General features: G+C 39.8%; 4 protein-coding genes and 1 long non-coding RNA gene across 31 annotated transcripts in view; 3 read left to right on the forward strand and 2 right to left on the reverse strand.

Annotated features, from left to right (window-relative positions):
- NXT2 (nuclear transport factor 2 like export factor 2) overlaps positions 1–5,235 on the forward strand; it is a 7,357-nt gene extending 2,122 nt beyond the window's left edge. For all 4 annotated transcript variants that reach the window (XM_008510784.2, XM_008510785.2, XM_070603833.1 and 1 more), the window contains 3 exons: positions 149–235; positions 1,989–2,133; positions 3,023–5,235. In XM_008510784.2, coding sequence (XP_008509006.1) covers positions 149–235; positions 1,989–2,133; positions 3,023–3,204 — 414 coding nt within the window. In that variant the 3' untranslated portion in view covers positions 3,205–5,235. The remainder of the gene's footprint in view (positions 1–148; positions 236–1,988; positions 2,134–3,022) is intronic.
- Positions 5,236–46,551: 41,316 nt separating this feature from the next.
- Positions 46,552–48,787, reverse strand: KCNE5 (potassium voltage-gated channel subfamily E regulatory subunit 5). Its single transcript, XM_070603834.1, has one exon. The coding sequence runs from the start codon at positions 48,382–48,384 to the stop codon at positions 47,956–47,958; it is 429 nt and encodes a 142-aa protein (XP_070459935.1). The 5' UTR covers positions 48,385–48,787; the 3' UTR covers positions 46,552–47,955.
- Positions 48,788–71,097: 22,310 nt separating this feature from the next.
- ACSL4 (acyl-CoA synthetase long chain family member 4) lies at positions 71,098–222,133 on the reverse strand. Of its 24 annotated transcripts, none has more exons than XM_070603846.1 (18): positions 221,859–222,133; positions 196,180–196,292; positions 131,137–131,240; positions 123,948–124,000; positions 112,977–113,216; positions 112,562–112,739; positions 110,884–110,993; positions 110,625–110,763; positions 106,236–106,386; positions 105,959–106,082; positions 102,758–102,829; positions 95,330–95,469; positions 94,369–94,541; positions 92,272–92,346; positions 89,773–89,964; positions 87,846–87,960; positions 84,739–84,896; positions 71,098–73,952 (listed from the first exon to the last, which is right to left on the reverse strand). In XM_070603846.1, the coding sequence occupies exons 5-18, from the start codon at positions 113,202–113,204 to the stop codon at positions 73,795–73,797; spliced, it is 2,013 nt and encodes a 670-aa protein (XP_070459947.1). In that variant the 5' UTR covers positions 113,205–113,216; positions 123,948–124,000; positions 131,137–131,240; positions 196,180–196,292; positions 221,859–222,133; the 3' UTR covers positions 71,098–73,794. The 24 variants fall into 24 exon arrangements, with proteins under 24 accessions (XP_070459947.1, XP_070459952.1, XP_070459946.1 ...); XM_070603851.1 differs by having other exon boundaries at positions 112,977–113,259; positions 196,180–196,288; positions 221,859–222,096; XM_070603845.1 differs by lacking the exons at positions 196,180–196,292; positions 221,859–222,133 and adding an exon at positions 149,524–149,663.
- Positions 221,240–225,438, forward strand: LOC139080941 (uncharacterized). Its single transcript, XM_070603860.1, has 4 exons — positions 221,240–221,630; positions 221,711–221,773; positions 221,884–221,979; positions 222,269–225,438. The coding sequence occupies exon 4, from the start codon at positions 222,323–222,325 to the stop codon at positions 223,571–223,573; it is 1,251 nt and encodes a 416-aa protein (XP_070459961.1). The 5' UTR covers positions 221,240–221,630; positions 221,711–221,773; positions 221,884–221,979; positions 222,269–222,322; the 3' UTR covers positions 223,574–225,438.
- Positions 225,439–236,151: 10,713 nt separating this feature from the next.
- Positions 236,152–239,387, forward strand: LOC139080942 (uncharacterized). The gene is made up of 2 exons (XR_011535832.1): positions 236,152–238,872; positions 239,085–239,387. It is a non-coding gene; the product is annotated as an uncharacterized lncRNA (long non-coding RNA).
- The last annotated feature ends 4,406 nt before the right edge of the window (positions 239,388–243,793 follow it).

A 243,793-nucleotide genomic window follows, 5' to 3' on the forward strand; every position in this document is an offset into this window, starting at 1 on the left:
CCTAAATTTTAAAATGTCCTAATTTATATGGAAGAATGTGGACTGTGTGTGGAGCTACAAGATGAAATCAATAACTTTTCTTGGTGGTTTTGTGTTTGTGAGCGGTTGGAGGGGTGGTGATAATACACTTATGAGTTTTTTCTTGTAGGATTTTAAAACTTACGTAGACCAGGCATGTAGAGCTGCTGAGGAATTTGTCAATATTTACTATGAGACAATGGACAAAAGAAGACGGGTGAGTGTTACAGACTCCTTTGCTCTTTCTTAAATGCGTTCTTTTTTGAACCAGCCATTCATCTGACTTGCATAAGTGATAGCTGTGGACTTGGTTTGTTTTTTCTGTTTTTTGTGAGGAAGGCTGGCCCTGAGCTAACATCTGTGCCAATCTTCCTCTATTTTATGTGGGATGCCACCACAGCATGGCTTGACAAGTGGTGCCAGGTCTGTGCCCGGGATCTGAACCTGGGAACCTGGGCTGCCAAGGCAAAGCATGTGAACGTAACCACTACGCCACCAGGCTGGCCCGTGTGGATTCATTTTTTAAAAGTGTATTGCTTATGGAAGGATTGGTATGGTATTAATGGAACTGTGGGCTCTGGAATCATAGCTCTGCCTTTACTAGCTCTGTGACCTTAGGCAAGTTGCTAACCTCTCTAAACTTCATTTTACTTTTAGGGTGGTAAGTGGGAATTAATTTAAATACTGCTTTTAACATGGGGCCCGAAATATGTTTACTTAAATATGTTACCTTTTCTTAGTCCCACCATTTAACCAATATGGTTAAAATTGTATTAGTGCTGGTGAAGGGGTCTGCCATTACAGGGGATGTTCCCTGATTTGCGCCTTTAATTTCCGGTATTAATAATTTCTGATTAAATCTCACAGCTATAGCTGGCATGCACAAACACAATCCACACGGCTTGGATACTTTCGGTCTTGAGCAGAACAAGTTCTCACTTCGTCAGCTTTCTTCGTTGTGATTTATCCCTGAGCCATGTCTTTTAAGTAATTATTTCAGTATGTGCTTGAGTCTTGCCTAGGTCTCTTATTAGCATAGGACTAATGTGTTTGAGAGAATTTTCTCTATGCTGCAGGTACAGAAGTTAATATCTTTAAAAACCTATTTTTTAAGGCAAAAGATGAAAGAAGTTCCTGGTACTGATGTTTGATGACATGGGACAGGGGCAAGGAATGTGACAATGGATTTTTATTGTACCTTGCTGCTTTCAAAAATAAAGTAGCAAAAAAGGCAACATAGTTCATTTCCAGAGTCAAGATATGTGTTGCCTTTTAAACCAAGTTAAATTTTAGAGTTAAGCAAATAATGTATCCTGTGACACACTGAACTCCTGTGACTAACTCCCGTGACTACAGAGTTACCTGTTGAATTTGGTGTTATTTGGGCCTTAACTTACTTATTGAAGACTCTGCTGTAGCAAGTACTTGTGATTCTTTTGAACTAAATATGCTATTCGAATAGCAGTAAAAGGAACTAATTCTTCCTAACCCATACAACATTAACTGGTTCAAACCTTAAATGACTCACGTGTCTATAAACATTAGGATTGAAGTGAACAGGTAGGGCCTAACTTACAACTTCATTCAGAATTAGAAAAGAGAGGGGGACTAAAACTGATTTGGGGCTGCATGTGCTTGAAACCTGTGATCATTTAATTCATTTTAATATAGAAGGCAAAACTTTAAAACTCTCTTCCAGTTTGAATGCAAAGTTTTCTCATTCTGGCTAAAGTGAAATATGAAAAAAATATTTAGTTGCCTAGTTTATTAAGAGTAGGGTGATAGCTATTTAAGGCCAAGATTATAAGGCAGACACTTTGTTTGTGTTGTCTTCCAGGGGGAGGGGGCAAGGGGAGTAGTGATGGAGGTAGAACTGTGAAAATGTGTATATATCACCTGTAACTTTTCAACCCATTTCTATAAAATGCATACCCAGAAACAAAAGTCTTTCCTTTTTTTGTTCTTTTTAGGCACTAACCAGGCTGTATTTGGACAAGGCCACTTTAATATGGAATGGAAATGTTGTTACAGGGCTGGAAGCTCTAAACAATTTTTTTGAGATGTTGCCTTCTAGTGAGTTCCAGGTCAATATGTTAGATTGCCAACCAGTTCATGGTAAGATCATGATCTTTTAAGGTACTTCCTTTGTTTTCCTTTAGTGAGCACGGAGCTTTAGCACCAAAAGCAGCAAGCAGCTTTTAGAGGTAGAAGTAATTACCTTTTTGAGCAAGTTAAATGTTATGAAAAATTCAGTTGTCAAATCAGACTTGGGGTCTCCTTTAGATGTGTCTCACTGCAGAGGAGCGCTAGGAGGTTTGGGTGGATCGTGTGATGATGGCTTATTAAAAGTTAGGTTAGAAGTTTGAGACTAAATGTGATTGTTGATGGAGAGGAACAATTATATTTTTTCCTTAAATAAATAGTTGTCTTCTGTGCCTTGAAATGTCTCCAGAGAAAAATTATACCTCTGATTAACGTGTTTGATTATCTTACAACCTATTAAAATTTCACAGAAGAAATTTGTTATGTGAAAGGATGGGTTTGGCAAGACAGAATTTGAATCAAAGTCGATTGATGCAGTTTGTAAGATTAACCTCTAGGTGGGGTCCTAAGTGTCTTATGTAGTAGTTGAGGGTGACTTTTTTCCCGTTACAGTTTTTGGAAAGAACAATAGCTTAAGAAGCAAAATATGAAAAACCTCTGTTAGAAACCCAATGAAACATTAATAAATACGGAAACCAAATGGTCCTATGCTAGATATAAGCTCTTTATTTTGGAACTTTAGAGTACGCAAAATCGTTCTGTACTGATAATAATTTTAATATATTTGAAGTGATTATTTAATTTTCTGCCTTTGGCTGTGCTTACTCAAGATTATGCTCAAGGTAAGGGAAGTTTATGAAACTTTTTCTAGTGTTAAATTGTAAGCAATATAGTTTAAGCCTGAAAATCTGCTTATTTAAAGATAGAAACTGACCTCCTCTCTTTCTGTGTGTGGGTGAAGAGCAAGCTACTCAGGCCCAGACTACAGTTCTTGTTGTGACCAGTGGAACTGTGAAGTTTGATGGCAACAAACAACACTTCTTCAACCAGACCTTCCTGCTGACTGCTCAGTCTACTCCTAACAACACTGTGTGGAAGATTGCAAGTGATTGCTTCCGTTTTCAAGATTGGGCTAGCAGTTAAAGGGGGAAAAATTCCATTCTCCTTGGGTCCATTAATAGCAGCAACAGAAATTTATGTGAGTTAATTCATTTCACTGCAGAAGCACTATAAACTAGTATGTGCTGAAACCAAGTTTCTTTAATTTTTTTTTATTGTTCTAGCAGCACCTTTTCTAGCAGCTGCTGGTTTAAATCGTCGCCCTTAAGAGCTTTAATGCTAATTTTTTACATGCCTTATATACATTTCATTAATGACATTCTTATAGTAATATTAAACACATGACTTCTGTACTAACATACTCACTGTGAGCCCAGCCTACTGCAAAAATAAAATCCTTTTATAATACTCTCTATGGGACATCAGCACAACATCACTCTCTGGGAGGAAGTGAAGCATTTTTTTGTTATTAGGTTAATTTTGTAGTAGAATACATACCTATTTTCAGTAAACACTGTTAATGTACTTTTAACATAAGGTCTTTCCAAATCAGTTCAATGAAAACGTTACTAAGTTAGGTTTGCATAAGTACTCTGATGTGTTCGAATCACGTGTAGAGATGTTCAGTAGTCTTTTTTCATATTAAGTAATGTTTGTATGTTGGCATGTTTTCTCATGAAGTGAAGTAATCTACTAGAGAGGGGTAAAATGTTCTCAGTTGGTACCTGAGTATTGGATACACTCAGTGGCTTAAAAGCCAAACTTAGAAAGCTTTTTCTTGGCAGCTCCAGGTCTGTAACTTTCGGTAATGGATGGTAGCGGGACTAATAGCTTTAATGGGAGAATGAGGAGTGAGAAATGTAGAGATCCAAGGTTGGCCAGAAGTTAAGAGGGGTGGCCACATGGTAAATTTTTGGTACTTTTCTACCTCCTAAAAATGTAGCCTATTTTTAGGATTTAAGTCATTAAGGTACTAAGTATCCTTGCCAAATGGTCATGCTTGTCACTTTTGTTCTAAGAATGATTTTTAAAGGTTTTCCCAGTTCACCTCATGTTTATCACCAGTATACATCTCAATTTATTCCATAACTTACGGGGGTAAAATGTCAGCAATAAGCCTGACCCTGCAGCAGGGTCTGACAGGAAAGTTGGAAACAAAGCCATTGCTATCTCTTTGGGACACCCTTAACTTCTAAGTCTTCCGTGTGAACTTCAGGCCAAAAGTCTCCTATGCGTTACCCCCCCCCACCCCCCCAGCCCAGGTAAGTGATTTGTTTCCTGTGTTTTACACTGTCAACTGCATGATCCTTTTTTTTTACTTATTTGAAGTAAAAATTATTTAGTTTTGTGATTCGTTCTTCCATATGGCATTGAGAAAATAGATCTGTTTAAAACATGTTCCTGTTCTGTGGCTCTCTCTGTCTTTTTAAAGAAAAAATAGAGAACAGCAGATCTTCATGAGCCCAAAACTTCAAAAGAACAAATTAATTCATTTTATGTCTCAACGTCTAAAGAGCTAGCTTGGGTTTCTGGTTAAACTGCAAACGTTTTTCCATTCTTGAACTTACTGTTTTAATGCTTTTAAGCTAGATAGGCCAGCTTTGTTTCTATATTGCAACTCAAAGTTAATGTTTCTTATCACTTAATTTGAAAACCAGTAATTCATTTACTCTTGCCCCAAACTAAACGTTATATTTCTGATATATTAACAAAATAGAATTAAATAGGAGAAGGAGGTGGAACTGAAATTTGACTACACCTTGTAGTACTGATCAAAACTTACACGTTATTCTACTAGGAGTGAGCTTATTCTAATTTTGGATTGGCTTTTTAAAACCACAGTTTTCACAGCAACAGAGTGCCCAAACACTGCCCTTTCCTGTATGGAGAACAGTCTCGTGTAAAAGCTGCATATAATTAGCAATAAATGAATTGAGTGGTTGTATACTATTCATGAGTTGTGTGGTTTAAGACTTGTATATGAACTGCTTTTTCCAAACTGTATAACTTTGAAATGGCTGGAACTACTCTTATACGGACTAGACTATTTTTGACATGCACATATTTTTGTAACTTGAAAAAAAATAAAATCTGCCTTGTGACAAGTTTTCCTAAGCTTGTTTTTAAGGTCTTTTGATTTTTTTTAAGTCTCCAGAACAGGTAGTTGTTTCTTTACAATGTAAGGTTTTTCAAATTTAAAAAAAAGTGAGAATATTGACAACAATTGTTGACAACTTGGACTTGGTCTTTTCACTAGCCCACTTTATTCTTCCTCTTTTCCTACCAAATATTCACGTTGCTGAGATCACCTGTTTGGGGCAGCAGTGAAGTTTCTGGTGAGACGTTGGAAATTTTAACCTTGAGAAGCTAGCCAAAATGCTATATTTAGTAGGCAGTGAAACCAAAAGACAGTTGATTTCCAGAAGGAATGGTCCCTGTAACTTTAATTCTACTTTAAAAATATGTCAACAGACACTTGGAGAGGAGTGAGAAGAGGCAACAGCCCTTGAAATCCAGCTACCGTATTTCATCTCTTCAAAGATGCACATATTTTTCACAATTTAATACCCCTGAAATTGGTATGGATCATAAATTGATGCCAAATCATAGTTTAATTGGCTTTTTCTCTTTTCCGAGGGGTACATAAAATACTGCTGAGTCTTGCAATCATTGGCTTCTTAGAGTGATTGAATACAGTAATGAATTTTGCCTAGATAAAAATGGTTAGGAGTTACTTAGGTCTAAATTTGGTAGGCATTAATGGAAGTGAAAGGCTGTATGCCTAAGAGGCTAGAAACTCATGACTCGAACTCTGTCATCAAGTTGTTTGTATTTCGTGGCTAGCTCATATGGCTGGATGAGCCACAGACACTAAGCATGCATATTCTTGGGTGATTGGAGGCATAACATTTTCCTATTTTGGGAAAATTACCTAGTAATGTATCGTGTGTCTAAAAATATAGTCCCAATGAGGTTAAGGGTGAGTGCAGCGTTTGGGAAAGAAGCAAGAAGTCAAATAAAAACCAAGAAAGTACCGAGTTCTTTCATTCGGGAATATTGCTGAAGTGACTTGTCTGAAATTAGGCAGGAAGTTTGATAGAGGAGAACTTGATTTGCTGATTTTTGTTGTAATATTATTTAATATAGGGTAGAAAGGACAAGCTTTAACCTAACCTTAGCACACGTTTAGGGGGAAATGGTAAGGCATGTTTGGTTTTTTGATTTAACAGTTGGCTCTGGACAATAAAATTATTTCATCAAAACACTTACTACCAAACACTGCTGTATTCTATTAATAAAATATTTGCCCTTCTTTGCCAAATGCAGCTTTCTGCACAAAAGATTTCTCAGTGACTATCAGTGGGCTATATATATTTGTCAGTCTTGCTTCCTAGAGAAGTACTAAAAGGGAAATGTAGACTGTTGTTGGAATAACGTGTCAGATGGAGAGTCAGGATACAGCCTAAATCTGGGATTGAGGTATATGCAACCTCTAGTGGCTTTCAAAAGATTCGCTCTAATCCACTGTAAAAACTGTAAAATGTCAAAAGCCACCATACAGATGCATAAATACAACTAACAGAAATTTTATGTCCAAAATAAAACTCATGCTTACTACTTGCAATGTGTTTCTAGCATTTTCTATTTCACTTTTTTTTTTTTTTTGGTGAGGAAGATTAGCCCTGAGCTAACATCTGCTGCCAGTTGTTCTCTTTTTGCTGAGGAAGATTGTCCCTGAGGTAACATCTGTGCCCATCTTCCTCTATTTGTTATACGTGGGATGTAGCCACAGCATGGCTTGATAAGCGGTGTGTAGGTCTGAGCCTGGCATCCAAAACAGTGAACCCTGGGCCGCCAAAGCAGAGCATGTAAACTTAACCACTAGGCTACCGGGCTGGCCCCTTTATTAATTTGTTTTGAAAATGCTGGTCATAGCCTGGTGAATTGGTTTTTATGACTTCCTAATGGATTGTACTAGCAGTTTGGAAAACAGAGAAATAGAGGAAGCATAATATTTTCACTATCACTTTCTAGTGGGGGTGAAGAATTAGGCTTCCAAAAAGTGGTGCCATATGTCCGTGATGTCACCTAGACTTAGAAATGATCAAAAACTTCCTCCTCAGGGATATTCGTGGAGGGCCGTGAAGGGCAGCACTCTTTTCCTCCCATTCCTTATCTTGCACCTCAAGTTCAGAGCTTCAAAAGCAACTCTTGAAGTTAGTTTTTAGGTAGAATCTGGGAATAGGATGTGCGGCAATAAAAAGGAGTTGAAATAGGCAGGAGGCTGCCCTGTTTCAGATGTCCAAGCGGAGAACGGAGAAGGCATTCCAGCGGAACCACTTTTGAACATGGTTGGATACCACATAAACTGTATTTCAGTCTATTTTAAGTCAATTTCATGTGTTTTTCCTTTCTCTCCCTCCTTGAACACTCCACACATCTCTGTATGAGCCCCCTCGGGTTAACAAGGGCTGTGGTGGTCTCTAAGCTGTAAATCCTGGTGTCAGATCCAAAGGACGCCTGTATTCTAAGGACATTCTGCCCCTGATGTGCTTTGTGACCTTAGGCGATTCACTTACTCTGGACCTCTCTTCAGCTGTTGAATGGAGATTTGTCCTATCTGGCCCACCAGGTGGTTGTGAGGATCAAATGACGACAAATGTGAGAATATTTTGAGAAGTGTAAAGTACTGCACAAATACAATAGTTATATTTTTTGGCTTGATAATTGGCTTCTCCGTCTCCCCAGGGTAAAATCAATTGATAGGGACTGCCGTCCACAAGCAGACACTCATTCTAAATCCTGCCACTGCCTTTATGAGACTTATCAAGCTCCGCAAAAAGACTAAAATTACATTGATAGAGATGGCTATTTGACCATAAAAAGAGATTCAGGGGAATCTTAAAGGGAAGCAAGGATAGCAATTTGCAAATGTGTTTTTGAGAAGTCTTTCTGTGACCAGGGGAAAAAATGGACTGTAACATTATTGATTCCAAATCTCTCACTCAAGGGCAGGAAATCAGCAAGAGGAGTTTGCAACACTTACCAAGTACAGATGCTGCTGTTTGCCTTGGAGTCCTGAGCTGCCTGAGGTGGCCAACAAGCTCTTTGTGGCCCTGACCCTTTTGTGTCACTTATGAAAGATCCTTTCGGAACCATTTCTCTGCTAAGCTCATCTGTCCATCTGTGGCACCCAAGATTCCCAATGATCCAGGCCCAATCTCAGCTAAAAATTCACTGGTTTTGGATGTTGCTGGAGAAAGGGCCAGAGAAGGGGACAGAGGAGAAAGTAGTTGGGGGAAGAGGGAGGGACAGTTGGGGAAATATTGCTTCAAAACATCTGAAAATAAAAGGGGAGAAAGTAGGGGAGAGAAACCAGAAAATATAACCTCCCTTGGAGAGGAAATTAATGATCTCTCTGGGAGGGAAGGCATGGTGGCTGGGAAGCCCTTCACCTTAGAATGAGAGATGTAGCTAAAAAAATACATACACTCACAAATCTCTGGGAGATCAGTGGTAAAACTAGGGACGAGGTGACCTCTTTCCTCCATGTGTCCCTTTCTCCTATCCTTCTGGGGCCCTACCTTGTTATGCTTCTTGTAGATTAGACCTATCCTGCCCTCCCCGCAAATCCCACTTCCCAGCTCCAAACTTCTCTGCCTACAGAGTAATATCCTCAGGCCCCACCCTCCTTTTTGAAGTTAAGTTTGTTAACTCATAAGCTCGCTCTGGAGGGGATGGGCTTTTGTCTCTTGGGGTGGTTGCATTTTGTCTGGAAGCAGCTGCAACACTACCATAACTCCAATATCTCGCTCGTCTTGGCTCTTCAGACATATATTTTGTGTGTGAGGGATGGGAGGAGTTTGATTTGAAGATCACAGGGACCTTTGGTACCCCTAAAACTATACCTTGCCAGAAGGTGAACTCATATGTATCATTTACCGTGGAATATAAATTAGCCTCGCATATAACCACTCAAATATCTTACTGATTATGCGTTCTTTTGACTTCTGTTCACTGTAATAATGGCTTTCATTCCACTGCTGCTCTCACACCTAGTTGACAGAAGACTGAAAACACTCCCAAACCCCATTTCTGCCCCATGCCACTTATTAGCCTGCAGAGCCCCTTTGGCAGCAGCCTAGGAAAACTCTAGAAGGTAGTGTGGTGTGAACTAAAAGGTCTGGACTCTGGAGTCAAAGAGACCTGGAGGTGAATTGCAGACTTGCCAATTGGTAGCTGTGCGATCCTTTAGCAATTTATTAATCCTCTACCAGAACTTCCACTTCCTCATCTATAAAAGGGAGATGATAATACTTACGTTGCAAGGTTATGAGGCTTGAATTAAATAACAGCAGTACTGTCCCTGTCACATAGTAACAACATAGGTAACCATCATTGGGAACTTCTATGGCAGGCTATGCTAAGCACCTCACATGCATTATCACCTCATTTGACCTCACAATAGCCTTAGGAAATAGATACTATTGCCACAACCATTTTTCAAATGAGGAAATTGAGGCTCGGAGAGATGGTCACTTGTCTAAGGCCAATAACAGGATTCAAAACCAGGCCTTTATGATTCTTAACTATTATGATATTAGAATTACGGGCACTCCACAAGTGGCAGTGAGTAGCATAATTGCTGTGTTGTACATTCTTAGAGCCAAGCCTGAAGGAGACTTAGCTGCCCATACACCCAGTGTATATATGTGCCCACTCATTGTATGTCTTGTTAGCATCTTATTTCCTTACCTCCCTGGCTGGAAGGCTTCAAGAACCAAGGGTAAACATGGAGAAGCATATTCAGTATATATATCACAACTGAGTGTGAAACTCGGGCTAATGTCTGAAGAGAAAAATACGACAGCACAGGGTGGGAGCCATTCTCACTCCTACTCCTTGTAAGGCAGAGGAAACCAGCCCAACTTGCAAACCCTGTCTTGGAAGTGTCACTAGGTGATACCTGCCTAGATACCACCATGCTGGGCATTTTTCTGGTGGTTAGAAAGGCTTAGAGGTTGTGGCAGCAAGGGACACTACTCAATTTGCCCTTCATCAAAGAACTTACCTTTCAGCTGTGAGGAGAGTTAGCTGACAGCCTCCAGCTACAGTGCCTGCAAGACCTGCTGCAGTATTTGAGCCAAGACCATACCCTGCTGAGGCAGTCTCTAGCCAATGACTGAACACAGCGAGAATGCTACAGCCTGGCCTGTTCAGTCCTTTGCAGGATTTCTCTAATGGGCCATCTTTTTTCTCCAGCTGTCCCCTAGATTGGCCGAGACTTTCAGATCCACGTCACAGCCTGCATAGCTCTGCTTTTGTCCGTCTTTCCTTTCACAAGTGTCAGATATGCATCAATGTCTGGAGACTTCCCTGCCCAATGCTGTTTCCTCGGTCTTTATCGTTCACAGGTGTTAACCCTCAATAAACCTCTTTTACTCCTAACTCCATCTTGGTATCTGCTTACTAGAGAACCCAAACTGACCCAGGGCTTTTTGTTGCCTGCCCTTTGCTGAACTGAAGCACTGATCAATATTGAGAGTGTCTGGTGGCTTCTCAGGCAGGTATCCTAGTGGCCTGCTTGATGATTGCCATGGAAACGTCCACAAACAAGGAAAAAAATACAGGAGACAAAGACTCATTGTAAAGCCCCACACCCAGGCTACGGGAAAGGTTCCCCAGCCACTTTGGCAGAAGGCTTGGGACCCTGGCTGATTGCATTTGGCCTTGTGAGGGTTGGAGTTGAAGAGGGGATGGAGAGACACTTAGGCTGTCCAGGTCTGGAAGGCAGGGGCAGGAGATGGAGGATGGGGGCGGAAATGCTGGGGAATGGAAATGTATGGCCCACATGGCACTGTTAGTATCTGTTAGTCTGTTTACTATTGTCTGGGTTTTATTCTTTTGGTCCTATTTCTTGGTATGCCTGGTAATTTCTTACTGAAATGCTGGAAATTGTATATGAAGGGTTGTAGACAATCCGAATCATGCTATCTTTCTCTAGAGAGGGTCACCCTATCTTCTAATAGGCACTGTGGGGGTACAGAATTCACCTTAACCCAATCAGGGACTAAGCTGACTTGAAGTGAGTTTCGGTATTTGTAAGGCTCAGTCTCCCCCTGGTTCCCTCCCACCCCTAGGATGTAGGCCTTCAGTAACTTAGAACCTGAGGGGTCTACTAGGACTCTCCCTTGTTGGCAAGTACTAAACTCAAAGATTTTTTCCTTCTGTATTATGGGACTTCTGAAAACTCTAGTCTACTTTTCAGTGGCTTTCTACTTGCTTCCTTAGCCTCTTGCCCTCTGCAGCTTCATAATTTGGTAAATGTCTTGAGTCAAAAAAGCACCGAGTGCCAAGCTAACTTCTCTGTGCTTCACCTCTGTCTGGGATATTGGCTCCTTGGCAACTCTAAACTCCAGTTTTTATCTCCTCAGCTCCATGAGATTTCTGAAAGTTCTGCTGGCTTCTCTGACTTTTGACAGAGAACTTGGTCCAGATTCTCAGTTTCTTGCCCTACACCAAGAGTCAGCTAATGCCCTAAGGGTCAAAGCAGTGGCTCATCTCTCTGTGGTCCTCTTCTCTCCAGGATCTTGGATCCTCAAGTCCTGGCTATTTCGGCAGCTCTTGATGCCTTCAAATAGATGGCTTTTCTATTGTTTTTATGCATTACTCTGCAACAACATCTTCCATCGTAGCTAGAAGCAGAAATCCCTAATTAATACACATGGATATAAAGCCATTAATAAAAAGCTCCCTAATGTTTCTAATGTAGGATCTCTGACAGTCATCCTCTTAGAATGTTCCCTAAAATGTCAAAGCATCTGTAACGTTGTCCAGGGCTACTCTCTTTTCACACATCCCGTATCCCACTTATGACAGACTTTTTCCTCCTAGTGTTCAGCTTCCCTTTCAACCTCTGTTCAGTCCTTAGCACAATAGAGGAATCTCCAAAGTTATAATTCTCTCAACTTTGTTCCTGGGCTCCTTTCTCCTTGGAGCCTTTGATGAGACTTGTCAGGGACTTTCCCCTGGTATGTTCTGCCTTCTATGTGATGGTTGCCTTGGCACCTGGGGCAGGAGTGAAGAGATTGGAAGATACTGCTCCCTGGCAGGTTGCTAAACCATACCTAGTCTATACCTGAGAGAGACTAGAGTTAGTTCCAAAGAACTCACCTATTTAAATCAAACCTGCTGGGTCTGAACACATTGGTACCCACCACTTCACTAATACCTGGCCTCCCCATGTCCCTTACTACACCCCACCAATGCCCACTCCCCTGATCTTTAGGAACTCCAGGCTTCACACAATTTACTCCAGATATGGGAAACTCTTCTCTCAGATCACAAGACCTAACCTTGTCTGGTCTTCTAAGAGACTATGAGCCAGATACTATTCATAAAATAACCAAAATATGTAGCTATTTGAAACTCACTCTGTATTTCATCTTGGCATAAACCTTCCACCATTCCACATCAGTGATTTTCAATCCTGGCTATGCAGTGGAATCATCTCTATAGCTTTTTAAACATCAGTGGCAGGCCTCTCCTCAATGATTCCGATTTAATTGATGTGAACTGAGCATCTTCACCTGTAGTCCCACTAGTCTCATGGAAAAAAACTGGAGTTGCAGTGTGACAGACCTGGTGGGAAAAAGTTGAACTGCACCTGAGGAATTGAACCCATTATTTCTTAGAGCCCAGCTACCCCTAGTCTGAGAGCCCCGAGCCTATTTATTCTCAAAATAAGAATTCATGAATGTTTTTCGAACTTTAAGGAATCATTCCCACTCCTTGCAGTGCAATTTGTTAACGTGTGCTTCTCCTTACTACTTTGCGGGGGCGGTGAGGGGTGTGGCAAAACAAGGAGTTTTCCAGCAGTTCCTTCTTGGCTTTCCAAACACCATGAAGATTTTTCTGAGTATAATTCTTTTTAATAAAGCCATCAACACCCTAAAGTGCCATTACTCCTGCCTGGCCCACTAGGACATTGGCTCAGGACTCAAAGTTCTCACAATCCTATCCTTTTTCTCTCTCAAAATCTTTTTATCCCTCTTCCCACACTCCACATCCATCTCCAACTCCCCAACTTGATAGTAAAAACAGAAAAATGGAAGGAGACATGTACCTTAGACCTCTTCCTGAGCCTGAAGTTGGCTGGCAGACCCTGGCTTTTCTCTGTTCCCTAGCACTTGTTTGATCCTCACCTGCTCGCATGATCCCATCACACATTTCCTCATTTCCATTGCCCAATGGTAACATTTCTCTAATCTTATCACTACATTTTTCCTCTCTTTGTAAGAGAGTCAAGAACTTACCATATTTTCCTCAGCGTTTTCTATACCCTGAGCAGCCAGAGGCTGCCTTTTACTCCCCACAATCTAATCCTCTTCCCCTGGAAACTTTTTACATCCCCACACAAATGCTGAGCTTTCAGTCCCTAACATCATCTACCATAGACCCCACTGCTTGTCCCAACAAGTCAGCTCAGGGTCCCAGTATGAGAAGACCTAGATCCAGTGATGAGCTCAATCTAACTCATGAGAGCAGATTGTGCACATCTACTCCCAGCTTTGTGTTCAGCAAAGTCACTTTGGTGGCCTGAAATCAACCATGATGGGAATATTTACACTATAAAAATTGGAAAATGCTGCCAACCAGAGCTTCCACCCCCCCCCCCCCCAAGACAGCCAGTTATTAGACATTGACTAACAACAAATGGAGCCTGGCTGTGATGTTGGTTAGGAAAGGCATGGAGAGAGTGGTGTTACACACTGTTCGTTCTGGGCACCAGTTCCATGAAATCTCCTGCAATACCTTTCCTCCCGGGATCGCCTTTATAAACCCACAGAGTAACACAGTCCCAGCTTCCGGATTAAACTAGGCTCCAGCAGTCCTAGTGCTGGGGGAACGTCAGTCTTTTTTGGATGAAAATGCTGTGGAAAGATGTTCCTAGCACTGGGACTATGTGGATTGCCCTACTTCTCAGCACCATTTGGCTAATGGTTCTGCTGCCACAGAGAAATGTTACAGACTTTTGCATAGTAGGGTTTGAATCAAGCACCGCTGGTTACCACCCCACACTTCAGCAGTTCCACACAGTAGGCCCCAAGGTGTCAACCTCTAACCGCCACCCCAGGCTGTCACCAAAAATCTAATCAAGACAGTATTTGGAATCCAGAGGATGGTGTGCTGTTTCTTTATTGTTCTCCTTCTTTCAATTTACTCCTAGTCTGCTTCACAGAGTTCCTGGAAGTTCGTTTCCCTCCTTCTTTCCTTCTTTTTCCCCACTCTGAATTATCCCACTTAAGTCTCTCACGCTTGAGCTAATGAGACTCATTTTGTATTTGTCCATTTAATTTGAGATAGCAAGTCAAATTTTCTTTTGAAAAAAGAAAAAATCCCTTCAAAAGGGAACTCCTGTAAAGCAAACAATCCTCACAGTCACAAACATTCATCCTCTCTCAGAGCATAACTTTAATAGATTAGTATTCTAGAAAACCTTCACCACACTAGGGGTTAGGATGGCAAAGAGTGAATGGAATGAAGCGGACAGAGAATCCATGTCTTCCTCTCATTGTATTGTAAAGTCCCTGAGGGCAGGGACCATGTCAGAAAGAAAGAAATAGAGAGACAGGGAGCAAGAGAAGGAGGGAAGGAAGGAAGGAAAGAAAAAAGGAACAAGTTTTTGGTAGGCATTTAGAGCCAAGAACTATTAGTAACTATAAGTTCAGACCCTATGTACAACTTGAATTTTCATTGTTAGGTTGAGGAGGAGAAAGGTGGAGCTGTAACTGCAGCTATATCTGTCTGAACTCAAGAATCTAGGGACTGACAGAGGAAGAACTGTGTCAAGACAGATTGGAGTATTGGCAGCAACTCTAAGAGTTATGCATATGGAAACCCCAGACTCCACCCATTGAGAAGAGGAATAGGAGACTCACACCTAAGTGAGCATGTCCCAGCACTTTTTTTGCCACCAATGTGGGCAAAATGAGTAACTGATGGTAAGCTGAATGCTTCCTGGGGAGTCATTCCCTGGTGTTGGAGAAGATACATGGGAATGGTTCTGGAATCAAAGGCTTAAAATGGCATAACCGAATCATAACTAAGTGCAACTTTGCTTAGCAACTCAAGACTCATCCTCTTCACCCCAAGGTTGGCTGGCAGACTCTGGCCTTACCTGGCTCCATCAGCACTTGTTTGATGCTCATCTGCTTGCTTGATCCAAATCCATGGTTCCCTGCTTCACTGCTCAACTCAGCACCTTGGACCCTATGAGTACAGAATAGCAACACTGATTAAGACAACTTCTTCCAGGAATTCCACACAAATCCCAAACTTTCAGTCTTTGACATCATCTACCACAGATGGCAGTGTTTTGTATCAGAACTTTTCTGCTGTAGGAGTGAGTGTCTTAGGCAGACAGTATCCAAGGAAACTATCATTCCAAATTGAAGGTAAAATATGAATATTTATAGACCCGAGAAGGAACGGTGGGCAAATAAAATGGTAAACATGAATGTAAACTCATTTAAACACTGTATAGTTAATAAAACAAATGTCTCATTTTGGGGGTTATAAAAAGAACCAAACTATAATGGTGCATAACAGCAGCATGCAAGTCAAGAGAGTGTGATGATACAATGAAAACTACAAGACTTTCCTGAAAGAAATTGATGAAAACATAAAGAGATGGAAAGACATCCCGTGCACATGGATTGGAAGAATAAGCATAGTTAAAATGTCCATACTACCTAAAGCAATCTACAGATTCAATGCAATCCCAATCAGAATCCCGATGACATTCTTTATAGAAATAGAATAAAGAATCCTAAAATTCACATGGGGCAACAAAAGACCCCGAATTGCTAAAGCAATCCTGAGAAAAAAGAACAAAGCTGGAGGCATCACAATCCGTGACTTCAAAACATACTACAAAGCTACAGTAATCAAAACAGTATGGTCCTGGTACAAAAACAGGTGCACAGATCAATAGAAGAGAGTGTGATGAACTAAATTGTTCTAAAGCCCTTACATTTATTGGGATGGGGGTAAAATGTTATTTAATTTTAGACTTTATTCAGGTAACTATGCATGGTAAACTTTCAGAACTAGTCACTAACAGAACAGAAGTAGAATACAAATTCCAAACCAATAGAAAAAAAACAGTAGAATTTTTAAAGAAAAATAATAACAATATGATTTATCCCCCAGAAATGGTGAGAGCAAAAATGGCAGGAGAAGCATAACTTAAAATTAAGACAAAAAAAATAAGCTCAAACACGTGAATAATCACAACAAATCTAAATGCACTTAACTGACTAGATAAAAGAGATTGTCAAATTGATCTTTTCATTTTTTAAACGTATCTATATGCTATTTACAAAAGACCCACCTAAAACAAACACAGAAAAGTTGAAAGTAAAAGGTTAGGGAAATATATATAAAACAAATACTAATGAAAAGAAAAAACAAAAAGAAAACTAGAGTTGCTATATTAATATCAGACAAATTAGACATTAGGACAAGAAGCATTATTAGAGATACAGAGGGTCACTACATAATTATAAAAGATTAAATTACCTAGGAAAACATAGCAATCCTAAACTTATATGTACCAAATTACATAGCCTTAAAATATATGAAATAAAATTTGATAAAATTACGGAAAGAAATGGACAAATCCACCATCAAAATGGAAAATTTAATGCTATCTCTCTCAATTATTGATAGGTCAAGAATCAGTAAAGATATAGGAGGTGTAAAAAACACAATAAAGGTTAATATCAACATATATTAAACACATAGGATGTTTTAAAGAAATGGTCATGTACGGTCATTATTTAAAAAAACCCAAATTGGTATCATATAGATCACATTCTTTGACTAGCACACAATTCGTTTAGAAATCAATAACAACAGTAGAAAAATCCTAAATGCACTTGGGAAATTAAAAAAAAAACACTTCAAGATAATTCATAGATCAAAGGAAAAAAACATCATTAGATATTAGGGAAATGCATAACAAAACCACAATGAGATACCATTTCATACCCCCTAGGATGGCTATGGTAAAAAAGACAGACAATATCGAGTGTTATAAAGGATGTGGAGACATTGGAACCCTCATACATTGCTGTTGGTGCAGCCACTTTGGAAAATGGTTTGGCAGTTTTTCAAAATGTCAACATAGAGTTATCATATGACTCAGCAACTCCAGTCCTAGTCCATACCCAAGAAAATTGGAAACATACATCCACACAAAAATTTGTACACAAATATTCATAGTAGCATTATTCATAATAGCAAAGGTTCAGAACAACACAAGTGTCCATCAACTGATAAATGGATAAATAAAGTGTTGTATATCCATACAGTGGAATATTATATATCCATTAAAAAGAATGAGATTATGGCTCTAAGTTCTATTTTGAGCCACAGTACCTTATCAGTACCAACCTGTAAAAATTGCCTATATCCAGTACAGGGCCCTTAATACATCCTATCAAGATCAGCCTATTCAGATTATCTAATTTTTATATATGTAAAACTCACAACCAGTCAGGAGAGGGAGGGACAAAGCCATTAATTGTACTAAATCATATGTAGGACTAATATATTCAGATTCAGTAACTATTAAAACCCTGAGCTTTCACAGATCAATGACACTTGGTCCCACCACAGGGATGCATGCTGTCCTCCTCTCCTAACACAGCAAGATCAATCATCTGGACAGAAGCTCTGGACTTCACTAACTAAGGATGGTCCATGTAATGGATTCCACCCACAGTGAAAGCCTATGCAGCCACTAGGGAGAGATAGAGAAATCATACCATATCTGCAAGGAGATTGAGGTAATGTGGTCTTCTGCCCTCGTCCTGAAGAACGTCTTTGTATGGTATGTAAATTAATAGAAAGTTTTAGTTCAGATGGACTAAATAATTTTATATTGGAAAATATTTTGTAGCATTGAATAATTGTATAATAATTATAATTTGAAAAATCTACCTCCAATTGGTTTCAACTTTATTACATCAAAACTAATGGAGAGAATACAATGAGATTCACTCCAGGTATTAGACCTCCATTACTTTGAAAGCTGGCTACACAGGTGTGTTCACTTTGCAAAAATTCACAAAGCTGTGCCCTTATGATTTGCGCACATTTTGCTTTTTGTATTATGTTATATATACTTCAAAATAAAGTTTACATATATATACACACACATATACACACAGATATGGAAATATATGTATACATATTTGTGTGTGTATATACGTATATCCTTGCCCCAAACCAAACAACAAGCCTAGATGATTTGAAATGTTAGTTATGCTTTCATAACTTTCAAGGAACAGTCTATCCTAATTTTATACTAAGTCTTCCAGAAAACAGAAAAAGGGAGAATCTACCCCAACTCATTCTATGAGGCACATATAACTTTGATGTCAAAACTGAATAAAGACGGTATGAGAAGGAAAATCATAAGTCATTCTTACTCATGTATACATATGCAATCATTATAAACAAAAATTTTAGCAAACCAAGCTCAGAAGTTGATAAAAAAGATAATATGCTATAAGCAAATTGGGTTTATCTCAGGAATGCAAGGGTATTTTAACATTAAAAATCTATAAATGTCATTCACCATATAAACAGACAAAATGAAAAATAAAACCTGATTAATTCAATAAGTACAAAAAAGAAACATTTAATAAAATTCAGTATACTCAAAATAGAAACTCTTAGCAAACTGTACCGAGAACTTCCTTAATCTGATAAAGGTTATCTATTAAAGACAAAACAAAACAAGACCAACAGCAAATATCATTGTTGATGGGGCAATGTTGGAAGCATTTTGTTAAAATCAGAAACATGACATGGATGCCTACTCTCACTGCTTCTAGTCAATATTGTACTGGAGGACTAAGTCTGTAAAGTAAAATAAGAAAAGGAAATTAACAGTATATGGACTAGGAAGAAATTAAGACGTCTTTATTTGCAGATGATACCATCATCTTCGCTAAAACAACCCTTAAAAATCTGCAAGTGATTACAAATTATAAGAGATTTAGCAAGGTGACATGCCATAAGATCAATATTCAAAACTCACTTGCATCTCTATATTAGCAACAAAGAGTTAGAAAATTTAGTAATAAAAAAAACAAGATTTACAATTACAATGCAAACTATAAGGTACCTAGCACTGTTAGAACAAAAGAATGCAACACTTAATCAAGAAAACCATACAACTTTATTTTAAAAAGTTACTGCTCTAAATAAATGGAGCAATGTACCATGTTCATAACCAGGCACACTCAATAATCATAAAAATACCAGTTCTTCCCAAATAAACCACTGGATTCAATGAAATTCCAATCAAAATCTCAACAGGCTTTTTCACTGAATTTGTCAACTGATTCTAAAATTTATATGGAATAACAAAGTACCAAGAATTGCCAAGACTACTCCTAGAGAAGAAGACAGGTGGGGAGATTTGCCTAAACAAATATTGGGACTCGTTATAAGCTATAGTAATGAAGACAGTGTGCTATTGATGCAGAGATTGACCAATTGACCTAACGGAACAAAGTGAGAACTCAGAAATAGACCCACTCACACATACATGGAACTGTGATATATGAAAGAGGTGGCACTGCAGATTATTGAGGAAGGAGTAATTATGTAATAACTGGTCTGGACAAGTAGTTATCCATACGTTAAAAAAGAAAATAGATCCCTATTATACACCATACACAAAATAAGTCCAGATGAATTGAAGACGTAGATGTGGAAAGCTACACTTTTAGAATAAAATGTGAGAATATCTCTGTGACTCTGAGGTAGTAATTAATTTCTTGAACAAAACCCCAAGAAAATCACTAACCATAAAAAAGACTGATGAATTAGACTATATTAACATTAAGAACTTCTATTCGTCAAAAGAGACTATAAAGAAAATGAAAACACATGCTACAAACTTGGAGGAGATATTTATAATATATAAACAAAAAAAGGATTCCTAACCAGAAATATAAAGAATTCCTACAAATTAAAAAGAAAACAAATGTAAAAATGGGCAAAGGCCATGAATAGTCGTTTGACAGAAGAAACACAAATGGCCAATAAGCCTATGAAAAGATGCTAAACTTAATTAGTTATCAGGGAAATGCAAATTAAGACCACAATGAAACAATATTTTCTGCCCATGGCACCTAATGGGGTGGAAAGTAAGAATCTGTACCTGTGCTTGGAGTGGGGGAGAACTGGATCCAAAACATGAGAGTACTCCAGTGTGGGTCAGTGGAAAATGGACCTCACAGTCACTTAACTTTATTAGATGTGTGGAGATATTGTGCCCTGAGCAAAAGAAGCAATGAAGCCAACATGTGGCTCTCCTGGCAATGTCCACAAATGACACCAGGAAGGACTCCACCAGCTTTACTCCCCCTTTACGGTTATTTGTGCAGAATCCCCAGCTGTCCACTGACCTCAACTTTAGAGTAGGGGGCAGGGTGAAGAAGGAAACAGGCTTAACAGATATGCAATTGATCCAAAGGATAAGGTGGCCCAGAATAACCTAGCAAGACAAATAAAGCACTTGATATACAGGTGCGGTGCCAGGAGTCAAAGACCGGAGATTGGGTCCAGTTGCGGAAACTGGGCATCCTGAGTCTGTCTAAGATAGCTGAGCATTGGAAGGGCACACAGTATGTGGTAGGGAACAACAAGGATGACTGCCAACATATAAAGTCCAGTCTGGGGGCAGCCAGGAATGGGGGGAAGCAGCTGTCAAGGTGATATATTGTAATAATCATATGACCATTAGGTAGCTGGAACAGAGAGGTCAGATGAATACACTATGAAGCCGTGGTTATTGGCTCACAAGAAATAAATTATAAGTTATGTTAAAAAAAGAAATATGAATTTCTTTTACAAACCAGATTGTGGGAAGGAGAGTCGAGAAGGAAATTAATCCTTGTAGAAGCCACAGTCTAGAGTGAATGGCTTCCTTTCCACACATCAGAGTTCATTCAACCCCACGACTCACAGGATCAAAAGGCAATGTGTTGACATATTGTTTGGAGGGGCACGTTGCAGAGCAATGCATAGGGTATAATCTCATTTAAATGTCTTATCTACCATGGGGAAAACAAGCAAATACACACATACACATTTCTAAGAACGTAGAGAAAGGTGTGAAAGGATACACACCAAACCGTTAACACTGGTTGCTTTAGGGGCTATGATTGGTAATGGGAATGGATTAAGAGGTCTATATTTTTCTTTATATACCTCTATATCACTGGACTTGTTCAACTAACATGTGAAATTTTAAAAAAATGTACATCTGATAGAAAGACTTGAGCTCACTCCTCCCATCTGCAGATTCAGCAGAAATTGGGTAGAGAAGGAAGGTCAATGACATTCAGCAAACACGGGAGGCAGCAGAGTCATGGGACATGATCACTTCTGTAGGGAGGGGTGGGGCATGTTCCCGGAAAGGGGGAGGTAGGGACATGGGGGAAGAAGAGGGTAAAAGGGAGAGGACTTAGGGAAGGGATAGAGAAAGGGGGTAAATCAGTGAAGGATGGCCAGCCTCTGGAGGCCTGGGAAGCTTCTACACGTGATTCCGCCAAGGACCAAGGCGGTGAGGCCTTGTGCCTTTGTAAGGGAATGAGGTGGCTAGGCGAAGGGCACAATGCCTACCCTCATTCTCAACTTGGTGTGGCTTTGGGTCAATCATCTCAGCTCTGAGAACTGCTTAAACTTTCTTCAGTGTCCAAGGTATATGGTACACTTTAGAGAAAGGCAAATGTGGCAGCAGAACAGGGAACCAAAGAGGCAAATAGTTGCCTTACTCCATCTGTGGACATCGACAGCACCCTCATTGTGGACTATGAGGTAGCAAGGAGTGCCTACCTGCAAACGACTGTGGGCGACAGGGTTTCAAGAATTATCCACCCGTGGATGGCGATCCAGCTGGAGAGACAGTAAGGTCCATTTCCCCTACTCCTCCCACTGGTGGTAGCTAGAGACTCACCTTGAGGGTCAGAAAATAGAAAGGACCACCACGTACATGCAGCTGCATCCTGAGGCAGATCAGATCCCTAAGTGCCTTCTGCATCATCAAAGAAAGAATGATCTGTTTTGGTATGGTTCCAATGCTGTTTTAATTTAGTTTTTGAAAAATATTAATGTCATGTTTCAGCTCAATAATTCTCCCCAAGTGAAGGGTGTTCAGAATTATCTGAGGGTGGGGGAGTACTTTTTAAAATCAGATACCCTGGTCTCCAGTCTAGGTGAGAATTCCTGCCTTTTCAAGCCACTACTATGAGCAGAAGTGTGTCATAGCACTCAGATGTGTTGGGACAGAAATGAACAAGCAAAAAGGTAAGAAACACTCTTCTAGCCCAGTACTTCTCAAAGTGTGGTTCCCAGATCAGCAGCATCAGTATCACCTAGGAACTGGGTAGAAATGCACTTTAGTGGACCCCACGCCAGACCTTACTGAATCAGAAACTCTGAGGTAGGACCCAGCAATCTGTTTTAACACACCCTCCAGGGGATTCTGATGCACACTCAAGTCTGAGAACCACTGCCTTAGCCAAATCCAAAGTCTTTAAAACTTATCACCCTCAGAAGGTGGGCGGAGCACAATGGCGAGGTGAGCTGACCCAGGATTCTCTCCCCTCCAAAATACAACAAAAGATTGGAAGAACTGAATTTCAGAGAATAAACATAATGCCATCTCGTTAGAGACCTACAATACCAAGAAGGCGGAGATCATAAACCTTGCAGACGGCCTCAGAGGCGCTGGAACGGTAGGAGAGAACATCGCTCCCTCCCCTAGAGTCTGCGATCGCTGCGGCGCGGGTCGGGAAGGAGCGGGGGAGGGGCCGCATGACCGGGGGATCATCCAGGACTCCTCCCGCTGATTCAGTGGAGACCCGCTGACGGGGGTGGGGGGGGGAAGCTTCCATCCGCGGGGACCCTATAAATCAAGGGCCTTGGGAGACCAGAGAACAGAACTGATCTGAACCCAGACCGGCACCTGTGAGTAACAGCCCCTCCCCCCCAGCAAAGTCAGTGGGCGCAGCCATCTTGCCCCAAGGCGGAGAGCTAACACGCCGCTCTCGACCCCCATCTAGTGGCGACAGGCTGTAACTGCAACTGAATTCTACCACCATGAGAAAAAACCGCTCCTCTACCATCCAACAATTTATAAAAGCCCCAGACCAGAAGGAAAACAATAAAAATACAGAATTAAGTTCTGAGGACGTGGAATTAGGTAAACTAAGTGATAATGAATTCAGATCAGCTATAATCAAAAAACTCAATGAGGTAGAGAGAAAGATAGAGAAACAAGCCGAGTTCTGGAGTTACTTCACAAAAGAGATTGAAATCATAAAGAAGAATCAAACAGAATTACTTGAGATGAAAAACACAATGGACCAGATAAAACAGAATATGGATTCCCTGAATGCCCGTGTACACAACATAGAGGAGAAAATCAGCATAATCGAGGACAGACAGGCTGAATGGCACCAGACAGAGGAAGAAAGAGAACTAAGAATTAAAAAAAATGAGGAAAATCTCCGAGAGATAATGGATTCAATAAGGAGTAAGAACATAAGGATCATAGGAATTCCCGAGAATATGGAAAAGGAAAATGGAGCAGAAAGTGTGCTTAATGAAATTATTGAAGAGAACTTCCCAAATCTAGGGATCAACGGAGAAATGTGTGTAGAGGAGGGTTTTAGATCTCCTAGATTTGTCAATGTAAAAAGACCCACCGCAAGGCACATAATAGTAAAGTTTGCAAATAGGAATGATAAGGAAAGAATACTCAGGGAAGTAAGAAAAAAAAAGAGAATAACCTATAAAGGAGCCCCTATCAGACTGTCAGCAGATTTCTCTACAGAAACCCTACAAGCTAGGAGAGAATGGAGTAATATATTCAAAGCTTTAAAGGATAAAAACCTATAGCCAAGAATACTCTATCCAGCAAGAATTTCCTTCAGATATGAGGGAGAAATTAAATATTTTCCAGACAAACAAAAGTTAAGGGAATTTGTAACTAAAAGCCCTCCATTACAAGAAATCCTCAAGAAGGCTCTCATACTTGAAAAAAGAAAAAAGGGAGAAAGGGGACACAATCCACAGACTAGGGAGACCGATGGATAGAACCAGAACAGGATAGCAAATATTCAACTATAACATTAGGGTAAAAATAAAGAAACTACCAAAACAAGGACGATCTTAGCACTCTAACTACAAATTAATAAGACGAGTTGGAATAAAAAATGAAAATAATTATTTAGGAGGGGAAGAGCAAAGGGTCTAAATCAGTATTGGTCGAGTAAGTAAGAGACCACCAGAGAATAGACTATATTATACACGAGATTCTAAATACAAACTTCAAGGTAGACACTAAAATAAAGTACAGAACAGAGTCACAAATCATAGATAAGGAAAAATCTAAGAAACTCAGCATAAGAAATTGCAGTATTAAATGGGTAGTCTAAAGCACACAGGAAAAGAAACACAGGAAAACAGGATAATGAGCGACAGATTGACAGCATTAAGTCCACATGCTTCAATAATCACTCTCAATGTGAACGGACTGAACTCTCCAATAAAAAGACACAGAGTGGCAAAATGGATTAAAGAACAAGATCCAACAATTTGTTGCCTCCAGGAAACACACCTCAGCCCCAAGGACAAACACAGACTCAGGGTGAAGGGGTGAAGGACAATACTTCAAGCAAATAGCAAGGAAAAATGGCAGGTGTTGCAATTCTCATATCAGACAAAGTGGATTTCAAAATAAGACAGGTAAAGAGAGACACAGAGGGACAATATATAATGATCAAAGGGACACTTCATCAAGAAGAAATAATGCTTATAAATATCTATGCACCCAACACAGGAGCACCAAGATTCATAAAGCAACTATTAACAGACCTAAAGGAAGATGTTAAAAACAACACAATAATAGTAGGGGACCTCAACACCCCACTCACATCAATGGACAGATCATCCAGACAGAAAATCAACAAGGAAATAGTGGAGCTGAATGAAAAACTAAAACAATTGGACTTAATAGACATATATAGATCACTCCACCCTGAAGGAGCTGAATACACATTCTTCTCAAGTGCACATGGAACATTCTCTAGGATAGACCATATGTTGGGAAACAAGGCGAGCCTCTACAAATTTAAAAAGATTGAAATCATAACAAGCATCTTCTCAGATCATAGTGCTATAAGGCTAGAAATTAATTACAAGAAAAAAGCTGAGAAAGGCACAAAGATGTGGAGACTAAACAACACACTACTGAACAAGCAATGGATCATTGAAGAAATTAAAGAAGAAATAAAAAAATACCTGGAAACAAATGAAAATGATAGCATGCCATACCAACTCATATGGGATACAGCAAAAGCTGTATTAAGAGGAAAATTCATCGCAATACAGGCACATCTTAACAAACAAGAAAAATCCCAAATAAGCAACCTTAAAGCACACCTAACTGAACTAGAGAAAAAAGAACAAATGAAGCCCAAAGTCAGCAGAAGGAGAGAAATAATAAAAATCAGAGCAGAAATAAATACTATTGAAACGAAAAAGGCAGTAGAAAGGATCAATGAGACAAAGAGCTGGTTTTTTGAGAAGATAAATAAAATTGACAAACCACTAGCCAGACTTACAAAGAAAAAACGGGAGAAAGCTCAAATAAACAAAATCAGAAATTAAAGAGGAGAAATAACAACAGACTCTGCAGAAATACAACAGATTATAAGAGAATACTACAAAAAACTATATGCCAACAGAATGGATAACCTAGAGGAAATGGATAAATTCTTGGACTCCTACAATCTCCCAAAGCTCACTCAAGAAGAGGCAGACAATTTGAACAGACGAATCACAAGGAAAGAGATTGAAACAGCCAATCAAAAACATCCCAAAGAATAAAACCCCAGGACCAGATGGCTTTCTTGGGGAATTCTACCAAACTTTTAGAGAGGATTGAATACCTATCCTTTTCAAGCTATTCCAAAAAATTAGGGAAGATGGAACACTTCCTAACACATTCTATGAGGCCAACATCACGCTGATACCAAAACCTGACAAGGACACCACGAAAAAAGAGAACTACAGGCCAATATCACTGATGAACATAGATGCAAAAATTCTAAAAAAAATTTTGGCAACCAGAATTCAGCAATTCATCAAAAGAATCATACATCAGGATCAGGTGGGGTTCATACCAGGGACACAGGCATGGTTCAACATCTGCAAATCAATCAACGTGATACACCACATCAACAAACTGAGGAATAAAAACCACATGATCATCTCAATAGATGCAGAAAAGGCATTTGACAAGATCCAACAGCCATTTATGATAAAAACTCTGAACAAAATGGGCATAGAAGGGAACTACCTGAACATAATAAAGGCCATATACGACAAACCCATAGCCAACATCATACTCAATGGGCAAAAACTGAACCCCATCCCCCTGAAAACAGGAATGAGACAAGGATGCCCTCTATCACCACTCTTATTTAACATAGTACTGGAGGTCCTGGCCAGAGCAATCAGGCAAGCAAAAGGAATAAAAGGAATCCAAATAGGGAGGGGAAAAAAGGAAATTTCTGAGTTCTGTCCAACCTCTAAAAAGAAATTTCTGTTACGCAGACTGTCCCACATTTATATAGAGAACCCCAATATATTCTACACATAACCTTTAAAAAATGCGATGAAAGTATACAACAAAGAGGAAAACTATAGAACACTTTTACTTATGAATATAGATGCAAAATGTTTCAATAAAATATTAGCAAATAGATACGTAGTAGTAAAAAAATAATTCACTCTGATGAAGCAGGGTTTATTTGAGGAATGCAAATATGGTTAAATTAGGCAATCTATCAATATAATTCCTTACATCCACAAACTAAAGGAGATGAATGTTATGTAATTGTATCAAAAGGTAATGAAAAAGTATTTGAAATTACTCAGCCATGGATAATAAAAAATGCTTTAGAAAACAGACTTGAAAGAAACCACCTCAATCTGAAAGACTGTTTAGCAAAATCCGATGAATACTCTGAGAAATACTGTGAGTAAAAGAAGTAACAGAAGAGTTAAGATAAATGGAAAAGGTCGTGTCTGTCGTGGTAGTTGTATGGAACTGGCCCTGGGTCGGGTCATCTGTGAGTTGTCTCAGGCCTGCTTGGCTACAACTAAATACAGTATAAGATAAAGCAGTCATTGTTTTCCACTGAGAAAGAATGTACTTTGGCTAGATAACTGGGATCAAACTGTTAGGCCATTACCTTGTGCCACACATTAAATAAATTCCAGATGGATTAAAGATTTAAATTTTCACATAAAAGCTTCAGAAGAAAATTAAAAATATATATTTTTAGCATTGCAGAGTGGGAGAGGACTTCTTAAGCAAGAGAGGAAACTTAGAAGCCATAAAGATTGATAAATTTGACAACATAATTTAAAACTTTCTGTGGGGCAAAAGACTCTGTAAAAATCCCACGGAGAGAAAATATCTGCAATTAAATAAAAGAAAACAGGTTAATAGCCCTATAATATAAAGAACTCAAAGTTTTCTATGAAAAAGCCAACAACCTAAAGATTATGGCAAAGCTTGTGAACAGGCATATCACAGAAGTGGAAATACAGACAATGAGCATGAGAAGTTTCCAGCCGCATAGGCTGTCAAGGATATAAAATATTATAAATGATAGGATAGCATCTTTTACTCTTCAGACTGGCACCAGTTTAAAATATTGCTAATATTCAATATTGGCAAGACTATGAGGAAACAGCAACTCTCTCGCACCAATTTCTAGAAGAGTGAGTTGCTACAACCATTTCGGAAGGTAATCTAGTAGTAACTATCAAAAATTTTAAGTGAACAAACCTTTGATGTGGTAATACCTCTTCCAGAAATTTACGCTAATATGTCATTTTTACAAGTGAGCAGAGCCCTGTGCCCAAGGATTTTCACTACAGTTGGTAATGGCAAAATAAAGAAAGAAAACAACGCGAAGGTCCATCAAAACGGTGATGATTAAGTTATAAGGCAACCAGACGCTGAAATACTGAACTAGAGCATGAATTATAGCTCTGTATCTGCTGGCCAGAAGAGTTGACCATGATGCATTGCTTTTGTAAAAGATGCAGAGTATCATGCTAGCATGATGTTATTTTTATTTTAAATTTGGTGGGGGAAGGGGCCACGCGTCCGTGTGCTTACATAACTGCATTGAGTAACACTCAGAGGAGGATCTGACAGCGCTCACCTATGGTCCCAGATCCTCCTCTGAATTCTACTCAATGCAGCTCATGACATGTTTTTGAATAACAAGCTACAATTGAACATTTATATGGTAAATGCGCCCTTGTCTATCAAACCAAAATGCTTCATTTCTGTCACAAGACTGTGATATTGTGGCTATCCCGGTATATTTACTAAAGGAATATGTAATATGCCACAAGTGTTCGAATAACAGAGAACGTCTGCATTTTTGGTAAGGTCCTCAAGTCTGAAGAAAGCCTGTATTCACAACAAACTGTTACCACTGTTTGTACTCCAGAGGTTGAATAGGAAGGAGAAATTTTTTTCCAAATACATCTTTGCATTGACAGATAGCAAGCATGGAATCTTAAAAAAAAAAAAAAAAAAAAAAGCACTTGGCAAATGGAAATTCAGGAAAGAGAGAATGAAAAAGAAAGCAACACAGAGGTGAGAGCGAAAGAAAGAAAAAGAGAGGCAGGCAAAGGCGTGGAAGAGGATGGGGTTGCTCAGTGCAGAGCCGGACGCTGGAGGCCAGCCGCAGCCTGGGAGCCGCTAATCCCCGCGCGTCTGCGGCCAGCTGTCTGCAGCGGCCTGAACTGGTGGGCGCTCCAGTAACGTGGGAAGAAGCAGGCCCTCACGGAGTAATTTTCTGACGCCATACCTAAGGGAAGGCCAGCAAGCCTCTGAATGCATGCAGATGGGAGCGGCTGCTGCGGAAAGCAGAGCAAGAAAGACAGGCGGATGGAGCCAGCCCGCAGGAGCAGGCTAGCGGGAGACGCCCCGGTGGAAGCTCGGGCTGCACCACGTCCTGCTGCTGCGTCGGCAACGGCCACCCACCCCTTGAGCCATTAAGCTCAGATGTAGCAAGTACCTCTTGTCACAAGAGGGTGAGAATCTGGAGGAGGAGGTGAGGAAGCACAGATGATCACAGAGGCCAGGAGCGGGACAGAGACAGGCCGGCTTTTCTTTCTGCCTCCCACTGCGCCCTGCTTTAAAGGGAAGTCGGTGGAAGGCTCCTTTCTCCGCGCCCTGGCCATGGACAAGCCCCGGGGGCTAGGCATGGGAGGAATACTATTGGGGAGGGGGGGAGGCCTGACTCTGAAAAGGGAGAGCGTGGAGCTGGAGACGTCACCTAGGAACTTAGCCCTCTCATCCTGCCAACCCTGACCATCCACGTTGAGGCCTTTCACATAAGGGAAGAAATTGAGCGCACAAGCCCTGGATTCAAATCCCAACTCTGCCACTTGTTAATTGTGACCTTGGACAAGTTACTTGACCTCCCTGGGATTCAGTGTCTTATTTGTAAAATGGGGACAATAATATTATTATCCCTCCCACAGGGTATTGAGGAAGGAGAGAAAGAAAGAAAAAAGAGAGACAGATTAAAGATGATAATATATATGAAGTTTAGCTCCTGGGAAAATTTAAGTGCTCAAAAAATCTTAGTTATTATTAGTACATTAATTAACGTGTCATTTGTGTGCAGAGCCCTAGACCAGGTGCCGCGCTTTAATAGCTGCAGAGGCTCCTAGATTCCATCTCCTTCCACTGTCTCCAACCCCCCTCAGCTCTTCTTCATGCCCCACCGGTGCCGGATCTAGAATTCTATCTTGCCTTGGAGTGTCTCCAGCTGTTTGCTCATTTTCCACCAGCCCGCTGTGGGCCCCGCACACACATTCCCCTGCGGCACACGTTCACTCGGAGACTGAAGCGCGCGCGCGCACACACCAAGTCCCTGTGGAACCGAAGAGAATGGAGGGGTTTGCGGGGGTCGGGGGGCAGTCTTAAGCCACAGAGAGAGTGGAGAAAGGATACCGAGCCCCGCTTGCGAGGCCTTTCGGGGTGCTCAAGGCAGCCAGCAAATAGCAAATGCTTAAGGTTGTTTTTTTTCATCAAGCATCTGCTTGATGTAACCCTAGCCTCCTTCCTCTGTGAAATGTGTGAATGTGCCATCGTCAAGCATTCCGCATATTGATTCTCTCACATTTCACTGACTTGATCCCTCTATGCTCCCATTAACCACATAATGGGCACTTGCTCTTTCAAATCCAGGTCGACCCCCACAGATGGCCAAGTGTTATAATGGTTAACCAGCCATCCCTCACTCCCCATCTCTGCTCAGACTATACCATTCTAGAGACGAACATGTGGGGTGAAAGGAGGAAGCCAAGGATTATTTCTTTGAACCTTTGCTTGTTTTGCCAAAGTATAAATATGATGCTGCAGAATATGTCCAAATGTTCCCAAAATAGACCCAGTGCTGAGACTGTGTTGATGCTTGGGCATTCCCAAAACTGGTTTCTATCCAGCTTCAATCTGCTGTCTGTGCAGAAGGTGGTGAGGAATTCTCACTTGATGTGGTGCTGAATAGTCAATCCTTCAAGATTAGAAAAGCTTCTTGATTTAGGAGACATTTGTTATGGAAAGATCTCAGTCCCCTTTGGGGAATCTCCCCCATCTCCAAATCCCCTCCCCAACTTCTCAAGCAGATTGTAGCCATTGCAAGGGTATGCCTGGGTATGGTCAGCCTGGACCAACCTGGGCAACCATAACGTTCCACGTTCTCGCTTATTTTCTCCAAGTTGCTCAAAGTAAACATGCTTCTTTTTAGTTACTTATCATCAGCCACCTCACTTCTCCTCACCACCCACCATCATGTCTTTAAGATATATATCTTTACAAAAGTTAAATATGATTACTATAAATATGGAAAATTACAGAACCAGAGTTTAACCATGAGAAACACATCAGACAAGCCTCAGTTGAAGGACATTCTATAAAATACCTGAATGGTACTCCTCAAAGCTGTCAAGATCATCAAAAACCAGAAAAACCTGAGAAATTGTCACAGCCCAGAGGAACCAAAAGAGATATGATAACTAAATATAATGTGGTATTCTGGATGGTATTCTGGAACAGAGAAAGGGCACTAGGGAAAAACAAGTGAAATCTGAATAAGGTGTAGACTTCAGTTAATAATAATGTATCAATATTGGTTCATTACTTGTGGGAAATAACCATAGTGATGTAAGATGTTAACAATAGGGGAACCTAGGCATGGATGTATACAAGAATTCTATACTATCTTTGCAACTTTCCTGTAAATTTTAAAATATCCTAAAAATAAAAGTTCATTTAAATATTTTCAAAGTTACAGAAGGGGTGGTGTGAAGATTTATTGGGATGGGCACGAGGGCACTTTCTGGGATGATGATAACTTTCTATGTGTTGCTAGAGATTCAGGTTACATGGATATATCCATTTGTCAAAACCTGTTGAATCATTCACTTAAGATTTGTGCAATTCATTGCATATAAATGTTATCACAAAAGGAAAAAAAATGTAAATAAACACTGAAATCCAGCAAATAATATGCATGCTGAAGCATTTTGAGAAAAGTGTACTGATGTCAGCAACTTACTATGAAGTTAAAATTAATTAAAAATACCTTAAGATATCAGATAGATTAAAAGGATGGGTAGAAGGATGAATTGTTGGAGAGAGATGTGATAAAGCAAGTAAAATAAAATGATGGTGACAGAACCTAGCTGGTGAGAATACAGGCATTCACCGTACAAGTCTTTCTAATTTTCTGTATGCTTGAATTTTTTTCATGATGCAATGTTGGGAAAAAATTGCAGGCAGACAGAAAGTAGAAAGTCCTTATAATCCTCTACCCAAAGAATAACCACTGCTAAGTTTGTTGTATATTTCTCCACGTATTTTTCTACTATACCACCTATTTTTAAATGGGATACAACTATACACATACAGTTCTGCGCTCACTCTTTTCATTTAATCATCTATCCTGGGTGTTTTCCCATGGCCTTCTTTTTAGTGTAGCTGTGTAACATTCCATCATATATACAATACATATTCCACGTATATACAATACATAACAATAATTAATGTATACGTATATACAATACATACAATGGTTAATTATCTTTTCAAGGAAATTTTAATTGTGTACAAGGATTTTTGTCTGTTGGCTTGTTTTTTACTATTAAAAACTTTGAAGCAGTGGATTTCACCACACATATATGTTTGTGTACTTGCGTGAGTATATCTGTGGGAGAAATTGCTAGAAATGGAATTCCTGGGTTAAAAATATTGTGCCAGTTTGCATTCCTACTAACAATGTATGAGAATGTTTGAATCTCCACACCTCTACCAACACTAATTATTACAGATTTGCTTTAATTTTTGTAAATCTGATAGGTGAGAAATGTAAGTAATTATTGTTTGTTTTAATTTTAATTTCTACATTAGTGAGGTTGAACATCATTTCTATGTTTAGGACTCTTTGAAGTTCTTCTGTTAATTGCCTACTCATTCTTTTTGCCAATTTTTCTATTTTCTTTTTGATTTGTAAGAGCTCTTTGTATAGTAAGCCCATATAGTAGTATGTTTTGCAAATATTTTCTTTTTAAAAAAATTTCCCACAATTTATCTTTCAAAGTGTTTATGTCAGAGCTGTTTTTCATTTTCTTTGGTTTTACCATTTTTCATGCCATGTATATTACTTTTGCCATTCTCCATCTCCTTTCTTTCACACGACAGCCCTTTAAGATAGATAAGAGGTGTAAAAAGGTCACATTAGGATAAAACACTGGACTTGAAGCCACGTATCTTCAGTCCTACTCCAGTACCTTTTCCATTACCAAGAAATAGCAGAAATAGTTATTTCCACTTAAGAGAAAGGAAAACTTTCTCTACGCCTGTTGCTAAGCCCTGCTAGAGAAATACACAACTGGGCAGCCTGTTACATACTATACAATCATGACTACCAGTTTCAATTGGGCCCTTCCTGCCGCCCTACAATCTCTTGGGTTTCTTAATTAGCTTGTTCAAACCTCCTCCACAACAGCAATTTCAAACATTCTTCACTTTTATCAAACCTCTGACCATCATCCCTCACCTCCCCCTCTCTCATTTCACAGAAAGAGTAGAAACTATCAGGTGGGAACGCTAAACTTCCCACTCCACCCCTCCTAAACTCTCTGACTAGGTAGGTCCCCATCTAGTGCTCCCTTCCTCCTCCTGTTACAAAGGTGAGGGGACAAGGGTCCTACCCTTTGCCTTCCACTCCAGGATAACACCTCCAGCTATTATCACCTCTTCTTTCCTCTATCTTCACCTCCTCCCTGTCTCCTGACTCTACTCTCAGCACTAAAACATGCTCAAGCCTCTCCCTTCTTAAGAAATAGAAGTAAACACACATTTTCAACCACAGGTCCTTCTGCAACTTGCTCCTTCAAATTATGCAACTGTAAAAGCAATGACAGACTCTGCTTGGAGTGGAGATGTCTGAGATGCTGTGGATGTGGTGCCCAGTTGCTACAAACCTGCCCGGAAGAGAAAACAGATTGCAAGGCTACTTTTGGGGAAAAAGCGTTTTCAGCTGAGCAGAGAGGAGACTGACTTGGGAGACCGGCCAGGCTCCTGTTCCCCTTCTGGCACACTGGGCTGGGTTTAAGCCCCTCTGCTGAGAAGAGTGGCCAGAAACCAACAGAGACTTTGTAAGCTAGTGTGTGAGCACTGAGGCTCAGAACAATGCACTAGGGACTTTATGAGACTCTAGGCATAAGCAGGCCTAGCTTTGGGCCCCACTAACCCAGCATGGAAAAGAATTAGAGGCAGGATGGTTTGTCCAGGCTCTGCCCGTTACTCAGCTTTCCAGTGGCTCACAGAGGAGCACGTGGTGCCAGACAGGTCCCTAGGCATGGACACCAACACTCTCCTGATGGTCACCCTCAGCAATAATAGCAGATGTACACAATGGGTTCTGGAGCAGAAGAACAAAAACAAAGTAGTGAGTACAGCTGACAGAGCGGCTTGTACACACATGGGAGGCATCGCTTTTGGGGATTCTCAGAAATAAGTAGGAGGCTCTCTGAGGAGACCAACTTCCTACCTGGAGCAGCTGAAGGATGAGGAAGTATAGAAACTTGAGCATAACTCTAAATGTGACCCAGAGTCACAGGCTGGAGGGGCTTGGAGGCCTTTGGGTCACAGGACCATGCCCAATCACTCAGAGAGTCTCCAGATACAGAACTCGCATTACATTCAGAGTCTAGAGCTCTGCCTATCCGAGACATCTTTTCTTCTTTCCAGAGGGTGACCAGCGCACATTGAAGACAGGGCCCCAGCAGCCTGTGGATGGGCCTTTCTGCTACCCAAAGGAGTGGACAAGATGAGAAGTAGGCTCTGTCATGTCATATTTGGATTGGGTCTGAGCTTGGAGGAGAAATGCTACTTTTCTATAGGTAGGTGAGAGCAGGCTTGTTTCACTGAACCCTGGGACTCCCTTCTGATCGGCTGACAAGGCTCAGTGGCAGCCTTCCCTGAATGTGCTACAGAAACCACTTGCCTCCACATCTCCCCTTCCAGACAATTTGCCTGAATTCCAGTTCTTTGCTGGAACACTTCCACGTGGGGAAGCTCTAGTCAGTGTCACCAAATATCACAGGCAGCAACTTCAGCCATGGGAAAGAGGTCTTCCCAACTGGCAAACATCTCTAAGACTGACCTAGGTGAGAGAGCAGGAAGGGCTGTAATTGTGGGTGGTCACTCCAAAAACTCAAAGGAAAGGAGCAGAAGAACAAAGACAAGGGAGATAAAGAAACTAGGTGGGGTAGAGAGGGAAAACGCAAAGGAAAAGTTTAACATCTCTTTCTATGTTAGTTGCTTTTGGATGGAATCTTCTAGGAGCCGGGGCCTACATGTTGCTCAGAGAGCACTCAGTAAGCACTTGTTCTCTGTGCCTCTGTAAGGTGGGCACTGACGTTAGTTGCCAGCCCCAGGAGATGGGCTTCATGAATGCCACTGTGTGCCTTGAGCACTAGCAGAATTTTCCCTGGGGTAAGCATGTCTCTGATAAACGCCTGTTGATCCTGAACTTGGAGATCTCAAATAACCACAAGTCTGTCTTTGGGTCATTATGCACTAAAGTTTGAGGAACAGATGGGAGGAGAGACTTTAAAAAAAAAGCAACTTCCAAGGAATGACTTGAGGTGGATGTAGATTCTGGAAATTTTTCTTCAGCGCATAGAGATACAGACCTTAACAATAGATGCTTGTGACCTCTAAGATCTTGCAGGATCCTTTAATATACTCAGAATTCTGAAAGAAAACTTCAGTAACATTTAGGAGCTTTTGGCATTGGATGCATTCCATCGTGTTCTCATTTTTTTTTTTTTGAGGAAGACTAGCCCTGAGCTAACTACTGCCAGTCCTCCTCTTTCTGCTGAGGAAGACTGGCCCTGAGCTAACATCCATGCCCATCTTCCTCCATTTTATATGTGGGACGCCTACCACAGCATGACGTGCCAAGCGGTGCCATGTCCACACCCGGGATCCGAACCGGCGAACCCCAGGCCGCCGAGAAGTGGAACGTGCAAACTTAACCTCTGCGCCACCGGGCCAGCCCTGTATTCTCATTTTAAAAAAGACATGATATTTGTATGGAGTTTATGGAGGCTTTCAAGTGAGAGAGAGAAAGAGAGAAAATTTCCCATCTTGCAAGTGGGCAAATCTCCTTAAATACCTAATGCCAAGAAGCTTTAGGCTTTATTTGCTTCATTAGATGCTTAGAGAAACCAGGCTGGGGATTGGGTCTGTGATAAGTCATTTCCCCTTCAAAGCTCTGGTTCTCTACCTAGTCCCTCACAGATGGAGTTCACACAAGCTGTACCCATTTCACTGTACAGAGAAGTAGTGAGTTGAAAGGCCCTCTATGTTAAGCCGCTGTGGTTTGAGTTTAACCTCCATGACTTGACTTCAGTCTGAGTCTGACCCCAGAGGATGTTCCTGTTGACAGCAGTTGGCAACTCCAGTCTGGTCGTCACTGATCTCAAAGACCCTGCGGAGGCTGGATTTGGAAGTTTCCTGGATACTCAAGATCACTGGACTAGATTCACTGGCATTTGCTGAACAACTACTAATAATAGCTAATCATGTACGAACTCTTTCAGTGTGCATTTTACATGCATTAGCTCACTTCCGAACTCTGTTATAACAGGTAGGCCCTGCTATTATCATGAGGAAACTGAGCGCTAAGAAGCTAAATCACTTGCCCAAGGTCACTCAGGAAGTAATTGGCAGAACAGGAAGTCTGATTTGTCTGTGTGATCCATGGTGCTACGCTGACTCCTTCCAAAACTTTGTCAATCAATTATCTTTCCCCTTCACTTCTTTTCCAACAGTCCTAAAGGAATAGTTCAAAGTAGCTGCCTTCTGTTCCTACCACCAACTCACTCCTTAACCTTTTCCCTCTGGTTTTTCCTGTACCTCACTAACCAGCCATCTGGAAGGTGATCACTAACAGTCACCAGCAAATCAAATGGCCTCTTCTCAGCCCTTCAGTTACAACACATCTGCAGGATCAGACACTCCCTCTTTCTTGACATGCTCCTCTCCCTTGGCCCCTACAATGTCTCCATTTTCCTGTGATCTCCCTTATGCCTCCTTCTCTGCCTTCTTCAGTGGATTCCTCTTATGCTTCCTCCCTCCCCATAGAGGTAGATGTTCCTTAAGGCTCTGCCCTCAGCCTTGCCTCTGCTCTCCTAGATTCAAGTATTATCCATTTGCAGATGAAATGGCTTCTGTGAGAGGCAGCATAGCATAATGGCTATGAGCAATGACCCTAAAGTCAGTCTGCCTGAGTTCTAATTCCCCCTCTGTCACATGCTACTAACTTTGGTGATTTACTCTGCGCCTCTATTTGCACATCTGTAACATGAGGATTAATTGAGATCATGTATATAGAGCATTTGGACCAGTATCTCGCAAGTACTGAGCTTCATGCAAGCATTTGCGATTATGTAATCTGGGCCCCTTGGCCCTAACTCTCACCTGCGCTTCAGATCCATTCCAACTGGTTGCTTCATATCTGCCCCTGAAGGTCTCTAAGAAATTCAACATGTCCATAACTGCCTTCATGTCTCCTTCTTTCCTGGTTGTGCAAGATCTCCCTTTTTATTGTCTCATCTCTGCTTGAGATCACCATCAGCTTGCCATCAAAACCCGATGAGCTTGACTCACCCTTCTCACTCACCATCAGTATTCACACATAGCCCTGCCGGTTCTACCTTTTCAACTTCTCCAGTCCGGGTGATGAAAATGTTCTGAAATTGATAGTGGTGATGGTTACACACCATATGAATGTACTAAATGCCACTGAATTGTACACTTTTAAATGGTTAAAAAGGTAAATTTATGTTAAGAGTATTTTACCACAATGAAAAAAATCTGTCCATGTCTCTCCACCTCCATAGCCACCACTGTAGTCTAGGCCACTGCCGTCTCCTCCAGAATACCATCATAGCCTCCTAACTGGTCTTTTATGCTTCCACTTTTGCCTTCTCCCAGAGCTACTGATCCAGTAGGTCTGAGGGTGGAGCCTGGGCATCCACCCTATTAACAAGCACCCATGGAGTGCTCACTAAAGTTTGGGAACACTGCCTACAGGAAGAAGTTCAAACTCCATAGTTTGGCAAGATCCTTCATGTCTTCTCCTAGTGTGTCTCTCTTCCCCTTTATTTTACTTTTTCCTATAGTTGCTTTATATTTTGGCCAAGGATGATAATTGTCCACGGACTGAGGAATAGGATTACGAGAACCCTCTGAACTTCGAGGGAAAAGAAAGAGAGAGAGAGCAAGAGGGAGGGGAGAGGAAAGAAGGAAGGAGAGAGCTCTGGATTTAGATTTTAGCTCAAATCCTAGTTTCGGCACTTACTAGCTATATGACCCAAAGTAAGGCACTTCAAACCCTTCTCATCCCCAGTCTTCTTATCTGTTTTAAAAAATAGCGCTATGCTCCAATCTGGCTGTGAAGGTTAAGTTAGATAACACATGCCAAGTGCTTAGTATTTGCAATACTTTTCTAAAAGATGTTTTTAAGCTTAGAAAAAAAGAAATGATATATGTGAAAGACATAGTTTTTCCATAAAAATCAGAGCTTTTTTGTCAGTTCTTAGCCTAGCGTGTGGTCCGTATCCAGGGCTAAATGCTTTTTTTGCTGTTGTTGTTATTATTAATATCATTAAAGTTGGGACTAGGATCAAGCACACTGGCAGAGAGCTTAACCTTGGCAAGGTGAAGGAGCACGTCTTCCTGAGAGTCGGAAGCATTTGAGATGGCTGTGTGGAGATGGGTCAGAAGCCGAAGACGCTCCCGTCAGTTGGCTTCAATCTTCTCAGTAATGAAGGAGGTGAAGTCATCTCCTGAGAATGAGGGGGAGGGCTGGGGCTGGGGGCTTGAGGAGAGGGCAGGAAGTTTGGAGCAGCTGCTGTAGGGAATGTGATAGGGAGTCAGCAAGCGAGGAATGAACGGATTGTTGAACAGCCACAGGGGCCAGCTTAGGGTAGAGAGCATGCATTGGCAGCGAACCTGATGAGCAGGGTTTCTCCAACGAGCCAAGAGGGGAAACAGTCACCTTCAAGGGGTCACCCAGGGCTGCAGATTTGAAAGGCAGGAAGAGGACAAAATTTAGGGTGGTGAAGGATTCTAGGGTGGGCATGTGAATAGTGGAAGCGTCCACAGCCTGGGCTAAAAAAGAAGGCTCACTTATTCATTCAACAGATATTTAACCACCACATACTGTATAAATTTTACTCAAGTGCCTGGACATGAGAGATGTCGCAAAGAATGAGACACACAAAATCGCTGCATTCAGCATATATCCACACAAAGACTTGCACACAAATGTTTGTAGAACTTTTGTTCATCATTGCGAACGACTGGAAACAACCCAGATATCTTTCAACAGGGTACTGGATAAACAAACTGACACATCCCTACAATTACTCAATAACAAGGAGAAACGAATTATTGATACATGCAACAACATGGCTGAATCTCAAAATCAGTATGCTGAGTAAATCAGTATGCTGAGTGCCTACTGCATGATTACATTTATATAAAATTCTAGAAAACACAAACTAATCTATAGCAACAAAAAGTAGATCCAGATTGTCTGGACTAATAGGCAAAAGGCACAAAGGACCACAAGGGAACTTTTGGTGGTGATGGATATGTTCATTAACTTGATTTTGGTGATAATTTCACAGGTCTATACATATGTCAAAATCAATCACATATATTTTAAGTGTGTGCACTTTTTTATGTTAATTATACCTCAAAAAAGTTATAAAAATAATTTTTGTGTGTGTGAGGAATATTCATTCTGAGCTAAAATCTGATGCCAATCCTCCTCTTTTTGCTTGAGAAAGATTGGCACTGAGCTAACGTCTGTGCCAATCTTCCTCTGTTTTGTGTGTGGGATGCCGCCACAGCATGGCTTGATGAGTGGTGTGTAGGTCTGCACCTGGCATCTGAACCCATGAACCCCAGGCCGCCAAAGCAGAGCATGCAAACTTAACTACTACACCATTGGGCTGGCCCCTAAAATTTTTTAAATTGGTCTTCGTGGAACTTATAGCCTACATGGGAGAGACTGAGAATAAACTAGTAAGTCAACAAACATGATATTTTTAGACAGTGCTTCGTGCTGTGAAGTTAATATAAACAGGGTCATGGGATAGAGAATAGACTAGGGGCCGGCAGAAAGGAGCAACTATAGATAGGATGGCAAGGAAGGCTTCTGGGGACGTGGCATTAGAGCTGAGACCTGAACGATGAGAAGGAAACAGCCATGAGATGTGGAGGAAGAATATTGCAGGCAGAAGAAACAGAACATGCAAATGCTCTGAGGCAGGAATGAGCTTGATGTGTTCAAGGAACAGGAAGAAGATTAGTGTAACTTGAGTTTAGTGAGCAAGAGGGAAGGGTATCGGGAGATGAGAAGTCGGCAAGGGTCAGATCATGTGGAGTCTTGGAGACCATGGTAGGGAGTTGGGGTTATATTCTAACTGTATGGGTAATCCAATGGAAGCCCTTAGGCAGAAATGGGACGTGATCTGCTTTATGCTTTAACATGGCTCTGGCTGTCATGTAAAGAACTGACTGCAGGGGGCAAGGGTAAAGACAGGAAGACCAGTCAGGGAGTGTTATGTTAGTCCAGGTAAGAAGTGATGAGAGAGTATACCAGGGTGGTAGAAGTGGGAATGATGAGAAGTGGTCATGTGTGGAATTCCTTTTGGAAGTAGAATGGAAAGGACTTGGCTCCTAAATTGAATGTGAAAGATGAGGGAAAGAGAAGAATCAATATGACTCCTGTTTTGGCATAAGCAACTGGATGGGTGGTGGTAGTACCATTTATGAAAAAAAAATGGGGAAGATTAATGCGTCAATGCCCTCCAGCCACAGACCACCAGGAACAAACCTGTAGTTGAACAAGTTAGATTTATTACTCATGGCAGCAAGGGAGAATTTACATCATGGGGAACCATGGATATCTAAGTAAAACCTGTTAGAAAGGACTTATTATTGGGTTGTAGCTTATGTTAGGTGATTTTAGGGAGGGTCCAAGGAAGCAAGTGTTCACTCTGGATTGGACGCTATTAGGATTGATATCTTAATAAATCTTATCTAGAATGAAGGAAGGCTAGAGTGAGACTAAAGCTGTGATAGGTAGAGAAATAGTAGCCAGATTAGCTGGGAAAGGGGGATGTTTGGTATTTTGTGAGTTTCACAGTAATCTTGTTTTTGTCTACACTTAGATAACATTATAAAATGGTCTTGTTTTGTCTCACTCCATCTTGGTCATAGAGACATGTCTTGTCATTAGACTAATCTGATGTTGGTGTTCTATGAGACGGTTTATGTTCAACAGGAGAATAACATGGCCTACCTATGAACACTGGGCCAGCTTCTAACCAACAGTAAGGCCTAGACATAAACATCAGACCAGTTCCGAGATGGCAGGGGTTGCTTTTTCTTTCTCAAGTGGAAGAGCAAATTTTGGAGGAAGAGACTCAAAAGCTCTGACTTGGATATGTTAACTTTAAGACAGGTTTAGATACCTTAGTAGAGATATTGAGAAGGCCGTCAGATATGCAAGTCTGGAGCTCAGACTATGAATTTCAGGGATAAAAAATATAACTTTGGGAGTCATCATTATAAAGATAGTATTTATATATGAAGATCATATTGGGGGGTGTGTGTGTGTGTGTGTGTGTGTGTGAGGAAGGTTGGCCCTGAGCTAACATCTGTTGCCAATCTTCCTCTTTTTGCCTGAGGAAGATTGTTGCTGAGCTAATATCTGTGCCAATCTTCCTCTATTTTATGTGGGATGCTGCCACAGCGTGGTTTGACTAGTGGCGCTAGGTCTGTGCCTGGGATCAGAACCTGCAAAGCCTGGGCCGCCGAAGTGGAGGTCATGAACTTAACCTCTGCACCACTAGGCTTGCCCAGGAAGATGCTATTTTGCATGTTGGGACTCATTGACATCACAAAGGGAGCAAGAATAGATGGAGAAGAGAAGAGTTCCCAGGATAAAGCCCTGGGCAATTCAACATTAAGAGGTTGAGGAGATGAGGAGGAACCAGCAAAGGAGGCTAAGAAAAGGGCTTGTGAAGAAAGAGGCAAACCCGTAAACTGAGGTGTTATGGAAATCAAGAGTAAAGTTTCAAGAAAGGAGTGATCAATGCTGCTAAGTAGTCATAGAAAATGAGAACTCATAATTGAACATTAGATTTGGCAACATGCAGGTCACTGGTGACCATGACAAAGCAGTTTCATTGGTGTGGTGTAGATGACAACCCCATTACTATGGATTGGGGCAAGATTGGAAGCTACTATTACTAAACCTTTACCCTGAGCTACTCAATCTTCACAACAGCCAAGGGAGGTAGGTACTATTTCTTACATTCATTTTACATATGGGGAAAGGAAGTTTGGAGAAAGTTGAGTAATGTTCCTGACATTACTCAGCTGATGAAAGGCAGACCATAGATTTGGACCCAAGAAGTCTGGCTCTAGAGCCCATGGCCTATGCACTACACTCTTCTGCTTTGGTGGATGGCAGAGAAAGTCAAAAGGTGGGGGTACTTGAACTGGCCAGCCCCCTGGACTTGCCAGAGGGAAAGCCCAAACCTCTGAGGGATGGTACCAGTTACTTGGGACGTGGGATGGAGACTAACCCAGCTGACTCCAGAGCAGCCTCCTCCAAGAACAGATCATCATTTGGCTATGGCCTTGGTTTGGTACAGAGATATAGGGAGATGGCAGGAAAATGAAAGGAATTCCATCCTTACAGTCCTCAGGGGATCCATCCTAGTATTTCTTCCTTCACTCACCTCAGCCATTCCTCTCCGGTGTCCTGTTTGCTAAGTTAACCTTCCAATGGACAGAGGCCTAACTGGGGAGCAGGCCAAGGGCTGCTCTCCCCTTCCACTTACCCCAGTTACTTCCATTCCCACCCACAACCAACCCCCTACCCTAGGAGATTCACATGGAAGTGCAGGTGCCCTCTGTACATAGCTGAAGGCTTCAGTCTTCCAAACGTCCCCCAGAAGTAGTGAGGATAAAGAAAAAGCTGAAGTTCTGTTCTTGAGCTTACCATATGGTGTGACTGCCAGAGCAGCCTTACCCATATCAGATTTGAAAGTCCTAGGACAAGACCCCTTCATCCCTCTCTTCTGCACCCAGTGTCTGAAAGCCACCATTAAAGATGCATTCCTTGGAACATCACTGCAATGAATAGCAGATTAGATGTAAATGAATAAGATCATTAGACCTTGGCAGTAGGAAAGGAACAGTTTTGGAGGACTGGGACTGGGGATGGCAGGGGGAAGCTTGGAACAGGACGGGGAAAAAATGAGATAAATACCAACCCCATAGTTTTGCCAAGGGCTGATCATGACCACAGTGCCCCTAGAGGAATGGCCCCACAAGAAGAGGAGCAAAATTAACATGCCCCGTGTCTCCATTCTTTCTCCACCAGGCCTGCTGGAGCAGCAACCCTACTAGATCACATCTAGATCCGAAAAAGAGCCAAGGGGAGGCCCCCTGTCCTTGCAGGGACCTGAAGTGTTTTCATAAATGGACATTTCGTAGGTCAGGTATGTGGGAATTTGGCAAATTCACGCTTAAATCCAGTCGTTCATGGCTCCCCTAGTCCTCCCCACGGTTCCAAGAGCATCTGACAGCAAGACTAGGATGTGACTTGAGAAGCTGTGGGAAGTTGCGTACATTCCTTCCCCAAGCACCTTCCCCAACACACATAAACATTTCAAGATCTCTCTCCAACGAGAGTCCACTGAAATCCACAACCAGAGATTCTTTCCTTGGGTTTCACCTTTACTTTGTCCTGAGCGATCTATTATAAAATGTGAATACCCCTGGAGAGGGAGTCATCTGAAGCAATGACTAAGCCCGACTGCTTCTATATAACGTAACTTAGCTGCTTGCCTTTTTCTCTGACTTAAAAGAGCACTGTGGCACAACAACGTGAATGTACCTAACACTACTGAACTGCACACTTTTTAAAATGGCTAAGATGGTGAATTTTATGCTATGTGTATTTTTTACTACAGTTTTTAAAAAAAACGCATCTGAGGTATCCCCTTGTCTGCTCTGACTGCACCCTCTTCAGATAAAGAGGCCCAGGTCACAGCTTTTACCAAGACCCTGCTTCCCTCAAAACACAGCTGATGGGAGACTGGTGGGGTCACCTGGTCCCATGCTCGGAGATCTACCACAGCAAGCAGGGTTGCCTTAATCACATTATTTGTCTTCCTGGACAGGCTATAGGTTATGTTAAGTAACCAAAGGAGCTGAAAACTGACCTCCCATCCAACTTCTTCTCCCAAAGCCATTTTGGTGTGTGGTTCAAGTTCACCTAGGGTTGGCTCTTGACCACTCTAATCTATTCATTCTTGGTGGTCCTCAGTCATGTTCCCTTACCTTCACAGAACATTCTAGATAGCTCTTCTTCCTATCTCCCTCATGAAGCCTACAGCCCGTGATTCTTTCCCTTAATTCTCCTCTCTTATGCACTCTCTCAATCCCTGACCTGTGTCTTCAAAGTCTGGACTCCAGTCCCGGTGGAGCCCTGAAAATACAGTATTATTGTCATATTTTATTTAAAGGGCACTGCAGGCCTACGGGTAAAGGGTAGTGGGGTAGGATGGTGAGGCAGTTATGCACAGATACCTAGTCGTCCAAGATTCTGAGAACAGGGGAGACAGGCTCAGAAATCTGGCAGCTAGTGGCCAAACCTCTGCAATCCCCTTCTTTGAACAATAATAGTAGACTCTACATAGTAGAGAATTTTCTCTTCCCCCACACAACTGCCCAAGGGTACGCCCCCAAGGAAGGAAAAGGAAAATATAAACTTAACACCTTCTACTACTAGAGCTGCTGTCTTTCTCCTAGCCCTGTCCCATGTGTTAGCTCACTTGATCCTCAAATCCCCACAGCTGTGGAGACGGGCCCAGAGAGGTTAAGCAGCTCACCCTGAGAAACAAAGCCCGTTAACTGGCAAAGCCGGGGCTGGACTGTTCTCTTGCTTCTGGTCCTGTGTTCTGTCCACAACACCACAGTGCGTTTGCTCTAGCCGCGAGGCAAGATTGTTTGGAAAGCAGCCCAGTCCCTTTTCTCTTTGTTGATACAAGTCATGTGAAGATCTCTGGTTTCTGAAAGAGGTGGCAAATTGAAAAGAAGATGGTAACTACGAACAAATGAACGACCTCATTTATATCCCTCTAGAAAAATGAATCAACAACACAGAATTGTGTCTGTAATGGAAGGGAAGCTTCTGTTTATTTTTGCACTGTCGGTGAATACTTCCAGACATTGGAACTCAAAATATCTCCCAGTCCCGCTGTGTTGAAAGCCTCAAGTTACGCGTAAGGAAGCATAGGTCTTCTTCATTCTTACTATGGAGAAAGATCTGAACTTGAACTGAAACACGACCTGTTTACACAGAAAGGAGAAAGAGACCACTGGGTGGGTTGAAAGAAGAATCATTCTAATTATTAGAATCACATTAAGGAGAAGGGCAACATTTTCCCAGTTTGTACGGTCAGCTGGTGCTATTCAGGAATACATTATCAAAACGGAGGGTTGGCCAAGCCCCTAGTTTTTCATTTTTCTCTCTATCTTTTGCTGACCACAATCTGATCACTTCAGTGCTGTTGACACTCCCACTGGTTGGTAGAGTGTCCAGACTTCTGGGAAACTTCATTATCTGGGACACAGTTGCAACCCTGAAAGTCTCGAAAAAAACAACTGGGCAGTAAAGCAAATCTCTCTGCCCAGGCCACTTCACTTTTCTCACTGGGAGAGTTCTGTAGCTACTCTCGCTTTATGTTCCTAATGGCTACCCTAATCATCATAAAAAGGTTAAAATGTTTTTAACAGCAGGAATATTTTGGCAATGGGATTTGTTTCCCGCAGCTGACACATTAATGTTTATTGTAGGCATTGTCCCAGCTGCTCCCAGCTCTCTTTTATTCTTTATTTTTCTGGCAATATATTTTTTTAAATGTCTGTGAAAAAATGGTACAGATGTTTATAAAGTTTCAACAACTAAAGCACTGATTATGCTTCATTATCAGAACAACATCGTGTCCCCAGTTATGCCAGATAAATGAGGGACATTGTTATACTTGAAATACAAGGCTGGGGACTGAGCCCGCACATCCCCCTGGCACGGCCGGATATCTGTGCCTTCCCTCCACATCCCACTCAGTCCTCCCTGCCTGGCCCTGAGATGGCTCTCACAGCTTCCCCTCTCTTCCTGTCACCATCTTGGACTGCTGCCTAATCCCTGGCCCCACCTGCAAGGAGAAGGGGTGACTTTAGGGCTGGAACTAGGACTGGAGAGGAGCCAATGGGGCCAGGCCAGTATATCTTCAAGGAGTGAATCTTGGGAATGAAAGTAAGTTCATTTAACTTATTAATAGCTCCGGTAAAATACCAGATGGGCTACAAGGTCAAAACCAATGCCTTGAATGAAGCTTGTGTAATATCAATGCATTAAAGTGACCCATAATATCTTTGTCCTGCTATTACTGAGAAACCAGCTGGCATTAAGCAAGTTGACTTAATGATAAGAGGTGATTTTATGTGTGTTTGATGAACCCAAATAGCCATCATCAGGTATGAGCATTTAAGCCCTAAGTAGGCAAGTTTCTCATGACCTTCTTGAGACGAGGAGAATAAACATACACCTCTAACTTTACCCATCATTGGTTAAGACTGTTTAATTCAAGCGCTTTCCCTCTGACTTAAGATTTACACTATTTTATGGCTTTTTCTCTTTAATAAGCCACTTCTTTGAGAGAGTTACAAAGGTGGCTTCTACAAATTAACTTTGACAATAGCTAATAGTGATGGGTATGAGAGGGGTTTTTTGTATGTATCCTGAAAAACAACAAAATGAAAGTGGGGAATCCTCATTTAGCATTGTGATATTTGGAAGTGCTTCAGAATTAAGGGAAAAGAAGAGAAGGAACAAAGCAGTCATAACTTTTGAAACACTTGAAAAAACAACACATTTAGCCATATAAACATTTTCTTCACCCACAATGACATCTACTGCATTGGAACTGGATATACAGATATCACAACAACCCAACTCCTGAATCGAAACAGCATTTCCAAAAGCAAAAAGGATTCCTTCTCTATATAGTCCTGGGTCTCAAGGCTGGGATCTTTGAGAAAAGAGTCTTAGGTTATTGTTTAAACAACCTTTATTACCTGCCTCTGACATTCCCCAGGTTACAGAGGAGGGGACATCTAAGCCTCACGTTCCATGGATGAAGCAGACAGCTGCCATAACAACTGAATCAACATAGGAGAGGCATTTGGAAGTATTGGGGTGACGCACCCAGCAATGTTTACCCATGGCAGAAGATGGCAAAGCTACTAAAAATCAGGCAAGTTACCTTTGGGATGACAAGTGGATGCAACAAAACCATACAGAAGGGGTCATAGGTCTTCCCTCCTCTTTGAGTCCCCCGCCCCTTTCAGTCCCCATTAAGTCCATTCTATCCCACAGACTGGTCCTAGTGTCCTGCTAGCTCCCTTCTGAAAGAGGAAGGGAGGGAGGGAGGGAGGGAAAAGATGTCTGAGGTCTCTTCATTTCCTTTGTCTCTGTCCCTAAGGCGACAGGAAGCTGGAGTTGCTGCAGCCAGCCTGGCAGTGATGGCAAGCCCGTTGGCTCTGTAGAGTGAGCAGTCCCTGGCAGTCCCTGGAGCAGCTGCCAGTTAGACGGCCCAGAGTTCTGATAGACTTCATTGCTTCAGTTCATTGCCAAGTGTTCGACGTGTTGGATTCAGTTCCCAGAGGGCTGGAGCGTGGTGCCAGGGCTGTCTGCAGACAAGAGAGCAGAAGCAGTTTAGTGCAGTTGGATGTGTGGGATGGGTGTGGAGGCATGGGGGAAGAGGAGGGAGAGGAGGGAGAAAGTGGCCAGGACGTGTGGTGCTTCTTCGAGGGCCTTGGAAGGTCTCCTGGCCTCTCATCATTGTCTGGGCCTCAGGTGAGGCAAACCCTGGAAGGGGAGGAAAGGAAAAGGCGGGCGCCACGCCCAGGGACAAGCGAGACGAGGAGGGCGCAGCGAGCGAGCAAGCAAGCAAGCTGGGGCTGTGGTTCTAAACCCCGACGGTGCCTGGGGTGAGGGCGGGCAGCCCCCCAGGGGCGAGGCGGCGGCCCTCGGCCGGCGAGCCGGCGGCAGTCTCGGCGTCGGTGGCGGCCGCTGCGCCACCCGCGGCCCACTCGTGCTCGGTGCAGGCCTGGGAAGGCTCGTCCTTGGCCTCGATGAGTTTGCGGGAGCGGGTGTAGGCCAGGATGAGGCCACCGGCCAGGCAGGCGTAGAAGATCATGATGAGCAGGATGTAGAGATAGGCGTCGTCGCCCTTGGCGCTGGTCACTTCGCGGCCCACGAAGGGATCAGGAACGACCCCCATGCCCATGCTCGGGCCGGGGCCGGGGTCCAGGCCGCTGGCGTTGCCCCGGTGGTGCAGCTCTAGCAGCAGGCGGCTCAGGAGGGTTCGCAGCCGCTGGCTCTCGCTGCAGTTCATGGCTGTCGGGGAGTGACACGGCGGCTCCAGGACGCTGCTGACCTTTCCCCCTGAGCGAGGGGAAGCAAGTGAGCGTTGGCGGCGGCACCCAGCTCTCGGGCGGGAAGCGCAGTGGCTGGGGGCGCCCGCCGCCCGGGCCTCCTTATCCCCTCATCCACGCCCCTCCTCCCCTTCCCCATCACGCCCCCTCCGGCCCGAAGCCGCCACTTCCCAGGCTCCGGCTGTCTCGCTGCTCTGGGCAAAGGGGACAGCTGGTGGGGGGAGGAGAAGGGGACAAGGGAGGGGGCGAGGCCGAGAGAGGGGCGGAGGGAGCGGGGGCGCGGAATGCGCGAGGCCCCAGGCAGCAGAGGCTGGCAGGGTAGCTTGCTGGGGCCAAGCCTGGACCCTGGGCTGCGGAAGAGAATTCCTTCCAAGTTCTGGCGACCTGCCCTGCAGGCGGAGCTTTGGCCCAGATACAGCATCTGGTCCCCCAAGGCAGGCCCTGTCCCGGGGTTCCGTCAGCTCTTCAGTAACGAAGCAGCCAAGACCGCTCGTCCACATCTTATGGCAATTATTCTCATGAACAAGGACCCTGGCCTATCTTTCTAGCCCTCATTCCTTCCCCTGCCCGAGAAGAGCATCTTACTCAGAAGATGCTCAGGCAAAATTTGGTGACTGAATGGTCCGGCACTTGCAAGAAGACCAAAGCAGAGTAGGACTCTGGTCTTCCAAAAAGTTTTCTGATAATATCAGCCTCCTTGGAAGTACCCCTGCTCTGATCACCTATCACATTTTTAGAGGGGTCCGCATGTCCTAGCATGTGAGTGTACCATCCATGGTGTGACCCTGTTTCCCCTAGGTAAGCTATCTTCCTAGAAATGAGACCAAGTTCTTCCATTAAAAGGAGCAGGGACATTAAAAAGGCCCCTTGGTGATACTCTCTAGATGTCTCGGGATCTGAAAAGCGTCAGTTCTAGAAAATATGCTCACCACCCCCACACTCAGCCCCTCCCCCCACCCCCAGTCCTGGTCCCTGTGAAACATCCAGTTAAGCCAAAACCCAGCTCTGAATCTCTCCAGGGCTTGGTAACAGATCTAGGCCCTGCCGGCTTGTGAGGCAGCCATTTTTTCCCCAGAGGGTATCTTCTTTTAGGGGAAAACAAGGCACTAAGACAAAAATCAGTCCAAAGTATGTTAAACTGGACACAGACTGGGCATCACAAAGGAAAAGTGCTCAAAGGACTGATTTGTAGAGTGAGTAGAAAACAAATGAAGTAGTGCTGGTCAGGTCTGGTTGTATATGGTTGCCAAGTGAGCATAGAAGGAATGAAAGAAAAGTATATGCCCTTATGCACACCTTGAAAATCAAGCTGCCTGTTCAAGAGCATCCAGTCCAGGGGCCATTCAGTCTGCAGGTGTTATCGTTTAAAAAAGAAAGGTTTTCTGGTACTTCTGCCCCAGCCACCCTTCAGCCCACCATCCACTCAGGGGCTGCAGCCTTCTATGTGTTGGGATGAGGTTGGTACCAAACTATATCCAGAGTCTCAAAAAGAGCCTAACTTAACAGCCTCTACACAGGTCTCAGAGACATTCCACGTGAACCTGACCACTGGCTCCCTCTTAGTCACTTTGCCTCAATGTCCTCAGCTCAGAGAGGCTCAGAGAATAATTGTTAAAATGACTTGGCACGACTAATGCCGGAGGACACAGCTAGGGAATTCTCAAAGCAAAACCAACCTAGGGACAGCACTGTTAAGTTAAAAGATTCCTATCTGTTAAAACATGCCCAGAAATCTCTAGGGTTTTTTTGGGCCAGGGAGGGGGGCGGGTGGAGAAGAATCCTTCACCATAGCATAAAAATAATCACTTAAACTTCTACTTTCAATGGTCTTATGAGCTAGTAGGATTATTCCTGTTTTCAGAAGAGAAAACAAGTTCAAGTGGTTAGGTGGCAGGACTAGAATGATGAAGTTTGACCTTGTTCTTCTCAGTCCTGACAGCCACTCTTGTCACATGGGTGGTGTCCATGAGCTGCCTCCATTTCCCCAACTCTCCCTTCCCTGGAACCTTCCACAGTGCAGCATTTTCTGCCAAAACCGCTCTCTGTATATAAGTTCACCAATGACCTCCTGGCCAAATTCAAGTGTCTCTGCTCAGTTTGCATCTTTGCCCTCGAGGACGCATTTGATACCATCAACCACCCACTCCTTCCTGTAACTGTCCTACCCTTGGCTCTCATGGCATTACATTCTCAAGTTTCTCTTCTTATCTCTCTGACCCATCATATTCTGTCTCCTTTGTTGGCTCCTCTTCTTTCCTGCTCCCCTTAACCATTGGAATCCCCAAAGACTCAATCCTCACTATTTTCCTTAACATCCATTTCCTTAGAAAATGTCTTTTCATATGGTTTCACCTACAACCTGGCATATATTTGGCCACATTTGAATCTCTAGTTCTGATTCTTTGTTGATAACATCTCTCAGAGCCATTCACTCCTTCCCTTCTGGTTTTGTTACTACAAGCTTCATCCAAGCTCTCGTTACTTCAGGTCAAATATGCAAACTGCAGTCTCCTGGCAGATCTCCCTGCCTACAACCCAACCCGCCCTGCTGTGGCTAGAATAATTCTCCTTTAACTCCACTTCCATCAGTTCACTCCAATGTTCAAACACCCAGAGTTTCTCCACATTGCTTCTTTAATAGAGTCCAATCTTCTTTGGTGGGCCTTAAGTCCTCACCACCAATAGACACCATCTCCTCACCTTTGCACTTAAAAAACAGCATATTGCCAGAGTTGCTCTCCAATACTCTGTGCCTTTCACCTTCCTCAAAATCCACGGACTGAAGGAAGCCTTGCTTGATACCCCTGTTTGTGCTCTCAGAGTCTTTACAATGCACCCATCCTGGTGGTGCCCTAACTCAGACTGCAGCATTCAATACAGGAAATTTGAAAAACACCAAGAAAAAGATTACCAATAGCACACACACATCCTGCACACACACACGCACACACATGCACCACACATCATTGTTTTGTTGCCTTTTCACTTAACAACGTATTGTGAATTTTCTCCGTGTCAATTACTATTTTTTATAACATCATTTTATTGTCTACACAGTATTCCAGACTATGGATCTACTATTATATATTCAAATTAGCTCTTATTGTAAGATTTCTGGTTATTTCCAGGTTTTTGCTATTAAAAATAATGTTTTAATGAATACATACAAAGCTAATTCTAATTCCATTAAATGAAATAATTGCCAGAGAGAAGGCAAATTACTTATTTACAGAAGACTGGCATGGGGAGCAGGAGATGTGTAGAAAGGGGTGGAAACAGGAATGGAGAATAGTCATACCATTTAAAAAGGCCCAACCCTCAGAAAAAAACAACAGGTGTGTGTGGGGAGACTCTGGCTTTCTTTTCACTCAAGGGGCTGCTGGGCATCCCTTCAAATCCCAGTCCCAGGCCAGCCCTGAATGGCTGAGATGCCAACCCCTTTCCCCACCACACTAATGAAACTGCAAATCCATCAGACAGGGATTAGGCCTCATTCCTCCTCACCCTTCCACCCCCCTTCTACACCTGCCCCATACCTGTCAAATAATCATCTGTTTATCCATCGTCCAGAACTCACTTATTTCCTGAATGGTAATCAAGCGTGTTAACAAAGGGAAGTAGTTTATAATCATGTGTTTAGACTTTCAAAAAGCCTTGGAAAAGGTTCTGTTGCATGCCAAGGTTGTTTTAAAAGTACAATGGAGGCGCCATGGGCTAGGAAATGCTCTCGGCCATTCCTTGAGACTGTGAGTGCTTCCTGCCAATAGTACAGCTCCATGGAAGTTAAATGAATTGAACTGAGTTGAGTTTGGCTAGTTACCAAAGGACGGGCACAGATGGTAAACACTGTTGGAGGCCAGGAGGCTGGCAAAGCCACAATGGGCTCTGAGGGAGGGGAGGAAAGAAGGCTTCATGAAGCACCAACTACAGACCAAGAAAGAATCATTCTTTCATTCATTTATTCAACAAATATTTATTACATGTTACACTGTATAAGGCACTGTGCTGGGTCCTAGAGACACACAGCTGAATAAATCACATTGGCAAACCATCTGTAGCTTCATAATTCTCACAGCCACTTCTTTGTGAACTGGGGAAAAGCGGAGAACACCAGGATCTGGAGTAGGATGAGCGGTGGACATGAAGGCTAGCCAAAATTCTGGTTTGGAGAGAGTTTTGACTCTGGATCCAAGCTTTAAGCACTACAGCCAAAAGCCTTATTTGAAAAAGGAAGATCCCAGGTGGTCTGAGCTCACTGTTGTTGCAACCCGCCCTCCCTACTCATAGCAGCACCATCTTGAGGGTGTGGTCTGCCACGAGCCCCCACAGTAACTCCATTCTCAAAAGATGGGGAAGAATAAATGGAACAGTTCTTGGGTCCAACTGGGCCTCCTGAGTTCTTCCATGGGAATATGTGCAGTATTTGGGGGGGATTGGGGTTTGATAAAGATCACAATATTTGTGGGTTGGAAGGACCTCAGGGGCTTCAAGTGCCTACCTTAGAGACTTTTTGGGGGTCTTAGTGGGCTTATGCTAAGGTCACCCTATATCCACGCCACATACTGGAGCATCAAATATGGTCCCTGATCTCATTTATCTAACACCAAGCATTTGCTAGGCATATTGCACACATTATATTAATTAATCTTACAACAACCCTGTGAGGTGGGTAGGAGTGATATTAAAAATATTTAACAGCAGCATCTTGGGCACTGACTAGTCAGAATGGACAAACAATCAGAATAGATGCTGAACATAAACAACCAGTATAGCCTTACAGAACCACCACAGCATGAGGCAAAGAAGTAGGTGAGGGGCATAGACTAAATAGCTTCCCATTTCCCAGAAGACGAAACCAAGCTCACATCTCCTTGGGTTTCAGAGCTGTCCTGGGTCATTCTAAACCTCCCTCCTCCCTATGGATGCTTCCAACTGCTCTCTGCCTTCATTGCAGGTACGTGAAAAGCTCCCTTGCCTGCCAACACCTCTAAAGCAATGATATCTATTGCAGCTGCCCCTTTATCCCAGCAATTTCCTAAAGATGTCACTTGTTGACTTAAAATTCCTGAATGGGCCCCATTGGATTGCCAAATTATCACCTTAGTGTGGCCTTCGAGACTCTGCTCTGGCTTGAAGATTCTTTCCAATCATATTGGCAGCAATAATTACCCAACATGTCTTCCATGGCAGACACTTTTTCTTTTTATTCTTTTTATTTTTTATTGAAATATAATTGACGTATAACATTGTGTGAGTTTAAGATGTACAACTTGTTGATGTGATACATTTATATATTTGCAATACAATTACCACCATAGTGTTAGCTAACACCTCTATCATGTCACATAATTACCATTTCCTTTTTGTGTTGTGAACAATTAAGATATTTTCTCAACTAGATGAAATTTCACTCTCCCTAACAGCCCCACAGTGTAGGATAACAGTGATGTGTTTGCTTGTCAGATGGTCCCTACAATCCTTTGAGGGCAAGTGCTGTATTCTTCCTCTTCGTGTCCGTCACCTAGCCAGGCACAGTGCCTGGCATATAGTGGGTGCTCAGGAAATATTTACGTCTGCCTTCCTCCAATGAAGCCTTTTAAGTTTGAAACAAATTCACTCCATGCAGGCTGTGGAACTTTGTGGTTACACTTTTCCCAAAAAAATTTATTATGCAAAACTTAAACATACAGCAAAGTTGAAAAAGTTTTACAGTGGATACCTTGTTCCTTACTAGCTAGATTCTACCACTAATGTTTTCCTATACTGGCTTTGCACATCCCTCACCTATCCATCTGCCTATCTGTCCCTCTATCCACTGTCTTTTTTCTTTTAGAAGTTGCAGACATCAGTGCACTTCATTCCTAAGCACTTTCCACATATCTGTCCTTAACTAGTGTTCAATATTTGCTTATTATTCTTTTTTCCTTTTGAGGTAAAATATACGTCTGATGAAATACATAAACATTAATTGCATATTTGCTGAGTTTTGACAAATGCAACTGTGTAACTTAACTTACTACTAGATATAGAACAATACCACCACTCAAGAAAGTTCCCTCTTGTGCCTTCCCAGGCAGTCCCCTCACTTCACCCCCAGAGGCAAGTACCGTTCTGATTTTTTTCCATCATTGATTAGTTTTGCCTGCTATAGAGCTTCATATAAATGGAATCCTATAGAATGAATTCTTTTTTATAAGGGTTCTTTTACTCAGCCTGATGATTTTGAGAATCATCTGTGCCATTGTATGTATCAGGACTCTGTTCCTTTTTATTGCTGAGTAGTATACCATTGTATGACGATCCCACAGTTTGTTTATCCATTATGTGTTCTCCTCCCGGTGGATACTAGGCTGTTTCCAGTTTCTGACTATTTAAAGCAAAGCTGCTATGAATGTTCTCATACAAATCCTTTTGTGGACGTATGTGTTCCTTTTTCTTGGGTAAATACCCAGGAGTGGAAATCCTGAGTCATAGGGAAGATGTAGTTTACCTTTACAAGAAACTGCCAGACCTTTTCCAAAAGTGGTTGTATCTTTTTACACTCCCACCAACAGTGTATGAGGATTCCAGTTGTCTGTGCTTACTCTTGCAGTCCTGGGCTTCAGTTGCATATTTAGCCTTGTCTTGTACCCGTGAAGTGCATTTACCCTTATCCTTGCAAAATGGCTAAGCCTGATTGTTTGTTTTCATTTTATTTTATTACTTAAAGCCTCCTCCCTATTTTGCTGACTACTAAATGAACATCCAAACTCTAAATAAAATTGCTAACATGGGAGCATCAGCTGTATGTGATAATAGCTTTTACTGAAAGCTTATGTGTACCAAGCACTGTATTAAGCATTTTATATGCATTATCTCACTTAATCCTTACAGGAATCCTGTGAGGTAGTTACAGGATTATTCTCATTATACAGATGAGGAAATTGAGGCCCAGAGAGGTTAAGTTACTTGCCCAAAGTCACATAGCTTGTAGGTGGCCAAGCTGAGACTTGAGTAATCTGTAATCTTTACTACCACCATGCTACAATACTGCTGCATAATGCGCTTTGTACAGAGGTTAGCAGGAAAAAACCCCAGCTTCTGTGTTGGAAGGCTATCTAACCCATTTTTCAGCTGAGAATACGGAGGTCCAGAGAGGAGAAGGGACTTGCCTGAAGTCCCCACTGGTTAATAGCAGAGCCGTCAGAATCCAAGTCTCCTGGCTGCCAGTGAGGAAACATTTCCACTCCACTGCACAGCTTCCTTCAAAGCTTTGGGCGATTCAGATTTTATTTCTAGCTTTTTAATGGTGACAAGAGTCTGAAAACTCTTGAGATCTTTGAAAAATGTGCATGAATCTGAAAGGGTGCAGTAAGGTCAACCTTCCCTTTGGGGCCAAAACAGAAGATCAAAATTAAATTGTCAAATTTGTGTCAATTCGTGCCTAAACATTATCTTCAAAATGTTTCTCCCACCCACTCAGTCTTGTCTGGAAGAGGAAAGAAAACAGTATGGATACTTGGGATATTCTGTGGGAAAGGAGGGGGAACAGAAGTCTCTAAGACGCTTTTCTCTTGGACTCCCACAGCACCATCTGGTGGAGGCCTGAGGAGGTTTCTGTATCTCTTCATTCAGAATGTTTTTCAACTTAGACGTTTATTGCCTGTTTCTGTGCCAGGCCTTGCGTTAGGCACGGGAGACCCGGATGAGACTTGCTTCCTGCCATGATGGAGCTAACATTCTACGGGGTAGGGGCTACGCAGACCATTACAACACAGTATGAGAAAGGCCCTATTAGAGGCAAATAGCAGAACATGGTGCTAAGATCAGCTGCTCCAGTCTGAAAAACCTGCATTTAAGTTCTGGCTTGGCCACCTACCAGCTGTTACCTTGAGCAAGGTCACTCAACTTCTCTGTGCTCCAGTTTCCTCTTCCGTAAAATGAAGATAATAATAAAAGTGCTCACCAGAAACTAATAGGATATTGTATGTCAATTATACTTCAATAAAATAATAAAAGTGCTTATTATAGGATTTTGTGGCAAGGATTGAAAGATAATGCTTGTAAAGCACTTAGCATAGTGCCTTAAGCATATTAAATGCTCAATAATGTCAGCTGTGGTTATTTTGTCATTAACAATAAGCATACGGTGCTGCAGGACCCAGAAGGGAGGCATTTAACTCAACTTGAGAGAGCTCAGAGCAGGCATCGCTGAGGATATGACACTTGAGATGTTTTGAGTAGGAAACAGCCACTCAGACACTTTCTCCATGTAGAAAGCAATATTCGCAACATATGGGTAAAGAAAACAACAAGGTTCACCTCCCCTCACCCCTTCATCATGAGGGATGGCACAGCATCCTTTACCAGGGGTTTCAAGGCCTCTGAAGCTGGATGATATGGGAACATTTAGGAATAATTGGAATTGGGACCCAGACCAAGTGAGAAATTGGTTCCCACAGTGGGTAGGCAGAGCTTGACTTGAAATTAGATGCTAAGAGAAAAATTAAGACCACTTGTGTCAACTACCATGTGTTTGTTTTAATTTTGACTTTGTTTTGGGGCAATAATGCTTCAGTGGCTCTGTATTCATCCACATTATGTTGAAAAGCCATGATGGGGCCTACTAATTCCCCCTGCCTTAAAACATAAATAGTTCTGGGCCCCTCGGCTGCCCTCCAAATTGTGCCTGGCACACGCCATGACCATATCTGACTCTATTCATATTGTCTTCCCTGCAAACCCTTAACCCTTCCATATTATCCAAATTTCACTTGTACTTCAAGGTCTAGATTTTCTCATTCATTCCTTCATGAAATATTTTCTTCTTTTAATTGAATTATAATTGACATATAGTATATTAGTTTCAGGTGTGCAACATAATTATTTGATATTTACCTACAGTCATATGTCACTTAACCATAGGGATATGTTCTGAGAAATGCATCATTAGGTCATTTTGTCATTTTGTGAACATCACAGAGTGTACTTACGCAAATCTAGATGGTATAGCCTACTACACACACACCTAGGCTATATGGTACTTGTCTTACGGAACCACCCTCATATATATGGCCCGTCATTGACTGAAATGTCATTATGCAGTGCATGAATGTATATTGTGAGATGATCACCACAGTAAGTCTAGGTAATGTCTATCACAATATGCAGTTACAACATTTGTTTCTTGTATTGAGAACTTTTAAGATCTACTCTCTTAGCAACTTTCAAATATGCAATATAGTATTATTAACCATAGTCATCATGCTGTACATTACATCCCCATGACATTTATTTTATAACTGGAAATTTGTACCTTTTGACCCCCTTCACCCATTTCACTCACTTCCCCTGTCCAGCAACCACCAATCTGTTCTCTGTATCTATAAGCTCAGTTTTTTTTAGATTCTACAAATAAGTGAGATTGTACAGTATTTTTCTTTCTCTCTCTGACTTATTTCACCCAGCATAATGCCCTCAAGGTCCATCCATGCTGTCACAAATGACAAAATTTCCCTCTTTGTATGGCTGAATAATATTCCATTGTATATATATAGGCCACATTTTCTTTATCCATTCATTCATCAATGGACACTTAGATTGTTTCCATGTCTTGGCTATTGTAAATAATTCTGCAATGAACATGGGGGTGCATATATCTTTTTGAGTTAGTGTTTTCATTTTCTTCAGATAAATACTCAGAAGTGGAATTTCTGGATCATATGGTAGTTTTATTTTCAATTTTTTGAGGAAACTCCATACTGTTTTCCATAGAAGCTTCACCAATTTACATTCCCACCAACAGAGCACAAATATTCCCTTTTCTTCACATCCCTATCAACACATGTTATTTATTGTCTTTTTGATGATAGCCATTCTAACAGGTGTGAGGTGATAGCTCACTGTTTTTTTGACTGGCATGAAACAGTGGCAGGCACTAGAGATATAGCAGTGAATGAGACAGACGTAGTCTATCTACCTTCACAGAGCCAACAGTCTGCCCAGGACTACAGACATGAAAACAAAGCATTGTGACCATGTGTTACCAAAGCTTTCCAAGAAGAGGGATAAATATGAAATTGTGCTTTCCAATAGTTTTCACCACGTAGCACACATAGATAACATATATGACCCCCTGAGATAAATGGATAAGAAAGCAACCTGCCAGGAAGCTCTGTTCACGCAAAGAGTGGAGGGGATCAATATCTCAGGCACATCTGGAATCTCTGGGAGATCTCTGATCTAGAATCTCAAGCTATGATATATGTAGGTTATTATAAATGAACCTCATGGTAATCACAACCCAGGAAGCTATAATAAATACACAAAAAATTAAGAGAAAGAAACCCAAACATGATACTAAAGAAAGCCATCAAACCAAAGGGAAGAGAGCAAGAGAAGAAGAAAGGAACAGAGAAGTACTACTAAAATGCTCGGAAAAAAATAACAAAATGGCAATAAGTATATACTTATCAATAGCTATTTTAAATATCAATGGACTAAATACTCCCATCAAAAGACATGAGGTAGCTGACTAGATAAAAAAACAAGATACATATATATGCTGCATACAAGAGACACACTTCAGACCTAATGAGACTCACAAACTGAAAGTGAAAGGATGGAAAAAGGTAATCCATGAAAATGGCAATGAAATGAAAGCTGGGGTAGCAACAATTATATCACACAAAATAGACTTTGAAACAAAAACTGTAACGAGACAAAGGAGGGCACTACATAATGATGAAGGAAACAATCCAACAAGAGGATATAACACTTGTAAATATCTATGCACCCAACATAGGAGCACCTACATATATAAAGCAATTATTAATAGATATAAAAGGAGCAATACACAGTAACACAATAATAGTAGGGGACTTTAACACTCCACTTGCACCAATGGATAGATCATCCAAACAGAAGTTAAATAAGGAAACATTGGCCTTAAATGGCACATCAGACCAGATGGACTTAGACATAAATAGAACATTCCATTCAAAGATAGCAGAATACACATAGAACATTCTCCAGGATAGATCACATATTAGGCCACAAAACAAGTCTCAATAAATTTAAGAAGATAGAAATAATACCAAACATTTTTTTCTGACCACAACAGTATGGAACTAGAAATCAACTACAGGAAGAAAATTGGAAAAACCACAAATATGTGGAGATTAAACAAAATACTAGTGAATAACTATTGTGTCAACAAAGAAATCAAAGGAGGAATTTAAAAAATACCTGGAGACAAATGAAAATGAAAATACAACATGCCAAGATCTATGGGATATGGTAAAAGCAGTTCTAAGAGGGAAATTTATAGCAATACAGGCCTACCTCAACAAACAAGAAAAGTCTCAAATAAACAATCTAACAGTGCACCTAAAGGAACTGGGAAAAGAAGAAGAAACAAAGCCCAAAATCAGTAGAAGGAAGGAAATAATAAAAATCAGAGCAGAAATAAATGATATAGAAACCAAAAAATAAATAGAAAAAAAATCAATGAAACTAAAAGCTCGTTCTTTGAAAAGATAAACAAAATTGACAAACACTTAGCTAGATTCACTAAGAAAAAAGAGAGAAGGCTCAAATAAATAAAATCAGAGATGAAATAAGAGAAATTACAATGGACACCTCAAAAATACAAAAGATTATAAGAGAATACTATGAAAAGCTATAAGTAAGCAGATCGAAATAGTAATCAAAATCCTCCCCCAAAAATAAAAGTACAGGACCAGATGGCTTCCCTCGTGAATTCTACCAAACATTGAAAGAAAACTTAATACCTATCCTTCTCAAACTCTTCCAAAAAATTGAAGAGGAGGGGAAGCTTCCTAACTCATTCTACAAGGCCAACATTACCCTGATACCAAAACCAGACAAGGACAACACAAAAAAAGAAAATTACAGTCTAATATCACTGATGAATATTGATGCAAAAATCCTCAACAAAATACTAGCAAATTTAATACAATAATACATTAAAAAGATCATACACCATGATCAAGTGGGATTTATTCCAGGCAAGCAGGGATGGTTCAACACCCGCAAATCAATCAATGTGATACACCACATTAACAAAATGAAGAATAAAAATTACATGATCATCTCAATAGATGTAGAGAAAGCATTTGATATAATATGGCATCCATTTATGATAAAAAACTCTGAATAAAATGGGTATAGAAGGAAAGTACCTCAACATAATAAAGGCCATATATGACAAGCCCACAGCTAAAATCATACTCAATATGAGTGTGGGGGAGAAAGACATTTCCTCTACCCACTCTGGGTCCTTCTGGCCAGACAACAAATTAAATTCATGAGACAGAATAACAGAAGAAAATTAAACAAAGCTTTATAACACATATACACTGGAGAGTTCAGAAAAACTGAGTAACTCACCAAAATGGCAAAAGCTCTCCCCTTAAATACCATCCTCAGCTAAATACAAAGGGAGGATGTTGGGGGGTGGGGGGATCCAGTTATGGTAGATTACCAGAAAAGCACAGTAAACAAGAGTAAGGTTATTATGCAGATTTAAGTCCTTGCCTTCTGCATTGATAAGAGTTTCTAGAGATAAGGTCATACCCTTTATTCCTGGTACAGAGAGGGAGACACCTTCACAGATGGAGATTTCCTTTACAAAAGTAAATGTCTCTTAACAAAGGGTAACTTCTACTTCTCAGAGTTTCTCTCATGTCTGCAGTTTTTTAAAAGTAACCAGCCCAAAATAATCCTCATGCCAAAGAGACGTATCTTGGGGTGGCCAATTCCAGTCCCCCACAAGAGAAAAAGTAAAAGCTACCCCTCTAAGGACAGGAACCAGACAAGGATGCCCACTTTCACCATCTTATTTAACATAGTATTGGAAGTCCTAGCCAGAGCAATCAGTCAAGAAAAAGAAATAAAAGGGATCCAAATTGGAAAGGAAGAAGTGAAACTGTCACTATTTGCAGATGACATAATTTTATATATAGACACCCTAAAGAATCCACCAAAAAACTTTTAGAAATAATAAATGAATATAGTAGAGTTGCAGGATACAAAATCAACATACAAAAATCAGTTGTGTTTCTATACACTAACAATGAAGTAACAGAAAGAGAAATTAAGAATGCAATCTCATTTACAATTACACCAAAAAGAATAAAATACCTAGGAATAAATTTCACCAAAGAGGTGAAAGACCTGTACACTGAAAACTATAAAACATTGTTGAAAAAAATTGGAGAGATAGAAGTATATTCCAAGCTCTTGGATTGGAAGAATTAACATAGTTAAATCACCAGTAAGCAGATCGAAACATACTTCCTAAAGCAATCTACAGATTCAATGCAATCCCTACCAAAGTTCCAACAACAGTTTTCACAGAAATAGAACAAAGAATCCTAAAATTTATATGGAACAACAAAAGACTATGAATAGCCAAAGGAATCCTGAGAAAAAAGAACAAAGCTGGAGGTATCACACTCCTTGATTTCAAAATATACTACAAAGCTATAGTAATCAAAACAGCATGGTATTGGTACAAAAACAGACACACAGATCAGTGGAACAGAATCAAGAACTCAGAAACAAACCCACACATCTATGGACAGCTAATTTTCAACAAGGGAGCCAAGAACATACAATGGAGAAAGGAAAATCTCTTCAATAAATGGTGGTGGGAGAACTGGACAGCCACATGCAAAAGAATGAAAATAGACCATTATCCTACATCATACACAAAAATTAACTCAAAATGGATTAAAGATTTGAATGTGAAACCTGAAACCATAAAACTTCTAGAAGAAAACATAGGCAGTACGCTCTTCAACATCAGTCTTAGCAGCACGTTTTCAAGTAGCATGTCTGACTGGGCAAGGGAAACAATAGAAAAAATAAACAAATGGGATTACATCAAACTAAAAAGCTTCTGCACAGCAATGGAAACCATCAACAAAATGAAAAGACAACCAAAAAATTGGAAGAAGATATTTGCAAACCATATATCTGATAAGGGGTCAATATACAAAATATATAAAGAACTCACACATCTCAACAACAAAAAAACTAACAACCCAATTAAAAACTGGCAAAAGGTCTGAACAAACACTTTGCCAAAGAAGATATACAGATGGCCAACAGGCACATGAAAAGATGTTCAACATCACTAATTATTAGGGAAATGGAAATCAAAACTACAATTAGATAATCACCTTATGCCGGTCAGAACAGCTATAATTATCAAGAAATAACCAGTGTTGGAGAGGATATGGAGAAAAAGGAACTCTCATACTCTGCTGGTGGGAGTACAAACTGGTGCAGCCACTGTGGAAAACAGTATGGAGATCCCTCAAAAAAATTAAGAATAGAACTACCATTTGATCCAGCTATTCCACTGCTGGTATTTATCCAAAGAACATGGAAACATGAATGTGTAAAGATACATGCACCCCTATGTTCACAGCAGCATTATTTACAATAGCCAAGAATTGGAAACAACCTAAGTGACCTAAGTGACCATCAAGGGACGAATGGATAAAGAAGATGTGGTATGTATACACAAAGGAATACTACTCAGCCATAAAAAAGATGAAATCCAGCCATTAGCAACAACATGGATGGAGCTTGAGGGTATTATGCTAAGTGAAATAAGTCAGTGGGAGAAAGCCAAATACCATATGACGTCACTCATAAATAGAAGATAACAACAACAACAACAAACAATCACACAGGTACAGAGACTGGATTGGTGGCTACCAGAGGGGAAGTGGGGATGGAGGAAGGGGAAGGGGTGACTGGACATATGTGGATGGTGATGGATGGTAATTAGTCTTTGGGTAGTGAACATGATGTAATCTACACAGAAATCAAAATATAATGATGTACACTCAAAATATATATAATGTTATAAACCAATGTTATTGCAATAAAAAAAAGAAAATGAAAAAAAAAAAGAATCTCAAGCTATGGCCCATGAGATTTCTGTTGCTCTCACCCCATTTTGTCCTTGCAGGCTGATGGGCACAGAAGGGATACTGCTGCAGATGAATACACACTCTTCGTTATTAGCTAGAAGGTAGTAAGAGTAACTTTTGCCTCTTCAGCATTAGGCTCAGACTGGAGGCTCTAAGGAAGCCTTCCTAGACAACTGAAGCCTAAGAGGATTCTGTCTTTTCCAAATTCCTATACACTTAAAGCTCACAGTTCAGCTTCTAATGCACCCCTATAGTCTGATGTTGGGTGCTGACAGCGCAAGACCTTCTTTTGTCTCTCCTATAGCACCTAGCAATACTAAACAAGAGAAGGCTCAGAAGTGCTTGTTATTAAGTGTCATGTTTTAAGAGAAAAGAAATCTTATTGGAACTTAAGAGGACCTTAAAACAGAAATGGCTCTGCCAAGTAAGAAAAGTCCAGAGATCAGAGCCAGCCCTGATGGCTAGTGGTTGAAGTTCAGCACTCACCGCTTCGGCACCCCAGGTTCGTTTCCCAGGCGCAGAACCACGCCACCCATCTGTCAGTTGCCATGCTGTGGTGGCAGCTCACATAGCAGAACTAGGACTTACAACTAGGTACACAGCCGTGTACTGGGGCTTTGGGGAGGAAAAATAAAAGAGGAAGATTGGCAATAGATGTTCGCTCAGGGCAAATCTTTCCCTGCAACAACAACAAAGTTCCAGTGTCCAATCCATCTTTGAAAACTTTAAAGGAAGTCCCAAAGTTGTAAGAGAATGAAGTCATACAGCCTTCCTCCTGGAGGCAGGATCCTGAATCCCCATAGCTGCAGGCCAGTTTGAAGGTTTTCTTCTCGGAGTAAAACCAAGGGCCAAGCAAGATATCCCACAACCCCAGGAGGTGGGGTCGAGAGAGCTATTGTTTATATCATAAGCAAAAGGGAGGAATTCACAAGCAAACAGAGCTCAAGGGGCCTGTCTTACAGAGAAAACAGACTCCTGCTGAAACGAATCAGAAGACTCTATATCCTTTCCTTCACTCGGACTGTGTGAGAAAAGCTAATTCTCTCACCATCATGAATCCTGCTGGCTAATGAAATGCAGATCTGGATTAGAAATGATGCAGCCTCGAGGAAGGTTAGGGATCAAATTTGACAGATTTTAATTCATTTCTCTGCATTGCTCCCTGAAACAGTTCATGCTTCAAACAGTCACTGTCTAGGCAGGAAAGCTTCCCTCTCTGGCCCTGTCCCTCACTCACTCTTGGGTAGATACATTGCTATTTCTCTGTGTTGATGCATGCTAGTCACCATCCCAAATCGAACATGGGCATTGGAGTGCCCCATCCTAAGGAGTGTCGAACATACAGCTAAAGCAGAGCTTTTGGCCATAAAGAAGGAAATATATGTGGACATGTCTGAAATATGTGTATGTATATATATATCTGATTCTAAGCTCCTTATAACTCCCTGGGCTAGCAAAGAGCTGGGCACAAGAAGAAATACCTGACTTCGAAAGAATCGTTTTCGGATTTCTGCTGAAAAAGTCACTCTGGAGAGACATATGGGTGGGTAGATTTCAACACATTCTCTCTTCCTTTCCCTTTTCCTTTGTCCCTAGGAGTTTCCTGACACTTTTTGTTTGATTAATTTCATACAACCCCAAGGCAAAAATACAAATTGGGCAAAGTTGATGTTTAGCACTTCCAAGTGGCCCCACCACTAGAGCCCATTTCTGATTCTTGATACCCTTAGGAGCGTCCTCCAAGAAACGTCCTGATTCTATATCTCATTCTCTCAGAATCTCTCAGGTTTTCAAGTGTCGAGGAAAACAGCTCATCTGCCAAAGCAAAAGAAAAATCAATCCCATACAAACAGGAGAGGGTTAGGGGAACCAACAGTTAAGCAGGAGCCTCCTTCCTTGGTAATGTGAAGACTGCCTCTCTTCTGTGAGTTATTTTGTGGTTTAATCCTAAACAGAGGTACTAATAAAGGAATTTACAGATCTCACAGGAAGGCCACTGTTGGCCAGCGAGAGAGGATGAAGCATGGGCACTGGTTTTTGTTTGTTTTATTTTGCTTTTATTATTGTTGTTAACCTTCCATGTGATTCCTAAGTGCAGCCAGGGTGAAGAACCACTTGGAGGGATAAGCTTGGCATACTAGAAAACACAGAGGTGAAATAGAATGAAGGGTTCCTGTTGGAAAAATAGGTAAGACGGCAAAGAGAGAACTTTTGATTCAGGGACTTGAATACCAAGCTGACATTTTGATTTGAATAAGAATAGCATCAACAGGTAAGTTTAGGCAGGTAAGTTTGGCAGGTTAATGAACAAGATGGAACAAACTGCCAGTGAGGGAAAGAAAAGACACGCCAAGAAACTAGTTAGGAGGTCAGTGTAATAGTTCTAGGTAAAAAAGGGTGAATGTCTGATCTATGGTGGTAATAGTGGGAAAAAAGTAAGAGATGAACTTCAGATACATGAAGATGACATATCTCTCAGAAACCAAGCTGAACTGAGACTACGAGTGGGTACAAACATTGAATACTGACCTACATTCGAGTATTTCAAGTTCACCCAAGTTGCCTGAGCCCCTTCACAGCTGCCTAGGTCAGCTTTCTCCCAATCAGGCCCACAAGGATGTCCCTCAGCAGATGAGCCTTTCAGGCTCTCCCGCACCCTTAAGTAAACATATTTGTTCCGAAGACATCATTTTGAGGATTAGCACCTGCTGGACAGAATAATTGGTTCATCTTCTTCTGCCCCAACACACCTAAATACACCCATCCTTCAACTTCTCCTCTGTACCACCAATTGTACCTGCCAGACAGACATATCTGATTCTGGTCAGGATGCTCCCATGAACAAGATAGAGGACATTTCCCTCATGCCCCTTTCCAGGGAATAACCACCCCTTTCAAAGAAAACCATTATTCCAGATTATATCGCTATAGATCTGTTTTGCCTGTTCTTGAACTTCAGATAAATGGAATCATAATGTACTCTTTTGTGAGTAGCTTTTCATACAACATAATTATCTATGATATTTATCCATGATTTTACATGTAGCAGTAGTGAATTCTTTTTGCTATGTAGTATTTCCTCGTGTGGATATACCAACTTCTTTATCCATTGTCCTGTTGGTGGGAATTTTTACTTGTTTTGGGGTCTTTATGAATAGTGCTGCTATAACTATTCTTGTATGTGGACAGAAGTACTTATTTCTCTTGGGCGTATAGCTGGGAGTAGGATTGCTAGGTCAACGGTTAAATGTATGTTTAGCTTTATGAATAGTCAAACACCTTTCCAAAATGGTTGTATCAATTTCTACTACCTCCAGCCAATGTATGTGAGTTCACATACTTTATTCCACGTTTTCACCATCACTTATTATTGTCAGTTTTTATAAGTTTATTCTGGTGTGTAGCAAAGCACCTCTTAACTTAGGTACAGGCCTCATATTTGATAAAGAAACTTTGGGGTGATTTCTGGGTAAAGAACAAAGGAGTTCCAGAAAGAAAGAAAACACACTAAAACTACAGTAAATAAATTTTTTTAAGGGGTAAACCCACAAACACAAGGGAAATAGAAATGACAACAGTGCCAATATTTTGGAAGCCAGAAGGCTGATGAAAAATCAAATTTTAACAGAATACTAAGTGAGCAGTGGCAGAACCAACATATTTACATTGTGTAGAATGTCCAAAAGGCTCTAGAAATGGCAGCACCAGGTACTTCCAAAAGTGGAGGTAAAGGGGCTAAAGCCAAAATAAAGACTGGTTGAAAGCCGTTGTTATGGACTGTTTGTGGCCCCCCAAAAAATTCATATGTTGAAATCCTAAACCCCAATGTGATGATATTGGGGGGATGCTTTGGGAGGCAATTATGTCATGAGGGTGGAGCCCTCATGAATGGGATTAGTGCCCTTATAAGAGACATAACACCTTGCTTTCTCTGCTCTCTGCCATGTGAGGATACAGCAAGAGAACTGCTGCTGTAAACCAAGAAGGGGGCTCTCACCAAGAACCCAATGATACTGGCACCCTGATCTCGGACTTCCAGCCTCCAGAACTGTGAGAAATAAATGTTTGTTGTTTAAGCCACACAGCCTGTGGTATTCTGTTATAGCACCCCAAAGACTGAGACAACTGCTTAAAAAAGACACAGATCCATCAACCACTCCCCTCATCTGTACCACTGGGGTAATGACTGCTCCTCCTCTCACCCCAGCAGAAGATTGAAGCAGGAAAACTGAGGGGACATTAGGCATAGGACAGGGGTTCTATACAGAAGACAGGGCAATTAAGCAATTGTACACGATACATGCAGAAACAACCCCCACAAAGCCGTCTTCTTGCACATGATTCCCCAAAACACTGGTAGTTCAAAATTTACCCTCCATAAAAGAGACTAGAAGAGACATCTCAGGAGAATCCAATTGGCCCTAGAGGGACGATCTAAAGACACAGATGTGGGATTTGCAAAACGGGCCAGCCAAAATCACCTTATAGAGAAGTTCTTTTAACAAGCTCCACCCATACTTTTAGACCTTCTAGTCAGCTTTCTAGAACTTTCTTCTTAAGTGAGCAGGCAGTGATTAAGAAACCTTTGAAGAAGAGAGACAAAAGAAAGCAGAAAAAAGTAAACTGTAGTAAACAGGCTCTGCAGGTTTAAGAAAGCTTAAAAACTTAAAAGAAAATACCATGAAACAAGAACAGAAAGTTGCAAAAAAAAAAAAAGGAATATAAAAAGAACCAAAAAACAGCTGTTAGAAATTACAAACATGATAGCAGAAATGAAAAATTCAAGAGAAGGGGTGAAATAGCAAGTCGAGGAAATCTCCCAGAAAGTAGAATTTTTAAAAAGATGAAAAATAGGAACAAAAAGATAAGAACATTAAAGGATCAGTTCAGGTGATTCATCATTTGAATAACAGAAGTTCTAGAGAGAGAGAACAAAGAAAATGGAAGGGACTGGCCCCGTTGCCGAGTGGTTAAGTTCACGCGCTCCGCTTCAGTGGCCCAGGGTTTCACTGGTTCGGATCCTGGGCGTGGAGATGGCTCCGCTCATCAGGCCATGTAGAGGCGGCATCCCACATGCCACAACTAGAAGGACCCACAACTAAAAATACACAACTATGTACTGGGGGAATTTGGAGGAGAAAAAGCAGGGAAAAAAAAGGAAGATTGGCAACAGTTGTTAGCTCAGGTGCCAATCTTTAAAGAAAAAAAAGAAAATGGAGAGGAACAAATCAATTAAACAATTCAAGAAAAGAAGAAAATTTCTCGGAACAGATGTACCTGAGTTTCTGGATTGAAATGTCCAAGCACAATAAATAAAAACATGCTTGCACCAAAGCACATCATCATGAAATTTCAGAGAACACAGAGAAGATTTTATGAACTTCTGCATGGAAAAACAAGTCCCATAGAAGGCATGGGAGAAATCGGAATGGCTTTGAACTACCAAAAGTAACATTGAAGCTTAATGTCAAAGGAATAATGCTTTCAACATGGATGGGAGATTTTCAGTTCAGAATTCTACATCCAACCAAATTATCAATTAAAGGTCTCAAACGTACCTCCCATATATGCCTTCTCAGTGAGCTACTATAAGATGGGTTCCATCAAAAACATGGAATAAGCCAAGTAAGAAAAAGACATGGGATATAGGAAAAAGGAGATCTAACACAGGATAAAGCTGAAGAGAACACTCAGGGTGATGGTGAAGGTAAGTCCTAAAATAACGGGCCTGTACCAGGTAAAGGAGGGCGAATGACCTAGATTGGAGTAGGTCAGAGGTTCAAGAAGAGATCTCTTTCCAAAGATGAAATTGTTAGAATTTTTGTCATCTGCAAGTCTTGAGAGGAGACACAGTTGGTGGAGAGTCCGGGGTTGAATTCTTAGTAACAAGTACACAGAAAACCAAGCAAATGCAAGAGAAACAAATTATTAGATCCATGGGGTTAAAAGTGTAGGAAAGGAAAATTAATCAGTTTTCCTACGACACGTTTCAACTCTGAATAGCATAGTTATTATCATTTTAACACTTACTGATCTCTAACTACACATCTATATTGGGAAGACGGGAAGTGTGCCTCTGTATAGTGAGAGGTCAATAAATAATGACAAAGCCGAGAAGTAGCAAAACAAGCAGATTATTTAGATACAAGACAGTAAATACCAAAACAATTCACTAAGTATGGAAAATGGTTGCCTCTGAGGTAGAGGAAGTGGGGAGGATGAGGGCAGGGGACAGCTTTGTTCCAGACTTTGTAGGATAGCTGACTTTAAACCTGTGGCTTGCAAGCTCTCCAGAGCTGGCTGTCCAACATGGAAATGAAATTAACAATTCAATGCCTGAGTGACATTAACCACATTTCAAATACTCAATAGCTACACGTGGCTGGTGGCTACTGTAATGGATGGCACAGATACAGAACATTCCCAACCTCACCGAAAGTTTTAATGGACACTATTTTGCACTATTTTGCAGGGTCATGAAATCAATTTGGTGGGTCACAACGAGTATTTAAATAAATGAAATAGAAAGTTAGTGAGTATCTCATTAGTATTGTTTTTTCACACAAATACTGTCATAAAATATTGTTGTATATACACATAAGCATGAGTGCACAGCATTGTTGATCACTGTAAAAACAAAGTTTGAAAGCACTGCTTTAAATTAACCTGTGCACAACCCTTATTTTTAAACAAAGAGAACATGAGAATGACAAAGATGCTTGGAACCTAGTAGAATCCTAACTTCTTGCTTGTGATGGCATCATCCACAGCCTCATATCCCTACAGGAAACTTGGGACCTAGGGCACCATTAAAAGAAAACACACCACCTTGGGACAGCAAAGTCCCAATATGAAAGCTTGACATGATGGACTGTGGGGACCATTACACTCCTGATTTCTTCTGTCATTCATCCCTCTCTTTTTCCAAAGGGCCTTTTTTTGAAGTCTATTCTTTTTTTCTTTTTAAATATGGGAAGAAGCAGCTAAAGCTAAGATGGTCACAAAGCTAGTGATAGAATGAGGCCAGGTCTCCTCACCTCTAAATCCAGAACTCTTTCCACAAAGTCTTCAGGACGGGCAATCTTTTAAGGTCCTGAGTGTGCTAGCCAATACATTAACCCGACTGATGAATACTGCCTGGATATAATATTAATGATTATGATAGTTAAACATAAATAAGGTTACTATGTTCTAAACACTTTACATGGATTAACTCATTTTAACCCTCACAACCACCCTATTAGGTAGATCCTATTATCAACCAATCCCATTTTCCCAGATGGAGAAACGCAGCTGAGAGATGTTAGTTAACTTGCCCAAAGTCACATAGCTAGTGAGTGGCAAAGAGAGGGAATAGATTGAGGCAGTCTGGTTCTACAGCTCTAACATCACTTTATAACCACTTTCATAGAAGTCAGATAAGTTAAATTCTCCCTAAATTTTAATTAGCCTAAAGGTAACAGTTATTTCTTAGCACCTACTAATAACCCATAGAACATGCCTATGTTTGTCCCACAATATCAATGTTACAAAAGGGTTCTACTCTACTATCTGTACCAAGTTAACTCCCAACTAATAGATGGGTCTTATACAAGTCAGGTTAACTGCTTGGTGAAATTCCATAAACCTAGAGATGAACACTTTAAAAATAAGTGTTCAAATGTTTAACTAATACTCTTCAAATTTGTGGATTTTATCCCGTCGCACAATTAAGCACAAATTGGCTTGATAACATGGGTGGATTTATTTCTTAAGATTCGAGTGCAAACTTAAAAACAAGAAAAAAACAAAGCTTTTCACCAAGAATAAACACAAAAATCTAAGTAACAATCCTGTAATCATGCATTTTAACAGAAAGTACAAATATGAATACATTCTAATTTGTTTAACTACATTTAAAAATTAAAATATTTCTCTCCAAATCCCAAAATCTTTAACCTGTTCTCATCTTGTTACCTCAGAAACATTTGTCATATGCTACCAGGAATATATAGGCAAGGATTATCAATCAGTCTTTATGACCACAGAAACATTAATCTCCTTAACTTCTGACTTTTTAAATCATTTATCTGTATTTCAGTTCTTAAAAGTCATATAATTAGACCTCCATTTTAGAAAAAAATGGATTATAAATATCAAGGAGGCAAGATACTTTCCTGTAATTAAAACAAGTCATAAGTATTCGACTTAGAAACGTACATAATTGTAGTAAATTTTTTAAGTACAACTTTATTTGATGGATGACTAATAATAACAGTGAACGATTTAAACAGGTATAAAAACGTAGGATCAAAATCTTTAGGCTCAAATACTTGAAAAATCACTATGAGTATGGAAAGATCTGTTTACATAAACATGTATATTTTTAGATGAAAAATTAGGGGGCAGTGGCATCTCCCTGGTCCCTTAACAATATTTGGATTTTCGCAAAGAATTAGCAGCACCCAACCTTAAGTGTTAATTACGTGTTTCTAAAGGACCCATACAACAGATTAGCTGGCAGTGTTCTAGCTTTTGGGAGATGGGGGTTGGTGGGGGTGGAAACATCCAAGTATGCATGCACTCACGCGTTTAAAATCATTCCAAATGGGGAAAAAAACCACATATTGAAAAAGTCTAAGGAAATTCTTCTTAAAGGATCAACAGTGGGCCAGAAACAGTAGAAGCTGAACAGTAGTCTACTTGATAATAATGGTTTTTCACTCTTCAAAGGCAAGTTGAAAAGAATGAGAATAGTCACATACACATAACTTCAAGGAGAACGCACCTCGAATTTTACACTGCAGAACACTGAACAGAAATCTTTACAAAAACCTTCATTCTTGCTTATATAACACCAGATGATTTTATCCTTTTTACCACCATATACACAACACAGTTAAAAATCTTCTTTATAAATATTTTAGAGCAAAAAGAATGTATTTTGTTGCAGTGGTGGCCCACATCTGTACAAAGCAATATAAGCAACATATATATATGTATATATATAAAATGATTAAGAAAAAAGTGCAAAGAATAATGATATTAAGAATTTTTGCTCTTTACAGTAACTATGGTTCAAGTGTGAATATCTATCAGGGATATATAATCCCAAATTTTAATTAAAGATTCAAAAAGAAGCCCACATGCCAAGTTACTGCACGAATATCAGGCCCTTATTGAGTAACTTCCCTTCTCCGAAATCTAGCACTTCCAGTTTCTAAAGTCTTCTCGTCAAGAGGAAAAAAGTGGTAACAGTGTGTTCTTCCCTTTAACTTCCCAAAATTCATGCAAGGTAATTAATCACTCATAGATTCCAACAAGATATTGGAGAAGTCATTCATCATAACCCGCTTTGCTAAAATTAAAGCAAAATGAAAGGCTTTCTCACATACAAACTACTGATCAAGAATCAAATCAACAGATCTTAAATTACAAGTGTAATTTAATATGAGTACATTTAAAAATGAATCCCTGTTATCAAAGATAAATTCAGAGTCGAAATCCTTTCCCAGATTCAGTGCTATGCAAGGGTCATTAATTTGAAATATCTATAATTTCATCACCTTTTCTAACAGAGAAAATGCTGCTTATTAAAATCTGATTAACTTTCTATCATTTTACTCTTGGTCTCAGTCATCTACTTGGAACAAACATAGAAAGGCAAGTTTCACCAGTTTTAAAAATGTACTTTACTCTTAAGTCATTCAAATAATTACAGTTACTGATTTATAGACCTCCAAGTTTCAAAAAGGCAGTTCAATTTCCCTTTAAATATATTACTAGATATTTTTTGGTGTGTTTATTTTGTTTTATTCTTACTTCAGGCACTGTAATTATTCACAATATTACAATGATTCTATGTCTAACCTAGGCAATAATTATGAATCCTAAAATGGTTTCCAAGGTATTATTTGAGTCTGTATATTATATTACGATTGAAGTTTCCCTTCAAGATAAATGGTCAGGAGAGAATTCTAAAGCCCTGTGGCACTTCTGCTTTGAGTAGTGTTAATACAGATTTTTTCTCATGCTGAATATTTAAGCTTTTTCTGCACTAGAAAGACAACAGACATTGGAAGCTGCAAATTTCCTCAAACTACATTCTATTCCAACTGCAATTTATTGTGTTCAACATTAAATATTTTTCTTTAAGAAAACAAGTATACCTTATGCTAATTTTTAAAAGCAGAATTTTTGCTCTAAAACTAATAACACAGCTAAAGGGAAACAACTTTTCAATTTCAGCTTCACTAGAACTACGCAAAACTAAGTTAAAGTAGACTTGATGACTATTTTAATCACTTTGGGTTTTTTTTTATTACCATTTCTTTAGAAGGATATACCTTACATTCTAACAGACAGTTCAACAAGGCTTAAAACTCTAGAACCGAAAAACCACCAGACCACCTCCTGCACAACTGTAAATAAGACAGCAGCATTTTATTTTCCCCCATACATTCGCTCAATGTCTTTGAGGTAATGGTTCTTCAGTTCCTTCCTTTTCAGTTTGAAAGCATCAGTGACCAAACCAGTTTCAGGGGTCCATGGCTCTGGGCTTAAGCGAACCTTGATTGGAATTTCAAAGCGCTCCAATTTCACTGAAATGAAAAGGGGGAGGTAGGACAAAGGGAGAAAGTGGGGCAAGAGAGGGGAGAGTTGGGAAAGCAGGGGAGAGTGGGAGAGAGAGAAGCAATTAATAAAACACGAATTTTGCAGGATTTACCTAGATGATGCAGGTGATGAGGCAAACTTATTTAATGGTATGTTAGTCAATTAATGATACCACTATCTTACAATTTCATTTTGTACTTCTCAATGCATACATACGTTGTTTCACTTGGATAGTCTGGGTCTGTGCAGTTTTTAACCTAATATATATAGACACCCTTCTCTTCAGAGTCTTTCTATTTGTTGTTCCCTCTGCCTGGGATGGTCTTCCCCTTTGTAGTTGCATGGCTCTCTTCCTGACTTCATCCAGGTGTCTGCTCAAATGTCACCTCCTCAGAGAGGACTTCCCTGATGACTCACAACAAAACAAAAGTCCCTTTGTCTCCCTATATCCTCTTACACTATGTTTTCTTCAAAATATTTATCACCATTCAACATATTACAATTTGTCTCACCTACTAGAACATAAGCTCCATCCATAGGGCTACAGTGAGAGTCCTCAATAAATACATACATATTTATTAATTCACTCTACAGAAAATTAAGCATCTAGAACAACTGTTTTTCATAAGCTTTATTATACATTCAAATAGGAATCAAAAAGGGGATTGTGGATTTCATACTTTTAAATGGTATAAGAATTGATGCAGCACATATTGTATTTGAGTTAGAGAACACAAGTTGAAAGAAATGTAAGAAGATGAGGACACAGAGGCAATCAATACAGGTTCAAGAATTATAATTCATTAAATTATATTCCATCAAGTTATTTCTGATTAATACAAGGTCATCCTTAAAATTCTGAAGGCCCATTGACAGTAAGGTTAATCTACAGATGAATTTTATTTTATATGCAATTATTTAAAACAATTTCAAAGAAGCAAACATCTGAATATTTAAAAAATACTGCTAAACAGGAGAGTGATGTCAGCATCATGGTGGAGTGAGCTCTCCTCTTAGACTCTCCCCTCTAAGATACAATGAAAACAACATTCATATTCCAACAGAGGACAAACACAAAAGATGTGTGAGAGACCCACACAGCCATACGTCTGAAGGTGGAGGTGCTAGACCCTCTGGAGGAAGTGGAAATAGGTTGGGGGATTCTTCAATCACAGGACTGCATGCAGTTCTTAGAGGAAAGGGGGGAGGGGCAGCCCTCCAGAAAAACACCATCACTCTCTGAGTTCCCTCATAGCCCATGGGAATGCCCCACACAGAGGTGACTAAGCTATTGTGGGGGTGTCTTCAGCAAGCTAGTACCCCAGAAGAGCAGACAGTGAGGGCCAAGTAAGACTGTCCCTAGGATAGTGAAGGTAAAAGAAAGAGCCTCTCCCCCCAGTCAGGACACCAGCTCAGCTGGTTGGCCAGAACACCGCACAGACAGAAAAGCAGCCAGTGGATGGAGTGAGCAAGCCACAGATTGTGGTGGGCTCAGAATACACAGCTCCTGACCCCCATCCAGTGGCAACAGGTGGAAGCTGCAACCAGATATTATCACTATGCAGAGGCACAAATCCATGCCATAAAGCAGTATGAAAAAAATATCTTAAATCTCCAGACCAGGATGAAAATGACAAGAACCCAGAAATCAATCCTGAAGGCACAGATATTTACAATCTAAATGACACAGAAATCAAAATAGCTATCATAAAAAAACCTCAACGAGTTACAAGAAACTACAGATAGTTCAATGAAATCAGGAACTTCTTCACAAAAGAGACTGAAACTAATAAAGAAGAGCCAATGAGAAATGTTGGAGATGAAAAACACAATGGATGAGATAAAGAAAATCAGGACTCCCTAAACAATAGAGCAGATATTATGAAGGAACAAATCAGCAGTCTTGAGGACACAAATATAGGAATGCTTCAGAGGTAGGAGGAGAGAGAACTAAGAATAAAAAGTAATGAAGAAATTATCCAAGAAATATCCAGCTCAATTAGGAAATGCAACACAAGAATTTATAGGTACTCCAGAGGGAGAAGAGAAGGAGAATGGTGCAGAAAGCTTGTTCAAAGAAATAATAGCTGAGAACTTCCCAAACCTGGGGAAGAAGGTGGAAATGCAAGTGAAAGAAGCCAACAGATCTCCTCCCTATATCAATGTAAAAAGACCTTCTCCAAGGCATATAGTAGTAAAGCTGGCAAAAGCCAATGACAAAGAAAAAATATTAAGAGCAGCAAGGCAGAAGAAAATAACTTACAAAGGAACCCCTATTAGGCTTTCAGCAGATTTCTCAGCAGAAACCTTACAGGCTAGGAGAGAGTGGAATGATATATTCAAAATCTTGAAAGACAGAAACTTTCAGCCAAGAATACTCCATCCAGTGAAAATACACTTCAAATATGATAGAGAAATAAAAACTTTCCCAGATAAACAAAAGCTAAGGGAGTTCATCACCACAACAACACCCCCTACAAGAAATCCTCAAGGAGACCTTTATACCTGAAAAAAAAGAAAGGGTTAGAAAGCCTTGAGCAAGGAGATAAATAGGTAGGCAAAATCAGAAAATTGCAGCTCTCTATCAGAACAAGTTAGCAAACAATTAAAACATTAAACACAAAGGGAAGGAAAATACCAAAAATAAATATAATCTCATCATTAACCACAAACCTACAACACAAGATGGAATAAGATGTAACAATAACAACATAGAAGGGGAAGAGAAAAGGGATGGAATCAGCTTAGTTTAAGTAAATAAAAGGCCATCAGAAAATGGACTATCTCACCTACGAGATTTTTTTATACAAACCTAATGGTAACCACGCAACAAATAATTAGAACAGAGACTCAAATGATAAATAAGGAGAAAACTAAGAAAACCATCATAGAAAACTACTTAACCGAACTGGTAGTCCAAAATACATGGGATGAGAAACAAAGGAAATGCAGAAGAACTGGAAAATGAGCGATAAAATGGCAGCATTAAGCCCTCATATCAATAATCACTCTAAACGTAAATGGATTGAATTCTCCAATCAAAAGACACAGAGTGGTTGGATGGATTAAAAAACAAGACCCAACAACGTGCTGCCTCCAGGAAACACATCTTAGCTCGAAAGACAAACACAGGTTCACACTGAAGGGATGGAAGACAATACTCCAAGCTAATGGTAAACAAAAGAAAGCAGATGTTGCAATATTTACAGCAGACGAGCAGACTTCAAGATAAAACAGGTAAAGAGAGACAAAGAGGGGCAGTATATAATGATAAAAGGGACACTATACTAAGAAGACATAACACTTATATTTACGCACCCAACACGGTAGCACCAAAGTACATAAAGCAACTATTAACAAACCTAAAAGGAGATATTAACAACAACACGATAATACTAGGGGACCTTAACACCCCACTTACGTCAATGGATAGATCCTCCAGACAAAAAGTCAATAAGGAAATGGTGGAATTAAAAGAAAAACCAGACCAGATGTAGCTTATATAGAGAGAGAGAACATTCCAACCAAAAACAGCAGAATACACATTCTTCCGAAGTGTGCGTGGAACATTCTCCAGGACAGACCATATGTTGGGAAACAAGGCAACCTCAACAAATTTAAGAAGATTGAAATAATAATAACGATCTTTTATGACCACAAGGCTATGAAACTAGAAATCAACTACAAGAAAAAAGCTGGGAAAAGGACAAAGATGTGAAGACTAAACATGCTATTGAGCAACCAATGGATGATTTAAGAAACTGAAAGAGAAATCAAAAACTGTCTGGAGACAAATGAAAAACACACCATATCAACTCATATAAGATGTGGCAAAAGCGGTCCTGAGAGGAAAATTCACTGCAATACAGGCCCACCCTAACAAACAAGAGAAGTCTCAAGTAAGCAATCTCAAACTACACCTAAGAGAATTAGAAAAAGAAGAACAAACAAAGCCCAAGGTCAGCAGAAAGAAGGAAATAATAAAAGTTAGACCAAAAATAAATGCAATTAAAAGAGAAAAGACAGGAGAAAGATCAATGAAACAAAGAGTTGGTTCTTTGAGAAGATAAACAAAATTGACAACCCCCTAGCCAGACTTACAAAGAAAAAAAGAGAGAAGGCTCAAATAAATAAAATTAGAAATGAAATAGGAGAAATTACAACAGATACCACAGAAACACAAAAGATTATAACAGAATACTATGAAAAACTATATGCCAACAAATTGGACAATCTAGAAGAAATGGATAAATTCTTAGACTCTTACAACCTCCCAAAACTGAATCAATAAGAATTAGAGAATCTGAACAGACCAATCACAAGTACAGAGATTGAAACAGTAATCAAAAACATCTCAAAAAATAAAAGTCCAGGACCAGACGGCTTCTCTGGAAAATTCTACCAAACATTCAAAGAAGATTTAATACCTATCCTTCTCAAACTATTCCAAAAAATTCAGGAAGACAGAGCACTTACTAACATATTCTATGAGGACAACATGACCCTGATACCAAAGCCAGACAAGGACAAGACAAAGAAGGAAAATTACAGGCCAACATTGCTGATGAACTTATATGCAAAAATCCTGAACAAATATTTGCAAACTGAATACAGCAATTCATTAAGAAGATCATACACCATGACCAAGTGGGATTTATACCAGGCACACAGGGATGAGTCAACATCCCTAAATCAATCAACGTGATACACCACATCAACAAAATGAAGAATAAAACCACATGAGCATCTCAATAGATGCAGAGAAAGCATTTGACAAGATCCAACATCCATTTATGATAAAAACTCTTAATAAAATGGGGAGAAAAGGAAATTACTTCAACATAATAAAATCCATATATGACAAACCCACAGCCAACATCATACTCAGTGGGGAAAAACTGAACGCCCTCCATCTCAGAACAGGAACAAGACAAGGGTGCCCACTATCACCACTTTTATTCAACATAGTACTGGAGGTTTTGGCCTACTAAAAGGAATCCAAATAGGCAATGAAGAAGTGAAACTCTTGCTGTTTGCAGATGACATGATTTTATATATAGAAAACTCTCAAGAATCCATTGGAAAACTATTAGAAATAATCAACAACTACAGCAAAGTTGCAGGGTACAAAATCAACGGACAAAAATCAGTTGCATTTCTATAATAATGAAGTAACAGAAAGAGAAGTCAAGAATGCAGTCCCATTTACCATTGCAACAAAAAGAATAAAAGATCTAGGCATAAATTTAACCAAGGAGGTAAAAGATCTATACAATGAAAACTATAAGACATTATTGAAAGAAATCAGTGATGACATAAAGAAATGGAAAGACATTCCATGCACATGGATTGGAACAATAAACATAGTTAAAATGTCCGTACTACCTAAAGCAGTCTACAGATTCAATGTAATCCCTTTCAGAACTGTAATGACATTCTTCAGAGAAATAGAGCAAAGACTCCTAAAATTCTTATGGGGCAAGACAATACCCTAAATACCTAAAGCAATCCTGAGAAAGGACACAGCTGGAGGCATCACAATCCCTGACTTCAAAATGTACTACAAAGCTATAGTAATCAACACAGCATGGTACTTGTACAAACAGGCGCACAGATCAATGGAACAGAATTGAAAGCCCAGAAATAAAACCACACATCTACAGATGGCTAATCTTCAACAAAGGAGCTAAGAACATACAATGGAGAAAGGAAATTCTCCTCAATAAATGGTGTTGGGAGAACTGGACAGCCACATGCAAAGCAATGAAAGTAGATCGTTACCTTTCACTACACACAAAAATAAACTCAAAATGGATCAAAGACTTGAAGATAAGACTTGAAATCATAAATCTTCTAGAATAAAATACAGGCAGTACACTTTTTTACATTAGTCTTAAAAGGATCATTTTGAGTACCATGTCTATTTGGACAAGTGAAACAAAAGTAAAAATAAACAAGTGGGACTTCATCAGACTCAAGAGCTTCTGCAAGGCAAAGGAAACCAGGATCAAAATGAAAAGACAACCCACCAACTGGGAGAAAATATTTGCAAATCATATATCTGACAAGGGGTTAATCTCCGTAAGAGAGAAAGAACTCACACAACTGAACAACAAAAAAACCAAACAACCCGATCAATGGGCAGAGGACATGAACAGACATTTTTCCAAAGAAGATATACAGATGGCCAATAGGCACATGAAAAGATGCTCAACATCACTAATCATCAGGGAAATGAAAATCAAAACCTACACTTAGATATCACCTTACACCCATTAGAATGGCTATAATCACCAAGACAAAAAATAACAAATGTTGGAGAGGGTATGGAGAAAAGGGAACCCTCACACACTGCTGGTGGGAATGCAAACTGGTACAGCCACTATGGAAAACAGTATGGAGATTTCTCAAAAAATTAAAAATAGAAATATCATACAACTCAGCTATCCTCACTACTGAGTATTTATCCAAAGAACTTGAAATCAACAATTCAAAGAGACTTATGCACCCCTATGTTAACTGCAGCATTATTCACAATAGCCAAGACGAGGAAGCAACCCAAGTGCCCATCGACTGATGATTGGATAAAGAAGATGTGATATATATATACAATGGAATACTACTCAGCCATAAAAAAGACAAAATCGTCCCATTCGCAACTGAACAACAAGGTCCTCAAGGATGAACTTTGAGGGTATTATGTTAAGTGAAATAAGCCAGAGAGAGAAAGACAAACACCACATGATTTTACTCATATGTGGAAGATAAACACACAGACAAAGAGAACAGCTGAGTGGTTACCAGGGGGAGGTTGGTTGAGGGGTGGGCACAAGGGTTGAAGGAGCACATTTATATGATGACTGACAAATAACGTACAACTGAAACATCACGATGTTATAAACTATTATGACCTCAATAAAAAACACTTCTTGCTTTTGGAAAAGTTTAAGTTTCTGTATTAAAAAGAGAAGTCTTATTTCTGATAACAATTATGTTGCAAGAAGTGAAGAAATGGATTGTGTATTTTAGCTTAAATTGAAGGAAAAATTAAATACTCTGGATATTTGGAGTTTTTTCCTTAAAAAAACTACTGTTAAACAGCCTGACCGACTCGAGAAATAACTTGGTTTCAGTGACAAGCATAAAGAATTCACATTCATGGCAGTTTTTGTTCTAATACGAGCCTGAATTCTATGAAAGCTTGGTTGAATTAGTGAGTTTCTCATTAGAACAAGAGAAAAATACAAAGCTGAGTGTGAAAAATAATCTTTCAAATTACTTAGAACCAACTTCCTAAAAGTAATGCCTGAACGGATAGTAAAAGAACATAAAATTTGCTCAAATTACCCATGTCTGCTCTTGATACATTACAGCTCAGTTACACAGAGGTGCCTGAAATAAGCCCATCTGCTTTCAAGGTCACATCTGGATCTCAAGGAAACAGTTAAATTCTCAGCTATAGATTTGGCTCCAAAACCTCTTATCTCATATTACTTTCCCTACTTACATAGGTTCTAGTCCAGAAACACTGACAAAAATGGCAACAAGGCAGGCACACTATTTCAGTTGCACACAAGCAAATTGAGCATCTTTATAAAAGTTTCTATATTTAAGCTTTACTAACTAAATTCTTGTTAAAAGCAAAAAAAAAAAAGGCTGCATTAGAGGTTTCATTTTTGGAACTCCTAAACATTATCTAGTACCACAAGCTATAGAGAACAATGGGCAATCACGCAGTTTCCTATAAACAGGATAAATTGCCAACAAGTGAGAAAAATTAGGGGAAGGAAAAACAGATGATTTTACATGTGGCATTTTATGAAATGTGACCTGCAGGTGGCAGCAAATGTTGATTTTCCTAGCCATTTATAATTGTCAAATCACCCCAAAACAATTAACTTTGCGTTCTTATACTATCTATAGCTCGCACTTACATTTAAAACATGAAGGGGCCTGCTATTTCAGACAGATACAGCTGAATACAAGCAAGAGTATTTTATGCTTTTTCGCATAAGTCTCTGAAATTATGATTTGAAGCCAAAGGTTGGCAAGATAAATCTTTTGTGGCGCAGAAAAGCTTATGATTTATACGTTTAGCTCATGATTAGTGTTCATTATCCAAATCAGGAACTGTTTAATTTCATGCCTGAATACAAGCACAAGAAAGTTATGGGGGCCTCGGGAGTCCTAGAATTTTATTCCATTTTCCATCTAATTGTGATCCAGCTTGACTTTCCCCATTATAGCTTTTACACAGTTAAATGTGCAATGACAAATTATTCAAGTCACATTCCACTCCGTCAGCACATCCAGGGAGTGCCTTAAAGTAACAGCCTATTAGCCGCGATACTTTTTGAAATACTACATTCAAAGAAAAAAATCAGGATTTGTATCAAAGAAAATTCTGGTAGTCTGGTGACATTAATATAAGGAGTGTGATATTCGATACTATAATTAACAAAACCAACTTTAAGAAAAAAACATTAAGCCACAGTCTTTATGGTGATAAAATAACCTACTTTTCAATCTGAGGATGCTAATAGGCAATTGTTATTTAAAACTTTATAGTGTCCAGAGTTAACTATAAGAATATTCTTAGGGAAAAATAGCTTTTCAACATCAACTTGCTAACTAATATTACAAATTACATTTTTAAACCAAAGTGGGACCTAAGTAATTTAAAAAATAAATCATAGTAGTCTAGTTAGGGAAACAGGTATGCTTGTGATCTCTGATAGGAGTATAAACTAGTCCAGTTTTCCTGGGGGAAGAGGGACTTATTTGGTGACACAGGGCGGTGGTGGGGGGAGCCTTTATAATATCCATTTACTTTGACCCAAATTCCATTTCTAGGGATTCATACTAAGAAAATAATTATACAATAATTGAGTCTACAAGATATGTGTTATTCTTGTTTAGAGTGGAGGGAAAAAAGTGGAACTTATCCTGAAAGGCCAACAACAGGGACTTAAGTGGATACTCCTATAGTGGAATACTATTTAGCTACTAAAAATCTAATGCAATTTGAGATCTAGTGACTAGAAAAACGTTGATCATGTTGATAGGTTAAGTATATATACCAGAATGTAATGTCATCAACCAAAGATAACTATTATCAAGTGATTTTTACTTCGTCCTTTATAATTTTCTGTATCGTCCAATATTTTATAATAAATATACAACCTATAATCACAAAAATGATATTTTCATTTTTTAGGAGGGAAAGCAACAGGTTAACACTAACACTAACACTAACCAATTAAACATGAAGAGTACACAGTTTATCTCTGCTCCTCCGGAAAATAATTTAAACAGTTTAAAATAATTTTAAAAATTAAAGAGAATTAACCACAAGGAAAAAACTAAAATGACAGAAAGAGGCCGCTGGATGAGAAAGTTCAACAAAATTTTAGAAGACAAAAAGCAAGGACTAACAGTAACTGGTTGAAAGCTTAGAGAGAGTTAAAAGCTAACTGATAACAGAGAAGGATGCCAACAAGAAGCAAAGCGAGCTCCTGAGCCCGTGCCTCTGAAGACAGAGATGAGGGGTCCATGGCAAAGAGGAGGGCTGGCCCAAGCCTGTTCAGAGGACAGCTCTCCCTCATCCTGCTCTTCGCCAGCCAGGCTGGAGACAGGTTCCTTTGGGGGAAAACTGAAATAGAGAGACTCTGGACTGAAAAACACTAGATACAATAATAGAGGGAGGAAGTAAAACTGAAAATGGAAGGATTCAGTGAGATTAAGACCCACCCACCCCACCCTCAGCCCCTTTCCAACTTCCTCTTTTTGGCCACCAGATTACTAGCAGTCAAGCTACTATCCCCCAGGCAAGAGACTGGAGAGGTCTTTTTTGGAGAAATGAAATGACCCCAGACACTAACATTTGAATAACTTCTCAGTGAAGCCCAGTAACCTTTCCGGTTTTTTAGTACCTCATTCTCAAATCTGAATGGACAGACAAGGATCAGCAGATATATGAAAGGCTCTGATGGAAGCAAGCAGAAAGAGGAACTTGGAGGAAACAGAAACAACAGGAGAAGAAAACTTCATAAAAGGAACCCCGTTAATACCCTCTGAGGAATAAGAGACAACACATTGACTGCATCCATGAAAGAGCAACAGGATGCTATTAAAACAACACTGAAAAAGCAGGAAGGAGCCTTTGAAAATTAAAATTCTGATATTGGAAATTGGAAATTCAATAGACAGAAGAGATGATAAAGTTGAGGGACTCTGCCAGAATATAAAACAAAAAGGAAAAGATGGAAAACAAAAGAAAAATCGATAATAAAATTAGAGGATGAAAGCAGGAGGTCCAACAGCCATATCAAAGTAGTCCCAGAACTTGGAGGAGAAAAACTGAAAGAAGAGCCAACAAACAAACAAACAAAGATAAACAGATACTTTCCAGAACTGAAGGGCAGAGACCTCTAGATTGAAAGGGCCCACACTAAGTAAGCGGACACAATGATAAATAACAAGAGATCCACACCAAGGCCTACTATGAACAAAGATGGACCATCCCAAACACAGGCTAGATGACCGCTTGGTAGGGATGTTGTAACATGTGATAAAGAACTAGATTAAGTTATTCTACTATATGACATTTAAGGATCCTTCCAATATGGAAATTCACTGCATATATTTAAGAGGCAGGTTTTAAAAACTCTGTATTCTATTATTAAAACAAACAGACATCTTCAAGAGGTTAATGTACAAGACATTATTAAATGACTTTTAGGGACTTCAACAGACAAGCAATTTCTTACTTACTGGCATTTGCAGCTTCTCTAATTTCTTTCAGTATTTCAGCTTCCATGGCAGGGTTATTGCAGATATCAACCCAAGTTCCTTCCACCCCCTTCTGTTGGGCCAAAAGTGTCAACCTTTTCTGATTAGGAACCACAAAACTGATCACATAGGACTGGTCACTAAAAAATTAGAAAATAAAACAAAATAGAAATTAAAACATTAAGAACAATTATTCACAAAGTATTCAATGAAACAGTACAGATAATTCCAAATATGTATTTCTCTTATTTGTTACAGTTCCATTAAAAGTAATATGCCAAAGTACTGGCATAAAGACAGACATAGGCCAATGGACCAGAACAGAGAGCCTAGAAATGAACCTTCACATATATGGTCAAATCATCTTCAACAAAGGTGCCAGGGCCATTCAATGGGGAAAGGACAGTCTCTTCAACAAATGGTGTTTAGAAAACTGGATGCCTGCATGCAAAATAATGGAGTTAGGCCCTTTCCTTACATCATATGTAAAAATTAACTGAAAATGGATTAAAGATCTAAGCATAAGACCTAAAACTATAAAACTCTTAGGAGAAAACATGAGGGAAAAGCTTCATGACATTGGATTTGACAATGCTTTCTTGGATATAACGCCAACAGCAAAACCAATAAAAGAAAAAAACAGATAAATGAGACTACAACAAAAATAAAAAAATTTCTGTGTATCAAAGGACACAATCAACAGAGTGTGAAAAGGCAATCTATGGAATTATAGAAATTATCTGTGAATCATATATCTGATAAGGGGTTAATACCTAGAATATATAAAGAACTCCTACAACTCAATAACAAAAAAACAACTAACTCAATTAAAAAATTGGCAAAGACCTGAAATCAGAAAACTCCTAACAGAAAATATAGGGGGATAAGCTCCTTGACATTGGTCTTGGCAATCATTTTTTTGGATTTGACATCAAAAGCAAAGGCAACAAAAAGCAGAAATAAACAAGTGGGACTATATCAAACTAAAAATCTTCTGCACAGCTAAGGAAACCATCAACTAAATGAAAAGGCAACCTATGGAATGGGAGAAAATATTTGAAAATCATGTATCTGATAATGGGTTAATATCTAAAACATATAAAGAACACCTATAACTCAATAGCAAAAAATAAATCCAATTAAAAAATGGGCTGAGTTCTGAACAGACATCTTTCCAAAGAAGACATACAAATGGCCAATAGGCACATGACAAGGCATTTAACATCACTAATCATCAGGGAAATAAATAGAAATCAATACCACAATAAGATATTACCTCATACTTGTTAAATTGGCTATTATCAAAAAGACAAACAATAACAAGTGTTGGCAAGGATATGGAGAAATGGGAACCCTTGTACACTGCTGGTGGGAATGTAAATTGGGGCAGCCACGTTGGAAAACAGTATGAGATTCCTCAAAAAATGTAAAATAGAACTACCATATGATCCAGCAATCCAACTTCTGGGTATATATCCAAAGGAAATGAAAACATGATTATCCACACACACACAATGGAATACTACTCAACCATGAGAAAGAAGGAAATTCTGCCATTTGTGACAACATGCATGAAACTTGAGGGTATTATGCTAAATGAAATAAACCAGACAGAGAAAGACAAATAATGCATGGTATCACTTATACATGGAATCCTAAAAAAAAAGTCAAACTCATAGAAATAGAGAGTAGAAAAGTCGTTGCCAGGGGTTGGAGGATGGGGGGGAAATAGGCATAGGTTGTTCAAAGGATAAAAACTTTCAGCTATAAGATGAATCGAGTCTGAGGATGTAATGGAAAACATGGTGACTATAGTTGATAACACTGTATTGTATAATTAAAAATAGAAGAAAAAAATTTAATGGGCAAAGGACTTGACTAACATTTCATCAGAGGTGATATCGATACACAAATGTCCAACAAGCACAGGAAAAGATGCTCAATATCACTAATCACTAGGGGCAAGATATCCTCTCACACCCATTATGATGCCTACTACCAAAAAAATAGAAGCAAGTATTGGTGAGGATGTGGAGAAATTAGAACTCTGTGTATTGCTGGTGGGAATGTAAAAATGGTGCTGCCACTATGAAAAACAGTATGGCAGTTCCTCAAAAAATAAAAATAGAACTACCATATGATCCAGCAATCTCACAACTGGATATATATCCAAAAGAATTGTAAGCAGGATCTTGAAGAGATACTTGCATATCCAGGTTCGTAGCAGTATTATTCACGATAGTCAAGAGGTAGAAACAACCCAAGTTGTCCACTGATGGATGACTGGCTAAACAAAATGTGGTCTAGACATACAAAGGAATATTATTCAGCTTTAAAAAGGAAGGGAATTCTGACACATGCTACAATATACATGAACCTTGAGGACATTATGCTAAATGAAATAAGCCAGTCAAAAAAGACAAATACTGTATGACTCCACTAATAGGAGGTATCCAGAGTGTGAACTTCACAGAAAAAAAAGGAGAATGGTGGCAGTTCAGGGGCTGGGGCAGGGGAAAATGGGGCATTGTTTAATGGATACAGAGTTTCAGTTTTACAAGATGAGAAATTCTGGAGATTGGTGGCACAACAATGTGAACCTACTTAACACTTGCGAACTGTACACTTAGAAATGATTAAGATGGTAACTTTTACATTTTGTGTTTTCTGCAATTAAATTTTTTTAAAAGGAAGTAATAAAGCCCATGGAAATAAACTATATTAACATACAATGAAAATGCTTCAATCTCTCAGGTTTTTGATTTAGAAAACTGATACTTGCTGTGTTACATTCTTGGGAAAATTACTTATGCTAAGTTTCAGTCATTATGGACGTTAAATGAAATAACTTTTGTGGCATAGCTGAGTATTTAGCAAGACATAGTAGGTGTCCCATAAATAGTTAAAATGTCTGGATTCTCTCAAATGATCTTCAAACTGTTGAATTCAAGAATTTTCAGAAATGTGTGACATTCCTCAACTCTGATGAAAGTCTGATGTTTCCCTTATGATTATATATAATCAAACGCTTTGCTAACTATCCTTTTACTGTAAGAATATGAAACACGAATTCAACTTTTGAAAGTTACCTTTTGGCAAAAGCACAGATGTTGTCAATAAGTGGACAGTTCTTCAGTGCAGCTTCTACTTTCCCGAGAGATACGTATTCTCCAGCTTGCAACTTCACCAGATCTTTCTTACGATCTATAAGTCATGAAGAATGTTAAGTTACATACAGTCCGTTTTATTAAGGTATGTACAATTCTGATTTTCTTTCAACCTCATTGCATTAATCTTTATTCACAAACATACTTCTTTTAAGAGCTTGTTATATATAGTGCTTGCCCATACATGTCAGTTAAAAACGAAATGCCTAGTTAAAGAAGTACTGGCTAAAATGTTACACCCTATACTGAAAGCTTTAATATCTTATTATAATCTTAAATATTACAATGAACTAATAGAAGAAACAAGTGTTTTTACCATTAGATTTGAATGGTAGCTCTGCCCCTTACTAGCTATGTGATCCTAGGCATGTCAGTTGACCTGTCCAACCCTCAATTTTATCAGGGATAATGATGTCCACCCCATACAGGCATGTACACAATGTCTGGCATATAAAACACAGTCAATAAATGTTAATTCCCCATTTTCCATATTTGATATCATCTTGTTAAAGTGACACTGCTCAGATAATGTGTTGACAGAGAATGGCTCAGCTTAAATAACCATCAGTTTGGCTTACAACCTTTGTGTGAGTGCTGACTTGCCTACACATGGCCTGGGAACCTACTCTACATGCCAACAGAAACAACCTTTGATTCCAATGCAATTAAGGATCAAGAAAAAAAAAGCAAGGGAACCATGTTTCCTGGGAATTTCACCAGCAGATCCAACTTCTAGATGAAGAACTAATTTTCCCAGGAAATCTCTAACTGTATTCAAGTCAGACAAAGGTCCAGAGAGAGATTTAACTGGACCACTAGAGATATGACTGAGGAAATTTTATAGCTCGCAAAGGACCTGACTGGGTCCCAATAGAGTGGTCCCTATCAGCTGGTCAAATTTTTATTTTAACTTCTGCCTGATTAAAGTGAATAGCATAAAGGCCATTTTGGAGTAGCTTTTTGAACTTAAAAGTCTATTTCAGTAGGCTCAATAAGGGCAATGCTGAACCAATTGACATTCTGAGAAGAACAGATTAATGTTAAGGGTTGATATTCTAATTTTCTAAGGTGCAGGGCTAGTAAGAGCCATATAAATGGACGCTAGGGAAAAGAGCGTGTTCACACTGCCTCGGAAGAGGGAGGAGATAGTGAGGAAGGCCTAGAATAGAGTATGTTACAGTAGATGGTTGTACAGAACCATGTGTACTCGATAAAAAAATACATATCTATCTCCAAACAACTTTTGTTTTCTCATTACCAATCTTCTATTTTCCTGCCCCCCATCCTCCCCACCCCCAATGCTGCTGCTCTTGCTGCTACCAGTTACTAAGATGCAGGCACTGCCCTGTTCTAAACATTTTTGATTTATTTATTTTTTACTAAAGACTGGCACCTGGGCTAACAACTGTTGCCAATCTTTTTTTTTTTTCTGCTTTATCTCCCCAACCCCCACCCCCCTTACACAGCTGTATATCTTAGTTGCAGGTCCTTCTAGTTGTGGGATGTGGGACGCCACCTCAACGTGGACTGACGAGCGGTGCCATGCCCGTGCCCAGGATCCGAACCCTGGGCCGCCGTAGTGGAGCACGCGAACTTAACCACTTGACCACGGAGCCGGCCCCTAAACATTTTATTTATATCAACTCATTTAATCCTAACAAAAACCCTACCAGATCCATACTGCTGTCCCTGTTTTACAGACGGAGAACTGCAGACATAAGTTAAATAACTTGCCCAAATTTTAAACCAATAGCATCATCAACCCTATTAATGACTCGACCAATATTACCTTTCATATATGTTGAAGTTACAAAAACTAAAGAAAAGCACAAAAAGAGAATACACTGACCTATAATCTGTAAAGATCCATCGGGATGAAATTCTCCAATATCTCCAGTGCAAAACCACCTTTGGCCATTCTCATCCACAGAATAATCCTCTGCTGTTTTCTCTTCATTTTTAAAATATCCCATGGAGATATTCTGTCCACCAATTACGATTTCACCCCTGGGGTTTGGCTTGTCATGAATTGTATAACCGCCTGGAAGTCAATAAGCAAATTAGTTATTGTTCTAAAACAAAATTTACTTGCATTAATTCTCTCGCTCTCTTTTTTTTTTTTGGTGAGGAAGATTTGCTCTGAGGTAGCATCTGTTGCCAATCTTCCTCTTTTTTTTTTCTTGAGGAAGATTTTCACTGAGCTAACATCTGCACCAATCTTCCTCTATTTTGTATGTGGGATGCCAGCACAGCATGGCTTGATGAGTGGTGTAGGTCCGTGCCCGCAATCCAAACCCACAAACCCTGGGCTGCCAAAGTGGAGCGTGCCAGACTTAACCACTCTGCCATGAGGCCAGCCCATACATTAATTCTTAAAGCACCTTTGCTAATATTTTTCTGCTGATCAAATTTTACATCACTTTACAGGAGGCTATTAGTTCATATTTACTCAGATTTATGTGAGGATAGCGGGTGACTATGGTTTCAGGAGGACCAGGGAAGGCTCAATGATAACCACCAACAACCACCACCCATCCCAAACCTTCCCAAGGCCACCACATTTCACACACAGAAAAATCATTAAAGCTTAGGGTTCACAGAGCTCTGTTATAATAAAATCACCCCCAAGAAGGGTAATACATGAAGCTGTTAGGAGTAAATTACTAACATGTTGATATCAATGCATTCCAGGTGTTTCCTAAGCAGATTTCAATCAAAGAGAGCAGATATTATGTACCTACCAAAGGCAAGGCCATAAATTAGAGGGAAAGGGAGGCTATGGGAAACAAGAGGGCGATTTTATTTTCTTAACTCTGCCTATGGCCAGTCATGACTTTAAAAGTTAAAACATTGAAATAATTGACAATAACTATTAAAATAATTACTACTACTCCTTATCTATTTATTATTGAATAAAGCTTACCTTAAAGAAAATACACAAAAATCTAAATTCATAAAGTGAGATGTTGATTAGATTTTATGTGGTAAAAGGAGTAAAATCAGAGTTCTTTTAATCTGTTAGCTGCTCTTATAAACTTAAAACTATTCAATATTTCAGTACAACAAAACCGATTGTATGTAAAACATTAAGATCATTCCTATTTTATGAAGCAAAGATTCCTTCAGAGCAAGGAATTAACTCCAAATGCATGTCAAAAAGTGGACCTACTCCCCAAAAGTGACATGAAAGCACAATAGTAGAAAATTGGAAAATAAAAATTAAAGGCAAAATTCTCCTTACCAAGTTTTACCTTATACCTTGTTTCTCTGATTCTACAGCCTAATAACCCATCTAATAAAACAATGTTGATGCTGATGCCCAACACATATAGACACCTAATACCTATATTTTCTTCAGATTCTCATTGTAAAATTAGAAAGGCATTATCATGGGAGAAAGAAGGATGACTTATTCCCAAGACATAAACTCTTGTGAAAGCAAGTGGCTTTTAAACGTGGTTTTTAAAAAGACATGGTGTTCTGCACATAGACCACTGACAATAATGCACATATTAAGAAAGTCACGTAGGAGAAATACTTTTAGGAACGTCAAGTTTATGTCAGATCAAGCCCATTCATTTTCTGGGGTTTGCACAACCTACAGGATATGTCCTAGGAGGTCACTGACCCTTTAAATTTTCAGTCTATGGCTCCATCCCAAGGTGAATATTCTCTTTTGAAATCTTAAACTTTTTAATTATACTTTCTTTACCTAAGCTGTTAATTGCTTTGCAGTTAATGCACGCACTTAGTACTTTTCACAGTTTCATCATAGGATGACCAACTGACTTTTGCCTTCGACTGATTCATAAAAAGGATTATCACCGATGTCTGTAAAGCACCAGGCCTCCTCTAAGTGGTCTGCCTTGCAGTTACATATAAAAATTCAATTATACAAATAGCCAGACAGTCAAGAGCTAGGAATTTGGTGTGCGTGTGTGTGTGTGTGTGTGTGTGTGTGTGTGTGTGTGTGCGTGTGTGAGAGTAACTGGTCTGGAAAACCTGGAGTTTCATTTGCCAGCCAAATCTCCTCACTAGCAAAGTCGAGCTTCAAAGGGTAAGATATACATCCTTTTTCAAACCCAGGGAATGCCCCGCTAAGAATTTTTTCCTCTTCACCATCAAGTATTTCCAAGTTTAGAAGCATCATGCCCAGAACCTGGAAATTTTCTTTTCTTCTTGGGAACCTAAAGATGTTATTGAGGACAAAGAAAGCACAGGGAACAAGCAACAGCAAAGACTCACGTGCTACCGCAGGCAATCTAATACTTTAAAGAAAGCAAGTCTTGAGGTTCACAGTGGTTTTGAGCATGTCCAGAATCACTAGTGTTTGTCATAAAATTCTTACCTTCCTGCCAGTCCTTTAGCTTAATTTCGCAGCAAATAAGAGGGGCTCCAACCCTGCCAGTAGTATAGTCAGTAACTATGAGGGAGGACAAGCAACAAAGATTATTAGCATACCACATTTCAGACTTGCACCAATACGAGACCAGGAATAGTGGTATTAGAGCCAGTCAAAGATGATAAAAGAAGAGGCTGTAGAGAGAGGACTGCAAAGTGTGATCATTTATATTTCAACTTCATTTTAACAGTGCTATCGATCACAAGGTTGTTATCTAATTTTTGTTTCTCATGACTATATTTTAGATAATTAAGTACAAAAATCTGTTAAAGGAGTAGATCTGGCTCCACTGTTAGCTACCTAGGATTGTGGTAAGACAGATTTTGATTGGAATTCCTTCTCTACCACTCACTGATAGGCTGTGTAACTTGGACAAGTTACTTAACCTCTCTAAGCCTCTATTTCCTCATCTATTAAAGGGAGATAGTAACAGGTCCTACTTGATATAGGGACATGCTGTGAGGATTGAATGGAATGATACGTGGACAGTGCTTAAGACTTCTTGGCACGAACTAAGCATTCAATAAATGTCAGCTGCTTTATCAAACACCATAATGACAACAACGATTGTATTATCCTTTTGTAATCTGTGATTACTGCTAGCAATAATCTAGTATGTATGGACAGCCTATGATGTATTTAGAATTAAATTAAACATGTGAGGAAACCACATAAAGAATAAGGAGACTCTGCCCTCAATGAGCTTACAAATAAAATATCTAGGAATAAATGCATGTGAAACAATTTAGAGAATATTTAAATACTAAATTGCATGGTACCGATGGTGAGCACAATAGTACCTCAGAGACTAGAAAGATCAACATAAAATGAAATCTTTGGGAATGACTTAATTCAAGAGTTGGGCACTAAAAAAATGGCTATGACTCTTAGCAAAAAGGGCATTCTAAGAGATGGGAAGAGAAAATAGAGGTGAGAGCAAGAATGCCTATATAAGAAAGACTGAGAACATGAGCTTGTCAGGAGAGAAGAGCCAGGTATGTACATGCATGGGAAATAATGGAAAACAATGATGGGCAGGTACAATGGTGCCAGATTAAAGATGTGTTGAAAGCTAGGTCACCAGGTAGGAAGCAGTGTTTGAGGTGGATGTGTCTAACTGAAGTATACAGGATCAATCAGAAGTGATATAGTAGAGGCAAGCACAGAAGTTGAAAGGCTGTTACCTCAGAGCAGTGTAAAGTATAAAAGGTGGGATGCCAAAGGCGGTATATGCAGAGGAGGGAGCAATCCAATGAAGGCAAAGAAAGAGCTGATAAAAGTTAAGTAAAAACATTCCGATGAGTTCAAAGCCAATATTCTGAACGACTTTAAGGATGGTAATACCAATGACACAAAGAATTTAGCAATGAAGAGATGGTCTGAGATAATGGCATTGACTTTGGACACAATGTGCTTAAAGCGAAAGAGGAATAAAAAAAATTACTATACCCCAGTGTTTCACAACCTGGGGTTGATTTTCCCCTCAGGGGTATTTGGCAATGTTTGAAGATATGTTTCATTGTCACAGTTAGGGGGAGCAGGTTACTACTAGTATTTGACTGCTAAACATCCTACAATGGGCAAGAGAGCCCTCAACAACAAAGAACTACCTGGTTCAAAATTTGAATAGTGCTCAAGTTGAGAAACCCTACTATAGGTTGCGAAAATAACAGAAGAAAAAGCAAAGAAGAAGTCAGGGCAGGAATGTAGATCCGAGAGGGAGCACAAAAGCGACAATTTATTCCAAGAGTGCTGTTCTCCAAGGAAGTGATCATTCAGAGAGAGAAAATTAAAGGACCAGGGTGACAGGATTTTTGAAGACTGACAAGGTGACGTAAATATTTACAGGGCTTACAAATAACGGGCACACATGATACTCTTAATTAAAAAAGTTTCTAAAACTAAAAATATGTAGGTTTGCATTGAAACTGATACTATTGAAGAGGTATAAAATTACCATTGTTCCCAAAGGTAATGGAAATGGGCTTTGTCTTTATTAGTAGGAAGTGATACAGAATTATTTGCCATATTAAAAATGCTTACCTTCAGTAACTGTCCCAGCACCACATGATTCTGTCAGTCCATAACCCTGACCAATTGGGCAGCAGAAACAGACATTCATGAATCGGTGTGTCTGAGGAGACAGCGGCGCTCCTCCAGACAGCATCATCCGGACATTCCCTCCCAGCAGAGCCTTCACTTTTTTAAACAGTAACCTGAATAAAAAGAGGGATCAATTCTTTTAATACATGCATATATTATTCTTGGCGACACGAATTTATAAACTCTAGGAAAGATTTCTCAACTTTAACTGAACATCTGAATTTCACAACCATGGTGATAATAAAAGGTTAACAAAGCAACAACTAGTAACACCTTGAAAAATGCCAGATAAACTCTTAAAAATGCAAAAAAAAAAAAAAAACCCCATGCAATGTTGGGAAAGTGCTTTGACACACAGCAAAGGAAAGAAAATGAGGATGTCAAAGGAAAAAAAAATTAAAGTTATCTTTGGAACATTTCGTCATCTATCTTATCAACCTTCCAATGAAAAATGCTTCCCCATCTCCATGCCCCAGAAATTAAAATAACTGTTATATTCCTCTTTTACTACACTATTTTATGAATACAATAAATCAGAAAACTTGATGCAGAATAAATCTTGAAAATCAATTTTTTAGTTAGAAATGACACTGTTTTTAAACTGAAGTGTCTTGACTCAAAAGTCTACTTTAGTTTTTCATGAGACCAAATTTTATAATTAAATATTAAATATTTACTCAATTATTAAAATTTGTTAAACTGCCAAGATCGGAGTTCAGCGTCCTCTGCTTGATGGATAAGCAATGAGGCTTAGAGGGGAACAAAAGAGAAAAACCAACCTTATGATCCTGGTGGTGATGCTCAAAGTAAATTAACTTACCATGTACTTACTCATCTTCCAGATGTAAAAATCTGAAAAGATTTACAGGCTCAAACTACAGAGTCTGTAAAATTTACTTACAGATTGCAAAGTGGTGCGTCATATCCCTTTTTGATCTGTTCCAACTTGTAATCATACCCTATCTTGAATAGAGTTTTCTGAATATAGTTCATCTCTTGAACTTTGCTCATAACATTCTTGTAAATTCTATCCATGATTTCCTAAAAGGTAAGTAAAAACATTCAATAATCTGCAAAAATTTACACCAACACTGAGACAGTCTTTAGTTGAAGATACCTTATTGACAACATCTTAGGTAAAAGTCTTTAGTGTAATGCACATATTTACTTTATCATATTATTCACTTCACTAACTTGACTTGTTCACTATTTCAAAAAGACTAAGGACAAGTATAGGGGTTTCTGCAGTTCTATACACTAAGCCTATCTAAAATTTTAAACAATGTTAATCAGGGGGGTAAATAATGCATTCACCTCTCACAGAAAGATAATTTTTTTTTTAGATTGGCACTTGTGGTAACATCTGTTGCCAATCTTTTTTTTTTCCTCTTCTCCCCAAAGCCCCTAGTGCATAGTTGTATATACTAGTTGCAGGTCCTTCTAGTTGTGCTATATGGGACACCGCCTCAGCATGGCTTGATGACCAACACTAGGTGCATGCCCAGGATACAAACCGGTGAAACCCTGGGCTGCTGAAGCGCAGTGTGCAAACTTAACCACTTGGCCATGGGGCCGGCCCCAAGACAATTTTTTTTTTATTATTTTCTTTCAAATACATTCACCTACTCTCAAACAGTATCGAAATACCCAACTGTGTTGAATCTAATCCTGATTTTTTTCTCTTTATCTACCTTGTGACTCCATACAGCATGGCAGAAAGCGTTACAGCTTCTTAAGATTCTTATGTCACTGTAATTTAGGCATTTCTATCCATTTTAATAGAAGCTAAGATAACAAAAAAGAATAGTATTTTTGCTCAAAGCTCTTTGAAAATCCAGAAGTAGGATGAGCTTTGGGATAAACTGACTCCCAAGCTAATATACCCAAAACAGAAAACAAAACAAAAAACCCAGACTATCATTAAATGATGTTTTCTTGAAATTATTTAGCACAAATTAACAAGAATTATTGCATAAGCACACCTATTTACAAATACCTAGTTTTAAATATTTAAAATAGCAATTAAAGTAAATTTAGTTGCGCTACAATGAAAAACTTCATGGACGGCTCTTTCGATATTCGAATAGAGCCATTGACAAATGAGGACAGCAGAACCATCCCTTGCATCATGCTAAGTGAGCTAAGTCAGACAGAGAAAGACAAACACTGTATGATCTCACGTATATGTAGAACCTAAAAAAGCCAAACTCATAGCAACAGAGAGTAGACTGGTGGTTGCCAAGGGCTGGGGCGGGTGGGGGAATGGGGAGATGTTGGTCAAAGAGTAGAAACTTCCAGTTGGAAGATGAATAAGTTCTGGGGAACTAATGTACAGCATGGTGACTATAGTTAACAAGACTATATTATATACTTGGAAGTTGCTACAGAAGTAGATCTTAAATGTTCTCACCACACACACATACATAAACGGTGACCATGTGAGGTGATGGATGTAACTAATCTTATTGTGGTAATCATTTCATAATACATACATATATCAAATCATCATGTTGTACATCTTGAACTTACACAATGTTATATGTCAATTATATCTCAATAAAGCTGGGGGGAGGAGAGGAAGGCCACTACTGCATTCAAGCATGGTCCAATGTTGTTTCCTCCACTTCCACAAAAGGAATCACTATCATATAACTGAAATATTTGTCTTGATCTGTGACTGAGGAACCCCAAAAGTTTCCTAAAAGGGCTTTAACACCCCATAACTATCCCTCTTAAAAAAGTGTATGGGATGTTGAGTGGACAAAAAAGCATGAGAGTGAGACAGATGTGTAAGAACCACTTTCAGTGCTCCTTCCAACACTAGATCTCAACCACAGGCACAGACAGGCCTCAATGAGTAAGGAACACAATACAGTTACGACAAGTTGGCAGGATTTATTGCTAGCACACTAAGTCACCATTTATTGCAACCTAATATTACATGATGTTCAATTGACTCACTGCTTATAAGTAGTGATTTATTGTGAATTCTCACACTGTGAGTATTACAATACTAAATGGATCTTTTATACTGACTCCAGAAAAGAACAAACTCAGAAAATAGAATCTGGCAAAAGCAATTGCCAATAAAAAGGTTTTTTTAAAGGCCTATTTACAGAGGAATGGGAGGAGCTAAGGAAACCAACAAGGCTGGGGGAAGCATCAATGGACTAGTGACATGGGAGATCATTTACTATCCCTAGGCCTGAAGAAGTAAGAGGAGAGAAGTGTTATTGGAACCTGGATTGAGAACTGTAGCCATGGGAAAGATCTGCTTACAGCCAACGGGAAAGAGACTGTCCAATGAGTGCCTGACAACTGCCAAAAAAAAAAAAAATCGCAGGCCAGCAGGGAAGGAGCAAAGGCAGTAAGTATGCAGACCTCCCTCTCTCTTCCCGTCCTCTGATCTCATGAGTGCCAACAATTGGCTGAACTCAACCAGAAACCAAAAGGCAAACAAACCCTGGTAATTCATCCACAGAAGTTAGCCTTCCAAGACACAAAGTAAAGAAGAATGGACAATGGACAATTAGAGGATACACAGCAGATGAGCTAACTCCTTTTTATCCTTCAGGCCCAAATTCAGACATTACTTCCTAGACTCCTGGACCTTTCCCCCTCCCTAACTATGTGCTCTGATACAGTTTACTAGGGACTCCTGTACACTGGGTAATAAAGCCAACATGTTGATTCTCCGAACAAAACAACAACAAAAACAATCCTAAAAAGACAGCCACAGTGGTTAACAAGGCTGGTATCAGAGAGGTAGAGTTCAAGCTTTGACTCCAGCACCTATGGGCTGTGTGACCTTGGGCAAGCTTTTTTCTTTATAAAATAGGGATAACAGGACCCACCTAGCAGATTCTTGGGAAGGAATAAGTGAGATAATCCATCCTAAAGCACTTAGCACAGTGCCTGGAACATAGTAAGTACAGGCATACCTCGTTTTACTGTGCTTTGCTTTACTGCACTCCGCAGATATTGTATTTCTTACAAATTGAAGGTTTGTGGCAACCCTGCATTGAGCAAGTCTATTGGCACCATTTTTCCAACAGCATTTGCTTATTTCCTATCTCTGTGTCACATTTTGGTAATTCTCCCAATATTTCAAACTTTCTCATTATTGTTATATTTGTTGTAATGACCTGTGATCAGTCACCTTTTTGGGGGGGTGTGTGTGTGTGAGGAAGATTGGCCCTGAGCTAACATCTGTTGCCAATCTTCCCCTTTTTGCTTGAGGAATATTGTCGCTGAGCTAACATCTGTGCCAATCCTCCTCTATTTTATGTGGGATGCTGCCACCGCATGGCTTGACAAGTGGTGCCAGGTCCATGCCCAGGATCCGAACCTGTGAACTCCAGGCTCCAGAAGAGGAGTGCAGGAACTTAACCACAACATCACTGGGCCGGCCTCTGTGATCAGTCATCTTTGATGTCACTATTACAATTGTTTTGGGATGCCACAAACCAAGCCCATTTAAGATGGCAAACTTAACCAATAAATGTTGCATGTGTTCAGACTGTTCTACCAACTGGCTGTTCCTCCATCTCTCTCCCTCTCCTGAGGCCTCCCTATTCCCTGACACATAACAATATTGAAATTAGATCAATTAATAACCCTACAATGGCTTCCAAGTGTTTCAGTAAAAGGAAGAGTTGCACATCTCTCACTTTAAATCAAAAGCTAGAAATGATTAAGCCTAGTGAGGAAGGCATTGTGAATGCAAAGGAAACGTAATTGAAGGAAATTAAAAGTGCTATTCTAGTGAACACATGAATGATGAGAAAGTGAAACAGCCTTATTGCTGACATGGAGAAAGTTTTAGGGGTCTGGATAGAAGATCAAACCAGCCACGACATTCCCTTAAGCCAAAGCCTAATCCAGAGCAAGGCCCTAACTCTTGTCAATTCTGTGAAGACTAAGAGAGGTGAGGAAGCTTCAGAAGAAAAGTTTGAAGCTAACAGAGGTTGGTTCATGAGATTTTCGGAAAGAAGCCGCGTCCATAACACAAAAGCGCAAGGTGAAGCAGCAAGTGCTGATGCAGAAGCTGCAACAGGTCATCCAGAAGATCCAGCTCAGATCATTCATGAAGACAGCTACACTAAACAACAGATTTTCAATGCAGACAAACAGTCATATATTGGAAGAAGATGCTATCCAGGACTTTCATAGCTAGAGAGGAGAAGCCAATGCCTGGCTTCAAAGGTTCAAAGGACAGGCTGACTCTTGTCAGGCAGCTGGTGACTTTAAGTTGAAGCCAATGCTCATTTACCACTCCAAAAATCCTAGGGTCCTTAAGAATTTATGCTAAATCTACTCTACCTGTGCTTTATAAATGGAACAAGAAAGCCTGGATGACAGCACATCCGTTTACAACATTGTTTACTGAATATTTTAAGCCTATTGTTGAGACTTACTCCTCAGGAAAAAAAATTTATTTCAAACTATCACTGCTCATTGACAATGCACCTGGTCACCCAAGAGCTCTGATGGAGATGTACAATGAAATTAATGCTGTTTTCATGCCTGCTTGAAACTTGAACTGAACACAACACACATTCTGCAGTCCATGGATCAAGGAATCGTTTTGAGTTTGAAGTCTTACTATTTAAGAAACACATTTCATAAGTCTGTAGCTGCCACAGATACTGATTCCTCTGATGGATCTGGGCAAAGTAAATTGAAAATCTTTCGGAAAATACTCACCACTCTAGATGCCACTAAGAACATTTGTGAGCCAGCCCTGGTGGCCTAGCAGTTAAAGTTCAGAGCGCTCCACTTCGGCGGCCTGGGTTTGGTTCCCGGGCACGGAACCACACCACTTGTCTGTCAGTAGCCATGCTGTGGTGGCAGCTCACACAGAAGAACTAGAAAGACTTACAACTAGAATATACAACTATGTACTGGGGCTTCGGGAAGGGAAAAAAAAAGGAAGATTGGCAACAGATGTTAGCTCAGAGTGAATCTTTCCCAGTAAAAGAACATTCATGATGCATAGGAAGAGGTCAAAATATCAACATTCACAGGAGTTTCAAAGAAGTTGATTCCAACCCTCATGGATGACTTTGAGGGGCTCAAGACTTCAGTGGAGGAAATAACTGCAGATGTGGTGGAAACAGCAAGAGAACTAGAATTAGAAGTGGAGCCCGAAGTTGTGACTGAATTCCTGCAATCTCATGATAAAACTTTAATGGATGAGGAGCTGCTTCTTATGGACGAGCAAAGAAAGTGGTTTCTTGAGATGGAATCTACTCCTGGTGAAGATGTTGTGAAGATTGTTGAAATGATGACAAAGGATTTAGAATATTACATAAACTTAGTTGATAAAGCAGCGGAAGAGTTTGAGAGGCTTGACTCCAATTTCAAAGGAAGTCCTATTGTGGGTAAAATGCTATCAAACAGTATCGCATACTCCAGAGAAATCATTGATGAAAGGAAGAGTCAATCAATGCAGCTGACTTCATTGCTGTCTTATTTTAAGAAATTGCCACAGCCACCCCAACCTTCAGCAACCAGCAGCCATCAGCATTGAGGCAAGACCCTCCACCAGCAAAAAGATTATGACTCAATGAAGGCTCAGATGATGGGTAACATTTTTCAGCAGTAAAACATTTTTTAATTGAGGTATACACATTTTTTTTAGACATAATGCTATTCTATTGCACACTTAATAGACTACACTATAGTGTAAACCTAACTTTTATATGCACTGAGAAACCAAAAAATTCCTGTGACTTGCTTTATGGCAAGATTCGCTTTATTGCAGTGGTCTGGAACTGAACCCACAATATCTCTGGGGTATGTCTGTACTATGCTACCTATTATTAGCATCATTTTATTATGCTTTCCATCAGAAGCCTCTCTTTTCAGTTTGCAAACTTGCTGAATTCTATAGCACCCCTAAATAAGAAGGCAAAGGCTACTCTGACTTAGTCTAATTCTTCGGTTATTTGGTAATTTTGTAATTAGAAGCTAAAAGTAACCACAGAGCATCTTCCATCTGCAATTCTCAGAAAAATGTGAACTGAATACTTCATTATCTAATCTCAGACTTTCCATGTGCAAAAAGAATTCTGTGAAAGATACTGGGATAAGATTTGAAGTCTGGTCATAATACAAGCAGTAGTGATATACACTCCCGCTGGGGTTTCTGAAGCCTGAAAGTGCTAGAATATATTTGATTATACAATTTTAAAACATGGCACTAAATATTTTAGAATGTATCATTACAAGGGTATAAAATGTAACATCTTGTTTTTGTAAAAGACAGTATTTCACAAAAGGGTTTTGAATACCTAGAATTAAGCCTTTTTTCCTTTGGGAGCTCTCTCAAATGACAGTTTTCTTAATCACCATAAGAGAGTCAGGAGGCTTGGATTCTAGACTCAGCTCTGTCACTAACCAGCTCCAAAACCCTGGATAGGCTGGCTCAGCTCTCTAGGATGATAGCCTAGGTGTCCTCATTTTTTAAATTCAGTGATTAAACAAAATGATCTTTACAGGATATTCTACCTTTAAAATATTATGACCAATTCCTGCATTAAGTAATTCGAACTAGGTGATTTTCTTTTTTAATTTTTTTTAAGATTGGCACCTGAGCTACCATCTGTTGCCAATCTTCTTTTTTTTCCCCCTCTTTCTTTCTCCCCAAATCCCACCAGTACATAGTTATATATTCTGGTTGTGGGTCCTTCAGGTTGTGCTATGTGGGATGCCACCTCAGCAGGGCTTGATGAGTGGTACTAGGTCCACACCCAGGATCCGAACCGGCGAAATCCTGGGCCACTGAAGCCGAGCACGTGAACTTAACCACTTGGCCACAGGGCCAGCCCCTGAACTAGATGACTTTTATCACCTAATTTTCAAGTATCAGCAAACACTAATAGGCACACATTTCAGAAATCTGCCATTTCATCTTTCTCAACACTTATCTAAGGCTTGAAGGAACACATTGGCCATAATTTCATCAAAGTAAATTTTTTTTTTTAAGATTGGCCCTGAGCTAACATCTGTTACCAATCTTTTTTTTTCCTTCTTCTTCTTCTCCCCAAAGGCCCCCAGTACATAGTTGCATATCTTAGTTGCGGGTCCTTCTAGTTGTGGCGTGTGGGACGCCACCTCAGCGTGGCTTGATGAGCAGTGCCATGTCCGCACCCAGGATCTGAACCAGTGCAACCCTGAGCTGCCAAAGTGGAGCACGCGAACTCAATCACTTGGCCACGGGCTGGCCACAATAAAATTATTTTAAAATGGACACAAATATCTAAGAGCATTAGTTTTTAAAAAGTTCAAGGCCATGCAGTTAATGACATTTATACTCTGTACTCACCGGAACAGCGGCCATGAGTGTAGGCTTCAGTACAGTGCAGTCTCCTTTGCTTCCTTTTTTAATTTTGCTGGACTACATTTTGTAAAAAAAGGTAAATAGGATCAGGGAAACCAAACTTAGCAAAAATTGCTATAAGTCAATTAACAATAACAAAGACAGAAATTTACACGTGGAATGTGATCTACTGCTCTGCTATCTGTTACAACTATCATAGCCTATAAGTCTGAAGGGTAACTGCTTTAGTGCTTTGCCCTAAAGAATGTTTCTTCCAGCACATTTAAGCCTTCCTTAGAGGAGAAACTCTGATCCAGAATAAAGGAGAATAAAGGAGAATGGGATATTTTGGTAAATTGAGCATTCTTATTAATAACATATCAAACATAGCACAGACCATCCATTTAAAAAAAAAAGAAAGAAAATCCTCAACGAAGGTAGATTGAACAGTGAAACAAAACTGAAGATAATTTTAACTTTTGCTGATTAGCCAAAAGCCAAAGGCACACCTCAAAGTCACCACTATGACTGTCAATTAACATCACATAGAAATACTAACTGGATAACATTTTGATTGATAGAACACTAAAGACACTGCCAGGTGACCATGTGGGGATACGCACATATATACATAAACGTGTATATATTTCTTCTTCCTTTCTTTCTTATATACATAAGTGCTACTCGGGATTTCACATGTCAGACCAGTAGGTAGAAAAATTGATAAAGTTGCTCACTGAAAAAGGTAGATAAAAATAAGAATCTGCTACAATGCAGTTCATTAGTCTGTAAGTTCAGATGTATCACGTGCTAGCCTTGGCTAACACAGGCAAGAAGAAACTCAGCCTTAAGAAGCAGTGTGATCCACCAGAACCACCAGCAATGTCACAGAGAAGATTCTGCTGGGAGAACTCAATTGCTTTTATTCTACTTTTTTTAAAGATGGATAAAGGAAATAAAATAACTCCTTGTGCTTTATGTATGTGCATGTGTGTGCACATTTGCAAGTGGAAACCTACACCTGCACATGCACACTGCACACCGGGGAGGGCTGCTCTGCAGAGAGAAAGATGGGCTCCTATGTCCTTCAAGTCGGAGCTGCCCTCCACGTGCTGCTGACCACGTTTTGCTATAGAAAGTGGTTCCAGGGTAGCAGCAGCCACAAGGAGCCCTTACTTGCTTTCTTTATTATTCTTACTAATATTTCAGTTCTTGTCTTTATTATGATCACACTAACTCTAGTTATGACAACATCAGTATCATCTGCTGACTTCCAGTGTGGTGCCCCTGGCTTTTCCCCCCTTTTTCTGATTTCTTATATGAGGGAAATTCCTGGGGTTTGGATTCCTACTCAGATCGAGACTCTTTTTATAATAAAGTTTATTAAAAAGGTAGGTGTGAATGTCCCTGACAGTTTTGTAACAGGCTTCTAATGTACTACTTGGCCTAAGAGACGGCACGAATAAAGTCAGACCAGCAAGAGACTCCAACTGCCCCTTCCGCACACTGAGGCTATTGTTTTCAGAAAGGCAGTGAAAGCAAGCATTGCCAGTCTGTGGCTGCTGAACTTCCCCAAGAGGCGAAAAAAATCACACTCAAAGCTCACTGAAAGATTTTTCACATGTTGAGAACATCTCTAAACATAAGAAAAACCCAGTACATTGCATCAAAATGTAATCATCGCAGATTTTTCTAAAAATTGTTCTATAATTTAAGCCTCAGTCTTATTCATAGGTCTATTTTGACTTTACTAGAGCAAGTCCTGTTTATTAGTTTATTTGACAGTTTACTTATTCTCTGCATTACTATGCTAGCAGATTTTAAATATCAACTTTTAGCTGAGTGGTATGGTTAAATACAGCAGCTCTCCATCTGACAAACAGGTTGTGCTCCTGCAAGTACAGGTAGATAGCTGACTAGAACACAAAATATTTTCTCATAGAAAAGCCACTTAAAAAGCTGGTTGGATTATCCTTGGGGAGGATAAAGGGACACACAGGACATTCTGGGGTACAGGGAATGTTCCTTTTTTCTTGATCCAGATGATGATCATAGAAGTCTATACATGCATGTGTTTATCAAATTTCGTCAACCAGTATACAAATAAATCCAAAAATATCTACTTAACATTTTTATCTTAATATTATACAACCTACCTAACCTCTCTCTAAAATGATAGTTCTATAAAAACAGAAAAAGTATTACAATTTCTAACTATAAGCACCAAGGGCACATCTTTTTACCAAATGCATGCTCCATCAAGCCTCTCAAATAAAAGGTAGGATTGCGTGGGGTTCTGAAAAATAACAGCTGGCCCTCCAGTGATCGGCGTGGCAGAAGCCACACAGAGAGTGAAGTCATTCCTACCTAGACTCAGTTTCTTTGAGCATTCTCAACCCCACAGCTGCCTTAGAAGCTCTTTTTTCCCAACGTCTGGCTGAAGCTTTTCTATAACAACCATTCCAAAGAAGAATTTAAACAGAACTGTCAACAGTACGTATTAGATGTGCAATTTTGAATGGGCTTAAAATACATGAGTTACCCTACCCATTGTTGGGCTTTCTGCTATGAAGAACAGGGAGAAGGGACTGAACCCTGACTCAGTGGAAAGCTGAGGGCTGCCTTTGGACATGCTGCAGTGCTATGCAATAGAACTTCCTGCAATGATGGAAATGTTTGGTATCTGTGTTGTCTAATATGGTAGCCACTAGTCACACGTAGCTACTGAGAACTGGAAATGTGACTAGAGCAACTGAAAAACAGAATTTTTCTTATTTAATTTTAATTAATCCGAATTTCAATACATGGCTAGTAGCTACTGTATTGGACGGCACAGCTCTAAAGAAAACTCACAGCAAAACTGGGCCAAAATTGTACCACCACATCTCCCAAAAAACCCACCAATGTTTGTGGATACTATATCAAAAAGGCTCAGTGTATTTATATTCTCTATTCTCTATCCTAGCTCTGCAAAATAAAAACCTAATAGAGAAATATAAGATAAAAGTAATTATTAATGCCAAAATAATGTGAAAATACGTAGATAAATCAATGCTAACAAATCCACAAGGTTATTTACTACAGCTACATTTTGAAGTCAAGGAAAAACTTTTAGCTGAATTAAAATATCTCATGTTTTAGTAACACGTTCTCAGCCAAACACTGTAACTTTATATGATCATGCCAATATACTGAAAAGCTTGTCACCTGGTCAGAGAGAGTAAGTGGAGAAGAATATCCAATCCTACAGCCATAGGTAAAGCAAGATATCTCTGCGGTCAATTCTAGTACGTGAGCCAAAGGCAAGTAGCCAATGTATGTGTCCTTTGGTCTAAAACAAAATCAGAGAAACATTTTAGTCATTCTTAAAAAGGCAATGTAAATTACAAATGTGAATAACCTTATCATTTTAATATAGATTGAGTTTAGAGAATGGCAAGCATGTTCTAATTTCTAAGAAGAAAGTTGAATAATCTCCTCTTACCCCAGCCCGGGAATTCTCTCACACTGGCCTGTCATGCCAGCTATCAAATTGCTGTGATGCATCATCACTCCCTTGGGGCGGCCAGTGGAGCCACTGGTGTACATGACGATAGCCATGTCCGAAGGCGCTGGTCTATTTGGAGGAACGCTCGCTAAATGAATGAAAAAGCACATTTTCCTCAGTCTGAAAGTTAAATTGCTAAACAAAGAGATGATATTCAGATTTTTGCATAATGATAGACGACTGAAAACAAATGGTCTATTGATAATCAAAAGAAAAGCAGTTATCAAATTCTAGTTAAATGCAGTCAGAATTTCAAACTCAATTTGGCCCGTTTTCTGGATGTGTAGCCTAATCCCTGTCTGCTCGTGCGTCTCCACAGTGTTGTACACAGAGCAGTATTGTGGGAGGATTTCCAGGACGTTGGAAAATCAGGAAGATGAGAGGATCGTGTGTAAGCCTCTCAGGCCTCAGTGTTCTCCTCTCTAAAATGAGTCAGTTGGACTAGATTGTGGTTCTTGACCACTGGTGAGCATGAGAATCACCTGCAGAGCTTAAATAAAATACTGTGTCTGGATCCTAGTTCTGAAATCTCTGATTCTCTATGTCTGGGATGGATCAAAGGCTCCACAAGTGACTCTCATACACACCCCTGATCGAAAACCACTGGACTTGATTTTTGCAAAGTTTTTACAAAATCATTTTATTTTAAAATAATTCAATCATGGACATTGAATTAGATAACCATTATACACAAACATATTATTTTAAGATTAGATTCCAAGTAGCAAGTAAAATCCAAAGGACATCAAACCAAAATTACCTTTTCTACTGTTTTGACTGTCCTGAAATCGACATAGGAAATCACTTTTTTCAGAGTACAGTTAGATAAAATTATAGCAAAACATCCTTCCTCTCCCTCTCTCTGCTACCCACTCTCTCTCTCTCTCTCGCTCTCACTCCTTGCACTTGGAATACTTGTTATGTATCTGGCTTGAGGATTCTTTGGGGTCTTCCAGATTTAGTGCTTCTTCCCCCATCTGCATCAGAGCATACTTTGATTCTTTTTAGTCAAAATTAGACAGAAATTTTAGGATACCAAGAGACAGAGACCATGTAGAGGGGTTTACATACCTTTCATTCCCTATCAAAGGTAATACCTAAATGGTATCTAGACTTCACTTCTTCTAGCCCACTGTCTGAAGGTAGGAAAGTTTGATCTTAAAGGCCCTGAGCCCCAGTGCTGTCTTGGCTCACGGAATGATTGGGGGAGGAAAATAGAGAGGTCTTACCATTAGACTATATTCAGCCATCTTGAGCAGGGGTTGGCAGACATTTTTTTGCAAAGATATTTTGCAGAGAGTAAATCCTTTAGGCTTTGAGAGATATATGGTCTCTGCCAAAATTACCCAACTTTGCTGTTGCAGAGTGAAAGGAGCCAGAGACAACTGCTAAACAAACAGGTGTGACTGTGTTCCAATCCAACTTTATTTAGAGAAACAGACAACCTGTGGGCTAGAGGCAATGCTTCTCGAACTATCTGTTGTGAGGACCTTTTTTTCCCCTATTAATTTATGGATGGATGCTTTTGTAAAATAAAGTAAAAATGAATTACTGGAAAAACTAAATGAAAAAGACGTAACATATGAGCTTAAAGTTTTTAGATTAAACAGACAACAAATTACATTTCAATAAATATAATTAGAACAGTCATACATAGGGAACAAGAAAAGAAGTAGAAAAACTGCAAATGTTGTTACTTGAAAGTATCTTCTAGCCTATTAATAGACAATTGCTACTACAGACATAACTTGTTTGTCATTTCACAATACTAACTAAACAAACAGTTGAGTGAAATTACAACACCCCATTTATTAAGTGCCTATATGTGCTCTAAACAAACACTGTGTATGTCAATATTTAAAATTTTTAATGTGACATAAATTTGCTTCTTGCTGTTAATTTATCTCATCTCGGTAGGACAGACAACAGTGCTACTTACAAGAGATAATGTGTATACAAACTGTTCCTATGTTTTCTTAAATAGCTTTATTGAGATATAATTGACATACAAAAAAACTACACATATTTAATGTATACAATTTGATGATTTGAACATATGCAAACAGCTGTGATACCATCACCACGATCAGGGTAAATAGACATATCCAGCACCTCCTGAGTTTCCTTGTGTCCCTTTGTTATTATTGTGGTTGTTGTTGACTTGATCATTAAGGTGGCTTCAACTCTAAAATTCTAACACACTAAGTTTTAAACAGCACACTGGGGCTTCCACTTCAAGACAGCGTCACCGTGCTAACCTAGTAACCTCCTTTCCTTCCCAGAATATACCAAAATGGATAGAATCCACAGATATATTATCAGAATTGAATAAAAGTTTAACAAGATTGTTGGATTTCAAAAAATCAGTTTATATTCCAGACGATACTATAATGGTGAATACGTGTCATCACACATTTGTCCAAACTCATAGAATGTACAAACCAACAGTGATTCCTAATGTTAACTACACACTTTGAGTGATTATGATGTGTCAGTGTAGGTTCACCAATTGTAACAAAGGGACCACTCTGGTGGGGGATGTTGATAGTGGGGGAGGCAGTGTGTGCATAGGGGCAGTGGGTATATGGGAAATCTCCATACCTTCCCCGCAATTTTGCTGTGAATCTAAAATTGCTCTACAAAATAAACTGTTTTTTTTAAAAATCAGTTTACAAAAATGAATTACATTTTTATATGGCAGTTAAAATAGAAGTTTTAAACAGTGTGATTTACCACTGAAATAACCAAAGATAAAGTTATGCTTAAATTGGATAATACTAATGTTCCTTAAAGATATCTATTGTCACAAGTTTATACACCAAGCAAATAGGAACTGCATCCTTCCTCTGATGACTAAATCAGCAGCAGCAGTAGACTATGTTAAGCTCTTTTCAGTCTAAGCATCCAGTGTGACAATTCACTTCGTAACAATTGTCTACAAAGGGAAAGTATCACAAAAAATATATGTCTTATCCAGTGTAGAGATGAGTGGAACTAGGTGAGATATGTGGTCTACCAAGCTATTGCTCACACAAAATTATGAGGACCAACACTCCCACAGTTTTGCATCCTTCGGTGAACCAGCAGAATTGGAAAAAGATCCCTATCGATCAGGACTTCCTAGTCAAGTTTACCCCAGTCTTGCAGGGTCAACCTGGTGTTGAAAGACAATTTTGCATGAGTCTCAAGTTTTTGCACATCTTGTGAACAGAGGGACTGACTTTGTTCTGGACTATCTTTTCAAGGTTGTTTGCACAGTCAACAGCCTTGGAAGACAAAGATAATGTAGCAGGCATGCTTACTGTGCAGTACAATAAAGATCATCTCTCTCTCCAGGGCAAAGGGCAGGCATGCTTATTGACCATTAAGAAAGATTCAGATTCCCTAAACTCAGAGTTCCTCTCCTATAACACAACGCACTGTGTGCAGGTGTCATCTAAGCCTCTTTGCATTGCCCTGTAGAAACTGGGGTGTAGGGAAGCAACACAAATGCTCATACTCTGGCTAGGGCCATTGTTGTGAGTAAAAGACTGTCCTTCACCTCTGAACCAGGAGTCTTGTGTCTCCAAGAAACTGTGGCAGGCTCACTTGTTTGCTTGCAAGTAGGGTAAAATTTCAGCCTCTTCGCCATTCTCACACAGGGTAGAGAGCTATAATCTACCCCTGTTATTGCAACATGTGTTCAGTCTCTAATGGTCAAACATTCAGAAGCTAAACAGAGCTTCAAGCTACATCTCCTCCTGCCAAGATGAAATCTTCCTCATCTAGTAGAATATTGTGACCTTCACATTAAACATGAGAAAAAAATTATTTAAATGGAATAAATACCTGTCCTGATGACCAACTGACATTTTGCTACAAGGCACATTTTCTTGTTTCAAATGAAATACCAACTACCACCTCAGTGGTAGAATAAATTCTAGCATGAATCTTAGCAAACAGCTTTGCATCCTCTGAGACATCATTAAGATCACTAGTATTTAGCATTAAAAAAAATAGTTTACTGAATGGAAGGCCTGAGATCTTTTCCTTCTGTGAGGTCCAAATTAGAAGGTTATAGTAGGTTACCTGAAAAAAGAAAATCTGGCAGCAACTGCCATCAAGTCTGAGCCACTGAGTACATCTCTACTATTTAGTGAATTTTAAAAGAGAAGAGAAAGCGAGGGAAAACCTTAATCATATATGGTCTTGATAGTTTTCAAACATTTTTAAACTTTTTTAAATCAAAGAATGTCAAAGTCTTCCCTCACATCACTTCTTTTCCTAACCTACTGAAATAACAACCCTTGAATAGATGAATCAATTTGTTTTAACTGCTCTACTTACAGTTTTCTGGCCTGGATCCCAACTCTTCCACTGATTGCATGCTGTGAATCTCAAATCCTTCAGGGTATTCTGCTTTATTGATAGTCTTGTTGTCCACATAAATGATATGTTTAACACAATTGACATCTAACAACGCATCCTATTGAGCAGAAAGAAAATCCAGCTATTATATATGGGCCTGCAATAAACTCAATTATTGAACATTTTCCTGTCCTGGCAGATAACAGTACCACGAATAAAAAGAAAATTTCATATTTACCTTAAGTTTACTTTCCAGAAGTTCAACACTAGTAATCAGATAGGTAGCCTCAGATTCATTTAACCCATGAACTACAGCATCTTTGCCAAGTGTGGCATATAAAGTCACAACTACATAATAAAAAAGAGACAAAAGTCAAATGGCAACCATTCATTAGATAGATTATTTAAGTCAGTCTTAAAGGATAGGTACACTCACAGATGCAAAGACATTTTATAATTGGATTTCATAGCCTCTGCTATTACCCTTCAACCTTGCCTCAAACTTCCTGGTAGCCCAAAATTTTTCTTACAAATTCTCAGGATTCTAACTTTCTAAACCTGAAGAAACCTAGAAACACTGGCAGTGCCACAACTGGCCAAAAATTAGTCAATTAAGATTCTCAAGGCCAATAGGTTCCGGCTGAACTCTCAATTCAGGCCAGAGCTGTCTCAGCTAGGCCACCCCTGTGACACACACTTTCATTGGTCACAGCACCAAAGAACGGACAGGACCTTGGTAATCCTCAAATTCTGAGGATCTCAAGTCAGATCAGCCATGAATCATGTTCTTACTCCTTCCAAGAAGCTTTTTTAGCGGGTCCAATGTCCAAGCTGATTGGTGACCTCCAAGTCGTAACTGGAGGAGCCAAGAAGATCTACTCTCTAGGAGCTACCAGACAAAGAAAATATAAACTGAAACCGAGATCAGTTAGAATCAAAAGACAATTGCTAAACTTAGATCAGACTTGGAAATTCAGTTCTAGGCTGGTAACCAAAAGAGCAACATGGTTAAGAACAGCCACTTTTTACGAGCTGTTGAGATGCAAACTCTTGATTGCTATACTACACCTACAATGGTCTATTTCATTCAGCAAAGCAGTGAGTGCTTAGTACGTGACAGGGCACTGTTCTGAACTGTTAATTTTTAAAAATCATTTCCTGTACAATGGCAAAAACAAATGCTAAAGAGTCAGAAATACACCCAATTTTACTTTCTGGCCAACATATCTAATGCCAGTTCAAGCTGTCATGGGCTTATTTCACATGTAAAATGAAATAAGTCAAATAAGAAGCCTCGAAGTGAAGCAATGAATTACAATTATCCTAAGCAATGATTTTGTTGTTGTTTTAATCATTTTTTTTTCAAGGAAGATTAGCCCTGAGCTAACTGCTGCCAATCCTTCTCTTTTTGCTGAGGAAGACTGGCCCTGAGCTAACATCTGTGCCCATCTTCCTCTACTTTATACGTGGGACGCCTACCACAGCATGGCTTTTGCCAAGCGGTGCTGTGTCCGCACCCGGGATCCGAACTGGCGAACCCCAGGCCACAGAGAAGTGGAATGTGCGAACATAACCGCTGTACCACCGGGCCGGCCCGTTTTAATCATTTTTTGTGTTACTTCCTAAAAAATACCCCCAAACCCCAAATCTTTCAGGTACGATTAACTTCCAGTTGAAAAGTAAAAGTCTAAATTCTGTCCATTAAGCTGCCAATTCTCACACCAGCTCTTAGAAATTACTATCTTTAACAGGAGTTATCAGATGTCTTTTAACTACAACATTACATATCGTTCTATGGACATTATTTAGGCACACAAGTGACTAAAGAACACCTACTTTGAAAACTAGAGGATTTCAGGACAATTTCACATGTAAGCAAAGCCCTCCCTCCCCCTCAAAAACCACAAAGCACTTACGAGGAAAGTTGTACTTAAAGCAGGTCTGCGCCGCAATCATCCACTCGGCCCTGGTCTCACAGAAAATGGCAATAGTGCTCTTTGGTTTTAGTCCCAATGCAGTGAGTCCACTACCAAAGTTATTCACTCTCTGGTTCACTTCGAGATAGTTCATCCATTTATAATTCCCAAGAATCAACTGTTAAAGTGAGACAGTCTCTAATATTAGTATATAGTCAACAAGCAATTAAAACACCATTCAAAGTGTAGGCCTCAAACTGCCCTTAAGTGAATATGCAGAAGTTTGAGCACCATCTGAGAATAGTCACCCAGCCCTATAACAGAATGCCAGCATATTTAAAATGAACTTGATTTATGATAAAGTAAAATGTACCTTCCCCTTTAAAAAAATATAAAAAGCACAACAATGCTTTACCTTCTTAAAAACCTTTCCATTTGGCTGCATTTCATTTTCTTCACTTAGGATTTCCCTGGTCCCAAGGCTGTCCTTCTTCCCAAACTTGGATACAGCATGATCAAATAATTTATCCAGAGTGTCTGCTCCAGGGATGTCTATGACAGCTAGCGAGTCGAAGTGCGTGACAGAGCGATATGGACTTCCAGGTGTGTCTGAAGTGGGCTTAGCTTTTACTCTCTTTGCCATAGCGTTTTTCTTCTTGGCGTTGGTAAGAAAATACCATGGAATAAATATAAGGGCACTATATATTGTTATTAACAAGTGGATAGGCAGCAAAATAATGGTGAGCACATTTAGCTTAAGTTTCATAGTGGCAAGGCTTCTAAAATGGTGTTTATTTCTTGTTATTCTTTGGCTTCGGAAAGCCTTATTTTGCTGAAGAAGGCAATAATGGAAGCAGCAGTAAGAGTAGCAGAATAGCCAAGGCAGTTCAATTTTAATGATACAGATAAAAGTTAGTAATCTTTGGAAGCCGACAATTAAGTATACCTGTAGGTGAAGACAATGAACCAGGCAGAGAGCAGGAAAAAAAAACAAAACAAAAAAGTATTAACAAGTTGATAGCACCATTGATTTAAATATGCAGGTCTTTATTAGTTTATATAATTGATTCAATACAGATAGCTGAAATAACTGGTATGAAAGACTGGCATTTTCCACTTTTAATCATCATTGCCATAAACTTCTGAATTTGGGTTTTTCTAGGTTTTCAGGTATACTGGTATTCTGCACATCACTCTGTAAGTCCACTGAGTAACACTGCTTTAATGCTTACATGAATGCATGAATATGATATTTAAGTTTGGCTGAACTCTGGGAGAGTAGGGAATGCCAATAATGAGGTTTCTCTTAAATATGTACATGTAAATCAGACAGCTTGAAATAGGATCTGGTTTTGTATCCAAAAGGGAAAAAACCCAACCAATTTAGGTTTATTTCTCAAAGATCAACCCAGAAATATTACTCTGAGTTGTTCATTAAGGTAAATTTCTGAGGTAATGCTATTCACTATCTGCTAGCCCCAAAACTGGAGCAATAGAATCATAAAATCATTTCCTAAGTGTTCACTTTGTGCTCGAAATTGCACCAGTTGCCTGGGAGCAGTAGTATTAAGTAGTATTAAGTCTAAAGTCCTGGCCCTTGCCCATTACAAGTTAAGATTTATGAGGCAATCAGCTCACAAGATAGATCCAGCATTTTTCAAACTTTTTTGGGTGAAGAGGTGGAGATAAGCCACTTCTTCAAACAAAAACTCACGCAAATTGCCCATATATACAACTAAAGTGGAACTGCTCGGGCTGAAGCAGGGATGCAGGGTGTCCAGAGTCCCACCCTGGATTTTCTGGAACCGCACGCCCAAGGTGACCACTGAATTATTTCCAGTGAAAAGCCATGCAGAAGTACATGAGTGCTATGGTGTGTGCTACAAGCAATAAATGCAACAGGAGTTCAGAGGCAGTGCAAAACGGCCAAGAGTGACTAGGGGAGGCTTTGTGGAGATAAGTCTTAAGCTGGACCTTATGCTGGGGATCTGGAAATGAAGGAGAAAGAAGGGAGGACATTCCAAGCAGGGAACCACATGAAGAAAGATACAGAGGTAGGAATAAAAGGATTGTGGGAGAATAGGGAGTACCAATAATAACGACACTAGCCTGACTTGGGCGTAGAGTACACGTTGGCTAAACAGGCTACAGTAGTACAGGATCTGACAAATCAGGCAAAGTAGTTTTGATTTGATTAGGCGGAAAACTGGGGGCCACTGCAGACCAGAAAAGAACTGCAGAAACAACCTCAGGGATAATAATCTCTCTCAGGGAGCTTGCCTTCAGCTGATAAAGCCATTTTGGTGAGTGGCAGTGTATTTCAACCATAAAAATTAAAATAATAGTTCACGTTGAGGAGATAAATTGAAGCCCATCCTTCTGCAACTCTTGTGGAAAGAGACCATTGATCTCAGAATAGCTGCTTGTTTTTACACCAATTACTATAAAATGGTGTAATTGTAAGAGGCTTAATCCTGCCTCTGCTTTTGTTCATGTCTTCAACTGAGTGTGGTGAAACGAGCAAGAAACTACAAGTGCAATGACCTGGGTTTCAGTCTCCATCTCTGTCACTAACTGGATCTGTAAGCTTGAGCAAAACCATCCGTCTGAGCTTCAGGTCAGACTAGACCAACCCTTAACTTCTTAGAGGTGCTGGTCCCCTTTGAGAATCCAAAGAACTATGAACCCAATTCCCCTCAGAAAGATATGCAAAATGGTGTACACAATTTCAGGGAATTCATGAGTTCCCCGAAATCCATCCATGACCCTAAAGGATGACACCAACCCTGAAATAAGAATTTCTGGCCTAGATGATTTTCTGGGGCCTTTCCAACTTTAAATTCCATGATTTACTCTACCTAAAAATTGCTTTTTCAGTCTCTCTGACAAGTCTGGTCAGTCACTTCTTCAAGATAAGTTATGTCAGGTGTTTATCATAGTGCCTAGCCGTCAACATGCAAGATTCCATCTAACAAGCCTCTCTTCCATCAGACATTTCATGACTACCCAAATTCATAATAATCTTTCCTTTTTCTAATTTCCTACCTCACTTGAAATGTCTACCACTCATCCTGACCCTTGATTATATTACCATCATTTCCAAAGAGCTAAGCACCTAAGTATAGAACAGAAACCAGTAGTTCTCAACCCTATCAAACCCAACACCTCTTTCTTATAATAATTTTGCAATACTCCTTTATAAACCTTAAAAGATAGTCACAGATGATAACCTACCTATATACATAATTTTAAAAAATAATTCCTTACTGGCAATATAAAGGAGTACCAAAAGGAAATTAATTCAAAATAAAATAATACTTATTTCAACATATAAATTCTCAGGGACAATACTAGAAGACAAAAAAAAAAGTCTTCAAATTGATAAAACACCCCTAAGGGGTGAGTGCCACCAGCTCACCCTCAATTGAAAAACTGTCAGACTTGAGGCTGAAGATATTTAAGAAGTAGAAGACAGCTTTTGGTTTATAATCTAGTTGAATTAACTGCACTATATGTGTTTTAGTCATTCATATTGTTACATATACTTAATCTTTTACACATGTTTGCCTTAAGCCTTGGAGGTAGGAAAATGTATTCTACTTAATTCTCATAATATAAAGACACATACATGTAAACACACACATACACACACACACCGCACATAGTAGGAAAGCTCAAAGAACATTCAAGTGAGGAGAGATTGGAGAGATCATTTAGTCAAGGGGTTTTCAAATTCTCTCTGGTGGTGGTGAGGGAGGCAGGAGTCACCCATTTGAATAAAATCTTAATTGGACCTGAAAACACAAATATAGATAAAAGCAAAAGACCAAAAGCAGAGCTGCTTTGGTGGGGGAGGCTATGATAGGCCCTGAGGGGACTCATCAGAACCTCCATTTCAGCTAAATATTTAAACCACTTATATATCTGATCCCTCTTCTCAAACAGAAGTGAGTGAGTGACAGGGCAAGCTGTAACTGAGACCCAGCCCCAAGCCCAGCGCTCTTTCAAGCACACTACCAGCCTCTGCCCAGTTTTGCCTATCATCTTAAAATCCTTCCATGTCAAAGGTTTTCCAGGCTTACATTCACGTCTATTGATAAATTCATTTCAAAAAAAGAAGATTGGAACACCTACTACGTGTAAATTTTGAGCACTTAACACAAAGATGAGTATAACATGCCCTCAAACCTTTATATGTGTGTGTGCACGTGCGTATGTGTTCATATGTATGGTAGAGGGCAGGGACATCCGTTCCCAAATATATAAGGTAGAATATGACAAATCTCATAAGAGCAGCCAGAGCAAAATGCTAAGGGTGTTCAAAAGAGGGGGAAAACTGAACCCAGTTTGGGAGGGGAAAGAGATGAGGGAGGAAGTAGAACCATCAAGAAAGGTTTCAGAAAAAAACAGGGTATTGGAGGTAGGCGTGAAAGATGGCTATGTTTTCCAAATGAAGTGACAAAGATTGAGAAGTGAGGACAGTCCTATAAGAGAGAATGAACAGATGAGCGAATGGACAGGGGCAGAACAGCGCAGGATGTATCTGAAAAACAGCAAGTAGTGTAGCAGACGCTTTCATGCTTTCTGTGTAAAGTGCTGCTCTACTTTTATGACCTAAGTCAATGGCAAAATTGAATTATTTCAGAGTCAATTTTACTAGAATGCAGCTATACTATAAGAGACGCATGCACATGAAGATTTGGCAACTCAAGATTAAACACCCTGCTATTGTATTAAGGGAAAATGTTCTCTAAAGAGGAGAAAGTCTGATATCCTGGGTGGTAAGTGGGCTAAACTAAATTAGGAGATCTGGTTTCTAACCTCAGTGTCTGCTGTTAAGTGTGACTTTGAACAAGTTATATGACGTCTCCCTTTAAAGCTCTATATCAGTGGCATCATGTGTAAAACAGCAGTACTGCTTGTGTTATTTACTTCATGGTCTTGTTGGGAGAATCCTTCATCTTATCAGCTTAAATTTCCTGGACAATAATTTCAGTCCCTGAAATACACTCCCAACTCGCCTCTCTCGCGTGCTTTGTTGTACTTAGCTAAACCACAACCTGGTTAAACCCACTTCTCCACCTAAACTACACCTGTATCCATGCAGCTGAATTTGGCTGGAGAAAGCCCTGACTGTGCTGAATGGCCCCGGTTAAATCCATGATTTCTCCCTCAAGTAGGACTTCAATGCTGTGCAGAAACCACACTGGACTACACTGTTCCATTCATTGGCTTCCTCTCCTGGTTTTCATTCATTGTTCTCTCTCATCAGACCACCAATGCTTCTCCTTCATCCTCATTCTCAGCTGCTGACCTGGCTTAATATTTTGCTTAGAAAACAGAAGGGTGTGCTGTCCTTCAATGTATGAAGAGTGACACTGCTGTCCCATCATTAGCAGGACATGAACTCTGAGTGGCCCCACCTTGAAATCAAGTCATGTATCTGTATGTCGGGCAGAAAAAGGCAGGGCGTCACCTTCAGTTACGGGATGGTTATTGTTCCTGTTGATGTTAACCTTTCATATGCGAATCAGATTAATAACCATTGAGTGAGCATTTACTATGGGCTTGGCACCGTGCTCAGCCCTTTAGATACATTATCTCATTTCATCCCTCAGAAAACTCCTTTGAGGTAGTACCCTCATTTTACTGATGACATAACAGTCTCAGAGAGATAAATAATTTGCCCAAGATAACACAGTTACCTAGGGATTTTGACCCAGGTCTATCTAATTTTAAAGTCCATACTTTTAGCTATATCGTCTGTGATCCTAGTCATCCTGACATAATCTAAATGAGTAAAAGTGACAAACTGTGTATGAAGAAATTCTGGCCACAATTTTGAGCACCGATCTGTCCCACATTCTACATTCTAAGGCAATTTTACAGGGGAAAAACCAAAAAAGCCCCTCAGTTATCTAGTAAGTCCTAGAAGTTTTGGTGAAAAATCAGATGCAATTTTCTTTTATTTTTTGTTTTGAGGTCAAGTTTAATGTTAAGTATTTCATTCCAGTTACTTCAAACACTGAGATAGTTAGATTAAACACAAAAAGCATTAGTGATATTTTAAGCTCTAGTTACACAAAGTAGACACAGGTTACATACTAATTAAAGTCTGAATTGAAAAGAAGAAATCCATCTCCCCCAGAAGCATGTGACACAACATCAATTTCAGGATGAAAGAGAAAAACTAATAAACTGAAGTTGATTAATGCCAAGACATTTTTTTTTTCAAAAGTTTTAGAAAATGGACTAAACCAAGCAAGGATCCATGCATCTGCCAAGCTGACACACGCAGTAGGGACAAATGAACTTCACCTATGCCTGACATTGAACTTTATGTAAATATAAAAAATATCAATTTGAAAATCAATAATTAACGATGTGCTACTTTAAGAAATAACATTTTCAAGACACACATCACTTAAGGGTAATTTAAATACCAAAAAAGTGATAATTTGCCTTCTGAAAAGGACTAGCTGTATCCACTAGACATTAAAAATCAGAAAACAATTATAAAAGTTCCTAGATTAAACAGATAAGCACAACCTGTTGTACTTTAAAGGATCCTATTTCTAGACAGATGTTGCATCACCAAGATACTTTTGTAAAGGGGTGGAGTGCTTTCATAAAAACATTATTTCCTTTCACACACAATTAAAATGTTCCAAATAACTTTAAAACGTACAGGAGAAAGCTCAAATACTATGTTAAAGAATGGTTGCATTTGGTTAATAAAAATCAAACTTTATAGGAGTTATATTATAATATAATTAACTATATAATTTAATATTAAAACTTTTAAAAAGTTAATATTTTAAGAAAATAAAAGGGATTAAGAGTAACTAGAAGGATCTTTTGCTATCAGTCTGCAAGATTGAATAATCATATGAAATATATATATACCCCTCTGCCCCTTGTAAGTCTCATCTGCCTCAAATTGATAGACCAATCTAATCAACATGAAATAGCTTGTACAATCAAACTTTAAACCCAGTATATAGTAATTACAATAAATATATTGAAAACTGAGAAAAAGCAAAACAAAAACCAAAACCTAGGGAGAATACATAGATGCCCCATACCAACACATTAACACACTGCACCTGTGCCCAGCTAGTTTGACTAGCAGCGTCTCACAACTATGACTGTTCTTTGGGTGCATCTCTAACAAGATTAACTGAACCTGTTTATTTGATCACCTGGAAAGGCATTAACTCCTGAAGTCGCCATCCTGTCAGCCTCTTTCCAGCTTTTCCCAGCGAAGAAAGCACCTGAGCTGCCATGTTGAAGATGCTCTTTCATCTCTAGCACAAGTTCCCTCCCATAAGACCTTAAGAACATCCTTGGCAGGCCTCAGGTGTCAGATAATTTTCTAGGTCACAGGATGGTATAATTGGGATCCTATCCATGTGTCGAAATGAAGAGATCTAAGAGCCAGTGTTGCTGCCTACACACTTTGCATACGCTGTGTATAATTATACAGCCATTTCTCATTATAAGTAATCGCAACACACTTGATTTTTAAATATGTAGCTTTTGAAAGTTCGGATTTGGCTGCATATAATTTAATCTAGTGCGTACATTTAAGGAATTTTGAAGATAAATCATGCTACAAGTGGCACCTACTGACAAAGCAGGATGTACAATCCAACTTTATCAGACATGATGAAAAAGGGAGAAAAACTCAGTTCTGGGAGGAATGTATTTGGAGAGAAATAGAAAGGGTTTGGTGTTTTTGAAGGGGAGCAGATAACACAAGGACAATTAATATTCTACAGCTGCTGCTAAAGAGTAACTGCTACAGGTCCCTGTAGATAAAACCTGGCTGCCGAATTAGAAGGCCCACCGCATCATGGTGTAGACTAATTTTGTCCATAAGGTCTTCCATTTACTGGGTATTTTATCCCAATGGGAACACGGTTTTGATGTTAACATAAATTAATCAAAAATAATTGGGTTATAGAGCCTAACTTTAAAATTAATTTACAGTTATAAAAAATGTGTTTCGCAGAGTGAGGAATATACAGACTATATCTTCTGTCCTCTTACCTATTTATTATAATAAAGTAATACAACTGCGGGCTGCCACCATGATGCAGGTTCAAAAAATATCTGTAACCAGCAGTAATACTTCCTACAGGGAGAATTTTACAACTATACTTTTTGTGCCACACAATCTACCTCCCACATTTGATAGAGGAGGAACCAGTTTAATTGGTTAGTTTTTTGCTTATGTTGTTTCCAGTACTTCATAATGTTAAAAACTATGCAGCAATGTAGTCTTAAACCATTTCTTACGAAATGGGCAAATAAGTTACTACAGTTCAGCTACCTGGCCACCATAACGTGAAACTGTATCATGGGGGTTTACTTATTTATTTATTTATTTGAGGAAGATTAGCCCTGAGCTAACATCTGCCACCAATCCTCCTCTTTTCTGCTGAGGAAGATTGGCCCTGAGCAAACATCTGTGTGCATCTTCTCTACTTTATATGTAAAGTCTTTATATGTGGGATGCCTGCCACAGCATGGTTTGACAAGCAGTGTGTAGGTCCGCACCCAGGATCCAAACCAGTGAACCCTGGGCCACCAAAGTGGAACGTGCAAACTTAACTGCTGTGCCACTGGCCTGGCCCCCTCATGGTGTTATTTAAAAAAAGAAAAGTTCACTCTACCCTTCAGTATTAAACATCCCTTATAAGTAAGACTAATAAAAGAACACAGAGATAAATCTGTTGCAGACCAAAATCTTATGGCTATTCAGTCAACTCTCAAATATCAGCTCTAGTAAAAAGGAGAAGGCACAGATATTCCAAAGACAGCACATAATTCAAAATGCATGTTTATTCTTAACATTTCATTATGGGTGTGTCTGACACTTCAGAAAGAATTCTTAACTAAAGGAAGCCATGTGAAGCCAAATACAAGCAGCCATGGAAAAATACTCCTAGAGTTAATGTCTCCATGCTAGGAGTGGGGACTACTTTCCATTCTGTTTTCTCTTCACATTCATTTGTTTATCTGGTCCATGCATACATGCTTCACCAAGGTGAATGAGGCAAGAAAGACAAGGAAATTAAGCATTTCTGTTTTGAAGCATATTGGGGAAAGCCGAGGCAAAGCTTTGCCAAATGAAGAGGTGTCTCTAAAAGTGTCACAGACACTCCAAAGTGGCTGTAAACCCCTGAACACAACTGGCCAGATGTTCCTGCTAATGTTTCTGGCAATTCCTACTACACTTTGGTAGCATTTTTCTCTTACATATCTAGATGGGCTGCAGGCCAATTGCAATAAATGTGTATCTATGTGTGTAGGGGTGTATTTGTGTATGAGTGGGGAGAGAGAGAGAGAGAAACAGACTCTCTGTGGATAAATAAGTTAACTATAGAAGCCTGAAAACTACTGCCTTCACAACGGCACCCAAGTCTAGTTTCCAAAGGAAACATTAACCTTATTGATATCTTACCTCCTTTGTCAATCATGGGTTGGGCATGCTGCCTAAGTAGCTGAATTCAGAGACAGCTAATTCTGGTCCGCTGACAAAAATTTTTGACCATGTTTAAGATTTTTCTAACACAGGCTAATCAGTAGACTTCAGTACTTAGCTATACAAGAACATTAAGTCTTTCGAATTTTTTTATACTTGGAATTCAACAATAGTTATTAGCACATAAGAACTACCAGATCTTCTGTTCCAAGTTTATAGCCAATTATAGTGAAAACAATTCTAGGAAGACCAGAAATACGAGAGAGGCAGCATCATATACAGGGTTTTGATGCTGGTTCAGCAGCTTGCTGAGCTGAGACTAGGAACAAATTAATCTTTCATCTGTTTCCTCATTTGTAAAATGAGGAAGTGGATTCAGATTTTAAGATATCACAGGCCAGCAAAAGTTTCAAAAAGAAAGAAGGGTGGTGAGGGGAATGACACAGCTGCCAATTTTTTGCCAGGTATGGCCACAAACAAACCCAAAAGAATTACCATTTCCTACCACCATCATTTCATAAAATACAGAACATGTTTAACTCCCCAAAATTAGAAGGATATATCTTATAATAAGAAGCAATCCTTTAAGTGGAAAAAGTTTAGCTTTAAAAAACTCATGTCCTGTTGTCCTTATTTTCCTCACTTCACCATGGGCCAGTAAAAACTCTGCATTGGCCAGCACTGGACTAAAAATCAATGTTTGGGAGCTACTGGACTAGGTAATTTTCAAGGTCCATGGCTTAAACACCATGATTCTAATTTTAAGTGTTCTGTTGTATTTCTTTTATTCTATATTATAGTGTGGGGGGCCTGGAATTGGCCACCCCAAGATATGTCTCTTTGGCAAGAGGATTATTTGGGGCCAGTTACTTTTAATAAACTGCAGACAGGAAAGCAACTGAGAAGTAGGATTTACTTACTCTTTGTTAAGAGACATTTACATTGTAAAGGAAATCTCCATCTGTAAAGGTGTCTCCCTCTCTGTACCAGGAAGAATAGGGGATGACCTTATCTCTAGAAACTCTCAATGCCAAAGGCAAGGACTTAAATCTGCATTTGTTTACTGTACTTGTCTGGTAATCTCCCATGATAACTCCCCCTCCACACCCAAAATCCTCCTTTGTCATTAGCTGAAGATGATATTTAAGGTGGGGGCTTCAGCCATTTTGGCGAGTTGCTCAGCTTGCCTGACCTCTCCCATGTATACATGTTATAAAGCTTTGTTTAATTTTCTCCTGCTATTCTGTCTCACGTGAATTTAATTCATTCTCCAGCCAGAAGAACCCGCAGTGGGTAGAGGAAATGTCTTCCTCCCCTACAATAGTCTAGGTAGGTGCCTCAGCGAAGGATACTGCTAATACTTACATTTTTGAAGATCAGATATATATTTAAATCAGCTTGAGAAATAGTGACTAGAATAAATTTCAATTTATTGGGGAAAGTATACAGTACTACAGATTTAACTCCATCAATAACAATTAACCATTCACTGGATGCTTACGATTAAGCCCATTTTACAGATGAGGAAATTGAGGGAAAGTAAAGTTAAATAGCTTGCCAAAGACACACAGCCTGGAAGCCTCAGTAGTCAGAATTGGAACTCCAATCTGTGACTCCATTTTTTGGTATTATTCAAAGAAAAAGATTTTATTTAGACTTTAATTTTCACTTCCCCTTTTATAAATGAGTGACAGATGATTTAAATTTTAGAAGTTGTACAGGGTAAAAAGTTTTCCAATTTTACTTTTCCAAATATTGACCTTTTAACACAAACATAAATACTGGCAGAGTTTTTCCACTATAAAAAGAGTCAAGATGCCTGTTAGTATGGTCACTTAATTTTCTGCAAAAGCTGATAAAGTTACAAATTTAGATTTTTAAAGGACAAATACTTACAGATTTCCTCTTTTTCTCTTAAGAAGAAGACGTCTATCTTTTGTGATTTCAATCTGAAATAAGAGACAACATTAATGGGTACAATGACGAGGAAAGAACCTCTTTAAAAAACAAAAAAACTCAAGTGCGGTTTCACATTACCTGTGCACCTTAGCTCATGAGCCAGGTACCAAAGGAAAAACAAGAAATGATTAGAGATGAGTGTCTGACTAGAAGTAGCGCTATTAAGATCTCAGAAAAGTAACTGGGGCTGATTCTAAGAAACAGTGGTCAAAACTCTACAGGAAAATAGGAAGATTAAAAAAAATAGGCAGAGGAATTGAAGAGGCATTATTCCAAAGAAGACATACAGATGGCTGACAGGAACATGAAAAGGTGCTCAACATCACTAATCATCAGGGAAATGCAACTCAAAACTACAAGGAGGGGGCCGGCCCTGTGGCTGAGTGGTTAAGTTCGCGCGCTCGGCTTTGGCGGCCCAGGGTTTCACCGGTTCGGATCCTGGGACCGGACATGGCACCACTCATCAGGCCATGGTGAGGCAGCGTTCCACGTGCCATAACTAGAAGGACCCACAACTAAAATATACAACTATATACTGGGGGGATCTGGGGAGGAAAAAAAAAGCAGTAAAAAACTACAAGGAGATATCACCTCACACCTGTTAGAATGGCTATCATCACTATGCCAAGAGAGAATGTGTTGGGAAGGATGTGGAGAAAAGGGAACCCTTGTGCACTGTTGGTGGGAAGTAAATTGGTGCAGCCACTATGGAAAACAGTACGGAGGTTCCTCAAAAAATTAAAAATAGAACCACCATATGATCCAGCATTCCCACTTCTGGGTATATATCCAAAGGAAATGAAAACAGGATATTGAAAAATATCCGCAGTTCCAGGTTCAGTGCAGTATTATTCACAATAGCCAAGATATGGAAACAACTTCAGTATCCATCAATAGATGAATGGATAAAGATGTGGTATATAGATATACACACACAATAGAATATTATTCAGCCATTAGAAAGAAGGAAATCCTGCCATTTGCAGCAACATGGATGGACCTTGAGAGAATTATGCTACCTGAGATAAGCGAGACAGAGAAAGACAAAAGTTGCATGATATCACTTCTATGTGGAATATAAAAAAGCCAAACTCATAGAAACAGAGAGTAGAATGGTGGTTATCAGGGGCTGGGGAGTGGGGGAATTGGGGAGATGATGTTAAAGGGTTCCAACTTTAGAGATGAATAAGTTCTGGAGATCCAATGCACAGCATAGTGATTATCGTCAACAATATTGTGTTATATACTTCAAAGTTGCTAAGAGGCTAGATCTTAAATGTTCTCACCACAAAAAAGTAACAATAGTTATGTGACGTGATAGCAGTGTTAGCTAAAGTTACCATGGTAATCATATTACAATATATTAATGTATCAAATCAACACGTTACACACCTCAAACATACACAATGTGATATGTCAATTATATCTCAACAAAAAAAGAAAAGAACAAGAAAATGGCAAGAAGCAGGAGTCTGGTTCTTCATGGCTTTATTTGCACCTCTAATTCCTCCACAGTCAGGATAGGAACCAAGTTCAGAGAAAGAGACAAAGCCTGACCACAGGAAACTAGTCAGTCAAGCTACCCAGACATGTCCAGCCCCAAATGCCTGCAGGCACCTATTGTCCTATCAACACCCAAAATGAATAATATCCTTTAAACAATGCAAGGCTCTTTCCAAATTCAAATACAGCGCTGGTGTAGGAGGAACCCTGGAGGGAGGTTCATCTTCTCTGAACGAATATACACATCAGTTTTGTGATGTTCTTCAAGGTCTGTATGCTGTGAAGGTTTAGGGTCAGTTTACAGTTGAGGATCAACCTATTTTTGGCAAGGCAGGAAAAACTCCTTACCATCTGAATACTTGGAAAAGTAAAGTAAGGCCTTCAGTAACTTGGTATTCTTTAGTTACATTTCCACACCACTGGGGTGTCCTGAGCATGATGTTATGACTCTGAAGACACACTGAGGTTTTATTTCCATCCGTCAGTACTCAGTACTACTTGCATACGATGAGAATAACCCTTCAAATTTATTTTTAAATCTAGTCACCTCCATGGAAGTCGCAAAACAAACATCCATATAACTAATCACCACACTAACTAGCTGGTAATTAACTCAGACCATTAATTTTCTCTTTTGCTACCTTTAGGAGGAAGGAAAAGAATGATTTATACTCAGACCTATCACTAACTGAGTAAGAGTATGCCTTTTGTTTTAATAGAACTACATTCCAACTTAAAGTTAATATCCACAATCCACTTTTGGGGAGGGAATGCTGGTGACAGTATGAGTACATGTGTGAACACAAATGGTTAAGATTACTTATAAACAAAAAGCACACTATTAAACATTTTCTTATTTTTCTCCCAGGGGCTAACATTTAATATTAATACAAAGGGGGTAAACTCTGTATATACATATTAAAATAAAGCCCAGGGGCCGGCCCCGTGGCTGAGCAGTTAAGTTCACGAGCTCCACTTCAGCAGCCCAGGGTTTCGCCAGTTCAGATCCGGGACGTGGACATGGCACCACTCATCAGGCCATGCTGAGGTGGCATCCCACATGCCACAACCAGAGGGACCTACAACTAGAATATACAACTATGTACTGGGGGGCTCTGGGGAGAAGAAGGAAACAAAAGAAGATTGGCAACAGATGTTAGCTCAGGTGCCAATCTTTAAAATAACTAAGTCCAAAGAACTCACGAAGAGAACGTTGGGGAAGAAAAATATCATGTTTCTATATACAAATATATACTTCCCCCACAGATTAATTCAGATAAACTTGATGAGGATTTTTAGGCTGCTTAATTTTAAAACGGTTTATGACGAGGATTTTTAGGCTGGTTACTTTTAAAACTACAGATAAGCAGCAGGCTCCGAGGAGTGGAATTTGCTTGCCCTTTGATCAGAGACAGTTGCATTTGTGAAGGAAATCTCCATGCCTCCCTCTCTGCGCCAGGAGGAAGGGGGGATGGCCTTATCTCTGGAAACTCTTAATGGGGAAGGCAAGAACTTAAGTTGTTTACTGTCTGGCAACCTCATGTAACTGACCCCCCACCCCAAAATCCTCCTTTGTCTTTAGTTGAAGATAATATTTGAGCGGTGACTTCTGCCATTTACTCAATCTGGTTTGATTCTTATCTAAAAGTTGTGGGACCGCCCAATGGCCGGACCCTACTGGCACTGGTACCATTTTAACTTTTTTCTTTGTCTCGTAAAGAGATTACTCACATACCTATGCCTTAAATTTAGCCCTAACCCTCAACTCGGGGCAGCAGCAGGAGCTCTGCCTGCCCATGGGTCCTGTCCCCATGCCAGCGGGGGCAGCAGCAGCAGCAGCTCTGCCTGCCCATGGGCCCTGTCCCCATGCCAGCGGGGGCAGCAGAAGCGGCAGCAGCAGAAGCTCTGACTGCCCATGGGTCCTGTCCCCATGCTATTCTATACTATTCTCTAAATAAAAGAGCACTACTGCCAGATCTTAAGAGTCTAAGAAATCTTTCTTTCGACTCCTCGGCTCACCGACCCCGCATCAAACTGATAAACCAAGCTTCTACAAAATCATTTAAAGACCTATAGGTGGGAAGAGGACACAAAACTATCCACTAGTTTGCTTAATTTGGAAAATAATTTCATCAGCAAATATTTGCAAAGGCTTGTCCACACTTGGATCTTTGGTACTCCAGAGGGAAAAGGTAGAAGATCATCAAAAGTATCAGAGAATTCTCTCAGCTGGATGACAGCCCCAGTTTCAATCTCCTACTCATTTCCAGACTCACAGCCCTCCATCAACTGGGCAAAATGAAGCTACTCTCAGAGGTTCTTTAATACAAAAGAAAGAAAGAATTTTTCTCAGTGCCTATAACCTTACAGGACATTTCTTTCATCACAAAAAAAGAAAGCAAACAACAGCTGCCCAGTAAATAAACAGGAACCAAATCACATTTTCTACCCTAGCCTAATTAAGTTTTTCTACGCCACAGAAGAACTGACCCTGCACTCACCTCTCTCTTAGCCTCACCCCTACAAAACAGCACCCTCCTCTTGAAGTCATTCTATTAAAATAAATTGAAGTAATAATTTAATATAAAAGAACTAAAGCAGATTATCACCATGCACGTTCTACTTACAGACAATCGGGAATAGGGATGATCTGGCTAAAATCACAATGCAAATTTTAGTCATCACGTTCACAGATATGCAAGTATTTGTAATAAAAGGAAGTTGGAAATCTTTAGCATAGCTAATTTTTAACAGACTGAAGCATATAATATGGTTTGTTTCTACTCAGCAATCACCTAGTGGCATGAAAAAGGAGATAATACAGCATCTTGAGTTTATCATCTTTCAATTAGGGAATGAGGCAGCACTGAGAAAGCTTTGCCCTCTGAATACCAGGGAGCAAAACAGCGTCCATGCAGCTAACAGGAAAATGATTAAGGAAAAAGCGATACAAACACAAAGCAGTGTTGTTCAACTTCAGACAACCCTCATATTTTGAGAAAGACTTAAAAACAAACCATTAATGTTTTTACTTCTTGCCCTCTTGTAAATAAGTTAGTCTGTTGACCAACATTTGAAAACATTCTTCCAGAAGTCAAGTCAATACTAAACTTGTGATAGCATCTGTTGGAAATGTTTCAAGCATGATGCATCTTCCCCTTGTACTTAATGTCTCAAGAACCAATCTTAGTAAGTTTAAAAGAGAATGTTTCAGAAAAAAGTGGAAGATACTAACAAAGTCATAAGCACTTAGTGTTCAAATCTAAAAGGAAATTCTGGTAAGTCCCTTACAAAACAATTCCCTAAGCAACGGTCTTTCATAAGTCTTGTTTTAGATAAATATACATGTCATATATTGGCAAGTACTGGATGATAGCTGCCATAGTAGAATACAGTTCAAAGGTCAGAAATGTTGAAATCAAGAAATAACACAGGCACAAAACAATATGTATGACTCCACTATATACACATATATTTGAGTGGGTACATATTCATAGAAAACATATGCACCAAACATTAATGCTAGTTATTGCCATGTGGTAGGATTACAGGTGAATTTTATATGTTTTAGTATTTTTACATATTTTTGTATTCTTTATGCTCATTTAATATCTTACAAAATTTCCATAAATAAAAATTGTTTACTTAAAAATGGATATTAAAAAAATCATAAAAGAACAAGAAAATGACTCATTTAAAGCCAAACTCATTTAAGCCAGTCAAACACTAGAAGATACTGCTCGGAATCTAAGCTATACCAGAATCTTCTTTTCCACTAAAGAACACGTGTGAGTATGAGTGGTCCAGGAGCCTTAAATGTTCATAAGACTGTGGGTCACTGAATTCATAAACGTTAAAGTATATTAAAGAAATGCTATAATCTAAGTAAAACTACCCAAAATCTATCATGTATAGTGTCAAGAGTATGGAGATAATTCCAGACTATCATAGACTAAAATGTTGCTTCACGGAAAAGTTAGGTAACCTAAAACAAAAAGTGTTTTAAAAATATTCATGACATCTCAACAAACCTGTTTAAAAAAATTCAAACATTACAAATTATACAATGCAAAGTTAAAGTATTTTTTTATTCAATCCTCTAGAAAATAACAGCTTTTAATAATTTGGTGGGTACCCTGGGGGACATTTTTCTAAGCATATTCTAATATACACACACAATTTTTTTTTTTTTAAAGATTTTATTTTTTCCTTTTTCTCCCCAAAGCCCCCGGTACATAGTTGTGTATTCTTCGTTGTGGGTTCTTCTAGTTGCGGCATGTGGGACGCTGCCTCAGCGTGGTCTGATGAGCAGTGCCATGTCCGCGCCCAGGATTCGAACTAACGAAACACTGGGCCACCTTGCAGCGGAGTGCGTGAAGTTAACCACTCGGCCACGGGGCCAGCCCCAATACACACACTATTTTTAAGCAAAAGTTGAATCATACTATCTACACAGGTTTGTGACTTTAAAAAAGAAATGACTCTCTTACATGTCTTTCCATGCCAGAACACTCAGATCTACCTAAGACTTTTTAACAGTCCTATGGTTTTCCATTGTACAACCATATCAAAATTAAGCCTAACCAATCTTCCCTATCAATGGACATTTTGGATTTTTTATTTTCTCATCATTAGAAACATAGCAATGAACATCTTTAGCAATATATTTATGCCAGTGCTTCTATAGGATATATTTTTAGCACAACTGCTGGGTCAAAAGCATATGAGCATTTCAGCTGGTCTATTAGTCTATCGAAATTGCCCTCCAGGTCTAGAAGCAGAGACACCCCAGTAGGAATGATCAAACCTAGCACCCAGATGTTGGGTTTCCAATTACTATTCTCCAATAAAAGGAACCCGGGCTCTTTGGAGAAGTAGTCGATTCCAGAACCAGGGCAGGAAAAATCTAAGTTGAGCCTTGTACCTTCGAGTGCCAGACAGTAAGGAAGTACTTCAACAAAAAAAAAGATGAGAACATGTCAAAAGGACACAGGGGTCAACCCAAAAGAGTTCCCAATGGTCAAAGCTGGAATAATTTGAGCAACAAAATAAATAACCGTAGTATTAAATTATATCCCAAAGAATAAAATAAATATCCATGAGTCCATACTAACACAAATAAATGACTGGTTGAAAAATAAATAATTGAGAAGGGACGAATCTTCCTCACAGAATTCTAATTAATAAATGTGGAAGGAATAAAGGAAATAGAAAATCTCCATTAGAACACCACAGTAATCATTGCTGCAGGCAAAATCCATCAGTGGATGCTAACAGTGGTGAGTGAAAGTTTAAAGTTGAAACTGGATATATGTATGGTCTCAAAGTATCTCCCCCAAATACATATTAATACAATATAATAAAGTATAAGTATTAATATTTATTAATTGCAAAAAGAAAAACTGTAACTTTACTATGGAAAAACACAGTTGACACCACCTTAACCAGGTGATGAAGGTCACCATCACTAGTAATAGGGCACATGAACATCCATGTATACTGACATGACACACTGAGGGCACATCACTTCTGTGGTATTCTTGCCCAAATTGCACAATCTCAATCTAACCATGAGAAAACATTAGGTAAACCCAAATTAGGAACATTCTAGAAAGTAACTAACCAGTATTCTTCAAAGTTGTCAGCGTCACAAAAGTCAAAGACTGAGGAACTGTCATGGATTAGAAGAGACTAAGGAGACATGACAACTAAATGTAATGTGGGATCCTGGAACAGAAAAAAGATGTTAGTAGAAACACTGGTGAAATTTGAATAGAGTCTGTAACTCAGTTAATAGTATTGTACAAATATTAATTTCTTAGTTTTGAAAATTATGCTACAACATAGTTATGTAAGATGTTAACATTAGGGGGAGCTAGGTGAAGGGTCCACGGAAATGGTGTACTATTTTTGCAACTTTTTTGTAAAAGTCTAAAATTTATTTCAAACAAAACTTTTAATGCCCTCTGAAAAAGAATACACCATTCACATTCCCACCAGGAATATATTAATGTGCCCCTTTCCCCATATCCCCTCCAACATTGGATTGAACTGTTTGACAGGTACAAGAAACACTGCTTTAATTTGCTGTTTTTCAATGAACATATGAAAATATTTCACTATATCTAAATTTCTTATATGAGTGACTTGTTCAGGTCCTTTGCCCATTTTTTCACTTGAGTATTCATTTTTTCTTAGTGATTCATAAGAGCCCTTTGTATATTAAGGATATAAGCCATTTGTCTGACATATTACAAATATTTTTCCCAGCATAGGTTTTCTCTTTGTTATGGGTACTCTGGGCCAAATATTGGTTTTTAAGTTTTAAGTAATAAAATGTATCAATAGTCTCTTGTGGCTTCTGAGTCATTTTATCACTTCAAGATTATAAAAATTATTCCCTCATATTTCCTAAAAGTGTGATTACCAGGTCAAAGATAGATCTTTTTCGGATGTGTGTAGGAGGGTGGCGTGGGAAAAAAGGCTCTTGACATATACTACAAAATCACTCTCCAGAAAGGCTGTACCTGTTTATACTCCCATCAGCAGCATTGAATATTTTACTATAAAATCACTTTAATCTTATTAATTTAATAGGGAAAAAAACCTACCTTACCTGTACTCCACCCAAGAAATCAGTTATTACCTGTTCAAAAACACTGTCATATTCACATTCTCTGAAGTTCCCTTGCTTCCGAGACTTTATTATGCCCCTCTTACTGCCCAGAATTCTGCCCCAAAAGCCACCTTTTCTGGAATACCTTCATTTACACCTGAAGCTAAAATTTCTAGCCTTTTTTGGAACTTCTAAAGCTCTTCTCTAATAGCTGTAAACTTGTATTATATTACCTTCTATTATTTATGAGTTTATCTTAATCATTTATCTACACAGTAAGCTCATTCAGGGCAAAGATTGTGTCTTATTATCTCTGTATTTCACTTTGACTTGGAAAGAGCATCAAATATTTATTAGAATGGATAAGAGAAATAAACTAACACTCGCCAGAGAATAAGGTTGGTTTAAGTCATTATTTTTTCCTTCACAATTAATGTCAGCCTTCACTTCATTTGTAACTATTTTTAGGCTAGGATTTTTTTTTATGTTACCATCTTCGGCAGATATTTTGGGAAAGTACTTATAACAAAAAACTACCATTATATTTTAGGACGATGATAATTAGTTTTAGCCAAACAGAAAATCCTTTGTTCTACTCATAACTCAAAAATTATTCTTTTCAGTGCTGGAAGAACATATAAATCACATATCCATGACAACACTGGGCATTTCTTTGCATAGTTAAATCTGCAGTATTCTCGGATGATTTCTTGGTTTCACTTTCTCAGTTTGAAAGCAATGCTTATTTTTATTACACCCATTGTCTTTATCCAAGCTGAAAGACAGAGCCTAGTCTGAATGCCAAGAGAAATCCTCCAACACTAGCTAAGAATTCTGTCATCACCCATTTTGTTATATAACTTCTCCCCTTATAATTAGTATGGTAAATTTTATATATATATATATACAGACACATAATACACATTTAGTTTTACCATTAGTATGGCAAATCATATATATATATATATATATATATATACATACATATAAATATATACACATATACACACATATATATGTAAATTGTGTATGTGTGTGTGTGTGTATAAAAATAACAAGAACCTAACCTACAATGTAAGTACCAGACTACACCTGGGACAGGAAGATAAACTACACAAACTCCACTCCTTACTTACAAAGTTGTAGGCTTTCAGAGCCAAAATAGGCTTTAAAATGAGAGTAGTGAACTAGTCTCTAAAAAGAAACTCTTCTCCCTCTCCCCTCCAAATGACCATAGGAGCTAAAATAGGGTCAACTTTCTAGAACGTCAGGAAAGCTTCCCTATACAGTAAAATTATGCGCTTCCCTATACAATAAAATTAAGAATTTCTTTCTAATCAGTATTGATTAATTTTACTCTTAAGATGAATGTGAAAATATTAGAAACCAACAAAAAAGTGCCCTATTCCTATCCTTTCAGTTACCTAGGATTAAATTAACAGTATCAAGAGGGAAAAACACATTCTCTTTAGAAGCTCTAAGTGTGTCAACTGCATTTAAACAATATTTTGTGTGTGTGTGAGGAAGATTCATCCTGAGCTAACATCCATTGCCAATCTTCCTCTATTTTTTGTATGTGGGATGCCTCCAAAGCACGGCCAACAAGTGGAGTAGGTCCACATCCAGGACCTGAACCCACAAACCCGGGCCCCCAAAGTGGAGTGCACAGAAATTAACCACTCGGCCATGGGGCCAGCCCCATAAAACAACAATTTTTAAAAGTCGCAGATACCAATAAATCATACTTCTAAGATCCATTTAAGATACAGCTTAACTATTATGAAAAAAAACACTGGGGAAAAAAGTTTTAATAGATAAAAATCGCTGTTACATTGGTAATTCTTGACTCAGGACCAACAGTCTTACGAAACTGGTTCTTAAATATTCTGGACAAGTAGATCACATATCAAACATTGGACTTACCAAGTCTCTTCATTTCAAGTCTATTCAAGAAGTGTGTTGATACATGGGTGATTCTGAATTTATAAGGCTTTCATTAAAACACTAAAGACCTGAACAATACTTGAAACAAGTATTTGTTACATTAAGTGACCTTGAGCAGAAAGTACTCCTGTTCAACAATCAAACGTTTCAAAACTTTGTACAATTCTTGCCAGCAGTTACATTTTGTTTTTAAAGACGACAAAAACATGAGTCTTAAAAATATACTCACAGAAGCACTAACATAATGAACAGTAAGCATTCATGGAGCAATGATTTCAGGAGAAAAAAATTATGACTTTCCCCTACATTAAAGCTGAGTTTGATAGACTACTTGAGAAAGGAAAAATATATTCTTAGAAATATAGACTCTAACAGCTAAAATATGGTCTGTTTCAAGGACTAACGTCAGTATCATGATGGAGTGAACTCTCCTGGAGAACTCTCCCCTCAACGGTACAACAAAAGGGCATTCATATTGCAACAGAGGACATCCACACAACACAAAAGACATCTGAGAGACCCATGCAGGCATATGTTGGGAAGTGGAGGTGCTGGAGCCACCCTTAGAGGAGGTGGAATGGGGTAAGAGAAAGCTTCACTCCCTCCCCAAAAGACTACGATTTGGGGATTGCACACAGCCTCCAAGAGGGAGGAAAGTGGGGAGGGGCCACACTCTAGTGGGAACATCATAGATCGCTGAGGTCCTTGCAGCCTAGGGGAAAGCCCCCTACCGAGGTGACTAGCTATGGCAGGGGGTACTTGAACAAGCCAACACCCTAGGATAGCAGATAGCAAGGGCAGAGCGAGAAGGCCCCAAGAGTGTGCAGGAGAAAGAAAGCCCCCCTCCCCCTACCCACCCAGCACCCTGCTCCAGCACCTGGGATCCCAGCAGAACTCAGAAGGCTCAGAATACACAGTTCTTGACCCCCACCAAGTGGTGACAGGTGATAACAGCAATCAAATAATACCACAATGTGGAAGAACAAAGCCACACCCTCTAGCAGTATCAAAAATCATGTTAAATCTCCAGACCAGAAGGAAAATGACAAGTATCCAGGAATCAATCCTGAAGACACAGAAATATATAACCTAAATGACAGAGAATTCAAAACACCTATCATCAAAAAATTCAAGTTAAAAGAGAAGGTAGAGAAACAATCCAACAACTTCAGAAGCTACTTCACAAAAGAGATTGAAACTATAAAGAAGAACCAATCAGAAATATTACACATGAAGGACACAATAGATGAGATAAAACAAAATATGGATTCCCTGAATGCTAAAGCTGACATCATCGAGGAACAAATCAGCATAATTGAGGACAGACATATTGAAATGCTCCAGATAGAGGAGGAGAGAAAAGTAAGACTGAAAAGAAATGAAGAAAGTCTTTGAGAAATATCTAACTCAATTAGGAAATGCAACATAAGAATTACAGGTATTCCACAGGGAGAAGAGAAGGAGAATGGAGCAGAAAGAGTGTTCAAAGAAATAATAGCAGAGAACTTCCCAAGCCTGGAGAAGAAGATGGAAATCCAAGTGAAATAGGCTACCAGATCTCCTAAATATGTCAACGTAAAAAGGCCTACTGCAAGGCGTATAGTATTGGAACTGGCAAAAGCAATGACAAAGAAAAAATACTAAGGGCAGCAAGGCAGAAAAGAAAAAACTTACAAAGAAATCCCTATCAGGCTTTCAAGGGACTTCTCAACAGACACCGTAGAGGCTAGGAGAGACTGGAATGATATATTCAAATCTTTGAAGGACAAAAAGTTTCAGCCAAGAATAGTCAATCCAGTGAAAATATCCTTCAGATATGATGGAGAAATAAAAACTTTCCCAGATAAACAGAGCTAAGGGAGTTCATAGCCACAAGACTACCCCCCCCCCACACACACAAGAAATTCTCAAGAAGGCCCTCATATCTGAAAAAAAAAGGAAGAAAGGGGTTACAAAGGCCAGAGCAAGGTGACAAATAGGTAGACAAAATCAGAAAATTGTAGCTATACATCAGAACAGGTTAGCAAATACTCAAGTATAACATTAAAGATAAAGGAACGGAAAACACCAAAAACAAAGATAATCTTGTCATTTTAATCACAAACTCACAACACAAGATGGAATAAGATGTAACAAAAACAACATACGAGGGGAAGAGGAGGGGAGCAGAATCGGTTTAGTCTAAGGAAATAAGAGGCCATTAGAAAATGGACTATCTTATCTACAAGATTTTGCATATAAACCTCATGGTAATCAGTAAACAAAAAAGCAGAACAGAGGCACAAATAATAAATAAGGAGAAAACTAAGAAACCCAGCATAAAAACCTACATAACTCAATTGGTAGGCCAAAATACACAGGATGAGAAACTAAGGAAATGCAGAAATGGAAAATGAGTGATAAAATGGCAGTATTGAGCCCTCATATATCAATAATCACCCTAATGTAAATGGATTGAATTCTCCAATAATAACACACAGAGTGGCGAGATGGATTAAAGAACAAGACCCAACAATATGCTGCCCCCAGGAAACACATCTCAGCTCCAACAACAAACACAGGCTCAGAGTGAAGGGATGGAAGACAATACTCCAAGCTAAGGGCAAAGAAAAGAAAGCAGGTGTCACAATACTTATAGCAGACAAAGTAGACTTCAAGATAAGACAGATAAAGAGAGACAAAGAGGGGCAGTAAATAATGACCAAAGGGACACTCCACTGAGAAGACACAACACTTATAAATACCTAGGCACCCAACACAGTAGCACCAAAGTACATAAACCAACTATTAACAAACCTAAAAGGAGATATTAACACTAACACAATAATAGTGGGGGGCCTCAACACTCCACTCACATCAATGGATAGATCATCCAGATAGAAAGTCAACAAGGAAACAGCGGAATTAAATAAAAAGCTAGACTAGTTGGACTTAATAGATGTATACAGAACACTCCATTCCAAAACAGCAGAATACACATCCTTCTCAAGGGCACAAGGAACATTCTCGAGGATAGGCCATATGTTTGGAAACAAGGCAAGCCTCAATAAATTTAAGAAGATTGAAATAATAACAAGCATCTTTTCCAATCACAATGCTATAAAGCTAGAAATTAATTACAAGAAAAAAGCTGAGGAAGGGACAAAGATGTGGAGACCAAACAACATGTTATTGAACAACCAATGGATTATTGAAGAACTCAAAGGAGAAATCAAAAAATATCTGGAGACAAATGAAAGTGAAAACACACCACACTAACTCATATGGGATGCAGCAAAAGTGGCACTAAGAGGGAAACTAATCACAATACAAGCCCATCTTAACAAACAAGAAAGATCCCAAATAAGCAATCTCTAACACACTTCTAACTGAGTTAGAAAAAGAAGCAACAAAGCCCAAAGTCAGCAGAAGGAGAGAAATAATAAAAATCAGAGCAGAAACAAATGCAATTGAAACAAAAAAAGCAGTAGAAAGGGTCAGTGAAACAAAGAGCTGATTCTTTGAGAAGATGAACAAAATTGACAAACACCTAGCCAGACTTACAAAGAAAAAAAGAGAGGAAGCTCAGATAAATAAAATTAGAAATGAAACAAGAGAAATTACAATGGATACCACAGAAATACAAAGGATTACAAGAAAATATACGAAAAGCTATATGCCAACAAAATGGACAATCTAGAAGAAACGGATAAATTCCTAGACTCTTACAACCTCCCAGAGCTGAATCAAGAAGAAATAGATAATCTGAATAGACCAATCACAAGTAAAAAGACTGAAACAGTAATCAACAACATCCCAAAAAATAAAAGTCCGGGACCACACAGCTTCACTGGAGAATTCTACCAAACTTTCCAAGAGGATTTAATACCTATCCTTTTCAACCTATTCTAAAAATTTAGGGAAGACAAAATTCCTAACACATTCTATGAGGCCAACATTACTCTGATACCAAAGCCTGACAAGGACAACACAAAAAAGGAAAACTACAGGCCAATGTTGCAGATGAACATACATGCAAAAATCCTCAAGAAAATATTGGCAACCCAACTACAGCAATACATTAAAAGGATCATACATCATGACCAAATGGGATTTATACCAGGGAAACAGAGATGGTTCAACATCCACAAATTAATCAGCGTGATACACCACATCAACAAAATGGGGAATAAAAACCACATGATCACCTCAATAGATATAGCAAAAGCATTTGACAAGATCCAACAGTGGATTACGATAAAAACTCTTAACAAAATGGGGATAGAAGGAAATTATCTCAAACTAATAAAGTCCATGTGAGACAAACCCACAGCTAACATCATACTCAATGGGGAAAAACTTAATGCCATCCCTCTGAGAACAGGAACAAGACAAGGATGCCCACTATCACCACTCTTACTCAACACAGTACTGGAGGTTTGGGCCAGAGCAATTAGGCAAGATAAGGGAATAAAAGGAATCCAAATAGGAAATGAAGTGAAACTCCCACTGTTTGCAGACAACATGATCTTATACATAGAAAACCCTAAAGAATCCATAGAAAAACCATTAGAAATAATCAACAACTACACTAAAGTAGCAGGGTACAAAATCAATTTACAAAAATCAGTTGCATTTCTATACTCTAATAACAAACTTACAGAAAGAGAACTCAAGAATATAATCCCATTTACAATCACAACAAAAAGAATAAAGTACCTAGGAATAAATTCAACCAAGGAGGTGAAGGACTTATACAATGAAAACTATAAGACATTACGGAAAGAAATAGATGATGACATAAAGAAATGGAATGAGATTCCACACACATGGATTGGAACAATAAATATAGTTAAAATGTCCATACTATCCAAAGCAATCTAACGATTCAATGCAATCCCAATCGGAATCCCAATAACATTCTTCACAGAAATAAAACAAAGAATCCTAAAATTCATATGGGGCAACCAAAGACCCCGAGTAGCTAAAGCAATCCTGAGAAAAAAGAATAAAGCGGGAGGCATCACAATCCCTGACTTCAAAATGTACTACAAAGCCATAGTAATCAAAACAGCATGGTACTGGTACAAAAATAGGCACACAGATCAGTGGATCAGAACTGAAAGCTGAAATAAAACCGCACAGCTACACAGCTAATCTTCGACAAAGGTGCCAAGAACATACAATGGAGAAAAGATAGTCTCTTCAGTAAATGGTATTGGGAAAACCTTACCACCACTTGCCATACCCAAAAATAAACTCAAAATGGATCAAAGACTTGAAGGTAAGACTTGAAACCATAAAACTTCTGGAAGAAAATATAGGTAGTACACTCTGACATCAAACTTAAAAGGATCTTTTTGAATACCATGTCTTCTCAGACAAGGGAAATAAAAGAAAAAATAAATAAGTAGGACTACATCAGACAAAAGAGCTTCTGCAAGGCAAAGGAAACTAGGATCAAAACCAAAAGACAACTCACCAATTGGGAGACAATATTTGCAAATCATATATCCGACAAGGGGTTAATCTCCATAATATATAAAGAACTCACACAACTGAACAACAAAAAACAAACAGCCCTTGGGGCCAGCCCCATGGCACAGCGGTTAAGTTCACATGTTCCACTTTGGCGGCCCAGGGTTTGCCAATTCAGATCCCAGGTGCAGACCTACACACTGCTTGTCAAGCCATGCTGTGGTAGGTGTCCCACATATAAAAGTAGAGGATGATGGGCACGGATGTCAGCTCAGGTCCAGTCTTCCTCAGCAAAAAGAGGAAGACTGGTGGCAGATGGTAGCTCAGGGCAAATCTTCTTCAAAAACAAAAAAAAAGCCCAATTAAAAAAATGGACAGAGGGTATGAGCAGACATTTTTCCAAAGAAGATACACAGATGGCCAATAAGCACATGAAAAGATGGTCAACATCACTAATCATCAGGGAAATCCAAATCAAAACTACACTAAGATGCCACCTTACACCTGTTAAAATTGTTATAATCACTAAGACTAAAAATAACAAATGTTGGAGAGGGTGTGGAGAAAAGGGAACCCTCATACACTGCTGGTGGGAATGCAAACTGGTGCAGCCACTATGGGAAACAGTATGGAGATTTCCCACAAAACTAAAAATAGAAATACCATATGACCCACCTATCCCACTACTGGGTATCTACCCAAACAATTTGAAATCAACAATCCAAAGTAACATATGCACCCCTCTGCTCATTGCAGCACTATTCGCAATAGCCAAGACATGGAAGCAACCAAAGTGCCTATGGACTGATGATTGGACAAAGAAGATGTGGTGTATATATATACAATGGAATACTACTCAGCCATAAAAAAGACAAAATCATCCCATTTGCAACAACATGGATGAACCTGAAGGGTATTATGTCAAGCAAAGTAAGCCCAACTGTGGAAGACAAACACCATATGACTTCACTCATATGTGGAGGGTAAAGAAACACACGGACAAAGAGAACAGCTCAGTGGTTACCAGGGGAAGGGGGCTGGGGGCTGGGCACAGGGCATGAAGGGGAGCACTTATATGATGACAAACAAGAAATAAGGTGCAAGTGAAATTCACAAGGATATAAACTATTATGAACTCAATTAAAAAATAAAATAAATAAAATAAAATATGGTCTGTTTCGATGATTCTCAAAAAAAAAATAAAAAACTGGGGCCACCAGTTCCTTGCAGTACTGTTTACAACATTACATCCCCATTTTCATTTCTGCCAGAAATAATTTTTATTTACTAAAATAGACAACAATGTCCTGGGGTTCCATCAAATTTAGCACCAATTAAGAATAAAGAAATTACTCAGTGCTTCCAAATGTACACTAACAGGCATTTTACATACTGTTTACAGAAGTGTAAATTGGCACAAGCTTTATGCAAAGCAATTTGGCAATACGCATCAGGAGGCCTTAATTTCATTTTTTACTTCTAGGAATTCCCTAAGGAAATAATCAGAGGTGCACACATAAAAATTGGAGACGATAGTTATCATTGCGATACAGATAACAGAAAAACTAGAAATAACTTCAAATGCCCAAAAGGAGATTGGTAAAATAATGATGTATCCACTAGATCAAATACTACACAGTCATCAGATGCAGCATTGTCAAAGAACACTTAAGGATATGAGCAAACGTTCAACATAGACGAAGTGAAATTGGTTTAAGTTGAAACAAAGTACAAGTATCAACTCTTTCAAATACACCCAGGCTACAAGCCAAAATGTTCACCTCTGGGTTGTAAAGTTATATGTGATTTTTAGGTTTATCCTTATATTTGTCCTACATTTTCTAAAACTTATACAGCAAATATATTTCCTTTTATCATTTAATAAATAAGAAAATATAGCAGCAGTCTTTGAATTAATTCTAAAGCATGTCTGTGTCTGTGTGTGTTGATAAGTGACAACGGAGATGACCCATAAGGCAGTTTGCCCCTCTCAATATCAAAGTGCTACTGTAAACTGAGTCAGAAGCTGACTTCAACTGCACTACAGAAAGAACAGACACTACTGTTTTTAAACTAGACTCACAATAAACTTCTTTTGCTCATATAATATCATCCATGAAGCTAAATAAAATAAAGTTTCTTTTTTCTTGCTATAACTACAATGTTAAATGTCTCCTAAAGCTAAGCATCCTTGCGGTCCCCTATGTCAAAACGCGACTAACAAAAATTGACTACTATGAGCAAGTGAATAGACAATATCAAAAAGCCACTCATGAGGGGTTCCGCACCGACGGAAATGTAAATACTTTCTGTAAAGCCCAGAGTTCCACTCACTTATCCTATCAAAACAAACATGAACTCACATGCCAGATGATATCTGTGTAAGATTTAATAGGTACCACGTCATACTCGCACTTTTCTACCCCATAAGGACAATGTTTTCCAGCTGACGAGGCCAGTCCCCCAAGGGGAATTGAGGCCTGCCCCTGGAAAATGTACCACAAGCAAAAGGCAGTAGATGGCTATCACTGCTTTGCTCGCCACACAGGTGATGAGAGGGATTATGAAGGGAGGGGATTTCAGAAGGTAGCTCTCCATCAGGGCACTCTTGTTTACAACCTGAACTCTGCGACCAGCTCCTCCAACGTCAGAGGCTATCAGCTTACCTAAGACTGTCTTGCTTCAGACATTCCAACCAACTGTGATATTGCATTACAAATGTGCACTAGCTGACTTCACAAGAAGAAGGCGGAAAAGGCTGACCATTTATTTTTCTGAAAGTTTTCATCTCCAAATGTTTTGGGAAACGGTAAAGCATCATTGGTAAGTAATCTCATTTCCTGTCAGGCCCACACAGCTAGGAATGTGTCCTGCAGTAACCTCGACAGGGCCTTGCAGCACGGAGTTCACCACACCAAAAATTATAAAAAGAATACAGCTGCTCCACATACGATTCTACTACAATATGCAAGAACACATTTACTCGAAAATAAATGTTTTTATTCCAATGTAAAGGAAAAATCTATCTGTGGCTGCTCGTTAACACAACTGGGTCGAGCCAGTGCTTCTGAAGTGAAGCTCACAAATTGGATCCCTGTGTGAACTGGTTAAAACAAGGGTGATCGCATTTCCCAGCTTGCCGGGGTCTGTCTCCTGGTTGATACCAGTTGTCTCGGCATAATTATTATCAGAGTGTCCCTCCCCCTTATTGTTTTTCGCAAAAACATCCCTAGTGATGACCCTAGTAATAACGCCAACTCTGGTCCCACGGAGAACAAGGCAAGAATGTACGGCTACACCAGCAGAGGCCGATCTTCACTCCTGGAAAGACACTTCCGAGTCGTCACTCCTGATTGAATCCAGTCATACAAATGGGCAAGTAAATGAAAGCACCAGCTTTGTGCCATTAAACACACACACACACACACCCCTCTTTATTCCAGGCGCTTCAACAATATCAAATTACAACAATCTTCAATAGTTTATGTACAACTGAGTATTTATAATCCAACTTCTAAAATCTAGTTTAAAACCTTAACTGATAACTTCAAACTGAAGTCTATTCCTCATTTTACGAAACACGCACTTGTATTTTAAGTACATGAAGGATAAATCAGATCCACTGTAAAAAGATATCTCCATTTATAGGTGTCTAATTTATATGACTTTGAAAAACTGTAGTCCTATTTAGTTGTGTTTACCCTTTAACTAACTTTAAAAGTCAGAGAAAAGGATACTGCCAAGTTAACTTTAGCAATCAAACAAAAATTCTAGCCTTGTGGGGAATACATATCTTATACTCATTTTTTGCAAAAAAATACAACCAATTATAACTTGCCACCTAGGATTTTCTGAAAAATACAGGTTAGCAACCTTAGAGGTGCATATCAAATGAGGTATTTGATTCCCAGTCAATGATAAAAGACTAAAGCAAATCAGAGAATTTCTGGGCTAGCCCAGATGCTCTAAGCTTAAGGAATTTTTCACTCATTTATAAGCTCCAGCTCTTGGAATAGTCTGTGCCTAGTACAGTCTAACATTCAGTTTACTAAGAAAGATTTTACTGATCAGAAAAAAGACCACAGAGGAACAGGATCAGGAGCCATGCTCCATCGAAGGCTAAAGAGGTGGACAAGAAAGTTCCAATATAACACAATGCCCTGCTGGGAGGCAGTCTACTATGGCAGTTAGGAGCCAACATGCTGGAACCAGATGGCCTGGGTCCAGTTCCTGGCTGCACCACTTACTAGAGTTGAGTGACCTCAGGCAAGTTATTTAACCTCTTTGCCTCATTTGCCACAACTCTAAAATGGAGGCACTAACACTACTGCTCCCTACCAGGGCTCTCATGAGGCTTAAATGAGTTGGTTTCACAGCTCCAGCCATCACAAACTTCTTTTAGTTTCTCAAAAGCACCAAGCTTAATCTCTCACCTCTGCGTCTAGCACATGCTTTCCCTTCTGCCAAGAACATTCTATTCTCCCTTTTCCTGGCTTCCTTTAGGTCTTAGTTTAAATGACACTTCTAAAAGGCCTTCCTTGACCTCTCCCCGTTGTGTCAGGTGCCTCTGCTATCTGCTCTCCCAGCACCCAGATAGCACAGCGCTTCAATTTGTTCAAGCTTCTGTTCCCCTGTTGGGCTGTAAGCTCCTTCGAGGCAGAGGTCATGTCTGTCCTGATCGCCACTATAATCCCCAGAACCTAGCCGAGTACAGCTACACAGCAGGTGCTGACTAAATAGTTCTTGGATGAACATGGGATGTAACAAGTCATACTAAAGAGAAAGGAAACCAAAGAAAGATTTCCAAGTTAAATTTTTCACTCGAAGTAGAAGTTTATGCCTCTTCACATCCGACATACGTAGGAGTGCTTCCTCCCATATATTGAGAAGCTTGAAATTAAACATGAGAAGTGCCACATTCTGACACAATATGAACTTTATGCCCATTTTGGGTAGGGAGCATGACTTCATAAGCAGGGCAAATAACAGTCTGTTGAGTGTGTTTACACTTATTTCATGTCTCATACTCCAAAGCCTTTATTTAAACAAGGATATCACAGCAAAACTATATGGCTAGTGTATGTCCTTGAATGAAATCCATAAGCGCCACTGGCATAGGTGGGGAGAAGAAAAGGGAAGTGAGACCACAAACATGGACAAGTGTAAAAGAAGAAAAAGTTCAAGTATTTGGTATGTTGGAGAGCGGTAGAGCAACATCAGCTGCTATTCTAAAAAGTACCACTAGGTGGCACCAGTGGCCTTGGCTATCCAATACAGACATGGAACCAGCAGACAGAGGCATCAGGCTATCTCGCAGAGCTAAGGTTGAAAGCTCCAGAGTCGATTTTCAATATACTGACGGGCAACTGCAATTCACCGGAGTTCAAGTTCTCTGCACATGTCATCAACATGGGTAAAGGTCTTAAGGATGTTGTGTTTATCAGAGACACCTGGAAGGTGAGTTTGTCAACATTTTTGCCTGGCCAAAATGTTTCAGAGTCCGCTCACCATTCTAAATGCAGGTGACCTGAGATTCTCAGCAGAGAGGCCAGGGAGTCTCAGTGGAGTGAGAAGAGGGGGAATGGATCAGAATAACCTAGAAAGCTTTTTCAAACTAGGGTCGAACAATATAAAATTGACAATAGTCAATCTGGTGTGCACAAAAAACAGCAATTTCAAATGGTTCAACCTAATACATATTTAGAATCACTGGCTTAATGAGCCATTATTACTGATAAGAGAGTATCATTTCTCAGGTTTGTTGGGGGGAACAGGTTAAGAACACATGCATAGCTTGGCCTTAAGTCAAAGAATTAACTGAGCAAAGAAATGAAAACAACAAAATATCTAAGGATAGGGAACAGATTGAACTATAACTATATTGAAAACAGCAGGCATGGGAAGATGTTCACAAAAAGGGTAAATGTTATACTAAGTGTAAAAGAGCAAATACAAAATGGTATATAAAGCACATTTTGTAACCTGTCTTTTAGGGAAATCCAAATTGTTTTTTGGGGAATGGATTAATAGACTTTATAGAAAAAATATGGAAAGATATACACTAAAAATATCAGTAATTATCTCTGCATAGGGGGAGATTACCAGTATTTTGTTTTGTCTTTTTATCTATGCATGTCTTCTAAAATAAACATGTCTAACAATTTTAGATCCTGGGACAGAAAAAGAAAAGACTTTGGTAGAAAAACTAGGGAAATCAAATAAATTCTATAGTTAAGAGTACTGCACCAATGGTATGTTATGTAAAATGTTACATTAGGCAGAGCTGGGTAAAGATATACAGGACCTCTGAACTACCTTTAAAAATTTTCTCTAAACCCAAAATTTATTCCAAAATGAAATATTTATTTTAAAAAATAATCCACGTATTAAGATCATATTTAAAAAATCTAGAAGAAAGAATCCATTTGGTTAAGAGATCCCTACATATAAAGACGAATATGTTAGAATAAAACTTCTTTGGTAGTAGGTCACTATGCCTTCTAGCATGACAAGAGAAAGTTGTAAAGACTATTACAGGGGCAGGCCCAGTGATGCAGTGGTTAAGTTCGCATGCTCCACTTCAGTGGCCCAGGGTTCACAGGTTCAGATCCCGGGTGTGGCCCTACACACCACTCATCAAGCCATGCTGTGGAGGCGTCCCACAAACAAAATAGAGGAAGATTGCCACAGATCTTAGCTCAGGGACAATCCTGCTGACCAAAAAGAAGACTATTACCTAATATGGGCTCTCCTAAATATGAAAGTGATGTCACCCTACTGCACAGAGACTCACTGAAACAGGAAACAAATGGTTGCGTCTGTTTTCCTCAGTTTTGCAATCATCATTACTGAAGACTAACCACCATAATAACATTTTTACTTTTTATTTTTTTTTTACTTTTTCTCCCTAAAGCCCCCCAGTACACAGTTGTATATTCTTCGTTGTGGGTCCTTCTAGTTGTGGCATGTGGGACGCTGCCTCAGCGTGGTTTGATGAGCAGTGCCATGTCCGTGCCCAGGATTCGAACCAACGAAACAGCGGGCCGCCTGCAGCGGAGCGCACGAACTTAACCACTCGGCCACGGGGCCAGCCCCCATAATAACATTTTTATATGAGGAAAGGAATTAAAAACAAGTGTAGCCCGTAACAACCCTTTTCCTTTGTACTATTTTTAAAAATCTAGTTTCCCAAATACTGGGCAGTTACAGGTACAAGCACATGCACTTGTTTAAGAAATATTCAGTGAGCATATACTATGCCCTGTCCTCATGGAGCTTATTATTCAATAGATAATATTTTAAGTGGACATGAAAACAGAGAGCAGACATATAGGCAGACTAGGAAAGGAGGATCACCCATGAGGCAACTCTCAACCCTATAATAATAGCCCAATCAGACAATTATATACTTTTTAAAAAGCTAGTAATAATAATAATAGCTACCCTCTGGGATTATCCAGTTATACTTGTTACTGCTTAGGTATAAGCTGGCTGGCCTAAAAAATGGATTTTTTTTAAAACTTCCTTCAAATATTGGGGCAAGGAAAAGTATGCAGAGCCAAAGGATGAGAGTTAGATTCTGAGAAAGAATAAAGGAAAGAAAAATGCAGAGCTAAAAAACATAGAAAACAAACGCCTGGATCAATTTCATCTGCAGACTACTAGCGAGCTAGTATAAACAACTGCCTTCTGGTTATACTACTCCTCTGGCATGTGTAAAATTTGGAGTAGCTTAGTTCCACTGTGGAACACACCCAATGGAAGTTTCATTACTTGGAGATTTCATTAAGTATTTAAAATGTCTCAATATACGTCACTTTTGCATAGGATGAGATCCAAATCCAGTATTTCAAAAACAGATTTAAAGAGAAGCACCAGAGTACTAAAAACTCCCAAACAGAGCAGGAGGCTTTTTCCCATCTCAATGAAATACTGTTTAAGGAAGGGGAGTCGTGTATCCGCACACAAAGGTCAGCCAAGAAACTTGCTACAATTTCAACAGTGCCGATATTTCCTACTGTAGATATCACCCGTTTATCCCTAAAGCATTTAACTTCTGCTGCATCTGCAATGGAATTCGCCTTTAAGACATCACTTTACAGTTATTCCTGTGAATACTTAATCTAAAACATATCATCTTTAAACTAGGTTATAATTCAACCCTCCTTGAAGCATCTGCAACCAATGTGAGCAGCAGTGAAAGGTAAGAAGCTGGTTTGCGTTCTTATGTGTTTGCTCCTCTTCAAAAGCAAATCTAAGGTCAACACAGAGGAAGTTTCAAAAATAAAAGTTCCTTTTTACCATATATCTTGAAGTTACGTGACAGTGTCTTACAGGACAGATTTTTAAAGAATAAGGAAAGGTATTATTAAAATGCTCCCAGGGGCCTGCCCTGTGGCACAGCGGTTAAGTTCGCACGTTCCGCTTCTCGGCGGCCCTGGGTTCGTAGGTTCGGATCCCAGGTGTGGACATGGCACCGCTTGGCAAGCCATGCTGTGGTAGGCGTCCCACATAGAAAGTAGAGGAAAATGGGCAAGGATGTTAGCTCAGGGCCAGTCTTCCTCAGCCAAAAGAGGAGGATTGGCAGTAGGTGTTAGCTCAGGGCTAATCTTCCTCAAAAAAAAAAAATGCTCCCCAGCGCTCCATCTTACGGTTTCCCCGCCTGCTCTGTCTGAAAGTAGAAGACAAAGGCAGTGAGGTTCAGTGCCCAGTGCCAAGGCCACGCAACATCCTGATCTTTCAGCAGCAATGGAGCAGTGCCGGTAAAAGCAAGGGAAAAAATAGGTCTAGCAATAGCAGGACATGGCCCCAGACCTGGCCAAGTACCAAACTCAACACAAATTCTAAAAGTTTAGAAGATCACTCCACAGAACGATTTTATGCACTCAAGCATGGAACTGTGCAGCTTTGAAACATCATTGATTTTCTTTTACACCGAAGGGAGAGGTCAGCAGCAGAAGCAAAGAATCTACTGATTTTCCATCCTAACCAAATTCTTAATCACTCCTTCCAATGCAAAAGCATGAGATCATTATAAAATGTTATGACATCTAAAAGAGAATGGACAGATAAAATGCCCTTAGCATTACAATAGGTGGGAACGATGCAAAATTAGAGAAATCAACTCTAGGTTGAAAAACAATCCTTTCAACCAAAATTAGGTGCTTCCAAATGAGTTGCTTGTGTCTTATTAAAGTCAAAATCTAAAGTAACATGGATGTGTTATATAACGATAAATCCCACCTTTGAAAAAAGACAAATAGAGGTTTGACTCAATTTTGCAGATTTCTGATGGAGATTGTGATAGTAAATTAAACATACTCTTAGCTTAAGGAATCCCATAGGCTACAACTTGATTTTAAAATACGTCTAAAGTGCAAACTGGGGTTGATGGGGGCCGGCCCCGTGGCCAAGTGGTTAAGTTCATGCGCTCTGCTTCAGCAGCCCAGGGTTTCATTGGTTCAAATCCTGGGCGTGGACATGACACCACTGGTCAGGCCATGCTGAGGCGGTGTCCCACATGCCACAACTAGGAGGACCCACAACTAAAAATACACAACTATGTACCGGGGGGCTTTGGGGGAAAAATAAAATCTTTAAAAAACAAACAAACAAACTGGGGTTAAGATTCTTGGTTTTCAAAACTCAAAGTACACTCTGGTATAGACCATATGCTCACTGCCACCTCCTGCTCCTTTGGTAATGCCCTGGGATAGCATCCGCCTCCTCTTTCCTGCCAGCCGGCCCTAAGCAACATGACCCTTCAATCAAAGGCGGGGAGGGAGGTGGTCAACAGTCTCACTCAGTGGAGAACAATTAGAAACAAGTTTGTAAGCAGGCACTTTCTCCCTAAGAGGTTTAAAAACTACAATCTCTAGGGTTCGGGGCTTTATGAGAAAAAAAAAAAAAAAACTGGTGCAAGTGTCTTTTTAACCCCACTGAATATTTTGTACTCCTGGGGTAGAGAATCATCCCTCATTCGGTTCTACTCACCTAGTCCCTCAAGAAATGCTGTCAAAGTGAGGTGGGGGAATTCCATTTCAAAACAGGAATACAGATGGAGGCGGGGGATTTACCATGGAGGTCTCCATTTTGCAGCTGTCTCTTCTCAAACTACGTTACAGGGATACTGCCTGTAAAGAAATCCACTCTTTCAGGGCTATTTCCTAAAGAAAGCTACTCCCCTACAATCATCTTAATACTCAGCAATCTCTTGGGGGCTGAGAGAATATTAAAATTAATGTAAATATGTGTACAAGTGAAACTAAAATTAAACTAAAGATCTAGGTAAAGGAATCCAAAAATTTCTGGGGGAAATTTGAGTTGTATAATATCCTTACAAGTAAAGTCATTTTGCTTAAAAATGTGTAACATGTAACTATATTTGAATGAATATGCTAATGATGACATTTCTTTCTATTCGGGGAAATAAACACTACATAGCTTCCCATCTGTAGGTTGCGGTAATTCACCGACAGTGAGCCTAAATCCTGCCTCTTCTAGTTTCCAGGTTATGGAAATTACTTGCTTCACAGAAATTCTAACCTACTCCCGGTAAGGAACTGCCTGTGCACTAAGGGAATGCCAAATATTTTACCAAAGACTCTAACCCATTCTAGACTAACCTTGCGATTGAGCATATCCTGAAGGTGTCTGTGGTTCCAGGTGTAAGAATACCATTATCCCTGCCTGCTTTTCTCTTTTCTGCTCTGTTTGTCTGAAACACATTCATCCAACAATTGTTTATAGCTAGTTCTGGCCAGTTCTGCCCCTCAGTCAAGTTATGATTTTCCAATTATTCTTTTAAGCTACTTCTCAACTTAGCATCTTCAGTGCTCATGTGGAACACAGCATTTTTGACTTGGATTCATCCCATGAGATGTTAGTGCTAGTTCTGGCTTTTCTTCTCTTCTATTTTCAAAGCCACAACTGAATTTTAAGCTCATTCACCCAGTTCCTGTTTCCTGTCTGAGGGAAGTTTTCAGCTTTCAGTTCATTTCAGAAGCCAAAATGACTAACGTATTCTGAGCATAATGAATGATCACCATCTCAGCTAGCAGCTCTGCCTATTTCTCCAGCCTTTCTCTGACAACTCATTATTCAGATGCCCCCAGGGGAGTGGTCCTTCAAAACTCTATCCTTACTTATTTTACAGTAGTAAAATACTTCAAGCATATATTAAAGGTAATAAACAAAATACCTACGAGAAAACAGGTATTTCACCATGCCTTCCACAGCACTAACTTCATTACAGCCACTAGAATCCGCCATTAATGTTTTCGACACCTCTGTAACAGCCGGATCTCACATGCCCCTCTCATTAATCAGGTGAGAAATAGGGTACCTCTATGCTGACTTTCCTGTAAAATCTGCTAACTTGACAGCACCTAGGAGAGAAAAATTCTCGCGCTGCAAAATCAATTCCAAAAAGGCCAAGATGCACGGCCTCGGAGAACAGGGATACTGTCAATCGCCAGAACAAAACGTGAGCAGCCATACAGGGCCTTCACAACACCACTGTCTGCAAGGTAGAATCTTCTTTTGTTAAATACTCTATTGAATTCATGGAAAATGATTAACGCATTAAAAACTCTGCAGCGTCGAGTAAGGTATTCTCACCTCTAAGTCCCACAGTAGAAACCCAGAAGAGGTTATAACGAGCCTTCAGTGAATGTGCTTAATGAAAATGTTTCTAGATAACATAAGAGAGCAGAATACATACATGCTTGCCCAAGTCAAACTTGGGCCTCCAACACAGTTCTCCCCATGTTCCATTTTATATACTATAGACTGAGATACCATAGCAAAGATTCGTGTAGCTACAGTTACCTAGATTATCTTTACTCTTGTAAGTTGTGAAAGAATACAACTACACCCACACCTTTACCAAAAATTAGTCAGAGCAGTTAGTTTCCTTTGAACCAAAGCAACTATTAAAGCTCAGCTTTAAAATCTTCATTAAAATGAAACTCCACCCAAAAAGATTTCTAATGATATTTTAATATATTGCACTTATACATCATTACTAGTAACTATAATTTAAATAATACATTCATAGTTAAATTTAAAACAGAACTGAAGTGGTTCAACATTGAGAATTTAAAAATTCCTTGGTTATTTACTTTTGGTGACCATGAATTTTTTTTTAAGATTATAGTTTGTCCTAGAAACCAGTTATTTTAACTAGAACATTGTATTTACAAGGCACAGTGTTGTTCTTTTCCCACTGAGATGTCTTTTTCACTTATTCAGAGTTACTGATCGTGAAAGGTGCTCACAATATAGTGTCAAGTTAAAGGAAGCAAGTTACAAATCCCTATGTACCATAAAAGCCCATTTTTGTAGAAAGAAAATACATGTTTGCACATGTGCATACACGTGTATATTTGTGCACATGCAGGCACCCATATATGTGTGTACAAAAACGTGTGCACAATCCTATATACCCAAAAGTTAACAAGAGATCTCCCTTTGTATGGGATGATGGTGCTTTTATTCTTCTTTATACTTATATTCTCAGTATAGAAAATTCAGAAAGTACAAATAGTACTTTAACAAAGGGAGAAAATTATAAAAATAATACCTGACTGCTCACTAAGTACAAGGCACTACGTTTCCAGCAGTGTCACTGTATAATGCACAATGAAGGAATCGCATTGTAAGCATCCTCCAGGGTGTAAAGGTTTCATATTATTGATCTTTATAATTACTAGCAAAATAGTAATCACAAATTTAAATTACACTATTGAATTCTATAGAGCAAAAAAGTAAAAGTATACCTATACTGCCTTCCTCTAATACCACAAGCAGGGATAATTACTCATGGTGTGTATCAATCAGACCTTTTGGTATTATCCATACTCACGATACGGTTTTGTAGTTTTTCTTAGATAAGTGAAATCACAGTATATGGACCATTCTAGCCGCCCTCTCCCTCCCTCTCCTCTCTCTCCTTTACCAACATACTTCGGAACTCCTATGTCAGTTTATATAGGCCTATCTGAGGGGTTTCTTTCCTTTAATAGCCCCATGATATTGCATAGAACACCAGGTTATTTTTTAAATCATTTCCCTACTGATGGACATATAGGTTGCTGCCAAGTTTTCAATGTTATGACTAGTTTCACCACAGTGAAATCTTAAATATTTCTTTACACATATGAGCAGATATTTCCCTAGAACAGTTTCCTAACAGAAGTGCTGGGTCAAAATATATGTACATTTAAAAATGAGAGGATTTTGGTATTCTTTATCAAAAAGCTATACAATTTGCACTCTCACTAACAGTGCATGACAGTGCCCAGTTCTTTCTAAAAGTAGATATAGTTTTTGCCAATATATTTGGTGAAAGATGCTTTTCATTTCCCTAATTACTAGAGTGAATTTGAACATCTTTTCTTTTTTACTCATTATTTTGATTTCTTTTTCTGGGAAATGCCAATTCATAACCCTCTGCCACTTTTTCTATTGGGTGCCTTTTTATTTTTGATTTGTAGGAGCTCTTTACATATCATGCATATTATACAGTAGAAGCCATTTTATCTAATCTTATTTGGAACAGTTGATTACTTAACTGAAAAGGTCAATTAAGGTGAATAATAATAAAAAATATGCACATGACAAACATTTCATTTCCATTTCACTTTATCAGTAGTAAATGTACACTCATTCATCAAACATTTGATATACAGCCAAGAGGTGATGACCTTTTTCTTTAACTCCAGGCACACTGATTATAAAAAAATTTAAAATGAATTCTTAGATAACATTGAGCTTCAAAGAATTTAAAAGACACTTGGCAAAGCACTACGAGTGAAGAACCCTTTTAGATTTTTATCTCTATGTTATACAAATCTTTTATTGTCTAACACCTAATTCAACAGTAATAACTTGCTTTCATCAACTTTTTCCAAACACCCAATTTTTGTCATAATGAATCTAACATAACTATCACTCAGCTTCAATAATTATCCATATATGCTGAATTGTCTTTCTTTTACATCTCTATGCACTCCACACCTCCTCCTCCCCATATAATTAGAAGGAAATCTCAGACATCACATCATCTGTAAATTTTCATAAGAACTTCAATTTCCTACTACTCATATTTTATCAAGTTATAAAATATGAAAATAAATTACATATTTACAAAAACAAGAACAACCAGCATATGTACCTTCAATAATAGAAGCACCTGTTCTGCTGGTGGGTCCACAAGCACACTGGCCTACTGGAGACGAATCTACTAACAGCAAGTGCTCAGCGCACAGTGTACTTTACGAAGGAAATGAAGAGTATCATTTAACGTGGTGGTTCAGTTAAGTGAAAGTCAATTAAAGTTTGTACTGCATATGGAGATTTTTCCCCCAGTCTGTCACTTGCCTTTTTAACTCTGTTATGGTGTCATATGTTTTCCAGAAGTTTTTAAAATATATACTCAGATTTTTAAAATACATCCTTAATTTGTTTTTTATTGGGGTCACATTGGTTTGTACATTATATATATAACATTATATAAATTTCAGGTGTACATCACTGTATTTCAACTTTTGTATAGACTGCATTCTATACAGTTCACCACCAAAAGTCTAGTTTCCATCCATCACCATAAATATGTGCCCCTTTACCCCCTTTCACCCAAGCTTCTGCACAGCAAAGGAAGTCATCAACAAAACAAAAAGACAACCCACTAACTGGAAGAAAATATTTGCAAATCATATTGCCAATAAGGGGTTAATATCCAAAATATATAAAGAACTCATACAACTCAACAAAAAAAAGAACAACCGATCAAAAAATGGGCAGAGAATATGAACAGACATTTTTCCAAAGAAGATATATACAGACGGCCAACAGGCACATGAAAAGATGTTCATCATCACTAATTATTAGGGAAATGCAAATCACAACCTTAATGAGATATCCCCTCACACCCATCCTTAATTTATTTTTGTGTATGATGTGATGTGGGGATTCATTTCTTTCCAAATGTATAGCCAACTGTCCTAACTTTCTGTTTTCCATGTCACCCGTAGGGCATTTCAAAGAACTAAAGTGTCAACTTCTAACTTACAAAAGGAAGCTGCGCAAACAAAAGAACAAACCAACAATCTAAGTTCAGTTTGACAGGCTCAACCTACTATATATTTAAAGATCACACCAGTTTCGGGAGCAAGAGCAACAGCGCTGCCACGCCTGGCTCTCTCATTACCACTCTGGCTCACAAGACGATCTTCAAAGGACATCAGGACTGCATAGGCCTCTTTCTGAATCTCACTAGTTGCCATCCATTCACATTGAAATAACCCACACTAAGGACAACAACGACATCAACCTTCCAAACTCTCCATCCATTCCTTAATGCTGCTCCTAGACCACAGTGCCTCGCAGACTTAGTAAGGAAAACGAATACCCTCTTCTGAAACACAATTTCCCATGGAAATATAACTAAAAGCTACTAAACGTCAAAGTAAAGTTTGTTAAATTTCCTTTGTAACACAGAGACTCAGTAGTTTATAAGGTTACTTTATCTCTCGGCAAACTTTTTCTATAAAGGACGACAGAATAAACAGGGTTTTATGGTCATAAGTTCTCTGTTTCAACTCTGACACTGTATTTGAATGCAGCTACACAATACATAAATGGATGGATGTGGCTGTGTTCCAACAGAAGTTTATTTACAAAAACAGGTGGTGGGCAGGATTTGGCCACTGGCAGTATTTTGCCACCCCGGCCTTACATCAATGATTGATCTTTTTCAAATAGGCATCCACTACCCTGGCTATACACTTATTTGAGGAAATACGGTGACACTGAAGGGACAAGGAATAATTTCAGTACCACCTCACAGAAATGAATACTCTCAAAATCAATCACTAACCTTTTCCTGTAAGTTGTTCTCATAACACAAGTACCTACACTTTTCAAAATATAAAATTGTTGTCACCTTAAAGCTAATGCTTATTTTAAAAGATAATTAAAGTAAACATTAAGTAGCTACTATAAAAGGAAAACATGCAGTCTAGACAGACAAACAAAACAGTCTTCTCTTCAGTATTCTGATAATCAAGGGTGAATAGAAAAAGCCTACTAGATCCACGGTCATGATCCACAACTTCACTACTCAAAATGCAGAAGCAGACATTCAAAGTATATTTAAATAAGAACATAAATTTGTCCTTTGGATTACTTACCAGAAACCTTGATAAGAAACTATATAGTTCTGCCAAGATATTTTTAATTTAGAAAGTGAAACCAAAAATCTCTTTGGCACATCATGTGTCTATTTAGGTTTAAAATATTAATTTTAACATTTCATTTGAGAGCTTGGTAAAGCAGAAATTATACGTTAAAGGCACAAAATGATGGAAGCCCTTTTAATATAGTGAGAACAAGGACGACTATGTAGTCACACTCTAAGCCATCAAGGCCACTTTTTCACACAATACATTTGAGCTCCAGAACTACTGAATGAAAAAATGTTCGCACTGCTTACAGAAATACTGGATGTTAGACAGAACAGGAAGGAACAAAATTAAATAAGAAAGGTACATAAGACCCCTTGACACACAAGGCATGATCCATAAAAGGAAAAACTGATAAACTGGATCTCATGAAAACTGAAGACCTTCATTCTGCAAAACTCCCGAGCGGAGGATGAAAAGACAAGCTACAGACTGGGAGAACATATTTGCAAACTACATGTCTGACAAACGACTAGTACTTAGAATATATAAAGAACTCTCAGGACTTAACAATAAAAAAAATCCAACTAGAAAATGGACAAAAGACATGAACATACATTTCACTGAAGAGGATACAGAGATGGCAAAGCAGCACATGAAAAGATGTTCAACATCATGAGCCATTAGGGAAATGCAAGTGAAAGCTACAAGTTATTACTACACATCTATCAGAATGGCTAAAACAAAACAGTGACAACACCAAATGGTGGCAAGGATGAGGAGCACTCATACATTGCTGGTGGGCATGTGAAATGGTATAGCCACTCTGGAAAACAGTTTGGCAGTTCCTTATAAAACTAAGGGGGGTGGGGGGGAACAGCCAGATGTCCTGCAATGAGTGAGTAGTTAAACAAATTGTAGTACATCTACACCATGGAATAGGACTCAACAATGAAAGGGAACTCACTATTGATACGAGATTGGGTCCCTGTGTGAAACTCCAGGGAATTAATGCTGAGTGAAAAAAAGGCAATCTCAAAAATTACACACTGTATGATTCCATTTATATAGCATTCTTGCAATCACAAAATTATGGGCATGGAAAACAGATTAGTGGTTGCCAGAGATAAGGGAGGGAGAGAGACGGCTGGGGCTACAAAAGGGCAACACCATGGATCCTTGTGGTGATGGAACTGTTCTGTATCTTTTTTTTTTTTTTTGAGGAAGATTAGCCCTGAGCTAACTGCTGCCAATCCTCCTCTTTTCACTGAGGAAGACTGGCCCTGAGCTAACATCCACGCCCATCTTCCTCTACTTTATATGTGGGACACTTGCCACAGCATGGCATGCCAAGCAGTGCCATGTCCGCACCCGGGATCCAAACCGGCAAACCCCGGGCCACCGAGAAGCGGAATATGCGCCCTTAACCACTGCGCCATCGGGCCGGCCCCTGAACTGCTCTGTATCTTGACTATAGTGGTGGTTACACAAATTTACACATGATAACACTGCATAGAACTAAAAAGACACACGCTAATGAGTACGTGTAAAACTGCTGATCTCTGAATTGGGTGGATGGATCATATCTACTTCAATTTCCCTGTTGTGATATTATACTACAGCTATGCAAGATGTTACTATTGGGGAAAATTAGATAAAGGGTAGTATTTCCTACAACTATCTAAAAATAAACAGCTAAAAAAGAAAGAAGGAAAAGAATACATAAGACCAGCCAGTGGCAGGAGTAGAAAAATATAGCTTTTATTTTTGCTAAAGTCTCAGCAATTGAAAGTCAAGAAAGAAGGAAAAAAAAAAAGGAATGCCAAGAAGAGAGTCTCAGGTTACAATCAATACTATGATCTTCTCCTCTCCCGTGGAGCTTTAATATTCCCACGATTTTATGTTCATGATTTGACTGCTGCTGTCATTGTTAATAAAAATAAGCTGTACATACATCTATCCTCCCACAACCCCTACTACCATCACCACCATCCCAGACTATAAAATCGTAGGGTAGGGATTGTCTTCTTAACCATCATATCCTTGTGACCTGGCACAAAGTAAGAGATGAAGGAACAAGATAAGTTAAATGAATGAATAAATGGATGCATGAGATACCTGCCTATTCTTGTAAAGTGCCTAGTCAATTACAGTTACATGGCAGTACATACACATTCCCTTACAAATTTCTAAAAGTCATGAACGTTAAAAAAAAAAAAAAAATAGCGTGGTCGGCACACATTTCACTTGCAGGCAGAAGCTAACAATACCGTTTGTAAAATGCTCCCCAATTCATAGACTTCCACCTATAGTAATTCATTTGATAAGGATGAATTAAGAATTATGCATATGTAGATTAGAACTAGTATATGCAGATCTTTGAGAAAAACGTTCTAAACAACTGGTATAACTAAGGATTTATGGCACAGCCTTAATGCAAATTGCATCATATTTTTTTTTTCAGTATAAGAACAAAGAATTCACATTGGGGGACTTCTGGATCATTCTGCCAACCATCACGACATTGTTACCGATGCAAAAACTGAGAGGGAAAGTGACTTGTTCAAGGTTACACAATTAGCTAGAGCTGGAACTGGTACCCGAGCATCTCGAGTCCCGATTCATTTCTCTTCTCACTGAATTGGGCAAGACTCTCCTTTCTCCACCCATCTATCCCGCTCCTACCTAAAACTCTCAAACAAAAATCTTAATCTGAATAACTTATTTTTTAAATAGGGTTTTTAGGGGAAAAAACTGAATTTACTTGAGCTTTTAACTGTTGCATTACACCTTCTGTGGATTTTTAGGTGTCAAATTGCTTCTCATATCAGAACAATAAGGTACTTTATTCTGTGGTGCAAGTATACTAACACTGGAATGTTTCATCATCCACCTAAACGGCAGAGAGCATGTTAATTCTTACAGGAGTCTTGCACATCTTACACTTTAGCAGCTTCAACAGAAAAGATGAGCTATTTTAGAATTCAAAGAAGAGGACTTAGACTATTGAAATCTTGATGGATACGATCTTTGCCGGTACCGTAATTACATCTGCACTTGCATGCAGCCTTATGTACCACGAACAGGTAAAACTATTTGCTAGAGGCAAAACAAACAAACAAAAAAACTAAAGTGACAAGCAACTACCGGGAAATGGGGTTTTAATCAGGTTAAATCTCCATTTTGCAGCAACACGTTACTGAGCATGAATTCAGAGGTCCTGGAATCAAAACGCTAGAAGGACCATCCTCCTTTTTGTAGATGAGAAAACTGAGGCATTGATTAAACCATTAACAAATAAAGCAGACTGCTTACTTTTTCAAAGGGATTCATTTAAATGCCATTTTGCCCTTATTCTGCATCTCACCGTCTTTTCTCAGAGCGATGATTGATTTTTTTTTAAGGTGAAAAGAGCGGATAGTGCGAATTCATTACAAGAGGGTGAAAAAAATGCCTTTGAAGGAGGAGATGCTGGAGTGAAGAGGAGAAATGACGTCTTATTTAAAATATGTAACCCCTTGATGGAGGTTAGGCAATGAATCATATTCTCCTCGATTTTTCTAAAGACATCAGCCACAGTTCTTTCTGTAAGGCACTCAAATGAGAGGAAGAGGAAGTGAATAAAGCTAATGCTAAATATACAGCACCCACTGAGGACAGGGATGTAGACAGAAAGAACAGGAAAAAATAAGAGCATGCTTCTGCTAGAAGCCAGCCGTTTTCTAACATACCTAAAGATCCACGGAAGCTAAGAAAATATCGGAAGACAGAGCATCCCTCAAATTCGAAGGGCGGATGCTTCCAGGAGCAGAGAGACCCCCCCTAGCCCTCAGATATAGAGCGACCCAGAGGGGACAAAATGGAGTTGAGTTCTAGGGGCGCCCTAAAGGTCGTTTGGAGGTCTGGCAAGCACTTGATGTACTCCTTTGGAAAGGGTCATGGTCAAGCATAGTACCTCGATCGGGAAGATGCTTCTGGCCCTCGGGGGCGGGCGGTGAGAGGCAGAAAGAGACAGGCCAGGGCGTCGAGGACCCCAGACTTGAGCAAAGGAGAAGATACAGAGACCTCGGGAATCTCCCTGGCCCCGGGGCAGGCGGGCGGATGGATCGCCCCGGCTACAGAAGAAAGCGAGCCGATTCAGGGAACTGGAACGTCCTCTCCAGCTACACGGGGCTCAGGTGTAAGGCGGTGGCGCCGCTGGGGCTGGCGCCCCGAGTCCTCCAGGGCAGGGATGCGAGGGCCGCCGCCTCAGCAGCCGGGCTTACTCACCGGATGAGCCGCCCGCGGCGTCTTTGCAGCCGGCCGGCGCCTCGCGCTCGGGAAGCTAGCGGAAAGGAGCCGCGTGCCCGCTAGCTCTGGGGCGAGTAGGGGCGCGCCGCGGACGCCGGAGAAAAAGCCGCAGCGGCGCGCGCGCACCCGGGCTGCAGGCGGAGGCGGGGCGAGGCGCGGCGCGGCGCGAGCCCGGAAAACACGCACCCGGAGGGGCGGGCGGAGCGGGGCGCGGGGTGGTGTGGCTGCGCCGGCCGAATCGCCGGCTGCCGCGGGCTCGGCCCACCCACGCTCCCGCCTCCGCTGGCCCGCGCGTCACTCCAGAGGCGGGGCCTCGTGGGCGGTGGGGGGCGAAGGAGGGGTGCTGCGGCGAGCGGGGTCGGCTAACGGCTCCCCACAGGCTCGCCGCAGGTTCCAGCTCGCGCTTCCGAGCTGCTGCTGCTGGGCTGCTGGCCATGTTCTCCAGGGTGCTTTCGGAAGGTCCTCGCCCCTATCAGATTTCAGAGAGGTGCAGAACCGGCCCACGCCCGCACCTGTGCTTGCTTCCCTGGACTCCACAGCGGGATGAAAGTTCCCCTCGGGTCATCTTCCAGCTGCCCTCTAAAGATAATCATCTTTGGACTTCACGGCTCTTCCTTTAGAGAGAGATCTTAACATTCTTTGATTAAAGGCATCCTGCTCCTCCGAGCCTGAGATAATGCCTCTCTTCCGTCTATCGCGCCTCTCTCTGCGTTAAGACCCTCAGTCCCTCCGGCTTATGAACCATCACAAGGACGCAGGGTTTTTCACTTTATGCCTTCCATTTGCACGATGGTGTAATGGCAGAAGAGCCCACACTGATAAGGAAAAGTCACCACAGCACTGTGACATCTTACTGGCCCTGATCATCTCTTATGAGCCAGTTCTGCAAATCCTGTTCCCAAGAAACTCAAGAAATTGCTGCTAAAAATAAAATTCTGGCGAACTGTCTCAGGACTTCAAAAGGGACAGAACATAATTGCAAATAAGCCACGACAAACGGTCAAGAATATATCAGCAAAAGAAATAAAGCGTCAGTTTTCTTCCAGTTCCCTGATGCATAATGGAGGAGTAGCTTCCTCTTCCTGCTAGTAATGGACGTTTCATTTCACTTGCTATTTTCCATTTTCCTGTAGAATTACTGGACGTAACAACGTTTGTGTGTGTGTGTGTGTGTGTGTGTGTGTGTGTCTCACCACCTCAGATTACAGGCTAGAGTCGTTCTTAATCTTTAGTATGCATCCGAATCATCTGGGATGCTTGTTAAAATGAGTACCTGAAGCTACCAACCCCAGATATTGTGATTTGGATCTGAGTGGGGCTGAGAAATGTGAATTTTTAATAACGATCCCAGGTGACACTATAGGCGTTGGAGGCCCACAGTTGGAGAGCATAAAGCTACAGCTTTTGTGTATTGCTGCTCTGAAGTGGGGTTACTTATCCAATTTCCAAAAGACCCACCCACTTTTAAATAACACATAAATATTGCTATAGCAGCTTTGTAACTTCCTTTTTCGAGATTGACCTAGAAAGTTCAAGACTTCAAACAACAAGTTTAATTGTCACGTTTATTTTATGAGATCTTCTTGTAATACTAGAAATAAGTAATCGTTTGTCAGCTATATAATTCACTGGGTACCTGCAGTGTACAGAGCGCTGTCATCTACAGTACACAAAAGAAATTGAAGGAATCATCATCCCTGCCTTCAACAAACTTAGTGTCTAGTTGTGGAATTAAAATACAGACACAGTACAGACCCAGTGTAACATATAAATCAATGCATTGGACCAAGATGAAAAAGACCTCGTAATTAAAGAGTACTTTTGTTGATTTCCTTTGCTATCCGTCACTTAGCCCAGAACTTTTCAATTTTCAGGTAATTTCTTCTGAACGTGGACTCCTCAGCTTACTGAAGTTCCTCCAACTTTACAAGGTATAAAGGACAGCCAGAAACTATCCATTTTTGTTTGTATGAATATGTATATGAACATACCTAGGCATGTGCATGAGTGTATAAGATACAGATAGATGTATTTATCAGCCCAAGAAACTACTTGAACTTTCAAGATCTTAATCACAAGCTATTTACTAATGCTGACAGTTCTGGCTACCTTTATCACATACCATATCTCACCTTTCCTCTACAGTTAACCACACCCAGGATGAAGAGGAAAGAAGAGCTGCATCTCCAAAAAGGAAACCAAATGTATAGAAATAGTGTTGACTATTTCTAGCTTTTCTTTTTTCACTTTTTCGGGGTCAAAACAAACCTTGCTTAATTTCTTGTCATCAGAAACCCTCCAGAACTATGACCCAGGAGCAAAACATTCCCCCAGCCAGCTGTCTGACCTTTTAGAGAGAACATTTGCACCATTGTTTACTAGTTAGGAAGACAGGCGATTATTAACCCTATTTCACAGATGGAGAAACAGATGCAGGTTAAATGACTTGTCCAGTCACACAACTAACTAGTAGTAGAGCCTGGATTTCCTACCACAGTTCTCGTGACTCCCAGACCAGGGCGCTTGCCAGGACATCAGGCTTCCTGGGTTATAAGTCCTACCCAGCACCACCAATCCAGTTAGAAACAGAAGAGATAAACATGTGGAAATGAGAAAGAGGAAAATGTACGGCACAATTGACAGATTCAAAATACAACATAAAAAGCCCTGAAAGCATGAAAATTAAACTGTTTGAAGCCAAACAGAATTTAACAGGACAGCTCTGTTAGCAGGTAGTGATATACAGGCCTCTCTCATTTTACTCCCCTGTAACAAGAAGCTGAAACAGATAGCCAGGCTGCTCCTGACATTGGTTATTTATGGAAGGGCAGAAAACAACTGTTCTTTATTGACTGTGTAACAAGCCTTCGCGTGTTAACATACTTCACAGGTTTGTAAAATAATCATTTCCTCCTGTGGTCCCTCTACAAGCAGCAGGACTTTATAATAATATTTGCATAGACAAGTTATGTTTTGTCATTAATAAGACCTTATTTTTTTCAGACCCAATAACCAGGCCAAATATTGTCTTCAGTGGCACGTCTGAAAACACTGGTGAAATCAGAAACCTAGGCAGAAGATGATCTCACTGTGAGCATAAATAATAACCTAAGCTACTATTTTCAAAACTGGTCAAAGGCAGAGTAGCTGGATCTACAAGTTATTTTTTGAGAAATGATTCTTTTATCTTTTGAATAACAGTTTCTTTTCATTCTGATACATTTTACAGGTTTTTAAATTAATTGAGAAACCAAAACAAATGGAAAGATATCGAATGCATCTGGATGGGAAGAGACAGAATTGTAAAGACTCCACTCTTCCCAAATTAATCTATAAAGTCAGCACAGTCCGAATCAAAATCCCAGCAGAGTTTTAATGGAACTTGACTTCGTGTCTCTCACTAACTCATTCTCTGTCTTTTTAAAAGCAAACTCGTATCCTCTAAATAAAAGCCTCTGCAGTAGCCTTGCAAACTTCTTTAGCAACCTTCTCAAAAAGGGGGAAAAAAAAGAATAAAATATTCATATTATCCATAAGACCAGAGGCAAATGAAATGGACTGTGGTTGTCATCAAATCTGCCAGAAAGTTGCTTTTGGTATATATTTTTGCCCACTTTCTGTAGTAATTGTAGCCCAGTAATGATAGGGAAAAAGATAGGTCATCAATATCATAATTCACCTTCAATCTCTCTTTATTTTCCTTTCTCTTTTACATACGGGAAAATTTGATTTCCTCTCCCATTCTTAAAAGACAAGTCAAATGACAACAAAATTTTTAAATGTCTCTTACTCGGAATCATTGGCTATTAGAGCTGGGAGGACACAGAGAGGTAGTGTAGCAGGAGGGAAACCATACGTATGGGCTTTGAGCCTGTACCACCCTAGACCAAGTTACATAACCTCTTCAGAGCCTCAGCCTCCTCATCTGTAAACTGGGGATAATAATGGTACCTCATGCATAAGGCTCTTCTGAAGGAGCATTAAATGAAATCATGCTCATAAAATGCCTGGCTTATGGCAAGTGTGCAGAAAATGGTGGCTATTAATTATCAAGTTCGACCTCCTCATTTTACAGATGAGAAAAAGGAAGCTAGAACCAAAACTCACATCGTTCCTTTATACCACACCAGTCTTTCTCCAGATTCTCCTATTTATTGGGTGACTTTCTTTAAAGCCAAGGACTAAATTCCTTGAGAAGTGGTCTGCAACCACCACCTTCAATTTCTTCCCTAAGTCACTCTCTGACCTCCAGGCTAAGCCCCGTTCCCTTCCATCCTCTAAATATACCCTTCGCTAAAGCCTTGTATGAAGTAGGCAAACCCCCTCATTATACCCAGATATTCACTCTGCTTAAACCTTTGAACATCTATTCAAAGCAATCCTTCTTCAAACTAAAATGCTGTAACAAAACTGTCTCCTTCATTTGGACCAAATACGGCGCCTAGTACAGGCCAAGTTATTGTTATTCAAACGGAAAATCTTTAGCAACATGTTTGAATAATAATGGTCACCAATTATTGGATATTTACCATGTGCCCAGCACTGCCCCAAATACTTTACATGTATTATTTCCTTTTACCCTCAAGGTAAATCTATGAGGTAGGTACCATTATTATGTCAAACGAAAATGTGCATATGGCTGAATAAGTAATGTTTCACATGTCCATCTCATTGTCATATAAACCCATCTAAAAGAGAAGCAAAGTCTCTTTTTGGAAGATGTGACTTCTGTATTAGACCCAGGGGGAACCTCTCCTATGAAAAGACGTTTAAAGCAAATCCTTGAAGGTGAACTCAAAGATTTTGAGAGTCACTTTTAGCTATAATATGTATCTAATCCACACCATTTATATGGGCAGCTTTGGGAATCAGTGGCTAACCTCAGCTTTCTACAAGCTCATTTCAATGGTATTGATGAACGAGTTCAGGAAATCTGGTTTTGTTGCCACTGGGCAAAATTTAGGTATGGCAATCTAGATCAGCTTACGAATCAGTTCCTCCTTGTGACTGTTTTCTCTCTTTATTGAGCCATGGTGCAAATTAGGCCCTATGTGAAGGTGTCCAAACTCTTTGTAGCTGGACATCACTGTACATGGACTAATATATTCCTGAAGGGCTATTTATAGGGCAAATTTTCACACAATAAGCCCCACTTTTCTGCAGATTGTCTCTTTATTATTTTGTTATTACAAAAAAAGGGCATGTTCACTTCTTTTGTCCAAACAGAAGTCTATAAAGTAAAAGTATCTCTGATCCCACCCTACAGAGATAACAATTGTGAACAATCTGATATCTTTCCAAATGTTTCCTGGGCACGTAGATGGTCACATATACTTTTGTTTTTTTTAATAATGAGCTTGTGTTTTTTTGTTTTTATTTATTTATTTTTTTTTTGAGGAAGATCAGCCCTGAGCTAACTCCTGCCAATCCTCCTCTTTTTGCTGAGGAAGACTGGCCCTGAGCCAACATCCATGCCCATCTTCCTCTACAGTATATGTGGGATGCCTACCACAGCATGGCTTGCCAAGCAGTGCCATGTCTGCACCAGGGATCCGAACGGGCAAACCCTGGGCCGCCGAGTAGCAGAACATGCGAACTTAACCACTGTGCCACCGGGCCAGCCCCTATACTTATTTTTTTTTTAATGAGAATATATTCTACATATTGCTCTACAAATTGCTTTTATTCACTTAATAATGTATCACAAACATCATTGCATATCTTTATGTTTGTAGATATCTAAAGATATCTAAAGATATTCCGTATCTTTATGTATGTAGATATCTAAAGAATTATACCTCATTCTTTTTTTACTGTTACACAGTATTCGGTGATATAGATATGCCATAATGTATTAGTCATATCCCTATTGATGAACATTCGAGATTCTTCCCTAATTTTTCACAATACTCCAATTAATATCCCTATGCATATATCTTTGTAAATTTGTTCAAGCATCTCTAGTGTCTAGTGGAGCCCTGTAAGTGGAAATGATGCTGGGTCAAAGAGTATGTACATTTTAAATTTTAAAAGATACCATCAAATTGTCTCTTAAAAATGCCAAACCAACTTACACTCCTATTTAGAGTGTATAAGAGTGCTATTTTCCTCATATTCTTGAAAACATTGAATCTTATCAATCTTTAAAAATCTTGCCAGTCTGATAGGCAAACAATGCTATCTCATTGTTGTTTAATTTGCTTTCATTAAAATGTTTAATAACTTTTTATATCTTTTTCTAAAAGTAATAACTATTCATCATAGAAAGTATGGAAAACACCAAAAATATATAATGATTTTAAATCCACAATTCTGCTGCCTTGAGAGAGCCACTATTAGTATTTTCATCTATTTTTTACCAGTTTCTTCTTATTTATATTTTTTCCAATATTGGAACCATTCTGTATATATAGTATTGTGTGCTTTTTTTCACTTGACATTTGACATGAGCTCTCTCCCATGTTATTAAAAATTCTTTAAAAATAATGTTTAGAGCTGCATAATATTGTAACATATAGGTGTCACATAATTTATTTAACCAGTCCCCTATTGCTTGTGGGACATTTACATTGGTTCCTAAATTTTTCCAGTACTATAAATGATGCTGCTATGAACATCCTTGAATATAAATTTGTGTGCTTCTCTAATTACTTTCTTAGAAAAACTCCTAGATGTAGACTTGCTGAATCAAATGATACATTTCAAGGTAATTAACTCATATCACCAAAACACTTTTTCGCTGATTTTCAGAAGAAATTGAAAACAATAATTTGTAGTAATAGCCTCATTGATAAATAGACCCCAGTAAGAAGACAAGCGCATTCATTGATCTGCTGTAAAATCACAAAAGAAATTTTAAATTAAATTAAATATAATGATTCTTGAAATAGTCACCAACACAAAATAGTGTTTAAATCAGGGTAGAGAAGGTGTTTCTTTTGTTTAGGATTTGAGTTTGGGGAATTTTTTGGCAGGAGTACGGTATTTTAACATTCTACTGGGAAAAAAATATCCAGGGAGAGACAGCTTAATTGAACAGAACACACTAACCATAAAAGTCCCTTCGGCTTCAATCACACCTCCCTCCCTCACACCTCATACTCTACCCTGTTTCCCAGCATTTTGCAGAAGCTTCTGCATTTTTGGAAATAAACAAGCTGACCTAGGGCTGAAAGAAAGGTGAAATACAGAAACCCCAAAAAAGCACTGATGCAAAGTATACCTGTAAATTAACAAAAAAGAAATAGCCAAGAGGTAATAAAATATCAAGAACAGGTCTTCAGATAATACAGATCAGATCAGTTCCCTGAGAAAGTTCTGTGATCATAAATTCTGATAAAGCCTTTATCTTACCTGCTACAGTTTTTATCGTAAGAAAACCTCTAAAATTGGAAATAAATACTAACGCAAATACCATGTCAGCTACTCTCACCTGAGATGACTAGCTTCACCCTTTCCATTGGCTTTGTATTTCAATCCCAAAATTGTGGACAACCTCATGCTATGCTGTACCAAATGTAACGTAACCCTTCCCAGATAGATCTTAAACTTTTGACTCCTCATCAAGGACTAAAGTTGTTGATCATACTCGCCTGGCAATGAGATGACCCACAACACCCTGGGTGCTGTGTTAGAAGGCCTGGAAGAAGACTTCTGTGGTAGCAGGGCAGAATCATCTTACCATTTATTATAACTTTTCCTACCAGTGAAGGTGGGGGGGGGGTAGTTTCAAAACCCAGCATCTTCCTGCAAAAAATAAAATGCATCATCGGATTAAGTGAAAATCAAAGTGTCCTCATTTGAAGTCACAGAAGTTATGGAGTTTAAGACTGGAAAAGCTCAGGAGACGAGAAATGTTTTAGCCGCTGACTAGGAAATAGTGCTATGTCCTGTCTGAGCCAGTTGCGCTATATTTGATAAACAAACATCTACGACACACACTGCAGACCATAGATTAAGAAACCTCAGGGCAGAGGGCACATCTTCACACGTACTAGTGTACTGAGGCATGGCTTCAGAACTTGGCAATCTGTGTCCCTGGGCCTTTTTTTTTTTTTCTTTTTTAACTTATTCTGTCGATATGGGTTTGAACTGAGGTTGCGGTTTTAATTTCTGTACACGCAAACAAAGAAGGAGTATGTATTTGCCTTTGAAATTTAAAGTACATAACACATGAACTTCTCAAATAGAATTTTAGAGCTGTAAAGGACTTTAAAGATAATCTAAAGTCCAATCATTCATTTATTTACAAATGAGGAAACTGAGGCTCCAAGAGGTTAAATAATTTATCCAAGGTTACAAAGCTAGTTATTTCTGAACTGGGGACTAGAACAGAGATCTCCGGACTCTTGGCTCAAAGCTCATCCTAACTGGCCACATTGTCTACCTCATATCCATTTCCCAGAAGTTTGACAATGCAACCATAAGCAAGATTACCATAACCACACTTATTAAACTGCTCTGAATTTCTCAGATGAAAAACGTCAAGAATATCTAAGGAAAACAGGAAAATACAATCTGTTTAATTTATGGGGAACATGTTTGAGAAAGCAAGCAGAAATTTTGAAGGAAAAGATGATTTCTTCGCCTTTACCTAATTTGTTAAGGAAAAAAAAGCAAATTTTTCCAATACATTTGTTGATTATCCACATGAGCTCAATCTACTCTACAAAGGTCCACTCCAGGTTGCAACCTCCTTCTTACCCAGTGGATCCATGAAGTTGATAGTCAGCTTGACCCATCTACCATTGCCTTCCTTACTTCCTGCCTGCCACTTTTATGACATTTCTGCTATTTTATTTAACAGTATCAGCAGATATTCAAGGCCTGCAAGACCTGATATCAGAAAAGAAATTTCCGGTGTTGTGGAAAATGTGACATTCTCAGGGGTTGGGGCCAGGAAGACACTTGGGGCATCTGCCAAATATAATTTTGTAATACTAGCTCTCTCGTTCCTGTTTGCCTCTTATCTTTCTATCTTCTGCACTATATAAAAGAAACTGTAAAAGTTCAGAAATATTCTAAAGTCAGAAATAATCTACATTATAGTATAAACTCATGTTACCTCAATAAAAATAGTAATAACCAGAAAAGAAATAATCTACATTGTAATGACCAATAAACACATGAAAAATGCTCAGCATCATTAGTCATTAGGGAAAGGTAAATCAAAACCACAGTGAGGTACCACGTCATGCCCACTAGGAGGGCTATTTTAAAAAACAGGAAAATAACAATATATGTAAATCAAGCCATCATGTTGTACACCTTAAATTTATACAGCGATGTATGTCAATTATTTCTTAATAAAACTGGAAAAAAAAGAAGAAAGATTAGCAAGGATTTGGAGAAATTAGAACCCTCCTACATTGCTAGTGGGGATGCAAAATGGTGCAGCTGCTGTGGAAAACAGTTCAGCACGGGGCTGGCCCTGTGGCCGAGTGGTTAAGTTCGCGCGCTCCGCTGCAGGCGGCCCATTGTTTCGTTGGTTCGAATCCTGGGCGCGGACATAGCACTGCTCATCAAACCATGCTGAGGCAGCGTCCCACATGCCACAACTAGAAGGAACCACAATGAAGAATATACAACTATGTACTAGGGGGCTTTGGGGAGAAAAAGGAAAAAAAATAAAATCTTTAAAAAAAAAACAGTTCAGCAATTACTCAAAAGTTAAACATAGAGTTACCATGTAATCCAGCAATTTCACTCCTAGGTATACATCCAAAATAACTGAACACAGGTACTCAAATACATGTACACCCTTGTTCATAGTAACATTATTCATAATAGCCAAAAAGTGGAAACAACCTAAATGTCCATCAATTTATGAATGGATAAACAAAATGTGGTATAGCCATAGAACAGAATATTATTTGTCCATAAAAATGAAGTACTGACACATATTACAACATGTATGAACCTTAAAAACAGCATGCCAAGGGGCCAGCCCCATGGCCGAGTGGTTAAGTTTGCACGCTCTGCTTTGGCGGCCTGGGGTTCACTGGTTCAGATCCTGGGTGTGGACCTACATACAACTCGTCAAGCCATGCTGTGGCGGTGTCCGACTAGAACTAGAATGACTTACAACTAGGATATACAACTATGTACTGGAGCTTTAGGAAGAAAGAAAAAAACCATCATGCCAAGTGAAAAAGGCCAGACACAAAAGGTCACATATTGTATGATTCCATTTATATGAAATGTCCAGAATAGATAAATCCGTAGAGACAAAATAGTGGTTGCCAGAGGCTGAGGGGAGAGGAGACACTGCTTAACGGGTATGGGATTTTACTGTGGAGTTATGGAACTGGATAGAGGGGCAGTTGTACAACATTGTGAATCTACTAAATGCCACAGAATTGTTCACTTTAAAATGGTTAGTTTTATGTTATGTGAATTTCACCTCAATAAATTATGATAAAAATTCTGTATTGAAAGGACAAAGCAAAAGATTATAAACTTTCTGTTTTCAAAAGTTTATAAAATGAAGCATCAGAGAAGACACTGCTGATAGTAATATCTCACAAAATAAAACTGAGTAGATAAAGTTCCCTGGGGGTAAAATTCATTTTCAGTGAGTTGTGCGATGCTTTTCTTACTTACTTCTCTTGGCTCATTTTCTAAGAGTGAATGTTTTCTTTATCAGCTTGGGACCCTAAGTCCTAAAACTTGACAGCCTCAGCTTTGATGTTTTCATCTCCTCAAGGGTTTTTCTGCTTCTCTTAAATGGGAAAAAATCTAAACAATAAAATTTAAATTATTTTTAATTCAATATTAAATTCATTATTGCTTGAACAAGTTCTTCATTTACATGCAATATAACAAGTATAACCATTTTATGATCTAATGAAATTTACATCCTGTGTAATATGTTCCTAAGTGATGAAGCATTCAAACTATAAATGATTCTTTTAAAATATTCCGTATTTTGAAATTTTACCTCTCAATTTCCATTTTTTTAAAGGCTAAAGAAGCAACAACGTCTCCTACAAATTCAGAATTTCCGGAAATTTTAAATCTTTACTCAACTAATTCATCCATCCCTTCGATCATTCAACAAATATTTACTTAACTCTGACTCTGTGCCAGACTGAATATGGTGCACACAGATACAAGCTGAACTACAGAGACATGGTCCTTGCTCCCAGGGAGCTTGTGTGCTAATGTAGAAGACAAACAAATGAGATCACTTCAGAAAGTGGTAAGTGCTATGTACAACATAAAACTATGAGATCAACAGCATGTTTTGCCTGGAGGTGTACTTTATAGGGTGATTAGGGAAGACTTTGCTGAGAAGGTGACATTTGCGCTCTAAGATGGGAATGATGAAAGGGAGCCAACCATGCCCAGGTCTGGGGGAGGAGTGGTCCAGGCAGAAGGATCATCAAGTGCAAAGGTCATAAAGCCAGTCTGGGCTTGAGCCTTGTGCAGCAAGATGGGTCAAGAGAACCAAAGGCAGAGGGGCGTGGAAAGGAGACAGAAAGGTGGGGAGGGCCTGGTTTTTCAAGGTTTTATAGGCTAGGGTAAGAAGTTTGATATTACTCAAGTGCACCTGTGTTCTGAAATGTCTTTCAACACGAACAGTAATCTGGCCAAAGCAGTAGCTATAAAGGGGGGTTGGTGAAACACACACATACACACACACACACACTTTAAAAGGAGATGTGCTAAGATAACTAGAACCCTCTCTGGTTGTAAGAAATTATTTTGATCAACCTGGAAGATTGTTTGTTTCTCCTCCAGTCCAGGGTTTCTCAACCTCGGCACTATTGGCATTGGGGGCTGGATAATTCTTTATTTGGAGAGCTGTCCTATGCATTGTAGCATGTTTAACAGCATCCCTGTTCTCTACCCACTAGATGCCAGTAGCACCGCTACCCCAAAGTTGCGACCCCCCCAAAAAAACGTCTTCAGATGTTGCCAAATGTCTTGGGGGAGTGACCTTGGTTGAGTACCACTGTTCTAGTGTAAGACAAGGAGGTGAAAAGGTGCCATGTACAAGAGGTAGACTTTGAAGGAAATGGCATTTTGTTTCTAATTTCTCCTTTCCCACCTCCAGGCTCATTCCAAAGCCTCTCTTGATTCCTGAAACTCATATACTGGTGCCAAGTAAATATTCAGTAAATTCATTCAGTGCAGACTACCAATCTGTGCATAGTGAGCCGAAGTTTTTTCAATAGCAGTGTGGTAAGTGGAGGATATCACTGGATTTGAATAGTATGGGTAGTTGCCTCAACTTTCCAGCTCATTTTGTTTGCACAGAGTCTTAGACTAAATCTCATACTTTATGTCTACATAACACCGAAAGAATTATTCACTTTATGCATTCCAACAAAGTTCTCTGCAAATACAAATTTTATTCACTGACTTCAATTATAAAATTAGAGCCACATTTCCACATGCAACGTCTAACAGAGTAGAACATCAGAGGCTCTTGAGCAGGGATTCTCAACCTTGGTACTATTGACATTCGGGGTCAGATAACTCTTTGTTATGGGGATCTGTCCTGTGCATTATAAGACCAGAATCCTGGGTCTCTGCCCACTAGATGCCATAAACATCCCCTAGGAGGCAGAATCTTCCCCAATTAGGAAACACTCCTGTAGTTGCTGTATTTGCTTTCTCGTTATAGCAGTTTCCACTCTTTATATTTTACCAACCCCAGGTTCTTCTCTATGTTGTCAGCAACTCTTGATGTTCAACAATTTTTCTTAAGATTTTAAGATCCCCTAAGTCTTCATCCACAGATTCTGGAACTTTCCTTCTCTCCCCTTTTGTCTGGCAATTCACAACATACCAGTTGAAGTGGGGTTCATTGTCATTTCCTTCATGGGTAACAATATCTAACATATCAAGTCTGTAAATACTTCTACTTCAAGATATGGGGTAAGAGTTCAACTATTTGTTTCTTTTTTATGGTTTGAAAATCTTCATAGTGAGATGACTAATTAAAAAGGGCTACCTGCACTTCACTGTGGCAATAACCGTAGTTTGAGAGTGATATTGTCTTCATGTCAAGGCTGCTTTGCCTGGAAAGATATTCCACTGATTTATGGAACAGAAGGCTTCACCTTTGGATATGAAATAGAATTAATTTAAGGCAAAGAGTTCTGCCGAACTCAAAGTCATCAATCACTTTCCATAGAATTCTGTGATGAAAAATCATCCTAACTAGTGGTTGTTCAGCCATGAATACTAATTAACTTCTGGATCTAAAGATCTAAATACTAATTAATTCTTCTGGATCTAAGGATGAAGGAACAAAAGTGTTTGACTTTTTGAATTAGGTTAGTATTGAAATTAAACCTGAAAAAAGGAAAGAGAGCAGTAAGAAAGAAGGACAAAAGGAGTTACTGACTCTTTCAAGATTGAATTCTCTTTCTGAAGTGGTGATTCCTTTTATACCACTGTTTTCTTCCTCTGATATGCTCTTCTTATTCCCACTCTGGCCCTAATAGAAACATAGCCTATGTTTTCATTATACAGTCATGCGCCACATAGCATTTCAGTCAACAATGGACCGCATATAGGATGGTGGTCCCATACGATTACTACCATAGAGCCTAGGTGTGTAGTAGACTACACCATATAGGTTTGTGTCAGTACACTTTATGATGTTCACACAACGATGAAATCACCTAATCGTGCATTTCTCAGAACGTATCCCCATCATTAAGTGGTGCATGATTGTGTGTATAATAGAGTATCTTGGTTGGACTGAAACTAGTGCTAGCACTTTGAAAGAAATCAGATGATATTTTCTCCTATCCATTTTTTAACCTGTTAGCATAAGTCTATATGCATGGAGACTTTGGGGTTTGGGCTGAAGGAAGAGTGATAGGTTGGGTTTTTGTTGGTTGGATTTTTTTTGCTGGATCACTTGGAAGAGAGAGAGAGAGGGAAAGAATAGAGAGAAAGAGTGTTGCACTCTGGCTAGCCTTTTGGATTGAGGCCCAATGGGGAAGATAGAGCCAAAACCAGAAGGAATCATTTTCATGAAGGACCTTCTGTGATTCTGCACTCAAATAATGCTGTTTAGGGCCAAAGTGACAAAATTAATATTAAGTTGGGTGAGGGTCCCAGATCTCAGTATCTCAAGGACTGGAAGCTCGGTGCTATTTGCACAAAAGGCATCAGCAACAGAGGCAGTGATGAGGTACCTTGACTAGTAGACTGGACTGTAAGAATATGAATGAGCTTGTTACAAGCACGTGGGGTAAACCCTCCTGCTGAGGATGGCCAGAAATAACTGAGAGTCTTTGGAATGGGGTTAAGTTCCTCTGTGAGCAGGTGGGGCCTTGCAGCTGATGAAATTTGGATGGTAGTGTTCATGTGATCTCATTTCACCAGCTGGAAAAGTCTGGATATTTGTGTTATATAATTCTTGTTTTCTAGGCCTCACTTCTTTTTTTTTTTTTTTGTGAGGAAGTTTGGCCCTGAGCTAACATCTGTTGTCAGTCTTCCTCTTTTTGCTTGAAAAAGATTGTCCCTGACCTTACGTCTGTGCAAATCTCCTTCTATTTTGTATGTGGGACGCCACCACAGCATAACTTTAAGAGCAGTGTGTAGGTCTGTGCAGGGCCAGCAAAGTGGAGCATGCAAACTTAACCACTATGCCACCGGGCCAGCCGCTAAGCCTTACTTCTAATAAGAACTAGGACTTCTTAAACCTACTTCCATCATAGAAGAATACTGATCCAAACCTAAGCCATCATTCTCCTCCTAAATCTAAAGGAATTCCACTGTGGTTTCCATGGAGAGTCCTTCCAGCTATCTTATCTAAGGTCTTAGTAACTGGCTACAGCTCTCCTCCTCTGTAAATTCCCCAGTTTGTCTTCCTCAGATAATCACTTAAGTCAACAAGGACGCTTCTTTAGAAGAGTAGTCTAGCTTTATCTCCATATCCTTTATCTAAATACCCTTTTATTAACACTTCCTACAGGGAACCACTTGCTTCTTTCAATGACCAATGTTTCTTTTTATGAAACTAAGTCTCTTCAAACCATTTCTTTGCTGAAAACTCACACTATTGTAACTCTTGGATAAATATAACATTATTTTGCTCCTTGTCTCATTTTCTTTGAACTGTTTAGTCAACATGGAACAACAGGCATTCATGCTTTTTGCATGGTGGAAGTTACAGAAGAAATTCCAGTGAACATCAAGATTTCTAGACTATATCACCACTAACAAAATATTTAGCACAAATTTCCTGGGTGCTTGCCACATGTTTTTTGCTGAGATTCATATGAGATCCATTTAAGATTTATGGTAGCAGCAATATGGCCAGTTATATTGTAGATATCAGTATCCTGACCATACCTCTCTATCACTAAGGATGTGAAAGAAGGTTGTGTAGTAGGTTCATTTTTATCTTTGGCAGCCAGGACTAATAACCCAACAAGGAACTTGGAAATTTGTCTTTGGAGTAAGCTTTCAATCTATTTTTCAATTAACATGTAATTCATACAAGATTCAAGTGCTCCTGTAGCCTTGTCTGTGCCATGAAAAATATTCACAAGATGATGTGCAAAAGATCAAGAAAAGAACTACGAATACTACTGAGGTCATATATTAGACTATATGATGGAAATGTTACATAACATCCTAAGATATTCATGGAGATACATGACTAAAGCTAGTGATAAATTCTGCTATCTAGATAAAGCAGAAAACCAAAATTATAAAATCGATGTCTCTGGAAATTAAGTAAGCAGAAATAGTGTTAAAGCAACATCAATCTTTAGATCAATCCAAAGATCTTCAGAGTTGCGTCTAGAGTTTCTTTAATAGCCGTATCATCATTGCCTTTCAAACCAAATGAAATACCAGAATCACCAAAAAAAGCCATCTTAGAATGAAGGTAAGTGTAACTATACTAGATCTGATGCATATTTCAACATTTGTACATAGTGAGTGCAAGGTGGGTAAGTACATACAGGTAGCCTCTCTCCCCAAGAAAATGTCATAAAGTCAAAGTAAAGAAAAGCTCTGAGGATTTTCCCATTACTATAGAATTTCAGATATCCACAGTAGTAGACACGCCAAGATGGAAAACAAGAATCAAGCAAGACATCAACAAGCAGAAGCTGCTATGCACCTTCCACTGTACTAGGTGCCATGGGGGATATGAAAGAGACAGAAGATAGAATCTCTTATTGTGGAGCAAGACTTGAATACATAAATCAGAGGAAGCTATAAAATAAAACAAGTGGGCTAAATGCTGTGGTGCTGACTAGAAGTGTCAGAACAAGTCCAAAAAGATCAGAGAAGTAGAGAGTTTCACTGAGAAGTCTGGATTTGAGCTGGATCGGCACTGAAAGAGGGCAGAGAGGATTGCAGAGTGTTTCCGTGGAAGAAGAGACAATATGAGTTTCCTTGGCAGAAACTGGGAATGAACATGGCATGTCAAGGAGAGTCTGGAGACCGGCCTGATGGGAGTAGAAGACTCATGTTAGGGAAGAGTTGGAAGGAAGTTTGGGAGAGAGAGATTGCAAATTGAAATAGACCTTTATCACTATAAACGGTGAAAGGCCACAGAAACTGCAGCTAGATCTCCTTACACACATGGGTATAGAGAGGACTGCATCACTTATGAGACGCTTCAGTCTCTCTTCCACATATGGGGGACTCTGCCAACAGTGGCAGCTTTTAATAGTACAAGAGGAGGTGATGATGTTGCAGCTATGGAGCAAAACAAACAAAACAGAATGGCTTGGGGGCCGGCCCTGTGGCTGAGTGGTTAAGTTTGCACGCTCTGCTTCGGCGGCCCAGGGTTTTGCTGGTTTGGATCCTGGGCTCAGACCTAGCACTGCTCATCAAGCCGTGTGAGGCGGTGTCCCACATGCCACAACTAGAAGGACCTGCAACTAGAATATACAACTATGTACTGGGGGCTTTGGGGAGAAGAAGGGAAAAAAAATTGGCAACAGATGTTAGCTCAGGTCCAAATCTTTAAAAAAAGAATGGCTTGCGGTGTAGTCCCTGTCTTCTGAGAGTGAACCATTATTGCTCTACCCATTGAGGTTGAAGTCCTTTTCTTACAGAAAACTTAACATTTACCTGGGCAGAATAATAGCTATTTGATCAATTGTGCAGTTAATACACAATGAAGTGCCTATCTTTCTAGCCTGCCAATATTTCAGTAAGCGATTCTCTCTTTAACGTAGATCATATTACTTTCTTTTGTTTTTAAAATCTTTATGCATCACAGGGATAACATCTACATTGAAAGGTCGCATTAAAAACACAACAGGCACTTCTGGTTTCCTGTCCAGCATGTAGACTTGGAAGTCGCCATTCCATCCTAATAAAAAGTAAAAAGTTGAACAAACTGAAAAATCAACAACTCTTCTTAGATCCACAAAAAAGTGAGGTCACAGGGCAAAATTATGCCCTCAAAATTGAACAGACCATCAGATACAGAGTCACAACTTACTTAAGCAGAAACCCAAAGCAGAAACAGCCACAGGAACCAGTATTAGGGTAGGAAAACCTGAACTGTAATTAATGAATTACTGTAGGCTTATTGTGGACAAGTCTATGAGTTAAAATCTCCTAGGTAGGGACCCTGCATTTTTGTGAGTGTTACGTCCTGGAGCTCTACCTGGTTCTCACAATGAAGAAAAGAGGAAAATCCCCTCAGGCTTCTGGCAGGGATGGATTGTGGGTGCGAGGCCCACCCATGGAACCCCTCCTTGGAGCTCCTCTGAGTGTGAGTGAGAGTCCCACATGAGTAAGGTGAAATTGGCAACATACCTATTTTGAAATAGGCCAGAGCATTCTGTTCTTCCTAACAAGGAATGGCCTAACCTATTGGGGTTTATCAGAGCCTAACCAACCTTGGGGAAAGGAAATGCATACTCAATTTCAGCTTGCTCCAGCCTTACATGTGGGGAAAGGAAAACTCCAATTTCAGCTCCCTCTAGCTTTCTACATGGGGGAAGGTAAATACCCAACTCCAGCCACCTCCAGCCATCCTGTTCTACCTAAAGTGAGGGAGGAAGACTGAGAAACACTGGTGATGTGTATAGCTCAGGGGCACAGGCTCATTAAAAGACTGAGACCTAACCATAAGACCATAGAACACTTGACCTCCCCCAACACCTTACCAGTATATCACTAAAGGTTTATTGACCAGAGATCTTTTCATTTAGTACATCATGTGTCGCATTCAACAACAAATTATGAGGTATGCTACACTTTGAAGAGACAAAGTAAGCATCAGAACCAGACTCAGATGTGACAGGGATTTTGCAATTATCAGACCATGAATTTAAAACAACTATAATTAATATGCTAAGGGCTCTAATGAAAAAGTAGACAGTTGCAAGAACAGATGGATAATGTAAGCAGAGAGATGGAAATTCTAAAAAAGAATAAAAAAGAAATGCTAATCATCAAAAACACTAAAAGAAATGAAGAATGCCTTTGATGGGCTTATTAGTAGACTAGACTGAGGAAAAAAATCTCTGAACTTGTGGGTGTATCAGTAGAAACCTCCAAAAACTAAAAAGCAAAATAAACTCAAAGCAAACATTAGGAAGAAAACAATAAAAATTAGAGCAGAAATCAATGAAATTGAAAACGGGACATCAATAGAGAAAATCACCAAAACCAAAAGTTGGTTCTTTGAAAAGATCAGTAAAATCAATAAGCCTCTTGCTAGGCTAACTAAGAAAAAAGAAAGATGACACAAATTACTAATATTAAAAATTAAATAGGAGACATCATTACAGATCCTATGGATATTAAAAGGATAATAAAGAAATACTATGAAGACTATGCCCACAAATTTCATAATCTAGATAAAATGAACCAATTCCTTGAGAGACATAATCTGCCAAAATCTACACAAGAAGAAATAGACAATCTGAATACGCCCAGATCTATTAAAGAAATTGAATCATTAATTAATAACCTTCTAAAATGATAAGCACCTGGGCCAGATGGGTTCACTGGTGGATTCTGCCAAACATTTAATGAAGACATTGTACCAATTCTCTACAGTATCTTTCAGAAGATAGAAACAGAAGGAATACTTCTCAACTCATTCTATGAGGCCAGAATTACCCTTAATACCAAAACCAGACAAAGATACTACAAGAAAAGAAAACTACAGATCAATATCTCTTGGGAACATAGAAGTAAAATTCCTCAACAAAATATTAGCAAAAATCCAACAATGAATAAAAAGAATTCTACACTATGACCAAGTGGGATTTATTCCAGGTATTCCAGTTCGACACTTGAAAATCAACTAATATAATCCATCATATTAACAGTCTAAAGAAGAAAAATAACATGATCATATCAATAGAGGCAAAAGAAGCATATGACAAAATCCAACACCTATTCGTGGTAAAAACTCTCAGCAAACTAGGAATAGAGGAGAACTTCCACTACTTGATAAAGAACATCTACAAAAAGCCTATGGTTAACATTGTACTTAATGGTGAGAAACTAGAAGTTTTCCCACTAAAATCAGGAAGAAGGCAAGGATGTCCACTCTCACCACTCCTTCTCAATCTCATACAGGAAGTCCTAACTAATACAATAAGACAAGAAAGGAAACAAAATATATACAGATTCGGAAAGATGAAATAAAACCATCTTGTTTGAAGATGACATGATTGTTTGTGTAGAAAATCTGAAAGAATCAACAAAAAATCCTCCTGGAATTAATAAGCAATTACAACACAGTTGCAGAATATACAGGTAATATACAAAAGTCAATCACTTTCCTATATACCAACAATGAACAAGTGTAAGTTGTAATTAAAAACAATACCATTTACCTTAGCACCTAAAAAAATAAAAAATTAAGTTTAAAGCTGATAAAATAGGTACAAGGTCTATATGAGGAAAACTATAAAAAGCTGATGAAAGAAATCAAGGAAGACCTAAATAAATGGAAAACTATTCCATGTTCATGGATAGGAAGACAATATTGTCAAAATGTCAGTTCTTTCCAACTTGACCTATAGATTCACTACAATCTCAATCAAAATCTCAGCAAGTTATTTTGTGGCTATTAACAAACTGGTTCTAAAGTGTATAAGGAAAGGCAAATGATCCAGAATAGTAAACACAATATTGAGGAACAAAGTTGGAAGACTGACATTACCCACCCTCGAGACTTACTCTAAAGCTATAGTTATCTAGACACTGTGATATTGGCAAAAGAATAAACAAATAGATGAATGGAACAGAATAGAGAGCCAAGAAACAGATCCACAAAAATACAGTCAACTTATCTTTGACAAAGGCACAAAGGCAATACAAATGAGCAAAGATAATCTCTTTAACAAATGGTGCTGGAACAGTTGGACATCATTATGCAAAAACAATGAATCTAGTTACACAATTCACAAAAATTAACTGAAAATGGATCATAGACCTAAATGTAAAATGCAAAACTATAAAACTCCTACAAGATAACATAGGAGAAAACCTAGATGACCTTAGGTATGGCAATGATTCTTTAGATACACCACCAAAGCCAAGATCCAGGAAAGAAATAATTGATAAGATGACTTCATTAAAATTAAAAGCTTCACTTCTGTAAAAGACAATGTCAAGAGAATGAGAAGACAAGCCACAGACTGGGAGAAAATATTTGCAAAAAATGTATCTGATAAAAGACTGTTGTTCAAAACATACAAAGAACTCTTAAAATTCACAATATGAAAATGAACAACTCGATTAGAAAAAAACGGACAAAAGACGTGAACTAACGCTTCAATAAAGAAGATATATGGATGGCAAATAAGCATATGAAAAGATGTTCTCATTATATATCATTAGAGAAATGCAAATTAAAGTAACAACAAGATACCACTACACACCTATTAGAATGGCCAAAATCCAGAACACTGACAACGTCAAATGCTGGTGAGGATGTGGAATAACAGGAAATCTCATTCATTGCTGGTGGGAATGCAAAATGAAAATGATACACTTTGGAAGACAGTTTGGCAGTTTCTTACAAAACTAAACATACTCAACATATGATCGAACATTCGCACTGTTTGGTATTTATCCAAATGAGTTGAAAACTTATGTCTACACAAAAACCTGCACATGAATGTTTATAGCAGATTTATTCATAATTGCGAAAACCTGGAAGCAATGAAGATGTCCTTCAGTAGGTGAATGGATAAATAAACTGTGGTACATCCAGACAATGGAATATTAGTCAATGCTAAAAAGAAATGAGCCATGAAGCCATGAAAAGATATGGAGGAAACTCAAATGCATATTACTAAGTGAAAGAAGCCACTCTGAAAAGCCTACCTACTGTATGATTCCAACTGTATGACATTCTGGAAAAGGCAAAACTATGGGCACAGTAAAAAGGTCAGTGGTTGCCAGGGGGTGGGGGCAGGATAGGGAGGGAGGGATGAATAGAGTAAATGTGGATAGATTAGGAACTATGGCAGTAGTTTAAGAGGTGATGGTAGGATGGTGGTAATGGAGATAGAAAGAAGTGGATGGATTCTGGAAATTTTTAGGAAGCAAAATAAGAAAAATTTGACAAAAAACAAACAGGTTTCAGAGTCAAGGAGGAAAAGGGAGGTATCAAAAGATCCCTACGTACAACCGGATAGAAGGGTAGGGCAATCCAGTGAGATAGGGAAGGCTGAAAGGGGACCAAGTTTGGAGAGAAAGTGTAGTCTGAGGGGGCTTTGGGACATCCTAGAGGAGAGCTCCAGTAGGCATTTGGATATACCCATCTTAAGGTCAGATGAGAAGTCTGAGCTAGAAATATAAATTGGGGAGCTCATCTGCGTGCAAGTGGTAAACAAGCTGTGGATGTGGTGAGCTTGCCCAGGGAGAGAGTATAGAGAGAGATGGAAGACAACTGAGGACGGGCCACAGGAAAAGTCAACATTTGTGAAAATGTAACTGCAACAATACATGCATTCTCTCTGCACTTCTGGAATTCAGAAATCCTGAATTCTTTCTTTTGCATTGTCATTCAATTACTCGATAATGTCCAAAAAATAACTCTCCTCTCTTCAAATCACCATTCCATTTGTTGAAGGGGATGGTAAAGGCCATAAAAAAGGGCCATTTTTATGAGGGGGTACTTTTACATTTTAACACATATCATTAGGAAGATGCTAATAAGTATAATGTTAAACTAAGAATATGATGGCAGAAGTTTAACTTGTATTATGTAAGTATTGAGCCTTATCTGCAGACGAGTGGGACTGAGAGAGAGCTGCTATACTCTTCCAGAGTGGTTTCTTCCAGGGTGGGAAAAGGATAGCCCCCATAGTATTGTGATCTTCAAGGTGTTGGGGTCCTACATGCCCAGCCATTCTCTGAGAGTAGAGCTATGCTTTCAAAGTGTATAGGCTTCCAGTCAATGATTCTGCTCTGAGAGAGAGAGAGAGAGAGAAAAAAAAAAAAGCAAGGTCTCGCCCCGCCCCCATTTGTTACTCAATTCTGTAGTGCATATTTTTATACCCTTGGGAGCTAGGAGGTAAGGGCTAGAAGCTAGTAATTTGGTCGATTCAACATTCTGACCTCTGAGTCAAAAAGTTACTTAATAATTCTTTTAGCCAGCGATGAGGGGGTGGTGTATTCAGAGTCAGGAGTCTCCAGCTCTGATACTGACTCATATGCTGCGTGATCTTGGGGTAAACCATATCAAACCGCTCCGTTTCCATATCAGTAACACCACCTGTCCCCACTATCTCTTGGGGTTGTTATGAGAGCCTGATGAGATCACAGATCTGAAAGCACTTTGAAAATGTCAGACATTATCATGCCAAAAAGAAAGCCATCCACCCAGAGCTAGTCTGTTTTGAACAAGACATGACTTTGTTACGCTATACATGTATCAGTTCCTGTTCTAATTATCTTGTTTCCAAATCATGTCTGCTGTGAAAATAAAGACTTCTGAGCTATTATGATATATGCCAGCTGCTTCTACCACCACAAATATCTAAATAAAATGTTGCCATATTAATCAATGGTCCAGTTTACAAATGGAAACTCTAAAACAAAAAATGTCAAACCAAGATTAGTTTGTATCATGAGTTCAAAGGCCTTAACTTCGCCCACTAGACCTTACATTATCTAGTTCCCTGTTATCTCTTTGACGTCATTTTGTACCACTTCGCCCTTCCCCCACTCACCCTTAGCCCTTTAGCGAAGGCCTCCTTGCTGTTCCTTGAGTAACCCAAGCACTGTCTTGCCCCAAAGCCTTTGCATTGCTGCTGCTCAGAGTGCAATTCCCTTTAACATCCCTCATTTTATTCAGGTCTCAGTGGATGTGGAGGCTTTTCTAACTACCCCAGTTAACCACCCTAACTACCCTACCCAAAGTAGCATATACCTCTAACACTTATCACTCGTCTCTCTCTCTTTCTCTCTCTCTTTCCCTTCTCTTGCTTGTTATTCTTTGTAGCAATTATAATCACCTGACATCTTATATTTGTTTTCCCCTCAACAAGAATGTAAGCACCCCGAGAGGAGGGGATTCTTGTCTGGTTTGTTCCATTGCTGTATCCTTAGTGCTTAAGAACATAGCCTGGCACATTGTAGGCACACAAGAAACAGCTGTTGAATGGAAGAGTGAAAAAACAGATTCCTACTGCTCCTCTGGCTGGCAAAATCCTTCCTAACACAGCACCTCACAACCATGAACTCAGGGAATTAGAATGGGATGCTAAGCAGCAAGATGCCTCTGTTGGGCGGGATCATCTGGCTGATTTTGCAAAAATGTAGGGAGGAGCATCAAGATTGCACATGGTATTTTGACCTAACAGAAACCCTTAATGCCATCAACAGAACTGGCCTATGACAACTATTGAATAAATCTGGCTGCCTTGAAAATTCCAGCAAGTTCATAAGTTTCCCATCACTAAAACAGCATGGGCCTGTTAGTGAGAATTGGACATCTCATCCAGTTGTTCCCGAAACTTGTTACCTTACCAAATTCAGTGTGTTGGAGTCAGCTACAAGCTATTATTGGCATGAATTGTCAGGATCGATTCCCCAATAACGAAATCCTGGAATACAACCAGACTACTGGCATTGAAACAATGCTAGTTCATTGCAACACAAACCAGAGAATAGAGGACACCAAAACGTATTGCTCCCGATGCTGACCCCGAAAGGTGCAGATATCATCACAGAAGGCAAAACCAAAGCTTTGTGCGCAAACTGAAGCACAATATGGCCTATCTGTTGGTGGGGGGGGGGGGGATCTCAATTTTGTTGGAATTTGAGCATCTGTTCTTTAAATGGTCCCGTGTCTGAGATCATATGACCACTTTATAAGAGGAGAGGATATAGTCCATCAGAGTACATCACTGAACTAACCAGAGTCCATAAGAGCAATAAAGATATAGAAAAAAAAATAGAGCTAAGTATTGACTGTGTGGTAGTCATGACAGAACTATTTTGATGAAGTCTATTAAGTCATGTCAGAAAACTGATTGAAATAGGTTAGATTTCACAGTCACATTTCATTTCGTGAAGTGTGTTCTCATTATTTTTAAACTTTATAGAGGATAGCTTATTGATTCAGTATTATAGTTAATTAATTACTGCTTGCTTCTGTCTTCCATTTTGTTTACAAGGAAGAACTTCTGAGATATTTCTATTTCCTTTCATATGCTCAGAGGTATCAAGATCCCTAAGCAGTGAATCCAATACCTGGAAATATTTGTTCATTCACTGGGAATGACCTAGGATGAGGTGAAATTCCTAGAGAATTCTTTGTCTTCATCTTCTTCCTCTTCAACATCATCTCACCTCCAACAATAAAGAGATTTATTGATTGAATTTTACATATCTGGCACTCTGCCAAGCACTGGAATTTTGAAAACCTCTCCACATCTCACCTCCAAATCTCTAAACTCTAAGTGGTCCCACTTGAAAACAACAGCACATGAACTGTCTTTGTATTTAGAATTCAGCAACAGGGTGGCTCTTTCGGAATAAAGGATTCAGACGGGCAGGATGGCGGAGTGGTTCAGAGCACAGGTCCTCTCTGGAGTCAGCGTCCTCCAAATCAAATTCTTGCTCAGGTACTTCCACAAGCTGTGTGACATGGGCATGCTGTGTAACCTCTCTGCCTTACTGTCTTCACCTGTAAAGCAGGAATAATAACAATCATCTGTGCACCATAGCGTTGCGGTAAGGAATAAATGAGATAATCCCATGTGAGGTGCTTAGAACTGAGCCTGGTTCATTGAAAGTGCTCAATAAATGTTAGCTCTTATTATGCAAGGAACTCAAAATTTGCAGCCTCTGTAAGAGGCACGTCTGGCAAATCAAGTCAAACACAAATCAAAGAACATCTTCTGTGAAGATTGTGTGGAAAGACTATATGTTGCCCAATATCCTTTTGTGTCAAGCCTTCATATACAGTGCTCATTATAAGTGTGTAACTAGGAAATCCAGCAAGATATGGGAAGTTAAACTCAGATATAGGGCTTCCAAAAATCCCATACATTTCTGTAAAAAAGGGGTTGGCAAACTTTCTCTGTAAAGGGCCAGATAGGTGATATTTTAGGCTTCACAGGACAAACTGTTTATGTTGCAATTACTCAACTCTGTCGCTGTGGGGCAGAAGCCTCATAGGCGATATGTAAATGAACGGGCATAGCTGTGTTCCAATAATACTTTATTTACAAAGACAGGCTGTGGGCCAGATTTTGGCTCATGAGTTGCCTACCCCTGCCCTAAAGGATCATCCTAGCCTATCAGTGTTCTAACAGTCACTTCAGCTGAGTAACCACAGAAAGCAAACAAACTGGGGAGGAGAATAGAGTGAGAAGAATTGAAGAAATCAGAAGATAAGTAATGGCTCCTCCAATGTCCTTTCCCTATCCTAAATGGTATTGGATGCCCTACGTGCCAAGGGAACAGTGTGTTCCATTTATTCTCTCCTTCATTTAACACGTAACAGTGAAGCACTTACCATGCCCCAGGGACTGTGCTGTGACCTATAATGGTGATTGAAAACAGGCCTCGTCCCTGCCTTCAGGAAATTTACAAGCTAGTCAGGTAGGGATAGGGACCAACATCAGTCAAAGAACCACACAAACAAATGGAAACCCACAGCTGTGCTAGGTCCTGCCAAAGCTTATATGAGCAGGTTTGCTCTAGCCGTGGAGCTCAAGGTAGGATTTCCTAAGGAACCTAAACCTAAAACTCAGAGCTGAGACCTGACAGATGAGGAGTAATTAGAGAATAGGGTGGGAGACCATTCCAAGCAAAGAGAACAACATAGGCTCTTTTACTGTAGAAAGTATGGTGCATTCAAGAGATGAAAATAAAGTCGCTCTGATTTGAGTCCAGGGAGCCGGGTGGAGCATGATTGGAGATGGGGCTGGGAAGGTAGGAGAGGTCAGACCATGCAGGTCCGCATAGTACCAATCAATTATTTATTTATTCAGCAAATATTTACTGAACATTACTCTACATCAGTCTCTGTGGATACTGTGGTGAATGAGAAAGGCAGACATTAAACAAACACACAAATAAATCTATAATTACAAAGCTCTGCCTCTTGAGATCCTATGCCCCGAAACTCTGTCCAGTGGCCTAATATAGTTTTTAAAATTACCTGGCCTGTTCCCAAGATGCAGTCCCAATCTAATCAAACCTGGTTAAAGCTACACGCAACGTATATTACTCTATTTCTTTCTGGAATCGTGGGTGGATTTGATGTATCGTCCTCAGGGCTGAGCCTGTGAAACGCCACGTTTCATGTTACTTCCAGGTTAATAAGGACCCACTCATGGTCTCTGTTTTGGGGTGTGAGCTTCTGGACAGATGTGGTCCCCTCGTGCTGTTCATATTGCAAGTCTTTATGACTTGCTATTGAGGATGGTATCATGGGCAAGATTGTGAAAATAAACTAGATCTGAGTATTTGACATATGAATTCAATTGTTTAAATCTGAGCTCCTTTTTTTTTTCGCTTCCTGCTTCTCCTATATATTTATTCCTGTAGTGAACTCTGTCAATGTATTATAGCTTACATTTCAAAGCCCTAGAAGAAACTGGGATCTGTTCTAGGGAATAGCAAGCTTAACAAATGCTTTTTGGTGTTGATAACTGTGAAAACGTAACAAGACTTTTAAACAGTTTCAAAGTGATTTTATTACAATGGTAGTTATTCTCTTAACTCCTTGGCCTATTTTTCTATCAAAGAAAGAAATTAAAATGTCCTGGAATGACTTGCTTTATATAGAGCTGGGCTGATGGCTATCCAGTAGTTGATGCTGGTCTAGATGGGTAAATGGATTATTTGATGATCTCCTCTACTGCCGCACTTCTGGTTCTCAAAGTGTAGTCCACAGATGCTTGAGGATTCCCAGGACCCCTTTAGGAGGTTGGAGAGGTCAAAGTTACTTTCATAATAACACTAAAATATTACTTGCTTTTTTCAGAGTGTTGGTATTTATGCTGATGGTGAAAAAGCAGAGGTGGGTAAAATTGCTGGCGCCTTGGCATGGATCAAAGCAGAGGCATGAAACCATACTATCAGTCATTTCATTTTTTACCACTATGCATGTAAAGAGGAAGAAATGCCATTTCACTTAAGAATGTCCTTGATGAAGCAGTAGATATTATAATTATTTTTCATAAAATGCTATTTTTGTTAACATGCAATTCATTACTATTCATTATTATTTTCCTAATAAACTAATATTTTTGTTCTTAGTTTTAATTTCTAATTTAATAAATGCAGATAGCTATAAATCACACAAACAAAATATATTTGGTATTCTCTTATAATTTTTAAGAGCATAAGGGGCTCTTCAGACCCAAATATTTGAGAACTCCTGCTCTCTTAACTTTCCAAATATCACTGTTATCAAGACAAATTTCCCTTTTTGTGTGTTTTTTTTGGTGAGGAAGATTGGCTCTGAGGTAACATCTGTAGCCAATCTTCCTCTTTCTGCTTGAGGAAGATTGACCCTGAGCTAACATCTGTGCCAATCTTCCTCTATTTTGTATGTGGGATGCTGCCACAGCCTGGCTTAATGTGTGGTGTATAGGTCCACACCCAGGATCTGAACCCACGAACCCCAGACCACTGAAGCAGTGTGCATGAATTTAACCACTATGCCACCAGGCCAGCCCCAGGACAAGTTTCCTTTTCTCAGTTATGGGTTGCACAAAGACTTTTCATATCTCTAGGTCTATCTCTTCTTTATAACTTCTCAAAAATAATGACGAAGGGCTGTAAAATAACCTTCTGAAATTCCTTAAACATTCTCCTGTGTGTTCAACCAGTTTGTTTCTCCTCACTCTCTCCTAGTGTGGTGTTTTGGAGTGACCTGGATTTTTCAGAATTTTGTTGTAGTGGGCAGGAGTTGTGGGTTTTGTCTACCCCACGCACTTTCCCATTCTTCTTTGCCAAGTAACATCATCCCCTTCCTTTTAGAGAACTCTCTCCCCATTCCTTGTCTTCCTGATGAAGCTGTTAATCACAGGGCTCCACCCTCGCCCCCACCCCTGTATGACTACAAGAGTAGGCACATGATCCAGGACTGGCCCAACCATAACTCTGCATCTCCCGGGAAAAAATGATTCGTCCAAGGGAGAGGGCCCATGACTTAGGCTAAGCAAATTGGAATCCATATCCAAAATTGTCTGAAATAAAAGTAGTCCTCACTTTGACCATGAGTTGTAAGGGTATATGATTGGGGCTACTACCTACCATCTTTCCCACCATGTAAAGAGAGCCTATCTACAAAATGAATCCAAGCAGAGACAAGAAGAAATAAAGATGAGTGGAGAGAAAGTTCTGTCAATGTTGAGTCCTTATTCCAATCTCTGAGATCCTGGTTCCTGGCAACTTTTTCTCCTTTCAATTCTGCCAGGTACCACAGTTATGTGAACAAATAAATCCCTTTTTGTGCTAAAATTACTTTTCCAATTGAGATAATTTGGAATAATACATTTGAGGATGTGACCTAACCTTCTTACTTTGGTTTCTTTATGGAAATATCTGCTCTTTCACCTCACAGGTTGGGAGGATTTAATGAGACAATGTTAAAACACATTGAAAACTATAAAGCATTATATAAGGGTTAAGTATAATAAATATTTCTTCTCTTCATCTCCATAGCAAGGTGGCTACACTTGCTGCTGCAGAACTATTTTTAGATCACTAAGTATATTCATCCCAAATCTTTGGATCCAAGAATGGCTTAAGAGGCCCTTGAATTTCTCTGGAAGTCAAGCAAAGTTTAGAAATGCTTTGTACTAGTTACTGTATCTAGAGGGTTCACCCCACACTTAGGCCAGTTCAAGAATCATGAAGACCCTGGAAAAGGAGTGACTATTCAAGAATTTGGTTGGAGGTCTGGATCACCTGTCAAAGGACTTCAGGAGGTCTGGACCAAAAAGAGGCAAGAGAGAGAGGAATATTAAAACCATTCACTCATCCTCTCTGAGAAGGTTCAGTCAGCCAAAAACAAAGAAATAAAGACTTGAAAGTCTTTAGAGGATTGTCACATATTAACCAAAGAAGACTCCCACACAACTAAATGCCACTTCATATGAAGCATAAATGAATGAACCGAAAAAAATTGCTGAAATGGTGGGAGGAACACAGTCAGGTGAATCATCTATGGCATATGAAATTGGGGGTGTAGGTGGGGGCTAAACGCCATAGGAACATCTGTGGATTCTATAGTGTACTTGGCAGCTCTAGATTGCAAGGATATTTTAGCCAAGTATTCTCTCACTGTGGCCTGAGCTATCCAAGGACTCCATTGGATCAGAACCAAGGTGTTCTCATTCACTAGTGGCTGCTTCATACTGTGCCTGCTTAGAAAATGACACAAGGAACCATGAGGCCTCCTGGGGGACACTCTGGTTCTGTCTTGTCAAAAGACTAACTTCCCCTTAAATGACTCTTCTAATATTTCTCATTGTCTCCTTAACTGAATTTGAATATGTAGCTAGAGAGCAAGATTTCCCAGGTGAGGCTCCCCACCAGGAAGTGGCTCATTTCAATGCGAATGCATGACAAACCACCCAGCGAGAGCGTGAGAGCAGCGGGAGAGTGATTTTATTTCAACTGCTAAAATGGCAACCCTCCCTGCTCATCTCAAAAAATGTGAGGACTGTGAGACAGGCAGTTGCAGTTTATATTCCAAGTAAATATGCACCGTTTTTACTCCCTAGGTGAGGAACAAGAAGGGCTTTTAATTTTGAACAGGAATTTGATAATTAATATTCTTTGTTGCATTTTCAATTCTGCTAAGGACCTGCCAGATGGCCTTGTTTCTGGGCAGGAATATCTTACTCATCATTCAGCTTTCTTTTTAATATACTAGTGTAACAAATCTCCTTTCATTCTGGTAGTCCTTAGGCCCTCTTCCCTGCCATCTGTGAGAATTCATGGGGCCTCATAATCATTAAATTCAGAGATGAATGTAACATACATACCACCTGTTGAAGCCCTGAATTTACACCACCATCCTCCTCCCCACCAAGAAATGTCATTGAGCCTATTCCTTCTGTTAAAAAACAAATTTAATATCTAAGAATTTCGGTCTGTACGTCTCAGTAGATAGTATTCCCTTTATAACCACACAGGAATCAACTTTGCAGTGCCTCAAAGTAAATTTGGAACATGAAACTTGTAGCCTTACCAGACCAAATTGGAAAAAATAAAGTCGGTTCAGTTCACCACAGAACAGGAAACTGTTGGACCGTTGAAGCCAGAGGCACGCTCTAAACAGCTCCATGACCCAAACCACCTCAGTTTTGGCCCTACTGACTGAACAGACTGGAACAGTGAGAGCAAATCAGACTTTCTTTAGCTCTGCCTTTCTGAAAAGCGTGTTTGTTTGTTTGACATGGGGAAACAATCAGTTAATGTTCTAGGCCATTAAGGTGTAGCTTTATTATTACTCTTTTAATAATGAAGTGGATTTAGCTGGCACTAGAAAATTGCAGAATAGGAAATGCCAAGGCGGGGGGATGGGAACAGTCAGCCACTTCTCTGACAAGTATAAATCTCTGTGTGACCCTGTTACAAGGCCATTTGGCACACTTTGCTTCCTGACTCAACTCAGTCAGGTACATTACAGGCTCCAGGGCACCCCCAACTCACCCCTCCCGACTCCAAGTTGTTCTAGTTCCTTGAATGCCTTCTAGGTCTTCTTTTCTTTAGGAAACAGAAGCAGTATTTTCGAAGACAACAATAAGCAACACTAGCAAATATTGCGAATGTTCCCAGAGACATACATAGTGATCCACTGAAGACCTTTGACTATGACCATTTTTGGCTATTTACAACTATGATCTCGACTAAACTGTTTATCCAGAACTTATCCAAGAGGGTCACGTTTGCATCTCAAGGATGAACCAAGGCAGCCTTGAGAGCCAGTCTTCAAGCCTCTTCACTCACTTGCACAGATTGTCAGCCTCTGGGCAAAAGAAAACACAAAGACCCACTTACCCCAATTATTAGAAGATAATGCAATCTGACCCACTCAAAGAATGAATTGTGGGGATGTTTATTTACACCCATTAAGGTCTCTTCCAAAACACTACGCAGAAGCGTACCATCCAACATGAAGATTGGTGCAGAATGATAATAACATTTATTCAACACTTGCAAGAGCCTCCGCACCGTCAAGTGCTTTACACAAATTCCCATTTAAGCCTCATGCCAACACTATGAGGGCAGTACTAACATTGACTCCACCGCTCATTCACTGGGAATTGGAAGTCTTTTACCAGACCATGTGCTCTTAACCACTGTACTACTCTGTGTCTCATTTTCGTAGGGGGATGAGGATTCTGTGAACTGAGGGGAAGGGATCAGTGCTACCAAAAAGTGTGGGCTGCAGACCAGTGTTGGTCCGTAAACTGTTTGCTACTGATCTGTGATAAGATGAGTCAGAAATTAAGAGTTAGCTTTTACAAATATTTATAGCAATGTAACAGAGTATTTTTTTATGTCTGTTGAACATAATTATTAAAAAATTGGGGCTTGTATCTTGTATGTCTTTGGTTTTTATTTAATATAATTTTATAGTAATTCACTCTTACTGTATTTTTTAAAAGCGTCATTCCATGATGAATTGGAATTTTAAATAAAAGAAAGAAAGGAACACTGGTTTTTCACTATAGTTTTTTTTAAAAAAAGATTTTATTTTTCCTTCTTCTCCCCAAAGCTCCCTGGTACATAGCTGTATATTTTTAGTTGTGGGTCCTTCTAGTTGTGGTATGTAGGATGCCACCTCAGCATAGCTTGATGAGTGGTGCTAGGTCAGCGCCCAGGAAGCGAACTGGCGAAACCCTGGGCCACGGAAGCAGAGCGCTGAACTTAACCACTCAGCCCTGGGGTCAGGCCCCTCATTATAGATAGTTTCAGAAGCACTGGGCTGAATAGCATATCTTTGTGATGACCATTGTAGAAAGGAAAATGAAAGATAGTGAAGTTTGGCTTCTTTATGAGGTTAGCGAGAGTTTTCTGTCTGTCTTTCTTATCAACCCTCTTCACTACTCTCTGATAAATTTACCTGTTGCTTTGTTGGGTTTTAGGAGATCAATAACATTCCTTTTTCTCTTCCTAATTTGAAAGTAACTAAGACACAGACACTAGAGTCAGATAGGAGATCAAAATGTCAGTTACAAAACTGTACTGGAGGACATAACTGAGTTGTGCGATCTCAACTGTCTTTCTAATACCTTCCCCCACCCCTGAATTAGGGAGCCTCAACCACCTAGTCACTGGCTCCCACAAGCTAAGAGCAGACCACAATAAAACCCTTAGACAGAAGACCTGGAAATGGCAGAGCAGAGCATTCTCAATTTCTTCTCAAAAACTCATTACTCAGGTAAGTCTTTACTTCATAGGGCATAAGGGAGAGTCAAGGAGAGAGAGCATGGGTGTCACTCCAGTGTACGTTCCCTGAAGGAAATGTGAGGTTAAGGGAATGGAGGTTCCCCTAATGTGTCATTTATCCATTCATTTAATTCCCACCTTTGAAGATTCTACTAAAAGGTACCCAATCCGGTTCTATGAGCTTCATTTTTCCCCATCATTTAAACAGCTCTTGAAAGTCTTATCTCCACCAGTCAAGTCTTGAGAAAGTGACAGTAATTCCTTATTCAAGCTTCTTTGCTCAACTCTGGCAAATGCACTTACCTTCTTAATTGCGCTCAGTGAAAATATGTAATTAATAAATTAATGTAAGTTATTAATTTTTCAAGTTCTGAATTTGTTTACTGTACTTGTGCCATGGAATTGTCTACACCATTATAAATCCCATGAGGATGGAGGGTCATGCACGTGCTTACTCGTTTGCTACCGCTCAATGTACCAATGGGTATTTAACAACTACTTTGATCCCTAGGATGATCAAGATGCTGATGGTGGTCTTGCTATTCCTCCTGGCTATTTGATTTTAAGTCCTTAACCTTGAAAGATGGACCAGATTCCCCACTTCTACTCTTGTTTTCTGGTAATACCTGATTTGCAGCTTTTGTCCAAGACTATCAGTTCTCAGGCAAATACTTTTTATCAGCATAATAACATTAAGAAAATTAGATGCCTCTCATACAGTATGTGACTTGACTTTTTGAAATTAAACTCTTCTATGGAGTAATTCTTTTGTTTTCATGGAGTAATTCTTAATGTGTTTGTATCATTGTATACTGTTACAGGGACATCATAACTCTGTGATATGGTCAGTTTTGTCTTCTAATGATTCCAGTCTTCCTTTCCTGCCCTCCTTGTCACTAATCCTCCTTCTAGGTGCCTAGAGCTCCCATGGCACCTCCTGTGGCCCTTTCCAGAGCTGCCTTCATGGCATTCTTCTTAGGCCTGCCTTCTCTGCCTGCATTCTAGACTTTTTTATTTTTTTAAAGATTTTATTTTTCCTTTATCTCCCCAAAGACCCCCGGTACATAGTTGTGTATTTTTAGTTGTGGGTCCTTCTAGCTGTGGCATGTGGGATGCTGCCTCAGCATGGCTTGATGAGCTGTGCCACGTCTGTGCCCAGGATCCAAACCAGCGAAACCCTGGGCCGCCAAAGCAGAGCACGCGAACTTAGCCACTCGGCCACGGGGCCGGCCCCCATTCTAGACCTTTCATCCCACTTTTTTATTAGTCCTCTTTAAAAGATCCTGTTGCATTTTAAGATGTGTCTTCTGGAGCTAACTCTTTCTCCAAAGAAGTAATATTAATGATGGGGAAGTCATAAATTAAGGCAGATCACTAGGCTGACATCTGGGAGTAGAGAGGCTTTTTAAATCATCCTTCAGATCACACCATGTAGGTGGTTGCCTACGCGTAAGGCCAAGTTTATATATTAATGTTTGTATCACCTTGTATAGGTACGTAATTACATTTTAAGAGATGAGCCATATATTCACATATATGGATATGAATGTAACTTTCATAAGTGCATGTCTGTGCAAGCTCCCCATTAGGACATCAATAAAACATCTTCCTTGCTCACCTGGTACCCCTAGTTCCTGGCAGTAAGGAAAGTGTATCCATGTTAACCTCATAAAATTAATTACTAGTTTCTTTTAAAAAAATGTGCTGTGCTAGATTTAAACTTAATTAAATGATGATCTGAATCTCTGAATCTGGGTGCTATAAAATTGGCCAGCCTGGAATGCACCCACCACTGTCTGCCACTAAGCAACTTGGAAACCCAACCTTCAAGCCTCCCTTGAACTCAAAATTGGCTTAGCTTAGAGCAGACCTCTCTGAATGACTCTTCTTAACAGAAAATGGCTTCTCTCACCCTTGATTAGGTTCCTGGACCTAAAAAGCTCCAGACCAGCTTGAGAGCCCAAGGTATGGTGCCAGGTATCCCTAACCCCCACCTCTAATCCTGTGGCCTTGTGCTATTTGCTATTACTTCATTTGTATTCTGTTTATGTCCATAACTCAGGTGAACAGGGAAACTTGTAATAATTGGAAAAGATTACTGAGTATCTCCAATAAAACCTATGCACTTTTTAGAGCAGATTCTTCGGGTTATCTAATTCCAGGCTTTCAATTTCTTTGAGCTATTTTAAAACTCTGCAAGTTGTAGATAACTGGTAGCAATGAAAAAATAATTCTTGTCCATAGACATACAAATAAATTCTTTTTAGTGGAGGTTCAGTCGACTTCCCATCCCCTCTCCCTATGGAAAAAGCCAGTTTCCCATCTATTTTTAAATTCATTTCAACGTTTCTTTACTCCATATAAATGTGTGCATCTTTGACAACTTCTTTAAACTGGTTGTAGCATCTTACCAGTTTTCTCATTAATGATGAGTTTAAATAAAATCTTTAACACGTGTTCAATTTATATGTGTAGGAGAGTCATGATTAAAAGGTATAAGCTTGGGCTGGCCTGGTCGCGTAGTTGTTAAGTTCACATGCTCTGCTTTGGCAGCCTGGCATTCGCAGGTTCAGATTCCAGACGTGGACCTACACACTGCTCGTCAAGCCATGCTGTGGTGGTCTCCCACATACAAAATAGAGGAAGATTGGCACAGATGTTAGCTCAGGGCCAGTCTTCCTCAAGCAAAAAGAGGAAGATTGGCAACAAATGTTAGCCCATCACCAGTCTTCCTCACCAAAAAAAAGGCTACAAGCTCCTCGTAGGCAGAGGCTTTGCTGGAGCTGGAGTTGTAAGTGGCTTCCACTTACTGACTCTAGACCGTGAGCAAGTTACTTACCACTCTGTGCATCAGGATTCACCTATGGGCTAGAATAAAAATGCCTTCCCTGTTTACCCTAAGGCCTTGCCACAAGGATATGATGAGTCTATATATATGGAAAAGCATTGTACAAACTAGAAAGTATTAAATGTAAGGTCTTCACCTTTTCCCCCTCCACCAGAGGAAATGTTGCCCACACTTTAAGACTCAGTATGATTCTTACTTCTTTGCCTGCTTTAGCCACATTCTTGTCACTCTTCTCTAAATTCATATTGTACTTATATGATTTTATGTTAGCAATCTCATACCAAACATTATCTATCCCCCTCTAATGATTTCATGTGTGCTAATTTCATTTCATCAGATAGGTTGTAAGGTTCTTTAGGGCCAGGGACATGCCTTCGACTTGCTTTGCATTCCCTGTTGCATGTAGCAGTGTTGGGTCTTTGATAGGATAGATTCTTTGATTGAAACAGGATATTATTCTGATGCAAACATAGTACCTACCTTGTAAATGCTATGCACTCAATTGAAGATGTTGACGACAGTGAAGATGATTACTACGATCACCATCAATCAGGAATTTATATGGTAGACAAGATGATTCAGGAATATTCTGCCTTCAGAAAAGAAAATAGAATGAGAAGAAAGCTGGCTATTTTAATTGAAATATTACTATGTATTTGGCACTACTGTAAACCCTGTACATATATTAACCCACTTGAGATTCACAACAAATCTATGCAGCAGGTACTGTTATTATCCCTCATTTTACAAATGAGGAAATTGAGACACAGGGAGATTAAATAACTTGCCCCAAGGTCATCCAACTAGTGAGTGAAGACTGGCTCCAGAGTCTGGGCTATTAGCCACTAAGTTGAGAAGAAGGAAAGTGAGATCCAAAAGAGCTTTCTAAGGGAGTGAGTTTTGCATGATAGTCTTCTTGATCGATCCAATTCCTCATTGGAATAAGGAATTCCAATAAGAAGGTAGAAATAAGAAATAAAGGAGGGTGTTAGCAAGGAAGAAACAACAGTAATGATAATGGTCAGGATACCTTGAGAGTATGTGACCTTGGGTAAGTCATTTGACTTCTTAGTAAGATTGTTGTGAGTATGACATGAGACAATCTATGTAAAGTATATAAAGTAGTGCCTGGCATAGTGTAAACCTTCGATAAGTGGTATTGTTATTATTTTTTTTAATTAGTATTATCGGGCCAACCTAGTGGCGCAGTGGTTAAGTGCGCACGTTCCGCTTCGGCAGCCCGGGGTTCACTGGTTCGGATCCCGGGTTTCGACATGGCACTGCTTGGCACGCTATGCTGTGGTAGGCATCCCACATATAAAGTAGAGGAAGATGGGCACGGATGTTAGCTCAGGGCCAGTCTTCCTCAGCAAAAAGAGGAGGACTGGCAGCAGTTAGCTCAGGGCTAATCTTCCTCAACAAATAAATAAATAAATAAATAAATAAATAAAATTAGTATTATCTACTACTATTAGTAACCACAGTAGATGGGGACAGCGTATCTTATTATTGTCAGGATCTAGGATTTTACCCTACTTACAAGCTAACAAATAAGCTTGCTACAGGTTCATGGATGCTGGCAGAAGACATGGTTCAGAGCTAAAGAGTTTCACTCACAGCACAGCAAGCAACATGAGCACCTGCATATTTGCATTGGTTACCTTTGCCCTCAATTCCCACAGGGATGACACACAGGAAGCCAGGTAGGTGCTGAGCGCATAGTGGGCTTGCATCATTGTTGAGGAACACTGAGCTTGGGGAATTCATAGCTCTTATAGTAAGCAGTAAGAAAGCCTGCTCTTTGTCCAGAAAGAAACACTGCCTCATCCCTCAGGGTTGTGTGCTGAAAACATGACTCTGAGAAATGGCCCAGGTAAAGAGCAGTCAGGGCTTTGCATTATTGGCATAGCCAGCACCAGCATGTGGGGACACTCAGGGATTATGGCAGATTGCTTCTCACAACAATTATCATCCTGATCGTCATCGTCATTAATTGCTATTATGAATCAAGGCAAAGAAAGATGGCTGCTTATCTTTTTTTTCCCTGTTTATATCTGCACACATTCCATGCTCCTCATTCTGGGTCCTGAATTTGGTCTTTTGAGGGATTATGTGACTCAATTAATAAAGGGATTAATGACTCAAATGAAAAGGAGTCTGTTCTCTTAGCTCCTCCAATTTTCTTTTCATGACTGCAGATTTAGGCTCCTCCCTCTCTTGCTTCCTCTTTGACTTCAACCTGAGACATCATACAGACTTTTACATTCCTTTCTTCCCCTGCTTAAGGCCTTTTGAGAAAGCATTAATTTTATTGACCTAGAACAAGCATGTTCTCTTGCAGCATAACATGTCAGTCTGGAAACATTGCTTTCTCCTCATGGATCTGAATAAAGTGTCACCTTTTAGGCAAGATGTGGTTTTCTCCAAAATTAGTTTTGAAAAGTTATGATCAACATAAATTTTGTTAGGCTACCTGGAAAATCCATCTGTGTTTCAGTGGATATTAAATGTGTCTAGTGCTATTAAGCTACAATATCCTCCAGAAATGCTTTTCTAAATCAGAATCAAAAAGTGTTACTGGAGAAAGAGAACTTAGCTATTGACCATGTTAGTTTCTTAAGGCTGCTGTAAAAAAGTAACATAAACTGGGATGGTTGGAAACAACAGAAATTGATTCTCTCGCACTCCAAAGCCCCTAGGGGGAGATTTTTTTCTCTTCCAGCTGCTGGTAGCCCCAGATATTCCTTGGTTTTCAGCTTCATAACTCTAATCTCTGCCTCCATCTTCACATGGAGTTCTCCCTGGGTGTCTCTCTTTTCTTCTTATAAAGACACCAGTCATATTGAATTAAGGGTCCATCCTACTCTAGTATGACCTCATATTAACTAATTACATCTGCAACGACCTTATTTCCATATAAGGTCACATTCTGCGATACTGCTTGTTAGGATTTCAACATATCTTTTTGGGGCAAACAACTCAAACATAACATTAGCTAATCTGAGTCCTTTATTTTATAGATAACAAAGCTGAGACACAAGAAGGTTCTGAGGTACTCATGGTCATTGCTCTTTGAATACCATGTTTGTCTGGATTTGAGATCCTTCCCCATCTTCTTTAAGAACTACTGCAGCCCTCGCACCCTGTCTAATTCCTTGGACTTCTAACCGATTCTCTGTGTTGGCTTTTAATATCTGATTCCTCACCTTCGTGAGTCCCATTCTGTTGAACGACCCCTGTCCTGATGCCACCCATGTCTCAAAGTGTAGGCCATGGAAGGCAGTCCTCATGTTTCGAAATATCCCAGCGTGAAGAAACAATAGGCATTGGAGAGCATTTGTGACTTTGCTTTGGAAAATTAAGTCAGAATGAGCCTGTTGGAGCACACATGTGCCAGTAGAAAATTAATATAGGCAGTATTTATATATGAGAGAGTTTACTATCAGAAGCAGTCTTGGAACGGTAAGCAAATCCGAGCCATATAATTTAAAATGATAGAAAACAAAGCTAACATATCTGACGAAGGTATTTTTTTCAAACCATTGCAGGGCAAGTATGAGGAAGTGAAATCTTTGGATGGTTCCCATCTTAAAGCCTTTTCTTGGCTCTAGGGATTTGCTCATGTTATTCTAGGATTGTAAAACGTGCAGGTGATTGAGAGCTTCCCTCACTGGATTAGTGGTTCAAAAGCCAAACCCTCTAGGCAGGTGAACTTCCCCTCTGTTTTCTTGGGATTTTTTTTCTTTGCTTAATGCTAAAGGCGTTTCATGTCCTAACTGGGAGATATTTAGATATTTATCCTTTCATCTTAATTCAATTGTGAAATACCTATGTAAAGGCTATGTAAAGTTCCTATCTATCACCAAATGGACTTAATGGTGTTATTTTATATTGTTGAAATGTGCTCAGCACTTTAAAACCTCTCTCATTGCATTTATATTCTGAAAATGTCAACTACATAAAGAGGAGAGGAAAGACCTATGTTGATAACTAGCTGAATTCTTACAATTTAGAGAAAAATCATAGCACCTTCAAGATCAAAGGAAATCTTTTATTAAGAAGTGGACTTCTACAGCATTCATTTTTGCCCAGAGAGTTCATCAAATTTTAAAACTAGGGGTCACTGGCAGGGTTACTTAGGTTATTCCTGCCTGTTGCAATGGAAGTGGTAGAATTGGTCCCCCACCTCTACCAAAACTTCCACCTATCATTTTGGATTAAAAAGAAAAACAGAGTGTGGTCTTCCTTTAATATCCAGATTGAGCCTGTTATAAGCAGAGGCCAACCCCATTCAAAAGTGGATAAACTACTGGTAGTTGCCGGGAGCTGGGGGGAAGAGGAAAAGGGGAGTGCCTGTTTAATGAGCATAAAGTTGCAGTTTTGCGAGATGAAAAAGTTCTGGAGATCCGTTGCATAAACAATATGAATATACTCAACACTTCTGAACTGCACACTTAAGAATGATTAAGATGGCAAATTTGTTATATGTTATTTTACCACAATTAAAAAGAAAAACAATAAATTTAAAAAATAGATAGGGTGGGGCCAGCCTGTGGCCAAGTGATTGAGTTCGCACACTCCACTTCATTGGCCCAGGGTTTTGCCAGTTCGGATCCTAGGCGCAGACATGGCACCGCTCATTGGGCCATGCTGAGGTGGCATCCCACATAGCAGAGCTAGAAGGACCTACAACTAGAATATACAACTATGTTCTGGGGGGCTTTGGAGAGAAGAAAAAAAAGATTGGCAATGGATGTTAGCTCAGGGCCAATCTTTAAAAAAAAATAGATAGGCTAATGTGATTGAATTGGAGCCCCAAAGCCTCAGGCACCCAAAACCCTCTCCCCAACTGCCTACATTACTGACAATCCACCTACCCCCAATTAGAGTTCCTCTTTCAAGTAAAAACATTTTCTAGATAAGGTCCCCACTTAAAGTGCCTACAGATTTGCAGGGGAAGAAGGGATGGTCACATAACTATTAACATGAACTAGTTTATTAAAAGTGTATAGGTAAGAACTTGGGACATGAAGTTAGATAATATTTGTTGGAGACAAGGAATCTAGAAAAGTTGGAAACATGGGATAACCTAAGAGTACAGACAGAGAAGGGATGAGTGAAGTACAAATGAGACAGCAGTCCCTGAAATAGGAGACAAGGTCATCAATATGAATGCTGAAAGGGCTTAGGAGCATGCCTACCATGCAATTTACCTACTGCACAACCAAAGCCACGCTGGTTTTGTGTCAAAACTAAGAACATGGATGCTGTCAATATCAAGGACCAGGACAAAGGTCTAGGACTGAAAAACAGAAGTCAAGCCCAGATGTCCAAGAAAGCTAGATATACAAGCAGGACATGTCTGGTGAAGATCCCAGCAACAGATGATTATGACAAAGCCGGAAGTCCGGAACCAGGTCAAGAGACCAAAGGTCAGCAGAGCCAGATGGTGGCCAGAATAAGATACTCAGACAAGAAGAAACGTTTAGGAAAGTATAAAATTATAATAGAGAGCGATTCTGGAACACTGCTGGATAGAATAGACTTGTAACTCAGGCGATGAGTATGTTACAAAGATTAGAAACCAGATTAGAGGTTTTGGTGTCAAAGAATAGAACAAGGCAACAAGTCCTGGCAACAGGTAAAAGGGATGAATAAGGTCTTGATGCTGATCTAGCTTGTCTGAGATTTGGAACTTAGTATCATTCCTGCTAAAGTAAGAGACAATCCTGGAAAACTTTGCTGAGGCCCTGTAGATGAGAATCACTGTTTGGAATTCCTGGCTGAGATGTGGGTATATGGGCAAGACAAAGCATAGTCTTTGGCAGGAAGATTCTGGTACTTTGGTGCTGGGGTAACATGGCAAGGAAGGTCGTTCCAAAAGCACAGGATATTTTTTTTTTTAAAGATTGACACCTGAGCTAACATCTGTTGCCAATATTCTTCGTTTTTCTTCTTCTCCCCAAAGCCCCCCAGTACATAGTTGTATATTCTAGTTGTAGGTCCTTCTGGCTCTGCTATGTGGGATGCCACCTCAGCATGGCTTGATATATGGTTCTAGGTCCGTGCCCAGGATCCGAACTGGTGAAAGCCTGGGCTGCCAAAGCAGAGTGTGAGAACTTAACCACTGGGCCACGGGGCCAGCCCCAGCACAGGCTTTTAATTACTTAACTTTCACTGATTCTTAGACCTCAATGTCGCTCACTAGGTGCTCCTAGTAAACATACACCCCTTCATTTTTGCTGTCCTTCCCCTATTCATTCAGCCTTTCCCACCAATGTCTGGACATATTAAGACAAGAGCCCATGTGCAGTCTTAGGTCAGTCTTGGGCATTCTATGAGAAATGTTTTTGTAACTCTGCATTAGTAACCTGATAATTGTCACATATAGTTTTTCTATTAAGTATAGCATGCTGTCAAAAATGTGCAAGAGTGATTTAACAATTATTACTTTCAGGTGGTGTTATCTAAATGTTATATTGAGCTTTAAAGATAGTAGGAGGAGGGGCTGGCCCCGTGGCCGAGTGGTTAAGTTCGCGCGCTCCGCTGCAGGCGGCCCAGTGTTTCGTTGGTTCGAATCCTGGGCGCGGACATGGCACTGCTCATCAGACCATGCTGAGGCAGCGTCCCACATGCCACAACTAGAAGAACCCACAACGAAGAATACACAACTATGTACTGGGGGGCGTTGGGGAGAAAAAGGAAAAAATAAAATCTTAAAAAAAAAAAGATAGTAGGAGGAAAGTGAAATGGTTGGCCTGACTGGGTCATTTAAATCCCACCTACAGACACAGCCCCATCCTGGTCACAGGGACCAATGACATTGGTCAAAGTGATTTAAGGAGCCCTAAGCCAGTAGCTCTGGTGTCTCAGCAGGAAGCCAACTGTGGTGTTAGTCTGTATTGGATCCCTTTCTCCTGTCAAATGGGGGCTGGGCAAAGCGTAGGACCAACTGGATGACTTTAGTGGAACCAGAACAGAGCACAATTTCCCTGTGGCTATAGTGTGAAGAGCCAGAGAGCATAGCCAGGTTTTCCAGGGGTCCTGGAGGGTGCCATGACCCAAAGCCAGAGCAGTATGTATAGATACGGAGGCAACATTCCAGTAGGTTCAATAGAGTGAAAGAGCTCAAGTCTGGAATCAGACTAAGGGCAAAACAAAACAAAATAAATACACACAATAACAACAAACTAAGGAGTAAAGGATAGCTGAGTGAATGGGGTCAAACATGAAGAAATCCTAGAGACAAAGTGAGTGCAGAAGCCTCCCACTATTTTTCCACCCAATCACAGCACAGGCTTAAGTGGGTTGGTATACAAGGTTCATATAACGTCGCTGGAGTAGAAGGAAGAGTCTGGCTTCTTTGTACTCAGATTTCGATAGAATCTTGCCTTGTTACTTTTAACTTGGTCTTCAACCTGCTCCCTTATTTCTGCATACTTGGTTTAGTCATCTCAGAAATCTAATTTTTTTTAGACCTGGGGCCCCATCATTCCTCTCTCTCTGTTGTCTCTGCTCGAACTTCAGTCTTCTCTACTTGTTTCCTGATACTCATATCATCCCAGTGCTTTGGTTGTAGCCAAATGTTCTTCCAGGCTACTGGGGGACACACCTACAGTCCCTAGTGAGATCCCTCTGATGCCAATGGCTGTTTACTTGGCGCCTATTGTTAGACTTTACCAATGTCCTGTACACTAGTCCAGATGTCCTCTCATTGCACAATAAATGCTTATTGAATTTCACTTCCTGGAAACTTCCCAGATTGCCTCCCCTGCTCCAGTTCATCTGGCCCTCCCTGGTGAAGTTCTGGGGTTGCCAGGTGTCTGGTTTTGACAAAGACAGTCTGGCATTTGAGCTTGTTGTCTGATAAAAAATGCCAGACATATAACTATCCCTTTTTTTCCAATTAAATAAATCATATCATTATGTTATAGCAGAACTTGTATACACATAAGCAGTGAAATCTGATAAAAGCTAGAAATTGTTATCAGTGCCTGTTCTAGATCATGTCTTTTCAAAATTAGGGCTTCAGATAGTTATCCAATGTATCCAGTATTTTTGCAGATACCATTCAACAACTCTATCTAGGTTATTCTTCCCCCAAGCACATCTTACAGTATGAGAGAATACAGAGGAGAAATATTAATCAACTTGTAACTTAGGAAATAGCTTAGTGATAGGAACTCCATTAACATCAACAAAGATAAATTGAGCACCTGTTTTAGTGACTTGAGCACAGCTTTAAGTAAATACAATGATTGCTAATATCCCTACTTCCTAAAAGGAGGGGAAAAGACTTTAGCTGTAAATTCATTCGATGGCTTTCTTTAGAGATATAGGTATAGACAGGTATATCAAAACCATTTTGGGCATATTTACAAAAAAGACTGGGTACTTCTGCTTCTCAGAAGATGGAGTAGTTGTACTTTTCTCTATTTTTCTGGCTAAGTACAACTAAAAACCCTGGATATTAAATATAAAACAAACATAAATAGGGGGCTGGCCCAGTGGCCCAGTGGTTAAGTGCACCCATTCTGCTTCTGGGCAGCCCAGAATTCGCCGGTTTGGATCCTGGGTGCGGACATGGAACCACTTGACAAGCCATGCTGTGGCAGGCATCCCAGGTATAGAGTAGAGGAGGATAGGCACAGATGTTGGCTCAGGGCCGGTCATCCTCAGCAAAAAGAGGAGAATTGACGGCAGATGTTAGCTCAGGGCTAATCTTCCTCAAAAAAAAAGAACCAGGATGGGGGGGCCGGCCCTGTCGCCAAGTGCTTAAGTTCACACACTCTGCTTTAGTGGCCTAAGGTTTCTACTGGTTCAGATCCTGGGTGCGGATACAGCACCACTCATCAAGCCATGCTGAGGCGGTGTCCCACATGCCACAACTAGAAGGACCCACAAGTAAACATATACAACTATGTGCCAGGGGTCTTTAGGGAGAAAAAAGAAAAATAAAATCTTTAAAAAAGAACCAAGATGATCTCAAAAATTGAATGACAAAAGACAATCAATAGATGCCATTACTGAGATGAAAAGGATGTTAGAATTACCTGAGAAAGATTTTAAAGCAGCTATGACAAAAATGCTTCAACAAGCAATTACAAAACACTTGAAACAAATGAAAAATAGAAAATCTCAGAAAAAAATAGAGGACATAATGAATTTAATAAAAACAAATTTTAGAACTTAGTGCTATAATCAAGAAAAAAAGTTCGGTGGATGGGTTCAACAGCAAAATGCAGGGGACAGAGAAAATAATCCATGGCTGGAAGACAGAACAAAAGATATTAGTCAGTCTGAACAACAGAGGGAAAATAGACTGAAAAGAAAAAGAACAGACATTGAAAGACCTATGGACCTATAGCAAAACTTCTAATATTCATTTCGTCAGTTCCAGAAAGAGAAGAGAAAGTGGGCAAGGCTAAAACAGTATTCAAAAAAGCTATAAATATCCCAAATTTGGCAAGAGGCTTAAACCTACAGATCAGATTCAAGAAGGTAAACAGACCGCAAACAAAAGTAACTGAAATGAAATCCACACAGAGACACATCATCATTAAATTGATGAAAACTGAAAACAAAGGAAAAATCTTGAAAGCAGCCTGAGAAAAATAACACCTTGCCTATGGGGAAAAACAATTTAAGTGACAGCTGATTTCTCATCAAAAACCATGGAGGCCAGAAAGAAGTAATACAATATTTTACGTGTTACGACAGAAAAGAATTGTCAACCCAGAATCCTATATGCAACAAAAAATATCCTCAAGGGATGAAGGCAAATCAAGACATTTTCAGATGTGGGGAAACTAAGAGAATTTGCTGCTAGCAGACTTAACCTAAAAGAATGGCTGTTGAATGTTCTCTAAACAGAAAGGAAACAATAAAAGAAGGGATCTTGGTATATCAGGAAGAAAGAACATAGTAAGCAAAAATAATATGGGTAAATACAGTAAGCTTGCTTTCTCTTCTTGAGTTTTCTAAATTATATTTAATAGGTGAAACAAAAATTATTACATTGTCTCATGTGGTTCTAAATGTATATAGAGGAAGCATTTAAGACAATTTTATTATAAACTGGAGAAGATAAAGGGACATAAAAGGAGGTAAAGTTTCTTTTTTTTTCTGCTTTATCTCCCCAAATTCCCCTGGTACATAGTTGTTATCTTAGTTGCAGGTCCTTCTAGTTGTGGCATGTGGGACGCCACCTCAACGTGGCCTGACGAGTGGTGCCATGTCTGCTCCCAGGATCCAAACTGGCGAAACCCTGGCCACCACAGTGGAGTGCCAACTTCACCACTTGGCCACGGGGCCAGCCCCGGAGGTAAAGTTTCTACATTTCATTCAGACTGATAAAATAATCACCCTAGGAACTCATGAGAAGTTATGTATATATAATGTAAGACCTAGACCAATCACTAAAAAATATATATATTCAAAGATAATCAAATGGAATTCTGATAAATGTTCAAGTAACCCACAAGAAAACAGGAAAAGAAAAAAGAAAGATGAAAAACTAAGAGAACAAACAGAAAACAAACAAAGAAATAAAACAGCATAGGTAAGCCCTAACATATCAATAATTAAATGTAAAGAAACTAAATGCACCAATTAAAAGACAGATATTGGCAGAGTAAATTAAAAATAAGACCCAACGATACGCTATCTAAAAGAAACTCACTTCAAATACAATGATATGGGCAGGTAGAAAGTTAAAGGATAAAAAAAGTTGTATCACACAAATATTACTCAACTGAAAATAAGAATTGCTATATTAATATCAGATAAAGTAAACTTCAGAGTAAAGAAAATGATCAGAGATATAGAGGAATATTATATAATGATAATAGTGTCAGCTATCAAGAAGACTAACAATCCTAAATGTGTATGCACTAAAGATAGCTCCACAGTATGTGAAGCAAAAACTGATATATCTTAAAGAAGAAATAAAAGCACAATTTTTTTTTCCTGTGGAAGATTCACCCTGAGTTAACATCTGTTGCCAATCTTCCTCTTTTTTCGCTTCAGGAAGATTAACCCTGAGCTAGCATCTGTAAAACCACAATTATAGTTGGAGACTTCAACACCCCATCTCAACAACTGATAGAACAACTAGATAGAGAACCAGCAAGGATATAGAAGAATTCAATAACACCATTAACCAAGAGGATATAGTTGACATTTATGGAACACTCCACACAACAACAGCAGAATACACACTCTTTTCAAGCACCCGCAGAACACTTAATGAGACGTACTATATCCTGAGCCATAAAACACACATCAATAAATCTAAATGAATTGAAATCATATAGAATGTGTTCTCCAATCACAGTGAAACAAAATACAAATCAATAACAGGAAAATTTCCAAACTCTTGGAGACTAAACAACACAACTCTAATCAATCTAGGAGTCAAAGAGGAAATCTCAAAGGAAATTAAAAGATACATGCAACTGAACAAAAATGAAAATATAATATATCCAAATCTGTGGGACATGGGCTAAACAGTCCCGAGAGAGGTATTTATAGCACTAAGTGCTTACATTTGAAAAGAAGTAAAGTCTCAAATCAATAATCTGCGCTCCCACCTCAAGAACCTAGATAAATGAAAGCAAAATAAACACAAAGCAATCAAAAGGAATGAAATAATAAAGTTAAAAGCAAAAATTAATGAAATTTAAGACAGAAAAGCAATCGATAAAATCAATGAAACACAGATCTGGTTCTTTGAAAACATCAATAAAATTGACAAACTTCTAGGACGACTAGCAAAGAAAAGAGAGAGAAGATAAACATTACTAATAAAAGGAATGAAACAAAGGATATTACTACAGACTTTGCAGACATCAAAGGATAATAAGGGAATGCTAGAAAGAACTCTACACACATAAATCTGGCAACTTAGATGAGATGGACCAATTCCTCAAAAAACACAATCTACCACAATTCATACAGATTAAAAGGGAAGAAATAAAACTGCCAATATTTGTAGATGAAATGATTGTCTACATAGAAAACCCCAAGGAATCTACAAAAAGCTCCTAGAAATAATAAGTGAGTTCAAGTTTGCAGAATACAAGATAAACAGAAAAAAATCTATTGTACTTGTATACACTATCAATGGATACCAAAAAAGATTTATAATTGTTCAAGAAAAAAAAGAAAAATTGAGTGTGAATCTAATAAAATATGTACAGGACCTGTATGCTAACAGCTACACAATGCTGATAAATGAAATAAAAGAAAATCTAAATAAATGGAGAGGCACACTGTATTCCTGGATTGGGAGACTCACAATTGTAAAGATGTCACTTCTCCTCAAATTGATATACAGGTTTAATGAAATGCCTATCAAAATCTCAGTAGGTTCTTTTTGTAGATATAGAGAAGATTAATCTAAAATTTATGTGGAGGGGCTGGCCCGGTGGTCCAGCGGTTAAGCGCGCACGTTCCCCTTCCATGCCCCGGGGTTTGCCCGTTCAGATCCCGGGTGCGGACATGGCATCACTTGGCAGGCCATGCTGAGGCAGGTGTCCCACATAGAAAGTAGAGGAAGATGGGCACAGTTGTTAGCTCAGGGCCAATCTTCCTCAGCAAAAAGAGGAAGATTGGCGGCAGATGTTAGCTCAGGGCTAATCTTCCTCAAAAAAAATAATAAAATAAATAAAATTTATGCGGAAAGACAAAGGAACTAGAATAGGTGCAACAATTTTGAAAACCAAGAATAAAACAGGAGGAATCAGTCTATCCAATTTTAAGACATTGCATTAGTTTCCTACTACTGCTGGAACAAATTACCATAACTTAGTGGTTTTCAACAACATAAGTTTATTATTTTACAGTTGTCAAGGTCAGAAGTCCTAAATCAATCTCATCGGGCCAAAGTCAAGACGTCAGCAAGGCTGTGGTCCTTGTGGAGGCTCTAGGGCAGACTCTATTTCCCTGCCTTTTCCAGCTTCTAGAGGTCACCTACATTTCTGACTTGTGGCCCCTTCCTCACAATGGCATTTACTCTAATCTCTGCTCCCATCATCAAGTCACCACTCTCTGACTCTGATCCTCCTGCCTCCTTTGTAATTTCATTGGGCCCACCTGGATAATCTCCTCATCTCAAAATCCTTAATTTAATGACATCTGCAAAGTCTCTTTTCAAAAAAAATTATTTCACTGAGGTCGTATTGGCTTATAACATTGTGTAAATTTCAGGTGTACATTGTTATATATCCGTTTCTGTATAGACTACATTGCACTCATCACCAATAGCCTAGTTTTTATCTGTCATCATACATATGTGCCCCTTTACCACTTTCGGCTTCCCCCCACCCTCTTCCTCTCTGGTAACATTAATTTGTTCTCCTTATGCATCTGTTTGTTTATCTTCCACATTTGAGTGAAATCATAGGGTGTTCGTCTTTCTCTGTCTTATTTTGCTTAGCATAATGCCCTCAAGGTCCATCCGTGTTCTCACAAATGGCATGATTTCATCTTTTATTATGGCTGAGTAGTATTCCACTGTAGATATATACTACATCTTCTTTATCCAATCATCAGTCGATGGGCAGTTGAGTTGCTTCCACATCTTAGCTATTGTGAATAATGCTACAATGAACATAGAGGTGCATAAGTTTCTTTGTATTGTTGATTTCAAGATCTTTGGATACATACCCAGCAGTGGGATAGCTGGGTCATATGATATTTCTATTTTCAGTTTTTTGAGAAATCTCCATACTGTTTTCCCTAATGGCAGTACCAGTTTGCATTCTCACCATCAATGTATGAAGGTTCCCTTTTCTCCGTGTTCTTTCCAAAACTTCTTATTTCTTCTCTTGTTAATTATAGCCATTCTGACGGGTGTGAGGTGATATCTCATTGTAGTTTTGGTTTGCATTTCCCTAATAATTAGTGATGTTAAACATCTTTTTGTGTGCCTGTTGGCCATCTGTATATCTTGGAAAATGTCTCTTCATAGCCTTTGCCCATTTTTTGATCGGATTGTTTGTTTTTTGTTGTTGACTTATAGGAGTTCTTTACATATTTTGGAAATTAACCCCTTGTTGGATATATGATTTGCAAATATTTTCTCCAAGTTGGTGGGTTATCTTTTTGTTTTGTTGATGGTTTCCTTTGCCTTGCAGAAGCTTTTTAGTCTTATATAATCCCATTTGTTTATTGTTTCTTTTGTTTCCCTTGCCTGAGTAGTCATAGTCTTTGAAAAGATACTGCTAAGACTAATGTCAAAGAGTGTACTGCCTATATTTTCTTCTAGGAGTTTTATGGTTTCAGGTCTTACATTCAAGTCTTTAATCCATTTTGAGTTAACTTTTGTGTATGGTGTAAGACAATGATCTACTTTCATTCTTTTGCACATAGATGTCCAGTTTTCCCAACACCGTTTATTGAAGAAACTTTCCTTTCTCCACTGTATGTTCTTTGTCAAAGATTAGCTGTCCATAGAAGTGTGTTTTTAATTCTGGCCTTTCAATTCTGTTCCATTAATCTGTGTTTCTGTTTTTCTGCCAGGACCATGCTGGGTTTTTTTTTTTTTTCTGCTTTTTCTCCCCTGCAAATATATAGTTGTATATTTTTGTTGTGGGTCCTTCTAGTTGTGGCATGTGGGATGCCACGTCAGCGTGGCCTGATAAGCCACGCCACATCCGTGACCAGGGTCTGAACCAGTGAAACCCTGGGGGGCTGAAGCAGAGCAGGAGAACTTAACCACTTGGCCATGAGGCCGGCCCCAGGGCCATGCTGTTTTGATTACCGTAGCTTTGTAGTATGTTTTGAAGTCAGGGATTGTGATGCCTCCAGCTTTGTTCTTTTTTCCAGGATTGCTTTGGCTATTTGGGGTCTTTTGTTGTTTCATATAAATCTTAGTATTCTTTGTTCTATTTCCATAAAGAATGTCATTGGTTTTCTGATTGGGATTGCATTGATTCTGTAGATTGCTTTAGGTAATATGGACATTTTAACTATGTTTATTCTTCTAATCCATGAGCATGGAATATCTTTCCATTTCTTTATGTCTTCTTCAATTCCTTTCAATTGTAAAGTCACTTTTACCATGTAAGGTAACATAGTAACAGGTTAGGATATGGACATCTGGGAGGGGCCTATTATTCAACCTACCAGACCACGGCAATCAAGACTGTATTGTATTTGTGGAGGGATAGACACACAGATCAATGGAACGGAACGAGGAACCCAAAAATATGCTCAACTGATTTTTGACAAAGGTACAAAAGCAATTCAATGGAGGAAAGACAGCCTTTTCGATAAATAGTGCTGGAACAACTGGACATCCAAAAAACTGAGCCTCAACCTAAGTCCCAAACCCTATATAAAAATTAACCCAAAATGGATCACAGATGTCATTTTAAAATATAATCTACAAAACTTTTAGAAACAAAAAGGGGGAAATCTTTGGGCTCTAGGGCCAAGCAATGAGCTCTTAGACTTGACAACAAAAGCATGACCTATGAAAGGAAAAATTGTCAAGTTGGGCATCATCAAAACTAACAATTTTTGCTCCTCAAAAGACCCCGTGAACAGGATGAAAGATCAGTCAGAGAGTAGGAGAAAATATGTGCAAAACACATATCTGACAAGGACCTGGTATCTAGTATATATAAAAACTCTCAAAAATAAACAGTAAAAAAGCCAACAATTCAATTCAAAAATGGGTAAAAGTCATGAACAGATTCACCAAAGAGGATATACAGATGATAAATAAGCCCATGAAAAGATATTTAACACTAACCATTAAGGAAATGTAAATTAAAATCAAATGAAATATCACCACACACCTATCAGAATGGTTAAAATAAAAAATAGTGACAACATGAAATGCTGGTAAAGAAGTGGAGAAACTGGATCACTCAGACATCGCTAGTAAGAATTTCAAGTGGTAAAACCACTCTTGAAAACAGTTTGGCAGTTTCTTATAAAACTAAATATGCAACTACCCTATGACCCAGCAGTTGCACTCCTGGGCATTTGTTCCAGATAAATGCAGATTTATGTTCACACAAAAGTGTGTAGATGAATGTTTATAGCAACTTTATTTGTAATAAGCCCAAACTGGAAACAACTCAGATGCCCTTCAACATGAGAATTGTTAAACAATCTCTGGCACATCTACATTGTGGAACACTACTCAGGAATAAAAAGGAACAAACTATCAGTGTACACAACAATCTGGATGAATCTCCAGAGAATTATGCTGAATGAAAAAAGCTAATCCCAAAGGTTACATGCTGTATGATTCTATATATAACATTCCTGAAATGACAAAAACTATAGAAATAGAGAACCGTTTAGTGGTTGCCAGAGGTTATGGAGTAGGTTGGAGGCATGAGGGAAGTGAGTGTGGCTATAAAACGGCAACACGAGGATAATGGAAACGTTCTGTGTCTTGACTGGATCAGTGTCAGCGTCCTGGTTGTGACAGTGTGCTATAATTTTGCAAGATGCTATCTTGGGGGAAACCAGGTAAAAAGCGCAAGAGGTCTCTACTATTCTTTACAACTGCACGTGAATCTAAAATTATCTCAACATTAAAAGTGTTATTTAAAAATAAATAAATGGTAGTAAGAGATTAGAAATCATGGGTAAAATAGGAATCCTTGAGTCTGTAACGACATAAACAAACAAAGGAACAAATCTAAAAAATAAAATAGTACTCAAAGTCTTAAAATGAAAAGTGGTAATCTCTTTCCCTTCTTCATCCTCCAGTCACACTTCTCAGGGACAACCACTTACAACACTTTTAACTGAGGTCTTCTTATATTTACCTATATATTTCTATATGTAATCTGTAAGCTTATATTGCTATTTTCTTATCAGTTTTTTACATTATCTATTGAGTTCCTATTTTGATACCTGAGCATATCTCCCACCCTCCCAATTCATTTCTGTTAAATCGGTGGTCAGTATTTACATTATTATGGCAGTGTAAATATCTTTCATTGTTGAAGCAAATAGATCTATGATTATGTTTCCTTTCTTGTATACCCTTTTGTTTTTCCTAGAGTTCCTACAGTTTTTTTCATTTCCTTAGGTTCTACTTACCTATCAAAATGCTTCATCAGATCGGTGAAATGTCTACCAAAATTTTTTGCTGGTCCCCCAGGTGTATCAGATAATATAACAATTTCATTTCATTTATTGGAAACTTCCTTCTCAGAGCTGCCCTCTGCTCATTTGCCTGGTCTAAACTGGACTGTTCCCCAGGCCTGCTGCTCAGCTGTCATTTTGTGCCTTCCCTCCACTACCTTACAGTGTTGGTGCCATTGTTTACTGGATCCCACGTTTTCTTTCTTGTTTTACTACCTCATTTCGCTGGAGAAAACTCTCTAGTAGTCTCAAATCAGAGGATGAATGAGAGGCAAAATCTTTAAGTCCCTTCATATCCCTGAAAGACTAAAAGTGACTTAAGTCTAACCTCACTGGGTACAGAATTATAGGATGAAAATAATTTTCTCTCAGAGATTTGAAGGTATTGCTGCATTGATGCTGTAAAATTCAATGCTGTTCTGTTTCCTGTTTGTATGAAAAAGAGTGGAATAGGTACATGTGCATAAACTGTAGCAAATTTAGAAGCATGAAGAGATAAATATAAACAAATTTGTGCAAATAAATATGAAGACAGATGGTCTTTTTTACAGAAAAACATAAATTACCAAAATGCCACTAAGAATAAATAGTGACATTTAAATAAACCAATAACCACTAAATAATTTGAATCACAAGTAAAAGGCTCCCCACCAAATATACTGCAGGCCCCAATTATTTCAGTTGTGGATTTTACCATAACTGTTTAAGATGGAAAGCTTGCAAAACTCTTAAATCTATTAGAGTCTTGACACCAAAACCAAGTCAGAACACTATAAGAAAAATTATAGACCAAACACCTAAATATAAATGTAAAAATCCAAACTAAAATTTTGGCAAATCTATTCTAGCAAAGTATTTAAAAAAATCTTGAGAAGTAGGGTTCTTTCCAAAAATATAAGAACATTTTAACATAAAAAAAATCTAGCAGCTTAGTTACCACATTAATACATAAAGGAGAAATATATAATCATTTCAATAGATGCAGAGAAAATATTTAATAAAATTCAATACCTATTCGTGATTAAAAAAAAACTTTTGGCAATCTAGGAATAGAAGCAAACTTTGATTTAACCTGATATAGAATATCAATCTAGAAACTAAAGAAAATATCAGACTGAATGGTGAAACTTTAGAGGCCTCCCCATTAAAATAAAAGCAAGACAAAGATTACTGCTAGGATTTCTTCTATTCCACATAGTTCTCGAAGTTCAGGTGACTACAATACAACAAGCAAAGAAATAAAGTATAAGAGTTAGAAAGAGTGACACAAAACTGTTATTTACAGATGATATAATTGGCCACATAGAAAATCCAAGATATCTATAGACAAACAATTAGAACTGAAAACAGAGTGGGACCGATGCTGGATATAAGACTAACATACCAAAATTAGAAGTAAAACAATAACTAATTAGAAATTATAAGAAGAAAAGATATGCAGAACCTTTATGGAGAAAATTGTAAAACATCAGCAAAGTACGTAAAGGAAGAATAAATGGGAAAATATGTCATGTTCATGCATGGGAAGTCTTCATATTATAAAGATGTCAGTTCTCCTCAAAATGAATCACTAATTCAGTGCAGTTACAATAATAATCCCAACATGGGACGATAGAAGAGCCAAGAATAATCCTAGTTCACAGCATATACAAAACAGATTTCAGATGGACTGAAGAACTATGTATGAAAAGTAAAACTTCAAAATTTTTTGTACAATATATACGAGGATGATCTCAAGGTAGAGGAAGATTTCTTAAACCAAAGACAAAAAGCACAAACCAAAAAGAAACTCTGGATACATTTTAATTAATTGTATTTTAAAACTATTATACAAAAAATATATCAAAATATGAAAGATGATTCATAGACTGGGAGGAGATAGCTGCAATGCACATAACTAAGAAAGGATTCTTATCCAGAGAATGTATAAATATGTTTATACATTTATTTTATTTTATTTTATTTTTTGAGGAAGATTAGCCCTGAGCTAACATCCACCGCCAATTCTGCTCTTTTTGCTGAGGAAGATTGTCCCTGAGCTAGCATCTGTGCCCATCTTCCTTTTCTTTATATGTGGGATGCCTGCCACAGCATGGCTTGATAAGGGGAGTGTAGGTCCATGCCCAGGATCCAAACTGGCAAACCCCAGGCCAGGGAAGAGGGCATGCGAACTTAACCGCTATGCCACTGGGCTGGCCCCTATTTATACATTTAAAAAATAAATACAACCCCAAAGGTGCTTCACGAAACTGGAAATCTAAATAGACAATAAACATGTGAAAAGATGCTCACCCTCACTAGTCACCAGGGAAATGCAAATTAAAGCAATGAGATACCAATTAATACTCATCAGATTGGCTAAAAATTAAAAAGTCCCACAGCACCAAGTGTTAGTGAAGATATGGGAAAATGGAACTTCATACTCTGCTGATGGCAGTGAAAATTTGTAAAACGACTTTGGAGCACAATTTAGTGATATCTAGTAAAATTGAAGACATACATCACAAGGAGCTTGCAATTCTACTTCCTCATCTCTCATACTATGTAAGAGATGGAAACCGGCTAAAATTGATATCCTACCAAGAATTTGGATTAGATAGAGCATATTCCCTATCCCAGGGCTTTTCAAACTTTCATGTGTATACAAATCACCTGTGGGTCTTGTTAAAATGCAAGTTCTGATTCAACAGGTCTAAGATGGGGTTCAAGATTCCGTAGTTCTAAGAAGCTCCCAGGTGATACCTATGCTGTTGATAGGAAAAGTTTATTTTGAGTAACAGAGACCTAGAGCATATGTTGCAAACTCAAATGCCTGGAAAGGGCAGGCAGGTGGCAAAGGTGCGAAGCTGATTAGGTGGGGACTGTACTGAACTAGAGTGTGCACTTCCTGAATAGAGAGGACAGCCTCTATCCTGCTCAGGCTGCACAATGCAGCTTCAGAGGCTCCAGTTTCTCAAGAGAGGTTAGAAATTTGGTTTTATATGAAATCTTCCATTTTAAATTGTTAACAACTATTTAGAGGGGAAAAGAAAACACTATGTGAGCCAAACAAAATGCATCTTTGGGCAAGATACGACTTGCAAACACGACATAGAGAGAAGTAAAGATGACCTGAAGTGAAGGTGTAAAATTAATTAAATTGCATCAACAGCCTTCTCAAGAGTCCTGAAATCAGTCCGTAATTCAGGAAACATAAAGAATGTAGGATCTCAAGCCTGGATGGTCACAGAGGTCATCTTGTCCAACATGGCACCAAGCACTTGAACTTGATATTTCCTTAACTTATATTGTTCTATGTTCCTGACTTCTCTTTTCAAATCACATAAGGTGTAGAATACTAGGTCTAGGTCTTAAAATATTTTTGAATAAAAGTAACAATGATAGTAGGAATAATAACAAAAATGATGCCTATTTTTTACACTTATACCAGGCATTGTGCCCAATACTTGATGTATATCATCTCATTTGATTCTATGAAAACCAATTGATAGCTCTCTATAAATGATTTATTAGTTACAAAACAAAATAGTACTGTTCCAGTGAAGAAACCTGGTGGACATCATCTTAATCAAGTGTTCAAAGTTAACACTACCAATACTGGGGCAATATGACGTCATCCGCCTGCTGATATGATGCACTGAGAAGGACACAACTTAACCTCAGTGGTATTTTTGCCAAAAATACATACTCTCAATTTAATCATGATAAAACAACAGATAAACCCAAATTGAGAAACATTCTGCAAAATGAATACACTGTACTTTTCAAATATGTCAATGTCATGACATATAAAGGCTGAGGAACTATTAAAGATGAGAGGAGGTTAACAGACATGACAACTAAATTCAATGTATGATCTTGTTTTGGATCCTGAATTAGGAAAAAATAGCTATAAAGAACAATATTGATAAAAATGACAAATTTGAAAATGTACTATAGATTAGATAATACTATTGTATCAATTTTAAATTTCCTGATTTAGATAAATGTACCGTGGTTATGTAAGAGAATGTCCTTGCTCTTAGAACACATACTCTGAAGTATTTAGGGATAAAGGAGCATGATGTCTCCAACTTGCTCCCAAATGGTTCAGGAAAAAAAATCACATACACACACACATACATACATACATACATACATACATACATATATACAGAGAATGATAAAGTAAATGAAGTAGATTGGGTAAAATATAAACAATTGTTAAGTTTGAAATTATTTCAAAACAAAATTTATAAAAATGAAATAGGTACTATCACTATCCTATAGTACAGATGAGGAGAGTAAGGATCAGAAAACAAAGTAATTTACATAATTAGTAAGAGGTGGAATCTGGATTCAAACCCAGGGTTGTCTGATTCCAAAGTCCATACTCTTAACTATTAGGGTATAATGGCTCAAATTAGCAATTTTGTTCTGTTTTTGAGAACAGAATGCATGATTCTAAATCGGTGTTTTCTTTAAAAGCAGTCATCTTGGCAGGCTATATGCTCATTCAATTGATACTCTTGTTGCCTAGAGGTCTCTCTTTGGAAATACCATCTAAGGTCAGTTTGCTAGTGACATACTTAGAGTTCACCTTGATTTTTCACCACTATTCCCCATATCTCAGTGTTACTCCCAAAATGACTATTTTGAAGGGAATAGGTAAAGTATGTTATGTCTGTTTTAAAAGCTGTCACAGAACTTTATAGATATCTCTGTTTAATCTTTTTCAGACCTTTAAATACATCAAGGACAATAACTGCTATAAAAGCTAATGTAGGGTGACAAGACAATTTAATGTGGAAAGAATAGGCTTTTCAATGCCTTATGCTTGGACAATGGAATATCCACATGCAAAAGAATGAATTTGGATCCCTTACCTCACACCATATACAGCAATTAACTCAAAATGGATCAAAGACCTAAATGTAAGAGCTAAAACTATAAAACTCTTAGAAGAAAACAGAGATAAATCTTCTTGACCTTGGATCAGACAATTGTTCCTTAGATATGACAACCCAAGGACAAACAAAAGAAAAAATAGATAAATGGGACTTCATCAAAATTAAAAATATTTATGCTTCAAAGGACACTGTTAACAAAACAAAACAATAACCTGCAGAATGGGAGAAAACATTTGCAAGTCACGTATCTCTTAAATGATTTAGAACAAGAATATAAAATGAACTTTTACAACTCAAAAATGAAAAAATAATTCAATTTAAAAATTGACAAAGGATTTAAATAGACATTTCTCCTAAGAAGACACAGAAATGGTCAATAAACATATGAAAAGATGCTTAACATCATTTGTCATTAGAGAAATACAAATCAAAACCACAATGAGATACAACTTTATGCCCACGAAGACGGCATTAATAAAAAAAAAGACAGTAACAAGTGTTGACAAAGATATGGAGAAATTGGAACCCTATACATTGCTGGTGTGAATGTAAAATGATGCAGCCTCTGTGGAAAAGAGTCTGGCAGTTAATCAAACGATTAAACATAAAGTTACCATACAACTCAGCAATTCTACTCCTAAGCATATATCCAAGAGAACTGAAAACATAAGCCCAAGCAAAACCCTGCACACAAATATTTATAGAAGCATTATTCATAATAGCCAAAAGGTGAAATAACCCAATGTCAATCAACTGATGAACGGATAAACAAAATGTGATATATCCATATAATGGAACATTAGTTGGCCATAAAAAGGAGTGAAGTACGGATACACGCTACAACATGAGCAGACCTTAAAAACAGTATGCTACGGGGCTGGCCCCGTGGCCGAGTGGTTAAGTTCGCGCGCTCCACTGCAGGCGGCCCAGTGTTTCGTCGGTTCGAATCCTGGGCGCGGACATGGCACTGCTCGTCAGACCACGCTGGGGCAGCGTCCCACATGCCACAACTAGAGGAACCCACAACGAAGAATACACGGCTGTGTACCGGGGGGCTTTGGGGAAAAAAAGGAAAAAATAAAATCTTTAAAAAAAAAAAAAAAAAAAAAAAACAGTATGCTATGTGAAAGGAGCCAGATGTAAAATGTCACATATTATATGATTATATGTGATTATATGATTCCATTTATATGAAATGTCCAGAATAGGCAAAGCTATAGAAACAGAAAAGAGATTAGTGGCTGCCAGAGGCTGAGGGGAAACAGTGGGGAGTGACTGCTAATAGACATGGGGTGTTTTGGGGAGGTGATGAAAATGTTCTGGTATTAGGTAACAGTGGTTGATGCACAATTCTGTGAATATACTAAAAGCCACTTTAAAGGATGAATTTTATGGTATGTGAATTATATCTCAGTAAAGCTATTTTTTTTTGAAAGATAATGTGCGTGCCTAAATTCCTACTCAGGAATTGCTTTAGGCTTTTTTCACTTCCCTATCCTCATTCCTCATCTTCCCTATCTTCACAACCATGTCTGATTATATACTTTCATTCTTAATTTCCAGCTTCCCTCTTGAATTTGAAGCGACCCGGTATTTGGGCATTCCATCCACAACTGGTTCAGCGATGGACACATGACCCATCTCAGGCCAATTTGTACCAACAAGATTCAATTTAGGGACTTGCATTGCTCTCCTAGGAAGGGGAATGCCACTGCTGGATCAGGGAATGTGAGACTGAAGGTACCAGGGGTCTCCAGTAAGAGCCTGAAAATGGAAACCAACCCAGAGGAAGTATCTCTGCTGGCTCCTGGTGAAATAATTTGCACTCTGGATTAAGCCGTGCATGAAGTCGCCTCTGTCCCTGAACATTTAAGCTTATAGTGAGCTATTAATTGTCTGTTTTGCTTAAGTTGGTTTGAGTCTCTTTTTTTTTGTCACTTGCAATGAAAGAATCCTAAATGATATGGGCTATTTTTCCTGACTCTCAACCACATCAGGATTTCAAAACTTCACCCTTCACAGGACCCTGCCCATTAGGCCTATCATGGTAGGTTCCTGCTTATCAAAGGAGGGACATCAGACAATTCCTATACCACAACACATGTAAATTTCACTCTCATGTAACACAAATAAATGAGCATCAAACAGTTGTTACCCCTTAACTGAAAAGTTGGAAAGGAAGTGGTGATAGTAAAATGCAGAAGGATGGCACTGGAATCAGAAGTTACTCCCTTCCTATCCAAAAGCCAGAGAGATTTATTGCCAGTTGAGGGGGTCAGAGAGTATGGAGGCCACATTAACCTGCAGAAAGGGTAAATAATTAAGTTGGACTCTGATAATTAAACTAGTAGAATCCCCACAGAAGGAATGTCATCAGCTAGCTATGAGAGCCAACCAAGAGAGTTTCTGTAAAGCGTAACTTGAGGTTTGGAAACATATAAAACTCCAATCAAGGTAGTCACATCAGAGAAACCAAAATGGAATGTAACTGTAATTAAGTAACCTGAAACCTAAATATATACTCTCCTGCACCTAGCCTCATGCTTGGCACATAGCAGTGTCAGTAAATATTTGTTGAGAGAACGAATAAATCTGTACGAACAAAAGGGTCAACACATAGGAGGGAAAGCTAAGGAGGCTGAAGTAGGCAGTCATCCTCCACATGAAGTCCAGGGGACAAGGTATCCTACGTAAATACACACACAGTTAGGAACATGGATGTGAATATGGATAGACACAATAGAGATGTAAAAAGAGACAGAGACCTGGCTCCATGTGTTTGGTTAAAGTAAATCTGCCACTGGACTGCAGACCCACTCTCAGTTTGGGGACCGACCTTGGACTCTACTACATTGAACAAGATAAATTTCACCTGCTGAGGCCTCTTGGCAGCCAGGCAGCTGGCTTTCATCTAGTGATAACCTCTGCATTTATCACAAGCTAAGCTACCCTTAGCCCTGTAACTGCTTTAACCTATGTACCAAACAGTGAAAAAGACCACCATTGTATCAGGGAAGATCTTTAAAAAGTAGAAACCATGCTAGATAATTGGTGAATGTAATTTTTGCTGTGTGCTTCCTCTTTCTACAATCTTGCCTTGAGAGTACTTGAAAGAGGATTGGGTGAGACTACTGCCTGTGTAAAAATAGTTCTAGGCACTTTGTGGCACTGAAGAGAAAGTCCAGAGGGCCCTCCCTGATCTCAACTGGGGACACCACATTCACATAGGCACTGCCGCATTTCTTATTCTAGAGAACAAGACGTTCCAGATAAAAAACAAAAACAATTTTTCCATTTCTAACCCTACTAGGTCAATGCCAGGCCTTGCTTTTCTCTGCTGTGTGGTTACACTTTCTTATCAAAGGAAAACACAGGGGCCTCATTGAGCTCTCTGTGTCAGTCATAACTAGAGAAAGGGAGTTTGATCCCTCCTTGATTTATTCCATTTTTTTTTTCTTTTTTGGTCAAAAGGTCAACAAAAAAAGTTTGCTCAAAGAGAGAGGATATTATGTAAATAATTAGCCCATTCCAAGATTATGTTGCACATACATATGGTACAGTAGACAGCTTGAAAAAGCACTGGAATTTGTAGCAGGATCGGACAGTTTATGAACCTGAGAAATAGGAACTGGCTCTGTAGTTCTGTTTATCTAGAATTCGAAGAATGGATTGTACTGGCTATTGGAACGAGGTTCCCAGAGCTGACCTGGATTTTCAGCTTGCAAAGAATCAGAAATCAATGAGGGAGAACTAAATGCTAATACCATACTGAACGGAGCTGAATCTCTTCATCAATCGATAAAGATGTTGTGTTACCAAATTATGTAGACTTTCTGGGTCACTGGTGTGTATACCAATTCCTCTACACGAGACCAAAAGGAGAGTACCTGAGAAGAAGCTCTGGCAGAGCATTTCTAGGATAGCCAGGTAAGAATCCGCTCAGACTGACTCCTAGGGGCACCTGGTCGTGCTCACTTTGATAATACTTTTTTTCTCTGATTTTATAGGCTTAACCACAGCTTTCTCACCTATGCTCTGGTCTCCCGAGGTTATCTGCTAAGTATCAAAAGGTAACAACAATACTGAAGCCTATACCTGACCCTTGACTGATGTCTCTATACCCCTAGGTGCAAACAGAAATATCTATTCAAATACCTTTGTGATGTTGTTCTTTTTTCAGTGTTGTCTACTTTCAAAGACGGTGCTGATATCGAAGGCTGATGAAGATTGAGAGTCGTGCCTCCCATCAGTATTTTGAGGGCATCCATGGCTGCCGGTAGATGTACCTTACTTGAAGTGGAGCATTTTGTGGGAAGTTGTGGTAAATCTAGCACTGCATCAGTGAGCCAGCTGCCAACGAGAATAGGAGTCTGACACCCTCACCCTGTTCACCACCTCCTCTCCACCTGCTCTCTTTCTAAATTATTTCCGGTATCCTTGGGGCGAATCTCAATTTCAGCCCCCAGACCTGATGCTTGATAGTCTCCTCCCAGAAGGGACTTTTTGCTAGCCTTGACTATGACTCACATTTGCCTCTTGGATTATTTCTGCTCTCTCTGCTCCAGGTAAACACTTTACCTGATCCAGAAACGAAAGCAAAGTTGGAGGAGGGGAGAAACATGGAAAAAGACATTGTAGCTAACGTGGAGGTTCTGACGACCCAGGCAAGTGACACAGATTCAGCTGCAGCAGCCACAGGAGCCCCGCCTACAGTCCAGACTCCACTTGAAGATGCTACTCTCGCTGCAAGCAGTGGGGCAAATGTGGGGCAGAAAAGCATGGGTCAAAGAGAGAATGACGAGATGGAAAAAATGTCTGTTCTTAGTTTGTATCCCAGTGCAGAGGCTGATGCCCCACGCCCACATGCTGCTCCTGTTCTTCATGCATGGCAGGGGGCTGACAGGCAGGGAAACGTAGGGAAGAAAAACAGCCGTAAAAGGAGGAATAGAAAGGAAAATAAGATTGTGTATTTTCCTTGGTCTCTGACACTACAGACTCAGGCATCATCTGCAGCCCCAGTTCTGGGTCAGACTTGTGTCACAGGGGCTTTGTCAGTTGCTGATACTGGTATGGATGTGGGACATGAAACCAGGCAGCAAAGGAGGAATGGTGAGAAGGAAAAGGCATCAGTTCTCACTCAGCCTTGGAAGGCACCAGCTAGCGCTCTGTTGCCAGAAGCAAGTACAGTTCAGCCCTCTCTTGAGGGGGCCTCTCTGGCAGACAGTGGGGAGACAATGGTAGAGCAGAAAAGCAGGCATAAGGGGATAGATAAAAACAGAAAGATCCTGGCTAGACCTTGGCCTTTGACAGTACAGGCTTGGGTGTCTTTCAAAGGCCGAACTCAGGTACAGAAGGCTTTTGCAGGGGCTTCACAATTCGCTAATGATGACGTCAATGGGGAACCTAGAAGCAGGGGTCAAAAGAGTGAGATCGATAAAACATCAGTTGTTACTTCGTATCAAAGCGCACAGGCTGGTACCCCGCGCTCAGCTGTGGTTCTGGGGCAGGCTTCATTGGAGGAAGCACCCCTCACTAACAGTGGGGGAAACTTAGAGAAGAAAAGCAGACAGAAGAAGAGGAATATAAGGAACAAAAGTGTCTTGGCTCATCCTTGGCCTCTGACAGTACAAGCTTGGGCATCATTCACAGCCAGAGATCCAGTTCCGAGCAAGTCTTCTGCTGCAAGTATGGGGGTGAATGTGGGGCAGAAAATCTGGCCTCAACGGGAGAATAGTGAGGAAAAAACAAAGTCCATTCTTCCTCAGCCTGTGGGGGGCCAGGCTGGTATCCCCTTCTCAGCAACAGCTCCAGGACAGGCTCCACTTGAGGAGTCTCCTTCTCTGGAAGATGTACATTCCAACCTGAGCTGAACGAGGAGGAGGCCCAAGGGGAGAGATGAGGAACAAGTGAAGAGCAATGCAGAGCCAATCTTGGAACCCATCAGAGTTGGACTGACCCAGAGGGGTAGCCAGGGGGATCAGGACTTCCGGGAATGAACTGTGATGAATTTTGCTAAGCAAGTCAACTGTTGTTATTGTGGAAAGCTCTGCTCACAGAGAGGAGGAAGGCTTTGACCCTGACCAAAACCCACACCCACACTGGTATTTCGGTAATGGGAATGTAGGGACCAGAGAGGGAAGAGGCTGAATCTCAGACAGTCTGGTTGGGGAAATAGGGAGGTTTTTAAGCTGAGGAAGAGAAAAGAAAGGGAACTAAGGAGCACTCCGGGTCCTGGAAGGGGGACCATCTATATTTGGTTGGGAGAGAGAAGTGTCTAAAATGCTTCTCTGAGAAAAGGGAGTCTCACTACACAAACGGTAAATTTTCCATTTATGGTAATATTACAATGACTCTCTTGATGGATGATTTCTTTCCTAATTAAGTTTTAAGTTTACAAGTGGTAAATCCTGTATAATTGGCACATACAGGGTAACATTTCAGAGAAGGAAAAATGCCTTTTTCTCTGTCTATGCACTTTCCCATAAGATTTTTAACATTGTTGGGAAAGTTGTGTTCTTATGGCTGATAAATGGCATTATGAGTCTAGATGTAAACGAATGACAGAATGTGTTTTGGATCCTGAGAACATTTCTCTTGACTAGAAAATGTTATTGTATATGGTATATTAGATTGTAAACTGCCTTGATGATTGCATTTAATTCTCAGACTGGCCAGCTTACAGTTGCTAAGAGCATAGACTCTAGAGCCCCGATGCCTGGGTTCAAAGCCCAGCTTTGCCACTCACTAGCTGTTTTCTCTGAGCAAGTCACTCATCTCCTCTGGGTCCCAGTTGGTGCTTCTATCACCTAGGGATAATAATAGCACCTGCCTTGTAGAGCCGCATGAGGATTCAACGAGTTAATACATGTGAAGCACTTAAAAGAGCACTTCGCATATAATAAGCCCTCAAACAACGTCACCTATAATTACTTTATCTTACAGCACTAAGTTTCATGGAAGGGTCTGGCACTGCGGTATTATATGTCTTAAAGGTTACATAAATGGCAGTACATATGTAAGACAGAAGATGATGCCTCCATTTAAAATTGCGGTAACAATTCTTAAAGCCATGGAAAAATGCTACTTAAGGGGAAAAGTCGGCAATAGAATGGTAGCTATCATTTTGAGGTAGTAGGATCTCAAGCATGGTAAGAAAACGTGCAGCACGAACGGCTGGGAGAGAAACGTGCTGCTATGGTAACACTGGCCACTGCTGGACGGTATGATTGCGCATGAGTGGTGTGTCTGCTCTTAATTATTTTCTCTAACTTCCAACTTTCTACGTTACCACGTAATCAGCAAATAATCAAAATAATTAATGAGGAGACCAAGAAGAAGAAGACTTCCCCAGGCGGACTTGTTGGAGGAGAGTCACCCAGCGCGGGAGGCGCTGAGGGGGCTGGACCTTCCCCAGGGAAGACTCCCCAGCCTGCAGCTCCTGGAAAAGAGGTCCGGGGGCCTTTCACTGGGACCGAACAGAACACAGACAGCTCCACCAGGAAGGGGGGAGGGACTTCCGTTTTTCTCAAATGACCTGTGGGAACAAGGGAGGGGAGCTCACTTTTCTTCTGCTAGAACTAACCATTGCCTGATCTCGCAGGGGCTGTGCTGCTCTGTCTATATTCTTGCTAGCATCTGCCACATTTGTTACAAACTTACCTGGGAAGCTTGGCTGAACAATGTAGCTGGGCATAGGCTGAGATTAAAAAGTAAACTTTTGTTTTGGCCTTTTGTATAGCCTGGCTTTGGGGTCAATTTAGTTAAAATGATGTCCTGATGCATCCCTGGCGACATTGAAGGGGTAGATATTGACGGAAGGCTCTGGGGGGCCCGAGTGCCATTTTTGTGTGTTCCGGATGCTCTAGCAGGAGCTTTGGGAACTTTTGGAGAAGCGCTTTCACAAAGATGCAGGAGGGACTTTTCTGATGCCCACTCATCTCCTTCCCCGCTGGGGTGCGTACAGCCCTGGATCATAGAGGGCTGGCTTTGGAGCCCAGTGTGTTCATAGGATAAAGCCCAGGCTGAGAGCAGGGCAAATCAGTCAACTGCGAGGAGGTACTCAAGCAGTTCCTCTATTTCAAGAACCCCTCTTTCTCCCCCCAATCCCAGCACACAGTGTGAGAGTAAAAAGTTGTTTGGGGGCCTGGTATATAGCCTGGCCTTGAGGTGAATGTTTTACTCTGCAGGAGCACTTTCTAGGGCAGGGTCAAGGACCCTCATCAGTCACTGGCTGAAAGGGGATGCTTTCGGATGTTGATGAAGGAAGGCATTAAAGTTTCGAGTCCCCTTGGCTGACTCACTCTGTCCTCTCCCTAGAGCCACAGGAGAGCAGTGGGAAGGATTGCAACCGAGCCACCTGCCCAGGTGAATGCAAATACCTGCCCAGGAAATCATGCAAATACCTCGGAAGAAACCTTGCAGAGTGCTAGTCTGAAAGGATATGCAAAACCCAAAAACACACAGCTTGCTTTCAGAAGTCCCAAACAGTCCTCTGCTTTCCTTTCACCCTGCCACGCCCCCTCACCTCACCCCAAACCCTGCTTCCGACCCCCAAGGCCAGAAAGGCAAAATACAAGCCACCCTTTCACAGAGGGGAACCTTAAAGGATACAACAGGAAGTGACTGGCCATCTCCTTGTTATGTTTTCTGCAAGATTAACAATCACTTGGCTGTTTCTCTCCTACTCCTTAATGATCCGAGCAGTTCAGCTATTAAGTGATAAATCCTCTGTGTATTCATGACCAGCCTGTTTAATGCAGCGGCCCAAACTGAAACAATCAAGATAATTGAGCTACCTCGAAAGCATTAAGGAAGCCAGCTGCTGTGCAAGGCAGAAAACAAACTCAACTGGCAGCAGGAGCCCTGTCCCCCAGAAAGAAATGCTGAAGCAAGAAACCGAAGCGGATGAAGGGTATAAAATTTAGGAAGGGCAAGTGGAAAAAGAAAACAGGGAAAACAGCTTCCAGTTCCTCATCACCCTCCCACTTTTCTTTTGGCTTGTGTCCGGGCAACCAGCTGAAGCCAGCTGGCGGGGGATTTACTCCAAGTGGCTCAGCCAAGGTCCCAATCAGCTGGGAGGGGGTGCAGAGGGAGGATGGGCTAGTTACCTGTGAAGAGAGATGATCTGGATAGACGCCCTCCAACTCTTGTCCCTTCACTCACTGTCCACCCTAACGAATAACTGTTTTCTGAAAAGAAATGCAAGGATTAAATTTGCTTGTTGGCATTCAGCTTTTTCTTTTGTGGATTTTGGATGCTGAATGGGCTTGGTTGGTCAAGCAGAGCATGTTTGGATGATGGACTTCTGAGTCTCCATCACTCGATGGGCATATTGTACAGCCAAATTCCCACTCGCTTGCTGCAGAAGATTGTACCAAGCCCAGTACCTTTGCTACAGGCTACACACTTTTAGAAGTGTTTCCATTGTGTTTTCCTAGAGAATAAGCTCTGGTTTAGCTGGACCAACATCTGAACAGATGAATCATTCACAGCCTCTTTATAAACAGGTTGCTGTTTGCCCTGTCAGAGCCTGACTCACCTCAGATGGCTGACTACAAAGTCACTCTCCGCTTCAAACTCCCAAGACAAAAAAACAACCTTATCCAGCAACACAGCATTTGGCTCATAAATCCAATAAACTCAAAATTTTCTCCTTGACTGAAGAGCAGGAATGATAGTTTTGTTTACCCAGGGCCGACCTGTTTTCCGAATGAACCACATTTAAGTGAGGAACTATCTGCTTGGAACAACTTTTTCTCATCCGACCTCCATTTCATCTCCTTTCAAACCATCATGCACACAGATTACAGATTGATCTTTCAAACATTAACTTCCTCACTTTTGATTCTGAAATAATTACAGACTCAGAAGAAGTTGCAAAAATAGTGTTGAGAGGTCCCTTTGTACCCATCATTCAGATTCCCCTCAGTGGTTACATTTTACATAATTATAGTGCATTATCAAAACCCGGCTCATTGTAATTTACTAGATTGCAGACGGTGCTCAGATTTCCGCAGTGAAAAATTAAATTGTCCAACACAACAATGAATCTTTAGTGCCCAAGGCTTCCAATTCCAATGTTTCCCTGCTGTTCAAGACCCTCTGTGGTCAGGCCCTACCCGACTCCGGCAGCCACAGTTCCCACTATTCTCTTACGCACACGCCTCTTTCTGCGGGACTGCTGTGCCCATCGTTTGGGCCATACTCATCACTACCTCTGGGCTTCTGCTCCAGCAATTCTCCCCTCACTTCCCCTTTTCCAAATTGTACCCTTTCATCTAAGGCTGGCTCGTATCTTGCCTTTTCTATTAAACTTCCCTGAGCTACTCTAGCCCTCCTTGAACTTCCCTTATTCTGAGTTCATTATGGCCAGAAATGACTCTCAGCACAGGTTGCATAATTTAGCACGTGAGCTTCTTTTTTAACAGTCGTATTATTTATTTAATTGTGGTAAAATATACTTATAAAATTTACCATTTTAACCATTTTTGGGGGTACAGTTCTGTGGCACTAAGTACACGCACATTGTTATGCAACCATCACCACTATCTAGTTCCAGAACTTTTACGTCATCACAAGCTGAAACTCTGTGCTCCTTAAACACTAACTCCCCCTCCCTCCCTCCCCAGGCCCCTGGTAGTCATTATCTTACTTTCTGCCTCTATGAATTTGACTATTCTAGGTACTTCATATAAGTGGAATCATACAATATTTGTCCATTTGTTGCATTATGTTTTAAATTGTTTCAAGTCTTTTGCTAGATTGGAAACTCTTCAAGGGCCCAGGACCCTGCTGAAATAAGAAATCGGTAGGTAGGTAGATAGATAGGCAGATACAGAGATAGATAGAGATGGAGATATTCTTACAGTATCCAGCATAATTCTGGGTGATTAATACGTGTGGATTTTTCTCGCCTTGTCAAGAAACTAAACCCTTCATTTTTTTAAAACCAGGAATATTTTATAAGACGTTTCCAAGACCCTTTATTGTGGCTTTCTCATCTTTGGATTAGAAACACTTTCTGGGGCTGGGTCTATATGTGCTTAGGCCCAGTGGGTTTAGGCTGTGCTCACTGTGACAGGGCCAAAGTTGCCTTCCCTTTGGCCCATCTCCCAAGATAAATATTGAGCTCATTGAGGGCAGAGACGATATTTCTTTGATATTTCTTCTCAGTATCCATAACAGTGTCTCATCCCCAGAAATGTACTTGGATAACATTGTTAGGATGGGCAGAGGGCAAGGGCTGGAGGGGTGGGCGTTATGTGGTTGTCAAGGAATCTAGTGTGATAACCAAATGAAGTTGGGGAAAAGTTTTGCATGAGGTTATAGTGGCAAACCAAAGCCTGCAGGGCAAAATATTTCAGCTCTTGGTTTCTTCATTGGAGAAGAATGAGTAATACTAATAGCCAACACGAATCAAGAACCTAAATACATGCCAGACGTTTCTCTAGGCACTTGATACATATTATCTCTTTTAATCCTCACCATAATCTTAAGAGGTAGGTACTATTATTAATTTCATTTTGCATATGAAGAAATTGAGGCATCCAAGTGTTAAGTAATTTACCCGAATCAGGAATAAAAGTCAGGATTGGAATTTAGATAGTCAGTCTCCAGAGCCCACTCTCCTGGAGTCATGTGAGGAATTGAAGAACCTAGGAGGCTCGAGAGACTGAAGCACTTCTGGCTGGTGAGCTGAGGTGGTTAGAGCTCAGAGCCAGGGGAGGGGACTTCATGGATCAACTAGCTTTGCACCCTTCCAAGGACCAACCGTGGCTGGAAAATGGCTGCCCTCGGTCACAAATAGTTAGACTGAAAGATTGAGTGCAGCCTCATGCCTGCGGGCAAAACAACTCCAAACTCGTATCCCACTGCTAAGGGGTCATTGATGTCATGTTTGTATACTAAGGACAACATGTTTTTTTTGTTTGGTTGGTTTTTTGTTTTGAGGAAGATTAGCCCTGAGCTAACATCTGCTGCCAATCCTCCTCTTTTTGCTGAGGAAGACTGGCCCTGAGCTAACATCCATGCCCATCTTCCTCTACTTTATATGTAGGACGCCTACCACAGCATGGCTTGCCACATGGTGCCATGTTCGCACCCAGGATCTGAACTGGCGAACCCTGGGCCACCAAAGTGGAACGTGCGCACTTAACCGCTGCGCCACTGGGCCGGCCCCAGGACAACATGTTTTGATATTAAGGAGCACTGTGAACTTCTTGGAAGCTAAGGACTTTATAAACTCTGGGTACTGCGGGATTGTTATTTAAGGCAGGTCCCATGAAAGAGGCAGTGTGTTTCACAGGGCTCCCCACCCCCACCCTAGGGGGCACGTATATTTTACTGTAGGAAATGAGTGATGTTCAGCAATTTCTTTACCTAGCTGTGAGATTAAAATATAGTCCCTTGGGCACTCAGCCCACTTCATGGATGCAGGAAGTGACCCCCAAGTGGCTGGCCGGTTTTTAGAACAATATATATTCTGCAGGAATACTTCCTGTCACAAAGCTTCACTGAGCCCCTGAAGCAACAGAGTATAAACAGCTTTGGCTCAGGTGAAAAAAAAAGCCCCAGATGAAACAATGAAAATGCACTACTGGGCCAAGGGGAATACTTGGTGGGGCTTTGTGTCCAGGAGTGGGAGAGTAGACTGGTCTTCTAAGAGAGAAAGGCAGGCCAGGCATAGGGGGCAATTTAAGAAAAGCCTGCAGGTGGGGATGTTCACAGTGTATTTGGAGGACACTAAGGTGACCAGCTTGGTTGAAGTGGATGGTTCCTGTTGAGGAGCAGTGGTAGACAGAGCTGGAAATGTAAAGTTTTCTTAGGGAAGAAAAGCAGGCAGAGGGATTTAGATTTGAAACAGGCAGAAATAGTGTGATGTGACTAGAAAGCCTAGCTTAAAAGGCTTATCCCAGAGGCCTGCTGCTGGCGTAGTGGTTAAGTTTGAGCGCTCCACTTTGGTGGCCCAGGGTTCACGGGTTCAGATCCCTGGTGCAGATTTACACACCGCTCATCAAGCCATCCTGTGGCAGCATCCCACATACAAAATAGAGGAGGATTGGCACAGATGTTAGCTCAGTGACAATCTACCTCAAGCAAGAAGAGGAAGGTTGGCAATGCATGTTAGTTCAGGGCCAATATCTCCCTCACCAAAAAAAAAAGGCTTATCCCATAATGATTGACTCCATCATATTGCTTTTGTGAAAGGAGAACAGTTCACTGAGGTCTGCTCAGACCACCCTTCTCTCTCTTGGCTCCTACCTCTTTCAAGTGCAAGTTATGACAGCAGTAGGATAAAGAAAGGACAGCCACAAGGCTAGTTGTGCTTCTCAAATGCTTGAGTTCCCTCCACAACACTATACCAAGACTCTTATCAGATACCTGCTGTTGTACTTGAAGTTTCCCAAGACTAATGTGACACAGGAAATACATTAGGCAAACACAGTCTTTATTCATAGTTATAGGCTTCCTTTTCGAATCCATTTCGACTATCTTATCCTAATGAGCTGAGCTGAACAATGAAGTAACCTCAGACCCCTATTCCCTTCTCTTTTAGCTTTAAACTTGGACCAGACCAAGAACTGAGCACAGTCTCTCGTGATTTCCTTTCTTCACTTCTTCCCGTTGCCCTGCTTAGCTCTCTTGCATTGAGTTTACTTACTACTCATGTGGGAGACAGTGGAGGAGAGAACTCACCTGGGAGAAAGAAAGCACAGACCCCTTTGTTCTTGTCCTGCCAAAGCCCCGCCCCACCAGAAGTCATTCATTTCCCATATTCTAACCTTGATGCATATCAGAGAGCCCCTCCCTGTCGATGGGTTGTGAGGCTATGTGGCCACTCCTCCAACTCACACACATGCAGTACCTCTTTCGGTTAAGGCCCGAGGTTTTACAGTGAGATATGTGGCCAATCAGGGGTACAACTGTCCCCTTCAAGGGAGATCAGAGTGTAGCTGGACCCCTCAGGGCAGGAAGAAGAGTGGACATTGGAAAAGTCCCTCCTGCATCTTTGTGAAAGTGCTTCTCCAAAAGTTCCCAAAGCTCCTGCTAGAGCATCCGGAACACACAAAAATGGCACTCGGGCCCCCCAGAGCCTTCCGTCAATATCTACCCCTTCAATGTCGCCAGGGATGCATCAGGACATCATTTTAACTAAATTGACCCCAAAGCCAGGCTATACAAAAGGCCAAAACAAAAGTTTACTTTTTAATCTCAGCCTATGCCCAGCTACATTGTTCAGCCAAGCTTCCCAGGTAAGTTTGTAACAAATGTGGCAGATGCTAGCAAGAATATAGACAGAGCAGCACAGCCCCTGCGAGATCAGGCAATGGTTAGTTCTAGCAGAAGAAAAGTGAGCTCCCCTCCCTTGTTCCCACAGGTCATTTGAGAAAAACGGAAGTCCCTCCCCCCTTCCTGGTGGAGCTGTCTGTGTTCTGTTCGGTCCCAGTGAAAGGCCCCCGGACCTCTTTTCCAGGAGCTGCAGGCTGGGGAGTCTTCCCTGGGGAAGGTCCAGCCCCCTCAGCGCCTCCCGCGCTGGGTGACTCTCCTCCAACAAGTCCGCCTGGGGAAGTCTTCTTCTTCTTGGTCTCCTCATTAATTATTTTGATTATTTGCTGATTACGTGGTAACGTAGAAAGTTGGAAGTTAGAGAAAATAATTAAGAGCAGACACACCACTCATGCGCAATCATACCGTCCAGCAGTGGCCAGTGTTACCATAGCAGCACGTTTCTCTCCCAGCCGTTCGTGCTGCACGTTTTCTTACCATGCTTGAGATCCTACTACCTCAAAATGATAGCTACCATTCTATTGCCGACTTTTCCCCTTAAGTAGCATTTTTCCATGGCTTTAAGAATTGTTACCGCAATTTTAAATGGAGGCATCATCTTCTGTTTTACATATGTACTGCCATTTATGCAACTTTTTTTTTTACCAGCAAAATAAATTTATTCGGGAAAAAAATAATAGTGATTTGAGACCACACATGCTATGGCAAAGGCCATAGGCTAGTCTATATAACTTTTGGGAGAGTAACTCTTAACCTTTTATCTTTCAGCACTGAATTTTATAGAAGGGTCTGGTACAGTGGTATTATGTGCCCTAATAACTCCTTGGGTCTTTGTTGGATGCAAAAGCTTACCTCCATCCATTTGCTGAAATTGGGAAAACCTGACCCTGAAACATTTTCTGTTGAACTCCTGTTGAAGGTTGGGGCATCTTTAGCTGTGTGGCTTCCAAGTCACCGGTGTGGTAATGCCTACTGTAGTCCATTCCATGCTCCTAACAAGCAGCTCTGTTTCCTATGTTATAGGATGTCCAACTCATCCAAGTTTGCCTAGGACTTTCTGATTTTAGCACCAGAAGTCTTGGCCCGATCTGAACCATGGGGAGACTGTCTCTATTTTAGCGCTGAAAACTCCTGCCTCCCCAGAAACCCTTCAGTCCCAGGCAAAGAGAAATGAGCGGTCACTCTCCATAAGAGTCCGGAAGGAACTGGCTTACGGCTTTCCTTTGACCAGGGGTATTTGCATTTTAATAACGATGTCTAAATCAGGAAGCTTTCACAATCCAAAGGAATGAATGGCTAATCATGGAATCACAGGTGCTAGGACAAGTTGGTGGAAAAGCGATTCCGACACCCCGCCCCCCTGGCCCCCTCCCCCACAAGGCCTTTCAATTCCCATTCAGGTGACTGCATACTCTGCCCGCTCTTTCCAGCAGGCAACTGCAGTGCTGTATTACAATTGTTGGGACTTCTCATCTCCTTAGGGCATGGTTCTCAAAGTTCAGCTTGTGTCAAAGTCACCTGGAGGGCTTCTTAAAAACACAGATTTCTGGGTCCCATCCCCAGCGTTTCCAATTCAGGTGGTCTGGAGTGGGGCCGAGAATTTGTATTTCTAAAGAGTTGCCAGGTGACGCTGATGCTGCTGGACCTTACTGAGAACCAGGATGTAATAGTTAGGAGTACAAACTCTGCAGGCCAACAGCCTGGGTTAGAATCCTCTCTTTGATACTCATTGGTTTCACAACCTTAGCTAGTTACTTAACTGATTGTGCCTCAGTTTCCCCATTGATAAAAGTGGGGATAATAAGAGGTCCTCCCTCATCGGACTGTTGTGAGGTAATGGAACAGTGCCTCACCTGTAGTAAGCTGCATAAGTGTTCATTATCATTACCCCCAAGCTCAGAAGAACTGATCTGCTATTTTTCTTCTTTAGACTTCAAGCAAGCTGCAGACACTTCTGGGCAGATGTACTCCTACAGGCATTCCTGCCATGCCTGGCCACTGGGCAGGGTTTTCAGCTGCCCCTAGATGCTGGCTGCCTCTCTGAAGAAGTTTGGCTGAGTTAATATTCAGTATTCTCTCAATCCCACCCTGCAGGCTCTTAGAGAGTTTCTGGATTGAATTCCAGGAGAATGTTCATCAGTGTATCCACAAAACAGCCCAAAGTATTTGAATGACACATGGTCCTATAAACTCCATGGACAAAGCCTCAGTTGTTGGGGAAGAAAGACCACTTAGTTGAAATAGACACATATGGACTTCCTTGCTTAAGGAGAGATGAGTTAATAGCAGGATGCAAATACAAAATTTATGCATATATTTACATAGATATGGATATATATATATATATTTTTTCCCCCTTTCTCCATTAGGAGGGGTCATTTGGCTCATTGTCCAGTAAAGGGCAACCTACTCCAGGCTGAAAAGAACATCTTTCCTCTTCCCTCCAGGAAGTAGAGGTAGGCAACTGAGTTTTGTGAACACAGCCCATTCCCTGACCTCCAGGGAAGATATGCCTGTATTTTGTTGCCCTTGATTCAGCCTCCAGTTTTAACAAGCCATTGAGGCTCTTTCTGGTGGGCCCTGAAGGGCTAAGGCTAATGTCAATAAAAGACAGAAGTGTCTGCTGGGGACAGTGGCATACCAAAGAGTGCATGGCTAGCTTTAGGGGGACAGGAACCACTCAGAGGCAACAGATATTTGCCAGCTAGAATTTGGGCCTGTGTTGCTGGATCTTAAGAGTTAAAAAAAAAAAAAAAGAAGAAGAAGCTAAAACTCCAGCTTTTTACAGGAAATCACCTGATTTTTAAGTGTTGTCAACCAACTGAAAAATGACCATGAGAGCCAAACAAATATGTCCACAGCACATATTTGCTACCAGTATATGACCTTTGGGTTATTATGAAAGAAAAGACACTGGGGCGTTTAGCTTGGATGGTAAATGAGGTTAGCAGGAAGCAGGCAGGAGAGACTGGGTGAGTGGGGAAAAGAAGGGAGCAGGAGCTCTAAGTGCGGTCCTTGAATGGGAGTAGAGCACCGCTCAGGAGGGACTAAGCGAGTGGTCTCCAAAAGGGGAGCATATGAGAGGCACCATTTGTACTCAGGAGCCGTTTTGGATCAGAATCCTTGCCAGCCAGCCCCCCGTCTTCAGTGAGTGAGAATAACAGCAACGAACATTTATTGGACACTTACACGGTGCCAGACATTGTTCTGAAAGCTTTACACGTGTTACTTAATCATTGCAATATCCCGGGAGGTTTGTCTTGTTATTATTCCCATTTTACTTCATTTTACCTGCACTCCAGTCTTGTCCCAGTTGACTTCACAAAGCAGGAACTTTGCTCTGTCTGGACAAAGCACCCCACAAGCCAACCCACTGCTGTGGGCAGAATGCCCAGTTGCTAGCTACCATGGATTTCATGCAGCGATACCACCCCAACCCTAAGAAACCTAGGACTCCTAGGCGGGTGTCAAAGAAGAGCTCCCGAACTTGTTCTTTCGGGCAACGAACTGAGCATGTTAGCAGGCCAGAGTTGAGACAGTGGGAAGTAGCTAAACTTTTCTAGTTTTATCTCCTGTTGTCTTAGGGACCAATTGCAGAGCTCCAAAGAAGTGACCTAGGAGACAGGTCAGCTCTGATGGGAGGGAAGGCATGGGATCTCTATTCCCTGGAAAGCTACTTCACATAGGACATTGCAGGGAGGGGTTTGGGGGGACTAGAGAAGAGCATGAAGATAGTGGGGACCCAGAGCAGAGAGAGTGAAAAAGAAGGCCAGAAGAAGGCAAAGAGAAAGTTGGTCTGCCACAAAACTTTTCTGAGGGCCAGTCTGATGTGGAGGCCATTAGCCTGGCTGGGAAAGAGCTGCAGAAGGAAATGGGATTAGGAAATTCAATCAGTGTAAACGTTGGACTAGGCCCCGGTCCCTTGGAACATGTTTTCCATTTCCTTGCGTAACTACAACCAGAAGGGGCTTGTGAATCTGTCCTAAGGTCTTGGTTTATCATTTTCTAAATATATATTTACCAAAGGCTCATCAAACAGGGCTTTTAAAAATTCTGAGTGCTGTCCTTTCTGGTATTTTCTTAGGGAAATGAGACTGTTGCTTCATCAAATGATGAGTTATTTATTGATGGAGAAAAGTAACCAGCAGGACCATTTCCCCATGTTGCTTAATATCTTTTATACACACTTGTAAGTCATATTTATATATCGGCTTAGTACTAGCAGTTACTAAATAACAGGAAATTCTGAAAAGATTTTAGTACACATAAGATATCACAACTTTTTAGCTAGAGACAGTTTCGTATCCACTTTACGATGTCAAAGCCGAAGTCGATGAATTTTCCTCTCTCAACTAGTGAATGTGAATACTTTGAACCCACTAATTAGTTGGCCATTTGATAATATTTATTAGGCACTCACTGTTGCCATCATTGTGCTTAATAACAATGGCTACCATTTATTGAGCACTTACTATCTGCCATACATTTAACCCTAACAACGGCCCTTCTCAGTTAGTGTTGCTACCTCTGCCTACAGGTGAGAAAATGAGACTCAGGGGAGTTAGGTAACTTGCCCAGGGCCCGAATACAAGCCCAGGTCTCTCTATCTCAAAACCGTGTGCCCTAAACTATAATGACAACCACCACACCATCAATGACAGTGATTGACTTCTATTGAATACTTACCCACGTGCCAAACATAGCCCTGTGTTCTATATGCATCATCTCATTTAATCCTCAGAATGACCCTGTGAGCTCAGCACTCTTGTTATTAGCCCTATCTTACATATGGGGAAATGAGGCTCCAATGGTAATCTGCTCAGAGTCATACAGCTGGTAAATCAAAGAATTATGACTCAAAATCAGTCCATCTGGCACCAGAGGCCAATTTGAAGGTCACCTCCTCCAGGAAGTTTTCCACAAATCCTCTAAAATGTTTCAGATGTCCACATACCATGTTCACATTGCACCTTGCCTCCACTATCATAGCATTATTGACATTGTTATTATTATTACTAGTATTATCATTTTAAGTGTTTTGCGCAAACACTGTACCTACGTTATCTCTAGTACTCACAATTGTATGTGAAAAAGGCATTATAAGCATCATTATCTGGGAAATGTGTTCAGAGAAGTTACGTAACCTAAGGTTACACAGCCAATAGAGATGGAGCTGGGATTCAAATCCAAGTCTGTTGGTCTCCATTGAGTGAAAGCCCATACTTTTCCCATCAAACAATGCTGCCTTCCTTCGTTTTGTATTGAAATTGTGCTGAAATATCTATGTGATCCAATAGACCAGAGGTCAGCACATTTTTGAGGTAAAGGGCCAGGTAGTAATAATCGAGGCTTTGTGGGACAGACAATCTCTGCCACAACTCTTCAGCTCTGCTGGTTGTATCACAAAAGCAGCCACAGACGATACAAAAACAATTGAGTGTGGCTGTGTCCCAATGAATCTTTTTTTATGCACACTGATATTTGAATTCTATATAATTTTCATGTGTCACGATACGTATACTCTTCTTTTAATTATCTTTTCAACTGCTTAAAAATATAACAACCATTCTTTGCTCACAGGCCATAAAGAAACAGGCAGCAGGCCAGATTCGGCCCGTGGGCCCCTGTGATAGACTGGTAACTCCTTGAGGGTAGAGGTTAGTCTTATTCATCGCGTGCTTCGGGATTTTGCCCAGTGCCCAGAGTTGGAGCCCAGTAAATATTTTCTGAGAGGCAGTGTAAAATAATGTTTGTTGAGAGGAAGACTTCAGCTAAAATAGAGACTCCAGGGGCAGTTCGCTTTGGTTCAAATCTCAGCTTTGTCACTTTCTAACTGTGTGACATTGGGCAAGTCACTGTGAGGCTACTTTCAGTTTCCTCATCTAAAACTGGATGTGATAATAGCACCTCTCGCATAGGTTGTTGTGAAGACTTAATGGGTTAATAAAGCACTTACAGCAGTGCCTGGCATTTTAATTATTATTATTATTATTGAAATGAAATAAGACAATCTCATGCCCGTTGTCAAGAAACTTGCACTCTTACCAGCCAGTTAACCAACATGGCAGAAAGTAAGTGTGAAAGCCTTTGCGAACCAGCGTGTTGACAGCAATAGACTTGGATGCAAAATCTTGTTTCTGAAACCTTCCTGTCTCCTGCTTTTGACCTGAACTCCTCGGTGACTGTAAGAACTCTCTAGAAGCCTTCCAACAGAGGTCCACAGCAGATGTGGTTCGTTTGTCCTGCACACTGGTTTGTTGTTTGTTTTTGTTTTGAATTTAATATATTTAGGCCCAGCATGCACACTCTGCCTCCCTGTAGACACCACTGCTCTCTACTGTTTTAAACTCTCAACTCCTCTTCTTAGCCCCTAAAGTCCTTTGAGTTTGAAACCTCTGCCCTAGGACCTCTACCCAGAGCCTTCATCAGCGACCAGCTGCCCTGGAGGAACTCTTGCCTCTTCTTCTATCTGTAAGCGTCAGCCTGAAGGTCTGCCCACCCTTGGCACTGGCCTCCTATTTCATTCTCATCTCTCGCTATTCCTGAGCTCATGCTCTGGGCTCTGGTCCTGGTGGACTTCATTCAGTTCCTCCAGACAAATCATGCTCTCTCTCACCTATCATTGGCACCTACTATTCTCTAAGCTTGGAACATCCTTAACTCCACTTCACCAGGTTAATTCTTCTTCATCTTTCAGGTCTTTAGCCTAGATGTCACTTCATCCAGGAACCTTTTCGTGACACCTTAAGTAAATATTAAAAGCTCCTTGGGCTGACCCGTTGGTGCAGCGGTTAAGTTTGCACGTTCCGCTTCTCGGCGGCCCAGGGTTCACCGGTTCGGATCCCGGGTGCGGACATGGAACCACTTGGCACGCCATGCAGCGGTAGGCATCCCACATATAAAGCAGAGGAAGATGGGCGTGGATGTTAGCTCAGGGCCAGGCTTCCTCAGCAAAAAGAGGAGGACAGCCAGTAGTTAGCTCAGGGCTAATCTTCCTCAAAAAAAAAAAAAAGAGCTCCTTCCCTGAACCCTCATAGTGCCTTACACTTCAGCGGCAGAGCTGGATAGTTTCTCACTAACTCCATTTCCTTACAGGGCAAAGAAGAAAATTACATTTGGTAGTCTCTCTTGCCATTAGATTGGCTTCTAATCACTTTCAAGTCTGTCCATAAATCATGCTATGTGATACTCCATGGGCTGGCTTTACCTACTGGCCTGCAGAATACAGAGGAGCCATTGGCCGACTCTGAGGAGGTCTATGGAATGGGGAAGCCACACGACAGAAAAAGCCTGGATTATTGCTTGAAAGTCATTACTTGCAAGACAGCTGCCCAAGATAGCTGCTTGACCTGCATTGGCCTGTGACATGAATGACAAATAAACTTTTATTGTATTGAACCACTGAGATGTGAGGGTTGTTTGTTACAGCAGCTAGAATTAATTACCTTGACTAATGTATTTTCCTTATGTCATAGTACAAAATAACCCTGATTGTAATCGCCTGTTTACTTGGCTTTACTAGTCACTAGAATGTAAACTCCATGAGGGCAGGAAGTTTTGTCTGTTTTGTTCTCTACTATATCTCCAGCATCTAGAGTGCCTGGCACTCAATAAATATTTGCTGAATAAATAGATGATTGAGCAGGGGCCAGCCCAGTGGTACAGCAGTTAAGTGCTCATGTTCCACTTCGGTGGCCCAGGGTTCACCAGTTCGGATCCTGGGTGCAGACATGGCACGGCTTGGCAAGCCATGCTGTGGCAGGCATCCCACATATAAAAAGTGGAGGAAGATGGTCATGGATGTTCGCTCAGGGCCAGTCTTCCTCAGCAAAAAGAGGAGGATTGGCAGCAGATGTTAGCTCAGGGCCAAACTTCCCCCCTCCCCCGCCCAAAAAGTAGATGATTGAGCAATTTAATCCTTTTAAAACCCACCTTGAAAGAGTGGAAGGAGCCATACCATGCCATCCGCCCATACCATTCAATGCTGCCTGAGGGAGTAGCTGCCTTGGAAACTGCCAAACCACCAAGTGATCACCAAGTGATGCATTTGGAACTGACCTGATGGGGCTAATGCCATCATGCCTTAGATCTCTGTTAAACTCAGCCACTGCAAGTCTAGCCCTACCACCCCACTAAAACCTCTGGCCAAGGTCACTGAAGACCTCCATGTTACCAAATTCAATAGTGCTCTTTTTGTCCTCATCTAATTCCATCTTCCAACAGTGTTCAACACAGTTTACTACTCTCTCCTCCAACAATCTCCTGTCTCAGCTTCTGTGATAGTGTACAATCAAAAAAATTCTGTATCTTTGACTGTTCCCTTTCAGTCTGTTTTGAAGGCTCCTCCTCTATCTAGTATCGAAATCGTGGAGTGCCACAGCACTAGTTCCTGGAGCCTCTTCTCCATCTGCACTCTCTCCTTCAGTGATCCCTTCTATTCCCATGGCATTAAATAGCATCTGTATGTTGATTTCTTCCATATTCATATGCCCAACCCAAAACTCTCCTCAAAATGCTAGACCCACATCACCAACTGCTTGGAGATCTACTTGGAGATCTCAGAGGCATCTTAAACTTAAGCTGTCCAAAGTAGAACTCTTTATTAGCGCCCTCTTCCCTACTCCCTCAATATAACTGTTCCTTTCCCAGTCTTTTCCATCTCATTGAAAGGAACCACTGTCTACTAAGTTACTGAAGCCAGAAAACAGCAAATCATTCTTGATTCTATTATCTCCTTCACCTCCAACATCTAATCAGCAAGTTCTACAGTTCCTAGTTCCAAAATACATCATGTACCTGTCCACTCTTCTTTATTTTCACTGCTAACCCCCTAGTCTAAGCCACCATCACTTCTTGCCCATACTACTGTGATAAACTAACTGATTATCCAACTTTTACTCTCTCCTTCCTTCCAGTCTGTTCTCCACACATTAATCAGAATAATCTTTCTAAAAGGGCTTTCCTTGCACTTTCAACGAAGTCCATACTCTTTCAATGGGCTACAGATCTCTATGGAATCTGGCCTTTGCCTACTTCTTCCACGTCCTCTCCGACCTCTTTCCTCCAGTCTTACTAGTCATACTGTCTCCTTTGAGATCTGTGAACAAGGCAAGCTCTTGCCTGTCCCAGGTCCCTAACACATGCTGGGCCTTCTGCCCAGAATGCACTTTCTTTCCCCTATTCCTGGCTGTTCTTCACCAGGCTAACTCCTTAATAAAAACATCTCCACATACAACTCCTCCTTTCCTGACCACAATTTCAAAGTATACTCCCTCCTCATTCTCTACAACTGCTCTCCTGTGTTTCCTTCATGCACTTATCACAATTTTAAATGACTTATTTACTTGTTGATTGTCTATCTCCACCATTATACTTTAAACTCTGTAAAGGCATAGACAGAATCTGTTTTATTCCATCAATGTATTACATAGTACCCAACACAGTGTTTGGCACATAGCAGTTGCTCAAAAATATGTGTGGAATGAATTAACGAGCATTTCTACCCAGCTTGTGTGATTTGAAGAGGACAGTGCAGTTGCCCCCAAACCCATTCTAGAAAGCTCTCTCTCTCCATCCCATTCAAGTTATAACAGCATGTGAAACCCCCATTTGAATCAACCCTTTGGGCCAAAGAACTAGTTGGCAAACTACAGCCTACTGGCCAAATCTGGTCTACCAGCTGTTTTTGTATGTCCAAACTGAAAATGTTTTTATGCTTTTAGATGATTGACTAAATCAAAAGGAGAATATTTCATGACGTGAAAATTACATGAAATTCAACTTATTTATCTATTGGAACATAGCCATTCCAATTTGTTTATGAATTGTCTATTGCTAATGTCATGCTATAATAGTAGAGTTGAATAGTTGCGACAAAGACTGAATGGCCCTCAAAATCTAAAATATTTTCTATTTGGCCCTTAACAGGTAAGGAATGCCAACCCTTGGGCTAATGTATTAAAAGGTCCTGTTAAAATGTGTAAGTTGCCTGAGAAAAGTAGCAGAATGAACCATTATCTATCTGCCATCAACACTCAAACTTAGATTTGATTATCTGATCTGCTTAAGTCACCCAGAAAGGGGCCTAAGAAAATGGATTATAAATATAAAGAGAAGTTTTCTTAGGGGAAGAGAGTAAAAAAGGTCAAAAGCAAGTATCCCTGACTTTCCTTGGGGACAACAGCTACATTTAAGTTGTCCCAAAGTTTGAAGTCATGAGTGGGGGCCAGAGAAAGTGGATGGTGGTACTTATGGGAGAGCCTGGTGACTGGATAGCGAGGAAGGGGAGGTCTGCCCATGCACAGTGAGAGACAAAGAAAAGAATGTCTTCTTGCCCACATCTCCTCCTCATTGCTTGACACTGAACATGCCTGGGAGCCACAGAGAAGGCAGCCCAGCAGAAGCTGAGACCTTGCCACAGAGTGGGTCAGGCTTCCCACTCATGGTTTCCACTGTGATGAACTTTGGAGATGCTAGGCAACACTTTGGCTGGGACACTATCTACCTGGCAGAGGGAGCTAGGCAGAGAGTTGTTCAGAGGAGCACTGAGCATCAAGAAAGGCTTGAGGCCCTGGAGGAAAAGAAGAAAGGAAAGGACTGAACAGCAGTAACACTTCATTCACTATTTTGCTCTTTGATCTCCTTCATACAAATCCTCCAGATTGAGCTTTGTAATCCCCAAGATCTGAAAAATCTCATTGCTCTAAAGTCCTCTGTGATGCCCCCAAACTCCAAACTTGATGGTTGGGATTAGGGCAGTGGTTTTCTGCCCTCTCCCAGCTCCTTTCTTACACCTAGGGGATGTCATGAAAAGTTCACTCATCTCCTGCTTTAGCTGAGTGTGTCTACCACCCAGGCAATTTCCCTGCAGCCTACACACTGACACAACTCCCTCTCCCTCCCCCACCAGGCAAATTATAACTGCTTCACAGCATGAGTCACCACACAGTAAGAGCTACCACAAGCCAGATTTCTGCGTCAGCAGCCCCAACATACTGTTTTTTACAAAGGTTGGGGAAACAGGAGGGAGGGAAACAGAGAGGGTAGAAGTGGGGAATGGAAAAAAGTGAACAGACCACAAACCAAAGGGGCCGCTCTGGTCTTCTACTTCCTACTGGCATGGAGGGACCTTTGATGTGTTAAGCAGCCTTCCCCTTCCTAGTCAGTTTCATGTCTCTTCCTCTTTATATTCTGTCTATTCCCTTGTAGATTAAGGAGGTTATTTTCTGCTGGGGAGTTAAGGCCCCAAGGGGACCCCTAGAACCATTGCAAGAGGGATTTAGGGAAAGAGCTCTATGAACATTCTCAGGGACCTAAATAGGTGAAGTTTAATCCTATGAAGTTGAAGCTACTGTTGGAACAACAAACATGGCATTGAAGTCCAAGGACAATGTCGAAAACTCATGACAGTAATAGAACAAGGCAAGCTGGAAGAGCCCCTAACTCAGGTAATAAAAATATTATTAATAAATTATTATTATTAAAACACTGTTTTAAGACATGCACACATATATACAATCATCCCTTGGTATCAGTGAGGGATGGGCTCCAGGAACTCCTGCGGATAACAACAGCTGCGGATGTTTAAGCCCCTTGCAGTGTAAAATGGCATAGAACAATTAATATAGTCGGCCCTCCACATGGGTGGGTTTCCATCTGCGGTTGGTTGAATCCGCAGATGTGAAACCCAAGGATAGGGAGGGCTGACTGTACGTAACATACATACATAAATACATATATAATGTGTTTAAGAGAATCCTCTCAACAATACAATGAGGTAGGTTCTGTAATTCATGCCATATCCC

This window comes from Equus przewalskii, chromosome X (genome assembly GCF_037783145.1).
Source record: "Equus przewalskii isolate Varuska chromosome X, EquPr2, whole genome shotgun sequence".
Classification (NCBI taxonomy): Eukaryota; Metazoa; Chordata; class Mammalia; order Perissodactyla; family Equidae; genus Equus; species Equus przewalskii.

Excerpts from the sequence above, each read along its gene's own strand:
- KCNE5 (XM_070603834.1), bottom strand. The coding sequence starts at position 48,384 with ATGAACTGCAGCGAGAGCCAGCGGCTGCGAACCCTCCTGAGCCGCCTG.
- LOC139080941 (XM_070603860.1), top strand. The coding sequence starts at position 222,323 with ATGGAAAAAGACATTGTAGCTAACGTGGAGGTTCTGACGACCCAGGCA.
- ACSL4 (XM_070603837.1), bottom strand. The coding sequence starts at position 113,327 with ATGAAACTTAAGCTAAATGTGCTCACCATTATTTTGCTGCCTATCCAC. Across the intron at positions 106,083-106,235 it reads GAGAGAATTCCCGGGCTGGG|ACCAAAGGACACATACATTG; the intron begins GTAAGAGGAGAT and ends ATTTTGTTTTAG. Across the intron at positions 95,470-102,757 it reads CACTCATGGCCGCTGTTCCG|GAAATCATGGATAGAATTTA; the intron begins GTGAGTACAGAG and ends CTTACCTTTTAG.